This window comes from Ahaetulla prasina, chromosome 3 (assembly GCF_028640845.1).
Source record: "Ahaetulla prasina isolate Xishuangbanna chromosome 3, ASM2864084v1, whole genome shotgun sequence".
NCBI lineage: Eukaryota > Metazoa > Chordata > Lepidosauria > Squamata > Colubridae > Ahaetulla > Ahaetulla prasina.
Genome location: NC_080541.1, coordinates 162,962,968 through 163,251,325, shown reverse-complemented (window position 1 = coordinate 163,251,325; position 288,358 = coordinate 162,962,968). Strand labels below are relative to the sequence as shown.

The 288,358-nt window shown below is 38.3% G+C and overlaps 5 protein-coding genes and 1 long non-coding RNA gene across 8 annotated transcripts; 3 read left to right on the top strand and 3 right to left on the bottom strand.

The window, feature by feature from the left end:
* Positions 1 to 136,358: 136,358 nt before the first annotated feature.
* On the bottom strand, positions 136,359 to 142,705 carry LOC131195042 (uncharacterized). The gene is made up of 3 exons (XM_058176667.1): positions 142,682 to 142,705; positions 141,934 to 142,531; positions 136,359 to 136,869 (listed from the first exon to the last, which is right to left on the bottom strand). Exons 1-3 carry the CDS (start codon positions 142,703 to 142,705, stop codon positions 136,817 to 136,819), a joined length of 675 nt encoding a protein of 224 aa, XP_058032650.1. The 3' UTR covers positions 136,359 to 136,816.
* FOXD3 (forkhead box D3) lies at positions 142,241 to 144,859 on the top strand. Its single transcript, XM_058178576.1, has 2 exons — positions 142,241 to 142,360; positions 142,651 to 144,859. The coding sequence occupies exon 2, from the start codon at positions 142,768 to 142,770 to the stop codon at positions 144,082 to 144,084; it is 1,317 nt and encodes a 438-aa protein (XP_058034559.1). The 5' UTR covers positions 142,241 to 142,360; positions 142,651 to 142,767; the 3' UTR covers positions 144,085 to 144,859.
* A 15,805-nt stretch (positions 144,860 to 160,664) lies between these two features.
* ALG6 (ALG6 alpha-1,3-glucosyltransferase) lies at positions 160,665 to 195,280 on the top strand. The gene is made up of 15 exons (XM_058178579.1): positions 160,665 to 160,737; positions 167,498 to 167,599; positions 171,464 to 171,548; positions 174,541 to 174,630; positions 176,322 to 176,410; positions 179,512 to 179,594; positions 182,583 to 182,647; positions 182,958 to 183,152; positions 183,621 to 183,756; positions 186,557 to 186,642; positions 187,077 to 187,161; positions 191,231 to 191,301; positions 191,771 to 191,839; positions 191,972 to 192,170; positions 192,721 to 195,280. Exons 1-15 carry the CDS (start codon positions 160,680 to 160,682, stop codon positions 192,916 to 192,918), a joined length of 1,611 nt encoding a protein of 536 aa, XP_058034562.1. The 5' UTR covers positions 160,665 to 160,679; the 3' UTR covers positions 192,919 to 195,280.
* Positions 195,281 to 196,342: 1,062 nt separating this feature from the next.
* On the bottom strand, positions 196,343 to 236,684 carry ITGB3BP (integrin subunit beta 3 binding protein). 2 transcript variants are annotated; one of them, XM_058178577.1, is made up of 10 exons: positions 236,586 to 236,684; positions 228,261 to 228,303; positions 223,416 to 223,551; positions 221,819 to 221,857; positions 218,313 to 218,388; positions 216,554 to 216,632; positions 215,274 to 215,367; positions 211,920 to 211,979; positions 201,420 to 201,473; positions 196,343 to 198,148 (listed from the first exon to the last, which is right to left on the bottom strand). In XM_058178577.1, exons 1-9 carry the CDS (start codon positions 236,594 to 236,596, stop codon positions 201,421 to 201,423), a joined length of 591 nt encoding a protein of 196 aa, XP_058034560.1. In that variant the 5' UTR covers positions 236,597 to 236,684; the 3' UTR covers positions 196,343 to 198,148; position 201,420. The 2 variants fall into 2 exon arrangements, with proteins under 2 accessions (XP_058034560.1, XP_058034561.1); XM_058178578.1 differs by lacking the exon at positions 221,819 to 221,857.
* A 12,077-nt stretch (positions 236,685 to 248,761) lies between these two features.
* LOC131196134 (uncharacterized) lies at positions 248,762 to 256,968 on the bottom strand. The gene is made up of 3 exons (XR_009154637.1): positions 256,759 to 256,968; positions 253,124 to 253,270; positions 248,762 to 251,466 (listed from the first exon to the last, which is right to left on the bottom strand). It is a non-coding gene; the product is annotated as an uncharacterized LOC131196134 (long non-coding RNA).
* On the top strand, positions 256,649 to 287,206 carry PGM1 (phosphoglucomutase 1). 2 transcript variants are annotated; one of them, XM_058178572.1, is made up of 11 exons: positions 256,649 to 256,968; positions 274,333 to 274,495; positions 276,767 to 276,913; positions 277,061 to 277,186; positions 278,583 to 278,773; positions 279,092 to 279,246; positions 280,441 to 280,556; positions 281,994 to 282,129; positions 284,306 to 284,489; positions 285,504 to 285,638; positions 286,556 to 287,206. In XM_058178572.1, the coding sequence occupies exons 1-11, from the start codon at positions 256,723 to 256,725 to the stop codon at positions 286,643 to 286,645; spliced, it is 1,689 nt and encodes a 562-aa protein (XP_058034555.1). In that variant the 5' UTR covers positions 256,649 to 256,722; the 3' UTR covers positions 286,646 to 287,206. The 2 variants fall into 2 exon arrangements, with proteins under 2 accessions (XP_058034555.1, XP_058034556.1); XM_058178573.1 differs by lacking the exon at positions 256,649 to 256,968 and adding an exon at positions 268,075 to 268,347.
* Positions 287,207 to 288,358: the final 1,152 nt, after the last annotated feature.

Sequence of the window (288,358 nt, the reverse complement as noted above, 5' to 3'; positions counted from 1 at the left end):
CATATTAATGTGTTCATACTGTGTGAATGCACACACACAGTGTACATGTATATATGTGTATGTATGTATATGTGTATGTATATATGTATATGTAGGTCTTTGGTTATTCGGGTTTTCTCCCACGTAAAATTGGAAGTGACTTGGTGACGTTTCGACGAAGTCTCATTCGTCATCTTTAGGCTGGTGTTTACAGCTTCGTGCTCAGGGGCTAGGATGTTGAGCTTGTCAATCAACAGGGCCGGTTTAGCTCTGCCTGGTAAGGCCTGTTATTAAGAACACAAAGCCTGCAATTACTGCAGGTTCGAGCCCGGCCCAAGGTTGACTCAGCCTTCCATCCTTTATAAGGTAGGTAAAATGAGGACCCAGATTGTTGGGGGGGCAATAAGTTGACTTTGTAAATATATACAAATAGAATGAGACTATTGCCCTATACATTGTAAGCCGCCCTGAGTCTTCGGAGAAGGGCAGGGTATAAATGTAAACAAAAAACAAAAAAAACAAAACAAAAAAAAGGTCGGCACTCGGCGGTTTGAATCCCTAGTGCTGCCGTGTAACGGGGTGAGCTCCCGTTACTTGTCCCAGCTTCTGCCAACCTAGCAGTTTCGAAAACACGTAAAAATGCAAGTCGAAAAAATAGGGACCACCTTTTGTGGGAAGGCAACAGCGTTCCGTGCGCCTTTGGCTTTGAGTCATGCCGGCCACATGATCACGGAGACGTCTTTGGACAGCGCTGGCTCTTCGGCTTTGAAACGGAGATGAGCACTGCCCCCTAGAGTCGGCAACAACTAGCACGTACATGCGAGGGGAACCTTTACCTTTTTTATATGTATATGTATGTAATATGTGTATATGTGTATATACACACACACACACACCGTATGTATATATGTGCGTGTGTATACACACATTTGTATTGTGTGCCAGTGTGTTCACAGAAAAAAGTGACAATAAAGGTTATCTTATCCTACTTTGTTTTATCTTATGCTCTATTTTGGATTTTTTAGGGTCTCTTTCAGTCAAGGCGAGCTAGGAACCAGGTGGGCAGACTCGGATGCAGGAAAGCGGCCAGCAAACTCGCTCGCAGAAGGGGCGCGACTGCCGACCTGCCACTTGGCTCGAGGAAAGGCAGCGGCAGCTCGGCGGAGCTCCTTAAATCTGGACCACACACCTGCACCTCATTTGCTCCGCCGAAGCCCCGCCTTTGGGGCTCGCCTTTCCTCGTCGGGACGCTGACAAGTTATTAATTGCGGCCATTAGCCGCAGCCGCCTGCCCGCGATCTCTGCTGCTCCCTGGAGGCGAGGCGTTCCGCGCGCCCGGAGCCCGAGCGAGCCGAGCGGGGAAGCGGAGGGGCGAAAGGAGCCGCGGGCGGCCCCGAGGAGGAAACGGCGACGGCGGCGGCTGAATAATAGATTGGAAAACATTTTTCTTTGTCCTTTTCGCAGGCCGGCAAATCCACCCTCAGCGGCCTTGCAACTCACGCGCTTAGCCATCTCGGAGCCTGCTAAATAGCTTGGAGAGGGCTTCGGCTTGCGCCGCGCAGGGCGCCGAGCTTGGTTGGAGGACGGACCGGGTTGCCTTTTGTCGGGGGCGAAGCAACATGGCAGCTTGGTAGAGAAGAAACGTAGCTGGTTTGGAAGCAAACTAAGGCATTCGAACTAGGTCTCTTCCCAAAATCCCCAAAGCTTTAACCAAAGACTTACTATTGACCTCACCCCATTCCTAAGAGGTCTCTAAGGGGCGTGCATAAGAGTACCAGCGTGCCTACCGTTCCTATACCAATGTCCCCTTTGATTGTATCCAATTCGTATAGTTATTTTATACTTATGCTTATATATCGTATAGTTATTTCATGTTTATGCTTATGTATACTGTTGTGACAAATAAAAATAAATAAAATAAATTAAAATTTAAAAAAAATAGTTCCCTAGTCTCTTTGGCTACCCAGCTTTTGTCATGTGGGGTAGTTTGTGAGGGAAAGATTTGAAGGTCTTTTGCTGCAACGGGGGAGACAGCCCACGAGTCCTCTGAAGTTGAGTACAGGGAGTCCTCCACTTAAGACCACAATTGGCCCCAAAATTTTGACAGCTGTTAATTGAGTTTTGCCCCATTTTACAACTTTCTGGACATAGTTGTTAAATTAGGATGTTCCTTGACCTTGGGACACTGCAAATGTCATCAATACATGACAATTTTTCAAATTTTGATCATGTGACCACAGAGACGCTGCAATGGTTGTAAATGTGAAAAATGGTCATAAGTCACTTTTTTCAGTGCCGTTGTAACATGGAACAGTCACTAAATGAATGGTTGTAAGTCCAAACCTATCTGGAAACATCAGGAAGCCAACTACCAAGTGCCTTTGCAGTTAAAAATCACACCTGCATTTTAGAAATTCTTTACCCTAATCTGAGAAGGTATTTATTTACATGGGAAGGGAATTCAACCAGGACAAGCTTGTTTTGCAGGCAAAACTACAGCAAAGAGATAGATAGATACAGCCATACACTTCTCTTATAGGTCCGCTAGAATTTTTGCATCTCTCTTTTGACTTATTTATTAAATTTATATGTTGCCTATTTTACCACTAAGTGACTCTTAGTTTACAAAATCATAAATAAGAATAAAACAAAGGATTAAAACTTTGGGCATTAAAAGTTAAAACATTAAAATTAAAGGGGATTTAAAAATCATTTTAAATGTCCTTTTTAAAGCCATTTGATGCCCTCTGCAGATCTGGCCATCTCATTGCCATGTTCATGAAATTGCTGTTTCCAAATAGAGATTTTTATAATATTCTTCTGATGGTAACTTCCATTGTTAGAACTTATCTAGTCTTCATTTAGCTACTAATTGATAAAATAGATTGCATCTCCTTTCATATCCTGAATGATTTGCTTAGGAGTCTTTTTTAAAAAAACTTCGCAGTTCCTTTTGGAAATCCAAATAATAATTCCTAAATTGAATCATTTCATCTAAATGTTCTAAAGTAGTCCAAACATGTAACAAGGCAGTTCTTGATTTAAGGCAAAAGCCATATTGATTCTTTTATACATGTCATGTTATTTTATCTGATCAAATTAAGTGTGATTCTGGATTTGATAGCAAAGTATTGTATAGTTTCTTGTACTATGTAACTAAAGTAATGAAGAAACTCTGGGGAACTGTTCCTTTCATATATTTGTGTAAGTCTAGCTAAAAACTCTAAATTTTGGAGTCCCATCCCCAAGCGGGAAATAGGGAAGAGAAATGATCCATGGTTCTCTGCCTCTGAAAATTATTTCCGGTGTTTGTTTCAAGTGGCAGCATGCTATACACATTTTCCAAGAAGGCATTATATTGTTTTAATGTATCCTACCATGAAGTGGATAAAACTGAATGACCACCTAATTGACAAGTATGTAAGGGTGGCTCAGGGGCTAGGACATTGAGCTTGTCGATCGAAAGTTTGGCAGCTCAGCGGTTCGAATCCCTAGTACTGCCGTGTAACGGGGTGAGCTCCCATTACTTGTCCCAGCTTCTGCCAACCTAGCAGTTTCGAAAGCACGTAAAAATGCAAGTAGAAAAAATAGGGACCACCTTGGTGGGAAGGTAACAGCATTCCGTGCGCCTTTGGCTTTGAGTCATGCTGGCCACCGACCATGGAAACGTCTTCGGACAGCGCTGGCTCTTCAGCTTTGAAACGGAGATGAGCATCAACCCCTAGAGTTGGCAACGACTAGCACATATCTGTGAGGGGAACCTTTACCTTTACCTTTTACCATGAAGTGGATAAAACTGAATGACCACGTAATTGACAAGTATTTTCTGTCAAAAACATAAAAATAGCACAGTATGGCTACAGCATAATATGGGACAGAGGGGTGTGGGCAATTAAGCCATCATTAATTTCCACTTTCGAAAATCCCAAACTTTACCTAGACATAGAAAGCACACATAGTATCCTCTTGTTACTTAAGCATGTTTCCCCTTAATTATTTTTAACTTGTCTATGTTTAAAACACAAGGAAGAATAGTAAGCAGCATTTGTTAATTATGGTATAAGATATAAAAATAAAACATAGTAGCTAGAAATTGATATACTGGTTTGTTATTGAAAACAGATTAAAACTTGCAACTAATTTACTCTTCTTTACACTATTGAATAGAAGAAGTCAGCCAGAAAATACAGCATTTGCAAATAACACATTTCCTTGCTTTCTAGCCCAATTTTGGACTAAGGCAAATAGTAGTACAGAACATACTAATTTTTAAATTTTCAATCCAGCCTTTCCACAATTAAAAATAATTGCAAGGTAGAATTCCATCTACTCAATAAAATCCTGATAATATTGGAAGTCCCGAATTTTGGCCCTATTGGTAAGTTAAGTGGATAGTACCAGTCATGATTAACATATCAGAGCAAAAAGAATATTCTGAAATATAGCAAAGAAATTGAATCTTGCACTGACATGAAAGAAAATGTCAATTTATGAAGTATAAAGTTATCTTTATAAAGCTCAAAACAATAAGTGCTTCATATGCGAAGCTACCAATAATTCTGCAGAGCTAACCTTGGCATTGGTCTCCTGATGTCTTTGATAGAAAGACAGGGTGTCACTGTCTTCAGAAGACATTGGGCCACTGGATAAGTGTACTGAACAAGCTGTGTACACACACACAAGGTATGCTTGTTTCTGCCAGCATGAATGGAGACCCTATTGAAGTGAGGAGTGTTATTTTAACACCTAGTTTTGTTTTGTGTCTATGGCAAGTTCACATGAAACTGTCTTTCTGCAAAGAAGCAAATCCATCTGTGTTTTCTCATCTGCAGGTGTTGTATTAATTAAACACGTTAACTAATATGTTGGTATTTGGTAAAGGGATGTGAATTATAGCCAAGACAAATCATGAATGGTAATGAGAAGCCACATGAGCAGCTGATGTAGCATCAGCCTGCCCTTAATTACTTTTGATGATTAGCAATATAACAAAAATTATGAAATCATGAAAAGTCAGTTCTTTGTGCATGCAAAGTACACAAAACCGTTTCTGGCTTCGTTATCACTTTTTTGAAAGATTGAGGCTATAAGTATTTTTTCTGATGCATGTTTATATTTTTTAGCAATATATTAACAGAGAATAGCTTTTTTCTCCAACAATTATTTTCTAAATGTAAGTTCTGAGTATCCCATATCACAAATGATATAACAGAATTATGGATCAATTCATAAAAGTACCCTACAACAGCAGTTATCTTTTGATGTGGGGTATAGAAATTTACTAGCTATGCTTGTAAACTTTTAGGGGTCTGGTCATGCAAGTATTGCAAAAGTGTGCATCAGATTTATTTGAAGTGCATATCTCATATAGACTGAGACTGAATTTCTGACTTCATGAGCTGAAATAGCACCATTACAAAATGATCCAAGCCAAAGTAGAAAGCTTCAGGAATGATGCAGTGCTTTAGTTCTGTGTTTCTCAACCTGGGTCCCTGAAGAAGGGTAGACTTCTGTTTGTAGAAACTTTTAAGTTATTTCCCTTTCTGTATTCAGGAAGAGAAAAAAAAAGAATTGAAGATGCGTCTTATTTCGCAATCACGAGGAATAGTTCATAATGGATATTCGAGCCTGTCCTTTGATAAAGTATTTTGCCTGCAATTAATTGGGATGCATGGAGATGACCTTCAGCAGTTTCCTATTGCAATACACTGTTTTACTCTAATCTCTATAGAAAATTTGTGGAAGATTTTAGGGATTTATGATTTACCATCTTTAAATCATAGAACTTGCCACAGATGAATATTTTTCTATTTTTAAGAACTATCCCAAAATTAAAATATTGTTTATATAACAGTCTTCCAAGGAAATTTAGTATAATACTGATTCAAGTAAGAAATAAGGAAAAGTTGTTGTTTTGTAAAAGACAGGTTCCTTGCCAAAGGACACTTCTATGCTGACTACAGTTTACCATTTGATTGTCTATATGCAACAAAGGGATTAATTAATCATGTTCACTACCCAAATTTGTAATGGCTTCCTTTGCACAAAATGTTCTTATCTATTTGTCTGAAACTTGGCATGATTCATGGCATTTCCACAAGGGGTCTTTGGATCGTTTTGGAATCAACTCGACATCTTTGTGTTCTCATACTGTTGCCTGTGTTCAGCAACTGAGTTTGATGTATTTCTGGCTCACCTGTAGTGTATCCAAAATCAATAAACTAAAGTTTTCTGTTGATTTCACTGAAACTCTACTGAGATTGTTTGTTTGGCAGGAATCCTGCTTCATCTCTCCTTCTAATTTCTCAGCTTCACAGATGTAGCGTTTTGTTTACAGGTTCTTCATAGGTTGGTTGCTTCAGTGGTCCTCCCCCAACAACTGCTTAAAGTTTCATTTGCATACAACCAGACAGATGTATGCCACCCATCTGAGTTCCCTTTAAAATGCGACTAAGATAAACCTGGGTCATTTTGGTTCTTTGCAGGTCCTTTCAATGTTCTCGAGTCCCTAGTAGTTCAAATGAAGGTGAAAGATGTGAAATTTGCCAGAATTATTCTCAAAATTGTCCAACTGATTGTCTCAAATTATAATTGTTAATAGTAATGGCTTGGGAGGGGTTGGTTTGTTTTCTCAAAAGTGTTCCTATAATGTGTGAATTTTTCATAGGAACTTTTCCTGAAAAAAACAAACAAAAATATCATAGCCAGGGGCTGAAATAATGTCCTCTCCAAAAATGTTCAGACTACCTTTGCATCAGTTGCTGGAAATTTGGTAGGACTTATTTCCATAGGAAAGGTATCAGAATTGCAAAGGAAATCTATTTCTAAAATAGTATACTTTTCTTAAAACTCAAACAAAAAAATATTCAAAAATACCTAATTTCAAAAACTCTACATCTATTCATTGGTAAATGTTTATCTCTTGGTAAGTGTTTGTGCCACATTCAATAATAATAATAATAATAATAATAATAATAATAATAATAATAATAATAATAATAATTATTATTATTATTATTATTATTATTATTATTATTATTATTATTATTATTATTATTATTATTTATTTATTTATTTATTTATTTATTTATTTATTATTTATATTTGTATACCGCCCTTCTCCTGAAGGACTCAGGCGGTTAACAGCCAAATAAAATAACAGTCAAGACACATACAATACAACTAAAAACAATAATTAAAATTTAAAACCCATAAAATCATCTAAAAATTAAAATACTAGTAATAATAATAATAATAATAATAATAATAATAATAATAATAATAATAATAATAATAATAATAATAATAATATTTTAATTTGTATATAATAATAATAATAATAATAAAATAACAGTCAAGACACATACAATACAACTAAAAACAATAATTAAAAACTTATTTAAATTTGTATACCGCCCTTCTCCCGAAGGACTCAGGCGGTTAACAGCCAAATAAAATAACAGTCAAGACACATACAATACAACTAAAAACAATAATTAAAATTTAAAACCCATAAAATCATCTAAAAATTAAAATACTAGTAATAATAATAATAATAATAATAATAATAATAATAATAATAATAATAATAATAATAATAATAATAATAATATTTTAATTTGTATACCGCCCTTCTCCCGAAGGACTCAGGGCGGTTAACAGCCAAATAAAATAACAGTCAAGACACATACAATACAACTAAAAACAATAATTAAAAAACTTATTTAAATTTGGCCCAAATTTTAAAATACATTCAAACCCTATAAAACTAATTAAAATTTAAAACCCATAAAATGATCTAAAGAATTAAAATTCAAGCCAGGGTTCAAGGTTAGATCTTTTTTGTTAAAAGGTGAAAAAATGTTTGATTTTTCTTATAGTGGTCAAATGAGAGGATGAATCTTTTTGCGAAACAATCCAAATTAAAAAGAGCAGCTTCTAATTTAGTCCAAAGCAGGCTATTTTCTAAAGCACTGAACTGGACCTCAGATTGTACACTAGCTACAAGATTAAGACTGCACAGGGAGAGGAATTCTATCACATTGAATGAACATTAACTTGGACAAGGCTAGTATAATCTTGTCTACTCATAAAAAATTATTGCTCAGTGTAATGTGAAACAGATGACAATCAACTTATCTAGCATCCATCTATAAATCAGTAAAGTGCCCAGTGGCTGTGTAGCTATTTTAATAGAAATGAATATATGTAGCTCATGTTGAACTGTAGAGTCCTAGATGTTCTGAATGCCTGATTGCTTTGCCCATTAAGGCATGAACTATGAAAAGGATAACATTACTATACATTTCAAACATCTTAGAAATCACCAACAGATTATTTCAACCATATGGTATCATATTATACAAACCTAATAAAGCCTCACAGTGTATCTTACGCAAACCAAAGGACCCAACAGCCCAGAGGTGGGTTTCAGCAGGTTCTAACCAGTTCTGGAGAACCGGTAGTGGAAATTTTGAGTAGTTCAAAAAACCAGTAGTAAAAATTCTGACTGCCCCCTCCCCCCATCTATTCTCTGCCTTCCAAGTCCCAGCTGATCGGGACAAAATGGGGATTTTGCAGTATCCTTCCCATGCCACACCCACCAAGCCATGCCCACCAAGCAATGCCACTCCCACCAAGCCACACCCACAGAACCAGTAGTAAAAAATTTTGAAACCTTCCATTGCAGCAGCCCCAGAAAAAAAAGAGTCATCTACAACAGGGGTGTCAAATACGTGGCTCACAGGCCAAATGCATCTTGTGCTGGCCCCGCCGGGTTTAATGAAGGGGAAAAAAGTCCTGATATGTCATGTGACAGCGCTGTGACAATGCGAGTTTGACAGCCCTGATCTACAACAAACAGTATAAAGACTGTTAACAGCCACTATGTAGGACAGACAGGCAGAAAATTATCTGAATGCATCCATGAAGACCAACTAGGAGTCAAAAAACACAATGAAAACTCCTTAATGTCACAACTGGGAAACTGTGAGCATCCTAAACCAAGCTAAATCCAAAAATGCTAGGGAATTCCTTGAAGCTTAGCATTCAGACATCAATAGACAGAGAAATAAACCATATTTACACACCATTCAAAAGACAATAAAAAGAGCTAAGGAGGAAACAAAAATACCAGAACATCTCCTCTCCCACAGCCAGCACTCAGATAAACAGGGATTAGCACCAGACAAACAAGCAATAAATAATACCCTAATCAAGAAACTTCCAAAAAAACAACAAGGCCACCAAAAGTGGCAGGGTAAGCTACTATATATTAAAGAAGCAACCCTTACTCTCAAGTCACCTAGTTGGATAATAAAACATCTGCAAACAAACGCCCAAGCTCAGAGAGCACCAAGGACTTGGTAGATACTAGCTTTTCAAAGGCTTTTTGAAAGCCTTTCAAAGGCTTTCAAAAAGCCTTTGAAAGGCTAGTGCTTTCCTACTTGAAAACCATCACGGATCCGCTGTTAGACCCCTTGCAATTTGCATACCGAGCAAATAGATCAACAGATGATGCTGTTAATATGGCTCTGCACTACATCTTACAACATCTTGAATCTCCAAAGACCTATGCAAGGGTCCTCTTTGTACACTTTAGTTCAGCATTCAATACCATCATTCCAGACACTCTTCTAACTAAGCTAAACCAGCTACAAGTATCTGAACAGACTTGTAAGTGGATCACAAGCTTCCTAACAAACAGGAAGCAGGAAGCAGCAGGTAAAGCTAAGTGGGATCACTTTAGATACCTGTACAATTAGCACAGGGGGCCCCCAAGGCTGTGTGCTCTCCCCACTCTGTATACCAATGACTGCATCTCCAATGATCCATCTGTTAAACTACTGAAGTTCGCAGATGACACAACAGTGATTAGTGTCATTCGAGACAATGACGAATCCGCATATAGACGTGAGGTCGAATGACTAGCCTTGTGGTGCGAACATAACAATCTGGAACTGAACACACTCAAAACTGTAGAAGTGGTGGTAGACTTTAGGAGAAACTCTTCCATACTTCCACCTCTCATAATACTTGATAACACAGTATCAACAGTAGAAACCTTCAAATTTCTAGGTTCTATCATATCACGAGTTCTAAGATGGACAGTTAACATCAAAAACATCATCAAAAAAGGACAACAAAGACTGTTCTTTCTGCGCCAACTCAGAAAGCTCAAACTGCCCAAGGAGCTACTGATCCCATTCTACAGAGGAATTATTGAGTCTGTCATTTGCACCTCTATAACTGTCTGGTTTGGTTCTGCAATTCAACAAGAAAGACACAGACTTCAGAGGATAATTAGAACTGCAGAAAAAATAATTGCTACCAACCTGCCTTCCACTGAAGACCTGTATACTGCACGAATCAAGAAGAGGGCTGTGAAAATATTTACAGATCCCTCACATCCTGGACATAAACTGTTTCAACTCCTACCATCAAAACGACGCTATAGAGCATTGCACACCAGAACAACTAGACACAAGAACAGTTTTTTCCCAAAGGCCATCACTCTGCTAAACAAATAATTCCCTCAACAATATCAGACTATTTACTAAATCTACACTACTATTAATTTCTCATTGTTTTCATCATCAATCTCTTTCCACTTATGACTGTATGACTGTAACTTTTTGTTGCTATCACTAAGGGTTAAATTGCAACCTATGACCATCATTTGTGTTGTAAATGTTGTACCTTTAATGAAGGTATTTTTTTCTTTCTTTTTCTTTCTTTTTCTTTTTCTTTTATGTACATTTAGAGCATATGCACCAAAACAAATTCCTTGTGTGTCCAATCACACTTGGCCAATAAATTCTATTCTATTCTATTCTGTTCTATTCTATTCTATTTTATTTCTGGGTGCAACTTGCTTCAGGCAAGATCTTAAAAGTTGCACAAGTGCTTCCTAAGAAAAGGAAATACATAAGTACTTTCTCAGATGACATTCAAACTAGCAGTTCCATGCACTGCAGTTATAGCAGTTCCATGAACTGCAGACTTTTCATTAATTCCCAGAGGTGTATATATTATCCTGACCAAATAAACTGCTGTAGGATGTAACACTGATTGCCTGTAAGAAAATAAAACTGTCTGCTCAACACCAGGAAGCGTGTTTGTTTTTAAAATCCCAGTGTCACAAACAGCTATAGCTGCCAAGACTCAGTGGCTACTTTAGCTATAGTGAGGGAGGCATCATTTTCTGTGTATGTGTTCAATGCAACATGTCACAGAAAATAATAAATGGAATTGTGATTGTAAGACTAAATTTCTGTCAAGGGGCTGATGAGTCACTATGACCCTCAAGCTTTGTTCTCACCGTTTATTGCCATCATCACAAATCTGTGATGGAATTACAGTTTTTTAATTAGTAGAGCCCCATTTATTTTTCCGTAGATTGTTACACAAGAAGATAGGGAATGAAGAATCTAAAATGTAAGAAATGTAAGACTGGAACTATTGCATTTTGGGGCATTATGTCTAAGGTATTTAAAATATTTGAATTCTGGTAGCAATTGAAGTATGGCTTCAATCCTAAACAAACTTTTTTTTTGGTTAACTTTTATGTGTGAATTAAAAACCAAAGTTTCTGAGGAACTGTTATGTTTTACAGTATTCTTTCTGTAATCATTTTTATAGAAGTTTAAGAACTGGGAGTGCATTTGGAAAGTGAGGAACTTGAACCTATTCATCTTATGCTTCTTTCAACAGAGACAATATAACAACTTTATACTTAAAGTTCAACCTCTACTAAACATTACTTAGATAAAATCCCTTAGATGCATATAAAAGTGCAAACCAGAAGGATATATACACAAATCCAAAGTATGCTGTGACAGAGATCACAGAATCAAAACAGCTTTCAGAATATGTTAAATGTCCAATAATAATAAAACATAAAAATCAGTAGAATATATTTATTCACAATCAATTCTGCTGTTGGTCAAAAGGAATGAATTTCAGGCAACCATATGCAAAATAGTATTAAATAAGAAAAATGATTGAGAAAGTTTTAACTTGGTGACATATACTTGTAAAACAAGCCATTCTAACCAGTTCAAGGAACAGCATCTGTGAATAAAGAATGCATACATTTTGAGTCCAAAGCAACCTTGTTTTTTTATTTATCTAGAAAGATCATTAATTCAGTTAATTAAGCCAACATAAGGAAATTTATTCTATCCAGTCAATTTTTACTTTGAATCTTCAGCTCACGAGTGTACATGTTCACATCTGTCAGCGCTTCACTGAACAATATTTGAAAAAATGTGAAAATGGAGCTGGAATTTGTTTGCAAATCCTCCCACCCCCCAAAAAAATTCTGCAAATTAGTTCTGAGCAAGAAACATTTTTATATAGTGTATATCTGATAATTCATGGAAAAGCTTGTGCGATGGCCGACAACACATGTGGTTTTCCTCTATTTTTGAATAAACATGACTGTTCAGAATTTGAAAATGATACACATAAATACATTCATGCTCAAAATGAAGGACTTGCATAAGACAGTGTATAGCATCCTTAAAAAATAGTAATGTAAAGGAAACACACACCTAAATATTCTTCATGAAAGCCAATTACAAAATTGTTGAATGTAAGATTTAAAAAACTGAGGAAAATCGGCTAGCTGGAAATGAAAACAGCAATGCATAAATATTAAAAATATTTGAATATTTGAAACATTTGAAAAATGTTTGAATATTTCCAGATCTGTTCAAAGATTTATAGAAAAATTTAAAATTGTGATGTTGTAACTGAGGATCTTATACCACATCCCTCCTAAAATTGAATGAAGAAAAATATCCACATGGTCCAATGAGGATTTTAGCATGTTCAGTAGATTTAAGCAGAGTAGTTTTTGCTATGAGTAAAGGAATGTATTTGTTTAGGAAAATAACCTTTAGATCAATAGAATAAATTAATATAATTTTACACACACACATATATATACACACACATACTGTACATACTGTATGACTGAATTGCTACATTGCATACTCAGAAACAGAAAATTAGTTAAACGCTGTATAAAATTTATTGATTGGAAAATCAAAATGCATGATATGTGATTTCAGAAATTCTTGTTAGAATTTCTGACAGTATGTGAAAGAAAACAAAGAGCAAACTTTATTGAATCAACACTCTGGTAAATCGTTCTTCCACACTGATCTTTTTAAAGTGCACCCTCCATAACTCAGTAAGCTACACATGCCTGATTAAAGTAGAATATTTTAGGAAGTTTTAGTACACTAAATATTTCCATTAGACATTTCAGATGAATATTCTATACATTATCTTGGAGAAGGAGATATTTGTATTGATTGATTACGTGCTATCAGATTGGTGTTAACTCTTAGCAACCATATAGACCACATGCATATACATTTTTCTCCATAATTGTTGGATATGAAATAACAGAATGATGAATGTATTCTAATGAATGTTTAAATTGTAAGAAACTGATGTGTGTAGTAGAGACAAGATTATATTCCTGGTATTTATGAATGATTAATTTGACTTTGGATTGGCCCTTACAGAATTGAAAGGATATTAAAAATAGATATTAACATGTAGTAATATCTGCAAATAGGTGAAGCATAAAAGAGGAATGGCAGCAGCACTATTAAAAAAAACTACAGGGTATATAGCCCAGGAAGGTGTCTGGAACATAGGTGTTGAAAGATTATAGAGATTCTCAATCATCCAGGTCATGGCTGTCTCAAAGGTCCTTTTCCAAAAAGCAAGTGAACTTTCTTGGGAGGGTTTTCCCCTTGAATATGTTTTACTTTTCATCAAGAAACTTCTTCAGTTCACAACTGAAATGTATTTAAGGAAAAAACCAAGAAGGTTGAGTTGCCTTTTGGAAAAGTACCTTTGGGATAGGTGTTGAAAGTTCCAATCTTGCACTCTATAAACTCAGTCTTGCTCCTACATTAGACCAGGCGTCTCCAACCTTGGCAACTTTAAGACTGTGGACTTCAACTCCCAAAGCTGGGAGCAAAGCTGGCTGAAGAACTCAGAGAGTTAAAGTCCACAAGTCTTAAAGTTGCCAAGGTTGGAGACCCCTACACTAAACCACATGACCAAAAGTATCATGCCTGAATAGGCTTCCAAAGAAGTTGGTTCATTACATTTTAGAGGCTTCTAATTTACACACATTCATACTCTCACAGATGGGAAGTCAACACTGCATCATTATTTTCTCAGTTTAACATAATGGCCTCTTAAAAAGACTATTTGGTAGAAACCATTAGAAAATCGAACACTGTGATATGCAAAGAGGAATGAAAAGAAAAAAATAACTGATATGGCAACTAGAATTAGGCAATTAGAACTAACTTGAAGTAGCAACTAGAAATTGCCTACTTATTATTTATTTGAAGGTAAAGTAGGACATGAGGTCATCTTAACACTAGGTGAGTAACCAGTCCAAACTGGACAGACACCAAATGGCACAAGGAGTTCTTAGGAGAAGAAAAGAGAAAAAGTCTGGAATACGAGACTAACTACAGAAGAGGAGGGAGACAATGGAGGAAGGTGGGTAAGAACTGATTTAAGAAAGGAAAGTCCTGTTTTGTTCAATGAAAAAGAAAAACCTCAAGTACAGATAAAATGAACAAAAGAGAAAAATGGAAGCCAGAAAGGAAAAAGGCAGTATTGCAAAGATAACAACACTGTTTGCTGAAAAAAGCTATAAAATGCTTTTACAAAATCATAGGCAAGTGGTTAAGAAAAAAGTACAAAGCGTGGAACCAGTAAAATTCTGTTTCTGACAACAGGTGCTAGGAAATAGGTGATAGTTACACAGCAGCCTCCTAGTCTCTCTTCTGAAATCAGGAATTAGGATTAACCTTTAGTGTAGTTCGTTGGAGTGCTAATTCAACCATTAAAATGCAGCCCAAGAAATTCCTCATTCTCTTAGACTTAGACTATGGAGAAGCTATATGGACCATGGAAAGATTTAAGAATTTCAAAGGAGTCCATATATTAAGCCCAAGAAGTTGGAAAAAATATTGGGAATGCTGTTTAAGAAAACTGTGTAGCAAAAGAGTAAGGAAACCACAGATAAAATAGCGAGAGATATTTACAATTCAGCATGTGTACTTTATGTCCTGCACAGCTCTCTCTGTCTGCCATTAAGGGAGGCTTTGAAATTGCCCACAGAGTTTCATAAAGTGAGACTGAACTCTCATGGGAAATGTAATGTGTAGCCAACCTGTTCTTCGTTCCTGATTGATTTTAGGACTACAGCATTAAATATTGTGACATCTGTGTGGGTTGTGCTTTCAAATTTCTTCCCAGGTTTTTATACCAGTTTACAATTGGACCCACACAGCCTTGGGACAGTGAACTTACTCATAAACACATAGTAAACAAAGTTTGAGAAGGAAACAGAAATAAGTAGGAAAAAGCAAAGCCAATCACAAAAATGAAAGGCAAGAGAAAACTAAGTTCTTCATTTAATGGCCACCCCCCCAATTTGATACCAATGAGATCTCCTTTAATTTCAGAGAAATCTTCCTCCTGAGTGCTTTGGAAAGGTTAAAACGCAATTCTCTGAAACTAAGTTATTAGACAGAGGAGCATTAACCTTTGAGCCCTACAGACTTTTACTCTTTTTTATCTCCTTTTCATTTTTGTTTGTATGTCTGTTCATTTTTTCCCCCCTGTGATCACCATCCTGTTGCTAGGTAACAGCTGTTTTGTGCACAGGCATGTGAGTCTATCTGTCTCTTAGCTTTGTCAGCCTGGCCCAGGGTATCCACCTCCCTAGCGCTTGCTGACGGCAATACAACTCCTCACAAAAAAGCATTTATCATGCCCCGGCACAGTAATGGCCACTCCAGAGAGGGGAAATTGAGCTGACCTGAAGGCCAAAGCTGTTAGGGAGACTGGTGGGAAGGGTAAGAGGGTCACAGCACCCTTTCCCCACCCACTTAGTGGGCAGTAAGCAGTGCCCCGGTTTTCACTAACACATCCCAAGGCTTTGCACCTGAAATAAATGTTTATTTGACATTATCAATAAAAGAAAAAAAATACGATTTCAAAGACCACCAAACTCCAAGGGATGTAAATTTCCAAACCGCAGAAGTGTTGAAATGCGCTTATGATTTTTCTATCTTGCCATGTCATAAGGGGGGAAAATTATCATTTCTGCTGCTTCCATCATCCTTTATCTTTTTTTACTATAAATAGGTATAAACCAAAATTACAGGTTTTTTGGTTAAAGCCATCTACCTGTCAAATATTTTGGAAGAAAATTATTACAACTACTATTACTACCCTTTTTAAAAAAAAAAAAATCCAAGCATCTGCTTTTAGGGAAAAAAATGTTTTGATTTCTGCCTCCAAATCGCTCCTTTCACTCAATTAGGAAGACTAAAACAAGCTCTACTCTTCAATTTACCATCACACTTGAGATGAGCAGAGGTTATGCAAAATGTTTTTAAAAGCAAAATACTATTAATAGAATGTTTAATTTTGCTTATTTTAACAAGGGCCAAAGTCATATTTACTTGCCAGCTAATATAAAAAACTAATGTTAACTTTAAGAAAAACTACAAACGTTGGGTGACATTGCCAGATGTATGCATTAATTAGATTAATTTGAGAATAAATTTTCACACCATATGATATAAGCAAGCTTATTTCACTTGCAGAATATGGCATTCACAAGTGGTGTGAACTACCATGATATTCATAAATAATATGAATCCCACAGAGCAGTGGTATCTGTTTAGAAAAGCTCTATAATCAATATATCCCTTGTGAGATCTGTCACAAAAGCTTTGAGTCTATGCATGCTATCATTCAGCTACCATTCAATGCAAACAAGAGGAACAGATCTAAAGAGCCTCACATGACCTCTTATATCACCTTATATCACTTCTATGTGCAGGAATCAGTTCTTCCAAACAAGAAGCACCTTGCTTCAGGTGTGATCATCAACCATCAATGGAATTTTTCTACCAGCCTTTCTCAATCTTGAAAACATTTTCAGGGTAGCTTTACCAAAAAAAAAATAATGATTTTGTCTACAGCTGAGTCATGAAACATTAACTTTCTCACATCTGTGAGTGCTAATATTACATGGTACATGAACTTAAAATGTGTTTATTTTTTTAACTAGGAGCTTTCACTAGTTCTCACCCGCAGAACCTAAGGCTTTCATAGAAGACATCAGGGAAGGCTGGTCTACAATATTTAAATTTGGAGTATAAAATATTTGTAAGAGGAAAGGCCCTTCTTGTGAAAATGCTAGCCAGACAATTATAGGGAGACCTCCAAAAAAGCCAAGAGTTATGGCAGCAAATATTAATACTTGTTAGCAGATAGATCATTGTCATTTGCAAAAGCTAAAGTATATGCTTTTAATGCTTTTTTAATATTACTGTTGTATTAAAAATGTAATCCCTTTGTGTGGGTGTAAACTCATTAACAGCATGTGATTTTCATGGACCCATAATTGCTAGAATCCACTTTCAAAGATTAGTAGATAGTGACAGTTTATTCATTAAGAGAATACTAGATAGTGAGCTACAGTTTGTATATAGTTATTTGTAGTAAGAATATTAGCGTATTCAGTTATAAGGCAGTACAGTATACTAAAAGGACAGTAAAAGCCAGTGTCTTATTCTTCAAGCTTTCAAATTACAACATTTTACCACAAAAGAGGCTAAGAGTCCATCTCAGTTTTAGTATATCCTCTGGAAAGTCATCAAATAAGATTATAAACTTTAAAATTGATCAAGATTAATTTTACTGACAGTGTATTATAACATATTTCTCTTTGGAGATGCATTTGTTGAGCAGCAGATGTAAAGAAAAGAAGAAAAATCTGCAAGAAGGCAATTAGATTTTTACCATTGATAAAATAGTAACGTGTCTGGTTTATTAAAGCATTGCCAAATAGCTGCAGCGTAAAATTTGTCTGAAAAGTCCCTAAATTGCAAAGAAGTAAACATAAAAATAATGTCTACCAAGTTATCAATAAATTTAGCATTCTAGTAATAATTTAATAAGGTAGGTAAAATGAGGACCCAGATTATTGGGGCAATAAGTTGATTTTGTATATAAATATACAAATAGGATGAAGACTATTGCTAACATAGTGTAAGCCGCCCTGAGTCTTCGGAGAAGGGCGGGATATAAATGCAAATAAAAAAAAAAAATTCTGTGAAATTTTCATTTACTAATTTCCTGAATCCTAAAGCAAGAAAAGATCTATTGCATGCATACTGCCTGCATACAACCTTATACTCTAATATTTATAATATACTCTAGTATTTCCCTTCTTTCTACGGATTAAAAATTATTTTAAATCTAAATCATCCTTCTGCCTGAAAACAGCTACTGTCCAGGCTAATGTATTCTGCACAGAAAAATGTATTCAGCACAATTTAATGGTAGATTAATTTAAAACTGTATAACGTAGAGTCACTTAGAGGGGCAACTAAAAGTGACTTTTTCAGTTTTGCATTAACCAAATGTAGAACGTCTATTTTAATTAAATTGCTATAATAATATTCCAATAACGCTTTAATCCAGCATCACATGTTGTGAATTTTATTGGGTTCTAGTCAACTAGAAAGTTTTTAATTCTTACATTTATACCCTTTCTGAAGCAACCTACAATAAATCGGGATGCATGCTACATGGTTTGACTTACACTGGTTAGTTAATGTCTACAGAATTATTGGAAACTAAAGTACTATCATACACATATTTCATTTTAGTTTGCAAACAAGTATCTGGTCTCAAACATGGCTGGCTTGAGCTTCATATTTTGCTCTTGTTCCATTTCGTTGACAGGGAATATCCTTGAAGATGCTCAATTCAACCTCTCTTACAAGTGGGGAACTACTGTTTAGTCTGCAGCAGAACACATTTGCTGGAAAAGGATACCATATGTGTATTGTGTCACAGGACAGTTGCCTAGGATGAGAAATTGCAAGCCAATAATTCACTGTAACATGCTAGTGAATTAACTAGTTTTGTCTCTTTTAGCCTTGGATTCTTCACTTATGAGGATTACTTTTGCTGTTGGGTCTAATGACTAAAGAAATATCATCTAGTAAGTAAATAGTAAGAGAATGGTACAGAGAAATTGTATGTATAGATATAATCCCCATTAGAGGCATTAAAGACTGGGGGGGGGGAACCCTACTAATCAAAAGGGAGTCACCACCACTCAGCCATGTGTAGCATCCGACTCTCAGACTCTAGCGCCCAAATTAAAAAGTTTTATTTTATTCATAACTTCGTTTCCCTGATAAGACTCTAAAAATAAAATTTAAAAACTGAACCATACACTTTGCAGAATTGAATGCAAGAGCAACAGCAATGAATCTCCTGATTGAAAGGACAGAGTGTAGAATAAAGGCAGGTAGGATAAACTTACTGATATAGGATGACCAGATTTTTAAGGGTTAAACGGGTTAAACAGGGATGCATTACAGACTTACAGCCTTTGAGTCACAAAGGCATTGAAAAAAGTGATTTATGACCATTTTTCACACTTACAACCATTGCAGCATTCCTATGGTCACATGGTCAAAATTCGGGTGCTTGCAAATTGGTATGTATTAATGATGGTTCCAGTTGCCGGAGTCATGTGATCACCATATTTCACCTTCTCAGCTGGCTTCTGACAAGTCAATAACAACAACAACAACAACAACAACAGAGTTGGAAGGGACCTTGGAGGCCTTCTAGTCCAACCCCCTGCCCAGGGGGGTTCTATTGCTCTAGATCCGTGATGGCGAACCTATGGCAGGTGTGCCAGAGATGGCACACAGCGCCCTCTCCTTAGTTCTAAGTTGCTACTTTCCTTGATTAGTTTCCACCCATTTCTTCTTGTTCTACCCTCAGGTGCTTTGGAGAACAGCCCAACTCCCTCTTCTTTGTGGCAACCCCTGAGATATTGGAACACTGCTATCATGTCTCCCCTAGTCCTTCTTTTCATTAAACTAGGCATACCCAGTTCTTGCAACCATTCTTCAATGGGGGAAACCAGATTTGTTTAATGATGGCATGATTCCCTTAACAACTGCAGTGATTCGCTTAACAGCTGTGGAGGAATAGTCATACAATGGGGCACAAGTTATCTGCCTTGCTTTACAATAGAATGGAAATTTTGGATCCATTGTGGTTGTAAGTTGAGGGCAGTTTGTATTTAATTTGTAAATTAGGCAAAAACTACCCCTGCCCAAAAAAGACTATATAAAGACAAAAACAAAAAAACTAACACAACTTGACTTGATCAGATTTTATACATTGTTATCTCCCAAAACAATACCACTAAAGATTGGGAAATATTGCTCTAGATCTGTGATGGCAAACCTATGACACATGTGCCAGAGATGGCACGCAGCGCCCTCTCTGATGGCATGCAAGCTGTTGCCCCAGTTCAGCTCTGCCGCACATGCACGCGCACCTCCCACTAACCACCTGATCTTTGAATCTCTGCTGTGCATGGGGGGGCACATGCTGGGGGCACACTCACATGTGTGTGGGGTGGGGGTGGGGGGCGTGTGGGGGGGCCGCACATGCATGCATGGGGGTGGAATGTGGGTGGGGAGGTGGGGCATGGTGTGGGAGGCGGGGCATGGGCAGGGGGCATGCACGCATGCACGGGAGCAGGGCACATGCACAGGGGTTGCGTGCGCATTGTATTTCGGGGGTTCAGGCGCGCACGCGCACTTTGGGCACTCAGTCCAGAAAACGTTAGCCATCACTGCTCTAGTTATTATCCAGGAAGTACTTATTTCTAAAATTATTTTGAAAGCTTACTTTTGTTTTTTTAAGAGCATCTGGTAAACTACAGAATAGCAGCTGTGATTGCAGCCGAATCTCAAGATAACCAATGAATTTAGGGTTGCCAAATCCACTTGGCTCCTCTTCTCTGTGCAGATATTATTCATACTTAGAAAATCTCTTCTACAGATACATTCATGCCAGGAAGACACATGGCAAATTGAACTAGAAAGCAAATGATTGTGAAAGTAAGGTCCTTATTTCCAACATGGATAAAAGTTTGTGCTGTCAGACACTTGCTGCGTTCCTCCCACACCCCCAATTTCATTCTTCTACCACAATGTTTCTTTGCATGTGTTAGTTCTTCAAATAACCGCTTTGCCCTGATGTAACCATTTTGCAGTTACAAACCGCAGATGATGCATTTGAATGAATGAATGAATATTTTAATTTGTATACCGCCCTTCTCCCGAAGGACTCAGGGCGGTGAACAGGCAGGTAAAATACAAATATACACAATAGTTAAAACGACCCTTAAAAAACTGATTTAAATTAGCCCAAGTATTAAAATAACTTACACCCCTATAAAATTACAAAAATTTAAAAACCCATCGAATTCAATTAAAATCTAAAGATAAAAATCAAACTAGTCCAGCCATACGAAATAAATAGGTTTTAAGTTCGTGGCGAAAGGTCCTAAGGTCAGGTAGTAGTCGAAGTCCGAGGGGAAGTTCGTTCCACAGGGTCGGAGCCCCCACAGAGAAGGCCCTTCCCCTGGGGGCCGCCAGTCGACACTGTTTGGCTGACGGCACCCTGAGGAGTCCCTCTCTGTGGGAACGCACCGGACGATGGGAGATAGAGGCCGGCAGTAGACGGTCCCGTAGATAGCCCGGTCCTAAGCCATGGAGCGCTTTAAAGGTGGTAACCAATACCTTGAAGTGCACCCGGAAAACAACAGGTAGCCAGTGCAGTCTGCGCAGGATGGGTGTTACGTGGGAGCTCCGAACCGCTCCCTCAATAACCCGCGCAGCCGCATTCTGAACTAGCTGAAGTCTCCGGGTGCTCTTTTCCAAAGAAGAGTCATGTCTAACAAAGTCAGCAGTTCATTAAAATGGGCTGCTAATTGCCAGGGCCAGTTCTTAGGAAAAGTAAAAGTTGAAAGTTGAATAGGACCCCACTGCAATATCAACCAAAAACCTAGAGAATCTTAATCATGTTGAGAAATAGATGAAATCACAACATATATTCAACGAAGTGTTTCTGACAGTTTTACATGGACAGTTGTATAGACTTGGATATTAAAGGACTCAGTGACAATATGTGGCTTTCCAGCAACACTTTGCACTGCATTGCGGACAATGGTGAACTGTGCAATCCACTCCAGCTAAAGAATTTTCAGGCTTTGCTCCTTTCAGTTTTCAGAAAATATGGTTCTTTTTTTTCCCTCCTTGCTCTTAGTTTACCACTGAAGTTAGAATTTGTGCTGTCAGCAAAAAATCCAATCACTTTTTTTTTTCCGTGTAAATTGTATTTTTCCAAGAGTCCTTCCATATTTCTCCAAACAGAATGGCAGAGGTTTCAACTGACAGAGAGATAAACTTTAAAAAGGTTACCTTTGCTGGCTCACAGTCTCAGTTTAACATCTTTTCTGTTAGAAGTGTCAATTGACATAGAGTCACTTTTCAGCACATCCATGGCCAAAGGTTCAAAATATACTTCCAGAGTATTGGTTTTTTTGTACAAGCCCAGTCAAACTTTTCAGCGTGCCATTTTTCTAATTTAAACAGAACTGCAGTCCATTGACCAGAAGCTGTGTTTGTGTATCGCAGCACATAACATAATGTGGCTCTAGCTGCTACCTCTTTTAATTGTGAATTAGATCCAGTCTTTTATCTCCCATTCTATCAGGTGGTGCCCAAAACAAAACAAAATCCAGGATCTGATTAACTAATACCATTTCTTATAACCAGTGGTAAAATCCGGCCAGATATATCCGGTTCGTACGAACCAATAGCGCCGGTGGCGGGAGGCTCTGCCCACCCACTGGATGTCAGTACATCTCATTTTTTACCCTCTGTGCATGCACTAAAGAGATACATGTGTGCAACATACATGCGTGCTCCCGCACGGTCCTGTTCCGAACCGGTAGCAAAGATAAGTGGATTTCACCACTGCTTATAACTATTATGGCTACCTATCACATCCCTGCTTACTCTTCTCCAAGTCCTTGCACAGATATAATGAGCAGCAAAGGCGGAAGCTATTTATCCCCTGGTAGTCCATACAAACTTACTGTTGGTCTGGCAGGTTCTGCCGCTTGCAGAAGAGACTTCTGCTGCTCACTCTGTTATTGTTAGTCAGTTAGACAAGACAGGCTCCCAAAAATCAGGACATTTTTGTGATTTTTGGAAGAGGTGTCTGGCATCAAGAATGCCATCAAAAAACTGGGATTGTCCCAACAAAATCAAGACCTCTAGCCATCCAGTCCTAACAAGAAAGTTCAATAATGGGGCTAAGTCTCCAGAGAGATAGTGGGCTCTTTCAATGGTCATATTCATTAAAGGCGGAATAGTCATCTCTTATGGAAAGTTTCATTTAAATTTTGGCTGGCTTGGAAATTCTGAGAGTTGAAAGTCTACGTATCTTAAAGTGGCTGAGGTTGAGAAACATTGCTCTAAGGCACCCGACTAGGTCTCTTTGTATAGTAGGAATGCTAAAAGGAGCTCCTGGGTCAGATGTGGTATGGTGGAGTTGCCTGTCTGTCCCACAATATCCCTTCATTCCCACGATATCATAATTTTTTCTTTATCCACACCCACCTGCTGCTCATTTTGAAATAAGATTCTCGAGATTCTCCTGATCTGTAATGGTATATGGGAAAGACCTTGAGAGGATGGGCCAAGAAATCCTGCCTAGGGAACGATCAGAAGAGAGAAAACATAGCCACAGCTGGATAGTGGACAGGGCAAGAATTTCAGAAGAGACCCTCCCTAGTTTCTCAGACGTGGCAGAATTGTACTTACAGACTTGCATGATTATGTTAATGTAGCTCATCTGGTTATGTTTCTTGTCTGGTCTACCTATAAGGCTGATATGTTCCTTCTGCTGCTGCTTCTACACTTCTTCTGCCTTCCTTTGCTTCCTTGTGTCAAAAGCATTGGGTATGTTCAAAATGATTTCACACATAGGTACAACATGGACAGAACTTATGGCAAAATGTTGCTTCCATCATTTTGACACCAGTATTGGATCCTACAGACCTCTCTGCCCCTTGATACATTCCCATGTCTACTTGATCCTTTCCAGGTTGTATATTCTCCTCCATCATCCCCATCATACTTTCCCATATTTCTTACTCATTCCCTCACTTTTTAAAGGTTTCAGATTTTTTTGCAATAAGAAGAGAACAAAGACTCCACGGCATGAAAAACAACTTTTTTATTTGAAGCATTTTTATCCTCTCCTTTAGCAAAAAAAAAGGCTTAATAGTTAGTTCTCCCCTTTACACATTCAGTAAAAAAAAGACTTGATGCACAAAGAAAAATGATGGGAAATATATATATATAAATGAATTTGTTTTGTTGGCAGTAATCCAATCTGGTGTATCATTTTCCACCGTACCTGCCCCGGTATGTTGTTTTGTGTTTTTAATTGCAGTAAAGAAACAGCTTGTAGCCCACAGTTGGCAATATCCGTATTGTGCAGCTCATTGAAGGGGAGACAATATTTCCAACAAACTTGTGACAGAAGCTCAGGAAACACTGTCAATATTTTTTTCCATAGCGTTAGTTAATGCTAGGAAAATACAGCTGTCAATTCTCTCATAACAGCTGAGATTTGGTAGTTTGTAATGAAATACAAGCTGTGTTAAACGGGAGGCATTTTAAAACCGTTGCTTCAAATACATGTTGCTAAAACAGTCAAGTCATAAGCTTCATATGCTTAATAGGCTGTTTACAGACTTGCATACCAGAAGTCCAAATTAATGGGAATATATACTGAAACAAAAGAATGCCTGATATTCTTTTGATGTGAACTATATGTGGGCTTTCCTTTTAGAGCAGTTAAGGGTTTTTTCCCCCCTTGCTGAAGATGAATGATAAACTTTAGAATGTTTTTCTTCACATTTGCCACGAATGAGTATTCTGAGTTGTGATTCAATTATTTATCTTTACATCTCATAAAGTTTTCAAAGTGCTAAGCAATGCCACCTTATCACCAGCATTCTCTTCCTGACTTCTATATTGGGTAATTCAATTACAGGACAAGCCTTGGGAATTAAAAGTATTTTAAGTTCTCTTTAGAGTCCCTTTGGAAATGCATTTGTTAGTATGTAGGGTATAAAATTATTTTTTGCTAGCAGAAGCCTTTTTTTGGTATGCCCTCAGTTTCAGCTGGACTCAACTTGACCTTGCAAGGGCTTCCATAAACAAGGATATCCATCACAACATTCCTATTTTCTCAGTACAGCTCATTCAAACAGAAGCCAGGTTACATTATAAAATAATTTATTTTCTTTAAACAAACATCAAAATGTAAGAGGAGAGTGCAATATCCAAAAGTGCTAATAAACCTGCATCAGGTTGTTGAACTAATGCGGTCACCATATATAAGAAGGGGGGTGGAGTTTCAACCCTATTCTCCAAAATACCTGAAGGCAGAACAAAAAGTAATGGATGGAAACTAAGCAAGGAGAGAACCAAAGAGAATTAAGGAGAAATTTCCTGGCAATTAGAACAATTAATCAGTTGAACGACTTGCCTCCAGAAGTTGTGGCTCCTCCACCCCTGGAAGTTTTTAAGAAGAGATTGGATAACCATTTGTCTGAATTGGTATAGAGTCTTCTGCTTGAGTAGGAGATTGGACTAGAAGACATCCAAGGTCTCTTTCAAATCTGTTGTTTCGTTATATTTCTCCAATAATACAGTATGCCTCAAACTGAAGAAGAAATCAGTCTAAAATATATGAGTAAAGTGATATTGAAAGGAGTTGGGCAAAGAAAATTGTGAGTTTGTCTATTTGTTCATAATACTTGCATCTTGTTCTTGTTATGAAAAAATTGCAATAACAGGTGACTAATGATTGTAGAACAGAGCCTACTGAGACAGAGAGATTTTCGAAACCAAGCAGTGAAAAAGTTAAGGCTTAAACTCTATTTCCATTTTCCTGAAAGTCTTACAATCAATATGTCATTTTAAATTTTATTCTTCAAGATGAATTCAGTTCCTGGGGACTTCATGAACTTGGATTTGTTTTGGCATAATACCAAAGTAGTTTTCCTTTGGCTTCTTCTGAGACCTTTTTGGTCTCAGGAATTGATGGCATTGCATGGTGGTCTCCCATCCACCAGATCTCAGTCCGTAGAGATAAAGATGATGATCTCCATGGAGAGAAGAAAGATCTATTACCAAGACAATGAATTTCCATGTACCATATAATTTCCCATAGCGTGTGTTTATATTCCACAAAGACCACAGACAACAATACCCAGCCATCATACATGCAGATTTGTAGAGTTCTGATCATCTATATTTTGCACTAGAGCAAGGATGGGCCATCTGCCTTCCATGGAATGTACCCAGCCCTTCCAGATCAAATTTACTGATTAAATACTGAAATTAAGCAGCATCTATTGGAGGAGGGTATTGTTTATGATTTTGCAGCAAAAATACATGGTGGTAAGAAGCATTATATGTTAACCTTGCAGTTATATGTTCAACCTTAATGTCAATGGAGATTCTCAAGTCATGGTTGTCCCAAAGGTGCTTTTTCAAGAGGCAACTAGACTTTCTGCTTTTTCTTTGAAGACAATTTGCTTCTCATCTAAGAAGCTTCTTCAGCTTTCAACCTTAGTCCATTTTATTTTTTAAAACATTCTGCAAAAGCAATACTGAAGGACAGAGAATGGTTTTGTTTATCTATTTATGTATTTGGCTATCAGATGCCAGATTTAATAAAAAATTCTTATTTATGTATTAAAGCATAATATTCCTGAATTTTGGATGATGGAAGATTGGGAAATATTAGTAGATGTCCATATGGAATATTAATTTAAGAAAAAAATATTTTGTCATCTTTTTATTACAATTCTATCCAGTGCAATAAAACCGAAACTCAAGTATATTCGTAATTGGAAAACGCCTATTTTTTTTTCTCTTTAAAGATTGATTAAATTGATTATTTTTTTGTTAAACATACTGTACTTCAGGCTCATTTTGCTTTGTAATTAAGAAAAAAGCCAGAAACATCATTTGGACATTAAACATTTAATAGATATATTTTTCTAGCCTTATGCATTAGCACAAGACAGCCTATTAATGAAATAAGTCTTCCTTCAGGGTCAATTTAGATGGGCTGCAATCTTCTACAAATATATTGCAAATGAGGATAATTTAATGGTCTTAAAACTAACTGCCAAAAAGACTGGCTTAACTCCCCTGACAACACCACTGAAAAAGGAGGTGGGGTTGGACATGACTAGCTCACTCTTCATAATTAGCAAATATTTAATTTTGATCCTGCTGAATTACATAATTGCAAATATTAGCTTCTTGCTTAGGTCGGTCTCAGCCTTTCTGACCTGAGAGGTTAATTCTGACTGAGAGAAAGCTGAGATTTGCATTAGAAAGTCAATAAAACTATCACTAGGTTTTAACTTCCAAAGCCAGGGATTACAATGACTTCAAATGCTGAAACAGGGAAAAGCTGTCTGTAATCATACAAACCATGAGCATAATGATCTACAGTTCTGCAGCTACTGGTAAAGAGTAAAAATGTGTCTTAGCATGTCTTAAAAACCAAAAATAGTATTGCATAACTTTTCTTTTTATTAGAGTCAGTACATCTAATGCGGTGAACATGAAAATTTGTGATCCACTGTGTAGAAATTACGATAACCATAGACAGCTTTTAGCTCCCTGCTTATCATACAGAATGGGATTTAACACACCATTTCCCCCAAAATAAGACCCAGCCAGAAAATAACTCCTAGCATGATTTTTCAGGATGCTCGTAATATAAGCCCTACCCCCAAAATAAGCCTCAGTTAAGATTGTCAGCCAGATGGGTGTATTTACTACTGTATTTTTCCCAAAATAAAACCTAACCAGAAAACAAGCCCTAATGCGTCTTCTGGAGCAAAAATTAATATAAGACCCGGTCTTATTTTCAGGGGAACACGGTACGGTGGTGTTGAATTATTATCCTTAGGCATAGGTAGCCTTTTCTGCGAATCCAGCCATTTAGGACTTAGTCAGCGAACTCAACAAACCATGACTCGGCATAAGAATTGCACCCACCCAACCACTCAACTGATGCAAAAATCGTTGGATTTAGTTTATTTGGCTTGTTTCTAAGAAACATATTCTTACTAAGGATCTTTCCCATTTCTTACAATATGTGGATGTCTTAATTATTTTAATATTAATGTTTTAATATTTGCATCTCTGTTTTTACGATGCTGTAACCACCCAGGGTGCCTTGATGGCAAGATGGGTGGTATATCAATTTAAACAAATAAATGAATCTCTTTGTTTGCTGAATGTGGCTAAGACATAAATTACCAGCATTGCATTAGTCTATTAATGCTGGCCAGAAGATTTGGCTGCCTGTGTTTCAATAGTGATTTTGAAACCAGATGCATTACATTGTTACTTCTTTTATTTTAGACATTTTCTGCTCTGCTGCTGGATCCCTTTAGCAAAAAGAAAAAATGTCTGTGTTCATACATGAATGCGAATTTTGGGATAAGATTCCAGCTTATGTAACAAGACCACGATTTTCAATTTTTAAAAAAAAGATAAAGTTATATGGCATGTTAACATTGGGATGGATCTGAAAAAGTGAGTTCTAACGAGGGGTCCCTACGAAGCTCTGTTGTGGCATTATTTTTCTTGTAGCCACGATTCATCAAGAGCATCTTTAAAGGAGGCTGATACACTGCCCACATTGTTTCCCTCAATTGAACTACTTAAAAGTGTAAACCTCTGAACCTCACTCGGGGCACTTTGCGCTTCCCTCTGTTTTATGGCACAACCTTAGATACAATAATGCAAAAAGGTCAAGACATCATGTAGGCTTTGGCATTAGACAGCAGAACACTAATTAGTTTTAGAGACAATGGTGTTTTGTGTGCCCATTCTAATATTTTGGTGGTTAAGTTGTGCTTGAAGATGAAGATTTCCCAAAGGAGAAAAAGGGTCTTCTAGTCCCCTGTTGTCCTTTCTCTGTGAGACTTTAAAATGCCCATGAGAGGCTGTGATGTTTTTGCTTTTTTAATGGGAAGGATTGCCCAGTAGCCGTGTCCATCACCAATATAAAAAAAATAAGATACAAAAGTGATCTGGTTGGTCATCAAGTTGATATGCTTGATTAGAAACAGGGAAAGTAGATTGCTATATATGCTTACCGCCCACTTAGATGTGGGGTCTTTTTTTTAATTACAAAAAATTAATTAATTTTTGTAATTATTTGTTGTTTTGTTTATGTTTATTAAAGTTACCCAATTCCCACTGATTTTGTATACTGTCCATTCTAAAATTAAATGGTTCCAATGGCCTTTTAGATGCTTTGAACATCCACTTCTATGACTTTCAGACATTCTGCATCTAAAGTAAAAAAAAAACCATCCTTGTTCAAATGCAAATTATCAGGAGTTTTAGGGTAATCCTGCAATTTACATGGGTACAGAGTAGTTTATTTTTTAAAAAATACAAAGAGGTGAATTCCTAGAGATGTTCCAGTGGTAGCTCAGCAGTGCAGAATATTAATAGATTAAAAGAAAAAGTGACAAATCGGTGGAAGAATTTTTTAAAAAATGGATCATCAGAAGAGGCACAATAATATAAAGGTAGTAAAGAGAACTATTTTGTTTTCTGGCATTAAGAAAATTGGGGTTGTTTACAACTTTTCCCAACTGTGAGCACAGCTTCTTGTAGTAGTCAGCTACCTCATAATAGGATTCAACTGCGACATGAATGAAACTGTGCTAGCAACAATGCTTATGTAGTAACCTACAAGAGATCCATACCAGAGGTGGGTTTCAGCAGGTTCTGACCAATTCTGGAGAACCGGTAGAGGATATTTTGAGTAGTTCGGAGAACCGGTAGTAAAAATTCTGCCTGGCCCTGTCCCCATCTATTCTCTGCCTCCCAAGTGCGAGCTGATTGGGATGAAATGAGGATTTTGCAGTAACCTTCCCTTGGAGGGGGTGGGAATGGAAATTTTGCAGTATCCTTCCCCTGCCACACCCACCAAACCATGCCCACCAAGCCATGCCACCCACTAAGCCACACCCACAGAACCGGTAATAAAAAAAATTGAAACCCACCACTGATCCAAACCATATGGACTGGGCAAGATTATATTTCTTTGCAGGGATCGGTGCTGAGGACACAGTCTGCAAAAGGCCAGATCTTAGTCAGGGAGTTTGGGGAGGAAAAGCAGAGCAGCAGTGGGAGGAAAATTTAGATCCATTTTTATAGTCTCACAATTGCTAATTTCATAGCATATTCATAGTACCCTTTTGTATCCAGGCAATGGATAAAAAACACGCAGCTGTACTTTTAAAAACTTACCACGCGATAATGGCAACTTTGTGAAGCAACTGTCTGCGAGCATCCGCTGAAATAAAGAATCATTGTCAACTTTCTAAAATTAAGCCAGAGTTGAATAATCTTCTCTGCGGAAAGAATTATACTCAAAAGGCTTCAGGACTGAAAGGCTGTGGTCCCAACTGGTCCAAAGAAGAGGACACATTGATGTATGAATGTATCTATCCCTCCATTCATTCATTCTAGTTGTAGGCCACCAAAATAAAGACTTACAGAAATTTACAGCAATCCAATAAAAACACGCAACTAATTAAAATGTCCATGAGAAGCATCACTGAAATCAAAATCAAGAGTTCCCCTAACATCCAACACATGCTACTTCGACTTTAAATGCTTTCATCTGGCCCTCGTGGTCTGACAATAATGCCATTCCTACTATGAGCTTTCTCATTTATGTCGAACAGCTGCCATTTTGAAGACCTCCGTCTCTATTAAAATCTTTTAAAGGAGAATATTTGTCGCTCAGGGTTAAAATGAGGGGTCCTTGGCGCTCTCTGAGCTTGGTTGTTTTCTCACAGACATTTCATTACCCAAGCTAGGTAACATCATGCTAGCACTGATAATGTTACCTAGTTTGGTAATGAAGTATCTGCAAGAAAACAAGCAAGCTCAGAGAGCACCAAGGACCCCTCATTTTAACCCTGAGCTACAAATATTCTCCTTTTCATTGTTAGTTGTCTTTATTTCTATTTTATTTATACTAATTTTATTTTATTTTTCTTAGTTTAAATTGTATTGCTTTTATTCAGATGCTTTATCATTTGTATTTTTAATTGCTGCTAGGTAACCTAGACTATTGTATAAGAGAAAGCCATGATATAAATTGAATAAATAATAAATACCGTTGCTTGCCTGTATAGAAAGAATATCTTACAGCACGGTTGGGCAAGAAGTGAAATATTGTAATTTGCACTTACTAAATTGTAGCAGAGAGGAGGCAAGCTTGTTTAAGCGTAATGTCCAATGAAGACAGGAAATAGTTTGGAAATGCAGTGAAATTAGGCTCCTTAGAGTGTGAGATGAAATTGAAGAGTTAATTCATGTGAATAGTAAAGAATGGAGAAAATTCAAAAACTAAAATAGAAAGCAAATGTTTATAGTAGATGGGAATATTCTATTTCAGATAAATTTCTGAGTTAGAAATAATTTACATCCTAAAAAATCACACTACCATAAGATATAGGCATCAAATAATATAAAATAAATGCTATCCATAAGAATTTATAGGAAAATTGTAAAGCTTTCAAGAAAGAAAAACCCACCAATATCGAGCAAACCATACCTATAAATCATAAACACTGAATTCACAAGACCAGTAGAAATCAAATATAGACCTGAACCAAGAATATTTTTAATTCAAAACTGATTGTATTGACTCCTTTAGGGACTCCACATTTTGCCAAAAAGAATCTACATGAAATTACTGAATTAAAGAACTAAACCAGCAATTCCTATTCTAGTTATTTAAAAAAGAAGGAAGTTTCACATCTCTGGCTGATCACAAAAGAATCCAAGGAAAATGATACGGCCAATATAGTTATGGTATCACAATTACCACACTGGAAAGACAGACAGACTGTCTGTATTCTTGAATAAACCTCCCCCCCCATACTACTTCTTTTAAAATCCAATTTAGACCTATTATCAGAGGCATCAGAAGTATCTGTCAGCTCTAAAATAACCAATATTTTCATCAAAATGGTAAAAACAGTGTTGTCTTGTGACACAAGCTCTGCCCTTGTGGGTGTCATGTCACAAAAGAGTGGAGGTTGTGGTTGGACAGCACATTGCTTTTGCAATAGCCATTCATACTGACAAAGCTTTAATGCTTCTAGTTCATCAATGAAGGCAAATGTACATGTTTGGGATAGGAGTAATTGTGCAAGATCCAATCTGGGTGGGTCACCAAGATCAGAGGTTTCGTCTTCCAAGCACAAGTCCGAAAGCTCAGAAGACAAAACCTCTAGTCCTGGTGACCAGATTGGGACGTCCCTGTTACTAATTCAATTATATCAATATTGTGTGTGTGGTTATGTGTGTCTGAAAATACATTATAAAAGAAAACAGGTTTCATATGGCAGCACAAACTTCTTGAGGAAAGATCCTTTCTGTTGCATAAAGCCTTCCCCTGTTCCCCAACAATGCCCATTAGTTAGGTCTAGGTACTATTTTTGAGCTGCAAAAAAACATACAACCACTAGAGGACAGGAAAAACACATTTTAAACTCTAGCTATTTCCTGCCACCTAGCAGCCATCCCAATGTTTGCAGCTCAGATGTGATAGCCCTGGTTTGAGCATAATAAAAAAATTTTTTTAAATGCAATGCATCTTATTTCCCTGTTACTTTCGTAATAGTCAGGTAGAAATCTAGATTTCTCAGGTCAACACTCCAGATGGCGTTAAGAATTCAGCAGTAGCCACCTCTGAGTAATATTCTTGCTGGGACTGTCATCCAGCATTACTGCAAATGTCAAGTAACAGAATGAAGAGGGTCTTGGATGGCATCTCATGCTTTAATGGAACTTGGAAAATTGCTTTCCCCCCTTCTTTCTCTAGTTTACATTTCTTTTTTATTTTTATCCATTGTATGTTTTAGGGAGCAATATAATAGATCACTTGGAAAGAAGGTGGCTTGTAATGCATCACAATGCAGTAAGCGTCTCGTTGGCTACACTCAATATTTTTAATTACTTGCCTTTATTATCGGTGAGGCAAAATGTAGAGTCAAGTTTCAAATAATACCTTTTATTGGTTAAAAGCTGGAATATTGACAGTCAGGCTTTAGGGATAAAGAAAACTCCTCTGCAGGTCAGAATGGGATTGATTCCGGGGGGGGGGGGGGGGGCTATATTCAGGAAGCTTCATTGTCAATATTTTATATTGAGTCCAATAAAGGTAGTCTTTCAAACTTGGCTCTGAAATTCGTCTATAAAGAAAATATTTGAGCTTCCAATGGCTTCATGCTTATGATTTGTATCGGACGCCTAATTTGTTACATGACATCACATATTTGATATTTACCTTCTTAATAAAAGTAAATTATGTGTATCAGGTTTAACCATTGTATCTATTTAAATGAATAAAACTGGTCTGATTCATGGATCCATCTTGTGAAGTACAGTAACCAAAATGCCAGACTGGTTCTTTTGCCAAATTATAACTTTATAGTTAAATGTTTCTAGATCAGCCTTAGAATAACACCTCTTTCACTTTGAAAATAAATGGACATGATAAAAAGTGCAGATCATTTAGTAATGAAACATTATTCAGTACTTTATAGTGTGTAATGTCAGGTAGGATTTAAGTCCCTCCCTCCCTCTCTCTCTTTCTTTCTCTTTCTCTCTCTCTCTCTCTTTCTCTTTCTCCTGATGACTGTTTTTCACATATACTCAAAATCTGATTTAATGGAAAACATGAAAGACATATGGAGAAGTGGAATCCTTTTTGGTTATTCCATTGAAAGAAATGACTTCCACTTATGGAAACGTATAATTGATTCCACCTTTTGGATATAGCTGGATAAATTGGACAAAAGAAACTAGAAAAAAATCCTTAGTGATAGGCAAAAGTAATTCAGATTTGAATTTTTCCCATTTATATGAATATCCATCCAAGAAGGTAAATTACATCCAGATATTTTTCAGAACCCTAGCCATGGTCAAATTCATCTACTTTTAAAAATATCCTCAAAATATATGGAAGTATGATCAGTTTCTAATTCCCTGTTTCCCTTTATATTTGGCTGGCAGTGATCAAGACATTCTGAAAAATACTTTTGCTCTGATTATTTTCCATTTGCCATGAATTCATGGAAGAAGTTGTAGATTCTGTTCTGTTCTATTCTGCACTCTGCTTTAGGTATAAGGTGCAAATTCCTGCAAGATTTTATCATTAAAAGAAAGATTAAACACAGATAATAACTATTCAGAGAGTAAAAAGACAAAAATAGAATGGAGACAGAGGATGTGAATAAACTGATAAAGTTCTGCCCCAGTGTTGTATTTGTTCGGAGAATGGTGATGAATGTCCTTATGATTTGCAATTCTCATTTTCATATGACTTGACAAAGCCTCAAAAATATAACAGGCCTATTTAACAGAGAGACAATTTGCACATATATTTTCAAAAGCAATGCAAAAGCATTTCGTGACTCACTCCTCAGTAGGCACAAAATTTAGAATAACTCTGTTTATCTGCGCAAACTTTCCTTAGCCTGTTGCAACTCCAAAGGTCTTTACAGTTACAGATGGGTGTTTGGTAGAATATCCCAAGTAAAGTAGACAAAGACTTATTTTTTCTTCCTGCCTACAAAGGACTTCAAATCTTTATTATTCAGCACAGCTGCCTAGAATAGGCCACACTGGTGCTTTTGTGTAGTGATAAAAACTGAGTGGGAGTGAATACCATTACCCCTTAAAACATAATTATCATATTCTTTTGATTTTTCTGCACACTGTAATCTAGTTGTGGCCATATTTGGAACATATCCGGCTTGGTCTAGAAGGAATAATTGATATCATTTAAATCAAAATTAGCCTCGCAATAGTGGGATGTAAAGCAATGAAGAAAACACTAAAATGTTGGTATGGGGGATTGTGACAAAGGGCTTTTTAAATGTGTAGAAGCATTTTTATGGCCTGAGTCATGTCTGAAGGTCTCCATTTTCCAGAATTCTTCTACTTCTGGGTAGATATGTTATGTATCTGTCTTTGACAATTGAACCCAACTGACATAATGGCTGTGAGTGGGTGCCCCTCTGCATCCAGAAGTTTATCTGGTTTTGGATGGGATTGCACTACCCCCAGATAGACCTGGTGTGTAACCTAAGGATTCCTCTTGGATTCACGGCTCCTGCTTGAAAAGCAGGTGACAGACGTGGCTAGAATGCCATTTGCTTAATTTCATGTTCTGTGCCAGTTATGCCCTTTCCTGGATAGTCATGCTCTCTGTTTGGTCATTTGTGCCCTGGTTCACATTTTGTCTGGCCTCTTGCAATGTGCTCCATATGGGGCCACTCTTCCAAGTGTCTGGAAGTTTCAGCTGGTGCAGAGTGCAGCTGCATGAGTCACATTTGGGTTCCCAAAGAAGAGCTCATGTAACACCTTTGCCCGCAAACTGCACCGGGTACCATTTTGTTTATGGGTCCAATTCAAGGTGTTGGCTGTGGTCTATAAAGCCCTACATGGCATGGGGCTAGGCTACCTACAGAACCATCTTTGGCCCATCACTTCAGCCCAACCCCCCTGGTCAGGTATATTGCAGACCCCTTCAGTTAAAGAATTCCAAGGGGTGGGATCTAGAAAGAGAGCTTTCTAGAGTTGCTGTTACCCCTGCAGAATACTGCAGAATAATCTTCCCCCGGAGGTGAGGCAGCTCCCACCCCTATTCAGAAAAGGAGTTATAACATGGCTCTGCAGCCTCACGTGGTAAATCCAGAGGGACACGCAGCCATGGGATTGGTTAGTGCCCTGAGAGTCCTCCCTTCACCTTTTTCACTATTTTTAGTAGGGTTTAATCATCCTTGCCTCCTTTTAATTTCTAAAATTTTAATTCTTATATACTCTCTTCCTTTTTACCACCCTGTAATCCCTTAATTTGGGGTAGAGTCAGGGTGACTGGATTCCAGTTACCCTTCCTAATGCTACATGGAATTAATTCTTATATACTGTGTTTATATTTTAACATTTTATTGTATACTGCCGAGAATCCCTCTCGGAGAAAGATGGGCAGTTCAAACATGTGAAAAATAAATAAATAAACTCTCACATTTCTTAGCTTTTGCCTGTGATTGGGTGCATATTTCTAGCCATTGTTTTCTATTACCAGAGAAATATAATTTAAGTACAGTGGTTGTTTTTATTTTGATCATAATTTAAAATCATAACTATAATTAGGAGCATATCATGTGCCAATATATTAGTTTATTTTTAATTGAAGGAGTATACGTGCATAAATTTTTGATGTTCGAGTCCATTAGCCTTCTGTCAGCTGATTATCTGTTAGAGAAATAAAGTTAAATCATTGACTGTTTTATTGTGAAAAAACTCTCTTAATTTCACACGCTCTTTCTTTTAAAAAATATAGCATCACTGCAAAAATTATGAAAACAAACGAGTTGTAGTTAATAGAACTATAACATTAGTTACTGAACAAGAAATAATATCAAATGTCATTGAACAAAGCTCAAATTGGCAATAGGAAAGTGCAATATAAAAATGCAAATTGACAGTAACCAGTTCAACCTTCTGTGCCAAGGGAATATTCGTGAGAAGTTTGTAACCTACGCATCGGAAAGAAGATGCTTCCTTACTCCCATCCAAAATAATGTATATTACTTTATCTTAGCAATTTTCCCTAGCCTGAAACTCTTCAGAGAACACCAATTTCCCCAGAATCATCAAAACATTTGGAGGGCACCTGTTTGGAAAAGAATGTCTTAAAACATTGATCATAATAATAATAAATAAAATAAAATAAAATAAAAATAAAATAAAACAATAATACAAGGGCAACCAATAGATTTAAACTTAATGTAAACCGCTTTAATCTAGATTGCAGAAAATATGACTTCTGCAACAGAATCATCAGTGCTTGGAACACTTTACCTGACTCTGTGGTCTCTTCCCATAACCCTAAAAGCTTTAACCAAAAACTTTCTACTATTGACCTCACCCCATTCCTAAGAAGGACCATAAGGGGCGTGCATAAGCGCACAAACGTGCCTACCATTCCTGTCCTATTGTTTTTCTTTTCTTCTTCCTATATATGTTTATATGTGTATATACTATATAATCTTTTTGTATGATGTTGTAACAAAATAAATAAATAAATAAATAAATCTTGACTGCTGAATGTTTAGCAACATGATACAAGTAGTCCTCAACCTAGGATCATAATTGAGTCCAAAGTTTCCACTGCTAAAGATATGAGTGTATAAATTGGATTGGTCTGAAAAACACCTTCAGTTTTTTATCCCTGGCCCTCAGTCAACTTATCCTAGCCAGTTTGTGTCCACCTAATTATCAATGCCAGCTTTATTCATGCTTTGAGAAAGGCCCATCCAGCAGCATCAGGGAAGAATTTATCTAGAAATTCTTCTCTTGTCTACATGTGGTGCAGCGTTGCTTGCATATCCCAAAGAGGAAAAGCTTGTAACATGGCACTTGCATGCTGCTTTCAATGTTAGCCCCATCATGCCACTCAAAGGAAAATGTGGCTTAGCCTCGGACATTTATCTTTCACTATCTCTCTCTCATTAATATTTATAAACATGTGTTTTCAACAGCTTATTGCTTAAAGAGGTTAATAATAAATTACCTATCTAATAGAAGATAATATTTGTGTTGAACTGTGGGATCCTTGGTGCTTTTTGAGCTTGGTTGTTTTCTTTCAGATGTTTCATTATCCAGCTCCGTAACATCATCAGTACTAGAAAGGAGTGGGACTTGTTTATACAAAGGGGCTTGTTTTGTTAGTGTTGATGGGAGAGTGGTTGGTGGTTCCTTGATTAAAAGTATTTTTTTAAACTTACCATGATAAACATCTGTCTGGTCATCCACGGATATCTACTCTTAATTTAAACCACTGTGAGCTGAAATAACCACTTCATAGTGTGTTATATTATATTCCTAGGTAGAAGTTACCTCAGTGCAAGACATCCTGAGGTTTTCTTCTTGTTGTTGTTCAGTCACTAAGTTGTCTCCGACTCTTTGCGACTCCATGGACCATACCATGCCAGGCCCCCAGTGTCCTCCACTGTCTGCCAGAGTTTGCCCAAATTCACATTTATTACGATGATAACACTATCTAACCATCTCATCCTCTGCCATCCCCTTTTCCTTTTGCCTTCAATCTTTCCCTACATCAGGGTCTTTTTCAATGAGTCGTCTCTTCTCATTTGGTGGCCAAAGTATTTGAGCTTCAGCTTCAGTATCTAGGTGTTGAGGTAATATTCAAAAATAACCAGAAGACGGCAGCTTAAATAATGTTTTCTAATGAATACCCATTCTTTTCTTTACTTCATGACTAACAACAAAGAACAAGCGACAAGAATTTCATCCATAAAAACCATTCTAATAATCAATGAAGACAATCATGGGTTTTTGTTGGTATAGGTAGTCCTTGACTTACAACAATTCATTTAGTGACTGTTCGAAGTTACAACAGATCTGAAAAAAGTTACTTATGGCCGTTTTTCCCATTTATGACCATTGCAGCATCCCCAAAGTCACATTTTCCAAATTCAGATGCTTGGCAACTGACTCATATTTATGACAGTTGCAGCGTCCCAGGGTCATGTGATCTTCTTTGCGACCTTCTGATAAGCAAAGTCAATGGGGATGCCAGAATCATTTAACAATTGTGTTATTAACTTAACAGCTTCAGTGATTCACAACAACTGTGGCAAGAGAAGTCATAAAATGGACAAACCTCTCTTAACAAATGTCTCACTTTACAATTAAAACATTGGGCTCAATTGTGGTCATAAGTCAAAGTCTACCTCTATGATGTAAGATGACTCTTATAAGCCAAAGGAAAAGGTTGGCAGTTGTGCCCAACATAAGCAACAGCATGTATCAGTTGTATACAGGTGGTCCTCCAGTTACGATCACAATTGAGACCAGAATTTATGTTGCTAAGTGAGAATTTTGTTAAGTGAGTTTTGCCCCATTTTACAACTTCTCTTTCTACAGTTGCTGAGTGAATCACTGGAGTTATTAAATTAACATGGTTGTTAAGTGAATCTGGCTTCCCCATTGACTTTGCTTGTCAGAAGATCACAAAATATGATCACATGACCCCAGGACACTGCAACCATCATAAATGTGAACCAGTTGTCAAGCACCTGAATGTAAATCACATGACCGTGAGGATGCTGCAACAGTTATAAGTGTGAAAAATAGTATGTCACTGTTTTTAGTGCCATTGTAACTTTGAACGGTCACTAACTTAGAACTTAGACATGGAATAACTTTGTTGTCACTTTGAATGTACACTACTCGGCATACATTAAAATGAAATTTTGTTGCATACAGCTCTCAAAGGGATGAAATGTTGTAAATCGAGGACTACCTGTATTAAAATTTATTGCCTTGCATCACAGTTAATAAGGTGGCATGAACAAAAGAGCAGGGAAAAGCAATGATTTATCAGAATCTCAGGACAAACTGAGGAAAATTGATGATAAAACAGATTTTCTAGATTGCAGAAGAAACGTGCATTCAACAAAACGTTTCAGTAAATGAAGCTAGTGTAACAAAAACACCCTCAAGCTAGAAAGTCTCTAATGAAAATTAAATTAAATAATTAATGGAAGCAAAAGGATTATCAGTGGGAAAGAGGGCAGGAGCAAAGACAATGATCGCAGAAGAAGAAGACCATCAATAGGTCAGAATCTGCACAACATAACATAAAAGTTCTGAAAGAAATATTGTCATAGACTTTTCCTCTGAAAATGTCTAAATCAGCATTTAATGGTTTACATCTTAAATATGAAACATTTCAATTATGAATTATTTATTTATTTTGTCAAGCATGTATAAGAAAACAGATATAAATATGAACATGATTGTGAATACATGAAATGGATATGAATAGGGATGGTAGGCACATTGGTGCGCTTATGCATGCCCCTTACAGACCTCTTAGGAATGGGGTGAGATCAACAGTAGACAGTCTAAGGTTAAAGTTTTGGGGGTTTGGGGAAGAATCCACAGAGTCGGGTATGCATTCCAGGCATTGACCATTCTGTTGCTGAAATATCTCTGGACTCACTCAACTGTATTAATGTCCGATATACAGTGCAGATTCCAGACAGATGAGCTGTATTCAAGAATTGGTCTAGCAAATATTTTGTATGCTCTAGTTAGTAATGCAATATTATCAGAGAAGAAGCTACGCAAGATTAGTGAACAACTCTTGATGCCTTTTTGGCAATGTTGTTATTAATTAGCATGATTTGTTTGGGATAGTTGGGTGTGATTGTGGATCTGTTTCAGATTTTGCCTTATTCCCTGAGAAGCCCTAGAAAGTTTCCAACAACCTTGCCTAATTTCTTAGGCAGGTATTCCAACAATATCAGCAATAGAATTTCCCAGATAGAGCAGAACAGCAGAAAAGGCCGTGCAACAATGTAAACATGTTTTATTCATTTTTCTCTTTTTAAGAAAATGGAGAAATGTCGGATAGGGAATTAAATTTGCTGGGCCACCATATCGAAAGAGTGAGACCTCAAAAAATAAGATTACACCATTGTGAAAGTATCAGCTCCGCCCCCAAAATGAGGGTAAGCAGACTCGTGTACCTAAAAACACTGCTTTTTTTGTGTGAAGAGACAAGTAGCATTTGGTCATGCCACTTGGGCAAATGAGATTTGTAATCCTGGTCATCTGAACATCTGGAAGAAACTTCTTGCAGTGGGGAAAAAAAAGCAGTAGGAAAAATGGTAAGAAACAGCCTATATTTCTAGTGACTACAATGCTAAGCATGAAGTGGTTAAGATTACTTTTATATTGTTTTCCATTTTACTGAGGAAAATTGATGATAAAACAGATTTTCTAGATTGCAGAAGAAACGTGCATTCAACAAAACGTTTCAGTAAATGAAGCTAGTGTAACAAAAACACCCTCAAGCTAGAAAGTCTCTAATGAAAATTAAATTAAATAATTAATGGAAGCAAAAGGATTATCAGTGGGAAAGAGGGCAGGAACAAAGACAATGATCGCAGAAGAAGAAAACCATCAATAGGTCAGAATCTGCACAACATAACATAAAAGTTCTGAAATAAATATTGTCATAGACTTTTCCTCTGAAAATGTCTAAATCAGCATTTAATGGTTTACATCTTAAATATGAAACATTTTCAATTATGAATTATTTATTTATTTTGTCAAGCATGTATAAGAAAACAGATATAAGTATGAACATGATTATGAATACATGAAATGGATATGAATAGGGACAGTAGGCACATTGGTGCGCTTATGCATGCCCCTTACAGACCTCTTAGGAATGGGGTGAGGTCAACAGTAGACAGTCTAAGGTTAAAGTTTTGGGGGTTTGGGGAAGAACCCACAGAGTCAGGTAGTGAATTCCAGGCATTAACCACTCTGTTGCTGAAGTCGTATTTTCTACAACCGAGTTTGGAGCAATTTACCTTAATTTTGTATCTATTGTGTGCTCGTGTATTGTTGTGATTGAAGCTGAAGTAGTCATTGACAGGTAGGACATTGTAGCAGACAATTTTGTGTACTATGCTTAGGTCAGACTGAAGGCGGCGTAGTTCTAAATTGTCTAAGCCCAAAATTTCAAGCCTGGTGGCATAAGGTATTCTGTTGCGAGCAGAGGAGTGGAGGACTCTTTTTGTGAAATATCTCTGGACTCACTCAACTGTATTAATGTCCGATATACAGTGCAGATTCCAGACAGATGAGCTGTATTCAAGAATTGGTCTAGCAAGTTTTCCTTATTCTCTTTTGTACGATATTCTGTTTATTCTTGACCCTTCTTTATTACGTATTTAAAATTTGTAAACTTAGCTACTTCGTGTTACCTGCTTGCCATATGGCTGTTGTATGTGTTAAAAAATTTGAGTAAAATTCTTATTTTAGATAAGAAAAATGAAAATTTACCATACCTGATATGTATTTGTATAAACCTTTTTTTTGACTAATAAAAACTTTTTGAATAAAAAAAAAAAAAAAAAAAAGAATTGGTCTAGCAAATATTTTGTATGCTCTAGTTAGTAATGCAATATTATCAGAGAAGAAGCTACACAAGATTAGTGAACAACTCTTGATGCCTTTTTGGCAATGTTGTTATTAATTAGCATGATTTGTTTGGGATAGTTGGGTGTGATTGTGGATCTGTTTCAGATTTTGCCTTATTCCTTGAGAAGCCCTAGAAAGTTTCCAACAACCTTGCCTAATTTCTTAGGCAGGTATTCCAACAATATCAGCAATAGAATTTCCCAGATAGAGCAGAACAGCAGAAAAGGCCGTGCAACAATGTAAACATGTTTTATTCATTTTTCTCTTTTTAAGAAAATGGAGAAATGTCGGATAGGGAATTAAATTTGCTGGGCCACCATATCGAAAGAGTGAGACCTCAAAAAATAAGATTACACCATTGTGAAAGTATCAGCTCCGCCCCCAAAATGAGGGTAAGCAGACTCGTGTACCTAAAAACACTGCTTTTTTTGTGTGAAGAGACAAGTAGCATTTGGTCATGCCACTTGGGCAAATGAGATTTGTAATCCTGGTCAGTTGAACATCTGGAAGAAACTTCTTGCAGTGGGGAAAAAAAAAGCAGTAGGAAAAATGGTAAGAAACAGCCTATATTTCTAGTGACTACAATGCTAAGCATGAAGTGGTTAAGATTACTTTTATATTGTTTTCCATTTTACTGAGGAAAATTGCTTTTCCCAGAATAATTCCATTTTACTGGGGAAAATAGCTTAGTCCAAAATAATACCATTTGATCCATGATCATTCTTACCCATTCTTGGCTGGTTCTTACCCATTCTCAGCTAGTGGCTCATATGCAATCTGATCAAGATCTATTCAGAATCTTAATGTTCCTAAAGTTCAGTGAAGTTTATCCCCAGGTAAATGAATATAGGATTTCCGCTTATATCTAAAAAATATTATTATATTTTGTTTTCTGATAATTTTATCAAGATCTGTCCCTGTCTAAATTTGGTCCTTACTTTCTTGGGGAGGACTGCATGTCTCAGGCACAAAAATAGCAATATTTGAAAGAATGAACAAATGTTGGTTGAAATCATGCCTTGCATATAAAAGATTTCAGGCTAAACATGCAGTTCAGGAGTTAGGAAACACCCATCTAGTTGAAGCTTGTCCTATTGTAGATGCAGTCCTCATTTAGTGACTGTCTCAAACAGCAACTGCTTGGAGTTACGACCACAATGAAAAAATAACTTTGCAACTAATCCTTGTTTTTGTGGTCTTTGCAGGGCTGTAAATAAAGCAATGAAAAGCTGAAGTAAGCTCATAAACACAGTTGCAGTTTCACTTAGCAACCACTTCACTTAAAGACTGAACTGCCATCCCAACTGTGGTCTACCTGTATTTTGGGTAGAAAGCCACACAATTGTTAGCATGGCCTTAGACTGATTTCTACAAGATTTCTATGAGTCAAGATAATTCAGAGAGGATACCACTAAAACCACTAGCCACCTGTGAAGTGTTGGTGTGCATGTCTGTGTGATACAGACAGGCATATTTCTGGAAGCTGGAGGTGAAAAAAGATAAAACTGATAGCTGCCTGAGCTCTTGGATAGAGAAGGGACTGTTATTTTTGAGTGTCAAAGCTGTGAGAGAAGTTTTGGCTGGAGAGAAAAAAGAGAAGAGTAGATAAAAACAGAAATCACAAAATCTATGAAAGGGTTTTATCTCAAAATTCAGAAGACATTCTCAACAGAAAGAGAATGAAGTCCTGAACTAAGGTAAAGACTAAAAAGACTCTTGTTAGACACTTCGTTTGTGTTGAGGGCAAGACTGGAGCACAAAAGCTGTAATCAGAAATCCAACAGTGTGAAAGACTCAGAAGCTGCCTTTAGTATGAAGTTGCCCCACAGGGGCAATTTTGTAGTTTCCTCAACTGGCTGTTAAGCAGAGCCCATTAAGAGTGGTGGTAGCTGCCAGGACCCTAGAAATAAGAAAAGTTAGAATCAGAAGAAGGAGACCAGCAAAAGAGGTTCCTCAATTCACTCAGAAGACAGTTTCTATTGAGAGACAGAAGATGGGTGAAGTCTGAGAGGGAAGAAGGTGTTCTCAACAACAGATGAATAATCTTTTGTCTTTATGTTGAGCCATCAACTTTAGACTTAGACACTCCAAAATAGAAGCTGAAAGAAGCAGAACAAATGTTCCTGGGGAAAGAGGGAGAGGGAAGAAAAGAGTTAATAAAAGTAGTAAAAATCTAAGAACGGCAATCAATAAAGAAGTAAAAAAATATGGTAACAAAGGCAAATAATTGGGAAGGGGTAATATCAGAAAGGATGTTATGAAGAACTTAACATTCAAGTGGATATTAAGATAGATATTAAGATATTAAGATATTAATATTAGATATTAAGTATTATATTAGATATAATATAATATAAATATTATATTATATTTTATATAATATAATATAATCTAAATATTAGATATTAATATTAGATATTAAGTACAGAGAAAAAGTCAAGGATTGAAAAAAAAAGTATTTTTAATTATAGGTATTAGGTTAAAATAAGTAATAAATAAAGTAAATAATCAAAAGAGAAGCTTTTTAAATGCTGCAAATAAAAATTGAGCCTTTTATTATGTGAATTTCCAGTATATTTGCTATATTATTTTACAGTAAAGTATTTTTGGTAATAATGGTTGATCCTTCATATCTTAAGCAAGAAGTTCTTCTACCCATGGCAATTTTATTATAACAATCTTATAAAGTAGATTAGACGAGTAACAGGCTAGGAATAGTAACAGTGACTTTGATGACCGAGACTTTGACTCTGAAAACCTCCAGTAAACTACCTACCACTGTGCCCTGTCTTGTGTGTGCAGAGGAGTTCATATTAAATATTATTGTGAACTATACCCAGGTCATACAGTTGGTGCTGCACAATAGAACCATGTTATTCCCTAGCAGAAAGAGATAAATTGAATACATAGGGTGTTTCCAACCTTTTAGGGTGTTTCCCTCATACCAAAGCCAGATACTCCTATTAGTCTTTTTCTGAACATTCAGACAGTCTTCAAAGTCCTGGATAGATTTTTTTTCTTAATTTACAGAAAGCCTATGGAACCCATTTAGAAAGAGGTAGCAAGGAACTTCTGCTGGATTTCTGTGCAAAGGATACTATGTTTCCAAAGTATCTTGGATCCAATCCATCTCCTTATTTATTGTGTGCACTTCCATAATAGCTCTAATCAATAAAGCATACTGTATTTAAGCAATGCATATACTGTATTTGAGACCAGTGCTATCGGTCGTCAGTATCTCAAAATATAGGGCAAACTTGGCCTGCTTGTGAATGAAAAGCAAAAACAAGAAGGAATGGAAATTACTGTCAGATTTTTTTTAAAAAAAAAAAAGAAGCAATTTGTAGCTGAAAGGTCAGAGGCAGTGAAATTAATCCTGTGTGAAAACTGGCTTCCCCGTTCCTAAGAGATCTCTATGATACCTCAGGACTGTAGGATTGCTCAAACCATCATTGGTAATAAGGTTAATGTTGGCCGGTCCTATTTAACTTATCAAGAATTATATGAGAGGAATGGTCAGAGAGCAAAAGGCAGTTAAGTGGAATATGCTAGAGCTGATTCTCCCTTGCAGCAAGGAATATTAATTGTAATCAAGGCATCTCTAGCTGAACGGAGAGCAGATGAAATCAAGGAATATTAGAAAGCAGTTGCCTCCATATTAAAGGGCCAAGTCACTTCAAACTACTACCATAGAGAAGCTATTTGGCTACTTCCTTCCACATCACAACAACTGTTTCTTCTTAATTCCAAAGTTGCTTGGATCATTTTTAGTCAAGCTATCATAAACCTCCAAAGGACCAAGAGTTGAACTGTCACAAAGAATACTTCACAAATCATGAATTGTTCCATAGGGAGTAATATAATTTAGGAAATAAATGGCAACAGGGAATGGTGCCTTTCTATGTTGCACTTTATAATATGTCCAAAGCAACAAAAACAGTAGAGTTTACATACCATAAGCGGATCTAGATTAAATTAAATCAACTCAACTGCAGTTCCTGCTAACTTTCTAAACTTTTATGAACATAAAAGAAGCCAATTGATTAGTTATTTCTATGAAATATAGTAACATCGACATTACATTCATATAAATCATTTCATTCAACACTTTATGAGCCAGCAGTGTGCAGCAGCTGCCAAAAAAGCCAACACAATTCTGGGCTGCATAAACAGAGGGATAGAATCAAGATCACGTGAAGTGTTAATACCACTTTATAATGCCTTGGTAAGGCCACACCTGGAATATTGCATTCAGTTTTGGTCGCCACGATGTAAAAAGGATGTTGAGACTCTAGAAAGAGTGCAGAGAAGAGCAACAAAGATGATTAGGGGACTGGAGGCTAAAACATATGAAGAACGGTTGCAGGAACTCGGTATGCCTAGTTTAATGAAAAGAAGGACTAGGAGAGACATGATAGCTGTGTTCCAATATCTCAGGGGTTGCCACAAAGAAGAGGGAGTCAAACTATTCTCCAAAGCACCTGAGGGTAGAACAAGAAGCAATGGGTGGAAACTGATCAAGGAGAGAAGCAACCTAGAACTAAGGAGAAATTTCCTGACAGAACAATTAATCAGTGGAACAACTTGCCTGCAGAAGTTGTAAATGCTCCAACACTGGAAATTTTTAAGAAAATGTTAATAGCCATTTGTCTGAAATGGTGTAGGGTTTCCTGCCTGGGCAGGGGGTTGGACTAGAAGACCTCCAAGGTCCCTTCCAACTCTGATATTATTATTATTATTATTATTATTATTATTATTATTATTATTATTATTATTATTATTATTATTATTATTATTATTATTATTATTATTATTATTATATTGGGAGACCCTAATAGTAATATAGCTACTGTTACTTTGAAACTAAAAACCACTCTGTTATGCTTGTAACTAAAAAAAACATGCTAATATATAAAAAACACATGCTACTGTATTGTTATGTTGATGCCTCCAGAATTTAGTTATAAAGATATTACATAGAATAATTCAAATTTTAACCTGCTAATATTCTCTGTAAATCCCCAAGTTCCTTTTGGGATGAAATCATTTTTTTTTAAAAAAAATCCAACATAAAAAAGATTTGAAGGAGTGAAAAAAATATTTCCTGGGAATTTCCTTTCGTCGCGAGCTTAAAACATACTTATTCATCTGCGCGGGACTGGATTAGATTTTAAATTTATTGGTTTTAAATGGGTTTTTATTATTTATATTGTTTTTAATAATTTGGCTGTTAGATTCGGGCAATAACGAGGCAGGAGACCAGGATAGTGACAACAGCTCTTTACTATATGGTGAACCCAGCGGCTTGGGCTGGGAAAACCCTCTCTTTATATACAGTTTAGCCAGGGGCTTTATCCAATCAGCAACGTGCTTTTTCCCGCTCAGTTTTCCCTCCAAAACTCTTAAAGATACATTACACTCCTTCCCTCCCAGAGAACACTTTACCAATATTTACATAGAATTAACATCTTATTTTTCTACGTAATCACGCAAGTAGACTGGGCGTCTCCTGACTCTTTCGGACCTGCGCAATTCATTTTCTGGGAGTGAGTCGAGCTGACCGGAGGGACTGTTTGTTCCTCTCAGCTCCTCCTCTAGGCCATCCGGCCCTGGATTATTTGCAGAGTCGTCCCTGCTGTCTTCAGGAGGAACCGGTTGGCGTCGCTGGACCTCCTGGAACTCAGATAAGTCCCGCGTTTGCCCCGGGTTTGAGTCAGCTGTGGATTCTGACATTGGATAATCAGGGCCTGTTTCATCTGATTCTGATTTACCGGTTATGCGTTTCCTTATTTGGTCTATGTGGCGCTTCCATACCCGGCCATCCGCTATCTCTACTAGATATGATTTTGGTCCTGTTATCTCTAGGATTTTTCCTGCTAACCAGGTCGGGCCCTCGCTGTAGTTGTGTGCCCACACTAGGTCGCCTACTGCCATCCCTCTTTTTTTTCCGTGTGCCCCTTTGTAACCGTCTGGTGTGTAGTTTGGGTTTAAACGGTCTAGTGGGCACCTAAGCTTCCGACCTATTAATAGCTCTGCCGGGCTGCGGCCAGTTGTTACACAGGGGGTTCTGTGTTGGACTGCTAGGAATGTATCGATTTTTGTTTGCCAATCGCCTGGCCTGATTCTGGACAATGCTTCCTTTGCGCTCCGAACGAAACGTTCTGCAAGGCCGTTCGTCGCAGGGTGGAAAGGCGCCGAGAGGACATGCCGGATGCCCTCCTCTGCCAAGTACCCCTCAAACTGGGTTGCCGTGAATTGCGGGCCGTTATCGGAGACTAAAGTGTCGGGCAACCCGTGGGTTACAAATAGGTGCCGTAGGACTGAAATCACGGCCTCGGCTGTCATGGATCTCATGAGAATGATTTCCAGCCATTTGGAGTAGGCATCGACTACTACCAGAAAGGTTTGGCCGTGGAAGGGGCCGGCAAAATCGATATGGATCCTAGACCAAGGGCCCTGGGGTCTCTCCCATTCCCAAATCGGGGCCGTTGGGGGTAGCGGTCTGGACTCCTGGCAGGCCTGGCATTTCCCTACCCTTTCAGCAATTTCCGTGTCCATTAAGGGCCACCACACATAGCTTCTCGCTAGACCCTTCATTCTCACGATCCCTGGGTGGCCTTCGTGAAGGATCTCCAATACCTTTTCCCTCAATTTTTCCGGGATCACCGCTCGAATTTTTTCACAAATTCTTTAAAACGCTCGCCCGGCGCAGCGGGCCAACCTCTTTGTACCCAACCAATTACAGTCCTTATTGTAATGTCCTTGTACGAAGCCCGAGCCACCTCTTTGGATGTGACTGGGCCAGAGTCCAAAGAGTCAATTAGCAGAATTGGTATCCCCGGAGTGGGGTCTTCGATGGTCTCTGGTAACAGGCATCTGCTCAGGGCGTCCGCATGCCCTAATTCCTTCCCTGGCCGGTGTAGCAGTTTGTAGGAATACGCTGCTAGGAAGATAGTCCATCTGGTCAGTCTGGGCGAAAGTGCCACGGGCATTGGGCGGTCGCCTGCCAACAGGCCTAGCAAAGGTCTATGGTCCGTGATGATTTCGAAATCACGACCAAATACATATTCATGGAATTTCTTTACTCCGGAGACTATAGCCAAGGCTTCCTTATCTAGCTGGCTATAATTCCTTTCAGCTGATGACATTGTTCGGGAGTAATATGCAATAGGGGCTTCTGTGCCATTTGGCAACCTGTGGCTGAGCACAGCCCCCACCCCATAGGGAGATGCATCGCAGCTTAACACTAATGGCAGCATGCCATTGTATTGGATAAGGAGGCTATCACTCGATAGGAGATTCTTTACCCCTTCGAATGCCCTAGCTTCCGCCTTTCCCCAAGACCATGCAGCCGTCTTTGCTAGTAATTTATGAAGCGGCTCGGCTACTGTTGCCTTATTTCTTAAAAATACAGCGTAGAAATTGACCAGACCTAAGAATGCCTGCAACTCCGTTTTGTTCTTTGGAACCGGGGCCTTCCTGATGGCCCGTATCTTGCTTCCAGTGGGGTGAATCCCTTCCCTGTCTATCTGGTAGCCTAGGAATTCCACAGATTCAACCCCGATCTGGCATTTGTTCAGTTTAACTGTGAGACCGGCAGACCGGAAAATGTCCAAAACTTTTCGCAGCCTTACCCCTAATTCCTCTAGATTCTCAGCGGATACCAGTACATCGTCAAAGTATGGTACCACCCCTGGTAGTCCCTGCAGTAGCCGCTCCATTAGGTTCTGAAATAACCCTGGAGCCACACTAACCCCAAACTGTAACCGGGTACACTTAAAAGCCCCTCTGTGAGTCACAATTGTCTGCGCTTCGGCTGTGCTGCTATCTACAGGCAGCTGTTGATAGGCTTGGGCCAAGTCTAGTTTGGCAAAAACCTGCCCTTGCCCCATTGAGTGCAGTAAGTGCTGTACCACCGGGACGGGGTAAGCACTCTTTTGCAACGCTTTGTTAAGCGTTGCCTTATAGTCAGCGCAAATCCGGACCGACCCGTCCGGTTTGACTGGGGTGACTATAGGGGTCTCCCACTTAGCATGGTCAACTGGCACTAGAATTCCCTGATTTACTAGCTTGTCCAGTTCCCGGTCAATTCTGGGCTTTAGGGCAAACGGGACCCTCCTAGCCTTTAAACGAATCGGGGCAACTTGTGGGTCTAAGTTAAAAGAAATAGGGGTCCCCGTGTACTTGCCCAGGCAGTCTCTGAAAACGTCCCCAAATTCCTTCATGAGTGCGTCTTTGAGGTTGACTTCGTTTCTGAAGATTCCAGTCACTCCCATGCCCAATGCTCGGAACCAGTCCAGTCCCAACAAGCTTGGCAGGGTCCCATCGACTATGGTGATGGGCAGAGTTTTCTTGTATTGTCCATACTCGACGTGGACGGACGTTACCCCTCGAACAGGGATGCGATTCCCTTGGTAGTCTTGTACCTTTAAGTTCTGTGGTTTCAGCTTGCGCTTTGCGATGGCGGGTAAGGCTTTCACGAGAGTGTCCCAGGACATGATCGTGATCGCTGAGCCGGTGTCCACCTCCAATCGGCACGGCACCCCCTCAATCTTTGTTTTCGTAAAGATTTTTTTTTCTAGGCGTGTTGCTGCGTGACCCACTCTCACGACAGTCTGATTCAACTTCGCGCCTTTTTTGAATTGACCAATCACGGGCCGCTTCGCCGTTCCCGCGCTCTGATTGGTCGGTTTGAATTTTTGGCGGGAAGGTTGGGGTGCTCGACAGACCTGTGCTATGTGCCCCTTCCTTTCGCACCGTCGACAAGTCGCATCCTTAAATTTGCATTGTTGTCGTTGGTGTTGCCCTCCACAACTCGCGCAGTCACCCCGGTCTTCTTTCTCCGGCCTCCCGGTGTGGAAGACTCCTTCCTCCTCCTCACCGTCCGACTCGGCCTGGACCTCTTCATTGTGGACCGGGGTTGATTTCGCACCAGCCGTTGGTGCGACCTGCTTTTGTAGGGTTTCCGCCGCTTGGGTAGACATCTCATAAGCCCTGGCTTCATCCAAAGCGTTTGCCAGCGTTAAGTTGCTTTTGGACAGCAGCCGCCGTCGCAAACGGATGTCCCTGACCCCACGAATGAGTTGCTCCAGCAATGCCTCTTCCAAGTCTCGGTACTCGCAATGGTTCGTGGCTTTCCTCAGGGCTGCCATGTATACGCTGATGGACTCGCCCTCTTGCTGCCTCCGCTCCCTGAATTCGTACCGTTGCACATACTTGGACGGCGTTGGTGCATAATGGGCTTTCAATACGTTCTGTAGAGTCTGCCACGGCACCGATTGTACCGGCGTTGGCTCCGCCAACGATTCTGCGGTGTCGAAAACCTCTGGACCGCAGTGGCTCAGGAAATACGCTCGCTTCCTGTTGTCTGAGACTCCTTGAAGTTCGTTTGCCTCGAGGAAACACTCGAAACGAGCCATGTATGACCCCCATTTTTCCTTAGCTGGGTCGAATGGCGCTGGCAGTGTGTAGCCGGACATCGCTGCTTTCCGCCCCTTGTTTGCTGGGTTCGCGTCTTCCTGGTGAATTCAGCTTTTTTTTCCTGGCGCTCCTAGCCTCGAGATCCCACCTTCGTCGCCAGTGTTAGATTCGGGCAATAACGAGGCAGGAGACCAGGATAGTGACAACAGCTCTTTACTATATGGTGAACCCAGCGGCTCGGGCTGGGAAAACCCTCTCTTTATATACAGTTTAGCCAGGGGCTTTATCCAATCAGCAACGTGCTTTTTCCCGCTCAGTTTTCCCTCCAAAACTCTTAAAGATACATTACATTGGCTATAGAATAAGTTTTTTAACTGTTTTTTAGTTTGTATTTATATGTATTTTTAATTGCCTGTGAACCGCCCTGAGTCCCTAGGGAGATAGGGCGGTATATAAATATGAAAAATAAATAAATAAATAAATAAATGATGGTTCAGAGAAGACATGATTAAGATTTACCATGAATCAAAATATCGCTCTGTACATAATCTTGCTCAAGTATTATAATCTGTATATAAAACAGATTATAATATAATATAATCTATAAAAGTATTTCTCTGTATCCCACTATGGGGAGTACCAAAATATATGGAAGTATAAGAAAAGGATTTGGATGGGGAGAAAGTGAAATAACCCTCTTTATTGTCAAGGACAATATTCGCTCCATTTTGGTATCTTGGTTAGAACTTTGAGTTGCAGTGAAACTTTGGATTCTTGGAATCAGTAGTTCAGTCACTGTTTTATTTTTACCCAAGTCAAGTGTATTTATTAGAATACATTGTTTTATTCTACAGATAGTCCTCAACTTATAACTATTTCTTTAGTGACCGTTCAAAGTTACAATGGCACTGAAAAAAGTGATACATGACTGTCACATGATCCAAATTCAGATGCTTGGCAAATATGGTTCATATCTGTGATGGTTGCAGTGTCCTGGAGCTATAGGATCACCTTTTGTGACCTTCAGACAAGCAGAGTCAATGGGAAAGCCAGATCCACTTAATAGCCACTTAATAATTTAAGAACTGTATGATTCACTTAACAACTGTGGCAAGAAAGGTCATAAAATGGGCTACAACTCACTTAACTGTCTCGCTTAACACCGAAATTTGGGGCTCCGCTGTGGTCATAAGTCGAGGATTTACCTGTATTGTTTGCTATTACATTCCATGTTGACGCCTATTGGCCTACAACTGATCTGATAAGTAGATTTAATTAATTAATGTGTCTCAATGGAAGGAATGATCGGCATTCTTTATACCGTCTGAAATATCATATTTTTATAAATGTGCAACAAAAATATGTGCAAAAAAAAAAAAAAGGAAAAACAACTCCAAAAGTTTTTCAGTCATTGCATTGCAGAGTCTTTGATGATGCCAGTACAGGGGGAACAAACAATGGAGCAATAAAGTAGCGCTAGAAGTCGGCATTGCAACCCCAACCACCAGGTGGTTGGGAACTGTATGACATATGGATCGCTTAGAAGAGCTTCAGATGGCAAGTGGAGTGATTGAGTGGATGCCAGCAGGGAAGAGGCCACATGAAAGACCAAATCCAAGAAATTGGGTCTATGTAGACAGAGCTCTAGGTGACAATGTTAGAGCCATGTGATAAATGAATTAGTTCTCAAACTATCAATGATGATGGATAGGGCCAGTGGGAATAGTAGCCAGGAGTGTAGAAATGCTTTTGGAAGAGAAATCCAGAAATTCTTTGGCCTTAATTTGTTCTCGCTCTTTTCTTCAGAGGGAAAAATACCCTAAACTATGAGTCAGATCATACATCTCCAGAAGGCGGGGGTGGGGTGGGGTGGAGCATAGTTGCTTGGAAAGAAATGTTAATTTTTCCATTTTAAGATTACCAGATATTAACCAGATCCTTCATTCCTGTTTTCAAATAAGGAATTCAAGTTCCAGTCCCAAATACCAAATACCAAATACAATTCTATTGTCAACTGTAGGTATTAAACAAATACCTCCGGAGGTGCTCAGTCTTCCACTACTGGTAATCCTTGACTGATGACCACAAACTGACCCCAAAATTTCCATCGCTAAGCAAGACAGTTGTTAAGTGAGTTGTGCCCCGTTTTATGACCTTTTTTGACACTTTGTCATTTTGCTAGCAAATCACGTGAATCGCGTACCTGTTACATGAATCGCGTAGTTGTTAGGTGAATCTGGCTTTCCCCCATTAACTTTGCTTGTCAGAAGCTAGCTGGGAAAAAGTGATCACACAATAATAATTTCAAACGGTCACTAAATGACTGGTTGTAAATTGAGGATTACCTGTATTCAAGCTATGAAAATAACCTTATCCAACCTTTTGGCTTGCCTGAGCTGCATTGAGTGAAGAGGAACTGTCTTGGCCGACTTTCCTTTATTTTTTTCTATATGTTTTATTATCTTGTGGGGCCACATTAGTAGCTGTCCAGGGTTGCATGCAGCCTGTGAGATGTGGGTCGAACCCACCTTTTCTAAGGTATTGAAGAACCATCTGAGATCTTACTAGAACTTTCCCCATATTTGAACATATCTTGTTTCATGCATTACATATTCATGCACCTGTGACATGGATGAGTGAAAATCATTCCCCCATTCCAAATGCCATTTACTTACAATGCAACAGTATGTTTGCATGCACTCAGTACTTAATAATAGTAAAGATTTGCCCTTTCAGTCGTGTCAGACTCTAGCGGGCAGTGCTCATCTCTGTTTCCTAGCTGAGGAAGCCAGCATTGTCCAAAGACTCTTTCTGTGGTCACGTGGCCAGCATGACTATACATCGAGGCGCACGGAATCCTGTCACCTTCCCACCAAAGTGGTACCTATTTATCTATTTGCATTTGCATGCTTCAAACTGCTAGGTTGCCAAGAGCTAGGGCAAATAACAGGAGCTCACCCCATCTCATGGCACTTGGGTCTTGAACCTGGGCTGTCAGACACATTCAGCATCTTTAACCACTGAGTCATCACACCTCTTGATAATCCTATGTTAAAGGATCAGGAGACTGGATCTTAAGTAAAATATTGTAATTAGTCTAAATTCAGGACTCGTAAGGAGAAATTCTGCAAAGCAAACAAAAGACACAATTCTTCAAAATCTCTCTTATTCATTTCCTCTTAGATCAGTGATTATAAGCTACAATACCAATGAATTAGGATAGGGTCACCACTACGGCTGATACAGATGAGTAGTCCGCCAAGCTAAAGCAAATCTTCCATATCTTCTTTATTTATCTGCTGGATTCCTCTAAATAGCCCAAACATAATTTCATTAACTCTGACTCCGTGTTCACCCTACTGCATAATATAACATTTCCATATTTAAACTCACCTTTGGTGTAGCTCAGCAAGTTTACACTTGAGATATCATTGGCGGAGCAAAACAATTCCCCATCGTGCTATATGCAAAAGATGGGACAGATGCTAACTAAACACTAATATTGGGTTTTACATCTTGCAAATGCTCACAGATTTATAAACAAATTAGCAAATAGATGAGGAGGTGAAGGGTTGAACTGGGACCCACTTCAACAGATTCAAGGAGCAGGTGATGTGTCCCGAAGCGCCATCGGTGTAAAAAAAAAAAAGGCAATTTGGCAGGAATCTCAAAAAAGCATCCAAGATTAACTTTAGGCACCCAGTAGGTTATCATTCACATTTGCTGCGCATGCAACAGACCGAATTGGGGTGGGTATGCGCATGGAGCTCTCACCCATTAAATGGTTAATAGGTAAAGTTACCCATCCAAGGAACAGAAAATGAAGGTCCTCACTTTGATGGACAACCGCTCAGAGATCCCCAATGTCCCAAAATATTAGGTTTCTCTTCTAATAATGTTGGAAATATTGCCTACTGTCACGATTAATCTGAGCAGCAGCACAGCCTGATTACAGGCGACGCAGTCACAGTGCAGCGCCTGTGATGCTTTCCACACCCCGTCAAATCTGCTACACATGTAGGATGTGAAGGGGGAAGCACTGTGATTCCAGGTTCCTGGGTGGCTAATAGATTGTGACATGAGAGAAGGAAACCTTTATTTTAAATCAAAAAACAAAAGCCAAATAGCCACTCTTCAGGCAATGCTGAACTTCTTCAGGCTTCCTTCTTCCCTTTAGCCTCCTGGCCCACGGTTGTCTCTTTTTCTGCCTCTCCCTTTCTCGAATGGAAAGTATTCAAATGCAAACAACTTTTGGCTGGCATCAAAGGAAAAAAGAGGTATTTGCAGATGTGGAGGAAGGCACAGAAAACATTTTTCAAATCAAAGGCTTGAATTATTGCACGGGCTTTGAGAAGTTTTGCAGGCAATGTAGACACGCCATTGTGTGCGGCTCTGAACAAGCTTCCCTTTCTTCCAGAAAGTGGGGGAAAAAACCAACAACCTCAGCTTTCTCGCAGTCCAATCTCCATATAATCAGGCAGCTATCTATATTTTGAAATTCTTTGCATTGTCTGGAGTATGGGTGTCCTGTTTGGGCCCAACAATAGCAACATTGATTTTAGAATTTCAGAATTTTGGTGCACAGAACAAACTGCGGAACAAAAACCGCCTGCTCACAGTAGCACAACAACAGTGCTCTTACACAAACTTGCCTCTTTTTTTTTTTACATAGCCAGAGATCAATACGCCTCATTCATCTGGCATTATTAAAGCCATTTATTTGCCATTCCCTTTTCTCGCTCTCTTGTTCCCTTTTGTTAATAACAAGCAACTTTCTGACAAAATTATGTCATCTTCCGCTCATTCAGGGGCAGCGCGAGATAATTAGCTTTGTTGTCCCCATCCAACAATTGAGCTTTGTATATGAACTTACATTTATTAAGTGAAAGTATTTTGAAATGGATTGTACATTGACGCTGGGTTGCCATGGGCAATGATCATCCTCGGAAAGCCGTGACCCCTCTGTTATGCAGCTAGTAACTAATTGAAATTATACAAATTACTCCGATTCTCTGTCTGCCAGTTTAGAGGCTGGTTCTGGTCAAGGGTCAAATGAGCTCCTATTCATGAAGCTATGTTTGAAGTGGCTGCTACCATAGCAGAGGGATGGAGCAAGGAGGCTCAGACTCCTCTGGATATGACCACATACTGGGGGAAAAGAGTGTTGTGGTGTTAGTAAGACAATAAGTCCCAGAAGGCTACCTTTATTTCACACATCAAACGCTCTGCCTTGTCACTCAGCTTGGTTTTCTCAACAGCAGTCCTGTACACATTTTATGAGCTCAGGATAATGTTGCATTTATCCACTAAGAAGGCCTTTCGTTATAGACTTGGCTTGTTTGCTAATCCCTGCACATTAAAAGAGGAGACAGGGAAAATATTATAGAAATCCCTCTTCATGTAGCCTATTGATTATGGGATTGCTGATTCCTATAGAAATACTAGTTTTGAAAAAATAGGCACATAGGGATAAAATGCCTAGTGAATTTCCATTTGGGCCCCTGTAATGAAATCCTAAGAGGAACCCATAGGTGATAACATGCAGAAGAAATGACAATTCTTCAGACGAACACATAGTTGAATATCTCTTTTCAGGCATTGTGGGAAAAGTAGAGGAAAAAAGGGGGGGAAAGAACAGAGTGAAATATTGACACATCTGTTTGTTGGTTCCTCTTGTAATGGCCAAAAGCCTGTCTGATTTTCAGCAGATAATCTTGGGACACTCAAAGGCAATGTTTCAACCTGTGAAAATTTCTTCTGGAGCTTGCTAAAGGGTTATCATTTCCTATCTTCTATAAGCTTTTGCCCTACTGGTTGCCACTCATCCTGAATGTAGGTTTACCTAGAACCCACTGATAGCTATTGACAGTTCTCACAAACATACCTTGCATCTATCCTACTTTTGTGCTTTACTGCCCAAACAAATGAACAATTTCAATGCTCCTGCAGAAGTCCTGAAATGATACAGAAGAATTGTACTGCCTGGGGGCTGCCCATTTTTTTCTTTCTGTAGACAATGCATCAATTGTGGTCCTTTCATTAATGTCCAAGGTCTGGCATATTGCCTATGTACAGCATCATGTTTTCTGCTTTCCTAAACAAATTGAAACCTAACCTATCAAATGTTTGTGTTCAACGTCCGATAGGACTAACACACCTACACTATTCTACTTAAACTTCCTAAATTCTCTCTCTCCCACCCCGCTTCCAAATTTTAAGAAATGGAATGGACCTGTTAGACCTCCCCAGTAGTGACATCACTGAACCACTGATGCCTGTTGTGGAGCCTTTAAACTTTTTTCTTTTTCTTTTTCAAAAATAGCCTGCAGCATCCTGACATTGGTGGCCAGGAATTCAGAAAAGGGTCAGACTTTTGGAGTTGCCCTTCATTTGTGCAAAGATGAAATCCCTGAAATTGCCTACTGCAGATCATTAATATTTGAAATGCAAATATCCTTTTTTTAAAAAAAATTACTGCACTCTGAGCTTATGCTATCAACATCCCCGTTGCTTTTCCTCCTGAAGTTACTCTTGAAAACTCAAACCATAACCCCTCGGCCTTCAACCTGCCATTCTACTACTTTATTGTGTTAAGTTCCAGATAAGCAAAAGGTCAGCAATATATACGGTGCATCTTCCTTTAACAAAAGAGGGGGAAAAAATCCTTACAGCTTGTCAGTTCAAGAGTAACGATGCTAAATGTTAATCTAAATGAATCTGGAGAAGGCGGCAATAAAAGTTAATAATTTACAGAGAATCTGTCCTTTAAGAAATCTTGACTGAATGCAGGGAATTCTGCTCACAGGCATATTAAACATGTCCCAAATGCAGGAGTTTACAAGATGCAGCATTTAAAAAGCACCAGAGATGTTTCTTTTTCTTTTGTTTAAGCACCTACTAAATCTATCAGTGGTCAAGAGAAGCAGCATACCACATGAACAAGAGTCCAGCCCTCTGATAATGAAGATTTAACATTTTCTGAGTTTCATATTACTGTCTGAAAGATTTGCCCACCTCATTTTATTGGAGTTACCGTTCCAATAGATGAAGAGAGCTTTAGGGCAGATTAACGCCTTTTCATTGATTATATGTCTATAAAGTAGACTCTCTTATAGTCACCAATATTCATGCTTTGAAACACCCAGAAGAGGGAGCGGGAAAGAGATTTAATGGATCAAGGATGTGAACTTATACATAGTAATAGAGAAGGGCTCAGACAAGGCCAGCATTACCTTTCACCACGCTATTGGCAGTGGTGGGCTGCAGCCGATTTAACAATCGGTTCTGTGAGGGTGTGCTTTGCGCTTGCAGGCCTGACATGCTTGTGTGCAGCGTTCAGAATACAGCAATTTGAAACTAAGCCACTTACCTTCTAAGGCAGCCCCGGTAAGTAGAATAGTAGAATCTCTATAACTGTCTGGTTCGGTTCTGCAACCCAACAAGAAAAACACAGACTTCAGAGGATAATTAGAACTGCAGAAAAAATAATTGCTACCAACTTGCCTTCCATTGAGGACCTGTATACTGCACGAATCAAGAAGAGGGCCGTGAAAATATTTGCAGATCCCTCGCATCCTGGACATAAACTGTTTCAACTCCTACCCTCAAAACGACGCTATAGAGCACTGCACACCAGAACAACTAGACACAAGAACAGTTTTTTCCCGAAGGCCATCACTCTGCTAAACAAATAATTCCCTCAACACTGTCAGACTATTTACTGAATCTGCACTACTATTAATCGTTTCATAGTTCCCATCACCAATCTCTTTCCACTTATGACTGTATGACTATAACTTGTTGCTGGCAATCCTTATGATTTATATTGATATATTGATCATCAATTGTGTTGTAAATGTTGTACCTTGATGAACGTATCTTTTCTTTTATGTACACTGAGAGCATATGCACCAAGACAAATTCCTTGTGTGTCCAATCACACTTGGCCAATAAAATTCTATTCTATTCTATTCTAGCGGAGGCTGTTTTTGTTCATTTGGCTCAGCATTGGCTTCTTAAACTCTTGCTTTTTCCTACTCATAACTATTCTTAGAGTTGAACAGGAGCAGGAATACCTTCATTTAGAAGGACCACATTGGAGAAGGGATTTAAATAAATATTCCATGGAGTGGGAATCATTCCTTCATTCTGATGGAAAATAATGCTTTGTTTTTGTTTGAGAAATCCAGAGGCTGAGAGTTTCACATTAATACTTTTAACCTGCCTAATAAGATCTCTAGGCATGTTGCAAAAGTATCTTAAACCATCAGCTGCCTCCTTTAAAAATAAAAATAAATGAAACTATGAAATACAAGAAATACAAAAGCCATTATTCCTGCATAAAACTGGCATTTAAAATAAAACTAGGTACAGAACTATAAAAAGTCAGGAGGAATCTGGCATTTTTCATGCCAGAATGTTTTTTTGACTATTTTTTTTGAACACATTCAGCCCTTCATTTTCACAGATACCAGCAGTTTTGTTGGGGCTTGCAAGGTTCCTATTGAAAAAGGATTCTGCAGAAAGATCAATGTCATCCCTACTTTAAATGCAATTTACAGATTAACAGAGTTGGAATGGCCTTGTAGGTCATCTAGTCAACCCCCCCTGTCCAAGCAGGAGACCTTACACCATTTCTGACAGATGGCAGTCCAGTCTCTTCTTGAAAGCTTCCAGTGATGAAGTCCCACAATTTTTGAAGGCAAGCTGTTCCATTGGTTGATTGCTCTCACTGTCAGAAAATTTCTCCTTATTTCCAGGTTGAATCTCTCCTTGTTCAGTTTCCATCCAGTATTTCTTGTCTGGCCTTCAGGTACTTTGGAAAATATCTTGACCCCCTCCTCTCTGTGGCAGCCTCTCAAATATTGGAACACTGCTCTCACGTCTCCCACGGTCCTTCTCTTCACTAGACTAGCCATGCCCAGTTCCTGCAACTGTTCATCATATATTTTAGCCTCCAGTCCCTTAATCATCTTGTTGCTCTTCTCTGTACTCTTTCTAGAGTCTTAACATCTTTTTTAGAGTGTGGTGACTAAAACTGGATGCAGTATCTTGGTGTGGTTTTACTAAGGCTTTTTAGAGTGGTATTAGTATCTCACTTGATCTTGATTGTATCCCTCTATTAATGCAATTTAGGATTGCATTGGCTTTTTTGGATGCCAATGTACACTGTTGGCTCATATTTAATTGGTTGTCCACTAAGATTCCAAGATCCCTAGGCATTGGGCTATTACTAGGCATTGGGCTATTACTGATGCTCTTTCCATTAAATTGATGAAACTATTTGGAGTTTGAACTGCACCCTCTACACCCAGAGCCAAGCGAAGTTCTCACATTTCTCCTTTTGGAGACCAGTGAGAAAATGGAATAATAGGGAGCATGCTAAAGGTCTCATTGGCCCCTTTTCTGAAATCTGGAAGCCACTGTAACAGGTAGTCCTTGACCTGTGGCCACAATTGAGCCTAATTTTCTGTTGCTAAACAAGAGAGTTGTTAAGTGACTTTTTCCCCATTGTACAACCTTTCTTGTCACAGTTATTAAGTGAATCACTGCAGTTGTTAAGTGAGTAATTTGCTTAAGTGAATCTGGCTTCCCCACTCACTTGGCTTGTCAGAAAGTCACAAAAGGTGATCACATGACCCCGAGACACTGCAACCATCATAAGTAAATGCCAGTTGCCAAACATCTGAATTTTGATCACATGAAAACTGCCGCAGTCATAAATGTGAAAAACTGTCATAAGTCATTTCTCAGTGCCATTGTAACTTGACAAAGTCACTAAACAAAGTCAAGGACTGTAAGGCAAGGATTACCTGCACTATACATATTTGTCCCCTTTTGCAAGTATTTGAAGAAATAATTGCAAAACATAAATGTCCTTTGTTTTCTGGAACCCCATCAACTAGTAAATATTGCTAACAAAGGGGTTATTTTTAGACATATTATCAGATGGAAAATGTCAAATATGTTCAGTAAAATTAAGGGAGCCAAAAGGCTTCGGATATTAACGCATTCAGACATTCAGACAGTACAGCTGGATGCAGTTTAATGGAGTATCACTGAAGGTTTTTAAGAAGAGATTGGACAATTATGTGTCTGAAATGTTATAGGGTCTCCTGCTTGAGCAGTGGGTTGGACTAGAAGACCTCCAAGGTCACTTTCAACTCTGTTACCCCAATATTCTGTTAATGGGAGCATATTAACTATCAAACAGTGAAGTTGAAAAACAGGACCAGAGGTAAAGCAACAACAAGGGGGGAGGGGAAACATTTTTTTAAAATCATTTTGGCCTGAATGGTAATAACTGCTTCTATTACAAAAGAATTGTTCCATTGGCTTTATCACAGTAGTGTAGAAACAAACCATATTTTATGCACTATTGCTGTATGTCGTAACCATAATGGATCATAAACTCAGGGGGGGAAAAAGAAGCAGTGGTCCATCCCGTCAATGATATTGTTTCTCCCAAGTGTCCTAAATCCAGGACCTAGGTGTCTCATCTGCAATTTAAAGAGTTCTAAATAGGTCTTCACATAATAAAACAGTGATCTATTTGAAAGACCGTATTGTGTACTGTGTCAACTAATCCCTCCCTCCTAAGAAGCTCTTCATCTCTCCTGGGGATGCTCTTTTTTTTTCATTTTCAGTTGCTAGTTAGCTTCCTTTCTAAATCCCTCTTTTCTTCAAGCCCCTTGTCTTTACAATTATTACAGCCCCAGGCATTGGAAGGGGGGCGGGAGAGAGATTGGAATCCCTCTGGATGACTGAGCGTACAAGCATCCTGAATTTTAAAATAAATCTAAATAAATTGTCCCTAGAACATCAGGAGGTACACTGTCTTCTTCTCAAAGCATAATATTACATGACTATTTCTTGTTTATTTTATTAATCACATTTATAGGGGCCCCCATTTCACAAAAAACAACTCCAGGTTAACCCTCTCCCTCCCCCCCCCCCGCACCTCCCCGGTATCTAATTTCTCTTATTCTTCTCATTTAAAAGCGTCCTTCAAACAGCTTGCATATGGTACATTGTATCTGCTAAGATTGAAAGACAACTCAAAATTTCTAGGGTGCATTCGAAGATAGGTTAGTGGGTTTCAATTTAGTTTGCTACTGATTTACTCGTGTGCATGTGATGCATGCGCAGAAGTATCCGGGCAGGTGAACAGAGCCTCTCGCCACCGCCACTACCAGTTAGCCCAATCTGGGACAAACCGGTAGCAACCCAGCACTGGTTCTGCTACAATTGCATACAAGCCCAAGTAGAACAGCTAGTATAGAAAGGATGTAGAACATGAAGCCTAATTTATTTATTAAATGTATATGTTGCCCATCTGACTATAAACAACTCTGGGTGGCTTACAGTGCTATAAATAACAGGACAAAACTATTAAAAGGTTAAAAAAATATTAAAACATTGGGCACTGAAGTTAAAACATTAAAATTGACAAAGAAGTGGACATTTAGGCAAGAAAAACAAAATGCACAGGTACAGTATATGTGGTACCTTGCTCAATAATAGCAAGGTATTATTGCTATTATTAAAGATAATAATACTATCTGTATTATTAGTATAGATAGTACTGTGATTACTATCACAGATCCCTGTGAGAGGGATCTTAGAGTCCTAGTGGACAACCATTTAAATATGAGCCAGCAGTGTGCAGCAGCTGCCAAAAAACACAATTCTAGGCTGAATAAACAGAGGGATAGAATCAAGATCAGGTGAAGTCTTAATACCACTTTATAATGCCTTGGTAAGGCCACACTTGGAATACTGCAAGTGTTCAGTTTTGGTCGCCACGATATAAAAAAGATGTGGAGACTCTAGAAAGAGTGCAGAGAAGAGCAACAAAAATGATTAGGGGATTGGAGGCTAAAACATATGAAGAACGGTTTCAGGAACTGGGTATGTCTAGTTTAATGAAAAGAAAGACTAGGGGAGACATGATAGCAGTATTCCAATATCTCAGGGGTTGCCACAAAGAAAAGGGAGTCAAGCTATTCTCCAAAGCACCTGAGGGTAGGACAAGAAGCAATGGGTGGAAACTGATCAAGGAGAGAAGCAACTTAGAAGTAAGGAGAAATTTCCTGACAATTAGAACAATTAATCAGTGGAACAGCTTGCCTCCAGAAGTTGTGAATGCTCCAACACTGGAAGTTTTTAAGAAAATGTTGGATAACCACTTGTCTGAAGTGGTGTAGGGTTTCCTGCCTAAGCAGAGGGTTGGACTAAAAGACCTCCAAGGTCCCTTCCAACGCTGTTATTCTATTCTATTCTATTCTATTCTATTCTATTCTATCCTATTCTATTCTATCCTATTCTATTCTATTCTATTCAGACCCAAAGTATAGACAGGATGGAAGTGGGATCTTCTTCTAATCTACTAGCCATTTCCAGAATGGATGTGAGTGGATGAATGACTGAAGTATGGATGATATGCAAAACTATATACAAATAGGCAACATCTTGTGAAACGACTTATGCACAAGGTTAGCCAAAGACTTCCAGTTTAAAGTGACATCATTGACATTTGCACAAGAGATAGAAAGCTGCCAGAACAATATTGAAAGCTGCTGGACAATATCACCATCAGATGAGATGCTCTGTTGTCTTTGTGGCACCATTTGGCCACAATAGGAAAAAAAACATCTTTTAACAAGCAAAACTAAAATTTACATTGATAATTGGTATTCTGCCCCAATGGTATTTGTTTCAATCATTACATATATCATGTGTTAAGCATGTAGGCTGTCTTGAGTTACATATATGCAAATATAAAAGATGTTATTAAAAATCTAATAATAAATTGTTTTTGATGATATAGGAGATAAATTATTATTTATTAATTAATTATTTTTTTATTTAAGATCATTGGCCACCTGCTCACTGTAGGTATAGAAAAAACCTAAAACCAGCTAAAAACACACAACGAGACAGAAACCCAAACTAAAATGATGCAATAAACAACAAAATGAACAATGTTTATGGAGAGTGACAGTCATCCAGGTCATGGTCGTCCCAAAGGTGTTTTTTCAAGAGGCAACTGGACTTTCTGTTTTTTCTTTGAAGATGTTTCACTTCTAATCCAAGAAGCTTTTTCAGAGATGAAGAATCTCCTTGAATAAGAAGCAAAATGTCTTCAAAAAACCCCAGAAAGTCCAATTGCCTCTTGAAAAAGCACCTTTGGGACAAAATGAACAATGAATAAAATGGGTTTAAATAAATAGTGAATTTCAACACCAAAGGCAGATTTTCAAAGCTTTAAAGATTATCAAGAGAGAAGGCAGCATCCTTATCTCATGGGGTTGCTTTCCCAGAGGTTAAGAGCCACCACAGAGAAGACTCGCTCCATGAGTCTCCAAGAGAACAGAATGGAGAGACGTGAACTACACCTATTCTGCTGGAATATGATTTTCCCCCAAATCATTAGATACTGAATATGATAATAAAGATACAAATGGTAGGAGTGGAGATAGAGTGAAAAATGTTCTTTTAACTTTTGGACTGCTCATCTGGAAGGACTACTGATTGCTCACCATGTTCTCATCATATTGAGGTCAACAGGAGCACATTGTTTTTTGACATGGAAGATAGTGTTCAAAAAAAAAACCCCATAGAATTGGAAGAAACCTCTAAACAAAAAAGAAATTAAAGGTAGGTATAATCCTGTGGGGAAAAAAGAAATAATAAAATCAACTGTTCTTTGGGCCTTTTTATGTCAGTCTACACAAAACATTTCCCTTCAAGAAGTGCTTGTCAGGTTAAAAAAAAAACTTGCTTCCCCAAATGATTTAATAAACAGGAACCCTATTTTTCTTCTGAGTTCCTGTTTATTAAATCATTTGACTCAAATTCAATGAGAAATGAAAATAGATACAACATGAAAAAGCTGGCATTAACAAAGTGCCTCCAGTCACACCTCCCAACGAATAATAATGGTATGTTTATGCTGCATTACTCTTGTCTAATCTTCACATTTACTATAATTATTAACTACTAGTCCTAAAATCTATAGAGTTATCATTATTGTTATTATTATGAAACTAAATCCCATTTTCATGTCATAAAGATAAACCAAATCTCATTTCAATTAGTTGCAGCAGGAGAGAATGAACTTTAAAGAGACATTTAATTTCTGGGGGGGAAAATTAGGAAGTTCTTCATGGAAATGTTATGGCATTTTGAAACAGATTAATAGTTCAGAATGAACACATCCACCCTGCAGCGATATGACGGCTGTGCTGTGATCAGAAGACAGGTTAAATGAGCAAAGCTAGTTGATAGCACTGGCTTGGATCTAATCAGAGAGTCTTTGCTTTTTATGACTTTTATCTATACAGTTTTCTTATTCCTGCTACAATTTAGAACTGTTTCAGTGGGTGATTTGATTTGTGTCGGTGAACTCTTTGTTTCATTATGTAACTGGTTTATAAGGATGCTTTAGCATAACCATTCTAGAGAATTTTGCTTGCATCTGTTCAAGATGCAATCAGAAGAATTAAAGGAGAAAAAAAGCTAATACCACCAGTCATGAGAAAAGAATCATCTACCAGAAACCATCATTAATACCTCTGGATAAAGATTGCCTCTGTGATACAGGAAGTCCGTTTTGATAGTCCAAGATCAGACGTGGCCACACAAATCCAGCAAGAGCCACCCCATTACAATTTCAGTGAGAATGAGTCCAAATGAGTCCACATTTGGACTCATGGAGAATCTGCTTAAGGAGAGACATTATTCACTGGAGATATTCATCTCTACATGGAAAAAGAAGTCAGCAAAATGAAACTAATATACTAACTGAACTGGATTGGAAGTCTTAAGTATCCTGAGTTCAATGATAAACATGCATATTGGAGTCAGTTTGGTCTAGTAGTTAAGGCATTAGTTGAATGAGATGGGATGGGATGGGATAGGAAAGGATAGGATAGGATAGGATAGGATAGGATAGGATAGGATAGGATAGGATAGGATAGGATAGGATAGGATAGGATAGGATAGGATAGGATAGAAATAGAGTAGAGTAGAGTAGAGTAGAATAGAATAGAATAGAATAGAACAGAACAGAACAGAACAGAACAACAGAACAGAACAGAACAGAACAGAACAGAACAGAACAGAACAGAACAGAACAGAACAGAATTCTATAAAAGCAAGAGACTATGAGTTCAGATGCCACCTTAGCCCTGAAAGCCAACTGGGTGACTTTGGGCCAGTTATCGCTCTCTTTCTCAGCCCAACCCACCTCCCTAGCTTTTTGTTGTGGGGAAAATAGAAGGAGAAAGGTATGTTGGATACGTTTGCCACCTTGACTTATTTGTAAAAATAATAAAGGTCAGATACAAATTAATTAATTAAATAATTTTCTTAAAACTTGTTCAGGTGAAAACTGCAAAAAAAAGTTGCCTACTTCACTGCCCAATAGTTTCTGCATGTTCCCAGCATCACAGTACCCAACACTGATTTATTTGGGTGTCAGTGACTGGTCTCAATGGAGCTCTTACAAAATAAGCAGGCAAAAGTTTATATAATCTAATCAAAATTTCAACAATCTTTTTTTTCAGTATAAAAATGCCTGACAGGCTAGTTTTCCTCTGAGTGAATGGTTTGTGTGCATATGTATGTATGGAGATGGATGATCTATTAATTTTAAAAATAGGAGTTTTGCTTGTCCTTGGATTTTGGTGTTTTTTTTGGTTTTGTTTTGTTTTTTTGTTGTTGTTTTTTGAAGTGGCTCTTGCCACTTGCCTCTGGTCAATGCTTGTTGACATGTCCATATGTGCATACACAAGCGGGTTAAATACACACATTTGTGAAAGGAAAAATAACATCCACAATTAGTTTCAGTAGCAACCCTAACTGATAAGGCAGGATAGTGTCTTAAGACTTCATACCTGGTAAACAATCTCTGTGGGGGTGGGAATGTCTTTCTATGAATCAGTAGTTTTTGGGTTTCCAGATGTCATTCAACCCTAAGATACTTCTTCCTCAAATCCTTAATTTCTGACCGCACACATCTACTTCTCAGTACTGAAGGATATGGTATGAAAGAAATGTTCCATATGTATTAATCATACATTTAGACTCATACAATTATAATTCACTAACTTTAAGATTTAAGATTTAACCCTGACTGCTTTTTAGAAGGCCAGATCCTGAAGATGAAACTGAAATACTTTGGCCACCTAATGAGAAGGAAGGACTCACTGGAGAAGAGCCTAATGCTGGGAAAGATTGAGGGCAAAAGAAGAAGAGGACATCAGAGAATGAGGTGGCTGGATGGAGTCACTGAAGCAGTAGGCGTGAGCTTCAATGGACAACAGAGGATGGTAGAGGACAGGTAGGCCTGGAGGAATGTTGTCCATGGGGTCGCGATAGGTCGTACATGACTTTGTAACTAACAACAACAAACTTTAAGATGTTTATAGTTCTAGCCACAAAATGCATTAAAGGACTACCTGGTAGCTCAGTAACGGTGTTCTACGATTTATTCAGCTTTGTATTTTTGGAGATAGAAATGCCTATTTGCCCCAATAGCTACAGACCTTTTTTTTTCACTCATCAGTAATAGAATGATTAACCAAATTTATTATAGATAATATAATTTTAATCCATGCAGAGCTTTTTGTGTCACAAACAAAAAATAGTATGATTTTCAAAGCTATACTGGAATCTCATTTAGAATTTGCCACCTAAATGACCATCTTCAGGGAAGGCGGGAGATAATCTCTGCCTGGGGCTTTCAGAAGAAAGCTTTCAGAAACAACTGCATTACAATGGCTCGAAAAGAACATTATTTCTTCCGGAAAGCTATTGTTTCATTCTGATAAGAGAAAGCTACTTTGCAAAGAGGCAAGAACAATGATTTGTCTCATGATGCAGAGTTGGGCCAGTGAAATTATTTAGAAGAGAAGAGAAGAGAATATTTGTAGCTCAAGGTTGAACTGTGGGGTCCTTGGTGTTCTCTGAGCTTGGTTGTTTTCTTGGAGATGTTTCATTATCGAACTGATCCTGATAATGCTGATAATTCATCACTGATGATACTACTTAGTTAGGTAATGAAATGTCTAAAAGAAAACAACCAAGTCAGAGAACATCAAGGACTTCATACCTGCACTAATATTAGGGTTACCAGATTTGGGTTGTAGAAATCTGGACAGCCACTAGAGGACAATCAAAACAGGGAAAAGAGTCTACTTCTTTCCTGGATTCTATTAGTCATCCAGATTTTTGCAACCCATTTCTGGTGGTCTTATGAATAACTAATTGTTTCTGGAAATGATTTCCATGTTTGCCTTCAGTAGCAGCCTCATTTTATTGATTTAATCAAAAGGAGGCGGAGGGGGAGATTATTTTTGATATTTGTGTTGGATTTCCCCTAATCTATTTTACTGCTGGGCTGAAAAAGAGTTTTATGATCCTTACAAATCCAGCAGTACTAGCCACAGCAAAATGTGATTTAGTGTAGTTGTTCAAATAAAATAGAAGGGGAAAGTGATATAGGCCTTGGGAACTACACAGAACTGCCATTTAAACCTCCACGAAATTTCAAGGGGAAGAAGGAAATCTCCAGAGAATACATAAAGGAATATCTCTCCTGAGAGTCATTGAGAAACAAGGGCAATTCTTTAAGGTGACCAATTGCCAAAAAAAGAGGAAATGTTTCACTTAAAAAAGAAGGAAAGAAAATTTGAATTTGCATAAAATTTGCACAGGCTGATTTATGAAGAAAGACATATTGGAAAAATTGAAACCTGACCACCTGCTGTCCAAAGCTAACAGCTGCTGGGACATTTTTAAGGTGTAGATCTTCATTCTTACAGGTCTTCATCATTAAGTTGTTCTTAGATTGGGCATCCCATTTTTAAAAAATGATACTTTCAAATACAGATTTGTCCTCTATAAAGTAGAACTCACAGGCACTATTATTCGTGAGTGATTTCTGGAGTAAATAAATACGCAAATACTGCAAATTTATATTTCCGGTAAAGGTTAATGTGTACTTTCCAAAGTTGTAATTAAGGTAAGTGAAGGGTAAGCAACCTTTCTGGATTGGAAGAGCAACAAAGATGATTAGGGGATTGGAAGCTAAAACATATAAAGAACGGTTGCTGGAATTGGGTATGTCTAGTCTAATGAAAAGAAGGACTAGGGGTGACATGATAGCAGTCTTCTAATATTTTAGGGTGTTGGAAGAAATATCCATCTGGGTTCAGTTCCAAGTGGGGACAAAGACACTGGAAACATGGAGACTGCTTGGAAAGATGGTTTAATGGTGGTCAGGATCACATGGCTTGAGTTCCTGAACAGAAAAGGGCTGAGATCCTGTGTGCTCCCTGGCTTTATGCTTTCTCTGAGCGTTGAATTTCCTGGGGCACAGGAAGAGTACCCTGATTGGCTGTCAGCCTCCCAGGGGGTGGGGGTCTTAGCTAGCCTTGTAGGTTGTCTCTCAAGCTTGCCTGAGCCTCAGTTCAGTTGCTAGTTGTGAGTTTCAGTTGCTAGATGGGTTCTATTATGATGCAGATGATGGCCCATTGACAAAGGTGGGGGGTGGCAGGAAGTTGCAGGGAGCTGCTTTGCCTTTAAAACATGTTTCTCCATTTCTCATCCAGGGAAATATATTCTGCCTTTTTAAATATTTTCTAAAATATTTCATTCTTCTAGGAGGGGGGTGGGTGCTAAATTCCTACAAGGGGTTGCCACAAAGAAGAGGGAATCAAGCTATTCTCCAAAACACCTGAAGGCAGGACAAGAAGCAATGGATGGAAACTAATCAAGGAAAGAAGCAACTTAGAACTAAGGAGAAATTTCCTGACAGAACAATTAATCAGTGGAACAACTTGTCTCCAGAAGTTGTGAATGCTCCAAAAATAGAAGTTTTTAAGAAGAGATTGGACAACCATTTGTCCGAAATGGTATACAATTTCATGCCAGAGCAGAGGGTTGGACTTGAAGACTTCCAAGGTTCCTTCCAACTCTGTTATTCTGATATTCTGGTAGATACATTTGAAATGTTGGAAATATGTTTTGGAGATTTTTCACAAAAGTACACCGCCCTGAGTCCTTCGGGAGAAGGGCGGTATAAAAATCGAATAAATAAATAATAATAACAATAACAATAACAATAACAATAACAATAACAATTATTATTATTATTATTATTATTATTATTATTATTATTATTATTATTATTATTATTATTATTATTATTATTATTTTAAAAAAAGAGTCACCAGGAAGGGTTTCCACCTGAATAAAATATCTGCCATGGTACTTTCCACTATGATAGGGTGCAATACATTCACCCTATATTCTTATTGAAAAGAATAATGAATGCATCAGCTAAAGAAGCTGTGGATACCAAAGGATGTGTCCACAGGCATTTGAATGTGTACGAGCTCCATGTTGTCTATTCCACCACCAACACCATCACCCAAGTTCAAGTTTTGCCCATAATGCCCTCTTTTAAGTACGCCTCTAAGTTGCACCACATCATCTTTTTAACTAATACCTTAGGGGTTTATCATGTCAAAGTCAAAGAGAAATGTCTCCAGTAGCCTCTTGAAAAAGCACCTTTGGGACACAGTTGGTAAACGCAGAGGATAAAGCTTTGGCGCCTACTAATTAACAAAGTGTACCATGTATTTTCTGCAAAGCTCTGCATGAAGAAAGAGAAACCTATCCTTCCCATAATCGGATAACTGAAGTACAGAGAGAAAACTATCAGGTGAATTCTGAAACCTCTAAGAATTATTTGGGGTATCCCAAATCACATATTTCCTAGTAAAAGAACGTTGCCTTTAGTTGCAACAAGAAAGCAGAAATCCAATTTGGCATGGAGATGTAGCATTTTGAAACATTCTGATAAATGTTTGCCTGGAACACAGACCTTATAGTAATTTATACCAAAGTTCAATATTTAATACACAAAGTTCAATTGTGTTGTAAATGTTGTACCTTGATGAACGTATCTTTTCTTTTATGTACACTGAGAGCATATGCACCAAGACAAATTCCTTGTGTGTCCAATCACACTTGGCCAATAAAAAATTCTATTCTATTCTATTCTATTCTATTCTATTTACTCTGGAGTAAGTGTCATGGACTTCAGGGAGACTTAAATAGCCATAGATAAAAACTGTACCAAGATTTGGAGTATATTTGTTGGCGATTGACAATCCAAAACCCGTTCCACTCTATTTATTCAATGGAACAGCTATTTGACAAAACAAATTATAGTTTTATAGTATAAAACCAGAATATTTGTTTCTCTAGGTTAAATTATGTCCTAAATAAGCTTGATTTATGAGGAACAAGATCAAAAGTTGATTGATTATAAAAATATGCTTGTGAAATGCAATAACTGAAGTTGTTTAATTATTATTTTATTTCTGTAATATTTTTTGTTAATCAATTGGTCTGTAATTATCCCATAATAATTCTTATTAATTGAAAATTAAATCTGGTCAGGAATCACTTAATTTAAGTTGACTGCAACAAAAGAGAAAGCATGTCAATGCTCGCATAAACAAATCACTTTGATACCTATTTAGTTTGTAATAAGCAGAAATGGCAGTGGATATGACTTCTTTGCAATGGAATCACACAGGAACTTCATTACTACATTGTTCATAGTACACAAAGTGAAAGGTTGCTAATGGTATCACTCATTCCATTCATATTGGAATTTGTAAAATATACTATGGGTAGCTAAAGATACGGCGATATTTTCACCACTTGTACCTAACCATAGTACAAACATTCCTTAGCCGTGTATTTTCTGCTATGTCTTTGTGACTAACTTTATTCATCAGGATAATGTGGACCAATTTATATACCTTGGCAGGACCCTCTCCTGCGCAGTAACAATTGACATCGAGGTCAACTGCAGAATTGCCAAGGCAAGCTCTTCTTTTGGCAGATTACTGACCAACGTTTGGGACCGCTGTGGAATAAGCCTTGCTGCAAAGCTCAAAGTCTACCAAGCACTAGTGCTAACTACCCTGATGTATGCCAGTGAGACTTGGACTGTATACAAGAGGCACGCTAGGCAACTGAACCACTTCCATGTGACCTGCCTCCGCAGACTTCTGAGGATCCGGTGGCAGGACAAGGTGCCAGACACAGAAGTCCTCTCCAGAGCAGGACTCCCATCAGTTCACACTACTGGTGAAATCCAATTTTTTTTACTATCGGTTCTGTGGGCGTGGCTTGGTGGGCATGGCAGGGGAAGGATACTGCAAAATCTCCATTCCCACCCCTGTCCAGGAGAAGGAAACTACAAAATCCCCATTCCCACTCCACTCTGGGCCCACCCAGAGGTGGTATTTGCCAGTTCTCCGAACTACTCAAAATTTCTGCTACTGCTTCTCCAGAACCTGTCAAAACATGCTGGATTTCACCCCCGGTTCACACTCTGTTGATGAAAGCCCAGACACGCTGAGCAGGCCATGTTGCATGAATGCCAGACCACCGCATCCCTAAACAGCTCCTCTATGATGAACTTTCTCAAGAAAAGCAATCCTACAGGGGGCAAAGGAAGTGATACAAAGACACGTTGAAAGCCTCTTTCAAGTCCCTGGCTAGTGACACCACCTCCTGGAAAACCCTGGCACAAGATCAATTCACATGGTGCACGTTGATCCACCATGGTTGCCAGACATTTGAAGACAGAAGAACAACTATAGCACAAGAGAAGCAAGCACTCCACAAAGCCAGAGCTGCAAATGCTGCAACAGTGGTGCCCACACATGTCTACCTAACATGTGGCAGAACATTCCATGCCCATATAGGCCTTACTAGCCACCTGTGGACACCTGTGGACACACCGTGGGCAGCCCACAACCCATTAGATGTCAAGGTCCTCTTCGAATAAGATGGATGAACATCATCATTCAGCAGCAGCCCATGAGTGAGCCAGGTTTACATAATCCTTAGTTATTAATGTTTTTTCTCTTATTATAACACAATTCAAGGACACATTTGAATTATGTAAAAATCTTTGGTTTTGTCTGATGGGAAGTTTGATCATCCAAATGTGAAGCAGTGATCAATGGAAGATAGAAGAAATATGGTTTGATACCATCCACACCAGCAAGAAAGGCTATAATGGTTCTGCAGTTGATTAAAATGCATTATATGGAATCTTGCATTTATTGTTTCTAAGACCACATGTAACTAAAGTATGGACCACAAGATCCATACCACAGAATAGAATAAAATAGAATAGAATAGAATAGAATAGAATAGAATAGAATAGAATAGAATAGAATAGAATAGAATAGAATTATTTATTGGCCAAGTGTGATTGGATACACAAGGAATTTGTCTTGGTGCATATGCTCTCAGTGTACATAAAAGAAAAGATACGTTCATCAAGAATCCTAAGGTACAACACTTAACGATAGTCATAGGGTACAAATAAGTGGACCACATCCAGTATGGATGGCCTGTAGCAGGATCAAGATAGAAAAAGTGGAACCTTTGAAACCCACTTGGACTCTCAGCTTCCTTCAATATTATTATCTTCAAGGGTTTGAAGTAAAGGGCACTAGCAGTGGTTTCAAACCCTTTAAGATGACCTTGTGCAGCTCTTCTCCTTCTTAACAGTTCCTCTTGGAAAAGAATCCATACCCTGGGATCCTCCTTTCCACCACTCTTGCCCTTCCTATTTAATTTTTACATAGAGTTTACTTTTATTTAAGCACAAGTTGCAATCAGTACAATTGTAATGGTTAATGCCCCAGCTAGGATCAAACCAGAGGCACAGGCCAAGAACCAGTGGTGGAATTCAATTTTTTTTTACTACCAGTTCTGTAGATGTGACTTGGTGGGCACGACTTGATGGGTATGGCAGGGGAAGGATACTGCAAAATCTCCATTCCCACCCCACTCCAGGGGAAGGATACTGCAAAAGCAAAATCTCTATTCCCATCCCACTCTGTGGCCGGCCAGAGGTGGTATTTGCCGGTTCTCCGAACTACTCAAAATTTCTGCTCCTGGTTCTCCAGAACCTGTCAGAACCTGCTGAATAGCACCCCTGCCAAAAACCCAAATGTAGATGGAGCAAAGACAGCCAATAGGATTACTTTCCTCTATTATTTTTAAATGTGCTGTGAACAGACATTCCAGGTCCCGTATCTTCATTTCCCAGAGTGTCTGCGCCTAAAAAGTGGCATAGAGAATGAAGTTGGTAAACACGACTCTTAGATGTGGTTCTCAGCAGCTTGTTCGTTCTTCCAAGAAGAAAGGAATTGGAGGGCGTAAGGGAAGAAAGGAGATTACTGTGGTTCTTTCAGATACTGCAAAGAAAGAAAAGGAAGCATTCATTTTGCTTTTTGTCCCCTCCCTTACCACGCACTATGTGAAAAGGAAATGATTTATTTTATGCTGCACTTTGCTCCCCAGAAGGGACCAGAAGAACAATTAAAACAAGCTTCAGCAATTTTAGAAAACAAGTCAACAAGAAAATCACCAGGTTTAAAGAATAATAAAAATGCAAACACTGAAAACAAAGTTTCCAGAAGAACAGGTCTGTCCTACTTGTTGATCAACTATACTTCTTCTGTTATGGGGACATTTCTTCCAGGTAGAATAGCATTAATAAAGCTATTCTATTCCGTACCAAGCTAACCATAGGTCAATATCAGGGGTGAAATTCAGCAGGTTCTGACAGGTTCTGGAGAACCAGTAGCAGAAATTTTGAGCAGTTTGGAGAACTGGCAAATACCACCTCTGGCTGGCCCCAGAGTGGGGTGGGAATGGAGATTTTGCAATATCCTTCCCTTCCCTTCCCACACCCACCAAGCCACGTCCACAGAACCAGTAGTAAAAAAATTTGAATTCCACCACTGGCTCAATATGATACCTGCTCTCCAGACCTGTGGTTCATTGGCTCTTTGTGTGCCCATGTAGACACCTGGACAAGACTGTTTGGGCTTTGGTTTGCTGGTAAGGAGCTGAGGAGAAGGGTTACCTTAGTTTCTCATAAGAAAGTTCTCACAGAAAAAAGGGAGCTTGTAGGTGGACTGATATCGGCATGTGGTGCCAGCTTTGCATTAGAGTTGGAACGAAAACATCATCAGAGATGACTTTTGGGGAAAAGAAACACAGCAATGGAAGAGCTGGCTGGCAGTTAAAGGTCAACAACAGCTAAAATTTAGAATTTAAAATTTAGCCAAAACAGCTAAAACAGACTTGAAATCCTGGGTTTAGAAAACTTAGAACTCCGCCGCCTCCTACAGGACCTGTGTTTAACTCATAGAATCATCTATTGCAATGTCCTTCCTGTTGAAGATTACTTCAGCTTCAATCACAACAATACAAGAGCAAACAATAGATTTAAACTTAATGTTAACCTCTTCAGTCTTGATTGCAGAAAATATGACTTCAGTAACAGAGTTGTTAATGCTTGGAATACACTACATGATTCTGTGGTCTCTTCCCAAAATCCCCAAAACTTCAACCAAAATCTGTCTATGATTAACCTCACCCCATTCCTAAGCGGTCTATAAGGGGCGTCCATAAGAGCACAAACCGTTCCTGTCCTAATGTTTCCTTTCATTATATCCAATTTATATAGTTATTACATGTTTATACTCATATATATTCTTATATGTTATATAGTTGCTTCATGGTTATGTTTATGTATGCTGTTATGACAAATAAAATAAAAAAAATTGACTAGCAGCTGTTGAAGATGGAATATTGGACTGCTGGTTTCTACTCAGAGCTGAGGTCTTCACAGAGAGAGGAACAACATCAAAACGGCAGGTATGATTGGACAAACGGAGCCCTGCTTCATTTTAAAGTGTACAAATAAGTGGACCACATCCAGTATGGATGGCCTGTAGCAGGATCAAGATAGAAAAAGTGGAACCTTTGAAACCCACTTGGACTCTCAGCTTCCTTCAATATTATTATCTTCAAGGGTTTGAAGTAAAGGGCACTAGCAGTGGTTTCAAACCCTTTAAGATGACCTTGTGCAGCTCTTCTCCTTCTTAACAGTTCCTCTTGGAAAAGAATCCATACCCTGGGATCCTCCTTTCCACCACTCTTGCCCTTCCTATTTAATTTTTACATAGAGTTTACTTTTATTTAAGCACAAGTTGCAATCAGTACAATTGTAATGGTTAATGCCCCAGCTAGGATCAAACCAGAGGCACAGGCCAAGAACCAGTGGTGGAATTCAATTTTTTTTTACTACCAGTTCTGTAGATGTGACTTGGTGGGCACGACTTGATGGGTATGGCAGGGGAAGGATACTGCAAAATCTCCATTCCCACCCCACTCCAGGGGAAGGATACTGCAAAAGCAAAATCTCTATTCCCATCCCACTCTGTGGCCAGCCAGAGGTGGTATTTGCCGGTTCTCTGAACTACTCAAAATTTCTGCTCCCGGTTCTCCAGAACCTGTCAGAACCTGCTGAATAGCACCCCTGCCAAAAACCCAAATGTAGATGGAGCAAAGACAGCCAATAGGATTACTTTCCTCTATTATTTTTAAATGTGCTGTGAACAGACATTCCAGGTCCCGTATCTTCATTTCCCAGAGTGTCTGCGCCTAAAAAGTGGCATAGAGAATGAAGTTGGTAAACACGACTCTTAGATGTGGTTCTCAGCAGCTTGTTCGTTCTTCCAAGAAGAAAGGAATTGGAGGGCGTAAGGGAAGAAAGGAGATTACTGTGGTTCTTTCAGATACTGCAAAGAAAGAAAAGGAAGCATTCATTTTGCTTTTTGTCCCCTCCCTTACCACGCACTATGTGAAAAGGAAATGATTTGTTTTATGCTGCACTTTGCTCCCCAGAAGGGACCAGAAGAACAATTAAAACAAGCTTCAGCAATTTTAGAAAACAAGTCAACAAGAAAATCACCAGGTTTAAAGAATAATAAAAATGCAAACACTGAAAACAAAGTTTCCAGAAGAACAGGTCTGTCCTACTTGTTGATCAACTATACTTCTTCTGTTATGGGGACATTTCTTCCAGGTAGAATAGCATTAATAAAGCTATTCTATTCCGTACCAAGCTAACCATAGGTCAATATCAGGGGTGAAATTCAGCAGGTTCTGACAGGTTCTGGAGAACCAGTAGCAGAAATTTTGAGCAGTTTGGAGAACTGGCAAATACCACCTCTGGCTGGACCCAGAGTGGGGTGGGAATGGAGATTTTGCAATATCCTTCCCTTCCCTTCCCACACCCACCAAGCCACGTCCACAGAACCAGTAGTAAAAAAATTTGAATTCCACCACTGGCTCAATATGATACCTGCTCTCCAGACCTGTGGTTCATTGGCTCTTTGTGTGCCCATGTAGACACCTGGACAAGACTGTTTGGGCTTTGGTTTGCTGGTAAGGAGCTGAGGAGAAGGGTTACCTTAGTTTCTCATAAGAAAGTTCTCACAGAAAAAAGGGAGCTTGTAGGTGGACTGATATCGGCATGTGGTGCCAGCTTTGCATTAGAGTTGGAACGAAAACATCATCAGAGATGACTTTTGGGGAAAAGAAACACAGCAATGGAAGAGCTGGCTGGCAGTTAAAGGTCAACAACAGCTAAAATTTAGAATTTAAAATTTAGCCAAAACAGCTAAAACAGACTTGAAATCCTGGGTTTAGAAAACTTAGAACTCCGCCTCCTCCTACAGGACTTGTGTTTAACTCATAGAATCATCTATTGCAATGTCCTTCCTGTTGAAGATTACTTCAGCTTCAATCACAACAATACAAGAGCAAACAATAGATTTAAACTTAATGTTAACCGCTTCAGTCTTGATTGCAGAAAATATGACTTCAGTAACAGAGTTGTTAATGCTTGGAATACACTACATGACTCTGAGGTCTCTTCCCAAAACCCCCAAAACTTCAACCAAAATCTGTCTACGATTAACCTCACCCCATTCCTAAGAGGTCTATAAGGGGCGTGCATAAGAGCACAAACGTGCCTACCGTTCCTGTCCTAATGTTTCCTTTCATTATATCCAATTTATATAGTTATTACATGTTTATACTCATATATATGCTTATATGTTATATAGTTGCTTCATGGTTATGCTTATGTATGCTGTTATGACAAATAAAAATAAAAAAATTGACTAGCAGCTGTTGAAGATGGAATATTGGACTGCTGGTTTCTACTCAGAGCTGAGGTCTTCACAGAGAGAGGAACAACATCAAAATGGCAGGTATGATTGGACAAACGGAGCCCTGCTTCATTTTAAAGTGTACAAATAAAAAGGGATGAAGTGTGATCCTGCTGGTCTTGCCCACTATTTGGATGCTTGGACCTTACCCCCCTCACACTCCTGATCTGGAACAATGTTTGTTGGTAAATCTGAAATGGATTAAAGAGTTGACACAACTGATGTTTTGACATTAAGCACAATTATAGGGGTCAGAACGAAAGGATGAACAGATTGAGCCGATAACATTAAAAGAAACCATGAACATGTCCTTTAATTCAGGGGTCTCCAACCTTGGCAACTTTAAGCCTGGTGGACTTCAACTCCCAGAATTCCCCAGCCAGCAAAGCTTGGCTAGGGAAAGTTGCCAAGGTTGGAGACCCCTGCTTTAATTATTGCCTATTTGATCCAGCCAAACATGTTTACTATCTCTACAACCATACTAGGTTCTTTCTGACAGGTGATATCTTTGGGAAGGGCTAAATTCCGAATTGGATCATTTTTTACCTAAACTCTGGACTGACCAATTTATAGACAATGTACAGCCAATAAAGGCCCTCCCTTTATTGGAGTATTTAATCAAAGGGCATTCAGGCTGTATTGGCCCACTAAGGCAGGGGTCTCCAACCTTGGCAACTTTAAGTCTAGCAGACTTCAACTCCCAGAAGTCTGGCTGGGGAATTCTGGGAGTTGAAGTCATCCAGGCTTAAAGTTGCCAAGGTTGGAGACCCTGCACTAAGATGCTTGAATATGATTTAAGACCTACATGTTTTTTTTAAAGTCTTCAAACAGATTATCTCACAGTATTCCTTCTAAAACTTCCCTGGTATTGCCATTCCTGTTTTAGATAGAAGGAAGAAGTTGGGGCAGAAGAATAGTAATTTCAATTAATGTGCTATGAACAAAGAACCATTTTATATGTGACATATATATGCAAAATTTATCAAGTACATTGTAAGAATGTAAAGTCTGTAACAATATCTTCAAAATCCTAATTATTTTAATAATAGTAACAACAGAGATTTGGTTTGCAAGGAGAGAGAGAGGGAGGGAGAGAAGAAGAGAGGGAGGGAGAGGGAGAGAGGGAGGGGGAGGGGGAGAGAGACAGAAAGCAGGCAGGGAAGACCGTACATTGCTGTGCCATCATTTCCTTCCTATCAAAATTGTGAATTGTGTGTGATGTCAAATGAAATTCCCCATGCCTCCTGAGATACAAAAGGCAAACTTTAATTCTTTTCCCGTTGTACGTGTCCCCTGCACACAGCTTGAGTAAATCATGCTCTGGCTGGGCTGTGTCCCAGTATTACCACAACCGGTGTAAGTGCTCGCCCGTCACCATTTTTACATCATGATTCATGCGCCCTGCCCGCACTTCTGGACTGCTTGCAATTGCTCTTGACAAATGGCTCATTGGTGTACTCTCTGCTTTACCTTTTCAAAGTGTTGCTATAGTTCAGAGATAAGTCAACTAATGTACACTCGGCTGCCACGCACAAAGTAAATCCCCAAGGTACACACAAAAATCGATCCATTGCCACTTCTTCGGCACAGTTCCTAGACCCACTTAAGAACTCAGCTTTTGGGTAGCTCAGGCAGAAAACCTGAATAGTGCTCAGTAAGTAAAAGTAAAATAGAATTAAGCTGCCAAATAATTGGTGGTTGCTGTTTCTATCTGATCCTCTCAAAACTGAATAATAGCAGGACTGGCTTTTCATCTGCTTCCCATGTCAACTTTTTTTTTAATTTGAATTTATATCCCGCCCTTCTCCGAAGACTCAGGGTGGCTTACATTATGTAAGGCAATAGTCTCATTCTATTTGTATATTTATATACAAAGTCAACTTATTGCCCCCCCAACAATCTGGGTCCTCATTTTACCTACCTTATAAAGGATGGAAGGCTGAGTCAACCTTGGACCTGGTGGGACTCGAGCCTGCAGTAATTGTAATTGCAGGCAGCTGTGTGTTAATAACAGGCTGCATTAGCCTGGTGAGCCACTTCCCAGCCGCACTTATGTTCTTACATGTATTTATTCATTCATTGATTTATAGTAATTAGATTTATTTTGGCCACCAACTCCAGAAGGCTTTGCCTTACAAAATGAAATAAAAATTAAAGGTAAGTTTTAAAAGTATGATCTTATACCAATTCTAATGTTATATTACAATTGTTGTAATGTTGTGATGAGGCTAAAATATATGCACAGTGGTTGCAGGATCTAGGTAGATCAAGTCTAATGAAGAGAAGGGCAAGGAGTGACATGACAGCAGTCTTCCAATATTTGAGGAGCTGTCACAGAGAAGAAGGGGGTCAACCTATTCTCCAAAGCACCTGAAGGACAAGAAGGAAAGGATGGGAATTCATCAAGGAGAGATCCAACCTAGAATTAAGGAGAAATTTCCTCACAGTGAGAACAATTTCTCAGGGGAATGGCTTGCCTCCAGAAACTGTAGGTGCTCCATCACTGGAAGTTTTAAAGAAGAGATTGGACAGCCATTTGTCAGGAATGGTAAAGGACCTCCTGCTTGAGCAAAGGGTTGGACTAGAAGACCCCCAAGGTCCCTTCCAACTCTGTTATTTGAGGTCTCAATGAAAATCACACAAATATTTTCAATGCCTACGTCAACATTGGGCAAGCTGATGCTCTTATGATATTCTAGACTTCAAATCTCATTTGAAAGCATTGCTGTAAGCATAGCTAATAACAATGGATTTTTAGAGTTTTAGTCCAAACACCTGGAAGATACTAGGTTGCCTAGCCCCAGATCTAGATAACGTTGCAGTTAACCCTTGCTCTTGGCCTGCTCCCATAATAACATTCAGAGCAGGATGCAACAAATAGAACAAACACAATTTACTTCCCCCACCTCACCTACTCCCTTCCAGTATAAATAAACAAATAACTCCATTCCATGGTGTGTTTGCTATAAGGACTTTATCAATTATTTTTAAAATGACACAAATGTTTACAGTGCTTTTCTCTAACTGGTAGGCCCAAAGCTTACTGAGATTTTTCAGAGAAATTTTATTACATTTGTTTTTAATTTAAAAAAAAAAACCCAAAAGCTATGCAGGTAGTCCTCGACTTTACAACAGTTCATTTGGTGACTGTTCAAAGTTACAACAGCGCTAAAAAAGTGACTTATGACCGTTTTTCACAGTTATGACCTTTCCAGCATACCCATGATCATGTGATCAAAATTCAATTGCTTGGCTGGTTGCTCTGTCCCAAGATCATGTGATCACCTTTTGTGACCTTCTGACAAGCAAAGTCAATGGGAAGTCAGATTCACTTAACAACCAGGTGACTAACTTATCAATTGCAGTGATTCACTTAACAACCGAGGCAAAAAAGTCATAAAATTCACTTAACAAATGTCTCATTTAAGAACAAAAATTTTGGGCTCAGTTGTGGTTGTAAATCAAGGACTACCTGTAATCCCCCAAGAATGATAAATTTATATCATAGTGGTGGTTTACATTTGCATTTTGCCATTTTGCATCTATAAAACACAATTTACACAGATTGGTTAAAGTAACTTTAGCTCCTCCCCAAAAGAAAATATTCCATCAAATCCAAAGAATTGTATGGATGACATCTTGGTATACAGTTTGACCCCTATTTTCTCTTTAAAACAGTCACTGTAATTTCCAGAATTCTTCTAATAGTGGGAAATTGTTCAAAGATCTCACCTTTACACATAGCTTTTGTCTAACAATTTGCACATAGCTTTTGTCTAACAGACCTAAATTCATTATTGTCATTATTTATTGGATGCCTAAAGCATTTGATCACTGGCCCAAATATTCTTAATTCAGTCAGACTGAAACAGTCTCATTCTGGTTTTTCCTATCAGTTTTCTTCCTTAATGGCTAAAGACAGAAGCATAGAAATAAATGTCTCTCTACTTTTAGGCTGTTGGGTCCTGACTACATTTAGTTAGAAGTACATTCTATTAATTTTAATAGGTTTGTCTTCCAAATCAGTATATTTAAGATGGCAGCAACATTTCCATCTGACACGTCACTATTGCTAAGTGCTTAGCAATAAAATCAAAGTTGGGAGAGACTAAGTCATGGTTGGAAAAGCTTAAAACAAATGGATTGATTGACATTCCAGGTGACAGTCCTGATCACCTCATGTTTAACAGAATAACAGAGTTGGAAGCAACTTTGGAGGTCTATCTGTAAAGCCCAGTTTCTTCAAACTGCTTAGTTCTTGGTAAGATTAAGCAGGGTTAATTATGAGCAATCCTCACTATTTTATGACTTTTATGACTTGTGGACTTCAATTCCCAGAGTTCCTGAACCAACATGGCTGGCTCAGGAATTCTGGAAGTGGAAGTCCACAAGTCATAAAAGGGCCATAGTTCCCAACCCCTGCTCAACAATGTTGCAAATAACTTCAGCTTTCTTACAAAGCAGCTCTCAATGTACAACCATTGATTTGCCAACTGCTTGAAGTTACAACAGTACTGGAAAAAAATGACTTATGACTGGTCCTTGCACTTATGACCATTGCAGCATTCCATGGCCATGTGATCAAAACTCAGACACTTTGCAACCAGCATGTATTTACAATGGTTGCAGTGTCCTGGCATCAACTGATCACCATTTGATATCTTCCCAGGCAACTTCCAACAAGGAAGGCAATGGGGGAAACAAGATTCACTTAACAGACTGATTGATTCACTTAATAACCACAGTGATTCAGTTAACAGCCATGGCAAAAAATGGGTCATAAAATTGGATGTGACTGACTTAATAGCAGTTTTGCTTAGTTATAGAAATTCCGATCCCAACTGTAGTCGTGTGTCAAGGACTACCCTTATGGGGAGCATTCATGCCCATTCTTGATTATGTGTTTTCTGAGCTGGTGTGTGTGTGTGTGTGTGTTAGGGACAATAATGCAACAAGATAAGCACATGAGACTGGCAGCATACCTTAAATATTGTGAAAGTATAGCATCAGTACCAAATCCAATAAATAATAAATAAATAATGCCAGTAAATAGGTTTCTGGGGCAGCCATAATTGAACATATGTGGAATCATTCTGATTGCCTTGCCTTACCAAAGGGTGGTTAAAATGATCAAGGGATGGAACTGTTAATTATAGGAAGAAAAAGTCAAATTAAGAAGAGACAAGATGTATTTTTTTTTGTTTACATTTATATCCCGCCCTTCTCCGAAGACTCAGGGCGGCTTACAGTGTATAAGGCAATAGTCTCATTCTATTTTTATATTTTTACAAAGTCAACTTATTGCCCCCCCAACAATCTGGGTCCTCATTTTACCTACCTTATAAAGGATGGAAGGCTGAGTCAACCTTGGGCCGGGCTTGAACCTGCAGTAATTGCAGGCTATTGTGTTCTAATAACAGGCTCTAACAGCCTGAGCTATTCCAGCCCCTTAATTAATGGAGGATGAGACCATCATTGGCTTAGTCTTAACCATGGAAAATCAGTAGGTGACTGTAATGCTCTCTCTTTCTCTGCCCAACTTACTTTGCAGGATTGTTGTGGAAATGAAGTGAAGGAATCAACCCATATAAATTAACTTGATCGCTTAGTTAAAAGACTAATTATAAATCAAATCCATTAATAGATAATGATTGCCACATACTACCAACTACATTAGAGGCCTTTAATTCCAGCTATTGCTAGGGTAGAAGAACAGCAAGACTGTCCACACTAACACAGTTTCACTAACATTCTGCCTATTAGTAAACAATGATTTGGCTTTGTGGGACCTTCTGACAAGCAAAGTCAATGGAGGAGTCTGGTTTCAGTTAACAACTGTATTACTAACTTAACAACTGAAATGATTCACTTAACTATGGCAAGAAAGGTCATAAAATGGTGCAAAATTTACTTAACTGTCTCACTTAACAATGGAAATTTTAGGCTAGATGGTTGTCAAAAATCAAGAATTACCTGTAGTCTCTTTTTGATATTATGCTGAATATGTGAAAGCAAAACTAATCACAACTCAGTTGCTAAATTATTCCTTCAGTTAATTCTAATAGTGTGGGTGTGGGTGTACTTTCAAGTCATCAGCAAGGATTTGGATTTTCATTCTTAAGGTGGAATTTGATGTTACACAAGCAGGAACTCACTTACAGGGGGATAATTTTCTTTCCTTTCTTCACATATGTCTCCTAATTTGCTCAAGATAGTCCCACAAGAGGGAATGAGAAAGAGGCTACACTGTGGCAGAAGTTGTCCTATCCATGGATGTAATTGTAAATCCTCTGGATTGCTCTGCTATAGCAGTTCAGCATTGTCATTCTCATCTTGCAGATGACAACTGAAATGTGAGAAAGTTCACTTGCTGACTTGTGACTTTCAAAATACATTTTCATACACTATACCAGGGGTGAAATCCAGCAGGTTCTGACAAGTTCTGGAGAACCAGTAGCGGAAATTTTGAGTAGTTCAGAGAACCGGCAAACACCACCTCTAGCTGGTCCCAGAGTGGGAAGGGAATGGAGATTTTGCATTATCCTTCCCCCAAGAGCGGGGAGGGAATGGGGATTTTGCAATATCCTGCCCCTGGAGTGGGGTGGGAATGGAGATTTTGCAGTTTCCTTTCCCTGCCATGCCCACCAAGCCACAGAACCTACAGAACCGGTAATAAAAAAAATTGTATTTCACCACTGCACTTACTGAATTTACCATTCTCTCACTTTGTATTTTTGCGAGAGATCCTGTTGCAAAGGCTTTGGGAGCAGTTGCTAAGAATCCTTGCCTGTTAGCAACCAAAATCCTCAGTTAACGTTTCTGTCTAAGGTTGGAGACACTGAACAGCTCACAAACAAAAAGAGGTCTGCATCTCCAGCCTGTTGCAGGATCTTACTGATGTCAACTATTTATTATTTATTAAATGCATGTGTATAGCCTACCTTTCCAGCTAATCAATATTGAGGGTGGCTTACAATTCTCCTGGCTACCAATCCTTGACCAATAAGGAGAGCATGGCCTTTGTTGATTCTTATGGGCTAAAGCAAGATTGTGGCTCCAGGGATAAAGAGCATTGCTTGCATTAGACCAGCGGTATCAAACTCACGTCATCACGGCAGTGTCACGTGATATATAGGGACTTTCACCCCTTCGCTAAACCAGTCATGGGCATGGCCAGCGCAGGACATATCTGGCCCACGAGCCAGAAGTTTGACAGCCATGCTTTAGACCAGGGGGTCTCCAACCTTGGCAACTTTAAGCCTGACGGACTTCAACTCAAAGCTGGCTGAGGAATTCTGGGAGTTGAAGTCCGCCAGGCTTAAAGTTGCCAAGGTTGGAGACCCCTGCATTAGACTGTCCAAACAAGGAAACAGAGAAGATATTTTATGTTCACTTATAAAACAGTCTCTTTTCTTTAACTCTGCAGACAAATTCCGGGTTTCCTCGCTAAAGCTGCTTCTTTCTTTTCCCCCCTCAATTCGAATTCTTCTTGCTCCTCCTCCATTCTGCTTGCATGAAGGGCCAAATAAGATCTAAATTAGGGAAAAGTGATACAGAGACCACCTGTTCCAAATAAAAGCTTTTTTTTTTTTTAAAGAAAATGGTATAAAGTTGAAAAGTGCATCCTGAGGATCTGGATGTTTCGTGCGCAGCAATGTGAGTTATTTTCCAGTCTTTCAAAAGAAGCCTCTTTCCTTCATTTTCCCCCTGATTTTTACAGTTCGATAAATATTTTCCCAAGCTCCACTTGTCAAACAAAAGAGTTTAGCCTCAGCGTTCGTCCTCTGACAAATCTCCTTATGGTGTGGCCCCTGTGAGCCATTGATAAACAAATTAAAATTCTGTCCCAGCGCAGAGCTCAGCTGGCCCATTTCATCTTGTAGTATAGGTTTGTAAAGGTCTGGGTGTCTGTCATCCTCCCCTAACCTTGTCTTTGTCAAAGGGATACAAAAGCCTGCATGCTCGGGGGCCTTACGATACTGATTAGTGTGAGTGACAAAGTGGAGAGCAACTCCACTCAGCCTTTCATAATAAATCCATCAAAGAGTAATAGAATTCCATCAATCCTGCATCGTCCCCAAGGGTCACTATGCCAGGATAGAAAGCGTGTTCCGTTGGGATTGTACAACTGTTATTATTCAATTACACTCTTTTCTTCCTAGTTAAAGACCATGATATCATTATCACTTAATGAATACATATAATTGGATCTGGACTCTGTGTTTGGCTGATGAATACCGTTCACTATTCATTCAGTCTCAGCTCATCTTCTGACCATTTATTATAGACTTTTGGCTGAAAACCATGATGACAAAGGGAATTTGAAATTAGCTGAGGTTTCGTTCGGTGCTCAGTTAGACACAAAGGCAAAACACAATCCAGATGCCTAAATGAAGCTGAGACCACATGGAGAAGTTTTGTCTAACTTAATAGCCCCTTGTTTATATAAAATAGAAAGACACATACACTTAATCACGGGAAAGCTGTCGGCTTACTTTTTCCCTTTCTTTCTTATTTCCTCCAAGGAATCCCTTAACTTTATGAAACAGACAGCCAAAGAATGTTTTTGCATACCATCCAATCCTGCTGGAAGACAGCTATTACGTAAAACCTAATTAGGACTTGGACAAAAATTATTACTTTTGTCAACACTCCCCCAACAGAAACAGCAATTCCCATCCAGCTACTGTCATTTAGCCCTCAAAAATGCCTTGCTGTTCCTAACACCATTTGTACAGGGAAAGCACATTTAAACCGGAGATAAAAGAACTTTCAGGCCCATGTATTTATTACAGCTTATCAGGAGGCCATCATTAAGTTTCATCAAACAGTGTGCCCCCAAAGGAAACTCGTCCTCCTCTTCATATTGTTGGGAGTAAATGTAGCATACCTCCTTTGGATCACTGGTGAACAGGGCACCTCATTAATCCTAGTTAGTCAATGCTGCTGGGCATGCGGAGCAGCCAAATCCAGATGGTACCCACAGAGACTCTCTAGGCAGTTGGGAATCACAGAGTATCACCTCAAGCCTTCCATACATCACTTCAAATTAAATTTACATTAAGTGCTACTCCATCAAAGATGAGAGAACCTGACATCTTTGCAAAATACAGATAATAATCTATTACATCCTATTATATACATGTCTTCTCCTTTTACTTAAGCTCGCACATATCCAAGTGTGAGTTTGTGTTAAAAATTAAAGACGTTCTTACTAGAACAAAAGACTTTATGAACTGTTGACTTTGGGAAGGTTTATTACAAGATTCTATCAAGATAAATAGTAGACTCGTTTTCTTTCTTTTTCTTTCTCTTATTTTTCCTTGCCATAACATTTCTGGTTAATTATTTGTTTCTAGAATCACTTTTCTAACCTCTAAGCTGTCCACTTCAGACTCTTTGTTCTCTTTTCTAAGAACGCAGACTCTGCAGTTAATCAAATGTTATGAATGAAACAGTGGGACTCATATTGTCTCTTTTTGCAATTAAGAAAATATTTACTGGCATCCCCCAAACTGGCAAGCGTAGGAACATGCTATAAAATCATCACAGTGAAAATGCGAAGGATTTAATTACCTCATTACCACATATGTTAATCTCTTTTTATTTTCATAGTGCTTGGTTGCAGTTACTTTTACTTTGATGAGTCTTTCATTTCACAACCCTAATTTTATAATTATTTTTATTTGCACTACTTACATTTCTTTTATTTAAACTGTATTGTTTTACATATTCATATTTTGGATCGGAAGTACTTGAAGCTCAATGGAGCAAAAAAATGGGAATTCAGCTGAGCTCATTTTTTGTTCAGATATTAGGCAGTATCAGAGGTGGGTTTCAACAGGTTCTGACCAGTTCTGGAGAACCGGTAGCAGAAATTTTGAGTAGTTTGGAGAACCGGTGGTAAAAATTCTGACTGGCCCCGTCCCCATCTATTCTCTGCCTCCAAGTCCCAGCTGATTGGGAGGAAATGGGGATTTTGCAGTAACCTTCACCTGGGTTGGAGAGGGAATGGAGATTTTACAGTATCCTTCCCCTAGAATGGGTGGGAATGGAGATTTTACAGTATCCTTCCTCTGCCGCCACACCCACCAAGCCACACTCACAGAACCAGTAGTAAAAAAATTTGAAACCCACCACTGGGCAGTATATATATTTCAAGGAACACAAACTTCTGTCCACTCACAACAAATAGCCAAATCAGCCGTTTCAAATTTTAAATTAGATCAAGATTATCTAGTAGTTAAAAATCAGTGGTTTAAAAGAATTGACCAATCAGGTAGATGCCCACAATATTGTAGCTTAAATGTAACTCACTCATTTGTGGCTTGAGAATGTGGTTACTTCATTAAACAATGGTTTAGCTGATCCTGGGTTAGTATATTATACAAATAGAGCCCTCTTGTTTGGGCCAGGTAGAAATATGACAGTAACCCCTGATTAAGTACTGTACCTGAATATGCTATACAAAAACAAGGATTTGTAAAATAAGAAAGAATATGTTAAGAATCAGAGCTTGTTATAGTATAGAGTAGGCAGATACCGTATCTGCTTGGACTTTATCTTGGCCAGACTTTATCTTAATAAATAATCTGTTGATAACTGATGAGGGGCAAAGAAGTCACTCATTGGTCAGCAAATTTTGGGGCATAGGTTTGTTTTTATGGATTTTACATAATTTTGAGTAAATTACCAGGACTTTTTATGGAGCGGAAGCAGCAGTGGGATTTACTTACCTTCCCTACCGGTTCACAAATGTGAACGCATGCCTTCTGCATATGCACAGTGCTTGCGCATTAAGTCTGGGTGGGTGGGCAGAGCCTCCCGCAGTCGCCGCTAACGGTTCACCCAATCCAGAGAGAACTGGCTGAATCCCACTTCTGAGCAAAAGTATAAAAATGCTGTAAGGTGGATGGGAAACAAGAAAAGAGAAGCATTGAATTTTAGAAAACCAGAGCCAAATACATCTTGTCTGTGGATTCCAGACTGCCCAAAACTGGAATTGGGATTGATTTAAACTCAGATACAAAGAATGCGCTCTGCCTATATTTAGAAAAGCCAAATACTATTAATTCTGCTGTAGCTTTCTTATAATAATAAAATAATAATAACATTACAGTACCTGGAGACAGAAGACAGAAGAGAAGAGAAAAAACTGGAAAAAAATCACAAAACATAAAGACCCACAAAATAGTAGTAGAAGAACTGTGGCAAAAGAAAGCAAAGATAGTACCAATAGTCGTAGGAGTCTTGGATGCAATCTGGAACCATCTGGGAGTACCACATGAACATCATTGACATTGACAAAATCATCATCAGTCAATTGCAAAAGGCAGCTTTACCTGGAATAACTTACCTCTGGCACATGAACAACCTCTACCCATCCCAGGTCCTTGGGAAGGACTCTACTATTACTCTACTACTAATCTACTATTAAGTAGATTAAAAAGTAGATAAATTTATGGCTGACTGTGCAACCAATCATAACTTAAAATTAATCTGTTAGCGTTTCAAAACTACATTGAATATTGCGCAGCCCATATTGGGATTCACACATCATACCCACCCCCAGAACCATGGGGGCAGCTTCCAGAGATCTCCAAACATTTTCCCAAAGTTAAAAATTTAATGTCTCCCTTAAGATATTCCCACCAAGGTACCCTGCACATATGCTGAATTTTTGTGGTTATGGTAGCCATCTCCAAACATATTTAGAGGACATGAGGTGGGGAAGCATGCTTTAGGATAACCTAAATACCCGACCCTTCTTTAAAGTAATCTTATGGAGCCCATGGCAAGATATCCATGACCTGAGTTCTTAGCTTATGATACAAGAAAAAGGATTCTTAATCACATTTCAACAAATCTTGAACCTTGTAAATCTTTGCTTGATTGGAATTGTCCCCAGGTTTGAATATTTTCCATTGTTGAATGAAAAAATTATAAGCTATCAGCTGTCCATGTATTTTCATATTAAGTATTTTAATCATGTTACAGTAGCCTAATGAGTATATTGAAAGAAGTTTTAAAAAGGAGATAAAGTAAAGGCCTATAAAATAGAAAAAGAACATAGACATCTAGATCAACTTGCTTGTTACAGCAGAGATACCGCCTTTCTTCCTCTTAGTATTTGAACAAGTTTTAGTCCTACCAAATTTTGAATATCATGATGGTGCAACTCTTGAATAAAGCAAGCAAAAAAATCAGTGTCCATGTTTAGTACCTGAACCAGCACTGTTGTTTAAAAAGAACTAGGCGGAACAGAGGTCAAGACTCACACTCAGAAGAATGACCAAGACCAACAGATGTAGCTTAACACAAGCTGAAGGAAATGATGCTATGGCTCAGAAGACTTTTGCAACATTCCATCTTGTACACCAGTTGAACCACTTGTTCTGTCCCCCTCCCCACCTCACAGAAAAGACGCAGAGACGGATGTCCCGCAGTCCTTTATATTTACAGCAGACCTGACTTTCTGTAGTGGATGACAGACTTGGCAGTGCAAAGGCCTGCCAAGTTCCGAGTTCCTTATCTCTTACGGAGACAGAAACCCACGTGTCCAAATCCATTGCCAAGAGCTCACAGAAAAATCCTTTGCACAGTTCAGGCCTTTTAACTCCCAAACGACCGATCTGCAGTTCACACTTGGTAGCTTTTTGTCCATCACAAGGGCCAGATGGCAACTCCACCCGCTTTTATTCCCTGTGGGGTGTGTTGTGCCTCGTCCTCCCTCCTCTCCTCAGCCGGACCCCTCCCGTCTCGTTCCAGGTCTGCTATCAGACTCTGAGTCTGATAATGAAGATGAACGGCCTGTCATGCCTCCAGCCCCCGGCCCTGGCCCCATGCCCGGACAGGATGTCAGGAATGAACAAACAAACATCACTCATACGGCATGTGTTCCTTTGGCTCAGCCTTCAGAGGAATTCAGCCACGGATTTGAATTACTCGGGCCTACTCCTTCTGACCCCTCCCTTTCTCAAACAGCAGAAAACAATTCAAAGTGGGAGGATCCTCGCTTCCAGAGATCTGAGAGGCGACGCCAGCAGAAGGAAGGGAGGGGCAGGCCTGGATAAATGCTGAGTCATGGAGCCACACCCCACAGCCTATATAAAGGACCTGCTTTTGGCATTCCTTGAGTCAAGCAAAGTCTCATCTAGTTTGCTGAAGTCACAACTTGGATTCCTGCCTGCCCTGAGAAATCTGAAAGGAATTTGGCAAAGCTGCAGAGGCTTCGTGGCCACACTTGATACGGACTTCCTAAACCCGGTCATCGGAGGGGAGGGGAACACTACAGGGTGTGGCTCAGTGACTCAGCAATCTCTGGGCCTGCCACACCTCTTCCTTTGCTGCGCACGCTTATCTTTTTGTCACTGCCTTGGGTCAATCCAAGATTGCTCTTCAGCAGCTGGAACCTGAGGCGTTGCCAGGGAGGAGGAGGGTCCTGGAGAGGGAGGCCTTGTCAGCTCCTCCCCGTCACTCTCAGAGTCATCCTTCTCCATGAGGACAGGCTCGGGAGCCAGAGTCACAACACCACTCCTGATTGGTATGTCCCTGTTCTCAAGTCATTCATGGTAAGTTACCTTTTGTCTGGGTTACTCCAATGTGCTCTACTTAAGTTTTGGAAACCTCCCAAAAGCTTTTTGACTGTATTTTAATGGTTTGCTTTAATTATGTTGATTGTTTGACTTTTGTTATTCATTGTGTGTCTCTACCGTGCATGCGTGGGGGTCGGGGTGCATGCAGGGTGCGTGTGCACATGTGGGAGGTGGGGACCATGCAGGGGACATGCACGCATGCGGAGGTGGGGCATGCGTGAGGGCGCATGCACAGGGACATGCGTGCATTGCATGGGGGGGTCAGGCACATTCGTGCGCGCATGTGCATGCTTTGGGCACTCAGTCCAGAAAAGGTTAGCCATCACTGTATTAACTCATAATACCGGATAAGATTCTGTATACAATATATATTCCTAATGAAATAATATTAACAAGGACCATATCAGATGTTAGTATTCTTGGGCATCTGTTGATAAGTGAATAATGGGACTCAGAAGCTTTGGTTAGACAGCCAAGAGCTAGCCCAGTAGAATTCCAGGAAGAACAACAGCCACCACAGACAAGACAAAAGTCGTCTGTGTTTGAAAATTGCACCACTGTGGCCTGCTATTATAAATTGAAACCAACAAAATGGGACAACTTAAAGTGAATGTTTGAACATTGGAAAAGGCTTTATCCAGACTCAAATATCATTGAAAAAAATTATTAACAGATAAAAGAAAATTCATTAACAGGAAAAAAAATTCAAGGAAGCAAAAATGTTACAGATTAAAAAAAAAAACTTGAAAATGAAAGACCCCAAAACAATAGTAGAATAGTAGAAGAAATTCAGATAACAGCAATTGCAAGCATAAGGAAACAACTGATAAGAACTACCCAAAGTGCAACTTAGAAGAAGTAAAAACAACAGAAGCAACATAGGCCAGCATTGAAACAATTTATGAACTGATTGCGCAACAAGAAGCATTAAAAGAGAAGATTATGGCACATGTAGAATTACCGATAGATAGATAGATAGATAGATAAAGTTGGCCAACATTGAAAATAGTGTCAAAAAAAATGTGGCACCTATAAATGAAGATATGAATAAGGTGCTTATCATGTACCAGTAATGAAGAATTGGTGGGAATATAGAATTAAAAAAGTAGTTGAAAATGAGCAGATTAATGCCGGAGAAGACGTCTAGAGAGTGCCTGGAGATCCAGCCGTTCCGAGGCTGACTGGACACTGGTTAGGTCCTATAGTAGGACTTACCTAGTGGCACTGAGGGAAGCGAAGCGTTCTTACATTTCCTCCCTCATTGCGTCGGCAGATAACCGCCCGGCGGCCCTGTTTCGGGTGACCCGCTCCCTCCTTCATCAGGAGGTGTGGGATGACCCCTTACAGGGCTGTGCCGAGGAGTTTTAGTGGTTATCTATACGATAAAATCGTTCAGCTTCGGGACGGATTGGATCAACATTGGGTAGATCCAGGTGAGAGGCTGGAGACACGTCTTGTTGAGACTATTTGGGATGGATTTGACCCTGTGACTCCCAAGGACATGGACAGGTTGTTGGGGCAGTTGAATGCCACCACATGTTTACTGGACCCGTGCCCCTCCTGGTTGGTGCTGGCCACACAGGAGGTGACACGAGGCTGGCTCCAGGGGATTATCAATGCTTCTTTGATGGAGGGGGTTTTCCCCGCCGCCTTGAAAGAGGCGGTGGTGAGGCCCTCCTCAAGAAGCCCTCCCTGGACCCGGCTGTTTTAGGAAATTATCGTCCTGTCTCCAACCTTCGCTTTGTGGCGAAGGTTGTTGAGAGTGTGGTGGCACATCAATTAACCCAATACCTGGATGAATCTGTCTATCTAGACCCGTTCCAGTCTGGCTTCCGACCCGGGTACAGTACGGAGACGGCTTTGGTTGCGTTGGTTGATGATCTCTGGAGGGCCAGGGACAGGGGTTGTTCATCTGTCCTGGTCCTATTAGATCTCTCAGCGGCTTTTGATATCATCGACCATGGTATCCTGCTGCACCGGTTAGGGAGTTTATGAGTGGGAGGCACCGTTTATCGGTGGTTCTCCTCCTATGTCTCTGACCGGTCGCAGACGGTGTTGGCAGGAGGGCAGAGATCAACCGCGAGGCCCCTCACATGTGGGGTGCCGCAGGGGTCGATTCTCTCACCTCTCCTGTTCAACATTTATATGAAGCCGCTGGGTGAGATCATCAATGGCTTTGGGGTGAGGTACCAACTGTACGCTGATGATACGCAGCTGTACTTTTCCACCCCAGACCATCCCAACGAAGCCATCAAAGTGCTGTCCCGGTGTCTGGAAGCTGTACGAGTCTGGATGGGGAGAAACAGGCTCAAACTCAATCCCTCCAAGACGGAGTGGCTGTGGATGCCGGCACCCCGGTACAGTCAGCTGCAGCCGCGGCTGATTGTTGGGGGGCGAATCATTGGCCCCAGTGGAAAGGGTGCACAACTTGGGCGTCCTCCTGGATGGGCGGTTGTCTTTCGAAGATTTACCAGGTTCGCCTGGTTCACCAGCTGCACCCCTTCCTTGACCGGGATGCCTTATGCACGGTCACTCATGCTCTGGTTACCTCTTGCTTGGACTACTGCAATGCTCTCTACATGGGGCTCCCCTTGAAGAGTACCCGGAGGCTCCAGTTGGTTCAGAATGCAGCTGCGCGGGTGATAGTGGGAGCCACACATTGTTCCCAAGTAACACCACTCCTGCGCAGTCTGCACTGGCTACCTGTGGTCTTTCAGGTGCACTTCAAGGTTTTGGTGACTACCTTTAAAGCGCTCCATGGCTTAGGGCCAGGGTACTTACGGGACCACCTGCTGTTACCGAATGCCTCCCACCGACCTGTACCCTCACACAGAGAGGGACTCCTTAGGGTGCCGTCCGCCAAACAATGTTGGCTGGCGGCCCCCAGGGGGAGGGCCTTCTCTGTGGGGGCTCCTACCCTTTGGAACAAACTTCCCCCTGGACTTTGGCAACTGCCGGACCTTCGGACTTTCCGCCGCGAGCTGAAGACCTATTTGTTTGTTTGCGCAGGACTGGTATAGGATTTTAATTAGTTTTAATGTTTTAATATTTTATAATTTATGGGATTTTATTCTAAATGTTTTAATTTTGGCCATTTGTGTAATAAGTTTTTTAATTATGGTTTTATGTGTATATTGCTGTTTTTACTCTGGCTGTAAACCGCCCTGAGTCCTTCAGGAGAAGGGCGGTATAAAAATTTAATAAATAAATTTTTTTAAAAAAATTAAAACACTATGGGCTTTCTGAATGCAGACTGATAAGGTCTTGGCTCATAACACACCAGATATAACTGTTGTTGAAAAGAAAAAAAGTGTGGATAATTAATGTGGCAATATTACAGAATAGTGGAATAGAAGACAAAGAATTGAAGAAGGTCACAAAGTATCAAGATCTGAAAGTTGAAGTTGAAAGTTTATAACATAAACCAACCGTGGTGGTCCCAGTGATTATCAGCACACGGGGTAGCATACCAGAAAATCTTAGATAGTACTTAGAAAATTTGCGCATTGACATTTCCATCTGTCCATTGCAAAAGCCCTCACTGCTTGGAACAACCAATACATTATGACACCCTAGGTTCTTGGGAAGAAGTCTATGCAAATGAAAACCAATACCAGCTAAAGAACTAACAGATGCGATTTCATGTTGTTGTATATATAATAATAATAAATATCAGATTAGTGTTTATTTTCCCATCCATGAATGATAGACCTCTCTCCTACGTTCTTTTCTTTTTCCATTTAATTTTTTAAAATAAAGTCTTTTTTTAGAATCTAACATAAACAGAAGTTACATTAGGATTATCTTATATTGTGATAATTTTTATTCTTCACCTACTTTATGCAAAGGGACATAAAAAGCAATCGAAATATTATAAAGAAATGCACACATACATACACAGAGAAAGAGAGACAGAAAGAGAGAGAGAGAGAGAGAGAGACTTATTTGGAAACCAAAATCAGGATGTGCATGCTACACTAATTATAAGGACCACGATTAGTTTAAATGCAGTGCAACTAATTACTTCAGTAGGATCAGAGTACCAAGAATAAGGGAAAGCTAAATAATTTAATAGGTATACCAGATTACAGTACCCCATACTGTCCTTTCCATAAAAGGACATCTTATAGGTTGCAACTATAATTGAAGTTCCTTGGAAGTTTTACTGCTTTCATTAAAGAATTAAGATTTAACTTTGTCTGAATCATAGGAAAACCAAGTGTAGTAATTAAATCTAAGCATGGGCACACAATTTGAGCTTCTGGGTAAACTGCTGAGATTCTGTGTGGACATGACAGGAAAGAAATATTATACTGTGATAATCAATCAATCAATCAGCAAGCAAGCCACCAAGCCTGCTCTAGTTGCTGCTAATTTTGATAAGTAAATTAGAAAGGAATCAACAGTTTCAAGGAGAGGCTATGGGAGCCCATGTCAAACACATTCTAATGCAAAAAGAGCTAATAAATAACACTTTTAGAGAATTTCCCTGCCGGCTCCAGGAAGAAAACCAGCAGAGTAGTTTGCAATAATTTCAGAGAACTAGAAATTGGCAGGTACAAATGTATTAGTTGTATAAATGTATAGCTGTATAAATAGCTGTACAGATAGATGATGTAGAAGTAGATGTAGATTTATATTGTAGATGTAGAGTTGATGGAAAGTGCACCAATCCAACAATCTGCTTAGTGCAGATGGCATTCAGGAGGATCTACAGAGAAATACATGTGAAAAAAATATTATCTTTCATTTCACCGAAAGGCAAAGCTCTGAATAATAAGTTTATGTTTAAAGCTCTCTTCTCTTTCAAAAGTTTAAAGAGAATTGCATGGCATCCTAACTTTTATGCATAGCATTATATTCACACAGGCTCTAGATTAGGGCAAATAGTTAATTGCTGCAAATACTGTTTTAAAACCAAAGACCAAAATCTGAAAGCAACAAAATCAAGATCCTTGATAGAGGATATTTTTTTGCCTAATGCCTTCTGTGTCTTTAGGCTTGTGTGATTTGACATTGAGCACACAATGTAATCAATGAAGTTGGTGGCACTTTTGGCCAGGTTAAGTTGTTCCCTACTGCATAATTATCATCCTTATGATAATCACGGTGATAATTTTCCAATTATAGACTAATAAACCCTTTTTAATTTGTTAGGATTCATTGAGGTCAGTTTTATAGGTTCCTCATGAAACCACTAGCAGAATGGCAATTTATTGTCAAATGTTTTAATTATTCCAGTTAGTGAACAATGTGCATCACCAAGTAATTTTTTTAGAATTTTAGAATTTAGAATTTAGAAGTTTTACATTAAAGGCCCTTTTTAGGTAAGAAAGGAGGCACCTGGGAAAACTAAACTTGCAATCCAGTGTTAGGGACTTTTATAGATCTATCTCCATTGATTTTAAACAGGGGTGAAATCTACTTACCTTCGCAACCGGTTCGGAAGTGCACTCACCACACGCACTTGGACCCTCTGCACATGCACAAACCCTTCTGTGCATGCGCAGAGGGTAAAAAACAGGTTACTTCCTGGTTAAAACCAGAAAGTAACGACAACCGGGTGGGTAGGTGGGTGGGTAGAGCCTCGCACCACCATGCTACCAGTTCTCCGAACCACTGGCCACCATCACTTTGGCTGAACCAGGCCAAACCAGGAGCATTTCACCCCTGATTTTAATCCTATATAGTTGCACAAAGCAGAGAGTAAAATCATAAAATCATAGAGCAAGAAGGGATCTTAGAGGTCTTTAGCCCCTTACTGTTATTTTATTGACTTCTCTCTTCTCCACTGCTGAGTTAAAGGGTCAAAAATTACAGTAGTGTAAAATGTACTGGCCCTTTAATCAATTCTACTGACAATTCTGAGACACTGCCAAATTGTTGTGTTCTTCTGGAAATTCTCAGTTATGGAAGACTGCTTAGAGGTTGAACTGTAACTCCCATCATTTCTCACCATGGTCTGGAGGAAACTTTTGAAAGAGTGTTCCCTGCCCATCTGTACTTCAAAAGAGCTAATAGTGTCTGGGGCCAATGCAGGCCAATCTACTGGAGGAATTGAAAATAGCAGCAGTGCATGCTACTTAGTGGAGCATTTGTGTTTTGTGACACACAACACTCTTGATTATCTTTCAGACACAAAACTCAAATGTGATATATTTGGGGGAAAAAATATTTAGCAGGGCGTGGAGTGGGCTGAGAAATACCAACAATAACAATGGAAATGAAATGTGTTCATTGGTTTCTTCCACTAAAAATAATACATACTGTTTATATTTCTCATTCTTTTGTTTCTGATTAAGTCGTTATTCAAGAGATCACATCTTGGATCAGAGAAAAGAATATTCCTATTTCTGGAGGTTATCACCCTCACACATGCTATTTTTCATTCCTCTCTACATACTTCTTCTTCCATGCTTCTTATATTAACATCTGATCATTAAACAGGATAGAAAGTAGTACAAATCACATTATTAAATTTGCTTGAATATTAAACTTTTCACCAATGTTTATCTGGGTTGGGGAAATTATTATTTTTTCCATGTGACCAATGGCATGTAATTAAAAACAACAAATAATACTCACATTCCCTAAGAGTATAATTATGCTCATATGAGGAAGCTGTAATTGAAAGACAGAAGATGTTTCATTCTATATTAAAGAAGAATTTCCTTCAATGGGTTTCCTGCAGCTCATTAGCTATTCCCTGGACGGTTCTCATAAGTAATTAGATGTTAACAGGATTTGCAACAGATCACAGCAATCTCAGTGGGTGCCAATAGGATTCACTCCCTCTGGCCTTATGAGCACAGCAACATGGATAATACCCGCGCTGGGAGTTAATAGGGACCATTACTGAGCCCTTTTAAATGAGTTACATTAATGCACTTAAGCTAAACGCTTCTGTGTGTGATTAAATATTAACATCTGCGAAATATGAAATCGTGATATGCAATCAAGGTTTGTTGTTTTAATTTTTCCCAACATAGGGGTTTCTGGCTTTCCTCAGCTGCATAGGAAAATGTTCAGTAAATGGGGTGTATTAAATTGTCAGGACTTAAATGGAACATCTTGGCCGATTGTTTTTAGTCAGGGCAAAAGAGAAAAAGGAAAAAGAAATGGAGCGGAGGGCGGGGGGGGGCAGGAGGAATGGTTGCATTTTTAGAATTCCTTTACTGATATCTAGGATCAATGCTTTAATAAAAGATGTTGACCGCTGGGATAAAGTAGATTTTTTTTATTAATATAAAGCAATGGTAGAATCACTCAGCCAGTCAATTAATAAAGTTTCTATAAATATTGGGAATGACTTGAAAATTTCATGCTACAAACTGGACGTAGGTCTCAATTCAATAGGACACATAAGCATATATTTGTGAGATTCTATGAAACGTGCATCTATGCTGAATATAATCTTAAGTGAGCCTCTAACTCAGCGGTCCCCAACCTTTCTCCCACCATGGACTATTTTTGTAGAAGACAATTCTTCTACCGACCCAGGGGAGGGGTTGTGCGCAAACTAGATTCTGTGCATGTGCACATGAAGCTTCACTCACTCATCCATTGTTTGTGCGGCCCGTAAGAGAAGCAAAATGTTGAATTCTTTGTTTCAAATCAGAGGTGGGTTTCAGCTGGTTCTGACCAGTTCTGGAGAACCAGTAGTGGAAATTTTGAGTAGTTCGGAGGACCGGTAGTAAAAATTCTGACTGGCCCCCGTCTTTTCTCTGCCTCCCAAGTCCCAGCTGATTGGGAAGAAATGGAGATTTTGCAATAACCTTCCCCTGCCACACACACCAAGTCACGCCGACCAAGCCATGCCACTCCCCACTAAACCACGCCCACAGAACTGGTAGTAAAAAAAATTGAAACCCACCACTGTTTCAGATGATTCCTTGCACTGTAATCAGTGGTGGGATTCAACCAGTTCACACCATTTCGGGGAGAACCGGTTGTTAACTTTCTGAGCAGTTTGGCAAACTGGTTGTTGGAAGATATCATTAGGGCAGAGAACCGGTTGTTAAATTATTTGAATCCCACCACTGACTGTAATTCTGTCTTCACCTGGCTGGAAATGATGCTCCACCCTACCTGAAGGCTATCAAATCAGAGCAAGCAAATTAGTAGGAAGGGTTTTTTTTAGAACGTAAAATCTGTTATTGATCAAACCATCTCAACCGGGGGGGGATGTAAAATGTGTTACTACCGTTTCTGTGGTCATAGCTTGTGGGGGGGTAATGTGACTGGGTAGGCATGGCCAACTTTTTTAAAAAGAAAACTTTTAAAAGTGTTTTTTCTACAACCTCTTCAGCTGAATTAAAAATGCTTTTAAAAGCCTGTGATAATCAGGCAAATCAGCTGGGATCGCCAGAGGGAAAAAAGCTTTTAAAGGGTTCTGACGATCCCAGATGATTGTTAGAACCCTTTAAAAGCATTTTTTTACAGCCTCTTCGGCCAAAGAGGTTGTAGAAAAAAATGCTTTTAAAGGGTTCTGACAATCCCAGCTAAGCCACACGGTCCTCAGAGGCTTTTTTTTTTACTTTTAAAAGCATTTTTTCGGCCGAAGAAAAATTGCTTTTGAAAGTTAAAAAAAGCAACCTCTGATGATCGTGCGGCTCAGCTGGGGGTGGGGGCAGGGATTTTTGCTACCGGTTCTCCAAACCACCTGTTTGGACTTGGCGATCCGGTCCGAACCGGGAGCATTTCACCCCTGATCTCAACCTTATAAAAGGAAGGGAATAAAATTAGCGGTTCTAAAGTCTACCTGTTAAGATTATATATTGCTAAGATCAAAAGATAACCACAGTAAAATTGGTTAGTCAGCCTTAAGAGTTTTAAATTTATCTTGCCTCTTAGATGCAGGATAAGTAAAACTCAAAAGATTTCAAAATTTCCTTAATGTTTCTTTGAAGCTAATTTTACAACAAAGGAAAAAGGAAATTTTACAGCAAAAAAAAGAGAGCGAGCAATGTGATGAGCAACAATAACAAAATACATAATTGAAAGAGAAAAGCAAAAGTAAAATATCAAAATCAAGGGACAGCAATGGTAAATTAAAAGATATTAGACTTTTTGAAATGTTATCAAAGAGACAATGGGAAAGCAGCAAAAGCCTGATGAATGTTAATCAGAAAAGAGATCCAATAATTGTGGTGTCACCACTAAAAAGACTTGTCTATTGTTGCAGTCTGAAAATCTCGCATAGTACTAAGCAAAGATGTGATCTGGTCTGGGGCTAATGTATACTTTGACCTCAGATATTGTAGTTAGACAGCTATCATTGTGACTTGACATGATTTGATAACCCAAACAGAACTGGCATATTTAAGAAACCATGATTAAACAACTCATGGATTGGTATACCAGGTGAATCCAGTCATAGAATTCATGTTTCCTGATGATTTCAAGTTAACAAGGATTAAATATATAAACCACATATGGAATAAGATGGTTGACATGGAAACAAGCAACTTCTGAGTTTAATAAATAGGATAGTTTTCTGCATCCCATCAAAACTAGTACTCAAAAGGATCTAAGAGCCAATCAGCAGCGTGCATTTTCCCGCCCAAATTTCCCTCCTAAAATTCAAATACATTACAATAATCATCTGGCAAAAGAGAAGAAAGAGGAAGAGGAGCTCAGTGTGGAGGGATACAACCAACTCATGTGAGAGAACTTGAGTTCTCTCACTACGGTGTTTGGTTCACCTCTTCTCTCTGCAGCTTCCTTAACATTCCCTCTGCTCAATTCCTTCAATTGATCCTAGATACAAGACATATAAGGCAGCAGGGGGCAGAAGATCCTAATTCTCCAGGATTGATTTTCACAAAGGTAATTCTGGTTCATTCTGTCTACATATAGGTCCCTATCTGTTTGTTGTTGTTGTTGTTGTTGTTGTTGTTAACTTTATTGTTTTAATTCTTATTGCTGAATATTTTAACGTTTGGAATGTCTTTATTGTTTTGTATTGTGCTTTCATGATGCCGTAAGCTCCCCCGAGTCATATTGGATGGATGGCATATAAATTTAATCAATAAATAAATGGGCACAACTAAGCCAATCATCATCATCATCTAAGCAAATATAATTACAATTAAATAAACTTTTCCCCGTTTCTTTTAAGCCTAAGAATTTCTGAGAGGTGAAATAAAGGTGAAAAAGAATTAAGCTGCTGTCCAGGACTCAGATATCTGAAAATTAATGTAATAGAACTCAGTAAAGATTAAATCTAACGAATGGATTCCAATATAAGTCCTTCTATATTCCTTTCTGCTTTGTGTATACTTTATATACATATCACAGACTTCCCCAAAATAATTTTTGGCTTTTCAGAGAATCACCATTTTTACTGTGTAAATTTTATTAGTAAAACACATTCAGTTCTGTCATTTATGATAAATAATGTTTATCGATGTTCGCTTCCATCAGTGAAATAAAGTGTCTAATAGTACATCAGGATTAGCCCATTTTCTTTGCACATTTTATGTGATGTGCTTTTTAAGTTACATGCCTGATTAAAAATTTAAACATTATCACCGTCAGTGTTAAAATATCCTGCCAGCGAAGCTGTAATTATGCTTATTCTATCTGCTCCAAGCAGAAACTGACATTTCTGGGGCAGTATTTGGCTGAAGGAATTATCTAAAAACTACTTTTTATCCTTACATTGACAAAAAAGCAAAATAGGCAAACCCTACCTAAAAAGCAAAAAGGAATGCAGATATTTTTCACTGATCTACTTTAAAAATATTATTTTGTGTAAGTCTTTTTTTTCCAAAAATTTTCTTAAACATCTTTATTAAATTTCAATAAAAATGAAATAGAAAATAACAAAAAGGAGAAGGGAAGAATTCAAAATGGGGTATTTATATTGTGTGGCTTTCTGTGGGGGGCGGACTTCAAACTTTTCTCAATACAGATACAATTATATAATCAGGTAATCTTATTTGAAGTTAAACATAACTTCAAAGTGACAAAATTAGTGGACCAGAGGAATGCTGTCGATATAATTTACTTGGACTTCAGTAAAGCATTTGATAAAGTAGACCATAACCTACTACTAGATAAAGTAGAAAAATGTGGGTTAGACAGCACCACCACTAGATGGATTTGTAACTGGCTGACCAACCGCATTCAACATGTAGTCCTCAACGGAACTACATCCACATGGAGGGAAGTATGCAGTGGAGTACCCCAAGGGTCTGTTTTAGGCCCAGTACTCTTCAACATCTTCATCAATGACTTGGACGAGGGGATAGATGGGGAACTCATCAAATTTGCAGATGACACCAAGCTGGCAGGAATAGCCAACACTCCAGAAGATAGGCTCAAGATACAGAAACATCTTGACAGACTAGAACATTGGGTGCTATCTAACGAAATGAAATTCAACAGTGAAAAAAGTAAGGTTCTACATTTAGGCCAAAAAAACAAAATGCACAGGTATCGTATATGTGGTACTTTGCTCAATAGTAGTAACTGTGAGAGGGATCTTGGAGTCCTAGTGGACAACCATTTAGATATGAGCCAGCAGTGTGCAGCAGCTGCCAAAAAAGCCAACACAGTTCTGGGCTGCATAAACAGAGGGATAGAATCAAGATCACGTGAAGTGTTAATACCACTTTATAATGCCTTGGTAAGGCCACACTTGGAATATTGCATTCAGTTTTGGTCGCCACGATGTAAAAAAGATGTTGAGACTCTAGAAAGAGTGCAGAGAAGAGCAAAAAGATGATTAGGGGACTGGAGGCTAAAACATATGAAGTACGGTTGCAGGAACTCGGTATGCCTAGTTTAACGAAAAGAAGGACTAGGGGAGACATGATAGCAGTGTTCCAATATCTCAGGGGTTGCCACAAAGAAGAGGAAGTCAAACTATTTTCCAAAGCACCTGAGGGTAGAACAAGAAGCAATGGGTGGAAACTAATCAAGGAGAGAAGCAACTTAGAACTAAGGAGAAATTTCCTGACAGTTGGAACAATTAATCAGTGGAACAACTTGCCTGCAGAAGTTGTGAATGCTCCAACACTGGAAATTTTTAAGAAAATGTTGGATAACCATTTGTCTGAAATGGTGTAGGGCTTCCTGCCTGGGCAGGGGGTTAGACTAGAAGACCTCCAAGGTCCCTTTCAACTCTGTTGTTGTTGTTGTTGTTGTTGTTGTTGTTGTTGTTATTATTATTATAACATAACCAATGTTTAACTCTAAGTTTAATAAAGTATGCAGTATTTCCAATAATCCAATCATTAATTCAAAAATATTTATCCATCATTACCATAATAAGATTTAAAAATCACCTGTAATTTAATAATAAACCTAAACAAAATCTTAGAATAACCATAACATTCCATTTCATTGCGTCCATCAATTCATTTTTCCAAACTCACTTTTTCATTACTAGTTTTTACATTTGTTTTATCTCTGTCCATTGTATTACTTCCCAAATATATTCCTTAAGAAATCCCATATTTCTTCCATTCTATTCATCCATCATAACAAAAAATTCCTAATCTCAAATTACACATCCATATTTACATTCTTATATAAATCTTATTAAAAATACATTTCACTGTACAGTTCATTGTACTGATACATTTTTAAAAATATTTTGTATAATCTTGAAAAATTAAAAAGTGTAAGAATTTTCTTTCTGAATCAAACCAGGAACCCTTTCAAGCCCTCTTTTTCCCAAAAGTGTTTGCTTTTCCCAAACACTAATCAAATGCTGTGTTTGGAAAGGTATTGCAAGCCATAGGTCCAAAAGACAATGGTTACCCATCAGTTCAACATCTGGACTACAGAGGGATATTGTAACCTTCTTTAACCCAGAGTCATCCAGATGTATTGCACTGCAAATCATCCCTTGCAAGCAGCAATGCCTATTTGGAAGTCAGGCATTGGGACTTTCTGTACCAAAACAAATAGAGAGACACATTTCAGCTATGCTGTTTTGATAGCTGGGGATTTGATGCTAATTTCCTAGAGAATCTAATTATCAACTAAGCTAGTTATCATCCATAAATGTCTTAATGAAGGGTTAAAGCGCAATAATGTAGAAAAATTATATAGAAAAATTATGAACTGAAAAACATAGCTGTATGATAGATGTTTCAAATTTACCCGTTTGAAGTTCTATTGTTTAAACCTAAGTTATCTTCTTTAACATTGTATTATTCTATCGAAACTTAAAGGACCATCAGTTCTCACACGCATTATTCTATTTATTCTACTAATGAAATGGTGGCCTTCATCCAGGAGTTATAAAGGTAAGTATTAAAGATGTAGCCCTATTATTTCAAAATAAATATATGATATGCATGGAGTTACCCTAAAACTAGCAGCATCTAGGCTGCCAGCTAGTGTGTGACAGAAAAATTATATGCTGTATTAAAAGAGTTTCCACAGATTGGCAGTTGTTTATTGGACATAATTGAGGAAAGAGGTATTGATCTTCAAAGCCTTCAAGTGCTTAAGATCCGAATGTCTGCAAAATAGTTTCTATCTCTTTATGAACCTAAAAAATCTTCAAGAACTTCAAGATAAATTCTTCTGAAGAGCATCCTATTATCAAATGCATGTCTATCTAGCACTAGGAGAAAGCTAGTGTTATCACAATTGTAAAGACGCATTTCTCTCACTAGATTTTAATTGTTTGTTAATTTAATATTAGTAGTTTTTCATTTTTAATTTCTTTTCTATTGTTTTTAAATTTTGCTCACTACCTTGAATACGATCTGATGGCAGGAAACTGCCCACTGACTATAAAAGTTAGGACTGGAATTCCATAATATAGATAGTCCTCATTTAGTTATTGCCTCGTTTAGCAACCGTTCGATGATGTCGAAAACATAATGTAGAAGTCAGTCCTTGCATTTACAACCTTTGCAGGCTTGTAAAGTCCAGGAAAGTTGAAATAGGTTTGTTAGAAGTGTGATATCTTGCTTAATGATCAAGTTGCCAGTCCCAATTGTGGTCACTAAATGAGGACTACCTTATAGTGACCAGACATCCTGCTTTTGGCGGGACAGTCCCGCTTTTTAATAATTTGTCCCGCGTCCCGCAGCAATTCCAAAAAGTCCTGATATATTTTTTTTGTTTCACTCCCATTCTGAAAATGGGAGGCGGCAACGCAAGAGGAGGAGGCAGAGAAGGGGAAGTGGCAGAGAAGGGGGCGCAAGAGGGAGGAGAGATGCCGCTTGACTTCACCCAAGAGGAAGAGAAGAGCGGAGAGGAGAGCCGAGGAGATCCGAGCCTGCCTGGAAGAGCAGAGAAGCAGCAGCCGCTCCTCCTCCTTCAGGCAGATGGCAAGACTCAGCACGCATGCACAGCCCCCACTCCCCCCCGCCCCCTCAGTGGTGTCCCACTTTGCCATCGCTGAAATCTGGTCACTTTAGACTACCTGCAACTGAAAAACTAATCACATCAAAGATAGGCTACTGTTTTCATGGACCAATGAAAAAGATGGTGGTAAAAAAACAAGATTATTGATAAAAGCATGGTGTGTTCTTCAGCAAAGAATGAATGAAAACGATGATATAGAGCAAATATACATATTTCTAATGAAAACTCTCTGTGCACACGTGTGTGTCTCAATTATTCCACTGATTAATTCTCATAAAATCTATAAGTTTATCAAGTCATGGATACCCACGGACTGTGAGAAATCACTTTCCTTTCACAGCTAAATCAAGACTCATTTTTCACGGCTTCTAAAATAAATATTCTATAGAACATTATATAACAATTCAGTCCTCTGTTACATATCCTCTCATATCATTCACAGCGGTTTTTAGGTTAGAGAATACACTTACGAGGGAAAGGCTGTATAGTTCAGTAAACACATTTCAATAAAGTAATTTAGCTCATTAAAGTCAGGCCATTACAGTAAATCAAAATCTTCATCAGGATTGAAGAGTGTATACAGTTATTTGTTTGAATAGTTAAGCTAGACAAGTCAATTCTCCTGAAGGTCAAAGACACCATTGCTTCCACATTTTGTTACTGGGGGGAGGGGAGGAAACAGCCTGCATCATTCGATAATATCATATTATCTCAACCTGATCAAACAACTTCTTCCTCCTTTGCTTTCCCTGTCTCTGGTTGATCATGTTAGGAAGCTATTTCAGATGACAAATATTGTGGAGATTTTAAAAATATTTTTGCAGAAAGCGATCTCAAATGGAGTAGGATTTTTTTACTGGTTTGCAGAAATATGTTTTTATTTTGTTTTTCCGATGAATGCCCCAAAACCGTATTTTGGAAGGTTTCATTTCTTTAATTCCATGCTAAAGGATATGAACTGTTCCTTGTTTTCACAGGTTCCGTTTAGAGAAATGTCGGGAGAAAAGAGGAATATTTTCTTTCCCTGTTAAGCAGTTCTTTCTCGCTTTTCTCATGTCAGGTACATTCCGATGGCGTTTCTTTAAAAAATAATTTTGTTGCCATTATAGCTAAGGTATAAGACAAAGGCAGGAAATGGCATTTGCAGAAAAAAATCCCCCCTCTCCAAGAGATGCATGGGCTGATGATAAGATAATCAAAGGTGTTAGGTGGAGAAAAAGAGAGGTAGAGGGGAAAAGAGAAGTTATCTTGGGCCCAATTGCTGGCTTTAGCCCTTTAGTCCACTGACAACATATGTCCCTGACTGGAAAATCATTTCTGGGGAAATGCAGGAGAAGGGTGGGGAGGAAGAGGTGGGGGAGATGAACTGGGTCATGGAGCATTTTCAGAAGGAAGATTGTGAGGCCATGGAAGATAACTACTAGATCTAGATGGTCAAATCATTTAAATAAATAATAAAATAAATGCCTGAAGGTCTGATGAGCTTCATTTAGCTCATCCTTCCCTATCTTCCTTATTTATCTTCAGATACTTTTGCAAACTATTCTAATGTGGTTCTCTGGCTCTGCTATTCAGGAAGAGGCACCTCAACTGCAAGCAGGCATCTTCACACGAGTCAAGCCAACCCAAAAGTGTCAAACATTTCAGTATTAAACGTCCTCAAAACGTTTCTATTTAGGCAAATCCATTAATCATTCTCCAATCAATAGAGAATAGCTACTGGCACTGCCTGCCAGGCCCTGAATTTATTTCTCCTCTGTAGGCATGTTGCTTTGCTCATGCATTAATCCACTGCAATATCCCTAAATAAAAAGCAGCATAACAAGAGCATTTCAAAAAGACCCTGCTAAATCCTCTAGTGTCTCATCAGATCCTATCAATCTTCTGCTGGATCAGGCCAAAGGCTCATGTGGTCCAGCTTTCTGGGTCTCATACTGGGCATTCAGATGCATTCAGGAAGCTCACAGACATAGAAGAACAATAGTGATGTTGCTTTCTAGCAGCCCATAAACCAACAGAATGCATGTATCATGTATCATATCTTTTTTCTGAATCTGCTTTCACTCCCAAATTAAAAAGCAGCAGTTACTCTAGTTGTTCCTTTAGTCTTCTTAATCATTTGGATTCAGCTTTTTTGCACCAGGGTTTTCTTTGATACTTTAATTCGATCAAGAACATGTGAAGCGTCTACAATATAAGATATTAATATAAACCATGGTCCTTCAGTCTTTATTTCTCATTTATAACAGGACTTTGTTTCACTCACTGGCTATTGGAGAAGAGGAAGAGACAGATTGTAAATGGCTCAAAAATGATGGACATTAGAAATGATGGCTCATGTTCAGTCTGGGTTTGAAACAACCAGAAGCTTATCCCCAAATTGGACATTGCTTGTCTGTGTTTGTTGGGTTAGTTTAAACAAACTTGCTCCTTGTCGAGGTTATTTTAGCAGAGCAAATTTGGCTGTGGGGGTGGGGGTTGCAAAATGACACACTTCCTGAAATACTGAATTCACAAAGAGGAGCGAAATAAGCCATTTACATTCAGAATGATCTAGGCGGGTGCCCCAAAGCTGTGTACCTGGCAATAGGCATTAACACTCCCGAAGATGTGCTAATCCATGGTTCCTTTCACACATCGCTGAGGCTTAGCCAGGAACTGAACAACTTCATCAATTGCCTAACAGAACCCCACCAAGGTTTACTCATGCTAATGGCGTTATAGGCACTTCCTTCTTTGCCAAACTTCAGCGACTGCTGATCACACAAATCTGGGTATGATTCAGAAACAATGGGAACTGAACCAAACCCACTGTGAATGCCATCACTCCAATTCTTTCTTGTCCAATTCTTTCTTGTTGTCATGGTTCAAATCTGGAGAAGTTGTCAGTTCAGGGTTCAATAATATGCAAGTTTCTCAATTAATTTCAGTGAGGGTTGTATGAAGCAGATCTTGCTGGAATAAGAGAAAATTGTTTCCGGCACACACTAAAATGTTGCTATTATAACTGCTTCCCTGATGCAAAGATTGGGATGAAAAGTTTATCATTAGCCCTCCCCTCCCAGATTTTGAGATGAAGTGACCTATAAATCCAATTATCCATCCTCCGTTCACATCGGAATAATTTTTATAGCTCAGAATAGGCTTATATCAAGGCAGGATTTCTTAGCCGTTGTTTATTGAATAAATCATAATTAGCTAGGTCTGCACAACATGCTAAGTCAAAGACCATGCTTTACAAATCACAATTGCTGGATTTAAACAACATTTTAAGCCAGAGTGTTGATTAATTTTGTTATATATTACGTGTGAGCCAATCAATATGCATTATGCGTTTGTCTTTTGTGGGGAGGGAGAACATGTTTCCTAGTCTAAAATATCGTTCTTGAAGTTTGGACAAAATTATCTAATATTATTGGAAATTACAGCATAGAAGTGATTTCGATATCTCTTTGAAACGTTGAGCCTTCAGTCAAGATCTATTAATTGGCTCAATACTATGAACTTGGGAAACTTCAATATTTTGGAGTCTTGGCTAGAAAATGAGCATTATCTGGACCAGCCTCAGAGGGTGGCTGTTTACAGTTTCAGCCTGGTACAATTTTAAACTATATTTGACAATTAAAGTACCACATGAAGCATCAACATGGATAACTGTTGTAGGCATTTTGGATCAGATGAAAACAAGATGTTAGTTCCTTGTGTAGAGTGTGATACAGTTGCTGGTTAGTGCAGGGCTATTGAGCAAACTTTCCACAGCAGGCAATGCACTGGAGACCAGTAAGTTCCCAAGGCATAGAGGGCGATAAGTTTGGGCATGCACATAGAGACAGATGGCAGATTTTCAATAAACCTTCTGGACATAGCTGTCCCAGGATTGACAGCCTGCAAAGAAATGGCTCTAGTGCAGATGAACTTAGCCAATGAGGAAATTCTGGCAAATTTCTGAAGCAGATGTGCCAGAGTTTTCAAAAGGCCAAATTGCCCACTAGGAAATAGCAGGGGAAGAGGCAAGGATATGACCAAATCTTGCAGGATTCCAAACATGCTTTGCCAGAGGAAAGATATGTAATAGCAGGTGTCAAAGTTGCCAGAAGGACACGTAGAAAGCATGGAGTCTGACGCAATGTCCTAAATATAGCACAGGTCCTCAAATTTAGTCATCAGATATATATCCAATCTGACATCACTAGACACGGGCTGAAAGTTCTATTTTAGGGCAGGATACAGAGGGGTGGGGCCTGTCTCCAGTGGTAAGAGTCCAGGCATCTCCGTTACAATAGGAAAAGATGTAGCCAAAATAGGCAGCAATCTCAGGCCTTTATGGCAGTATCATCTTGTAAGGGCCACCCTTGAAGAGACCCTGTGCAAAGAGCCCTTTGGTAACTCTTCCAGGCTGTGCATTCTGGCAAATGTAACTTTGGGGCAGTAGTGACAGCCAGAGAAGCAGTGTTGATGCCAGCTTAAGTTAGCTAGAGATCATTGTTTTATTGTGGTTGTATTTTATGTCTGTCCATCTACATGCATTCAATGTCGATCTTGTCTTTCTTCTAAAAGCACAAGGCGATATGAAATGATCTCTTCTAATCTTATGCTCAGAGCAATCCTGTAGCTGTGTTCACACAATTTAGTAAACTCACAGCCTCACTTATTACACTACAAGATTAGTACGCCTGATAGTACCTGGCAGGAAACTGGTTAACCAAACACACCCATTCCAAGCCCTTTTTAACTCCTCCAGACCTATAAAGATGCTCCATTTTCACAAGGTCTCAGGAACCCTAGGATATTATCTTTGCTATGAATGACAAAAGATCTAATTAACTTCCCAATCAGGTTTTTTTTTGTCTCAAATATATCCAGAACTCTTTGAGTAAATTTGACTTCTTTGACTTGTCGACTAGATCATCAAACTTGTTTTTTCTGTTTGCACAACATACCCTTCTTCCCAAACCCATCTATGACATAGTCAAGCTTATCCTGTCAATAGGTTCCTTTGGACCAATCACTATTTCTCAGTCCAACATGCTGGACCTGTTCTATGGTTGAGTGGGGACTTGATATTGCATCTCCTTGGTCCCATCTCAGCAGCTTAACCATATTGACTCCCACTGAAATTCTTATCAGGGCATAGACAAAATTAAAATAGGCTATCCGCAGCTATTCAATGTTTCTTGGAGAGGTAGGTGAATGGAGGACCCGTTGCAAGTATCACCAGCAGGTCCACGTCAAGTCTTGAGAGTAAGCTTCTTGAATTATTATTTATTATTACATTATCTCAGCTGTCCACTACCTGATTCCTTCCCAATGTGATGGGCTCCGTATCCCATAATTCCCAACCATCAAGCTCATGCTTCCTAGAGATTAAAGCAACTATGGTCCATTATATTTGAAGAATGCTAAGTAGAGGGAAAACCAGGCTAGAAGGATATTTATTTTTTTGAATCTAAAGATTTTACAGCAGTAACCTTCTTGGTGAAGATTGGCAAAGCATCACTCCACCTGATTATAGACCATGTAATCTATAATGGTGGTCTATATGTGGTCTATAATAATATGATCGATTCTTTAAATGCAGCTCTGGTTGGGAGAAGACCCTGCATCTCAACATTGACCATGTGTATTTCCCCCTGTGGTGAGCACAGAGTGAATCGTTATCTAAATGAATGTTTAACAAAGCAATAAACCTGTTTGAGAAATAAATTGATTGTATTGTAAGGTTATGCTTTGAGTCTGTCTATACTAGAAGAAAGGATCCTAGTCATTAGGTTTATATACAGTGTGAAACACCAGGCTGCATAACAATTTATGCAATTAGTGGCCTTAATTCTCATGAAGAACTGCCTGCTAGTGTACAGTATATTACTATAGATTTTGTTCATTTACAATAGTTCCCAGTCAGCAAAAATAATTTCGGCTCTATAGCAGCATAATGAAATAATTATATGCAAGGGAGGACTTCTGATCTTTTTAATTATTCTATTCCTCTTTTTTAAAAGAGCTATTTGAAAATGCACTCTCATAATTGATTGCTATAAATCAGTCAAAAGCATTCTAAGGATCATAAATATTCTAACTTTTAAAAGACAAAGAAATGCTAAATATTCAATGAAATCCTTCAACATTCAGAAAATTTAATCTAGGGTAAAAGGATAGAGTGCTCTTTTGAAAATAAAAAGTAAATTTGTTGTCCCGTGAAAAATGAAATATCCTGAATGTCAGTAACAGAAATGGAATTAACAAGAGATCCTTTTATTGTTTTTTAAGGTCATTAGGCTGTGAATTCTATAATTATGGAAATTGTCAGTCCAGTTCTGTAGAATGTTTGCTCCCATCCATAAGGTATTGAAATGTTCAATCAGTCTTTCTCTCGTGGGAAAGTTAGGTCATAACTGTAAGTGTACCAGCAAAATTGAATTAAGCAAAGAGATTTCATTAGTATTTATAGCCAGAAGGCATCTGTAAAAGTACAGGGCAAAGAAGTTATGTAGAAGTCAAAGGAGAAAAATGGGTTTCTGGTGACAAAGGCAAATCTGAAAGAGATATAAATGTATAGTGAATAAAGGCTATTGAACGCTGTTCGGAAGAAGGAGTTGCAAAGATGTCAAATATTGATTTTCTCGAGTATGCAGTTGGACTACATATGTAATTGTTTGGATTTGCTGTCTTCATGATACAACAATATTTGTTGTCAAAGGTTAAAAAGCAAGATACAAAATGACTCCAAAAAGTCAGGAACGTGCCAGAGAATTATAATAATTTTACCACGAAGATTCCAGAAAGGGAAATGTATTCTTTTCTCTTGTAATTACGTTATTTCCAGAAAACCCGAAAATGTGAAATTTGATGTTGTAAAAAGTGAACTCGCATTTTAAAGATCAGGGCAGCAGCTGTGGTGTGACCTTGATATTGAGGGAAATAGACTATATTGATTCAAATGTCAATACAAACCCAACAGATTCTACCCTCGCCCTATTGTGGCAGGATATGTACACAAACTATGTTGTGGTTTGGACTTTGGTTTGCATATCAGAATAACACTTGAACTCTACAAAACCATACAAAATGATTCATAGGTTTTCAATTGGATATTATTACCTATTATCTTTCTACTATTGATCCATTGTTACATTCATAACAATGAATGTAAATTAAGAAATTTCATTATGCTTCATATAAACAATACAAATTCTATATTAAAAAATCCATATCTTTGAAATAAAAAGCAGGCAATGTAATGTCTTTATGTGGCTCTGTGAGCACATCTCTCTTTATAGATATATTAAGATCATATAGACATATTAGTCCATGGACACAAACAACAGTCTAAAATTCATTTCAAAATTTCTACTAGTTGGATTAAGAATGATTGGATTCATACATCACATTAAGCCAATGCGTCATTTGCTTGGTTTGGAGTTAGCATATTGTATGAATTAAATCACTGTCATTTGTAAGCCATGTATATAGTATAATATATACACCTTGCCATGAATCTTATTTTTAGCTTAATGCTCTGTGTGAATCCACATACCAGCTGGGACCACATATCATTTATTCAGTTATTCTTTCAGTTATTCATTCATTCAGTATATATATATATATATGGTCTCCCACATGACATATGATTTTGGATAGTGACCAACAAATTGAAATAATTCCCCCAAAACCACCATCATATCTAAGGCAGCATATGTATTTCCATCAATAACTCCAAAATGAGCCCACTTATATTTCATATATGAATATCTGGGGGAAGCTGGGAGGAAATCCATGTTCTAAATGTGTCAGGAAAGCTAACTTAACTCATTGGAACTTTCTAAGGAAATGTATAGGGAATTAGATATGCTTTTCTGGAGGACAGGCACAGTGACAAAGAAGGTATGTTTCCTGGGTCCCCACTGGATGGCATTGCTTAGTCAAGGGGACTTTGCCAGGTCCTTCTCATCACCAACCTGTACTGAACTTGAAGTGGGAAAAACAATCATGAAACAATAAGCAAAACATATTCAACAAACCACAAGAAAAAACACAAAGTTTTACATAGGTGAATAGAATAGAATAGAATAGAATAGAATAGAATAGAATAGAATAGAATAGAATAGAATAGAATAGAATAGAATAGAATAGAATAGCAGAGTTGGAAGGGACCTTGGAGGTCTTCTAGTCCAGCCCTCTGCTCAGGCAGGAAACCCTGTACCATTTCAGACAAATAGTTGTTCAATTTCTTCTTACAAACTTCCAGTGTTGGAGAATTCACAAGGTCTGGAGGCAAGTTGTTCCACTGGTTAATTGTTCTAACTGTCAGGAAATTTCTTCTTAGTTCTATGTTGCTTCTCTCCTTGATTAGTTTCCATCCATTGCTTCTTGTCCTGCCCTCAGGTGCTTTGGAGAATAGCTTGACTCCCTCTTCTTTGTGGCAACCCCTGAGATATCTGAACACTGCTATCATGTCACCTATAGTCCTTTTCATTAAACTAGACATACCCAATCCCAGCAACCGTTCTTTGTTGCTCTTCTCTGCACTCTTTCTAGAGCAAGGGTGTCAAACTCAATTTCATTGAGGGCCGCATCAGGGCTGTGGTTGACCTTGGAGGGAGACGGGAGGCGTGAGCAGCTGGGTAGGCATGGCCAGCCTGATGCCACTCCCCAAAGTGCTGGCATGTTTCCTCTTTGCATATGGGTAGATCGGGCCGAAGCCACACTGGTCTGATGTGTCCTCTTCACATTGGGTAGACCGGGCCAAAGCCACGTGGGCCGGCCCCTTACCTTTTCTTTTTTTTTTTTTATAAATTTTTAACGTTACAAACAAAAAAAGAAAATACATTTTCCACCCTTGTGCTATACATAAAAAAAAAAGGAAGATTTGGGTCTTCGGATATATCCTCATGATTGCCAAAATCCACGTTCTCGAGGTACAGGTACCGAAGCGTCCAATGTTCCAAGCGCATAGTCCACAAATGGTTTCCAAGTCTTCCAGAAAATATCTTCTTTATACACACCACTTCTAATTTTAATATCACATGTCATTTTATCATTTAAAGCTAATTTCCACATTTCAGAATTCCACTCTTCTATTCTAAAAATCACATCTAGTTTCCAATATCTAGCTATTATAATTCTACCTATTATAATCATAATTCTAATCAATTCTTTTTCATATTTTGTTAATTCTATTTCCTTAATTACCAACAATAATATAGTTTCCACTCTCAATGTTATTACTTTCCCCATCATTTCAAATATCATTTTCTCCAATTGTTGCCAAAACTTTTTAACCTTATCACATTTATACCACATATGTTCATAAGTCCCCAATTCCATCTCACATCTCCAACATTTTTTACTAATTTTTTTATCCATTTGTGACAGTCTTACTGGAGTCAAATACCATTTCCAAACAACTTTATAATTATGCTCTTTAATCCTTATAAATAAGGTTCCCATAATTCTACTATTCCAATTCACATTCCAATCTGACTCTGGTATTTCAATATTAAGATCTTTTTCCCAATTTGTCCTCATCACTCTTTGTAATTTTTCATCAGAGTTTATAATCTTATAAACCCTGCTAACAAGTCCCTTTAGCCCAATTTCATCTTTCATAATCTGAGATACTAAATATTCAAATTCAGTTTCACATCTATTTATCGAATAGTTTTCCCTTAATTTTTTTGTCCATTTTTCTATCTGTATTTTTTCAAACCTGCTTAACCCTAATTTTTCAATAATTTCTTTATTCCTCCTTTCATTTTCTAAAACTTTTAACCAATCTCTAATAGTTTCTATATTTTCATCTTTAATCACTGGCCCCTTACATTTTCCAGGAGAGCCCCATGGGCTGTATCTGACCACATCACAGGCTGGATCCGGCCCGCAGGCTTTGTATTTGACACCCCTATTCTAGAGTCTCAACATTTGTAGCTTGGGGTTGAACTGTGGGATCCTTGGTGCTCTCTGAGCTTGATTGTTTTCTTGCAGACATTTCATTCATTCATTCATTCATTCATTCATTCATTCATTCATTCATAAAATTTATTTGCCACCCATCTCAAATCCAATAACTCTGGGCAGCTTACAACATAGAAACATTGAAAAATGTTAAAATCATACTTTGTAAAAAAACAACAACACAGCAGATAAAAAACATTAACACATAAAATCATGGGCATAAGATAGCAAAGAGGGGAGCTGGACACATGGGGAGGGAGGTGGAGTTGAATTTAATTAATCAGCTCCCTCCTTGGGTGCCCAAGCCATCTGGCAGAACCAAGGCTCTTAAAAACATCAGGAGGGTGAGACAATCTCACTTTAGGGGGTAAGATGTTCCAGAGGAGAGGAAACATGGCAGAGAAGGCTCTTCTCCTGGAACCCACCAGCTGAAATTCCTTGGCTGACGAGATCCTCAGTATGCTGCTGCTGTAGGTGGGGCAGGCCAGTTGCCACCCATACCTAAGAGGTCTGTAAGGGGCATGTATAAGTGCACCTGCGTGCCTACCGACCCTCTCCTAATATTCCTTTTTACTTACTCTTTTCATGTATCCAAATTATGTTTATACTTTTACCTGTTATCTTATATATGATTGACAAAATAAATAAATAAAAAATAAATAAAGTAGCATGGACCCATGCCATGCAGATGTTTGCACTGATGATGTTACCTAATTTGGTAACGAAATGCCTGCAAGAAAACAACCAGGCTCAGAGAGCACCAAGGACCCCAACATTTTACACGATGTGTAAAGCCAGTCAACTATTATTTGTCTGTTAAATCTAGATCTTTAAAACCTTCAGCACAATTTTCTGTACTCTTTTATCATTTTACAGAGTTAATGCCTCTGCCATCAACCTACTATACTGCATGGGAAAGAAGAATAGGATGACTATCAGGGTGATGGGAGAGTCAAAGATAAGGTGGTAGGAAGAGAAAGGAAAAAAAGTGATCAGATTCATATCTTGGATACAGCCCATACAGATAGTCCTCGACTTAGTGACTGCTCAAAGTTACAATGGCACTGAAAAAGCCACTTATGACCACTTTTCACTCTTACGACTGTTGCAGCATCCCCATGGTCACATGATTTACATTCAGATGCTTGACAACTGATACACATGTATGAGAGCTGCAGTGTCCCGGGGTCACATGATCCCGTTTTGTGACCTTCTGAACAAGCAATGTCAATGGGGAAACCAGATTCACTTAACAATGTGTTATTAATTTAACAGCTGCAGTGATTTACTTAACAACTGAGGCAAGAAAAGTCATAAAATGGGGCGAAACTCACTCATCAAATTTTTCACTTAATAATAACATAAATTTTGGGCTAGAGTTGTGGTTGTATGTTCAAGGACTATCTGTACAACCTTTGTGAAACTGAAATAGTTGAGGAAACTTATGGTTTAATAAACCATAAGTAAACATGTTGCACATATGTATCTAATCACTTAAGGCCCCAAACATTAACACACATTTCTTTTTGGCATATTTTGTCTCCTAAGGGTTAATTTTGTGTTATCCTCAGTTGCCCACTTGTTATACAGAATGAAATGGAGTTGTTTTTGGTTATTTTACAAGGGTGCTATTCCTTTGGAAATCCTTAAAAGTTGACAAAGACCTGCCTTCTCAAACATCCTGGTGTTTTCACCAGTGAAAGACAAGATGGCTTTAAAACCCACAAACACCTCAATGGTGCTTTGCCAGAGCCATTTAAGTGGAAAGTTGTCCAATTTAGCAAGCCATCAGCCTGCTATGCATTACAATCCCACCCATTCCCTCAGCCTGCTAATCTTTCCTGCTTGTTCTGCCAGAACTAAAGAGGCTGGAAGTTTTTGGAGCCCTGCTGGCAAAATACAATGTTGCCTAAGCAAGCATTAAGAGATTATGGTAATGCCAGCCATGCTTTCCCTAAATATATGGTTTCATTAATCATACCATATTGAGATAAACCTGTCAGTGGGCAGAGGAAACCAGAAATCAAATACTGTGAAAGTTCTGACAGAGTGTTAAATAGAAACCCTTTAAAATGGAATTTAATTTACTGTGATATTATAGATATTTATGCATCAATAGGCAAGTGCAAATTGAGTTCAGGGGTCAGCTGTGGTGCTTGAAAAATAAAAGCTCAGGAATGAAACAAAAGGTGACAGTTACCTGGGAGAGAAATTAGAGTTTACTAACCCAAATATCAGTGTCCAATGATTAGTATTGTGTGGAAGGGATAAAAGCAGCTTGTAAATTTGGGCAACAGACTAGATACCTGTTAAGGAAACCAGATCAAAGGCTTCCCCCTTCTAGTGTAAATCACAATTGACATGTAAACTTATGGTAAATGATGGAAGCAGAGAATGGCACAAATTATCTAGGAAGCCACTTGTTCCTTTTTGGAAGGTGATACTTCAGGCATAGTCAAAGTAAAATCTGAGAGTTTTGACTCAGTCATCATAAACTCAGTTCCTGATACTGTGGCAGCTGGGATCTAAAATCACATTTTTCTGTCTTGGAGATCTCTTTAGTGGCTATTGCCATCTATTTAGTCTTTCTGTTAAATCCCTCAGGCTGCTTGTGAGGATAAAATAGGAAGGAATTCATAACTACGATCTCGAAACTTGTTATAGGAAAAAATGGGACTTGTCAAAACAAAGTTAATTTTATGTGGAATTCATTTGAGTGAGCAGTTGGTCTCACATATTACAAAAAGATATAATGTGGAGGATTTTTTTTTTTTACATAAACTTAATATGCTTTGTAAACCAGCTATTGTGTTTATAGACCAGTGGCCTAAATTGTTGCATGAACTCAAAAGGAGACCATGATTTACAAAAGTATATGAAGCCAATGAACAACTGTGCACCCAAATATTGGGTAAAATTGTTTAGCTCTGTCTTCTTTGCAATAAACTTAATTATGCACATTTAGACTAGGTTTTTGTTTTTCCCTGTTCAGGTTTTGAAGGAAACTTGAAAGACTACTTACTTGAAAGCTCTGGATATCAAGCAGCCATATTTTAACTGTGAAAAATAATTATAAGACACAAAAGAAATGAAAGTAATTATTGAGTCCCTTTTTATTAGTGTACTGCCCAGCTATACAAAGAAAGCTACTGTTTAAAGAGTGATCAAAGTGACAAAAAGGAGAAGAAAGGATTACTGGAAGCAACCCAGTGGAGTCTTATGAAAATACGCTGTTTCTGGATCACATTGATTACCTGATTGCTTTTGTAAGCAGCCATTCTCAATTACAGATAAACTGGTATAAATAATATTATATAGAGTTAGCAGATCTACATTTAATGTAACTACTTAAATCTAGATAAACTGAAACACTTTTTCCCTCTTCGTGTACCCATTTTATTCTGAAGAAAAGTTTCTTATAAATGGAATAGAAAGCTTAGACTGTGTTCTTATAATAGTAATTGCCCTGTTACAATGTATTATATAATTCACATTATGAGGTTTATTATGGGCAACCCTTGGGATTGATCTGAGAATACCAAGGATGCTGTAAAATAATCACGATAGTCTTGTTTTAAAAGTGGTGGAAAAGTGATCTCAAACAGGAGGTAGTAAAAATTATCTAATAGTGCCCTTTGAATAACTAATAAAAACATATTGGCTGAGGGTTCTGGGTTACATTTAAAAAGCCTCTGAACATTTTTGGCTCTAGGTCAGTTCTTTCTTCCTTCCTTTTCTTCTTTAATGGTGTCAACATGAGCAGATAAGATTGGGGTTGTTGTTGCTTTTGAAAATTAATTAATTAATTAAATGTGTGTCTCACCTTCTTTTTCAAGACCCAGGCGGCTTACAATTAAAAAGACGTATTCTAAGCCAGAAAAATAAAAGCAATTTCATTAAACCCAGAGATTTATGGAAGCATATTCCCTTGCAGAACGGCCTGCTCTCAGTCCCAGAGTTTCGCTTTTTCCTTACCTACGTGCAGAATCTCTGTTCTGCCAGGATTTAATTTCAGCTTATTTAGCCCATTATAAAAATTATGAAATCCATCAGCTGCTCAGATTGGAACATTTGAATCAGTCATCCCTCCCACCACACAGAGTTTTGTACCAATGACCTATATCTAAAACTGAACAGAGAGTGACCTGCCTCTGATAGCAAATGTAAAAAATATCTCCTACGTTTTCACATCACTGGTTCCAGCCAAATAATGTGCCATATCCAGTACATAGCCTGGCTAATGGATAGATCCAGATAACAATTAGAAAAGTCCATTATTATAAGGGTGGACATGAACTCCTGAATCACTCCTTACAGGAAACCTCATCATAGACCTTAATGAAGTTCACTAGAACAAGAACTGTAAAGGTAAGGTGTAAAGTAGATTATTCCCATAAAAAAGTTTGTGCAGACTAGCTCAGGAAGAGAGACTGCTGTAGAAGGGGTAGACAGTACACTACTAGGATTCATACATTGTCCTAGTTATCAAAACCCACCTACAAACACTCAAAATGTCAGCTTCTGAATTGAAGTTTCTAATTCAGCCAACAATGTCAAAAGAAGCATCACTTGTTAAACATCTGGGCATCCAGAAACTGCTAAAGATATAACAGAAGGATAGTAATGAAGGTAAAAAGCCTTAAAACAGTTAGTTGTCTTGTTCTGACATAATTATCCCTTTGTTTTAGCTATAATAAATATAACTTCTCCATTCAAAAATGTCTTTGGACAAATTTCCATGTCTAGGCTAAAAGTTGATCAAGTACCAATTCAGGCTTTTCAAGATTGAGCCAGAATGTATATATTGTGCAATTTAGTCTCTTCCCAAATGACATCACACTTGGCACAGGATTAAGACATCTTTGTGACCAAAACCAAGAAAGGGACATGAGGGAATGAGTTGAGCTGACATTCAGAATTTCATCAAAGTCTAAATTGGCAAGTTTCATATATGATATATTGGCTATGTTTCCACAACAGTCTTATCTGTGATTGACTGAGCCATGGATTGTTTAGTTAAGCCAATGTTCTGAGTGTGATATTAAAAAAAAAATACTGAACCATAAACTAGCCATAAGGACTAGGTCTGCATAACATGCTGGGTTAAAATGTGGGTGATTGATTTGCAGTCCTTATGTCATGCGTACCTTTCTGCAAAAAAATATTCTCTTCTTTTTGGATTTTCTATATATTTGCTAGTGAATATTACCAGAACTTTATGTGATATCATTCATAATATCTGGTGAATGAATAACACAACCATTTAGTGCTTGTTTCATTTATTTTATAAACAAAGTCAACCAATTTGTCATCTGCCAGTGTAAAAAAAAAAGTATTTCCCCTCTAGTTTTACCATTTCAAATAAAATAATAAACAGGTTTTGTGTGTAATTTGTTGAACTATTAAGACTGATTTTGCCCAAGGCCACACTATATAAATTTCAGAAATTTTGGCTCCCTTCACCAGGATGAAGTTATGATCACACAAAATTTAGAAGCATAGCATGTCCTATTCAGAAGAAATTCCCGAAAATGTTTGCTAAAAAAAAAATACCTATTTTTTTTTGGGGGGGGGGCATACAAAAACATTTTTAAAATTCACAAAGCCAATCCACAATGAAAAGTGCAGTCTTCAAATGAAAAATGTTTGGGACAATACAGAATCTGTGTAAGATCAAAAATATGTGGAGATTGTCCAAGAGCTACAAAAAATAACATCCAGTAATGTTTAGGCTTCTCTCTCCTTGGCTGAAATCTGTGTTCATGACTTCCTATCAGAAAAGCATTGGATAAAACTAGGATTCATGGGTGAGCAGCAAGCTGCTGCTTTGTAACCTGTTGGCCAAAAACCATCTGGATGAGCATTTCAAACTTCTGAAGGACTGTTCTGTGGGTAGATGAATCAGAAGTGGAAAGCTTAAGGCAATAAATGTGTAATTATGTCTGACAGAAACCAAACCTTGTATTCCACCATAAGAATTTCATATTAGCTGTCAGACATGGTAGTGTTCTAGTTTAGGAAAGTTTTGCATCCTCGGGAAACTGGATTACTTATTTATTAATGTATTAAATTTATATGCCATACATCTTACCTTACAGAGTGATTCTGGGTGGCTTACAATTAAAATCACTTTGTTTTTATCAGAGCAGTCTGTAGAAAAACTCTGCTGACTGAAACTGAAGCACAAGAAGATTGTCTAGCAAGACTATGATTCCAAACATACAAGCAAGACTGCATGAGAATAAATGTTTCAATGTTTCAATGTAATTCAGTGAATGAAAGAGTGTGTTTGTGGAAATCCTAAGAGTTGTCGCTCTACCACATCAGAAGGTGGGAAGGGATTCACTAGATGTTCATTTGTCCTCGATCAGTCTAGACGGGAGTACATTCCAGTTTACTTCTGAATATTGTCAATGTGGTTCATTTACATTGGTTTTCTAGAGTAAAAGTTAATATTCCAAACTACCGTTGTGGTGATGGCACCTCTAGATGCTATTTTGCCTATCTGGGTAGTTTCTAGAATGATTGTTCTAGAACAATCGTTGCTTAAGTTAAGAGGCCTGGATATTACTCACATAGAAGTCCCAAAAGTGTTTTTTCAAGAGGCATCTGGACTTTCTGGTTTCTCCTTGAAGACATTTCGCTTCTCATCCAAGAAGCTTCTTCAGTCTCCGAGCTGAAGAACAACCATGGCCTGGATGACTTAGAATCTCCATAGACACTTGCACAGAAGGTACAATTGCCACCTGAATGAGCACAAAGATAGTGCAGAACATGAAGTAACACTCTGACTTAAACAGGTTTTAGGTATTCTCACAAAACAAGCCAGCAACCAAAATAATCAAAACTGAAGCCTCAGTAAACCAATCAGCAAAGAGCTGCTTTGCATTCATTTAGAATATCCAGGCCTGAAGGAATTTTCAGCATGTTTGAAGCAGGAACTGTTTCTTCTTACCACGCCAGGACTGCAAATTTGGATCGCTTCCATACGGATGCCAGTTCTGGGATGTGAAGTGATGTAGCAGCTGGTCTGTTTTGAAATACCCTCCCTTAATGGTCATCTGCAAACTTTGAAAATAAGTGATGTTCCACCTTCCCAAAGTAATATTTGCAGCAATATCGCAGTTTGAAACTCCTGGAATTATATCTCTAACAAAGAAACATTACTACATTTTGCTACGTCAAATAATGGGAAGTTATCATTTTGAAGTTCTTGGTGCTTGGTGGTTTTCTTGCAGACATTTTATTACCAAACTAGGTAATATCATCAGTGCTAGATGTGTTCTAGCACTGATAATGTTATCTAGTTTGATAATGAAACATCTGCAAGAAAACCACCAAGCACAGAGAGCACCAAGGGCCCCACACTTCTACCCTGAGCTACAAATAGTCTCTTCTATAAACATCACTTTATCCGGATATCCCAAAACTGGCATTTTTTGGGATGTTGGATGTCAAATTTCATAATCCCAGCAGCGTAGTTTAATGTCTGGGAATTATGGAAGAGGTTGAATCCAAAACATCTGAAGGACGCCAGACTGGTGCAGTTGATTTCAGAATCAATGACTTTTTAAGCCCTGTCCTTTATAAAAAATTGAAGAGAATTTTCTATCTTTGATTAACCTCCCCACTTTTATATCTTTATAAAAAAAAAAGTCAAGATTAGAAATCATTCATCCAATTATAATAGGCTAATGTATCAAAGGTTCTACAGGTAGTCCTCAACTTACAACTGTTCATTTAGTGACCATTCAAAGTTACAATGGCACTGAAAAAATGACTTATGACCATTTTTCGCACTTATGACCATTGCAGCATCCCTAAGGTCATGTGATTAAAATTCAGATGCTCCGCAACTGATTCATATTTATGGTGGTTGCAGTTTCTCATGACCTTGTGATCCCCTTTTGCAAACTTCTTACGAGCAAAGTCAATGGGAAAGGCTAGGTTCACTTAACAACCATGTTGCTAACTTAACAACTGCAGTGATTCACTTATCAACTGTGACAAGGAAGGCCTTAAAATCAGACAAAATTCACTTAACAAATGTTTCACTTAGCAACAGAAATGTTGGGCTCAATTGTGGCTGTAAGTCGAGGACTACCTGTACACTCGACCGTCAGTAGTCTTCCTCCCTTTTTCCTGATGGCCATCGCAATATAAATTTACCTGGACATCTTCATCACCAGTAATTTAACAAACAGATCTTGTATCTCATCTTGTGTGTTGAAATCCATGTTCAGTTAGGAAAGCAAACTAGGATTATAATCTTATTATCAGTTTTGGCAAATTGGATACTCCTGGATTTGTGACCAATTTTCAAGTAAACATGGTGTGTTTTTGGATGTGTGGTAAGACTCTGTACTGAGTGGCTATGAATCACTGGATTGTTCTATTTTAACTTCTGATTTTCTTAGAATTTCTGTGTGTGTGTGTGTGCGCAATCCTGACCATATTTTCTTCCAAATGTGTTTTCCTTTCATCTTTGGGGACATTTCTAAAAAAACATGCATACAACCCAGTGGCTTTGATAAGAAGGCTTGTGAGGCAAGGCTGGGAGGTGACGTTACGTTCATGGACATTTTTTACTCAGCATGAATTAATATTGACTTGTATTGTATCCCTTTTATGTTTATGTGTGTATTCAGGATCTGTCTATTTATGGGCTTTGCATTTCAACACATGTTCTGTCTTTTCTGGGTCATAAAAGGAAACCAAGGATGTTCTCAATGTGGCAGTGCTACAGGCTCAAAAAAGTATTTGGAAAAATACACACAAAGCTTTCATTGACTCCCAGGGAAACAAGGGAATATGTGAAAGGGCAGAGATGCCTGCATTGGAACTTTGGCCTGCTGCTCTCAAAAGACTGTAGGAAAAAAATAAGTGAGAATGGGAGAATGTGGCGGGGAGTGGGGAGGAGAGAGAGAAGGGAGAAAAGGGGGGAAGAAGGGAGACAGGAGAAGGGAGACAGGAGAAGAGAGAAGGGAAGAGAAGAGGAGAGGAGAGCAGAGCAGAGCAGAGCAGAGCAGAGGAGGGGAGAGGAGAGGAGAGGAGAGGAGAGGAGAGGAGAGAAGAATTTAAAAGCCAGCCAGCTAAACCTAATCTTGGAATTCCACAAGAATATCTGGGCATGAACAATATGTAGTTTATTTCACATAGCACATTACCACAATACAAATTCATATACTCCCTGAAACATTTTCGAGATTTGTTGAGGGAGGAGTTTGAAGGGTTTTTTTAAAAATTGTTAGTAAGAAAAGCGTTAATTGCCCCCTCTTTCTGCAATCTTTCTGACCTAGTATATCCAACCCATCACCAAAAATGAAAACAAACAAAGCAAACAAAAAGGAATGAAATTTAGTTTTGAGAAAGATATGGAAGTAGATTCCGTATGTTACATTCCACATGTAAAGCTTAAGTTCCCATGACACTGAGGTTAAGTTCCTATCTTATGCCATGCGTAAGTACACGTTCAATTTGTACTCTGTCAGCCATCACGAGACCTTGGGAGTGGTGGGAACCGACGTCAAGGAATTATCACTAGGAAATATCAGCCATAAATTCACCTGGTACCAGTCTTAAGGTAAGCCATTACTCTTTCATCCTAAGTCCCTTCTCTACAAAGGAGATGATAATATTATTCCTAATTGTCAAGATTGTGACAAGGATTACTTTGCTTGCTTCCTATGAAGGGATTTGAAATTAAGTATGCTCTGTATAGGCATGTGCCTCACATTAAAGCAAATAATTACCAGTGCCTACTAGTGAATACATGCACACACACATACACATCAACAAACATATGTGCATACTGTATACTTATATTCTGAGAATTGGTGAGAATTCTCTAGATCAGGCCCATCCCTGTTTCAATTTATCAATGTTGAGTCTCCAGCGAAGTTAAAATTGAAAGATTTTTTTTTTTTTGAAAAATACATTTGCCTTCGTCCTAGAACAAAGCAAGGAACAGAGACACTTTATCCTTCTTTTTCTTTCTTTTATTACTGTACACTGAAACATTCCAAAAATGTAACTTTGCTGCACCGAATTGTAGAAGAAAACTATACATGGATACAGTTTATGCAGAACCATCTCCAACCAGTGGGATTGCCGAAAGCACATCTCCCTCACCTGTTCGATAACTGATGGAGGCGTAAGTGATGTTGCCCATGACTAATGTGTCTATACTTGGATTTTCGGTCATTGCTGTGTCCCAAAGTCAAAAACAAGCTATACTGTTAGCAGCTGGATGGGTCATTTCCAGAACTGGAAATGATCTTTACAGTATCTGCTTGCTTCTTGTTGTCAGCAAGCTTTGGGGGTGTCTCTGGTATGACCTGGTAACTGCTCCATACCTAATAAGGACCAACAATGTGTTGAATTTACATCTAGCCTGTTCGCCAGGAGTTCAAATAACTTACCTGGATTTCTCTTCATTTTACCACCTCAATAGCCCCTGTGTGATAAGCTGGCATGAGAGAGACTAAATGCCTATCATCATAGAAATTCCCATCATTCAGCACGTTTCCAGGGTTAATGGCAGATTTCACTACATTATGGAGTGACTCCTGCCCACTTTGAGCAAGAATATGTGATGTCATCCAAGGGTTTCGGTCAGAGGACAGGAAATTTTATAGTAATGTATTAATTTATATTATTATAAATTAATTATATATTCATTAATTATATATTAATTACACTATGTATAATTATAATATATAATTCATACTATATTATATATATATAATTATAATATATCATTATAATATATAATTAATTATATATTATATTATTAAACCCAGTGGTGGGATTCAAGTAATTTAACAACTGGTTCTCTGCCCTAATGATTTCTTCCAACAACCAGTTTGCCAAACTGCTCAGAAAGTTAACAACCGGATCTCCCGAAGTGGTGCAAACTGGCTGAATCCCACCACTGATTAAACCCCCTACTTTAGTGTTATTTTCTTTCATATTGAGCATTGAGTTATTAAAACAAGTACCTTAGGATTCAGTATTGGGTTTACTTTAGAATTTGACATCGAACATTAGTCAATAAATTACTTTAGCATTCAGCCTTGAATTTCAGTGTTTAGCATCGGCCAATATTAAACAAATTATTTTAGGATTTAGCATGGAGCATCAACAAATTTTTAAGAAGAGATTGGATAACCATTTGTCTGAAGGGGTGTAGGGTTTCATGCCTAAGCAGGGGGTTGGACTAGAAGACCTCCAAGGCCCCTCCCAACTATGTTGTTCTAAATTAAAACAAACCACCATTTTTTTTCCCCTAATGAAAAAAGTTGCCAACATGAAAGGTCAGCAGTTTGACGGTTCGAATCCCTAGTATAGGTCTCCTGCGTGAGCAGGGGGTTGGACTAGATGACCTCCAAGGTCCCTTCCAACTCTGTTACTGTTACCTGTTACATACATGGCTTCCAGCTGAAAGAGGGAAGAAGGCACACAATTCACACAACCTCGTTTATTACCGAATGTACCCATTTCATACCTGCGCTCTACGTGAAAGCGTAATTTACCCACGTGGTTGGACTTAAAAACAAAACAAAACTATGCTAACATTTTAAAATAACTTTAAACGCTGTGGTTGTGCCACTGCTGAGGTTGTGATTGTGGGTGGGTGGGTGAGAAATCCAAGCTGTTCTCTTGTAATTCTCAGTTTCTAAAACATCCTTGGTTTTTCTCTGGAAGAAATGGGGAGACAGTTATCAGGAAATTCACATTTGGTAAATTATATATTAAGAACCAAACCTCCTCCTCCTCCCTTAGATGCTGGAACCATGGCTTATACAGTCTAGCCACAGCTGAGGGTTCGAGGAAGCCAGATGCTTGGTTAAACTAAGCTAGGGTTTAGTAGTCTCCAGAAAAGGGTAGAACTTCACAAAAGTCATCTTTTAAGGCTTTCTTGCAAAGATTAAGAATCCAGGAAGGGTTAGCCTTTCCCCCACCCAATCAAGCTGAGAGTTTTGATCTCAATCAGGCTTCAACTGCAGTAAAAAAATTAAATTAAAAAAAATTAGAAATTAGGAAACTTACAAGGTTTGAGTACGTAGTGACAGAGATATTGGTCACTGTGTTACAAAAAAAGAAAGATTGGGACTTTGGAAGAAATGCAGAGAAGAGCAACTAGGATGGTTGGAGATTAAAGGCCTGGAGATTAAAACATATGAAGAACATGGTGGTGTAGGGTTTCCTGCCCAAGCAGGGGGTTGGATTAGAAGACCTCCAAGGTCCCTTCCAACTCTGTTATTCTATTCTATTCCAACATCATTCTTCCCAGATTCCCATTGCCTCTTTCTGTCTTTTTGAAAGACCCTTCATCCATTCCATCTGGGTTTTTTTTTTAATGAGTTACTCTGTGAATTCTACTAATTCACAGAATTCTACTAAAGTAGAATTAGTAGAATTCTATTAGTAGAATTCTACTAATTCTACTAATTCACAGTAGAATTAGTACAGTAGAATTAGTAGCATTAGCAGCCTCTGTGGCTCAGGCTGTTAATGCAGACTGTTATTAACAGCAGCAGCCTGCAATTACTGCAGGTTCTAGTCCCACCAGGCCCAAGGTTGACTCAGCCTTCCATCCTTTATAAGGTAGGTAAAATGAGGACCCAGATTGTTGGGGGCAATAAGTTGACTTTGTATATAAATATACAAATAGAATGAAGGCTATTGCTAACATAGTGTAAGCCGCCCCGAGTCTTCGGAGAAGGGCAGGATATAAATGTAAATAAATAAATAAATAAAAAATAAATAAATAAATAATAATTAATGTTTCGGTTGTTTAAATTATGCTGCAGATTTTTAGCCATATGCAGGACTCACTTTGTATTTTCCACTGCATTTTGAACACTCTCTCCCCCCACATCTTCTGTTGTGTTGGACTGTGCTTCTTAGTAATACTTTTAGTTTTGCCACTTCTGGGACCTGCCTTGACTTGCAGTGAACCATGGCACATAAAGAACAGGTAGAGCTTCCACTGCACCATTGAGGTTGCCATTTTTTAAAAAACTTTTTTTAACCAGACCTTGAAGATGCCCCTGAATGACGCTCAGAGGAGTTTTGGGAGGAGTTCTAGGAGACTGTACTCAAGCATCAGCCTTTACCCCTGCTATCCTGTAAAATAAGGACTACTCTACAGTTGTGGGCAGGAAGCTGGACATCAACCATGGAGAATAATGAGTGGAGGGGAACAGGTTTGTACCAAAATTCAAAGCTTCCTATTAATGAATTTTACTTATTATGGGTCAAGGCACATCTGGCTTGGCCATTTCACCTGGCCTCTGAAGTTTCCTTCAAGTCAGGTTCAGTTGTGGATGACTTCATACATTACCTTTTTTTTTTTTTAGCAACATCATCAGTGTGTTTTGCTATTGCCTTCTTCCAGGGGATTTTCTTCTTAGTCTATCCTTAGTCTGAGATTTCCTAGTGGCTTCCCATCCAAAGATTTTAGGGAATCTTTTCACACAACTTGGTGCTTTCCGTGTGTTACATTATTGTAACATTTATTTTACAATATTGTAAATACATTTATTGTAAAGCCCATTTACAATAAATACATTTATTGTAAAGCCCATCTCACTTTAGACTTGTAAAGTTCTTTGTGGAAATCACAAAGTTGGGGAAGAGAGCTTTCCATCACATGGTCGTTCTCTGCGTTTCCCTAATTTTCCCAACCAACTCTATCATACAGAATTTCCAGAAATGTTAATATTTTAAACTGATCTGGGTCTCTCCCCCGCACCAAAAGAAAAACCTCCTCCCAAAAGAAAATTCAAAACAAACAAAAAAACAAACCAAAAACTCCTTGATAAAAATAGTTAAAAGTATGCACATTATTTGGATCAAAATGAGATTCTGGGAAGGAAGCGAGTCCTGATTTGGGTTAGTTGGCCCAATATATATAGTTAGTGGCATTTCCCATCCCTCGAGGGATCCCTCCTCACCACAGGAAGAAATATCAGAGGTCGCAGGTCTCAAGTGCTCTTGGCCTCGAAGAGCTGCGAAGTCTGGAGATGGGGGGCGAGACGAACAGCATAAGCGATTGTCCCAGGACTTCCTGGCTCAGCATCCCGAAACCATTTGCTTTCCAGTCAGACTCTGAAAGAGCGCTGCCCCTCCCCCCCATACACAAACAGCAGGTGGAGTCGCAAGAGAAGTGTCAGGAGATGGGGCAGCAGCCAGTCTTCCTGCCCTGCCCCCACCCACCCACCCCAGATTCAGGGCTGCTTCAAAGGCCCCAACGTTTCCTTTCCCACCTCTTTGGAAGAAGAAAGAATCCCCCCACCCCCTCCCCGGCAGCATTTTAATCTTTTCACTGGTAAAGAAAGGCTGGGTTCCCCCCCCCACCTCCTTCCTTGGCACACCCCCTCCTTTTTGGTTCTTGTTTTTAGTGGTCTTCCCTACAAGGAGACCCCTGCAATGTCTTAGGAGCTTCACATAAGTTGCGTAAAAGGGGGGGGTGTAATTCCAATGCTGTTGGCATTCTCCAATGCCAGAAATATCTCTTTTGTCCTCTCTACTGAAATCTAAAGCAACGCCGCCGCCGCCGCCGCCACCCCCCCCTCCATCCAAGTGAATCTAAACTTGAATAAATACTGTAAGAATGGCTCTTTAGCTGGAGAAGGCCAACTGGCTGCCCTTTCTGCCTTTAGCTCTGTCAGAAGCCCATTCCCGCCCCTTCACCTGGCCTCCTGCAGATCCTTTAGACTGGACCTCCCACCTTCCAGCCCCTGGAAAATGACTGTGGCTGAGAGTTGGATCCAACCTAACTAAAGGGCGCCATTTGGGGAAGGCTGTTCTTGGGTGGAGGAAACCCACTTCTTTGGTTAAGTTACCTTGTTCTTTCTCCTTCTTTTTCTTTTGGGGACGTGGAGGGAGGGGCTGGAGATATCAGAAAGAATAGTGTGTGCTCTGCATGTGTTGCAATTGAAAAGATGCGGTATGGAGCTTCAAAGGTGGGAAAGGAATCAAGAGGGAAAGAGGAGGGGCCGAGGGAGAGCTGAGCTCTTCCTAAAATGATTGGTTTGATTATTTTTTAAAAAAAATATCACCCTCATTCTTGTTTATAAGGAACTCCAGGCGGTGAACATACATCATACTCTTCCTATTTTCCCACAACAACTCTGTGAGGTGGGTTGGGCTTAGAGCGACTGACTGTCCCAATGTCACCCAGCTGGTTTTTCATGCCTAAGGTGGAACTAGAACTCACAGTCTCCTGGTTTCTAGACCAGCCTTTCAAACACTAGAACAAACTGGTTCTCTGATTTGATCCTGAATCAAAGCCTTAAGGGTATCCTGGGATATAATTGCTTCAGCCACGGGCTGGCCAGGAAATGGGACTAGACTCCATTAGATCCTGTGTTGGTAAAGAGCAGCCAACAGAAAACTGGAGTAGAAAAAGAGAGGGAGGGAGGTAAGGTTTTTATCCTTGGAACTATATTGGTCACATAGCACCACCATGCTTTCCTGAAAGAGGGGAGATGATCAAGCCAGGCCATTGTGATTTAGGGCAGTGTTTCTTAATTAGTCTCCTTAAGTAAGGAGAAACTTCCTAACAAAGAGGACAATTAACCAGTGGAACAGCTTGCAGTTAAAAAGTTGTGGGTGCTTCATCGCTCTTTTTCAGAAGAGACTGGACAGTCACTTTTGTCTCAAATGGTATAGGATCTCCTGCTTGAGCATGGGATCTGGACTAGGAGACCTCCAAGGTCCCCTCCAGCTCTATTCTAATTCTGATTCTCAACCTCCAACTCAGGCCTCCAACCTCCCCTCCAGCTCTATTCTGATTTAAGCTCTATATCTGATTTAAACTTTAAGATTGTGGAGTTTAAGTTCCAGAATTCTGGGAGTTGAAGTCCAGAGGTTTTAAAGTTGCCAAGGTTGAGAAATACTAATCTAGGGCAGTGGTGAAATTCAAATTTTATTACTACCGGTTCTGTGGAGGTGGCTTAGTGGGTGTGGTGTGGCTTAGTGGGCGTGGCTTAGTGGGCATGGCAGGGGAAGGGTACTGCAAAAATTCCATTCCCACCCCACTCCAGGGGAAGGATATTGCAAAATCTCCATTCCCACTCTACTCTGGGGCCAGCCAGAGGTGGTATTTGCCAGTTCTCCCAACTACTCAAAATTTCCGCTACCGGTTCTCCAGAACCTGTTAGAACCTGCTGGATTTTACCCCTGATCTAGGGTAATGAAAGGAAAGGTGGGGTACAACTTTCACCATTTCAAACAAACAGCACGTGGCTAGAAGAAGAAGACGTCAGCTCTGGCGAAAACCCATTCAAACCAATGGACGGAATGCGCGTCCACGGAAGGCCAACCAACATCCCGAAATCGTTGCATGTCCCGCCCCAGTCGCTTCGAAAGGCGAATCTTCTTTCTCTCTCTCTCCCTCCTGCGAAGGAGCCGCGAACTCTTCCTTCCAGCCGAATCCGGGGGATGCGGTACCTTTGGCGGAGATGTCGGAGAAGGTAGCCGTCCGGATGCCTAGTGAGAGCAATGAAAAATAATAAGCCCCTTATGAGATGCTGGTGGGAGGGGAAGTCACTTTTATTTAGATCTTTGGTGTTTTAGTGGTTCGATTTTACTGTGTGATACGATAGTGAGGGATAATAGCCATCCTAAAAATATAACAAGGATTAACACAGACACACACACGGAACAATACATTGCTTTCGACCCCAACGACTTCTTTGAATAAGCTTCTAAAACCAGCCTCTACCACGCCAGATCCCGATCCAAATCGCCCTTCCCAGTCTGCAGGAAAGGCTGAAATCATTCCCCCACCCCATCCCCGCCCGCGTTGCTACAGGGAGGCCACTTTGCAGAGCCCTTCTTAAATGAGTATTGTAATGAGGCGTCGGGCTTATTGGCGGAGAAAGAAAATCCTGTTTGGCCAAATCTTTCCGATTCTTTTTCCTCGGCTTCTAGAGGCGGTCGGGCTCTTGCCTAGTGGAGGGAAGCACCCGGCAAGCAGACGAAGATCAAGGATCTCCACAAAGGAGAAAACGACAAATTATCCCACAACAGTGCCGTGTCACAAAGAGCAGCCGTACCACCCAAGGGTTGAAATTAAACGTGGGCATCATTTCAATCCCCTTTTATGTAGATTCCCAGCGGCTCTAAGAGAATCTGCCTGTTCTAAAGAATCTGGGGGAGTCTTCCCGTGGAATTATATGGGGCGTCTTCTCCACTGCCATGGTTTACAAATTAAATACAATCGCCCATCCTTCCAGAAAATGTGACATTGGGAAGATAAGAAACAACTCTATATTCCCTTTAATGGAGGGGTGGGGATGGAGCAGATGAGAATCCGCTAATATAACTGAGGCGCTGTGTAAGGCGATGGGAAGTCAGCTATAATTCTTATTTCCTTTTGTTTGGTTCGCTCTTGTATTCATAATCGAAATCCACTCGATCCCTGCTCTAAATGTTGAAGCTGGAGGGATCTGGGAGGGGCTAGGGCGGGGTCTCCCCTCTCTCCTTTTAGTAACCCCCATTGTTAGCTTCCATTGTTTGGATTCGATATGGATGCTTTTTTGTGGTAATTGGGATACTTGAATTGGGTTTTGGGGGGAGGAAAGAATCCCAGAACTTTGCAATCTGTCGAAGTGGCCAAAGCAGAATTCTGTGCTCTGGGTAACCTTTCCTTGCTTTTATGAATGGGATGCTGACAGCTATGGCTGCCTCCCAACGGGGTGCTTTTAATTAGCTGTTGGACTACGACCCCGCCATCCACTGTTGGTGTTGTGCATCTGGGGACCATTAGAGATCTCCCACCTCTCTTATCCAGAAGCCCCGGTTGCTGAAGTCGTGAACTCGCCGGGTCACCCCTTCTTCCCGGCGACTGGATGAAGGCATCGGTGTTCAATCTAAATAACCAATCCATCACCCTCAATTTAAGCAAGAGGAACGGGTGGGCGGTTCTAAAAATAACTCGGGGGCTGCCCCTGATCTTAAACTTCCTCTTAACCAAGACAAACGGGTTCTCCAAGGTTCAGGAGCGGAAGAGGTTCTCCCCCCACCCCCTCAGCCGTGGAAGTTTTCACCCTTTGAGAGATATTCGTTATCTTCGGGCAACTGATTTCACGGAGTTTCTGTGGTGGGGTAAGGAGAAGTGTGTGTGTGCTATGTATCTTGCTCGGAACGTATAACGGAGAGGAGAAAGACGGCTAGAGAAGGACTAGGTATTCCTGAAAACTCTACCAGCAAAGGAAGTAAGAGAACGGTGCTTGTCCAAGTCCTAGCTGGGAAGTATTGGGGGGGGGGGGAGAGAGGAAAATCTGCCTGACATTGTCTAGTTAGTCAACAGGACTTCACGGTTTTTTTCCCTTTTGGGTCCGTCCCTCTGGGGTACGCCCAAAAAATTGAGGAGACCCATTCTCGAATCCGCGTTGAATTTAAGATAATGAGCAACTTTCTAGTCCAATCCCTTCCACCTAAGAGGAAGCCGGAGCGAGTTCCGTGAGATTCAGTCTCAGGTAAGCAGAACCTTACTCAGTATGTTGGACTACAGCAGGGGTCTCCAACCTTGGTAACTTTAAGCCTGGCGGACTTCAACTCCCAGAATTCCCCAGCCTGGGAAATTCTGGGAGTTGAAGTCCGCCAGGCTTAAAGTTGCCAAGGTTGGAGACTCCTGGACTGCAGCATCCCTCATCCTTATAGTCCCTGGACGAGTTGGTGATGACTTGGATTTGAAGTCCAGGACGACGAGCGAGCCCGGGTTTGGGAAACCTGATCTGTGGGTTTGCAGGCTGAAAGAGGCAACAATCCTAACTGAGTCCAAGTCTCCTTAAATCGAGGACTTTTCCTCCTGAGAGGAAAAAAAAGAGTCCAGAAAGGGGCTTTTCGGGCAATAAAGAGCCTCTGCCTGCGCTGCTCGGCCTGCTCCAAGACTGCTCTCGATCTGGGATCAAAGGCTCATTTCCCCGGGGCCTGAGGTTTTGCTTCCTATCCGGCAAGCAGGAGCTCCCCTTATTACCTGAGGCTTTATTGAGGAGGAAGAGGGGGAGTTCTCCTTAGAGGCCTCCCCCAGCCAGATAGAAGTCCCCACTTTTTTTATTTTTATTTTTTTCATTGGCCGGTGTCAAATATTTTTTTATTTTATTTATTTATTTGTCAATCATATATAAGATAACATTCATTACCAAACTAGGCAACATCATCAGTGCAAATATCTGCATGGCATGGGTCCATGCTACTTTATTTTTTATTTTTTTTTATTTTTTTAAATTATTTTTTATTTATTTTGTCAATCATATATAGGATAACAGGTAAAAGTATAAACATAATTTGGATACATGAAAAGAGTAAGTAAAAAGGAATATGAGGACAGGGACGGTAGGCACGCAGGTGCACTTATGCACGCCCCTTACAAGACCTCTTAGGAATGGGGTGAGGTCAACAGTAGCAGTTAAAATTTTGGGGGTTTGGGGAAGAAACTACAGAGTCAGGTAATGCAATCCAGGCACTGACCACTCTGTTACTGAAGTCATATTTTCTGCAATACCCCAGAATAATTCTAGGGCAATTCTAGCCCCCCCAAGCAGCTGTAGTGGTTCTCCAAAGTGCCCCCCTCCCCAGTTTCCTATCTGGAGGAGGAAGAGGATGGGTCCCCCCAATCCAAGACCGCGGGAGAGAAAACCGGGGCCCCATTTTTCAAAGGGGAACTCTCAGTCGGGGCCAAAATCCAGCCCCCCCTCCTCCCGAAGGGGGCGCCCCTCCCGCGGATCTGGTCTCCTCCGGTTTCTCCTCACCCACCCACCCCTCCCTCCCCTGGGCTGAGGCCAGCAGGCGCTCCAGGTTGTTTGTTTGGCGAGCGCTCTTGAGCCCGGCCCTCACGACTTGGGGAGGTGACCGGGGAGTGGTGGTGGTGAGGGAGAGGCGTCTTGTAAAACGGGACGGATAAAAACGAGCCGGAACATCTTGTTTGACAGAGTGATCCGGCATGATGAAGCGGCCTCTCTAAAGAAGGGGCGGAAAGGAGGGGCGGAGAGGCGAAAGCGGGGAAAGGCCGGGCCAAGCGCTTTTTTCTCTCTCCTCTTTTCCCAGCCTTTGGCCCCGGAGGGGATGGGGAAATCTCCGGAGGGAAAAGCCAGCGCAGGATCACCGTCCAAGGATCACGCTCTTTTCGACGGGGAAGTCATTTGATTTGGTTCCCTGGTCGACCGGGGCCTACGGAGTGTCTTCTGCCGCCTCGCCTCTGCCTTTAGCTGTCCCTTACGGCGGATGGAAAGGACCATTTTCAAGAGAAAGCCTCGTTTTGATTAAAGCTGACACGCCGCTGATAACTCCGTGCTAATGGGCAATAATTAACATAATAGCCATAATTAAAAGCACGCTAACAATGCAATAAATTTATCACACCATTTTATTCGGGTTTTGGCCCCCTAACTGCTCTCTCCTCGTTAATTAAACGTGTTGCCTTTCACAAAAGGGATGTTTGTACATTTTCCAGGAACAAAGATATCCGTTTGGAAACACGAGGCTGCTGCTTCTCCCCATCCCCCCACCCCACCTCGTTCTCCTCCGTGTTTGGGTTATTCAAACGTCTCCCGGGGTTTCGTTTCGCGGCGGCTGCACGATTTTTACACGCGGTTTCTTCTTATTCCTTTAGAGCACCAATAACTTTGTATTACAGTATCCGTATCCTCATCCCCATCGCACAGAAACGGGGCCCGCATTGGATAAATTTCGATGGGATCGCGGCTTTGTGTGTGTGTGTGTGTGTGTGTGGGAGAGAGAGAGAGAGAGAGAGAGAGAGAGAGAGAGAGATGTTATCTAAAAGGCCAAGCTAGATGGGCCTTCAGAAGGAAGGTTGTGGCCGTGAAACTCGTGTGTGTGGGGGGGTGTCAATTAGATTAGGTTACCCACCCCACCTTCCTCTTCCTCCTTCTCTCCTTGCCTTCTACCTTCCTTTCCCTTGCCGGATAGCAAGCCTGACTAGAACGCGGCTTTTTCTCCAATTCTTTTTCCGAGCTGCTAAGGAGAAAATGGTCCCCCTCTCAGTCCAGCAGCTGGGCTGTTTCACAGCATTCACATCGAAACCTATAGAAACCAGCACTCTTCTGTTTCTCTACTGGCACGCCAGTTCATCCACACGCTTCCTCCTCCCCTCCCCTTTATTAACTTACACCCTCTTCGATTAAAAAATGCTCCATTTTTTTTAATGGTAAGGATTTAGGTCAACGGTTTCTACAATTATTCCGTGAAAGTCACGGGGCACAGGAGAGGAGCAAATATATAGTTGGTTCCGGGAGAAGAAGCCTAGCCCAACGCAGCTGGTCGTCCTCCCCTCTCCTCCTTTTCAGTCCTACCACCTCTCCGGATTCATTTTTAACTCACTTTGCGGGCTAGACACTCACTTGCTCATCCTAGGTTCCAAGTGAACCGTAATTAATTTCTCCTCTCCTATCATAAGTTGTTCGTTCCGCGTCTCCCCCTCTCCCCCCACCCCGCCACCATCAAGCCCAGCAACGTCTCTATCTGACTCCCTATCGATCTGGACAGTAGTTTCCGCCATTGCTAAATCGCGCCTGTGCATTATTGTACATATCTACACGTAGCTTCTCTCTCGCATGAATTGGCTCTCGCCTCCGTTTCAATTTTAAAAAAATGTTTTTCAGCCTTCTGTTTCAGGAGAGAGTAATTATGAGCATTTCTTCGGAGAAAGTTTAGCTATTATTCTAAAATTATTTTCTTCAGCGCACACATAGAGACGCTCCACAGTCACCAAACTGGACGCTGTAGGGAAGTTTCCCCACGAAGTTGGAAAACTTAGGGGTATAAAGAGCAAACTTCACTGAAGGATTCCGTTTTACCCATTCGCTGGTGGGTGGTCCTGGCCTTTGGCTTAAGCTCATCCTTCCTTTGGGCAACCGCGACTTCCTTTCCATCTCCCACCCCCCAACTCACGAGTGAGAGAGAGAGAGAAAGAGGGAGTGGGGGAGAGAGAGAAAGAGAGAGAGACTGACTGTCTCTTTCTTTCCCAAATTAGCTTTTGGATGTGAGCAGCGGCCTTTGTGCTTTGGACACCTTTCCAGATGCGAACTGGATTCCTCTTCCTCACCTCCTTTCGGGGAGTATTTTAGGGGAAACTACAACATACGCACTGATCCAATAAATAAAACACTATACATACATATACATACATACACACACACACACACACATATGCAGCACAGGAAAAGGTGAGCAGGAGACAAATCAAAGATGGGCTCCCAAAGCCAGTTGGCCCTTCCTCCAGGAGGCCCGCAAGCGAATGAATACTAGCTCTGCGAATGGCGCCTGGATTCAAACTCAGGTGTCCCGCTCGATTTGCCAAAAGGAGCCCCAAACTTTGCCTCCATGATTTCTCCTGCCTCCTTTTTCTCTCCCCGGCTACCCCCCCCACACACACACACAAACCCTCCGGCAGTCTCCCTCCCTCTTTCTCCCAGCATCAGATGGTAACACTGATGGAACAAGAGATTAGCACAATAGAGTCCTAATCGAAGGGATACGTTTCTTCCACGCTAAGCACCGTAATTAATGGTATGAATCAATTAATTTGACTTCAGTTGTGTCAAAGCAAAAAGCTCAACAAATGAAGGCGACGCTTTCTAGAGTGAGGTTCTCTCTCTTTCCCTCCCTCCCTCTCTCTCTCATCACCTTGTTACAATCTCCGGTGAGATTTCACAGAAAACCACCTAAGAAACAGATGTTTTTGTAATGCCTGACTATATTTGAGAAAGCGTTTTTTTTCCCCCAACGGAACGGCGGGATCGGATTCCTTTTATTCATTGCTGTAACACGCGCACACGGAGATCTGCGAAAGTTTTTATTGGTCCAAGGGTCGGAATTCACCCCGGGACCATTGAAAGGTAAAGGCTCCCTCACGAAGAGACCGGGGGGGGGAGAAAACTTCCTACGGTCACCCTCAGGGACTGAAAGGGGGACGCGTGTTTGTGGGGTGGGATAAACCTGGTTTACGAATGCTTTCCGCGAACGGGCACATCTCCTAACCTAACCCGTCCGAATTAGCCAAGCCTGGTTTCTTCCCTCATCTAACCGAGACTGGGAAACGGTCGCTGTCTCGTGCTAAGGAGTCCCAGCTGGGATGAATCGCTCTTCAAAGCAGCGATCGTAGAACCGCAGCAGAAGATCTTCTGTGTAAAGGTGAGAGCTTCCGAATAAGGAGCTACGGAAAAGCCCTTTTCCTCTCCCGCGCGGCAGCGCTTTGCAAAACAAGAGAAGGACAAAATATACAACGCACCGCATTCGCTCGAAGTCCTGTCCGCTTTGTTTTTGGGATGTCCCGTGGCAGATCACCCAATAGGACGATCCGCCCCTCCATGCCATACCGATTGGCGGGACGACGGCGGTAGAGGTGGGGTGGGGGAGAAATGTAACTTACAGGTGCCGCTTTTTCCAGAGGTAAAATTTGCAAGTCCCTCTCGTTTGAACAGTGATCTGGAAGTATGGTCCTCCATGCAGAGAGCCAGGTTTCCCCCCCCCCTCTTACTTTCTCTTTGCTCAGAGCATAAATCACTGGAAAGGTCCCCACCCCACCCCACCCGGTACCTTCCGTATACTATTCTTGCCATTTCTGTCTTCATTAGCACGTTTCGACACTCGGTCTTAAGCCAACTCCCCTTTTCTCCTTCGGAAGAGGGACCCACCTTTTTGGTTTCGCGTGTTTCGCTCCCGTTTAAATATAAAGATGTCTCGCTTTTTATCCGAAAAGCTGTAAAATGTTGTGATGGAAACAAAAGCCGCAACACAAAGGGCAGTCCAGGCAGGTGGGTTTGGGCATTTCTTTTGGAGATTCAGAAAAGATACAGGTTCTTTTTTTCCCTCCCTCCTTGCGACTGTTGTTTTTGTTTTTGTTGTTGTTGTTCCTATCAACATTTCTCCGAAGTCACAACAATCATTACAATAATATATAGGACGAAAAACAAAAAGCAAAGCGAGTCATTTCCTACCTAACCCTAAGCAATTGTTCTCTCTGGAAACGGAGGCTTTTGTTTAAAGAGGAGGAAATAGACATTTGCAACAAACTTTGAGAACTGGCTATCTCCTGGAGTTTGTTTTCTTGGGACAAGGCTTACCTTGGAGGTGAATACCAAAATATTTCCATTCCCACACATTCCCCCTTCCCCATTTCCTACTTTTTAATATGCTAATGAGCTATTATTACGTCGTTAACACCTCTGCAAGATACCACCAATAACAATAAAGCTACAGCATACACACACTCTCTTCTTTTAGTTATTTTTCTTTCTCTTCCCATCTTTTTTTTTTAGGGAGGCGTGGTTATTTTATGTCTTTTGGTCTTATTTCGATCCCCAATTGACCGACAAGATGAATAGATACCCATCTTTTCCTTCTTCGTTTCCCAGCGGATACTGGTATTTATTTGATAAAGGGAGAAGAAAGGGGGGGGGATTTCTCTGAAGTTGTGGGAGGGGATAGAGATGTTCAAACAGACAAACAAACAAAACGGATTTAAAAAACCAAAACATTCCACGGCACCGTAATAATTGTATTTACAGTTGGCTCTATCATTTAATTCCTAATCCAGCCTGACTGATCCAGTTGAAGACTTACTTTGCTTTCCATTCTCTCTCTTTTAAAAAATATTATTTTCCCAGGTGCGGGGTGTGTATGTGTGTGGAAATGCCCAATTCTGAATAGATTTCATGGGGCCTTTTTTCTCGTGTGTGTGTGTGTGCCTGAGTTCATCGAATTCCAACGTGGTAGTTTTGTTTTGATTTGTTTTGATGCTCCATCCATTCCTATTAGAATAAACTTGGCGACCTGGGCAGATGTTTGTTTTTAAAGGGCCATGCTGGAGAGACCTGCCATGTGGCCTGTTTAGGCAAGTTTTCCCTAAAGGGAGCCGAGCTGATCACTTGGCGGTGATCAAGGGGGAAGGAAGCCACCGTTGTCTCTTTGTTGACAATCCCCTGAAACAACTTGAGCCGGGGTTTGGCCTGCCAGGGGGGCGCTGACGTCAAGCCCCGCCTCCTAGTATATCTTTAACTGGAAAGTAATCTATCAGGCAAGCCTTTTTTAAAAAGGCACTTTCTAAGTGGCAAGCGAGTTCCTCTATAACGCCCGTGGATTCCCCGCCCTCTCCTGCTCGTTGGGCTGCCAAACCGAACCTTTTCTCCCTCCGCCCATCCTCCCTTTCGGGATACAAGGAAAAAAAAAGAGTGGGGGGGGGAAACCTAAACAGAGAAGACGGAGGGGGGGGTGTTTGTGGGATTTGAAAACAGCGAGGTGGGGGCAGAGAGAGGAGTAAAGAAGGCAAAGAGAAAGAGGGAGGTTTGGAGCGAAGGCAGAGGCGAGATGAAGATCCCGCAGTCGAAGAGAGCTAACCTGCAGCATTAGCCTCGGTCGGTGGTGACGGGCACAACCATTCCGATGAGCCGGGAGAAGGTCGCCGGTCGCCAATCGCTTCGGTTGGGGAAAAGCACCGTCCAGCACCACAGCAGTCCGGGGGTATCTGGAAGCCCGGAGTCCTTCCGGGAAGGAGGAACCCTAAAGGGCTCCAGACCAGGAACAAAAAACGGTACAGGAGCTCGAATCGCTCGCACGGGTTTGCCGCCGCCGCCGCCGCCCCTTCGGCCTCTGCCTGCTCCCTGCCGCCCCGTCGTCGCCGCTGCTGCTTGACTGGTGGATCGGGAGAGGCTGCTGAAAGGAAAAGCCCCGAGTGGCCGCCCCGCTTGCCGGCGTCGCACTCGAGCTGCGTGCAAGGCTTGGCCCGCAGATCGCAAGGGCGCCTATCAGCACAGTCGCCGCCAAGGTGGGCAAAGGGTTTGCGGTCTGCTCTCGGATGCCGACAGCTGGGTGAGAAGGAGGAGGAGGAGGAGGAGGCCCCCGTGGCCGGCAGGTAGCGGAGGAGGAGGAGCAGGAGGAGCAGGAAGAAGAGGAAGGCTGGGGAGGGGGGGCGCTCCCTCTCTGGCTGCTGATACCGCTACCTGTTGGAGAATCACCCTGTTCAAAGAGGGGCCGGATTTGGGTCCAAGTGTCCTCAGGAGGCCCCTTTTTTTCTTCCTTCCTTCTTTCCTTCCTCCCTGTCCCTTCCCGAGGCAGAGACACTTTTCGTCCCTTCTTCTCTCTCAACTCTCCCGGTTCTTCCGATCACCATCGCCGCCGCAATTAATTGACACCCCACCCTCCAGCCCTCCGCTTTCCCTTTCCTGAGCTGGGATGACTCTGTCGGGCAACCTGAGCGCCAACGACATGTCCGGCCAGACGGTGCTGACGGCGGAAGATGTGGACATCGACGTGGTGGGCGAGGGGGACGACTGCCTGGAGGAGCGGGACGGCGGCGGCGGCAGCGACCTGGAGGCCGGCGGGAGCCCCGGCGGCGGGTTGGCTAGGTTGCCCGCCTCGCTGGCTTTGGACGAGGCGGCCGAGCTGCTGTTGGCCAAAGAAGCGGCAGAGATGAGCTCGGGCAGCAGCAGCAGCAGCATCGGCGGCGGCGGGAGTCCCGTCGAGGAAAAGGGAAGCGAGGAGGGCTCGGCGCCGGGCGCGCCGTCCGGGGCGGCGGCGGCGGCGGCGAGCGCTGCGGCTGCTGCCTCCAGCGGCGGCAAGCCCAAAAGCAGCCTGGTGAAGCCGCCCTATTCCTACATCGCGCTGATCACCATGGCCATCCTGCAGAGCCCGCAGAAGAAACTGACGCTGAGCGGCATCTGCGAGTTCATCAGCAACCGCTTCCCTTACTACCGGGAGAAGTTCCCGGCCTGGCAGAACTCCATCCGCCACAACCTCTCGCTCAACGACTGCTTCGTCAAGATCCCCCGCGAGCCGGGCAACCCGGGCAAGGGCAACTACTGGACGCTGGACCCGCAGTCCGAGGACATGTTCGACAACGGCTCCTTCCTGCGGCGCCGCAAGCGCTTCAAGCGGCACCAGCAGGAGCAGTTGCGCGAGCAGACGGCGCTCATGATGCACAGCTTCGGCGCCTACAGCCTGGCCGCCGCCGCCGCCGCGGCCGCCGCCTCTTCGTCGGGCCCCTACGGCCGAGCCTACGGCCTGCCCCACGGCGCCTACCCGCACCCGGCCGCCTTGCAGTACCCTTACATCCCGCCCGTCGGACCCATGCTGCCGCCCGCCGTGCCCCTTCTGCCGTCGGGCGAGTTGAGCCGGAAAGCCTTCAACGCCCAGCTCAGCCCCAGCCTCCAGCTGCATCTCAGCGGGCTCGGGGCGATGGCCGGTTCGGGCCCTGCGGCCGGCGGGGTCAAAGCCGAGCCCAGCGGCCGGCCTTCCTTCAGCATCGAGAATATCATCGGGGCGAGCGCCGGGCCGGCCGCCAGCTCTGCCTCGGCCGTCAGCGCCCAGACGTTCCTCCGGCCGCCGGTCACCGCGCAGTCGGGCTTGCTGGCCCACCAGCCGCTCTCGCTGGCCAGGACCACGGCGGCCATCGCGCCCATCCTCAGCGTGCCTACAAACATTCTCTCCGGACAGTTCCTGCAACCCGCCGCTTCGGCCGGTGCGGTCCAGGCCAAGTGGCCGGCGCAGTAGCTCGGCGGGCGAGCGCGGGACCCGCTCTCCCTTCTTTCTTTTCTTCCTTCCTTCTTTCTTTCCTTCCTTCTCTTCCTCTCTCCTCCCTTCGCCTTTTTCTGAGCTCCTGCGAAGAATCGAGGGTAGTGGTGGTGGTTCCTGGCCGCCTCCCGCTTCGCCAACAGACTCCTTTCTCGCCACGACCCTCTGAGGACTCGATCGGCTCCAGAGGCCGCATCTTCTCTGCCTTAGTCCGTGGCCTTCGCGGTGTAAACCCGGAGGCTTCGGAGCCCCAAACAAGGCTGGCAAAACGCATAGGAAAGAAGGGTTCGGACGCTGCAGGTAAAGCTGACACGCAACCCGCGGCGACCTGTTTCTTCGATATTTGTAGTTGGGAGGCGAGAGGCAATGACGGACTTTCCTTTGCAGTTTTTAATTTTATTTTTTTAATGGTCCATATTTGGCAAAAAAAAAAAAAAAGAAGCAAAAGCAAATAAAAAATTCAGAGAAAAAAGGGAAAACGGGAAGTCGAGAACGCTCAAGCTTAGGAGTCCCGAACTTTCACTTTTGTTGAAGGTTCTCATTTTTCCTCCGGTAATTTTCTTCGAAATACATCCAGATTTGCAGCAAACTATAAGGGAAGGCGTTTTAAATATGAAAGAACTGAGCAGGAAAAAAAAAGGGGAGAAATACCCCTCTTATTCTATTATAGAAGTCTGTTTATATATGAATGAATATATGTATTCTAAATGTTATTCCTTCGTGTTGTACACAGCTTTGTAAATAAATTTTTAAAATGGCACTTTTGGTGTTTGCTTTCCAGTTAGTAATATCATATGAAAGAGAGTTATAAAAAACGGTTTTGCTCCATTGGGAAAATTCTATAGTCATTCAGCTAGATGGCAACAAAAAAATCAATAGAACCTATATATGGGATACAATTATTTTGTTAAAAATACAAGACTGAAAAATGTAATGCCTTAAAGAGCAAGAAAATCCTTCCCAAAGATCATCCTTGACCTTTTCCATCAATCTATATCTAAATCTAGATATATCTAGTGACACTTCTCTAAAAATGTTATAAAATTGCTACAGATTGGATCATACTTATAGGTGAATTATTTGGATATTATATAAATATTAAGATAGAGATGGTAAAGAAACTTCCATAATAAAGAAATAGGATTGGGATAATTTGTCAGCTGATCTGGTAATAAAAACAATTCTGAGGAAGCAAGGAAGCAAGGAATTATACTGAATTAATACAGAACCAGGAAGGCAAATCTCATTTGTTTTAATTACATTTAATAAGTTAAAAACTTTAATTCTCCACCTAGGTTTTTATATTAACTGCATTTCCCCCCATGTTCAAAGAAATGCAGAAGGTGTTAGGATTCTGTTTGTCTTTAAATTAAATATGTTGTTCTTCTGTTGAAATAGCATCTAACTTTAGTCTGTGGAATCAAGTTCAAGAAAGCTTGTAATTCATTTCTTTTGAACTGCAATCAAAGTCACAAGACTCAGAATCTGATACCAATGTTCAGTTACTAACTGATATGCCACTGTTGACAGCCTGCCACTCCGCAAAATTAGGAGAGAATCCTAACCGCATATTCCTAATTGAATCTTGGTGGACAAATGCTTTGATGTACCAAACGACTTTAACCTAATTAAGGGTTCTGGGCCTAATAGAGGGAACTTCCTCGTACATGTTATGTATCAGTCTCGCAGGCAAAAGTCCGTGGCATCTTTTAAATCGGGATCGGCCTGAGAAATCAGGGCTCAGCGTTCGAACCGTTCGAACCCATGGATATGATCACTAATTTGGAAGTGGTCTGTGTTTCCGTTCTGTAAAATAAAAGGAAGCTAAGATCAAAGAACGGATCATTTCCTTCCTTCCTTTTTTATTTTTTTTCCTGAAAGCTGCAGGAATAATAATAATATTTTAAAAACCCTTTTTATTCTGCCCAAAATACGAAGCATGTGCCCTAAGGAAGAAAGGAAGGGAGGAAGACGCCTTTCCGCCGCTCGGCTGCAGAATCTGTCCTCTCCCGTTAAGCAAACGGCGGGCTGGAGCGCGCCTGCTGGACAAGGGCCGGAGGACGTGCCTTGCCCGGGGCCCGATTTGTTTTCTAGAGAAACCATAAATATTATTCCACCCTAAGTAAACATTTATACCCACGGATATGCGGACGAAAATAAAGTAAGCTGCCCGCTGACCGGGGGGGCGGGAGGAAAACAGCTTGAACTTTATAAATAAGGACCTGCTAATCATTTGACACTCCAAGGCAGGCCAGGTGGCCTCCCGACCGAGCGGGGGATTCGGTGTCAGCCGCTGGTCCAGCCAGGTCCCTACGCGGATCTCTCCCACCCCCCAACCGCCGGCCCTTCGAGTTACCGAATCTCCGAGGCCGGGCGGGGTTGCGGGGGTATAGGGGTGGGGGGAGGTCTGCATCTCCGTCGCCATTAAAGTCCCGCGGCGCTTCGCAGTTGTTCCTCGCTAATCGTTTTTTTTTTTTTTTGATAGGGCCCACGGTCCGGAGGTTGGGACCAGAGCCAGGCCGAGGGCCTATATTTAGCTGATCCCCCTGGGAAAAGAGAGCAGGGGCCTTTCCTGACTCGCCCAGCGGGCTCTCCGGCCTCGGCCGTGACATTGGATTGCGAGGCCTCGCTCCAGGCCGGAGCCTTTTGTTAGCCGGAGTAGCGCGCCCTCCGCGTGCCTCGCATAGCTCCAATACCGCGGAGCCGGCCCTGGGCAGCGCGCGCCTCTCTTTATCTCTTTCTCGAGGCGGGGAGGGTGGCTCGTTTCTCAGGCCTCAGGTTCATGTGGGGGAAGGCTTCCCCGTTCGCCTTTCCTCTGGCGGTGGGGGAAGACAACCGGAGGAATTCGGGGCTTGGTCCTTCGGCCTTTCGGGGATCCGAAGTGAAGGACCACTTTCAGGTGTGTAGGTGCTCAGATTCGGGGTGGAATAGCAGGTTGTCCCCCTGAAGCTTCAGGGCAACCCCAAGCCTGGCGGATGTGTAGACCTGAGGGCAGCGATGGGTAGGCTGACAGGTGAGAGAGGCGAGAGAGGGAGTTGCTCCATGAAGGTAAAAGCACCGTTTTTAAAGCCATCTATATCAGCCCTTCTGCAAACACCCAGACTGCGTTTGCCTGACATGAACTTGGTGGCTAACCTTCTTCTGCATTTGCAAGATGTGGTTGCCCATGAATTAGTCACCTGGCTTCAATTTGCCTAATGCACTAAGCAGTTTTTTTTAAAAAAGGAATAATCATCAAACTTAGCCACTTTTTTTTTTTTTTTGGCTGGATGAAGTTTGGCATGTGGTGTGAACACAGCCATAGATGATTTTGGTGCATCAGGAGCAACTTAAGAAGGGGACAGGAGTGCATCTCCAAATCCAGAAGCCGCTAAACTTTTATCAGATATAAATTACTGCCGTGTTTTGTTCAGCTGCATAAAATGAGTTTCCTTCCTTGGACATTAACTTTAGCTGACTGCTCCATTTATAGAAGCAGACGTAGGTTCTGAGTTCAAGGGATGAAAGATTGGATGGGAGAAGATAAGAGAGAAAAAGAAGAAGGGCCCTTACTGATAAAACCCAGAAAGGCCAAGGGCAAATGAAAGAGGCAGTAAGATGAAAGAAACCAGCAGTTGAAGGGGCTGCACTGCTGGTGTGATGGCATGACCTGCTACACTAGGAGTCTTCCAAGGTGGGCTGAGTTGGGTTTGTTTGTTTGCTTCTTCTTTTTTTTTTTTTAAATCCTTGTTCCTCACTTGCCCCATTCAGCCTGGAAGCCCATTGAAGGAAAAGCTGAAAGAGGGCATCTTATCCCTTCATTTTGTCTTCTTCGATATCAGAGGCATTAAGGATATTCTCCCAATATGGGGGTGGGGTCTTCCACATTGGAGGGACTTCAACTCACAGCTAGTATGCTGCCTGCAGTGGTGGCTTAAACCATGAGGAGGCAGGGGGAGTTCCGAGAGAAAAAGAGAAACCAGATCTAGAGAAACCAGATTTTCATTATTGTGAGTCAAAGGTGATCATTGTTTATTGCCTTACAAGGAATAAAGATTTGGAAGACATAGAAAATAGATTCTAATTGAGCAGGTATTTTAAAACTTAGACAGCAGAGTGGAAGAGGAGGAATTTGAGAGAGGGAATACTACATAGTTCCTTGAGCTCAGATATAATGGCAACCAACAAAAAGAAAGCAGTCCAACACCTAAAGGCTGGTGTGATTATGGTTCCTTTGATCAACTGGTGGTTAGATAATCCCATTGTTCACAGTCTGAAACCTAAGATCCATAGGTAGCCCTTGAAAGCCTTGGGTGCAATCCCTGAAGATATCCAAAAGTTGATATTAATTTGTGACTTCTAAAATGATAAAAAAGGGGGAAAGATTAAAAGCATGACTAGAAATTCTTTTTAAATATCAAAGGTGATTAATTTTAATTACATTTATATGTAAATTATTTCAAAACATGTTGTGGTCCCATCCATTATTTTTTTGTACATGATCCCTGGAATGCCACTTAAAGCTCAAGAGAAGCCTTTGGGTTTGCTTTTTAAAAGCCATGTTGGTAAATTTCTGTGACCTGATTTCAGCTTACAAGGGGGTTCTGTGAGTATCATCTGATAATTAAGTCAGAATCCTACTCTGCTTTGATCTGAATGTATAGGCACCCTTTGCAAGTATGGCAACAAACTGCAATGGATGGAAAGGAGGATTTGATAATGTGAAAATATACAGATTGTTTCCAAGACCACTTTATGGACAAAAGGATTACAGTGTACATCAATACTTTCCTTGCTAACCTCTAATAAAGCAAGTATTCAGGCTGGTTGAAAGTTATTGTCCCCATGTCCAAATATACAGTGAACTTGTGCCACAGACATTTACATACATAAGAGTTTGCATGATCTTTATGATAAAGAGGACAATGGAAATGACAAAGTAGTTCTGGGAGCTTTTTCTCAAATTATTTCTTGAACTATCAGAAGCTTATTCCAGTCCAAATTACACAGATGCATCATAAGCAAAAATGATGCATGTGTTATTTATTCCAATTTAAAAGACATGGGGGATCTTCCTTCCTTTTTATGTATATTAAAGGGAAAACACAAAAACCATAGAAGTTGGCAAATATTTGCACATAATGCTATAGCACTTCTAAACTATAATTGATGATTGCAAAGAATCTAGGAATAATTTCATTGGGTGTCCATAGGTGTCACTATCTTTCAGCCTGGCTGATCAAAAAAGACTGTTATGAAACAAACATTTCTGAATTTCTTCAAGGAATGGCATGGTGGAAGAACAATTAATCATAACGCTATTCAATCCTGGTTCTTGCTGGTAAACTGGAAATAATAGTTACAAAGGACTTCAATGGTAGACTTTATGACAAGTTATGACAATCATCCCTCATTGCAAATATTTTTATTCTATTGTTGATAATGCTATTTAAAGCACCAGTCCATTAATACAGGGAAGAAAGTGTATTTCGTTAAAGGTTAAGTTTGAATTAAATTCTGGTACAAACCTTTTAAGCTGCTTAATCATAGCATGCAGAAGTTTTCAGATTTTTCTTTTCTTTCTTTCTTTCCTTCCTTCCTTCCTTCCTTCCTTCCTTTCTTCCTTTCTTCCTTTTTTGCAGTCTAATCTTTGAAAAGGTGCATAAAGAGGAATTCAAAATGGTGGAGAAAGTTCCAGTGAAGATGTTCAGGCAACGCTTTTTAGTTTAGAACATATATGACTAGAAAACCAAACAAACATTCATAAAATTATTCATAGCAGAAGCAAACTAACTGTTATAAGCTCAGGATAGGGAAATCATGTGCTTCTTTACATGATACATAATATATGGGATTTACTCTCAAATGTCAGGGTGATGACCCTTAGCTCTGATGGAGTTTAAAGGACACTCAGGAAATTCATGAAGGGTGAATCTATCAATTCCCTCCACATAATGAATTCATTGATATTATTGAAAGAAAATGCAATCCCAGATTATTTATAAGAATTAAAAGACATACAACTAGACAAGAAGCAGGTACATGAATTTTTTTTCAAAAGCCAGGAAATACTGAAGATCAAGGAATAAAAATAACAGAACTACATAAAGAAATTTTTTCATAGTGACATATAGGATTAGCTATTGAGCCTGAACCTTCATTCGAATCCATTTAGGTGAATGGGAAGAATATATGTTGTAAAATTTTGTGGCATATCCATTTAGAGCGATAGCTACTCTACTTCTCATACTAGCTATATGAAAATTCCAGGGCACTTCATTCCAAAAGAATTGGATAGGAAACAAATTTAATTAAATGGAATATACCCTGGTCCCAAAAGACAGGTGTAAACTTGCATTAAATCAAATCAAATCAATTCCTCTATTTCCTCTTCTGTGTCATGAATGCAAAATCTACATGCATTGGATTATACAATCAGTTGAAAGTCTATCTCTTCCACTTTGCATTGTGTGGTTATTTTGAGAAATTAGAAAAGTATATGGCTTACAGAGAATAAATGGAGGAGCAGGAAGAGATGGAAGAGATTTCTCTGTGGGATGGAAGGCTATATTTCCCATTATTGGACAGAAAGAAATTGCTTATATATTTTATTCCAGCTTGGTTGAAGTCTCTGTTGTGCTGTTCTTTGGCTCAATAGAGATGACCCAGTGATACCTTTTTCCCTTACACTGTAATTCTAAGCATGTTTTTTCATAAGTCAAAATCTAGTTTGACTCCTGGCAACTTACATGTATATGACCAGGTAGTTCTACTGACATAGTAAATGTCAGTATAGAAAGGTCTGTTTTACCTTCTTCCAAGATGTTTTTCATCTTCCCAGTTTAAGCTACATCCCTGGGATTTCTGGATAGTTTTCCAATCCAGTTAAGGGTTGTTGTTTTTTCAGATCAGCTAAGGATGGATAGCTGCTGTTTCATTCCATCAATATCAAATGGAATTGAGAAAAAACATGCTCATGCACACAGACAGAATTCACTGTACTGAACTGAGACTTCATTCACGACAGATCTGCATTGAAGGACTGCGCCATCATAGTTCCCATCTTGCAAAAGGGAAAATTATAATAACCTTGTCCCCAATTTCTAAAACAAGATGATGTCTAGCTGACATTGGAATTAACCCAAGGAACGTTTGGCCTCCAAATACATTGAGATTTCCCACTGAGCTGCTTCTACTAGTAGTATAATTTACGATCAACCTTTAGGAGCATAGGAATTTTAGTTATTTCTTTAATTACGATTGGGAATAACCTCATTAAGCTTAACAGACCATCCTTCTAAATAAATGTAAGGTCTTCCTGTTAATTTTTTATCCATTTTCATTCCCTTGGCAATTATTTTTAGTTATTTACAAAACAAGTGATACTATTCTGCCTTGATAATGGCACGATGGCATACAGGGTCTTTTCAGAGGGAGAAGCAATGAAACAATAACCCCAGATCCCCCACCCAGAAGGGATTCATAAGTAGAATTCATTGTTTGAAATGCTCAGATGGATCATTTTTTTTACTTCAAGACATTAACATCAATCAATAATATAATGCCAAGAGCTATTTCCATATTTCCAGTTTCCCAATTTTTGAACTCCTGTCTCCAAAGGATAAAGAGCAAGGGAGCAAAATACAGGTAGTCCCCAACTTACGACAGTTCACTTAGTGACCATTCAAAGTTACAACAGCACTGAAAAAAGTGACTTACTGTATGACCATTTTTCAAACTGATGACCACTGCAGCATCCCCATGGTCACTTGATTTACATTCAAATGCTTGACAACTGACTCACATTTATAACAGTTGCAGTGTTCCTGGGTCATGTGACCACCTTTTACAACCTGAGAAGCAAAGTCAATGGGGAAGCCAGATTCACTTAATGACCGTGTTATAAATTTAGCAAGTGCAAGTGATTCATTTAACAAATGTGACAAGAAAAGTCATAAAATGGGGCAAAACTCACTTAACAAATTTCTCACTTAGCAGCATAAATTCTGGGCTCTATTGTGGTTGTAAGTTGAGGACTACCTGTACATTATTATAGGATACAGGAAGAAGAAAATGAGCTAAGGGAAAATTGCTCAAATGACTATTTTGACCTCAAGGCTTCCTGAAATCTTAAAATGAACCTAATGGGATGTTCGGCCTGCAGTGGCTCTCCCCACCCAATGAATTAACTGATTGATCTACGCTACGCTAAAGTATTTGTGCCTAATTAGAAATCAGTCCTGTTTTGTTTAATAGGTCCTTGTCCTCCATAGGTACACAGAGGACTGCAGCAGGAAGTTGACCATTATTAAGATGTCTGAATGTTAACCGTGTAATCGTTCAGCTTGCCTCTGTAACTTGTCCTATGACAGCCAGGATAAGCTTCAAGTTTCTGAGATCACTCATTATGGCTTTGTTTGCTTGCTTGCCTGATTACTGGAGCACTGTGATCCATCCATTGACGACCTGATGCAAGGGCTTACATTTAATATTAAAAGAATTCTGAGCCCAATCGTGTCGAGTGCCTTCCAAACAGCAGGTTACAATATCCCAACCTTTCCTCACTTCAGTAACACCATGGCTGTTATTCTGTTGTGGCATTGCTAAACACTCGGGCCAGGATTTCTTGTCAATCTCTTGCAAATCACCAAGACAACCACCTGTTCTGCAAGATTAAATAACTTGGGCCCTTTCCTCACTTGTGATTTATTGCATCTTGTAGGATCATCCAGCCATAACTGAGCTGTGATAACAGTAAAGAGGACAAGCATTGGTGTTTGTTTGTTTTTTACACTTGTATTTAACACTGCAGAACCATGCATTGGCAACCTCTCTTATCTGCCCTGGCCTTAGGATGTTGCCTTGTCTTCTTAATCCATGAATAAGGGAATTTTAAGTTATCCTTGCTGCTGAAATGGTTATTCCCCCCTCCTTTATTCTGATATCACTCAAGGGCAACCTTAATAGTTTTGAATCTATTAGGCTTTGTCAATCTTTTTTTTATTTATTTATTTATATCCCACCCTTCTCCGAAGATTCAGGGCGGCTTACATTGTGTAAAGCAATAGTCTCATCCTATTTGTATATTTATATACAAAGTCAACTTATTGCCCCCCCAAACAATCTGGGTCCTCATTTTACCTACCTTATAAAAGATGGAAGGCTGAGTCAACCTTGGGCCTGGTGGGACTAGAACCTGCAGTAATTGCAGGCAGCTGTGTTTAATAACAGGCTTCTTACAGCCTGAGCCACACCGCGGCCCTTGAATCTTCCCTTGAAGTCAAGGGACTGCAATGATTGGAAAGAGGCAGGTAGGGATAGTAGAAGGGGTAACGAAATTCATCTGATATGGTTCTTGCTCACTCAAGAACGGACGGGATAACACTACGATGGGGCAAGATCCTAAATGTTCCTATGGTTTTTGTTTTTCAGGTCTAATAGGCTGTTGAACCCTATTTTACTACTGTTGAACCCTCCTGACTAGCATGCTATTGGGCTTCATTTCAGTCTTATCTGCCTGTTGTCAGTTGGTGGTAACTGGCTTCTCTCTGACTATAGAGGGAATCATAGAATCATAGGTCTTCAAATCCAACATTCAGCAATGGAGCACACACAACTCTGGGAGGCAAGCTGTTCCATTGACTAGTTATTCTCACTATCAGGAAATTTCTCCTTGGATCTTCCTCTGACAAAATTCTACCCATTGCTTCTTCTTCTGCCTTCAGATGCTTTGAAAAATCAATTGACCCCCTCTTCCCTGTGACAGCCCTTCAAGTTTTGGAAGATAGCTTTCATGTCACACTTAAGCCTTCCTTTCGTTAGGCTAAACATACCTCGTCCTCTTAGCCTTTCATTGTACAATTTAGCCTCCAGATCCAGTTGCTGTCCTCTGCACTCTTTCGAGGGCTTCATCTGTTTTTGTATTATGGTGACCTGAACTGGATGCAGTAGTCTAAGTGTGGCCTCACTAATGTAGTATAGAGTGGTATTACCAGTTCTCATGATCTTGATGCTATCCCTCTGTTGATACAGCTTAGGATTCTTGTTTCCTTTTTTGGCAGCTGCAGCACACTGCTGCTTACATTTAAGCAAGGGTATACTAGGTCTATTAAAAATCTTTCCCGAATTGGTTGCCTAACAATTACAATTGTGGTGAACTGGGAAGGAAATTAAGGAGGACACTTTGGAGCATTGCTCAAGGAAGATGAGGCAATAAATGGAGAAAAGAATTGGAAAGGCAGTCACTGCATGCTAATTTTCCACACACTAGGTGGCTTTCTGGACCTGTCCTCCTCCTCCCACCCACCTCAGTCCATTCATGCACCCTGGATGCATAGTTCAATGAGGGAAGGATGGAAGATGTAAATTTACAAAAATGAAATTCAATTATAATGCATCTAATCTAGGAAGCCAGCAAAAAAGTGTTATAATAACTTTTGTAAATCACAAAAGGGAGGGGCGGGGTTGTAGCAAATATCACTTTTAAATTCCTCTTGGATTTAGAGCACTCCTGAGTAGTGAGAGCAGGGAACAAAATAAATATATTAACAAGCAGACTCTGGGGGTTCAGACATTAGCAGAGTCTGGTCGATTGAAAGAAGTATATCCTAATTCTAAAATATTGACTTCTTGGGAAGTACAAATTGTCTTGATACAGATGGGACTTGTTGTGAGAAGTCCTATATTGGACTGTATAGTTGATTCTCTGAAAAAAAATACAATGGCTTATTTTCTAAAGATGTGATGACATTCAAGCAGTATTTATAAAATAAATCAAATTAATGGAGTTTATCCATGATTGTGAGGCCATACTTACTCCTGAAAATAACAATTAATTTTTCCAACACAAATTCATTTTGGCCAAGGTGACCAATCTTATAATCTTTTTTTTTAATGTGCCCAAGCTAGGTTTAAGCATGCCCTCAAGTGATGAATTGCTTGCCTGAAACAGGTATTTATTTATTTATTTTATTTATTTATTAAATTTTTGGTATTGGTCAAACACCACTATAAACAAGTAACCTTCTCTATTACTGTCATTTAGTGTTGAAGGCAACCTGTATCTTATTGACCTGCTTTTGTTTTATTTTAATTTCTCATTTTAAAAAAATAGAGGCTGTATTAACAGTGAATGTATTTTCAAGGTATTTACCAGTGTTACATAGACTATTAAGTACATTTTATGACTGAAAAGTCTTTTCTTCTGTGTGATATGATGCCCAGGTTAAGTTCATATCTATCTACACCAGGGGTGTCAAACTCAATTTCCCTGAGGACTACATCAGGGTTGTGCTTGACCTTGGGGGCTGGGGTAGGCGTGGCCAGCTCAACGTCACTCATGTTGGGGATGCCTGTGGTGGCCCGAGCACTCTGCCAATGAGAACGGCTTTCTGCAACACTTTGCCAGCAAAAACAGAACTCGAGGGGGTGCATATCGCCCTCCTGAGCTCCGTTTTTACCATGGGCTGGTCCTTTGCTGTTTCCAGGGCAGCCCCATGGGCCAGATATAAACACCCCGCAGGCCAGAACCTAACCCTAACCCTGATCTACACTATACTACACACCAGAAACTTACTAACATACTCTCTATATAAATAATATCAATGCTCTGTATCTTTTTAGTACATACTACTATTTTAATGCTTGTAAAAACAGATAATCAAAAAAAGTTTCAAATGTCTAAGTGTTGTTCTCTTGAACAAAAACAATATGTACAGTTCAGATTTTGATAATTATATGCATCCATGTCTTAATTAGGAGGAGTTGGCATCGAATGATGACTCCTGTGTGGAAAAACAGATTTTGCAATAAATTCTAAAGGGAGAGAGAAATCACATTTGAGGGGATTTTATTTTCTGCATTTCAGCCCTGATTCATACCACACAGTAGAACTAACAGCTCTTAAATGACTGAAAGTTAAGCAGAACAGTTTTATTGCTATTCAATTCTAGAATATTTTCCAACTCTCTTCTAAGTTGTCTGAGTATTTTCTGGAACGATGATTAATAAATACAAGTAATAAATAAGCATATTTAAGCATGCAGAAAACATTTGACTTTCTAATATCTGCAAACTTATTTGAGATGGCATGTGTTCCAAATTAGAGCACAGTTTTAAAGCATGTCTTAATTCAGACCAATTAAACATTTTCTCATTTGAAAAGTTTAATAAATGATAAGGGTTTCACACAACCATGTTAAAGAGTGAATTAGAAGAAGATTGCTGGATGGATAAAATTAGATGAAAGTATAAAAATGGAAAATCAGAGAGAAGATAAGAGATGGCTAGAATTCATGAAATAGTTTATGTCAGAAACCTGAGAATACAATCCATATTTTTGCAATTTTTAAACTTTTCTTGAGGGAAGTGACTATATTTACTGATTTACCACATACACGGATAAGAATAAAATAACATAAAGCCAAATAAATTGGGCCTTATCAGTAAGCAATTTTAAAATTACAATAATCTATCCCTTTAGAAAAATCACACGTGTAAGTGGATAAATACAGAGAACATAAGAAAACTAAGTGAATGAACATTTCCATAAACAGCAACTTTGACATTTTCCTCTTGTATTAATCATATTGTATTAATGGAGTGTGTATGCAGGCATCATACACTTATCTGCAAGAGGAACCTAAAGGCCCCAGGAATGGACATTAACAACTGGGAAAACTTGACCTCCAATCGTTCAGCTTCGAGGCTAAAGACGCAGCCTGGCCTTCTCCAGTTCGAAGAGGCACTTGTTCGGCAGGCTGAGGCAAAGAGGCAGTCCCGGAACCAGTGAAATCTGGGGGCTGGGCAAGGGATAGAATGTATCTGCCCTCAGTGTGGAAGGGATTGCCACTCTCGCATTGGCCTTTTTAGCCACACTAGATGCTGTTTCCAGAGCACGTTACCATAGGCTTTTGAGACAGAAGGATGCCAATAGAATGCAGGCATCAACTGTTTTGCTAAGTAGATACCCATAATTCAGTGTCTGGAGATTTTCAGAATATGGGCTTTCTAAGATTCTGAGAAGATTGGAGACTGAACAATTACATGAGCTTTCCCTTTTTCTTACTGCATGCTTTGTCAATGATTTTTCTTTCATTACGTTTTCCTACTAAAGTCAAAATAAATGAATTACTTCTTGGGCTTATATTCTGACTAACTAATGAGTTGTATTCAGCATGAATATTGTTTCATCTGATCATTTCAAGTACTGAATCATATACTGAACTATTTTCCAAGGAATTGCCACATTATCGCTCTCAAACAGCTGTTTTAATGTAATTTAGATATTCCTATTTATGCCTTAAAAGCAAACAACAACAATCATTGATACTGATCTCATATACATAAATATAATGGCCAAACTGTTGTAGTGAGCAGGAACTATGATTTTGATTACTTGAAATGTCATATATGAAGTGAAACCAAAATGTCTCCTATTAATATTCATCCCCTTTTTCTCCTCTTTTTATACTATTTAACCTAGTTGGTTACTGGGGAAGAAAACCTGACTGCAACTGGTTAATGCCAGATTGTTCTGTTGGAAGTGCATTAAAATACATATTATCAATTTAGAGGGGAACAGTTGGAACTTCTTAATGTTTTTATAGATTCTATCAAAGCTGATCAGCATTAACCTTAAGAAAAAGAATGAAGGTTTAAAAAATTCACTCTTTTAGATCCTTCTGAAGTAAAGTTGTCAAGCAATGATTTTTCATTTTAATCTTGAGATTCAGCAAACAGGATTAGGAACACAGTGCTAGAGGAATAGAGCCAATACAAATAGAAATCAACACTTGAGTGCTGAATCTCATAAAACAACAGAATTACAAAGGGCCTAACCAAAGGTAATTTACTACTACTGTAATATTGTGTAAATAAAATCACTAGGCAAAAGGAGATGAGCCATAGCAGAACATGCTATACTCTGCCCCAGACCGACCTGGTATGTAATAGGGACAGCCTGGGCTCATGACTCCTGCTGAAAGAGCAGGTGGCAATAGTGGCCTTTATTCAACTTTGAAGGCCTTTGTTCAACTTGTTGTGCAACTTCAAAATGTTGTGCAGTAGTTACACCTCTACCTGAATTGGGAGACCCTTATATCAAACCACTCATGCCCTGGTCATTTCCCATACGGTCTACTGCAATGTGCTCTACATGGGTCTATCCCTGAATATTTGGAAGCTTCAGCTGGTGGTTGTGCAAGTAATCTTTTTGGTCCCAAGGATGGTGCATGTAACACTTTTGCTGGGTGTGAACTGGATTGAATGTCATTTTGCTTCCAACTCCAATTCATGGTGTTGGTTATTACTTTTAAATCCCTACAGAGAATGGGACCAGGTTACCAGAGGAACCCTTTTCATATCAGCCTGTCCCACCCAGTCAGGCAGGCAAAGTATGCTACACACACTGTCAGTTGAAGAATTTTGCATGATGGGGTCCAGGAAGAGATCCTTCTCTGTTGTTGTTTCCACCCACTGGAATATCTTCCCTCTAAGAGATGAGGCAGCCCTCCCTGCCCGCTTCTGACCTTTCAAAAAAGATCTCACATAGGGTTTGCTGAGTGGCATGCAACTCTAAGTGTGCTTAGTACCTTGAAGCCCCCCCCCTATTTTTAAAATTTAGCTTATTTTGTTATTTACCTGACTTTTATTGATGTATTGTATTTTTATATGGTTTTAATGCTTCAGTTGTACACTGCTCAGAATCACTGAGTAACTCAGTGATTCTGAGTGATTCACTCAGTGTCATTGAGTCACTCAGTGACACTGAGTGACTCAGTGGTACATGATAAACTTCTCCTAAAACTAAAATCCTACAGCATTTCAGGACCCCCCCAAAATTGGATTACAGCTTTCCTGTCAAACAGACAACAGGTGATCAAAATTGGCAGTGCTCTATCAAATCCTGATCCTGTCAATAGCTGTGTTCCCCAAGACAGTGTTCTTGGACCAACCCTCTTCATATTATACATTAATGATCTCTGTGACCATATTATAAGTAATTGTGTTCTCTTTGCTGACAATGTCAATCTATTTAACACCACCAACAATACAGCTACCCTTCAAAAAGACCTTGACTTTGTGTCAGAATGGTCAAAAACTTGGCAACTCCAAATCTCAACCAGCAAATGCTCTGTCTTACACATTGGAAAAAAGAATCTGAACACTAAATACAAGCTCGATGGACATTACCTTACAGATGACACCCACCCTGTTAAAGACCTTGGAGTGTTCATATCAAATGATCTAAATGCCAAAGCCCACTGCAACTACATTGCAAAAAAGGCTTTAAGAGTTGTAAACCTAATCTTGCGTAGCTTCTTCTCCAAAAACACTACACTACTAACCAGAGCATATAAAACATTTGCTAGACCAATTCTTGAATACAGCTCGCCTGTCTGGAACCCATACCTCATTTTAGACATTAATACAATTGAACGTGTCCAGAAATATTTTACAAGAAGATTACAACAAAATACCTTATGCCACCAGACTTGAAATCCTGGGTTTAGAAAACTTAGAACTCCCCCGCCTTTGACATGACTTGAGTTTAACTCATAGCATCATCTATTACAATGTCCTTCCTGTTGAAGACTACTCCAGCTTCAATTGCAACAATACACGAGCACACAATAGATTTAAACTTAATGTTAACCGCTCCAATCTTGATTGCAGAAAATATGACTTCAGTAACAGAGTTGTTAATACTTGGAATACACTACCAGACTCTGTGGTCTCTTCCCAAAATCGCCAAAGCTTTAACCAAAAACTGTCTACTATTGACCTCACCCCATTCCTAAGAGGTCTGTAAGGGGCGTACATAAGAGCACAAACGCGCCTACCATTCCTGTCCTATTGTTTCCTTTCATTATATCCAATTAATATAGTTATTACATACTTATGCTTATATATATGCTTATATATCGTATAGTTATTTCATGCTTATGCTTATATATACTGTTGTGACAAATAAATAAATAAATAAACATGGGCACTATGTAAATGTGATGAATGAATTGAATGAATGAATAAAATGTTATCCACCTTGCTGTTTTTATTTGCTTACTTTACTTCACTTTTTCCAGTTTTTAAAAGACTCTGGCCAAATAACTTATATATTTTATCAGACTATGATCTATTTCTGCTTGTGTTCTGTAATTATAGAACAGAATATAGCTTGAAGATACATGATAGATTTCTTGCAGGAATGAGGTTGTGTGTGCCTCTCTTGTGTGTGCCAAACCACTTCTAATGCACTTTCTAATTTTTCCCCTGGGTATTATTGACACTGAACTACTATAACATGGCTTATTCAAGAAATCATGATTAATAAATCCATAGCTTAGTACAGTGTAACGTGCGATTCTAGTCTAAATAAAACAGCGAACCAAACGGCTTAATGCCGTAACTGTAACGACACGTAGATTTATCTTAGTGTCCTGTGAGACTAGCCTCATCTAAAATCACCAGCCACGTTCACTGATTTTGAGGAGTCTGCTGAAAAAAGTCAACCTAAACGGAACAAGCAGAGAATACTCAACGTCACTCACTCAGGAAACCTATTGCGCATGCGGCTGGCCGGTAAGGCGGGACCAATGAGCGGGTCGGACGCGCGCACGCCCATTGAACCCCTTCTCGCGCCTGTCAGTTTCGGTGAGTCGGAGAGTGCCCAATGGCGGGTGGGGAGGTCGTTGGCGGTTGCAGATATGGCGCGAGGCAAAGGCGGGATTTATAATTTATAAGCGCTCCTGAGGGGAGCAGAGCACGCGCTTGGTAGCTGGATGGGGTTTAGCGTTAAGAAGAGGGCTTGCGTCCCTTCGAAGGGAGGGGGGAGCCAGGAACTGCATTCTTTCCCCTTGTGGGTGCTCAGCTTCCTGCCTTCCAGAACCTTTGATAAAGATAAAAAAAAACCCTCCAACAACCTCGCCCACAGGCGGGATTTACATCAACGTGCTGATTTGGAGGGCGCCGTGTTGGGGAAGGCTGTGCTGCAGGCAGGGAAAGGAATACAGAGGCAGGGCGACTTTGGATACGGAGCCGAATCTTCTTCCACTGAGAAAGGGAGGAGCTTTCGTGGACTGTAGGAGGACAGAGATCGTGACCAGCTTCCTCTTCAAAGAGCTTTTTTTTTTTTTAAACCTATAGGGACTATGCTTCCCACCCACATCGATGTGGGGTGTGACATAGGAAATCTTTCCGTACTAAAAGCAATGGGCGTCGAGGAAGTTTTAAATTGTATGCGCAGGTTGCATATGGTTAAATATTCACAGAAGCCCTAATTTTATTTATGTATTTATTTATTTTGTTACACAGTATATATAAGAATAAGCATGAAATAACTATACAATATATAAGCATATATATAAGTATGAGCAGTGGTGGAATTCAGCCAGTTCGCACCACTTCGGGAGAACCGGTTGTTAACTTTCTGAGCAGTTTGGTGAACTGGTTGTTGGAAGAAATCATTAGGGCAGAGAACCGGTTGTTAAATTATTTGAATCCCACCACTGAGTATGAGTATGTACTAACTATATTACTTGGATATAACAAAAGGAAACAATAGGACAGGAACAGTAGGCATTGGTTTCCTTTCATAAATACCAACGATGCTTCCTAAATAATTCTGCATTCTGCGAAATGTTTCTACAGTCTTATATAAACATACATTTTTGAATAAGCATATTCCCCATCACATTATTCCCTTTCTTGTATGTAATCTTTTGCCATCTGCAGAGAAACAGCAAGCAATTTAAAATGTGAAATAAAAGGAAATAGTGTACAGTAAAGCTAAAACTAATTTGCATTGATGCCGCTCGAGATATTTACCTACGTGAACCAGTCTTGCTTCTACCATGTCTACATACTGCCTTCCTGAAATTTCTCACATTTTCATTTTTGTGGATCCAATCCCAACTTTTCTTTCCTTTCAGCCAACTCCGTCAAATATTTTTGAAGTTCAAGTTTTATTTTCTTCTCTCTATAATTAAGTCATTTCAATATACTGTTTTCATGCCGGCAATTAACTTCTTTATTTGACTCTCGTTAATTTGGCACCTACTTTTTCTTGATTTTTATCTATTCTTGTTTTAACACTCAGCTCCCACACATACTTCTTAAATACTACATTTCCACTGACTTAATCATCTTTGTTTTTCCTAACATATCAAATTTATACTGCCCAATAAGAAAGTGAGTACAAGCACAGTTATTTTTTCTGCTTCCTTTGATAAATGTTTCTTCCTGGTAGAAACATGTATCAATGTATCACCTACTATTTTATACCAACATTTCTCCAACTATTTCCGCATGCTACCAAGTATGCAGTTTCATCTACCAGTACTTGTTATAGCTTTTCACCATCTACAATCTGCAATCATTCACTCCACATTTCCTGCCAAACACAACTACTCTGATGTTTGATTCTTTAATTTTCAGAGCCATAATCCTTGTTATATTGCACATTCTGTCTGACAATGTACTTATTAGATTACTACATCACTGCAATCTAATCAAACTTTTGGTGTCTTTCAAATAAGATAAAACTTGCAAAGCAAAACCACTGAAAGCAAGAACAAGCTCCCTCTCATTAATAATTCCACAAGCATTTCTTATTCATTTAAATACTGATACAGATTAACAGAATTTGAAAGGGTGGCTTGTAGGTTATCTAGACAAACCCCCCGCCCAGCAGACCCTACACCATTTTTGACAGTCCAGTCTCTTCTTGAAAGCTTCCAGTGATGAAGCTCCCACAACTTCTGAAGACAAGCTGTTCCATTGGTTGATTGCTCTCACTGTCAGAAAACTTCTCCTTATTTCCAGGTTGAATCTCTCCTTGTTCAGTTTCCATCCATTATTCCTTGTCTGGCCTTCAAGTGCTTTGGAAAATAGCTTTGACTCCCACTTCTCTGTGGCAGCCTCTCAAATATTGGAACACTGCTATCATGTCTCCCCTGGTTCTTCTTTTACTAGACTAGCCATGCCCAGTTCCTATTTTACCTATAAATATATTAAACAATTCAGGGACATTACATATCCTTGTCTTACTCCTTTAATGTTGAACCTTTTGCTAATAATTCCATTATTTTCATGCATTCTTCATTGCCATACTGTTTTCTGCATTTATACAAACTGAATTCTAAAATAATTACATAATTTACAAGCGATTGAGTACTTTGTGGTTCTCTGCATTGCATGAATTTAATCATTGATATGGCGAGTGGGATTGATGGGACTATCAATGTGCATGATTCTCGACTGGAGAAGATTGCTTTAATAAAAATTAGTGACTGGATTCATGCAAGCTGCTATACCACAGTTTTCAGGTGACAATTACTGGGTTTAATATGGAATGATAAACTGTAATATGGTTTAGGTCTATCATATTTTAAATTTTAAATTTCTCTCTGGTTTTAATTGGTTTTTTTTAGATTTTTTAACTGTTTTAATTCCGGCCACACTGTATAATAAGTTTTTTAATTTTATTTTAACTGTACACTGTTTCTTTTTACTTTGGCTGTACACCGCCCTGAGTCCTTCGGGAGAAGGGCGGTTTATAAATCTAATAAAATAATAATAATAATAATTATTATTATTATTATTATTATTATTATTATTATTATTATTATTATTATTATTATTATTATTATTATTATTATTATTATTTTGAAATAGATACTTTGGTTTAATTGTGTACTCACAATTGGTTTATTCAACCCAATTTTCTGGTTTCATATTATACACTAAATCACAAATTAATTATATTGGTAGATTTTCTAAAATGCATTGCTCTGGGTAGTCTCTGTTTAATATGGCCCTTTCTCTGTGACTCGGTTAAAATGATATTTATCTGCCTTTGAGCCAGATAACTAAAATCAGCACAAAATTTGCTATCCCTACTCCCCATTTCAGTCTTACAGAGGCCAGTTATGGTGAACTGTGGTAGCTCCCATATGCCATAGACTGGCTCTCAAGTGTCTTTGCAATTAAATCTCAGAGATCCAGTTGGCAGCCTGTGCTGCAGGCAGGGAAAGGAATACAGAGGCAGGGCGACTTTGGTTACGGAGCCGAATCTTCTTCCACTGAGAAAGGGAGGAGCTTTCGTGGACTGTAGGAGGACAGAGATCGTGACCAGCTTCCTCTTCAAAGAGCTTTTTTTTTTTTTAAACCTATAGGGACTATGCTTCCCACCCACATCGATGTGGGGTGTGACATAGGAAATCTTTCCGTACTAAAAGCAATGGGCGTCGAGGAAGTTTTAAATTGTATGCGCAGGTTGCATATGGTTAAATATTCACAGAAGCCCTAATTTTATTTATGTATTTATTTATTTTGTTACACAGTATATATAAGAATAAGCATGAAATAACTATACAATATATAAGCATATATATAAGTATGAGCAGTGGTGGAATTCAGCCAGTTCGCACCACTTCGGGAGAACCGGTTGTTAACTTTCTGAGCAGTTTGGTGAACTGGTTGTTGGAAGAAATCATTAGGGCAGAGAACCGGTTGTTAAATTATTTGAATCCCACCACTGAGTATGAGTATGTACTAACTATATTACTTGGATATAACAAAAGGAAACAATAGGACAGGAACAGTAGGCATTGGTTTCCTTTCATAAATACCAACGATGCTTCCTAAATAATTCTGCATTCTGCGAAATGTTTCTACAGTCTTATATAAACATACATTTTTGAATAAGCATATTCCCCATCACATTATTCCCTTTCTTGTATGTAATCTTTTGCCATCTGCAGAGAAACAGCAAGCAATTTAAAATGTGAAATAAAAGGAAATAGTGTACAGTAAAGCTAAAACTAATTTGCATTGATGCCGCTCGAGATATTTACCTACGTGAACCAGTCTTGCTTCTACCATGTCTACATACTGCCTTCCTGAAATTTCTCACATTTTCATTTTTGTGGATCCAATCCCAACTTTTCTTTCCTTTCAGCCAACTCCGTCAAATATTTTTGAAGTTCAAGTTTTATTTTCTTCTCTCTATAATTAAGTCATTTCAATATACTGTTTTCATGCCGGCAATTAACTTCTTTATTTGACTCTCGTTAATTTGGCACCTACTTTTTCTTGATTTTTATCTATTCTTGTTTTAACACTCAGCTCCCACACATACTTCTTAAATACTACATTTCCACTGACTTAATCATCTTTGTTTTTCCTAACATATCAAATTTATACTGCCCAATAAGAAAGTGAGTACAAGCACAGTTATTTTTTCTGCTTCCTTTGATAAATGTTTCTTCCTGGTAGAAACATGTATCAATGTATCACCTACTATTTTATACCAACATTTCTCCAACTATTTCCGCATGCTACCAAGTATGCAGTTTCATCTACCAGTACTTGTTATAGCTTTTCACCATCTACAATCTGCAATCATTCACTCCACATTTCCTGCCAAACACAACTACTCTGATGTTTGATTCTTTAATTTTCAGAGCCATAATCCTTGTTATATTGCACATTCTGTCTGACAATGTACTTATTAGATTACTACATCACTGCAATCTAATCAAACTTTTGGTGTCTTTCAAATAAGATAAAACTTGCAAAGCAAAACCACTGAAAGCAAGAACAAGCTCCCTCTCATTAATAATTCCACAAGCATTTCTTATTCATTTAAATACTGATACAGATTAACAGAATTTGAAAGGGTGGCTTGTAGGTTATCTAGACAAACCCCCCGCCCAGCAGACCCTACACCATTTTTGACAGTCCAGTCTCTTCTTGAAAGCTTCCAGTGATGAAGCTCCCACAACTTCTGAAGACAAGCTGTTCCATTGGTTGATTGCTCTCACTGTCAGAAAACTTCTCCTTATTTCCAGGTTGAATCTCTCCTTGTTCAGTTTCCATCCATTATTCCTTGTCTGGCCTTCAAGTGCTTTGGAAAATAGCTTTGACTCCCACTTCTCTGTGGCAGCCTCTCAAATATTGGAACACTGCTATCATGTCTCCCCTGGTTCTTCTTTTACTAGACTAGCCATGCCCAGTTCCTATTTTACCTATAAATATATTAAACAATTCAGGGACATTACATATCCTTGTCTTACTCCTTCTTTAATGTTGAACCTTTTGCTAATAATTCCATTATTTTCATGCATTCTTCATTGCCATACTGTTTTCTGCATTTATACAAACTGAATTCTAAAATAATTACATAATTTACAAGCGATTGAGTACTTTGTGGTTCTCTGCATTGCATGAATTTAATCATTGATATGGCGAGTGGGATTGATGGGACTATCAATGTGCATGATTCTCGACTGGAGAAGATTGCTTTAATAAAAATTAGTGACTGGATTCATGCAAGCTGCTATACCACAGTTTTCAGGTGACAATTACTGGGTTTAATATGGAATGATAAACTGTAATATGGTTTAGGTCTATCATATTTTAAATTTTAAATTTCTCTCTGGTTTTAATTGGGTTTTTTTAGATTTTTTAACTGTTTTAATTCCGGCCACACTGTATAATAAGTTTTTTAATTTTATTTTAACTGTACACTGTTTCTTTTTACTTTGGCTGTACACCGCCCTGAGTCCTTCGGGAGAAGGGCGGTTTATAAATCTAATAAAATAATAATAATAATAATTATTATTATTATTATTATTATTATTATATTATTATTATTATTATTATTATTATTATTATTATTATTTTGAAATAGATACTTTGGTTTAATTGTGTACTCACAATTGGTTTATTCAACCCAATTTTCTGGTTTCATATTATACACTAAATCACAAATTAATTATATTGGTAGATTTTCTAAAATGCATTGCTCTGGGTAGTCTCTGTTTAATATGGCCCTTTCTCTGTGACTCGGTTAAAATGATATTTATCTGCCTTTGAGCCAGATAACTAAAATCAGCACAAAATTTGCTATCCCTACTCCCCATTTCAGTCTTACAGAGGCCAGTTATGGTGAACTGTGGTAGCTCCCATATGCCATAGACTGGCTCTCAAGTGTCTTTGCAATTAAATCTCAGAGATCCAGTTGGCAGCCTGGTAAATCAGGAACGGCTCTCCTTTCTTACTAGGCAGTTTTGCATCAAGAAAGAAAAGGATAGCGGAAAGGGAAAGAAAAGAAGGGGGGGAAAGGAAAGAATCATCTTACTGCATTATGGAGTGGCATATAAATCTAAATGTTATTGCTATGATTCTTTCAATAGCATTTCTGGCTGTTGCAGAATAGCCCTCTGATACTGTGCTGAATTCGCTTTGTTTTCACTGGTTTTATTTTCCCCATAATAATATTATAAAAAGCCCACATTGGGTTGTTGCCTTTTGGAACAGTTGTGTATATCATAGAGAAATGGTTTTATTATGCTAATAGATTAGGACTAAATTAATGTAAAATAGTGTGTAATATAATTGTTCTTTCTAGGTCTGGACCGAAGACCAGCTATGGAAAAATGGAGCTTAATCACAATTACTGTGTTACTTGGACTTATTGTTCGATGGACTGTATCACTTGGTCCTTATTCAGGTAATACACATTCAAATTTTGAGCTAGTGTATGGAGATAATTTTCTTTAAAAGTTCAGATTATGATAGTGGGAAATCTTAATATGGGACTGTTGTACAAAATGTATGAAATATGAGTAACTATTTTGTATTTTTATAGAACTGCAAATATCAGCATAATTATATAAATAAAAATATCTATCTTATCTTTGCTTATTCTTCAATATTATTCAGTTATATCCTGAGCATCCCATCTTTAATATCTGTTTGAAATAAACAAATGCTGTATTATTTGAACATCTTATAAAACTTAGATCATTCTTAACTGATCTAAGAATGATCCTCATATGAACAGACTAATCTAGTATTTCATTATTGTGTTAGTAGCTACATAGGGTTAAATACTTAACTGAACTGTTTTATGCAAAAATACAACAATAATAAAATATTTGATTAAATTACAGCAGATTTAGTTTTGTGCTGATCTTATCTCACCTACACTTTAAATTATCAGGCATAACAATTGAGAGGTCAAATACTTTATGGCCTGCCTTCCCACCCCCATTCTAATTGTTTTATCTTTAATATGATTGAAATCATGTATAGAAGAAAGTAAGCTCATATTTGTTGACCTTGTCCCAAAGGTGCTTTTTTAAGAAGACATTTTGTTTCTCATCCAAGAAGCTGAAGAAGCTTCTTGGATGAGAAGCAAAAGTCTTCAAAGAAAAACCAGAAAGTCCAGTTGCCTCTTGAAAAAGCACCTTTGGGACAATCATGGCCTGGATGACTGAGAATCTCCATAGACTTGCTGACCTTATTTATTCAATAAATCTATTTCTGCCATTTTATTTTATTTTTATTTGAATTTATATCCTGCCCTTCTCCGAAGACTCAGGGCGGCTTACACAGTGTTAAGCAATAGTCTTCATCCATTTGTATATTATATACAAAATCAAGTTTTATTGCCCCCAACAATCTGGGTCCTCATTTTACCTACCTTATAAAGGATGGAAGGCTGAGTCAACCTTGGGCCTGGTGGGACTTGAACCTGCGGTAATTGCAAGCAGCTGTGTTAACAACAGACAGACTTAGTCTGCTGAGCCACCAGAGGCCATATGCTAACAGCAAAGATTGGAGGAAGGGTGGGGAGGTTTCATTTCTATATATTTCTATAGAAATATATATATCATAGTTTTAAATCGACCATTAGGATGCTATGCTTATAGGGTAGAATTTCCTCCTCAGTACTTCTAGTGGGAATGGGCTTAGTAAAGGCAGCTCTTCTCTCCTATTCCACTGATTCTAATCACATATTTTTAAAACCTGAATATATTTCTGTTCTTCGGACACTATCCATTTTATGGTAATCATCTTTTAAACAGGAAATGTTATTATGAAGGCTTGCAACAGTAGACATTTCTGAAATAAAAAGTGAAAGTTGTGGTATTAAAATACTTCAGTAAAAAATATTTCTTATGCTCAATGTACCAGGAAAATAAATAAAAGACTTGTTGAAGTTATCTCTTCCTTGTCCTTATTTAGTTATCACAATTGGAACTGGCAATTTGTTTAGTGAAATGGTCACTAAGTGATTATGCTTATGAACTTACTTCAGCTTTCCTTTGCTTTATAGACCTATGAGGACTGTGAGGATTAGTCATGATTGTAATGATGAATAGTTGCTGTATGAGACAGATGTGAGGGTGATCTGACATGTGTCACCCTATTGAACACCAGGCCGGGTTGATTTAGCTGATCTAACTGGCTAGTCAGATGCCTCTTTCCTTCCTCATCACTCCATGTGCTTTTTCCTGAAAGCTGCACACTTGGTGGAAGAGGACAACCATCCCAGATAGAAAGAGTGTACCAATCTTCAGTCAAGGGTATACAATAGGCTGCATGAGGCAGTAGCTAAATGAGAACTATCTGTAATAAGATAGAATAATCTATTATTCTTAAAGTAACTTATTAATAAAATCTAGCTTGAACAAATGCATAGTACAAATAATCTTCAACCTGCAACCATTCATTCAGACACAGGTCTGCACAAGTTAATAGCACTGTTTATTGTTTCTGTACATTAGGCAGCTGGTTAGAATATGCTGGTATTTAATTAATTGGGTGGAGGTTTTATAATTTGTATTTTACACTTAGGGACTTTATTAAGAAGACATAGGCTCCAATCATTACAATAAAGTAATAGTGGTATGATATTTTGAAGATCTGCATCTGTTTAATAATAATTTTAAATCTTATGATTGGCAGCTTTTTCTCTCAATCCCCACCCAAAAAGAGTTACATTTGTCTGCACTAAAAGCAATTCTTCAAGGCAAGGCAATGGTCCTCTGCCTATGCTCAGGTAATAATAACAATAACAACAACAACAACAACAACAACAACAATAACAATAACAATAATAATAATAATAATAATAATAATAATAATAATAATAATAATAATAATATTTTAATTTGTATACCGCCCTTCTCCCGAAGGACTCAGGACGGTTAACAGCCAAATAAAAACGACAGTCAATAAATACAATACAAATAAAACAATAACTAAAAAACTTATTCAAAATTTGGCCCAAATTTAAAATACATTTAAAACCCTAAAAAACCAATTAAAAATTAAAAACCCATAATAACATCTAAAAATCCTGCGCGGAAAAATAGATACGTCTTCAGCTCGCGGCGAAAGGTCCGAAGGTCAGGAAGTTGTCGGAGTCCAGGGGGAAGTTTGTTCCATAGGGTTGGCGCCCCCACAGAGAAGGCCCTTCCCCTGGGGGCCACCAGCTGACATTGCTTGGCTGACGGCACCCTAAGGAATCCCTCTCTGTGAGAGCGCATGGGTCGGTGGGAGGCAAACGGTGGCAGTAGGCGGTCCCGTAAGTAACCCGGTCCTAAGCCATGGAGCACTTTAAAGGTGGTAACCAACACCTTGAAGTGCACCCGGAAGACCACAGGCAGCCAGTGCAGCTTGCGCAGGATTGGTGTTATATGAGAGCCACGAGCAGCTCCCTCTATCACCCGCGCAGCTGCATTCTGGATCAATTGGAGCCTCCGGGTGCCCTTCAAGGGGAGCCCCATGTAGAGAGCATTGATATTTAGTTGCTCCAGAAGTTCATTTCTTATGAAATTTGTTCCCATGTTACAAAGGACAAATATTACCCTTCTCTTGCATGTATGAACTATTAAAAAGTAAATGATATAAAAGAATGATAAAAGACTTTCCTAGATTTAAAAGAAACTTTTCAATTTATGTAACGTTATAGTGTGTTAGCTGAAATATAAATGTGCTTTCATTAGTTAATCAGGAGACAAGAAATGAATAATTGTATATATTAGATATTTACTTGGATGCTACAACAATTACACTGTTTCATATATCTTATATCTTGTTTAAAAAGAAGCTTATTCAATACTGGCTGAGAGAATAGCAAGTAGAATTGAGCAAAATGGAACCTAATTTGTTACATGTAAAACTGGTACAACTTCAAGTTGAATTTGACTCAAGCATAAAATGTTACAATAGCAAAGAAAGTACTTTTTTGTATAAAGCTTAAAGAAAAAGAAAGTGACTTATTTTCTTCATTGTACATTAGTAAAGGAATGGAGGTACAGTATGCTCTAGGGATCATATTTTTGAGGAAACCAGATATTAGGTGTTACATCCAAAAATTACTATTACTATTAGAGAAGGCCTTTGGTTATAGGGCTGAATTTGAAATATTTTTTCTTTAACATGGACACATATTTAGAATAGAAAACATTCATTTCTCAAGCATTTAATAAAAACACTAATAGAAGCATAACAATGGATAGCATTTAGTTTAACAAATAAATACATAAACATATCTCTAATCTTTCTTCCTTTTGTGTTTTAGGTGCAGGAAAAGCACCTATGTATGGAGACTATGAAGCTCAAAGACATTGGCAAGAAATTACTTATAATCTGCCAGTCAAATACTGGTATGTCTTTATTTCAATTTATATAAGGAGTGCCCATAGGCTGTGGGGGGGATTTTAGCTGGTCCATATAGCTTTGTACAAAATTATATAGAAATAAGATCACTTTTCTTCAACATGATATCCCAAATAGTATTATAGGAATGAAATTATTTTCAGATCCAATATACTATATTATGTCTGTTCAGATTTATCTCAAAAGATGTCATTATGATCATATTAAGTATCTATATCTACAATGGTTAGGCAGATTAATTAAAATATTAAATGGTTTTGCAAGTGTTATAGAAACATAGTTTAGAAATTCCATTTCTAAAATATGAAGTTGAAGCAGAAAGCATTGGTTTCTCATCTTTGGCTTTATATCTGATGTCTCTATATTATCCTCTGCCTTTCAGTAGAAGTACATGCCTCTTCTGTGCTATTGCTTCTCTTTAAGAAACCTAGTTTGATTGGAATCCAAAAAGAAGAAAAAAATGATAGTTATATTACATTCTTGTTTACCCATTGGATGAGCAAAGCATTGGACAGAAAGATGAAGCATTGAAGCTATAGTTAGGAAAAACTAGTAATCTAGTATTTGCCTTTCTCTCAACATATCATGGGTAAGGGAAGATTATGATTCAGGACAGATAATGATTGGGAGGGTATGCTAATGGGAGAGTCTGTCTAAAGGAGAAAGCCCATTGTCAAGTTTTTCTCATCTTCCAGATGTAATAAAGCATTCAGAAAGATAAAAAGAAACAGTGATATAGAAGTTCTGTCCTTCCCCCACTTTTCCTTTTTGCTTATTAAGCTACACCTGTTTTGCAAATGAGTTGAAAGGTGCTGAGTTTTGGACATTGCAGGAAGCAGGCACAGCCAGTAGCCCCTCTTTTTTCGAGCTTCTATTTCAAAGTTGAAGGTGTGATTGCTTGAGAGTCAGGTTAACTCTTAACAATTCAGCTTTTCTAAAGCAAATACACCTTTTTCAGGCTCACACAAAATTCTAAAGAAAGCTGGACTGTTTTAATGAATAGCAAAAAGATGCTGCACTCACATGACATTTTAAAAATGTCCACAGCCCTGATGTTTATTAAATTTATTATTTTAATATTTTAAAGACTAATATTTATTAAATGTATTATTTTAATTTCTGAAGACTCAGACTCAACATTTCCCTTCCACAGTTAATTGGGTTTGATGAAGTGATGGGAGAGAGAAAAGATTGTTCAGTTCCAAAAGATTAATAAGTATTAAGAATTTACAAGTAAGGGAATAAAAGCCAGTGAAAGTGCACTTATCTGCCATCAAAACATATAATTACATTTATTGAATCCTTTCCACTAGTTTACTCTTGGGTAATTAGAATTTTCCTTCATATATTTCTGAATAACGGGCTATAGCAATATCGAAAGTATATTTGGAAGCAATTTTATATTAGCTTTGTTTTGCAACAGCATCAAATACTTTGTGATTCATTATACTATGTGCAACTTGGCATTTCTAAAAGTTGGTTCCCCCAAAGTCTTTGCCTTTGAAGAAGCTACAGTGACAACACTATGCATATATACTCAAGTGATATTGCATGTACTTCACGTTTGCCTCCTTTGTTCAGAAGCAAAGTATATTAAAAAGGTGGGCAATAAACTAGAAATGTGATTTGTATGTAGTTTTCCTATATGTGGTTTTCCTGAGCCAGAGGCATGAATTTAAATCTTTCTGCCTTCCCTATCTTGCTTTGGAGTCCATGCATATATTTATCAAAGACAATCTTGACAGCATCTTTTCTTCCTTATTGCTAGTTAGAAATATGGAATTTCTTAGCCTTCTCTTCATCAGTATGCACGAAGCTTTTCTAATGGAGTTTAAGACTGAATTAGAAGGCAATGCTGGATGAATAAATGAGATATTAACAAGTAAAATGCAGAATATTAATACTGTAATGAAGAAGTTAAAACTAACCTGGTGTGAGAAAATTTAAATAGTGGGATAAAAGGGTAGAGATGCAGCTTTAAGAAATATGATTTATCATGAATTGTTCATAAGATACTTCAGGCTGCTTATAAGGTATTCAAGAAATATCATTTATTGCAATAAATGTCAGAAACTGGCTGCATTTGACTGGATAGACTGGAAAAACTAAGGACTTGCCCCTAGCAATTATAAAATACTAGTCACTCTATTTCACACAGATTTAAAGGTTCTGATATCTTATTTTTGTAATTTTTATTTTCATTGCATAAAATCTTCTGAAGTATTTCAACTTGAAGATGTGTCTAAATTCTGATTATTCTTCGCTCAAATGTACAGTACAGAAGACTCATACCAAATGAACATTTGCCTTTGCACTTTTGTATTGTTCTTTAGAGGATTTAGAGGACCAGTTGAATTTGTAACTATTGATAAGTCTTGAGTAGATTTGTGATGCTTGTCACTTATTGTGTTCAAATTCTGTAGAGTCAACAATTTTGTTATGTTGGGTTAAGGTGCAATTAGTTTTCAAAAGCTCATCCTTCTATAAGACAACAGTACCATCTGAACACGTTTTACATAGAGCAGTTTTTTCTTCTAACGGCAGCAGTTTGTGTACTGACAAAAGCAGTCAATCATTCCTTTTTAATCTCAGCTGTTTGTGTGTTTCTTCCAGTGAAAGTATTAGAATTAGATCTTGGTTTTTCCTAAATATAGGAAAACCTATATTGAAGACTAGAAAATCTCGTGAAATCTTATACCTATATTGAAGATTTTAAAACCACTGTGACATCTTATACAATTACATATTCAGTAATTAATATAAAAAGCATATTTTATTTCCATCATCATTCTGCAGACTATTATTTAAGAAATACTTATTCAGAAAACTGTCCAAAGATGATTTTGGGGGAGAAAAAAGCTTGCTTCCTCAGAAGCTGTCACAAAATAGCTTCAAAATTATATAAGAAAATAAAAGAGATATTGTCCCTAAACTATGCTAAACATGCATATTTATTTTGAATTTTACTTTATCTTTCAGGTACTTTAACACCAGTGACAATAATTTACAATATTGGGGCCTTGACTATCCACCTCTTACTGCTTATCACAGTCTTCTGTGTGCTTATGTGTAAGTTAATTATTATATAGTCAATTGTTTAAAATAATTATTTAAAAAAGAAAAAAAGTACACTAATTCAGAAGCTGTTTATATCCATAAGTATTCTATGGTATATTCGGAGATTAACATCCCTAATAAGAATTTTTTTAATGTGATGGAGAATAAGGAAAATGATTGGATAAGGATGTTATATACAATGTTTGAATTCCCAGATCACTGGATTGGGGTCACATCAAGAAATTATTTCCATATTTGTAGTTGCAGGGACTTGATGTCTATTTTGTTCCTTAAATTCTATCTCCTCTAAATTGGGAAAAGCCCTTCAATATAAATCTTCCAAATTTCCCTAAAAGCAACATTCCAGTTAATCTGAAGAATTCTAGAGACCATGCTTTGGGTGCAGGAGGCAATTGTGGATTACAAGTCGCCCACCTCTGTACAGTCTATTTTATAAAATATTAGTTAAGGCATTCATATTATTTCTTATTTTGCTAACAAACTGCACATGTACCAAAATTGTTACAGATGAGACGCTGAGGAGATTGTACATTGCAAATAGATTTTATGTATAACCCAGGATTTATGTATTCAGCTTAAGTATCTAATTTTGTTTGTCCAGTTATATAAATACATGTATCTTATGTTTACAAAGACTGTATTTGATTTTATATTATTGTACATGGCCAAGGCATTTTTCATTAAGATGCTGAAATACTTTACAACTGTGATCATGTAATCAACTATCACAAGCTACCCAAAGTTGTTGAGAGTTGGGTGGCGCACAAGTTTGATAAATGATTATTATCAGTATCAGTATCATGGTAATAAGGATTGGCTTTAAATGGGACTTCCCTGTTTTAATCTGTAGCAAGATAAAGAATAACGTTTGTTCACAGTGATCAATATGTACCTATGTTTCTAGTTTGCAGAGGCCAACTGAGAAGCAGCTTTGAAGAGATATTACTTTAAAATTTAAAAAGGACAGAAATCTTGTGCTGAAGGACACAAGAGACTTTAGACTTTATTTCTTATATCCTGTCTCAGAAATGGACGATCTCTCTAGATGTTTAAAACTGCAGTTCTATTGTAGATGGCTATCCTGCCTTGTGGTGACAGGGATTGAAATTAAAAATATCAAGAGGACAGTAGGTTGCCTATTCTATTCTTTGCAAAATAGTAACAAACAAATTAATGGCTACAATTTCCTTTTTTACTTTTATAAAAGAAATACAACTAGCTGATAAAAGCTCGGCATAGATCTAGAAAACTGTATGCTATTTTATTACCTTGAACTGGCTTTATAATACTATTGTTTCAGTATGGGTTTTACTTTTTTATGTGATTAACATAGCTATTTTTGTCTTTAAAAAAACCACTGGAATAGATACGTTGAAATTATCAACAGTGTTTTATTATTGCTTTTAGTTTTCAGAAACTAGTCTAAAACCAAAGAATTCTTGTAAATTCATTTAAAGTAAAGAATATTATTCAGAATGGTCTCTGCTATCTTGTTTATACTGTTAAAAATCTGAGGAATATGTTTACAGCATTAAAAAAAACTACTATGAGGGTTTTTTTTTACATTTGATGATTATGTACCATTAAATGAATAATTATTATAAATTTAAATTAATTTGTCATATCTTATGAATATGGACCTAAGAGAATTGTCTGATTTTTCTTATTTGTAACTTTTTTAGGGCAAAGTTAATAAATCCCAGTTGGATTATTCTACACACATCTCATGGGTATGAGAGTCAGTCACACAAGTTATTTATGCGTGCATCAGGTAGGATTTTTTTTTCAATGTAACTATATAAGGCATTTTATCTGATCCTATATTGTGTATTTGGAGATGCTCCATATAAGAGGAGTTTGCAGAGATTGATACAAGTAATTATAATCTTTAATATCACTCTGTTAATATTAATACAGCTTTATACTAACAAAATACTATAATATTCCTAGAGGAATATTTCTAGATTCAGTTTTAAAACCAGTTATGCTGAGTGAGCAAAGATATTAGACTTTTCAATATTCTCCATATTATGGAACTTCTCGTAGTAACTATATGTTTGACTTTATTCAGTTTTGACTAATTTTAATTGCTCATTATTCAATATTTAAATGTCATTTAAATATTGAATAATTAGCAATAAATTTGGTTTTAAATTGTTTTCAGTTATTTAAATCATTTTAATATGTGGTTAGCAGTAAATATTTTTAAATATTTTTGAGATACACAAACATGTTTATATATAATAGCAGTTACATTGTTTTATTTTACATTATATAATCAAATCTGCTTTGTCTAATATGCTAGAAAAATTTGAATATACTGTAAAAAGATCAATAAATAATGGTAGCAGAGTGACAGCTTGTCCTCTACTCCATATTATATAAAACTAAATTTTTGATAACACTGAAGTTCATGTCAGTAATTATCTATAGATGTGTACAAGATGATTACAATACTAAATGAAGTAGAAGGTTTGACTAATTCTAATTCCATATATATAGTATGTATAAAATAAGTGTTTCTTCTTCCTTCAAGTGTTTTCAGTTTTTATGGAAATACTAGGGTAAACATTGATAGTCTAGACCAGGAGTGTTCAACCTTGGCAGACCTCCCAGAATTCCCCAGCTAGTCAGGCTGGAGTTGAAGCCTTAAAGTTGCTAAGGTTGGATATCCCTGGACTAGACGTTACCGTCCACACTTCTTGAAATGGTATTGTCAGTGATTTGGTGACTTAGAGGATTGATTAACAGCAAAGAAAGAACAGACAGTTGTATTGTTTGTCCAGTGCTCTTCTTGCAGTAGCTGGAGGTGTTCATAATTTGACTAATTTGGACCCAGCCCACATTTTTAAGGTACTACTGAAATGGATGCTAATATTCACATACAATATTAAATGCTTCTTACTATATAACTATATCTTTCTCATTATGTAATAGCTTTTTCCAGCCATTTAAAAACTGCTAATATTCTATACAGAATCATAACATTTAGTAGTGATTACTTTTACAATTAAATCAAAATGATTATTGTTTCATAGACACATTAACTGATATTAATCTGGTGGTTAATAATGAAAGAAAAACAAACCCAGCAATGTCATATGACTTTTTATATTAAGCATCATAAACAATTAATTAGTTTTTGTTATTCATCCTCCAGGATTGAATAGAGTTGTGCAAAAAATAATAATCTTATGTTAGTTTCTCCTTATTGCTGATAAACTTGGGCAGAATTAGACACTCCTCTGCCTCACCTCTTATGCTGGCCACAAACCTTTCCATCTGGTCTTTAGTAATTGACTGCATTTTAAAAATCACTAGAACCAAATTACCCTTGAAATAGTCTTTAATAATGCTCAAGTCAACACGCCTGATAAATCATTGATGTATAAACCAAACAAATGGATAGACATTTTTTAAACAATAGCCATTAAATGAATGTTATCAAGGTTACAGAATTCAATAATGTTAAATGTTAACCATTATTTTTATCCATTTTTGAAAATTCTCCCTCTAGGCAGTGTATATACTGAAAAAAACCTAATGTTTTGAACAACCACACCATTCATAGTTCAATATTGTAATTTTTTTAAAAAAAAACTAAGTAACTTTATGTTTACAATAATTTTATAATTATTGTATAACAAATGAAATGTACATACTCAAATGGCTGATATAGCGGCAATAGTCAAACAAATAATCGAATTATGAAAATCATTATGAAAATGAACCTCTGCCCCACATGCCATTTGTACTTTTCTCTCTCTTTTTGTTTTTTCAGTTTGAAACTAGTCAACAATTGCATTGGGTTAATATCAGCTTCCTCTGATGTTTTGTTTTGGTATATTTTGCTATGAATATTTGTTATTATATTTCCTATTTTTATAGCCTACCCCAATCAGAGAAAACTGGATAGATTCCAACAGAATAAATATAGAACAATAAATGAATTCTAAACACCTCCTTCGAAATAGATGCTTCTGGCAATAAAATAGAGTCCAGACTTTGATAGTCTCCAGATGCTTTGATAGCCTCCAACTTCCCAACTCTTGCAGGCAGCCCAACAGAATACAAGATTTTAAAAGACCAAGAACAACACGCTCCCCTCTTTGAGATACCAATAAAACGTGCTCAATTAATTGAATGTATTTTCAAAAGAATCTCAGTAACAGTACAGGATCCAAATTTGCTCACTGAATTGGCTTCTGTCTAACTGGTATCTAGCCCATATGAGCAATGTTATCTGCCCAAAAAACCACAAAACCATGCACTGAGCCTGTAGGTATCTTAACCTACCCATATTTTCCTAAAAACCTCTGATAGCTTTGATTGAGGCTGCTGGGAGAAAAAGTGCAGAGAAATCATGCTGTTTCTCTTGCTGTTGATATGCAGCTTAAAAATGAACTTTTATCAGTACCTGGTCTGATGCATTTCTGGTTTTTCTGTGACTGCTGCTTGTAGATGTCCCTTTGGACTTTTCATTAAACCAAGCAGCCACCCAGGATCATTATTTGGGGAGGAACCCTTACAGCAATAATCCCATCAAGCACTAAGTATGTATGAAATATGGACAGAAAATGTGGATGTGGATAAGCCTTACTCATTTTGGCCATGGTAGTTTAAACTTGATTAGATCATTTCAATGGAATGTTTATTAGGGCTTTTTTCAGTAAAAAAGAGGCAAAGTGGCAACCTTCTAGCTGTGGATGGTGCCCATTTGATCAGGTTGCATTCTTGAGCCATAACATGCAGGGAAAAAGTATGAAGGGAAATTCCGTAAATGATTCATAATGATAACAACTAAGGAAAAGCAGAATTAGAGTTATGAGAAATATTGGTTTGACTGTTGTATATAATTTTTCTGTCTTGCAGTTCTTGTTGCTGATATGCTAGTTTATATTCCTGCAGTAATCTTATATTGCTGTTATTTAAAAGAGACATCGGTAAAAAAGAAGGTTAGTATATTTTTCTTTGTAACAAATAATGTTGTTTCTATGTAAAAAAGTAAAGAATGTAGTAAATAATCAGATAAACAATATTAGTCCAATTATGATTAAAAACATTAATTTAACAATGTTCATTAGTGTTTCACAAGAAACAAATACATGTCTATTTATGTAAAATGAACAAGATTTATACCGTATTTTTCAGAGTATAAAACGCACCTTAATTTTTCGGGAGGAAAACAAGAAAAAAAGAATTCTGCCTCTATCTTTCAGCATCAAGATCAGCCATGTCCAGACTTCCACTTGATTTTGATAGCGAGCGGCACAGATCTTTTTATCTGTTTAAAACAAACCATATAAGTCTTCATGTGTTTAACTGGAATGAGTGGGGTGGGGGATGATTTTCATGGGGGCAAAAGAGGAACTTGGCACCGAAGGCTCTGCTCCTGAGATGCCCCCATTTTCCTACCGATAGCTCTGTGGGGAGCCTGAGGAATACACCTCTTCAGGATGGTCAGGGTGGGGGGAATCTGCCCAGCAGCTTCGGCAAACAAGGCGGGCCCCATGGTTCGCGGCTGGTCATCCCTCTGGCTGTCCAGCAGGCAGCTCAGGCCAGACAATGGTCGCGATGACTTCACTCCCCAGCAATGTGAGGAGCCACTGCTGACGCCACCGCCTAAGCCCTCTCTACTCCCAGGAGCCAAGCCGAGCCGAGCGGGAGCCATGAAACATCCCTCCTTTCCAGCCACCGCTGCCCATTGGCCCGATTCCCCAATGCAATTTTCAGAGCCGCGTTTCAGGCGGCGGCCAGTTCCCCTGCAATGTGCAGCGGGGAACTGGGAAGCATTTTGGATTCGGGGAGGGTATCTCAGTGCTGCTGCCTGAAAATGCTCCTTCCCATTGCACATTGCAGAGCCGCGCACCCTCATCCTCCTTCTCAGCAGACTCACCTCTTTCCTCATGGCCAGATTTGCCGCCTAAACCCTGAAGCACTTTTTTTACCTCTGCACACCCCACTTTTGGAATCAGGAATGAGATCATGGGGCTGCTGCCTGAAAATGCTTTCCTTTGGAATCAAGAAATCCTGACCAGGATTTTGCCTTGTGCAGAGGCAAAAAAAGTGCTTCGCATTTTAGGCGGCAAATCTGGCCATGAGGAAAGAGGTGAATCTGCTGAGAAGGAGGGTAAGGGTGCGCGGCTCTGCAGTGTACAATGGGAAGGAGCATTTTCAGGCAGCAGCGCCGAGATCCCCTCCCCAAATCCAAAATGATTCCTGGTTCCCCGCTGCACATTGCAGGGGAACTGGCCACTGCCTGAAACGCGGCTCTGAAAATTGCATTGGGGAATCGGGCCAATGGGCAGCGGTGGCTGGAAAGAAGGGACGTTTCATGGCTCCCACTTGGCTCGGCTTGGCTCCTGGGCATAAAGAGGGCTTAAGCAGTGGTTGCAGTAGTGGCTCCTCGCGTTGCAGGGGAGTGAAGTCATCGCGACCATTGTCTGGCCTGAGCTGCCTGCTGGGCGGCCAGAGAGGTGACCAGCTGCGAACCATAGGGCCCGCCTTGTTCACCAAAGCCGCCGGGCAGATCCTCCCCCAAAGTGTTCCGAAGAGGTTTGTTCCACTTCAGGACAGGCTATGCCCCGTCCCAGATCCCTGCCGCCTGGAACTGCCCGAAAATGTCCAAAGGGTGGGGGCTGGCGGATGGGTGGGGCTATATTCATAGTACAAGACACACAAATGTCCAAAGGGTGGGGCCGTGGTAGCTCAGGCTGGTAAGAAGCCTGTTATTAGAACACAGCAGCCTGCAATTACTGCAGGTTCAAGCCCGGCCCAAGGTTGACTCAGCCTTCCATCCTTTATAAGGTAGGTAAAATGAGGACCCAGATTGTTGGGCGGGCAATAAGTTGACTTTGTAAATATACAAATAGAATGAGACTATTACCTTATACACTGTAAGCCGCCCTGAGTCTTCGGAGAAGGGCGGGATATAAATGTAAATTAAAAAAAACAAACCCAGATATTCACCCTCTTTTTGGGAGTAAATACAGTAATTAAAAACATACAGCATAATTATAAAATATGATTAACACAGAGCCAGTTTGGTCTAGTGGTTAAAGTACCAGGCTAGAAAGTGGGAGATGGTGAGTTGTAGTCCCACCATAGCGATTAAAGCAGGTTAGATGACTTTGGGCCAGTCACTTTCTTTCAGCCCAACCTACCTCACAGGGTGGTGGTTGTGCGAAAAATAGGGGGAGGATATATTATTCCTGGCACTAGAAGTTTTATATGGGATAGATAATCTCAAAGATATCCTGTTTTAACTAGCTAACAGGATCGGGGTCAAATCCAGAAATGGCAGTGATAAGTTTACAGAGAACCTTATCTACTTCTTTGGGAATCACTGGCTCAAAAATCTCCCAGGTACCACTACAAGAAACTACCTTTGTCATTTTATGAGATCCGTGTCCACGTGGCATCCAATTCAGAGCAGCTGTGAATGATTTCATCCATAAAATCATCAGAGAGGCATGTCATTCTTGTCTAGTGGGTGTTTCTATCAGATAACTGGTAATTCCTTGGGCCAAGCAAATCTCAGATCTTATTGTAGTAAAATGTCTGTGTGTCATGATCATTTTATATTTCTGAGTCACAAGGGTACCCTCAGCAATGGAAACTCACTGACTGACTTTGGAACCATCACATTCTCTTGTTCCAACCTACCTTACAGAATAGTGGTGGGGGGAAATGGAAGACAGGAGTGCTGTGAGTTTGTGAACAAAGGTTAATAATAAACAAACATTAAACATGTGAAGTAATTGAGTTATACTTTTGAAAAATAATAAAAAATAGTATCCATCGCAGTAGATTTAACTCTACTTTGTTTGCATCTTTTTAGATGGAAGAAGTTCAATAGGTTGACAGTTCCAGTATAATCTTTCTAGAGAAAATAAATATTCACATTTTACCTGTATTATTTATTTTGTTGTTGTTGTTCTCAGATTTCTAGTGCTCTCTGCACATTGCTTTATCCAGGTCTCATTCTGATTGACTATGGACATTTTCAGTATCTTTTTTTTTATTCTGTGAAGACAATGTTTTGCAATGCGTGGATATTGTGGAATGGGTCTGCTGCTATGTGGTAAGAAAAGGCGAGCGGGGGAGGGTAGTCAAAGCAACATGTGGCACAGCTAGAGTGAAAGCTACATTTTTCTGCTCCATTTTATTATTTTAAGACATAAAGATTCTTTTCATGCCATCTCAGAATGATGTTGCAGCATCAGGTAGGTATTGGTGGCAGCAGACAACCAATAGAATCCTGTTCCAGTTGCATATTCTTCATTAGCAAGCTCTTTACAGATTGTTGTCCTTAACAGAACCAACATATATAATTCTGTGAGTCTTGGTCTTGCTTTGTGGGGAGTCCTGTTTCTCTCTTATGACTTTGACCTCTTGGGCTCCGTAGCATTTTGTTTTGCTATAAACTACAAACAAATGGAGCTCTACCATGCTTTGCCCTTCTTCTGCTACCTGCTGGGAAAGTGCTTCAAGAAAGGCCTGATGGGCAAAGGGTGAGTATCTTTACAAGCTGCCATCCAGAAAATGGTCCTGGAATGCACTTAGGCTGTTTTGCCTTGGGAATTTGTCCATGTCATTCATTTCTTGATTAGCTTTTGCAGTAGGGATTCATGTCATTATCATCCCCCTTCCCCCAGAGAAGCATGTTTCTCCTAAGTCATTAAATAACATACTAAATAGTTTTAAGAGTGTCTATAGTGTATCAAAATACACACAACTATCTTTTCTCTTCAACACCTGTCATTAGTTAAGCACAGGTCACAAATGTACACCCATATTTAGAAGATAAGAGTTTAGAATGTTTTTCTTGTTCTTGGGGGAGGCAGGGAGAGCATATTTAACAGTTTCTTAACTTTTCTAACAGGTTTCCTACTTGGAAAAGTAAACTTTAACTTTGAAAGTACTATACATAAAAATTCTTTTTCTTTGAGGCTTGATTTTTCCCCCCCTTTTTCTTACAGATTATGGTTGTTGATGAAACTGTCTTTTATTGTCACTTTTTCTTTTGCGATCTGCTGGCTCCCATTTTGTACAGACATTGGACAAATTTTGCAAGTGCTCAGAAGACTCTTTCCAGTAGATCGAGGTTTGTTTGAGGTATGCCTCATGTTCCCCCTCCCAAGCTTCTTGTAAATGTTTTATATTTTTAGCTCCCTTGAGAAACCTTCACTTTGACCCTTAGGGATTTCATATGGAAGATACACCAGAAGGCTAGTAATATGATCTGGCTTCTCTGACTGTCATTTCTTGCCAGTTATTTAATCCAGCATTTAACCCCTAGCTCAGCTGGCATCTTCTAGGATATTATACAAATAGAATTAATCCCATCGTCAGATCTATAGTTCAGGCATACATTTTTCAAATATATTCCACAATAATAAACAATGTCCTTGCACAATCTAGAGATTTAAAAAAATAATTCATTATAAAAAAAATGAATTCAGTGTTTCTTTTTAAAAAAAAAAATCTTCCAAAATAGAGGTTGGGTTGATGCTCAAATTTGCATGATTTAAATTTGTCCTGTTGGAAAATTTAAAATTTGCTTGGCTGAAGTAAAGCCTTAAGATGTTTATGATAAACTGGATGGTTTTATTACTAGTATTACTTTTATTAATTTGTTTGCACCAGACAGAGAAATAGTGATACACTTTGCAGCAGACTCACATCTGAAAATCATTAAGTACAGCAGTGGTGATGGCAATCATAAGAAACACTTAGGATCTTATTCCCTAGTCATATACTGACTGAAATGTTACACGGTGAAATAGAAATAGAAATGTGACATGAAGAATAGAAATTCATAAGCCAAAAGACTGTCAGGCAGGTTGTTTTTCTGACTGTTAATCTCACTTTATGCTTTAAAAACAAAAGAAACATATTGTAGATTTTAATGAAATGGGTCTGTATGATTTAAAAACTTCACACAGTTTATTTAGTGTTTAGATTTTTAAAGCTGGCACAGGAGTGGCTGATTGGGATATTAATCTGGGTAAACTAAGAAACCGTCTACTAAGCAATGCACAGTAAGTTTATCCTGGGGTGCCTATGACAGGTTCTTAACTTTTCTAACAGGTTTCCTACTTGGAAAAGTAAACTTTAACTTTGAAAGTACTATACATAAAAATTCTTTTTCTTTGAGGCTTGATTTTTCCCCCCCTTTTTCTTACAGATTATGGTTGTTGATGAAACTGTCTTTTATTGTCACTTTTTCTTTTGCGATCTGCTGGCTCCCATTTTGTACAGACATTGGACAAATTTTGCAAGTGCTCAGAAGACTCTTTCCAGTAGATCGAGGTTTGTTTGAGGTATGCCTCATGTTCCCCCTCCCAAGCTTCTTGTAAATGTTTTATATTTTTAGCTCCCTTGAGAAACCTTCACTTTGACCCTTAGGGATTTCATATGGAAGATACACCAGAAGGCTAGTAATATGATCTGGCTTCTCTGACTGTCATTTCTTGCCAGTTATTTAATCCAGCATTTAACCCCTAGCTCAGCTGGCATCTTCTAGGATATTATACAAATAGAATTAATCCCATCGTCAGATCTATAGTTCAGGCATACATTTTTCAAATATATTCCACAATAATAAACAATGTCCTTGCACAATCTAGAGATTTTAAAAAATAATTCATTATAAAAAAAATGAATTCAGTGTTTCTTTTTTAAAAAAAAAATCTTCCAAAATAGAGGTTGGGTTGATGCTCAAATTTGCATGATTTAAATTTGTCCTGTTGGAAAATTTAAAATTTGCTTGGCTGAAGTAAAGCCTTAAGATGTTTATGATAAACTGGATGGTTTTATTACTAGTATTACTTTTATTAATTTGTTTGCACCAGACAGAGAAATAGTGATACACTTTGCAGCAGACTCACATCTGAAAATCATTAAGTACAGCAGTGGTGATGGCAATCGTAAGAAACACTTAGGATCTTATTCCCTAGTCATATACTGACTGAAATGTTACACGGTGAAATAGAAATAGAAATGTGACATGAAGAATAGAAATTCATAAGCCAAAAGACTGTCAGGCAGGTTGTTTTTCTGACTGTTAATCTCACTTTATGCTTTAAAAACAAAAGAAACATATTGTAGATTTTAATGAAATGGGTCTGTATGATTTAAAAACTTCACACAGTTTATTTAGTGTTTAGATTTTTAAAGCTGGCACAGGAGTGGCTGATTGGGATATTAATCTGGGTAAACTAAGAAACCGTCTACTAAGCAATGCACAGTAAGTTTATCCTGGGGTGCCTATGACAGGTTCTTTGAATTGATTCCCATTTACAGACATGTCTTCGGTGCTGATAATTGTAAAACTTCACTGGCTATTAAGCTGGCACCTTATATGTTGGTGCTGCTGCCAAGCACTTGTCACCTTCAGCAAGTTTGCAGTGTGTGTTCTGTATTCTTGTAAGAGAACAAGGAGATTGTTCAGTTGTTTGTAGTAGCTTTCTTGCTGTTATGTCTACACAGCTGTGCTTCAAGCAGCTGTTTAGGGATGAGTTTCATGAGTATGCTAGCTGTGTGGTTACAAATTTAATTTGGAAAGTGATCCTAGCACAACTGCTAATGTCTTTAGACTTCGTGATTTATTAGGGGTTAACTCTGTCATTGCTGGCAGCTAGCAGGCGGTGCTAAATATGTACTAGTAAGAGAATGTGGCAGAATGTAGTTAGCTTCACATTTGAAAAAATGTTTCATGTTGCTTTTTAAAATATGGATAATATATATTCATAAGTAGTTGTGTAGCATTGACGTCTGTGGTCTCAAAAATCTATGATTTTATGAGAAGGCTACACAGATACGTTTAATTTCATGTAGATTATTTCTACCATTCCATGTATATAAAATTATGCTTTATCTTCAAAATAATGCAAAACATTAAATATATTTTCAGGATAAAGTAGCCAATATTTGGTGCGCTGTAAGCATTCTTTTCAAAATAAAGACAATCCTGACAAGAGAAACACAACTTAAATTAAGGTATGTAAATATCAAACTCCCCAAGCAGTTTCCTATTATGGCTTTAGCAAAAGATGCATTTCAAAAAACATAAATAATTTAGAATAATTTAGATTTAGAATTATTTATGTTATATAGAACTATATAGAATTATATAGTTAAACGGCTTTAATAAAAAATATTATTTCAACATTTTGTGGAGCTGTTCTCTGCTTGCTGGTTTATTCATTTGTGGAGCTGTTCTCTGCTTGCTGGTTTATTCATTTGTGACTGATTCTGATTTAGTTGAATCAATAACATCATCATAATGAAAGGAATCTTATTTGTCTTCAATAACTATAAAAACTGAGCAATACCAAAGTGTTCCTAAACAATTCTCATCTGATTCTTGATTCAGAATTAATCTGGTTATTGAAATTAATGGTTTTAATATGATATTATTACTTTATTTTTAGTTTTGCTTTAACATTCCTGACTGTACTTCCCAGTTGCATAAAACTGACTCTGCAACCTTCGCTCAGAGGATTTAAATATAGCTTGGTAAGTATATAATAACACATATTTAAACATAAAAGTTCATAGTTTTGTAATATGTAATAATCTCTTTTCTTTATCTGTTATAGTTGATAGAGATGTAGAAAGGGGAAAAGAACAATTCCAATCAGTGATTCCCTATAAAACAATCAGTTGGGCTAAATGCTGCTGACTTCTTCATCCTTAACGCCCCCTTTCCTGCTTCATTGGATCATGGATCATCTAGCATGGAGACTAGGGAGTTGGAAAGAATTTAAGAAATTACATTCTGCATGCTTCCTCTCATTTATTTATTCTTCCGTGTGTGTGTGTGTGTGAAGGTGTTGGCCTAGAAACCATGAGTTCTAGTCCTGCCTTAGACGTGAAAGCCAACTGGGTTACCTTGGGTCACTCACTCTCTCAGCCCAACACTACTCACAGTGTGTGTGGTGGAGAAAATAGGAGAATAAGGAGTATTATCTATGTTTGATATGTATGCTCGCTGCCGTGGGTTACTTAAAAAGTAATAAAGGTGAGATAGAACTCTAATAAACAAAATAAAATAAATAAAACATTTCTTTCTAAAGGTGGCCATCAGTGGCAACTTAAAACTCCATGTTTTGTTCCTTTTTTTTCTTTTGCAAAGAAATCCTTTAATTTTCTATTACTGAAAGAAAGTAACATAGTAAAATTGATAAAAACAATTTTGGAATGAAATATTTATTCAGCAAAGATACAAATTACACTGTAGTATTGGGAATCATCATAAAGTGGAAGAGAGCTTGATTTGTGGAGTCCTTGATGCTCTCTAAACTTGGTTGTTTACTTGCAAACATTTCATTACCCACCTAGGTAACATCATGATTATGGCATATAATTATGGCACTGATGATGTTACTTAGTTGGCTAATGAAATATCCTGAATCAAACCAAGATCAGAGAGCATCAAGAACTCCACAGTTCAACCCTGTGAACCACATATATTCTCTTCTGTTGGAGCTAGCTATTTTCCTATTCCTATTTTCCTATGGTCTCTAATCTGTCATCAACTACATGCACAAAAAGTTAGGAGATATTTTACTCCATAGACATTATTAGAATAGTCTATTTATAATGTCCATGGAGTTATTTGGCAATAAAATAATCCATGTTAACCTCATTCACAATATCTCATTGAACAGTAAACATGGTTTAAATGATGGGAAATGGGACAACTTGCCATAGCCAACTTGCCACAACCAACTCTCTGCAGCCCACTCTTCATGGACAACTCATTTCATGGACATCTCGCCATGGCCAGCTCACTGTGGGACAAATCACCGTGGACAATTTAACAATTCTATTTAATTATTTAAAAATAAATAAAAATATTATTTCAACATTTTGTGGAGCTGTTCTCTGCTTGCTGGTTTATTCATTTGTGGAGCTGTTCTCTGCTTGCTGCTTTATTCATTTGTGGAGCTGTTCTCTGCTTGCTGCTTTATTCATTTGTGGAGCTGTTCTCTGCTTGCTGGTTTATTCATTTGTGGAGCTGTTCTCTGCTTGCTGGTTTATTCATTTGTGGAGCTGTTCTCTGCTTGCTGCTTTATTCATTTGTGGAGCTGTTCTCTGCTTGCTGCTTTATTCATTTGTGGAGCTGTTCTCTGCTTGCTGGTTTATTCATTTGTGGAGCTGTTCTCTGCTTGCTGGTTTATTCATTTGTGACTGATTCTGATTTAGTTGAATCAATAACATCATCATAATGAAAAGAATCTTATTTGTCTTCAATAACTATAAAAACTGAGCAATACCAAAGTGTTCCTAAACAATTCTCATCTGATTCTTGATTCAGAATTAATCTGGTTATTGAAATTAATGGTTTTAATATGATATTATTACTTTATTTTTAGTTTTGCTTTAACATTCCTGACTGTACTTCCCAGTTGCATAAAACTGACTCTGCAACCTTCGCTCAGAGGATTTAAATATAGCTTGGTAAGTATATAATAACACATATTTAAACATAAAAGTTCATAGTTTTGTAATATGTAATAATCTCTTTTCTTTATCTGTTATAGTTGATAGAGATGTAGAAAGGGGAAAAGAACAATTCCAATCAGTGATTCCCTATAAAACAATCAGTTGGGCTAAATGCTGCTGACTTCTTCATCCTTAACGCCCCCTTTCCTGCTTCATTGGATCATGGATCATCTAGCATGGAGACTAGGGAGTTGGAAAGAATTTAAGAAATTACATTCTGCATGCTTCCTCTCATTTATTTATTCTTCCGTGTGTGTGTGTGTGTGTGTGTGTGTGTGTGTGTGTGTGTGAAGGTGTTGGCCTAGAAACCATGAGTTCTAGTCCTGCCTTAGATGTGAAAGCCAACTGGGTTACCTTGGGTCACTCACTCTCTCAGCCCAACACTACTCACAGTGTGTGTGGTGGAGAAAATAGGAGAATAAGGAGTATTATCTATGTTTGATATGTATGCTCGCTGCCGTGGGTTACTTAAAAAGTAATAAAGGTGAGGTAGAACTCTAATAAACAAAATAAAATAAATAAAACATTTCTTTCTAAAGGTGGCCATCAGTGGCAACTTAAAACTCCATGTTTTGTTCCTTTTTTTTCTTTTGCAAAGAAATCCTTTAATTTTCTATTACTGAAAGAAAGTAACATAGTAAAATTGATAAAAACAATTTTGGAATGAAATATTTATTCAGCAAAGATACAAATTACACTGTAGTATTGGGAATCATCATAAAGTGGAAGAGAGCTTGATTTGTGGAGTCCTTGATGCTCTCTAAACTTGGTTGTTTACTTGCAAACATTTCATTACCCACCTAGGTAACATCATGATTATGGCATATAATTATGGCACTGATGATGTTACTTAGTTGGCTAATGAAATATCCTGAATCAAACCAAGATCAGAGAGCATCAAGAACTCCACAGTTCAACCCTGTGAACCACATATATTCTCTTCTGTTGGAGCTAGCTATTTTCCTATTCCTATTTTCCTATGGTCTCTAATCTGTCATCAACTACATGCACAAAAAGTTAGGAGATATTTTACTCCATAGACATTATTAGAATAGTCTATTTATAATGTCCATGGAGTTATTTGGCAATAAAATAATCCATGTTAACCTCATTCACAATATCTCATTGAACAGTAAACATGGTTTAAATGATGGGAAATGGGACAACTTGCCATAGCCAACTTGCCACAACCAACTCTCTGCAGCCCACTCTTCATGGACAACTCATTTCATGGACATCTCGCCATGGCCAGCTCACTGTGGGACAAATCACCGTGGACAATTTAACAATTCTATTTAATTATTTAAAATAAATAAAAAATATTTTAATTTTTGCCATTCACATCTGTCCTTCCTTGTGCATCCTTTCTTCAATGATTCTGTTCCACCATTTCTTTGGTATTAGTGTAACTCTTGTCCAGCAGTGAGTTGTCCTGTAGCGAGATGGCCATGGCCAATTGTCCTGCAGCAAGTTGGCCATGGCGATTTAGCCCTGGTGAGTTGGCCGTGGCAAGTTGCCCATGGCGAATTGTCATAGATTCTAAACGATAAACTCTTGCACTGTTATTGGTCTTTGACATTGGACTGTTACCTGCAATATTTGTCAGAACACTGAAAAACTTAAAGGGATAATAAAAACTGATCATAAAACTTTTTAGCCAAATTTAGTATTTCAAATCAGAGAGGAAAAGTAGAGCTCTACCATACCAGAAGCCTATTTTAAATCCTTCTCAATTTGTCTAGATCGCTTAAGTTTTAGATCAATGATTTGTGAGTTATGTTGATTTGTTTAGATGCCCTGGTGAGTCACTTACCTGGTTGATGGTTCATGCTCTCATCAACAACTAATCAGCTAATAAAGCTATCCAGGTAGACATGCTACTAATTTAAAGCTCTTTATCATATTGTGAGCCTTGGCAAAGTAGCCATATTTTATGATATAAATAAAAGCTTTTGGTAATAAAAGTGTGGAGCTGATTGGCCATGACTAATAGCACAAAAATGCTCTACATAGACCTGTCAATAAAAGTAAAAGCAGATCTTGTCTAGCATTTAAGTCTTAATTTTCTTTTTCAAAGGTTTGCTGTTCATTGTCTTTCTTCCTCTTCTCATTCCAAGTGCATGAAAAATCTGTTCTTCTTGTTTCAGTGTAAGTAGTATTTTATATTAAAATACTTTAATTATTATATAAAAACACTGGAAATATGGGTGAGGAAAACTGTAGTGCTAACAAAAAGTTTATAGAATAAGATTCAAGCTCCTACAGAAGGACCAGTACATTTGTATAACATGTGAGTTGTGTGTCCATGAATTTCTGCTCTTCATTTTAATAGAATCCGGAAGGTGAAATCATGGACTTTTCTTAGGTCCCAGAATACTGAGTATGCATTGAAGCTATAGCTGATCAGCAGTGACCATGCAGGCAGATTCTTTTATTGCAGAGGTATCAAGGACATGAAGTATTGCTTACTCCTATAGAAAGATCCATTATTTAGAGCACTAATCCATTTATTTTGTTGTCCTAATATTCTTTTATGATTAAAAGGGAAGCAGCAGCTGAAAAGTTACTATGGTTCTTAAACAATGCTTTTGAGCTTATATTTCTGTTTTCCCTTTAGACCAGTCTGCTTAGTTATACATGAAATTCCTTTTATATCTACATGGTTTCTTCTAGTTTCAACTTTCAGGTGAGTTTGAGTGTTATTTCTAAACAATTCTTTGTACTTTGAGAAGACATTTTAAGATTTATTTTACATTGTAATTTTTTTGGCTTGTATAACCTTGCTAGAATTCGTAGTAATTCATGTTTCCCTTTACAGCATGCTTCCTCTTCTATTAAAGGATGGCCTTCTTTTGTCTTACACTGTCACAATGTTGGCTTTCCTCCTGGTGTGTACAACTTCTTTTTCAATATTTGAAAAAACATCTGAAGAAGATCTGCAGTTAAAAAAACTTTCCAGTTACCTAAGGAAATACTTTACTTGGTTTAAGACATTTTCAAAAGTTATGAAGAGTTCAGTAAGTAACTTACAAAAATATATTATGTGCACTAATTTTACTGAGCATATTCAGGCTTTGCGTGTTTTTCTTACCAAAGCACAAACCACTATATTAAGCTGCCAAACTTCCTCAGTTAAACTATTGAATTATATTATTCAGTAATGCTTTTATCAAACAATTGCTAGAACACTTTCCAGCATTATTTATGAGCAGCATCTAGCATCTTATAATCCTTCAAGTTGACTAATTTAACTCCTTGATCCCTGTGTGTTACCACGTTAGTAATGCAGTGAGCACTTTATATACATCAGCAATAGTAGGATTATTTTTCTACTTGAAAAATGTGTATATTTAATGGTATTTTAATAGGATCAACCCTGGCAACTGGTAAATATGATGTTATGCTGCAGAGGCATTGAATTCATTGAAATATTTATTTATTTATTAAATTTATAAGCCACTCAATTTCCTATGTAAGGGTGATGAAAACAACACCCAATGAAACCACTTATTGGGAAAAACTGTAGTAACCATGATGCCTTTTCTCTTCTCGTACCCCAACATTCAGTTTTTCATCTCAATAACTCTGATGAGCATCCTGACTTTAATGAGTGCCATGATGGAACCTCCAAAGCATCTACCAGATTTATTTCCAGTAGCTGTCTCTGTTGTATCCTGCTTACACTTTCTCTTTTTCTTACTGTATTTTAACATCATTGCAATGTGGGAATCAAAAGATAGTCGAAACCAGAAAAAAATAAATTAATTTCAAGTGCCGACTTGGAAAATTAATAGCTGTTACTTGGGACATGCCATTTATGTTTCCATAGACGTTTGCCTTAAAGCGTTCTATAATGGAATGCAATTCTTTTTGTCATTTCATGTATTTTCTAAGAAAAGCCAGATGAAAATATTTACATGTTAATATGTGCTGTTCACAAGAGACTTGTGCTTACTGCTCTTTTCTGTGCAGTAAAAAAAGAATCCTTGACACTTGACAGTAAGTTCAAAATGAATCCAGAAAATAAGAAGCATCTCAACAATCTGTGCAAGTTTATTTTAAACAGATATAATACCCTAATAATTTAATAATGTTATGATTGAATTGGTTTAATGTACTTCCCAAAATAAAACATGTTGACGTTACTGATTGTATGTTACAGCAATTACTCATGTCTATTGCTACTAAGTGCTATCTCTTACAGTGTATTTGATTACACATAATAAATTGCCTTATACTAAATTTCAATATCCTCTCTATTATAAGCTTAAAATCATCATGGTCAAGTGTCAAGTGATTCAGTATCCGTTCATCCTTTCCTGACAGTCTTATTTCAGTATTAACCTCAATAATATCTGAAGGCCATAACAAGAATTACAGTGTATAGCAGTGGTTAATACTTTCCATGTATATCAACATGTAAACCTTATAGTATTGGGAGATTTTCCCACATAAACATATGAGTCATTGTGTAATTAGGGTTCAGATAATTGATTTAGGAATAGGGAAACCTGAGTTCTAGTCTTTTCATAGGCATGGAAGCTGGTTGTGTAATTTTGGGCCAGCCAAGCTTTCTCTTCTGACTGGAAAGTTGAAAAACAATCTACCAATGTGCTGAACTAAAAGGCCTTCATCCTTCAGTAGACTGAGAGAAAGAAAACCTCAGTGCAGCACTAAAACTAGAATGCTTAATAGATCACTCAGAAAAGCTCAAATCATGTTGCAAAATCAGGTTATTTTGCATATTGTCTTGTAAGACACTTGCTTCTTCATAATGTGGTGGGCCGCGGTGTGGCTCAGGCTGTAAGATAGCCTGTTATTAAAACACAGCTGCCTGCAATTACTGCAGGCTCGAGTCCCACCAGGCCCAAGGTTGACTCAGCCTTCCATCCTTTATAAGGTAGGTAAAATGAGGACCCAGATTGTTGGGGGGGGGGCAATAAGTTGACTTTGTATATAAATATACAAATAGAATGAGACTATTGCCTTACACAATGTAAGCCGCCCTGAGTCTTCGGAGAAGGGCGGGATATAAATGTAAATAAAAAAAAATGTGGCAATTGAAGGCAATTTTATAATACAAGGTCCTAACAAAAAATATTGTTTGTTTGATTAGTCAGATTTCCATTCTGACCAATGGAAGATTTAAAAGTTTTGCTTTTCTGTTATATATGAATATCCTCAATAGAGATGCATGTAAACTTCTAAGTTCTGAAGTAATGGGCAGGGTTCTCTTTGACATCTACCATATGTAGTCAAAATCCCTAGCATTAATGGTAAGTAAAAGTGATCAGATAACTGATTTGGGGCTGGGTTGAATTACAGTAATGATAAATGCATATTTGCATTGGTTCTTTTCCTTCCTGAAGGATTAGTTTCATTCAAAAGTGGTAGGAAAGAGATTGTTGTGTATATGGGCAAGTATTTTCATGTAATACTGATTTTTACTGATATGTCATAACCATCCTCAGGCTGCACTGGCATTTCAAGCATTATTCCAAATACCGGATATAGATTTAAACTTTTATATTAGATAAAGTTTTTTAAAATACAGACACAATAGGTCTACTTTCCATAGATTTTTCTCTAGATTCAGCTACCTACTAGAAATACACGAATGGAAAAATGATATTCCATTTTAACCTTACTAAAGCATACCAATTAAATAGTACCATTGAATTTGATATCCTTCTGTTGCGCACAAATTAGATATAATTTGGGGGATCTGTCATAACTTTGAACAGTTGCAAAGTGACCAATCATAAGTCAAGGGCTACCTGTACTGGTGTCATGGTTTTATTCCCACGCAGTAATTGGAGGTTAAGAGCAAGTGCTCATTAGCATAAAAAAAGCTTAGTATTATAGGCATTGCTTCCTTTCTCCTTCTGATGGCTTTCAGTACAGGGAGAGTTATGATACTCCTTTCATAGAAATATAAAAAATATATAGTATCTGTGTTTATTTACACAGCTATTATTGAAAAGGGGAAAGAACATAAAACTGGTAATTATGAGGTTTTAGTAGTTGACATTCTATAGAGAAGTAAATTCTACTAAAATCAGCGAAACAAATGTAATTAAGAAATTTAGAACTAGCTATGTTGTGTACTATTGAGTTATAACTTGGTGTAAAACATTAAGTTCTTTGGAATCATGTTGATATGCATGATTAGCAATTACCTTTTATGAATACTCCCCTTTTCCTGTTTTTAAAACTATGATCAATCCTGTCCTTCAGTGTGTGTGTTTTTATACAACATACATACATTTTAGGGGGAAAAACTACTTTTTAACACTGAAATGTCAAAATGAAAAAAACTGATAAATGGAAAATTATCAAATAAAAGTTTTACTGTATTAAAATCAAACTTTATTATAATTTATGTCTAGCTTTTCCACAGGAAGACAAATTTCCATTTCCTCCATAACCATTGTGAGAGGGATTGAGCCAAGTATGACTGGACCAAGGTCATTCAGTGACCTTGAACTGGGCCTCTCCAGCACCAGAACCACTACACTACTCTAATTCATACATTTTAAAACCAGATAGTGACTTTTCCCAACCATGCCAATATGGTACAGAATAGTTCTATACAAACAGAATAGAACTACTATTTTTTAAAATGCTTTTTCTATAGTGCCTTCTCATGAGCAGCTTTTCAAAAGGCATAAACAGTTAAACATGAAGAAAAACAAGAAAAGGGGCTATAAGATACAATGGTTTAGGTACAAAGAGCAAATGCAAATTTAAAACTCCAGTCATCTCCAAGCCTGTTCTCTTTGTGATTGATAGTCAGCTTCTGATTGTGTTGGTGTCAAACTTGTATGTAGTCTTGCTCTTCCTACTGAATATATAGGCTACTTAACCCTTATGGAGGCCCATTCAATAGTAAAGCATTCATTCATTCTCCTGAATTTTAGCTTCCAGTATTAGACTGCTACAGGCCCTGTTCCTGCATATTTATACAATTTAACCCTGAGTAAGTATAGATGGGCCTTTTCTAAAGCTTGTTGTAATATTCTTTTGATTTCATTAACCTCCTTATCTATGGAGACTTTGCCCCAATGGCTCTAGGGAGACACATACATGTGTTCCAAATATAGTATCCTGAGATGTTTTTTCCTTCCTAATTATTTCTAAATTTTAAGAGTCATACAGATAAATGTTACGTTCTTTTTTTTAAAAAAAGCTTAATTCACATTCTAGGTTCTCAAATATCTTTATTGAATTATACAAGTACACAAGACATTGATTTACATGCGTTGCTCTTTTGTTTTATAATAATTTCTTGGTAACAAGTTTTCTGAAGCAATCTGTTTTCTTTCCATTCTCTTTTTTGTAAGAGAAAGAAATAATAAATAATAAAGATTGTGCTAGTTAAAGAAATTAGAAAAATGATTTCAAGTTCCCAGTCTTCGCTATTCCTAAACTAAGTTATTAGTAATTTAGAAAAGTACGTTTTTCATAAAGCAAACAAAACATTTCATTACTTCCGTTTAAAATTGTCTGTCTTAAAAATGTGCCTCTAATATGCAAACTGAAATGTGAAATCATTTATGGGTCCCAATGCATATAAAGGTAGTCCTCACCAACAGTAATTGAGACAGGAATAAAAAATAATCAGTGGAACAGCTTGCCTTCAGAAGTTGTGGGTGCTCCATCAGTGGAGGTTTTTAAAAAGAGAGTGGACAACCATTTATCTGAAATGGTATAGGGTCTACTGCTTGAGCAGGGGTTGAAGACATCCAAGGTTCCTTCCAGCGCTGCTATTTTGATATTCAGTCATAAGATGTGTGGTGTCATGACTACACTTACAGTATTAATTTCAGCTGTCCCAGTGTTGCTGTCATTTAGATGAATCCCAGGTGGTCATGTCCCAGTCATGTGACCATTTGTAACTATCTGATGGCTTCCCTACTGTCCTTGTTAGACACCTGTAGCAAAGGTCACAGCTGGTGATCACATGACTTTGGGATGCTGCAACATTATTATGAGCCAGTTACAAAGTGCCTGAATCATCACATAAGTGCCTGAATCATGATCACAAAATCCTGCTGGTATGGTTGTAAATTTGAGAACTGGTCAAAAAGCTATCAAGAGGATGCTGCTGTGGTCACAAGATCCATGGGTAAGTACCCCTTGTTCAGTGCTGTAATTTCAAATGATCTCTGAACAAGTGGACATTAAACAAGGATTACCTTATATTAGAACTAGCTTAATTTTTATGTTTGCAAATACTATTTCACGAAAATACTTAACCTTTTAAGGATTGACCTTTAATGTATTTAGTTGTTTAAGTTCCAATAACACAAAACATATACTGGTGTTGGATGGTTTCACTAACAATAAAAAAACTGAACTTCACTGGGAAACCAACATCGCTAAAATAGTAATTACATACACAATGCTTGGATCCCATAAGTCTTTATTAACAAATGAAGGATTATATACAAAGATAAATGGCATATTTGCTTGAATTTGTGTGTGCTGATAAGATAAACAATGTGCTGTAAATTGGCAAGGCATCTTCATTGTTTGTGGTAGAATTGGCAGGCCATCAGAGGCAGCATGGAGCATATAATTACTGTGAAATTTGCAGTTTGTTTGAAGGCCTGGGAAATAGCATCGATCTCTAAAAGTAGGCCTTCTTTCAAAATGTAATGAAAAGCTCATTAAAGAATTTTTACTAACATAGGGCAGGTTTTCTTAGTTGTTTTTTAACTATATAGAAGAATACAATTTATACCATTACATATTTGCATAAAAGGCTATGGCAAGTGTATTATTTACATTGAGATTAACTGGTTGTACAGATTGTAAAGTTTAAATTAGATGCAAGAAACTGTATCTAGTTGTGCACCTGCCTGGTACACTGAGCAATCCTTAGCTGGTATTTGCTGGAGAGATAGATTTACAGGAAGGTTTTTTTTTAACCTTTTAAGTAGGATCAGGCAGTTGGAGAATCTTGCAGCCAAGCTTGGTATATTCTTAAGACCTGTGGGTTTTTTAAAACACACATACACACACAAACGATTAAAATAACAGGATATAGCACCAATGTTATATTGTTTACCATTGCTAATTACAATTAAAAGATGAAACATACTAGTACACACAAACCATTGGGAAGTAAAATATCCCGTTTTCCTTGATGTGCAAGGAAACATTTGTTACAATACAAATGCTCACTACTATGTTAGTTTATTATTTAAAATGCGAGCACAGCCAAATGTCTTAATATTTCAAGAAAATAAAGAGGATTATGTTTAACACAACACTGTTATTTCATGCTGATTATTGGGTCTATGTGGCACAAATAAATAAATGCTCTTAAGTGCTTTGATAATAGGCAACTTATAGCTACCAAGAACCAATAATGACACTTAAGTGTTGGAAAGCTTGGATTCTGAAACATGTATTATGGATTACTATAAAAATACAAATGAGTTTATGTCTCTTCAGCAAACTCCCCTTTTTACAATAAATGGAGGTTATTTTTCTATTTTCTAATTATGTACTCTGCTAATAAAAACTCAAGGATTATGAGATACAGTGAGAACATGCATTCCTACTACTACTACTGCAGCTGCTGCTGTTGGAGGGCCACAGTCAACTGTCAGCCTGACAATAACTCATAATCTACTGGAATTCTCCTTTATTGTTACTAGGTAGGAAGTGGTACATTTACGAACCATTTGAATTTTCTGACAGTAAGGAGAAATAATCACATTAACAAACTCTGTTAATCAGTCTTCCTCTGTGGAGTGCATTCCTGGTTGCAGAAGTGTCCCCGATGGAAAGGAAGAGGATGGCTACATAAGCCATTCAGCAAAGGCTCCACTCGACTCCACCAGGACCCTGCTCGCTTTATTTAAGGTTATTATTAGTGAACTCATGTACTGTCGTCATGCTTGGTGTACACAGAAAGCTGAATATTAACAAGAGTGAGTTCATTTACTTAAATAGTAACATTGGACACTCTTATTTTGCACTACCTGAGCAAGATGAGAAGATACAAGTTGTAGGCAGCCAGCACTCATAGAGTGCTCAACTAGATCTCAGCAACTGTTGTGTCTACCGTAACAGCATCCTGAGCAAGGCTATTCTCTGGAACAGTGATACTCCATGATTTCGTAGCAGAGTTAACCTGTGCTTCCTGAGACAAGGTTGCCTCTATAGATGTCTACTGTGACTGAAGGCTGGCTGCTTTTTCACTGGTAGATCCCTAGCAGCCACTTGCCTTCTGCCTACCTCTCAAAGCCAATGGGAATGGTGCCTTGTAGACATTAACTGATCTGGATTGCACTCATAACAGGATATTGACATACCTGAGAAAAACATCTCTCTGATTGGTGTTAAGAATATGTAAAATGCTCTGACATCTAATAGTAATTTCAATAAAATACATTTGTGGTGAGTGAATTTAAAAAAAAAACACCTGGCTTTTTCATTGTTTCCAATGTTCTGACCATTTTAAGTGCTGTGTTCTGGGTTGTTTTTCTATTCATGTGCAAGTTTCTTTTTCCAAACTTTTCCCCATTTACCTTCTACTACTGATTTACACTAAATAGAATAAGAGGAGGAGAGTATTGAAAGAAAAGTACATGGCCAAATGGAATAAAACCGCTGCAGGGGTGTTGGGAAATCACTTCGGTCTTTTTTTTAAATTTTTCTGCATCAAAAGTGCACATGGATGAACAAGTTACATTATTCATAAGCATACATTCCTGCTTGTGCAGAAAAGTAATGCAAAAAGTGTGTTCTGTGTTCATACATGCATTATTGTGCTTTGCAGAGTTACTGATGCTGTTTTGGTTTGTTTGTTGAGCTTTGGTGTGCATCCCCGTTCTGTGTATCTTACTAAAGCTAGGCATCAGGATATTCTTAAAATCGCCAAACCTCTCTTAGCTTATTGAGTGTTTAGGATGCACTTTGTGCATGCTCTTGTGCTGTCCTGCTGAGCTTTCAGACTGTGTTTCAAAATGCCAAGGAGGAAGAAACTCTATTGCTTTCTTACTGGCAGCAAAAAACAAAAACAAAAAAAACCACCCTGCTTTTGCTTTGTGCTGCACTAAGTCTTGTTGCTCAACTTCTGCTGATTCAGCTCCAAGTATATATGCGTCTTTCATCCCTTGAGCAGTTCAGAGTGCATTTTTCTTTCTAGTTGAACAACCTAAGACAGTACTATTAGTTGTTTTTCTTACTGCTGTACTCTTCAATAAAGTTATATTTATTAATATAGGAGTTATAAGCATCAGAGTTGCAGTGCAAACTGCAGTCCACTTGCTCTGGTGCTACAACGGTAGCGAACAAGGGAGCAATATTTATTTCATAGAATGAGAGGGTGAGCAGGCCACTATGCAACTCAGAATCACTTTTCAGTGATGCTGAAGCACAGGGGTGCCATCTTAAATTCCAATATAAATCAGCCTGGATTGATACAATGCTGATTCTGTATTATATGTACATTTTGCTTGATAATAAGAAAACCATGGTCTTGAAAATACTATATACTTTAATGAATACAACCTTATCCTGACTTAGAAGGGAACAAATAATATTCAACTTGATGAAGATTACTTCTTGAAAAATTGTTCTAACTAGCACTGCTCTACCACAACGTGATTTTACAAAATTATAAAAGCAAACTGAAATAGGTTCTGAAGTATGACCATCTGATCAAAGCTGAATGAAATGCATTTCTAAAAACAAATATCGAACTGTACATCTTGAGTACCCATGTAAAAGTAAAACTCTTGAATATGGCACAAAAGTGATTGGAATCCTTATCAACTTCACTTTGATGACCATCCAATTTTTTAAAAAATTAAAACTAACATCCTAACAAATATTTATATATACACATTAAAATCATATTACATTAAATCACATTACATTAAATCACATTAAACCTCAGAAAACACATACACATTAAAATACATACAAAATGGGATTCACTCTGCAAGGATGGAATTACAACGATTGGATTAAAGAATGCTTTTTTTAATTACATCATATCTGAAACAGCATAATATCTCTTTTGCAAAATATTTTGCCATTTGAGAATCACCAATTTGCAGAGAAAATAATTATGATCACATTTGAGTTGTTTTTCCATTGACTAATCAGATGAACACTTTTGAAACAGTTTTTAATGAATTGTATTACACTAAAAATTTAATGCTATCAGAGGTCTATAATTCCCACCAAAGTTCCCATTACATTATTTTCTATATTGCACATTTAAAGGATTAATGTCTCCTCACCTTAGCCAATGAGAGATTTCAGAAATGCAAAGCTATTGGCAGGTTGGAGATTCTCTGCAAAACAAGAACAACTTATATTTAACATGATGTTTTAACACACTCAAGTTGCAGTTCTTCCCACTTATTAATGGGCCATTACAGAGTACAACTACTATTACATTCAAATAAATGTGAAGGCTGAAGATTTTTCAACTGAGTAGTAGTGGCCAGAATGGGTATTTATTTACTTTTTAAGGGTTACTGTGTCTTACAGCTATGAAGCTGGATTAACTAAAAAAAAAACCACCAAATCCAAAATCCAATACACTCCCCAAGTTATTCCCATTCCATTTCCATTGCATTAGTCATTTTGTCCTGCTTTTATTATAGTCACAATTACAGAGAAAGGGGCCTCTTTTGTTAAAACTTTTTTCACTTTCCCTCCTCCTTTTTTGTCTCCAAGAAAAAGTAGGAAGATAATTTCCAGAGGTAACATGGAATGTTCAGCTTCAAGCGACATTTGTAACTATTGGGTAAAGTCAATAAGAATCTCAATAAGAATCACAAGACACCATGAGCTCTCTAAAAGTTTATTCTGGATTTTTGCTTTGATTTTTGCAAGTGCATGCAAAGTTAGAGCATTTTAAGCCACGTGCAACTCCAAAGTGGATAGGGAAAGCGGAGATAGCGGGAAAAAATGGTCACTTGACTGCTGATATAAAACCTCTTTTTTCTTAAATGCGCCAGAATAATTTTTCTTCATAACCCTCAAGCACAGTTAAAATCTTTAGACTATTCATTATGGTTCTTTTTATAGTATTTTTATTTAATAAAACCTATTAAGACTACCATACAAATCTCTTTACTTATGCTTTTATCTTTTAACTGATCAATTTTTATATTGCTGACATCTCCTCTTCACCATTTGCTCATTTAAAAATTCATAGTACATGAACTATGTCTCTGGAGAAAATGTCTATAAAATTTGTTACAGCTGGCAAATGTGTATGAGTCAGTGATAGCACATGACTAAATGCTTCACAGAAAATAAAACTTGTTTCTGTAGTAAGCAGAACTGTTTAAATGTTATTTATTTTTATGTTTCAAAGAAAATATATTGTGAAGTGCTGCATTGATTTAATACGCAACATTGTCTGTGTACACGCTGTACAAGGAAAATTTATGAAACCTTTGCACAACTCCTTTAATTGAATTTTCCAAATCTTCACCACACACAAATAATCAATATCTTCTGCAGAGAAAACCAGTCAGAATTATTACCGTCTTTCTTTTCAATTTTGTTGTCATCAGCACATAGAGAGCACCTGGATATTTGTAATGTCTGGATAGCAAGTTATTTACACCTCTTTAAAAGTAATTGCTATTAATCGCCTCAGTTGTGCCTTCCCACACCCTGTTTTATTTTAAATAACCATTACATGTCTGAAAGAAAAGAAACAGGTATTCTTTCTGAGCATTTGTAGTCATGTAAGAACACAGTACTGATAACATTTTATAATTTAAGGTTTCACTTCACTTGATATTCATATTCCTATATTATTGTAAGGCTCGCTGAAAAAAAACTATAAGAAATAAGAGCATACAACAATTGGATCCAAGTTCATGAGGCAATCCTGAAAGGAATGCAATTTGGTAAGCTAGTGTATGTCTGAATGCATTTGTATAGTTGATTTTGAATATAATTGAAGATATTCATGTATATATTTTTTATAAATGAGTATCACAGTCAATTTGATAAGTAACATTTAATCTAGAAAATATAGAACATTAAACCACACTTGAAACATTGTTTGCTTTCAAAATATCTAACATTACTGTAAACTATGACGTTACATACCCCTAATGTTGTATTTTAAAATTGACATCTTAACTACTGCTAGGCCAAAGATTAAGATGACCAAATTTTATACAGTGAAAAAAGCATTATAGCCTACAATATTCAGAGGCCAAAAGAATAATGGAGGACTAACCATTTTTCTTCCCACTAAGTAGCATTTCTCTGCTAGACAGATTAAAATCTCACCTAAAGCAAAAAATGCCACACAAAATCGATACAGCCCAAACTTAGTTTCTTACAAAATAATTTCAAGAGTGGTTCAGTCTTCAAAGGGAAGTGAGACCACAATGTTGTTTTCAGTTTTCTGAGGCTAAGTCCTACTGAACTCTGAGGAGTTTACCTCTGAGTAGACATGCATGGGGTTGCAATGCAAAGTTTCAATCTTATATCATGCTATTGGAATTTATTTCTGAGAAATAAATCACAGTATCAGCCATATTGAACATACTGGGGATTACTTTTGAATATACATGTATAGGTTTGACTCTAGGAATGTATTAAAATTATTAAAAAAATTAAGAAAGATATTGTAACAAAGATAACAAATCCTATCTTATAACCAGCTTCAATTTTCAAATGCAAAAAAGATTTAGATAGAAAGAAATGCAGAAAGGTAACTAAATAAATAATAATAAATAAATAAATAAATAACAACAAATAATAACATTTTTAAAACCTCCTTATATTGACTAAATTTATAAAATGCATTACTAAGTTACCATGATCCAGTTTTCCATGATCCAGATGTGTGGGACTACAATGCCCATTATCTCCAGCCAATGGTACTTTGAATCCCCTTCAGAGCAATTTCAGAGCATAGCCTTTTTAATGGAGAAACTAATAGTATATAAGGCAACTGCTATGACCAGCAAGTCTGTGGTCTACACTTTTCAGATGATGTAGGATTTGGCCAACCTTGCTTAGATTGGAAAGTCAAGCCGAGTTAGGCCGGATGAGTATTTGGGTGGGGAAAACATGACCAATCAATGTAGGTACCTCTGAACAAAGTCTCTTAGTACTGTATTTTTCAGAGTATAAGATGCTCCGGAGTATAAGACGCACCTTATTTTGTGGGGAGGAAAATAAGAAAAAACAAAAGTCTGCTTGAGAGGCTCTCCGTTTGAGAGGCTGCGTTTGCAGCCTCCAAAAGCTCCAAAAGCTCCATTTGCAAAGGAGCTTCTCTTTGTAATGGCAGCCTCTCAAATGGACCTTTTGGAGGCTGCTTGAGAGGCTCTCTGTAAACTCCGTTTGAGGATGTGCGGAAGCTGAAGGGTGGGGGCCAGTGGGAGGGTGGGTGTGGCTACATTTGATGTATAAGACACACCCAAATTTTCACCCTCTTTTAAGGAGGGAAAAAGTGTGTCTTATATCCCGAAAAATACGGTATATGACATTTTTTTTCTTCTGACATAAAAATGTCATAATGTCTAGAGCAGTGCTTTTCGCTATTAGCAACTTTAAGATTGGCTGGGGAATTCTGGGAGTTGAAGTCCACCTACCTTAAAGTTGCCAAGGTTGAGAAATAACAGTCCAGAGTACTCGGTATAAAGTACTTTGTAGTTTATCTTGCTCTAAATATCAGGCCTAGACATTATTTGCCTTCTACCTGTCCAAGGCCTTCAATTCTACCTTTTTGGGATCAACCAGTTGCTACTGAAGCACTATACAATTGTGGCAAATGGCAAACTGACTGGGGCGGACAAGCAAAGTCTGCTAGCTTAACACTGCTTGATCTCCTCATGGCAGAAAGCAGGATTAGATGGATTATCCAAATCAGGCTAAATGCAATATAATAATATTGCAAAACTCAAAAGGCAGGTTTTTTTTAAAAAAAAAAGACAAAAAAAAAAAGACTGCAAAACTCCAGTGCTTTGTCTTGGACATGGCAAACCCATTTATAACAGATCCATTTGTTTTCTAATCAATTGGAATTTGCCCAGTGGATAAGCACCACTTTTTCTATCTGGCACAAGACACAAGCCTCTCCCCAAGTGATCAAGTACTGTCCGGGACTCAGCAGGATAAAGGTTAATTGTGCTTGGATTTGCTCTTCCATATGCTGAAACAAAAATTCCCTTTGGAAATATGCGGCACCCATCCTACACACAAACATGGCATGCTTTAGACAGCAGCAACACAACTCGATTTCATCTCCTGGCAGCTGCTCTCAAGTTTGCTTACATTGTCTTCAAAAAACATTTTGTTTACTGTAAATGCTAGTCATGGGCAAACAATGGTGCTATTTTTTATGCTGCTAACATAAAATGATATACTAAGATCTACATAATGCTGTCCATTGATGAAGGAATGCTCTGAATTAAGTTGTTTTAAGTAGAGGTTGTTTATGTAAAGTAAATAAATTTCATGCCTCACCATGTGATGATAATGTGACATTCCATCAGTACCAAGCTAAAGAACAGTCATAAGTTTTATGTCCTGAGTGTAACTAATTAGAAATAATTATAGAATACCACATCCAAAAGTAAAAATAAAACACTATGTTCCTTCTTCAGTTGCCTTCCCTTCTTGCAGTTATTTTTGATACACCTATTCTTATCAGGATAGCAAAACAGATACCATTGCAGCAGTTAAAATCAATGTTGTTAAAATCTAAAAAGATGTTTTGTGTTCCACAACCAATTTCATGCGCCATGCTAAATTTTATGTGCTTTGGTGGGGAGGAGCGGGAAAGGGAGGTGAAGGAGTGTTAAATATGCCTCTAGCATTCAAAATGGAAGAAATAATCTCAATTCAACATTAATAGCTGTTCTTGAACATAGAACACTCAATGCTTTGTTCTGTTTTTGTGTTAATTGACTATTATATTGAAAGGAGTTTCTGAGTATTGATAAATAACCCTGGCATTTACTATCACGAGATGTTATGCAGGATACCAGCCTAGCTGGCTTCACAAAAGGTATGGACCAATTCATGGAAGTCATGCAGATCAATGGCTATGGGCCCAGATGAAATGTGTCATGACGACCATGGAAGGTTAGTGGAAGATTTCTTTGTACAGTTGGTTGGCCACTGTGAGAACAGATTGCTAGGCTAGATGGGTGAGGAGTCCAATCCAGTAGGGACCTGTTTTAAGTTTTTAGTTCTTTTCATTAACTAATGGCCAGTTTTTAAAATAACCTCCAATTTCAAGATCAGAAGATTTCCATCATGTTAACATTCTTGATCTCAATCATCAACTTTGATCTGCGTTTATCTTCACTGGAATTGGGATTCTATCCAGTTCAACAGATTTTTCTGACAACATAAAAAAGTTTAGTTTGCCATAGATGATATAATGGATTTACTTTCCTCATAGCTATGCTATATATGAATAAATGTTTGATTTTTTCCCCCAGTGAACAAGAGAGGGAAAAGTAAACCTAGCACTATCCTCAAAGCTTGTATGGTTTCTCTTTCCATCACTCCTGAATTTATTTCATGCTATCTGTACACAAGAATCTGATCTACTAATGGTCAAGGCAAATTGGCAATAGTTAAGAGTCAACGGAATTCACGGGGAGCTGGACTTAGGTCTCTTGTGACAGAATAGCTAAACTCATGACATGATTGACCCTGCCCACTGGCTCAGCCTGATCATCTTCTACAGATGAGCAATCTTTGGGGCACCGAAGGCTCCAGCAGCTTCCAGGTCACACCTTAGAAACTGCCTTTGCACATCACAGAAAATGAGCATTCAAAAGCCAGCAATGAGAAGAATTTTTAGTCTTGTCTGCTATGAATAAATTGGAGCCCTCATGGTTTTTCATTGCTCCCAGCAAAACAACTAGTAACAGAGAGGAAGCAAAAAGCGGGGGTGGGGCACAAAAAAAGAGAAGCAAAAGTAGGGAAAGAGAAGCCAAGCCATTGCTGGCTCCCACAAATAGATTTACAGGTTTATGCAACTAACTGATTAGTGCAGTATTTCTCACCCTCTGCAGCATGAAGAAGAGTTCCCAGAATTCCCCAGCCAGCCATTGATTAGTGGCTTCCTAGATCACAAAGAGTTATGAGATCTTCAGCAGGCAACACATATCAACCAGAGATTGTGTTTAATCTTTGGGCCACGCTCATTCCTGCTTTATGTAGCTGGACTCTCTAATAAACCACACTCCATTCTAAAATAAGGCACAAACTGCTACTGTGGTGGTCTTATCTTTAAAGTATTTTTTAAACAGCAACACCATTTATTAAGTATAGTGTTTGGATTAAAAATTGAAAAATCTATGCTAAAAATTTCTATATACAGACAAAAAGCATGTATAAAAAAATGTAGTAAGATAGGGAAAAAAATGAGGCAAGAATGTTATCCGTTCAGTACATGTTAACAATAAAGAATGAGAAAACCCTACTCAACACATCTGACACCCAGAAAGCTAAGTCTTCATTGCTGAAATGTCCTTTATTCGTTTTCTTTTAAAAACTAAATCATAACCACAAGGGAAAACTAATCTATTTGATCAAGATGTGTGGCTGCCTGTCTGGCACCAAGAACACACTGCTGAGCTACGGAGATTTCAGATATCAATAGAAATGCGAAATGACTTCAGGCTCAGGAAAAAGGAAGTATTACCTTGAGTTTTAAGACACAAGATTGGGAACTAGCTGTCTTCCCCGGTTCACTCTCTGCCTGTGAGGACAGACAAGCTACTTATCTTCCTAGCCTTTAACTAAACTTTGTGAAAGAAAACACACATGCTGTTTTTCCTATCCTTGCATCAGTTGGGCAGTTTTGCTCCTAATTCGTATCTATTGCTCACATGTATTTAAGTAGTGAATTCAGGGCCAAGAATAAAATTAGGCTCATAGCTTATGTAAGTGCATTTCCAAATATTTTGGAAACAATGCTATATGGACAGCTATACTGGGTATGATGAAAAAACTCTTTCTAAATGATTGACTAACTACAGATTGGGATCAAGTCTTCTTTTAAACATTATCAGTGTAGTAAAAAAGCAGACATGCACATATGCCACTGCAAACATGATCCCATTAGATATGAGCAAGTGGAAAGGGACCTTTGCCATGTCTTTTTAAGGCAGGGTTCAGAGGGCCCTGTATGAAGCGGATCATGCGGTCCCCTTGCAGTTGAGATTCAGTATGGAACTGAGATGGCATTGGTCACAATCCTGCATGACCACTAGAAGAATCAGGATGGCAGTATTTCGTCCTTGCTTCTCTTGATCTCCCCTCAGCCTTCAATACTATCTTCCATGATATCCTTTTGGACCAGCTCCAGAGGTTAGGATTGGGGGGCACAATATATTGTGGATCTCCTCCATATTTGAGGATCAATCAGTGTTGATAGGGGAGAATAAGTCTACCTTACAACTTCTTATGTGAAGGAGAGAGGGAGGAGAGGGAAGGGAGGGAGGGAGGGAGGGAGGGGGAGCGAGAGAGATCACGAGAGTGGGGGGAGGGAGAAAGATTAATTGTTCAGAAAATCTTAAGAGCAAAAGCAGTTTGTTAGATAATGGAACAAATAACCGTAAGAAGTGGAAGGCTCTCTGGTGCTGGAAATGCTCAGCACATAGTCATCTGACAGGGTGCTTTAATTCTGATTCCTGCACTAACAAGGAATTGGATTTGGTCTAAACAGTCTTTTAAATTCTATGAATCTGTGTAACACATGATATATTTCTGCTTTCATGGTAGATTTTTCCTCCATCTGTCTAACTTAGACAACTTTAAGAATCTCTATGAAAAACTGGTGATCAGAAATATTCCTTAAGACCATGGAAAAAGATCCTTTATCTCACTAGCTCATAATCTCCTGATTTTAAGCCAGTGAAGTGCATAATATGAAACAGAGCTATAAGGTGCTTATTTTTAAATAAGATATGCTTAAACCTTCAGGTGGGTCAACTAAGCAGTGATGTCAGTTAAGCATCTCATCTTTTTAAATGCCTTGGTGAGATTGGACTTTATAAAATAGAGTTCATTTGTCTCTGCAATGTGGCAAGGCTGTATTCATAAATGTTGAGTGCTCTCAAGTCCCCCAGTAATAGACATTAGAGAAATATTATCATTATTAAGGCCTTGGGTGGCACCAAGGCTATACTGTACACAGAGACATTTGAAGTTAAGAAATGGCGATGTGGAGAAGACAAATACAGAAGTCTGTGTGTGTGTGTGTGTGTGTGTGTGTGTGTGTGTGTGTGTGTGTGTGTGTGTGTGTGTGTAAATCCAGATATTAACAGACTCTAGTCCCCTTAAATATGCTGCTTTCATGGTGTCAAGAACACTAAAAACATTGTATGTTCTGGCTCCAATTTGTTGTAAGCTTCCCAAAGAACACTGCAAAAAAAGAGGTAGTTTTTATTAAGATCAGTGAATTAAAGATGCCCGAGGGGAAAAATGGCAGCATGTGTTTCCTTAAAGGGAGCTAAGTGAGGCTTAATCTGTATTAAAGGCCAAGGATTCCAGCACAATAGAGAGAATGGAATTTGTGCAAAGTGCTCCTCAGCACAAGTGGCCGTATCACTGCTTCTGCAGGAAAACTGCACCATTGTCTTAGCATAAAGGGTAGCAACTGGAGGTGCTCTAGGATCCCATGCAGTCTCTCGAGCAGGGGTGTCCAACCTTGGCAATTTTAAGACTTGTGGACTTCAACTCCCAGAATTTCCCAGCCAGCATACAACTATCAGCAATTGTGATAGTTGAAATCTATGGGTCTTAAAAGTTGGCAAGGCTGGACACCACTGTTCTCCAGTCTTCATGAGCATGATCACTGAATCACGTTTCCTTGCGTTTTGTCAGTCTACTCTTTCAAAATGCAAAACATGAATATGTTTGTGTGAGTCTCAAAATAATGATTCCATTTTTTTTTTTTTAAAAAAAGCAAGACACTCCCCAAATTTTCATATTTGGTTCTAATCCGTGGATTCAACATTGCAAAGAAAAAAAATTGGTAGGAAAATAATTTCATAAGAAACATTTCTAAGTAAGCTGCATGTTTGCGTAAGGGCCTCTGGAAAGCCCAAAACTTTCCCAACTTTCTCCTCCCTCTCTAGAGCTCTCTCCCACACTTCCATTGTTTTATAAGGGCCCAGTCTTCTATAAAAGTATTTTGGACAATGCAAGGGCTCCATGGGGAAGAATACAACTGTATTTCACTGGATATTATTCAGGATCTCTGAACCGCCTTAGTATACTTTTAAAAAAACTTGCTGCAAAATTCATTTCAGAAAATAATGGCATTTGGCAATCAAAGAAATAAATAAAAAGTCAAGAGCCACTGTAACTGTCAAATTATTGCAGATCTAATGCAGACTCAGTAAATAAATATCAATTCTATCAATGCTCATCCTGTAGGACTAAATTTTCCAATGATATAAGAGAATTATTGGATTTCATGGAAAATGGATTTCATTTTCATGAGTTATTCAAAGACCACGATAACAGCTGCAAAAACCAATGTCAGACAGTAAATTCTGTCATTTTCTTATGTGAAGGCAAACCCAGAACACAAATCAAAATTGTTCCTGATTTCTTGATCCTCTAAAGCAGTTGTGTCCAATCCATGGCCCATGAGCCTCATGCAGCCTTGGACAGCCTGTAATGGGCCCAACAAAATCATAAAAACATTTTTTTAAAATAAATAAAGGAAGGAAGTTTGTTATTTATATATATTAACTGTATTTTATGTGCAGCCCAAGACCATTCCTCTTCGCTCTATGTGGTATAGGCTAGCCAAAAGATAGGACAACCATGTTCTAAAGTGTTCCCACTCAAGGCTTCCAATGAATTTGCAGATATTATTTATATATATGTGTGTGTGTGTGTGTGTGTGTGTGTGTGTGTGTGTGTGTATGTGTGTGTATGTGTATATGTATATGTATAATTAAACAAATAAAAAAATAAATATTCCATAAATTGGTTCAGTCTGTGAAACCCTACAGTAGTTGCTTCCCCACCAGCCAATCATCCATTACAAAGATAAATCCAACTTCCTTCATGTGACCTCTTCAACCGTGTTGGACTTCAACTCCATGCCACTTATTGGTGACCACTGATGGATTGCCAATTGGAGAAGCTTGTTAATAAAGTGGAAAAAATGGGAATGAGGTTTTTGCAGTTCATCAGCAGGATGTTTCTTTCTCCTGGGGTGCCTAGGCACTGCTTGGAGAAAACTGGGTTTGCTACTTCTACTGTTGTGGTTCTCAATCATTAAAAAAGGACATCAACATCAAAGGCAATGCATATTTTCCTTCACCTCGCCAGAGGGAAAGATATGTAAATAAACATATTCAACATCTCATTTGGAGTTTTAAAAAATGAAACATCTGTCCAAAATATGTAGCCTCTTGGCATTTGATAAATTACAAAATAAATAATATCAAATGCAGCTCCTTAGACCATATCACTTTGGTTAGACCAGAAGTGTCCTCCCTTGGCAACATTAAGACCTGTAAACATGGCTGGCTAGGGAATTCACAGCTCTTAAAATTGCCAGGGTTGGACACTTCGAGTTAAACCCTTAAATGTGACAATGTGTCTTTATATATCTGCTTAAGTACTTGGGGAAGAGAAGAAAAGTTACATTATAACTATATAAGGAGTGGGTGGGATGGTGCCTTATGAAACGGCATGTCTAGAAATGGAATTCCCTAGTAAGTTAGCCATCAAAGCAAATGCTATACAATAATAAGGAATAAAAACCTCACCTTGAGTAGAAAGTCTAACAGCACCCGGTTTTTGCAGGTTTCTCTTTCTGACTTGCTCAACTGAAGAAGAAACAATATTTAGATACCACGAGAACTCTACTTGTGTGATTCTAATGTTTAAAATGGTGGTTAAGTAACACCCAATGAAATCATTACATTAAAAAATGCTGCATTGGATGCAGATTTCTACATCCATTTTACTCATAGAACGAGTGTTTTCTACGAAAGCATCAGGAATGGTAACAGTGGTTTCAGGTAGACAGGAAATCAAGCCATTTTATTTACATGACCATATAGGCATAAAAATCAAATTTTAAATACTAATCAAGGTCTCACAGATTTTATGTTTAATAGACCTTAATAATCCAGTCTGTATCGATAAGTTATTTTCACTATTGCAATTTTTATTCAAATTATATTTTATGACAGTTTGTAGGCTTTTTTTCTGTTTTCTCATCTAATTTAAGGAAATGAGAAGGGAAATCACCCTTAGACCTTATAACAGTTCTATATTACCACCACCACCCCAAAAAAGCAAATAGAATCTTGCTAAATTTTAATATAAGTGGCAATAATATATCTTAATTTAACATATGGAAATATCCCCCCACACAATTTATCTTACCTATAGTATATATTACTACACACATTGGTAAGGATATTAGGATACACTAAAGAGTTTGTAAACAAAATTCCAATATTACAAGAACCGGTAAAGGACAAGTATTAGAAGAAAATATGCAGGTAAGGCCATAATATTGATATTGTCTAAATTAAAACCCAGAAAGTCTTATACATGAATGGATTAGTAAATTAAGAAATACATGCCAAACTTGGTCATTTCATTTGTGAAGAATTAAACATTAGGTTACTTTTTAACTTCCTCAACAGAACACTTTAATTTACGGGTATAGTCCTATTTGCATGAGATAAGTTTCACTAAATTTAATATTGTGTTTAACTAGATAAATACAGGATTGAGCTGTGTTGCCTTAAATAACACACACACACACACACACAAATATATATATATATATATATATATATATATATTTGTTTTCTGAGGTTTTCGCGGGTGTTTGTATGTAGGTCTTTGGTTATTCGGGTTTTCTCCCGCGTAAAATTGGAAGTGTCTTGGCGACGTTTCGACGAAGTCTCATTCGTCATCTTCAGGCTTCAGCTTCGTGCTTCTGGGAGCAATGTGTTATTGCAGCTGTTTCTTCCTTTTTAACTGCTAGTCGGGGTTTGTACTGATTGGGTGGGAGCTTGGCTGTGCTCTGATTGGATGGGGGTTGTGCTCTGATTGGATGGTGTGTCCTAGGGAGCCATTGGGTTTCTTGTAGACTAAGACATCTAGGAAGGGAAGTTGGTTGTTAACTTCTGTTTCCATGGTGAACTGTATTTTGGGGTGTAGGCTATTGAGGTGTGTGAGGAAGTTGTCAAGTTTTTCTTTCCCGTGTGGCCAGATTATGAAGGTGTCGTCTACGTATCTGAGCCAGAGTTTGGGTTTGTGATCAGATTTTTCTAGTGCTTGGGTTTCAAAGTGTTCCATGTAGAGGTTGGCAATGACAGGTGAGAGGGTGATCCCATGGGTGCGCCTTCTATTTGTTTGTATTTTGTCCGTTATAGATGAAGTATGGGTGGGATAGGCAGTGGTTGGTGAGATCTAGGATGTGCTTGGGGGGGTTATATTTGTTTTGGATAGCTGTCAAGGCTTCTTTGATTGGCACTTGGGTGAAGAGGGATATGACATCAAAGCTCACGAGTAGGTCGCTGGGCTGTAAGTTTTGTTTCTTTATGATCTCTATGAACTGGAATGAGTTTTTACGTGTGAGGCGATGGATTCTGCATAGGGCTGTAGTTGTTTGGCGAGAAATTTGGCTAGGTTTTGTAGAGGTGAGCCTATGGAGCTGACTATGGGTCTGAGTGGGGTTCCTTCTTTGTGTATCTTGGGAGGCCGTAGAGCTTAGGGCATCTGGATGATTTCTCTCTGGGAATGATTCTTTGTTGGATTTCTTCGCTGATGGGGAGGCTTTTATTTTGGATCTAGTGGTTTTTCTAGGTAGGTGGTGGGGTCTGTTTTAGGGGCTTGTATGCAGGGTCTTGGAGTAGGTTGGTTAATTTGGTTTGGTAGTCAGATGTGTTCATAACCACCGTGGCGTTCCCCTTGTCTGCTGGTAGGATTATTATGCTGGTGTCTTTTTTCAGGTTAAGTAGTGCTGTCTGTTCCTCTTTGGGTAAGTTGCTTTTGGGTGGCTTGCTGCTGCAGAGGATGTTGGTGATTTCGAGTCTGATTTTGTTAGCGTCATCGGGGTTGATTTTGGTCAGGCTGGTTTCAACTCCGCATATAATGGTCTCAGTGGGGATGTATTTGGGAGTGACTGCAAAGTTGAATCCTTTGGAAAGGACATCGGTTTCAGCTTTGGTGAGGATCCTATCTGAGATGTTATGCACTGTTTGTTTCATGTGTGGAACCAAAGACCTATATATATATATATATATATATATATATATATATATATATATATATATATTCTGAGATTTTCGCAGGTGTTTGTATGTAGGTGTTTGGTTATTGGGTTTCTCCGCGTAAAATTGGAAGTGTCTTGGCGACGTTTGAAGAAGTCTCATTCGTCATCTTCAGGCTTCAACCCGTGCTTCTGGGAGCAATGTGTGATTCCAGCTGTTTCTTCCTTTTTAACTGGTGGTGGGGGTTTGAACTGATGGGGTGGGAGCTTGGCTGTGCTCTGAGTGGATGGGGGAGGTTGTGCTCTGATTGGATGGGTGTGTGTCCTGTTTGGGTGGGGGCTTGGTTGTGCTCAGATTAGTCTGAGTTGCAGGGGATCAGTTCCAGCTCAAATCCTGTAACTCAGACTAATCTGAGCACAACCAAGCCCCCACCCAAACAGAACACACCCAGCCAATCAGAGCACACACACACAAAAAAAAAACCCCATCCAATCAGAGCACAGCCAAGCTCCCACCCAATCAGTTCAAACCCCCACTAGCAGTTAAAAAGGAAGAAACAGCTGCAATCACACATTGCTCCCAGAAGCACGAAGCTGAAGCCTGAAGATGACGAATGAGACTTCGTCGAAACGTCGCCAAGACACTTCCAATTTTACGCAGGAGAAAACCCGAATAACCAAAGACCTACATATATATATATATATTCACTTATCTTTGTAATTGTTTTGTTCCATGCAGTGTCTTTAGAGCCTTCAAAAGTTATAAAAAATAAACCAATGAAGGGAAAATAGTACATAATACAATTATAGCTCCAAGCCCTCCTACAAAATGTAAAGTTTAAATTCTGTCAAAAAAACCCCTAGAATGAGATAAAATCCTTCTTACTCAGTTTCCTGGATTTTCTCACTTCAATTTTTAAGTTACCAGGCTTGTTTGAAGTGCCCAGAATATTTTCCAGCTCTCCGGTGCCCTCTAAAGCCTGAAAAACAGATATATATATATATTTAAAAAGTTAATATCAGTGCTAAGGTTTTTAACTTAAAAACAACATTTCTTAAATCTTCCACTCTTTTCAATTCATAAAACATATCATGTTACTAGCATGTGATATTAGAAATATGCCCAATAGGATTGGCCCATTGAAGTTGAAAGTTAATTTTCTGGCTACATTTGGTAGAGAACTGAGAAACCAGGAATTTCAATTTGGATATGATTTGAAGTTTTTGCCTGTTGGGGTAACCTTTGTATTATTTTACCATCTCTCCTAGAGCAAATCAGATAAAATGTATTGTTTCCCATAACTCTGTCTTAATATCATATACCAAACATAGCCCAATGAAAATGCAGGGATGGTTAACAGTGATTTTAATTCAGTTATCCCCCAATCCAAATTCATATTCAGCCACTATATCAAGATTCAAACATTTTTAAGGCTAAAGGAAACACCAGACTTTTCAAAAGCTTGCACTACAAAAGAGTAGGATTACTTAGATATTTTAAAGAAGTTATACTATTATTACTTATAATTAATTCAATTATTCCACTGTTAAAAATTCACTGACAGTGATACCCATATTTTTCAATTATTAATAACATTGAACAAATTTAAAAGTAGGAACAAAGCCATCCCCAAATATTCTTACACACATGCACCTCTCACACAGTGAAAGTAGCAAGTGAATGCAGAAAGGGGCAACTTGTTAGCAAAGAATTTGTGAGAATGTAAAGAGCTATTCCAGACTCCCTGGAAAGATGTAATGGGCAGAAAGATTCACCTTGTGGAACAGGAGAAAGATCCATAATCAAGACCATAGTCAGAAAATAAATCTAAATCCAGAGCAAAACCGTAGCCTGAGCAAGCATCTCAGATAAAACTTTCCCTAGTTTTCACAAACACACAGGGAAACACACTCAGATTTGCAAAATTATGTTAATATAAACTTATAATAAATGTAGCATTAGCGTATATGACTTTGGTTCCTTAGTCAGGTCTACCTTGAAGAGAAGGCACAAGCACACATATATATCTATGGAATATTTAGCATTTCTATTGAACTTAACTCACAATAAGAAAAGGAAGAACCTAAAGACTAAGCTGTAATGATTTTTTTAAAAATCAAGACAATTGAATTAATCTGATAAAGCAGAAAAGCATAATGATGGACCTTCAGATTGGTTAGGTTTTTTCGGATTTTCAGGAATCTTTCCAGGGAATGTTCAACTTCAGACTGCAATACCAAGAGTCTATGTAAAAAGACAAATACAACATCAGCGGCACAATACTTGCAACAAGAATAAGGAAAATAGAAATAAGGAAAAACTAGACCTTCTGTCTAAGGTTGTGTTTTTAGCAAAAAACCTCTCCCTACCCCAATTAAGGTTAAAACAACAGCCATATAAAGTTGCAACTATTTACATTATGGCATGCATCTGAAAAATATTTCTAGTTCATCAGGTTCCTTCCTGGTTGCATTAAGATTGCAAACATGCTTCAGTGTACTAATTTAGTCTCTACTTACCCAGATATCCCAGTTAGTACTGTACATAAGAATTCCAACCAAGTCACATTCCAAATTCATGGTTATTTAAGATCAAGGAGAAAGTAAACAGTGGATATAAGAACAGAGAAAAAAGAACAATGGAAACCCCAGCACTATTCTGAAGGCCATTAGAAGGTCGATATTTGACAGGACTACACTGTAGAAATATATTAAATAAAAGCTCAAGTAGCAATTGCTTGCTCCGAACAGCTGAAACAACCAAACTGATATTATAGGATAAAGATGAGGATTCCACAGATGTTGCTAAACTACAACTCTTAACCTCTCTCATCATCAACCATATTGGATGGCGTTGCTGCCAAATCCAGTTCAACAACATTGAAAGGAATAACAGTTACTTGCAGGATTAGGCAATCTATTTTACAGGTAATCCTGTATAATACCTGTATTAAACAGGTAATCCTGTATAATTGTTGAAATTATTCAAAGACCATTTGAATGGTATTTATGCCTGGTCCACGAAGTTGCAGCAGCGTTGTGGTCACATGATCAAAATTCAGACATGGTCATTCACTCACACTAACAAGACTAATGGTCTTGGGGTGGGGGGCTTCCAGGGCCCCCACCTCTATCTGAGTGCTGCTTCAGCGTTAGTCGTAGTGACAGCTGCACTGGGGCTGAAGTAGAGGCATTCCAAAGAATCTTGAGAAGGACACATGCAATTTGGAGAACAGTATATGCAATTTGTAAAAAAGGAAGAAGGCTGCAGTGGTCAGTGGGTGCCTTGCATAGGGCCAGGCCAGAGATGCAGCAGCAGCAGCGGGAGGGAGAAAACAGCAAACCTCACCTAGGTGCAATAGGGCTGGTGCAGCACAAAGAACAATAGATACTAGGTGGTGGGGGCAGCTGTGGCTTTGTGCTGTGGTGCTGGGTTGCTGGCTGCAGCATGGAGCTTGAGGCAACACTCTGCAACCGTTCTGGCAGTGCTAGAGCAGAAGTAGAGGCCCAAGACAGCCAGAAGAATCTACTGAAGGTCCTGGACTTTTACTTCAGTCCCAGAGCTGCCACTGCTGCTGAAGGATGTCACAATGCAGGGCAACCAAAATAACAGTGGGGGAGCTAGCCAGATGGGGGACTTCAAGAGGAGAAAGACAACAATCAACTAAAAAAATAAAAATAAAAACAATAAAACATACAATACGAAGAAAAAGTATGGCAAGCACAATAAAGTGAGGGTTTTAATCTTCTTTCTAATCCCTTGGATGAATGTGTCATTCAAAACATTAAAACATGGAAATGCACAGGAAATATTAGTAAAAAAAAGTATTTGTATATATGGCATCTAGATATGCTAATACTTTGAACACTCCCAAACCACCTGCAGTTGGAACTTCATGATAATTACTCCAATAGAAAACCTTACTTGTCATTGTTTTTCATTTGATGTTGCTCCTTTCTATTGGATTGGGTTGGCAAGACTTTGTCAGACTCTCTGATTTCTAGAAAGTTAAAGAAGTAGGAATAAATTATTTATCTTCTCAATAAAGAACACTTCCCATTTTGCTGATGAACAGAAACTCCTCTCATTATTAAAGTAATATGTATATATGTTATGTATGTATGTGTCTGTCTGCCTGCGTGCATGTGTGTGTGTGTGTGTGTGTGTGTGTGTGTGTGTACACACTGTTTAAACCCTGGAAACCAAAAAGTATCTCAGGATTAGGATGCTTCTAGTGGAGTTAATTTTTTATATTAGCCACCCCTGATTCCACTCACAAAGACTCCTTCATTGTCCCAGGTAGAAGGACTGGAATGAGGAAGGAAAACAAGACACTCAATTTGAAAAAGTATTCAACAGAGAATATAGAAAAGAATGAGGGTTATCTCATACTTTTGAAACCATCGAAAGGAAACAGTACACAGACTTTGATTTTAATTCAATGTCACTGTACCATATAATATGTACAATATTGCCCCAAAGTTGGGAAAACCCTATGAAAGTTAATCCTTAGCAAAAAATAACATTTTTTAGCAGTCACTCTCAATGCAATAGCTGGATAAGATAGGCAAACATTCGGCCAAAGAGGTTGTAAAAAAATGCTTTTAAAAGCCTCTGATGATCTGGCAACTCAGCTGGTATTGCCTGAGGAGCCTTTTAAAGGGTTCCGACGATCCCAGCTGAGTTGCCTGATCTCCAGAACCCTTTAAAAGCATGTAGAAAAAATGCTTTTAAAAGGTTCTGACAATCCTAGCTGAGCCATGTGATCATCAGACACTTTTTTTTTTACTTTTAAAAGCATTTTTTTGGCCGAAGAAAAAATGCTTTTAAAAGTAAAAAAAATATATAACCTCTGATGATTGCGCAGCTCAGCTGGGCATGGGGGGGGTGTGGCAGGGATTTTTGCTACTGGTTCTCCGAACCACCCACCACCATTGTTACCGGATCGGGCAATCCGGTCCGAACCGGGAGCATTTTACTCCTGCATGAAAGGGTTCTGTGTGCTCATGTTCAGTTTTGACTAGTGCACTAGTCTATTCTTTGAATTGATTCTCTGGCAATAGTCACTCATGCCCTCATTCTTAGGTTACTATAATGCACTGTGCACATGGTTGTTTTTTAGGATTACGGCATTATCTTTTTATTTACAGAAGCTGCCTGGAGAGACTGTCATCAGAGGATTGGCATAAAAATCCAAGTAACTAAATAACAGCTGTTGATCTTCTGGCCGAATATTATCCTTACAGTCTGTTTCGATGGGAAATTGAATGCGAAGTATATGCCCATATCCTAACATAGGACATGCAGGTCAAGCCAAAAGCAAGTAACAAACATTCACTCACGCATAAATGAAGCTTAATGACCGTTCATTCAGAAGAATAGAGTTAAGTTATGAACAGTTATGTTCAGAAAACTAAAATGTCCTGATCTGCAGTGTTCAAATTAACAGGAAGGGACAATACAGACAACATGACTGGGCTCATGTGATCTCTCCATCGTAGAGCCTGCTTGGCTCAATTATTTTTCCTCTCCTGCCCTCTAACCAAGCACATTAAGGAATAAGGCAAAGAGATAATCACTGTGTGGTCTATGTCGCCTCCCTCTGGGAGACAGGATGGACTGGACTTAAAAGAAGAGGCAACAGAATTAGTGCTGAGCATAGGGCACAAGTAGTAGGAAGTGGCAATCCGCTGAGCACAGCTTACTCCCAAGTCTTGTGACACCAAATGATTCCAGCTAAGAAGAGTTAAAGGCTATCTGAAAGTGAAAGAGGTCAGGGATGATTAAAGTACCATGTGAATATCACTAGGAGTGTTTTCCTGCACTGCAAGGGTCTACTGATTGTATGCATGTCAAGTCATGACTTAAAATTTATAATGTATAACATTCTCTTATTTTACTCCTTCAGGAATATCTCTTAAGTGCAGAACTGAAGTACAGAAAGGCTGCAGGATCACTTCACACAACCTCTGCAGATGACAACAAATGATGTCCCATTCCCAAATTTAAATTGTGTTCTAAGCATGATCAGAAGGACCTTATGTTTGATTCATGAACAGCAGCGGCTTTTATACTGGACCTAATCTGAATGTCCTGAACAATCTCGAAAAATGCTGTGAACATTTACAAAATGTGTCCTCCTGGTTCCTGAATAACTATTATTAGTATGAGAAACCTGGTCCTTTCCCATATTTGATACAGAAATGAAGCTTTCTCTCATTAAAGTATATTAATTGCCTTTCTGTTTGGTCACTGAATTTGGCACTCACGGATTTCTGCATTTATGTATAGCCATTAAAGGGATTTGTAAGGATTAAAATCAATTTTTAAAACATTAATGCTTAGAAATCTAATTAAATTAGTAAAATAGCCTGTTGTTTATTATGTGATGCTAATATAGACAGAATACTAGCTATGGGATCATATATTAATTAATTTTATTTTGTTTTAATTTATTCAATTTAGGCACCATCCAGCTCTAAACTGACTTTGGGAGATGCGTAATAAAGCAAAATAGAATAGAAAACACAAGATAACGGTTATAAAAACAAGTAAGAAAATGATAAAAATTAAGAACCAATGACTAACCCACTGACCCTCTCAAACAAATCCTGACCACTCTAACACAAGGCCTGGGAGAACAGCCAATTATTTAAGGCCTTCTGGAATGCCAAGATGGGAGCTAAGGGATATTAGGGGGAATCTAATTTTAAGAGTTTGTGTGGGATCAGATACAGAAAATATAGGTAGTCCTTGGTTAATGGCTGCCTTTCTTTAACAACCATTCAAATTTATTATGGCACTGAAAAAGTAGCTTTATAACTGGTCCTCAAACTTACATAGTGTACCCATGGTCATGTGACCACAATATGGATGTTTCACAAATGGCACACATTTACAAATTTGCGTCATAGCGAGCTTCAACTTGCCATTTGCGAGCTTCACAGCCAGCTTCCAATAAGCAGTCAATGGAGAAGCTGTTAGTAAGTTGCAAACTGTGGATATGTGACATTGTGCTTAACAACTGCAGTCGATTCATTTAATGACCACAGCAGAACTGATATACTAAGTCTGGCACAATCATGTGAAGTTTCACTTAAGAGCCATGTCATTTAACAATGGAGTTGTTGGTCCCAATTACAGTTGTTACATGAGGACTACTTGTAGCGTAACATACATTATAAAGACATGAGGGCTTTTTATTTAAAATTTTGTCTTAAACCAGGCTTAAGGCCAAGTAATATATCAAAACAGAGATGATACAGAGACACTGAAGAGAATATCATTTAGGATTTTAAAAATACCCATTTCAATTTCCAACTATGCATTATGACAGCTTTATCATAATAGACCCATAACTTGTGTTCACACTATTTGTAAGAAATTAAATTTAGAAATTAAAAGTAGAATTTTTTAAAAAAACAGCTTACCATCCGATTCTTTGGCAGTATTTCTGCAGCTTGATAGAACTAAAAAAAGGAAAGCTATTGAGGATTTGCTGTATAATTATCCATCTAAATGTCAGCTGCGAACATGTGATTCCTTCTTTTATGTGCAAAAGGACTGTTCCCTTATGCCCATACTTAATTACAGCATGGAAATATAGTACACACTCACCTTTGCCTTTGACACTTAATGTTCAGGGATTTTACTTCAGGCATTTCTCCTTTTCCCCCCCATCAGAGTACAGACATATGAAAAATTCAGTCAATCTATATGCCATATACATGTGTGCCACACAAGCTAAAAATCATAGAGTTGGTAAAAGCAAATACTTTGTATACTGTCAATAAAAGATTCATTCAGGAAATCCAGTTTGGAGTTTTGAAGCTGTAGATTACACTATAGATTATGAATATAGATAATCTATTACTAATATTCAACTAAGAAGACAGGAATTACTGAGTGAATATGATAAATTCTTCAATTTCTATAATTGCTTTTTTACAAAGTAGCTCAAACTTGCAATATGATGTACAAAGAGTACATATTTTCCTTATTTTAATTGGTCCATATTAAGCCATAAATTTCCAAACGATATTTTCTTTCTGAAAACAAAGGCTTCTTCAAAGTTAGCTTAACTCCTGGTCCACGTAGGATTTTTTTAATTTTTGGCCATAATTTTTGCCACTGCATTTTTCTGAGACTTTTTTCCAACTTTCTAGCCTTTTTTTCCATTTTTATTATTTTGAACAACCTAATATTTGCAACTTGACTTGAGTAAAATAGTGAGCAGATTTCAACATTGTGAGAGATACCTTCTCTTTTTACTGTACATTAAGATCTCTCAACAATAGCTATTGCAGAAGATATAAATTTTCAGTACCACAGCTGAATAGATGTGACAAGACTTTTTCTAAGTTAAGGCTATCAAGGAAATCTAGTTGATCAATTATTTTCCTCCCTTAGGAGTTTCTCATCTGAATTTTCCCCTCTGAGTTTTAAATGTAAAAGAATGCAACCAATTATTCATGGCTAAATTTACAGAGCTCTGTGTTTATTTGAGAACATTCTGCCTCAGAAATGTCTCTAGAAAATGTCTGTTTCTCTCTTTAGAACTTCCACAACTTCTGTTTAATCAAGAATTCTAAATTGATACATTGTATGTTACACTCCATCAATTAATAAAGGCATGAAATTGTTTTGCAGTTAATTAACTGCAATGTATATTTTAAAACAACGCCTTGAGTTTTTTTGCACATTTAAATGAGTAATGCAGAGGATAAAATAAAACTCCTACAGATTTCTGATTCATTGTACAGTAAATAAGTCATACAAAATCTGGCAAGTTTTTTATTCTCCCCATCGAAAATGGTTTAAGCATGCTTGTAAAAGTTTTAAAAATCTTGACCCTCATAATCCAATTTCACGGTGGGGGTGGGGGTGGGGGTGGTGAAATAAAAAAGAAATTATAGCTATTTATGTAACTATTTATGTAACTATAGACATAAGTTACTAAATCAAGAATCTGACTTGATCAATAACCAGAAAAGTTCCATAGTAAATAGAATAAAATGTTCAACTAACCGTATGATAGGTCATTTCTCTGTTCTTTGGCATGATTACTCCTGGGACTTGAAAATGAACTCATTAGACATGTTCCTGTTATTGGTGAAAAAAGAAGGCTATTTTTCTTTCCTTTTACTGATGATGTTGCTGGCATCTGGACCAATAAACAACAACAAAAACAATTTTGTATGTGCAGGATAATGCAGTAAAAAAGCACCGTCACATTCTCCCTTTCAATGCTGATACATTTATTTACTATTGAAAATAGTCATAATTTACCTATAATGCAATACACCTCCTTGCGATCCAGAGTTACATATGTTTTAATATTTTCAGCATAATTCTGTGTTGCATCAAAGTCAACTGATGTAATTTTGCAAGAGGATGATCTAAGTTACGGGTGTCACAACAGAAAAATATAGTTGCTCTTAAGTGAATATCTAGAAGGAGCGGCACAAATATCTCTGGCTGCACTTTCCGATTCCCAAGAATGCTGAATTAATATCTGAAAAACCCACAAAATCTAGACTTTATTGTAGTAGCATGTGCCTTTTGAATGACTCACAAAAGAACCAAAGCTTATCCTATAGCAAAGGCGGCATGTCACTTTTCTCCAGCGTAATGGTTGTCTTCCCTAAGCCTTATCAGTTGTTCAGTATGTGAATACATATTATATGTATGTATAATATGTATAATATGTATGTGAATACATATTCAGTGAATACATATTGTAAAGGATGGGGGTGGGGGGAGAGACTCCACAAGAAAGACCTATCCCAAATATTAAAAGCAGCATTTTTGAATTACACACAGAAACCTACTAGAAGATAATGCAGGGTCCACAGATTAACGCAATGTTATTTGTACCAAAATGTTGAAACATGGGGCACTGATCTTGAAACTCTATTCTACTCTGTCGCTTCCGTTTCTGGCTTTATCCTAATAGGGTGCCATATTCTGGCTGAACACTCATAGTCAGTACTCTCTTACTTTATCCCTCCCCACCTCCCATTTAAATGACTTTACTTCTAAAGATTAGCTTCTCTTCTAGCATTTCTGTGATTACCTTGAAAATGACCACCAGTGAAAGAAGCAACTGAGAAATAGTATTCAACAGTGCAAAAAAAAAAAAAAAAAGGGGGGGGGGACAACCAAACAAGGTAGAGAAATGACAAAAAATTTTGTCTCCTACCACACCATGATTCTTACAGAGTTGTAAGTACCCCTTTACTTAAGAACAAGCTTGCTACCATGAGAAAAGAAACTACTTTTCTGAAGGAGGTTGAGGAAAGAAAATACTTGCCTAATTCTAGTTGCCCGCAGTTACAAAATACTGAAGAGAATATAAAGGAAAGGCCACACAAAAATCACTCTTCAGAGACCATCCCAAATACTCTAGGGGACTCTTTGTTTATGTACACGTTCCACACTTGTGGCCATCTTTATTTTCTCAAATGGCATTCAATCTAAACTTGATAAGTTGATTCATAACAAATGGTGCTAGTAGTTGTCATGCCACAACATCTAATGGTGCAAGGTGTTCTACTAAAAAAAATCAATCAGTCTGAAGGCATAGCTTCAAAAGAAGCAGGCTCTGCTCTCTATCTTTGTTTACTAGGAATCTTACACATTGGAAAGTTTGCTCAAATTATTGAACAAGCGCCTAAAACTGTGACTCCAAGCATATAGGCTGGATACATATCACTTATTGCCTGGTTTTCTAAGGTTTGAAAGTATCTAAACCATTTAATGTACCTTTTTTAAAAAGGATGTGACAAACTCTTCAACAAAAATACATTTTCTCTTCTAGAATTTTTAGAAACATTCTAGTTCAGCCCCTGATCCACCTACACTCTTCTCACCTGCTTAAGGCTACAGTCTTCTGTCAAGATCAGAGGATAATCACTACTAAAACCAGTGCTTTAAATGCACAGAGAATGCAACCATTCTTTTCTCCTCCCTCCCCACCAATGTTCTATTTTATGCTCAGTTAATAAATCTTTAGAACAGACCCCAAATTAAAGAACCACAAAAACAACTCCCCACTTACATAGATTATCCCTCAGCCAGACCTAACTGATAGCGATAGCATTTAGACTTATATACTGCTTCATAGTGCTTTACAGTCCTCTCTCTACAGCGGTTTACAGTGTCAGCATATTGCCCCCAACAATCTGGGTCCTCATTTTACCAACCTCGGAAGGATGGAAGGCTGAGTCAACCTTGAGCCTGGTGAGATTCGAACTGCCAAATTGCAGGCAGTTGGCAGAAGTAGCCTGCAGTGCTGCATTCTAACCACTGTGCCCCCAAGACTTAAATAATACCTTTTTCTTCAAGCCTTTGTGGACCCCGTGTCGACATTGTGAGCCCCCAAAGGTCTGCTGACTACATGTTAAGAACCACTGACTTAGAGGACAGGATAATTTCCCAATTTACCTGTTCAATACAGTTCCAAGAAGGTGAAATTACTTCTGTAGGCTTAAGCTTACAGCAGGACCCAAGAATTAAGCAGCATAGTCCTAAAAGGCAAGATGTTCTTTTGCCTGATATTGACTCTGATTTAGACTGTGCTGTGCAAACTAACCTGTTAGATAATCCTCCTATCATCCCACCTATATAGAGGAAAGCTGCTAACTTACCTTTCACATTTTACTCCAGATGTTATTTCAATTTTTTTTAAAAGGCTGGCAATAACCTTAGCCTCCCCTAATCAATCTACTACATGCTCATTATCACCTCAGAATTGCTTGGTGCTACTAATCATGAAATGAAATCGTGAAAAAGGTGTCACCAATCACTCAGATGCTGCTTATAGATGATTCAGGAGAAAGGGAACATTCAACCTCAACAGATGCATTTCAAAGATGGAAGCCAGAATCTGAATATGATGAACTATTGCCTTTTCCTCCTTCACCATCACATTATAACTAAACATAACAGACTTACTATTTAATATAAAATTCCATATTCCTTTCCACATCTCCATATTGCTAAACATTGAAATGTATGTGTGTATAAAATAAACACTGATAATGTTTATTGCTCATTTATAATTGGAAATCTCTTTGCCGCCATAATAGAATGTATAACTGGAGAAGGGGGGTGGTGGCAAAAGCACCACGATTTACCAGGGAGAAGACAGTACACTCAGGGAAAAGCCCAAAATAAGAGACTGGACAGCTCTGACCTGGATGGGAGAGGGAGAAAGAAATTCAAGGAAGCAACATCCTATAATCTCTCAGGGGTACTTCTATTAGGTTAGAAGGTTATAGCTTTAATCTGGCAAGATACTGTCTATTAGGTGTAAGCAAATAAAGGGTTGGAGTCAATTGGATTTTGCTGTCTAATCCTTGGTCTTGGGCCTGATAGCTGCAGGTTTTTATTATGATTAACTTAATATTTATTAAATGCCATATAAAGAGCAAGACATTTCTAACTTCAGTTTTACTACTCAAAATTTAGGGGAAAATGGAGTAGAATGAAATAAGAAATTAAGAATATTCAGGATTTAATTCTTAGGATTACAAATTAAAGTTTCTATCACCTACATATATTCTCAAAACAGCCAAAAGAAGCTACCTCTGGATGAGATATATTATAGCAGTCTTGTAATTTGAACACTTTCTTGCAACATTTAGCAATACAGTTTTCACTCTGAGCAAAAAAGTAGTTCTCCCAATTTTCATGATTAATTTTACCTCTGATTTTTGAAAAAGTAATGAAATTATAAACCTGCAGCAAGAGATCTGACTGAGCAAACATGCCAAATAATTATTCTTAAAATAAACATTTCCCCCATTTTAAATTTCCATTTCAGAAGAAAAAGCAGCTTTAGGGTGGAATAAAATAATTTCAAGCTGGATCGCTTGTTTCCAAAAACACCCTTCTGACCTAGAAAACAGATGCAAAATTACAGTCACAGCTGTATTTACAGCACATAATGAATAATAGAAAATGAAATTGCAAATTACATTGCTAATGATTGTTATTTGTTTGGCTTGAATTTTGTTTCAATCCAAACAAAGAGAAAATATACATATTTTAGCAAGGTCAAATTTTCAGTTTAGCTAAGCTGTAGCAAATCTTCTGTAAAATAAAAAAAATGGCACATGCAAAGAAAAATGGAAAATCATTTTATTTACATTTTGATATATTTTCCTATTATTTGTTCTCTTCCACAAGCTACCTGGTTTAGCTTCACAGAAACACCCATAATTGGTATTGGAAGAAAATAAACTGGCATATGTCATGGCACAATGAGTTTAGAAACACACAGTGCCACATTTTACCAACAAGGGAGAACAAGAGAGAAACACAAAAACAATATAATTTCATTTTTATTGTGATAACTGAATGGGCAATTTATTACAATGTTACAGTATATTATTTTATGTTAAATTACTTCTCTCCGCTAATTACATACTCATCATAAAAATGTCTTTGTTTTGCTTCCAATTTTGCAGTTCATAATATGCAGATTATAGTATTATCATAATTGCATATTGTTATATGTACATTCAGATAGCAGTGCATTTGCTCCACCAATTATAAAACAAATTTCTAATAAACAATGTCATAAAAACATTTGGTGCTGGAGAGAGATTTGAATATAACAAAACAAAGAACAGCACTATATTTTCTTAGTTATAGTCAATTGTTTCATGCAAAGCCAGAATATTGTATAAAATAGCATTGCCTTCAAAGATCTCTAGCAATCACTTCTATACATTCAGATATATCGTATCATTATTAATTTGTTTATGACAATTTTTCTGAAATGTTGCTCATTTACACACACACACATTTTCTACAAAATAATTTACAAAATAATTTAAATACAGGACAGAAAAATAAAACTCTTACTTTTTCTGGAATAAGATTTTCCAGCTTCAAAGCTCTTTTAGCACTACAAAAGAAGGAAAGGAAAGGGAAATTTTAATCTAAGAAAATCCTTTACTGGTAGCTAGTAATAATCCCCATTAACTAATCCCAACCACATGCAAACAACATTTTCTTACAGTAAGAGCTAACCTCATACAGGTATACATTGAACAAGTTGGTAAATACTGCTTTGAAAACTGATCACATTTGTGCTGTTTTCTCACATGTGACATGCAGCTAGAATAAATACTTTGATTAGAATATCAATATCAGATTACCCAAACTATTTATTAACTATAAAGTACTAACAATGAACATTGTTATACAGAATTACATAGTAACTTACCTTGTTATTTTCCAAGGTGAAAAAAGCAATTCTTATATTTCAGCTCTTAACATGATTCAGTGCTGCTAGACTATGACTGAATTAAGGAACAGATGCTCTATGACTTTACAGGTCCCTAAACCATAAGAAAATATTTTCTCGTATTCTTCACTGTACTGATTCAGGAATGTGCCAGCTTCCTCTGTAAAATCTGTTTTCCTGAACTAGATGCCCAGCTGTTAATGGCAATATTAGAAATGAAAAGCTGAATATTTATAATATTTTAGATTGTACAGCTGTCTTCTAAAGAGCAGTTGTCAGAATTTTATTGAATGCAGACTAAATACTTAAAGAAAGAAAGGTCAACATAAATTAAGACTATTGTTCCCAGAGACAATTCCAATGTACCTTCTTAAATTTTAACAATATTTAAAGGACCATTTTTCCCTGTGAAAAAACTAAGAACCTTTAAAAATCATTTAATAAAGGCATCAGAAAATAATTTTAAATTAAACAATGTTTGCAGAGGGTTTTCATTTTAGAAAAGAACATTACAGGTATCACATTGGAAACAGGCCATTTTCCTGTTTCCAAACAACCACAGTGCTAGAATGAGTAAACCTCACCAAAAATTACCTGCATAAATGGCACCTGTGTGCAATGCCAAAGCCCAAGCTAATCTCCCACAAAATATTTTTACTTTATTTATTTTTTGAGATGAAACATATGAGAAAAGTTTAAAGATATCTTTGAAGTATGACTTTATATTGCTAGCTTGAACTGAAAATGAAAAACATTTTTGTCTTTAAAACAAACAAGCAGTGCTATATGGCAGTAATGGCTAACCTTTTTTTTCCTTGAGTGCCAAAAGCATGCGCGCGCACTATTGTGCATGCGCACATGTCCACACCCATAATGCAATGCCTCTCCCGCCCCCTGCACATGCACGCGCGATCCCTGCATATGCACACAACCCTCACACATGCGACCCCCGCTCCCTCCCCCCATGCATGTGTGTGCGACCCCCCCCTTTTGCCTCACATCCCAAAACAGTGCTGTGGGGGAGAAAGCCTTGCTTCCCAAAATGGCTGGTGGGGGGGAAGCCTCGCCTCCCAAAACAGCCCTGGGAGGGGAATCTTTGGAGATATGGGAAGGCACAGGCAGCAGAAAGTGAGGAGAAAGGTAGATTCCCCCCCCCGCATGCTGCGCATCTCCCGCTTGCAGGGCAGACCCGAAAATCAACTGACCAGCAGGAAGTGTGTGCATATGCAGTGGAGATGAGCTGGGCAACAGCTCACATGCCCGCAGAGAGGGCTTCGCATGCCACCTGTGGCACATGTGCCATACATACGCCATCACAGCTATATGGTATTTACATTTTTGATGTTAAAAGCCACTTGCATTCTTGCCAAGATACAATCAAAGCTGAAAGAATTTGACAAAATTCTTAACAGAATGTTCTTTTTAAAACATAGTGCCTGTATTGCTTAACGAATGCAGACTCCATTACATCTTCTGTATCTCAGTGGCAGCAAGGAAACACTGTGTACATTAATACATTCACTCTGCAAAGATGCTGTAGGGGACATGTATTTGCATTCGACACTAAGGCATGTTATGATGGAAGTTTTTATGGTGGACTTCAAAGAAAGCTGGAAGCAAAAGTACAGTGGAATCTGCACCCAAGATAGCTTTATGATTAGGATAAATGGCAAACTACATGAAAATCCCATTAAACTATAGCAAACTGGGAAAAAAATCTAGGAAAAACGGTAGACCGGCCAAGCAGTATGCTATTTAAAATCTGTCAGAGACTTTGGGTGGCAGCAGAGTTACAGCATACCCAAATTTTCTTTCCGCTGCCTGTGGAGATGCTGAAAACTTGGAAATAATTGAACTCGTTAGCCATTCACAGTCCAAGAAATTACCACTTTACCGGGAGAAGAAAAATCGAGTTGCCACATTTCTGTTACACAATTATTTTAGGTACATATTTCCCCTATGCAATAGCAGTAAAACTCAACAATTGCAAAGACCTTTACAAATTTAAGGAATGACATTTCTTAAATGGGAAAGTGAAGGGGCATCAATTCAAGGCTATATTGTGAAAAAGAAAGCATAATCTGAGAAGCATTTATTACGTTTCTTTTGTATTGCTCTTCTATATCATACAGTTATAGGAGGAAAAAATACTCTTTATTTAAGGACTGGTTTATCATTTAGATCAAATAGCCAAATGGGACAGTGAATCAATGAAATGTTTAACAGTGTACATGATGTGCTTCGGCTAATGCTGCCTATTAGTTGGAGGTAGCTTATTCCCATCTTCTCAAAAGTTAAGTCTTATGAATGCAATGAGACATGCTTCCATGTAAAAATATATAAGCAAGGCCAATGCTCAAGCCAATCTTCACCAAAATATTTTTACTTTATTCTCTTGAGATGAAACATAATGAGAAAAGTTTAAGGACATCTTTGAAGCATGACTTTATATTGATAGTTTTGATTTTAGGATTATTATGAAAAGGGATTACTGAAAAAAACATTTTTGTGTATAAAAAGAATAAAATACCATAAGTTATATGGTATTTAGGTTTTCATGGTAAGAGCCACTCATATTCTTGCCAAGAGACAATCAATAGAATAGAATAGTATAGAATTCTTTGTTGGCCAAGTGTGATTGGACACACAAGGAATTTGTCTTGGTGCATACACTCTCAATGTACTTAAAAGAAAAGATACATTCATCAAGAACCAAAGCTGAACAGTTGAGCCTTTGGTATTCTCTGAGCTTGTTTGCTTGCAGATAGTTTATTACCTGACTAGGTACAGTGTACAGAGTACACACTCATTATTGATACTGAGTGTGGTGTTTGCTCCCTGTTTATAAACTTGCTTTGCCATTGTTGGTGGGGGAATGGTTTTCTCATTCATACTTTCTTTGATTAGAGTATATATTTTTCCTTGGCTTCCTTAATTCTTCATAGGTTTTCAGGATCAGGGTACTAAGGAGAAAACCCAGAGCAAACACCACGCTCACTAGTATCAGTGATGGTGCCTAGTCAGGTAATGAAACATCTATGATCAAACAACTAAGCTCAGAGAGCACCAAGGACTCCACTATTCAACCTTAAGCTACGTATATTTTCTTCTATTGGTAAATCTAAAACAATTTCACAAAATTCTTAGCAGCATGTTCCCTTTTTAAATACAGGGCCCTGTAAATATAGAGACTGTAAAAATACATAAGCCTGTTTAAATTAAATTTATTTTCCCAAGAAATCCAGTGATGTGAAAGTCACAACACTCTTGCTCAGATGATTTCAACAGAACCTATCATAAATGATTGACAAGCCTTGGAACCACTTTCTGTCTTTTGAGCATAGCCTCAGTTGTGACATGGAATTCTTACGTTCTTATGCGATAAGGTGCACATATTACCCATTCATTAAAGCTGGTGTGACAACATAATATTGGAAATTTGGCATATTTTGAATGTTTTGAAGCTTCCCATCATCTCTCAGCAGCAAGACTGGCGATAGTAACTTCTAACTTAAGGCACCAAGTCACCTATTCCAGCAATAATTGCTTTTTTTTGGTTTTTGCTCTGAAAGAAATCCTATAACCTTCTTAGCAGTCTGAAACATAGTTATGAATCATAGTATATTCATTTTTTTGGCCATCTTGAGAATCAGCAATCCAAAACTGCAACATACAGCTGTTCTGCTCATTTTAACCTCAAGGAATCTACCAGTGTTACATCAATAAGTCTACATGAAAAACATGTACAATCTCCATTAAATGAAAAGCAGCTAGAATTCATATTTTTATGACAATCATATAGTTTAAAAGCGCTACAAAATTGAAAGCCTGATGAAATCAATCTGCACTACCCAAGAAAGTGTTTCTGAGAAGTCAACTGCCTTTTTTTTGAACTAGCAAGATACTAAACCAAATAAGGGTCCCTAAATCCAAAAGAACATTAACATATTTCAATGCTCTTTCAAAAGCTGGTCTCAAGGCAAATACTCTGCAAAAAAAAAAACCTCTTACAAGTTGAGATTGTACCCTTGTGGGGAAGGATCCATTGAATCCATAGCTCATGGCCAGTCGTTTTTCTATAAGAACACAAGGGCTTGCTTCATAATTCCCTAGCTGGCAAAGTATCCAGACAATTTTGAATTATTTTTGGTACAGTTGCTTTTATCATACCTGTAAATTTTATTTCTTTGAATGTAGTAGATTTTTTTACACTGTCTATAAATTAAATATGCCCTGATTGCCTCAGTGACCTAGTTATAATTTTATGTTCTTGGTTTTATTCAAAATAGAAAGTAATTATGTGAATAACTCTGAGAATTCTGGTCAACCATAATAAATTATTACTATCACCATTTCTATGGCTACATTAAACTTCTGAAATACTTCAGACATCTATTATACTGTGCACCTCATAATCCCTCAGCAATGGAAATACAAGATCTAGAATTTGATCCAAGTCATTCTGGGGAAATCTGAAATATTAATGAGTCACATGCAGAACATAGAATATAGAATAGTAGAGTTGGAAGAGATCTTGGAGGTTTTCTAGTCCAGACCCCTGCCCAAGCAGAATACCCTATACCATTTCAGATAAATGGTTGTCCAATTTTTTTTTTTTGAGCCTCCAGTACTGGAGCACCCACAACTTCTGAAGGCAAGTCATTCCATTGCTCTCACGTTAGAAAATGTCTTTTTAGTTCTAGGTTGCTTCTCTCCTTGATTAGTTTCCAACCATTGTTGCTTGCCTTGCCTTTTGGTACACGATTTTGCAGATTTTGAGCCACATTTTCTGCATCTCTGATTTTAAAGAACTATAAAAATGTACAGCAAATCCTGAAATAGACCTGGCACAGTTTAAAAGTAGAAACTCCTCACAGTATCAGGGCCAAATAAAAAGAAATATTATTTACCTACGTATTGGGGCAATTTGCCTTATTACTTCAGAGTTTAGTCCTCAGCTCTCCTCCAATCACCAAAAATTGACTACTTGGAGAATTAATAGAAGTCTGTCAAATATATGTCAGCTCACATATGTACATATGCCTGGACATTTTTAAAGCTCTTGCTAATGAATATATATGCTGATTATGGATAGGTTCACATAATATTTAAAGCCAAAATCAACCAAATTCTTAAGCAGATTATGGTCTAGCATTTTGTATAAACTCAAAGTTTGATGTTGTTCACTTTTTACTTTAATTGCATCTTACTAAAATAGCACTACCTGTATTTGCCTGCCAAACTAAACCATAAACTATAGTTTAGCATAGCATGTGGTATGAATCCAACCCCAATAGTTAGTTAGTGGCCAGTGAAAATTATGAATAACTTATATTCACTCAATGGATCATCATTATTGTATATTTCCCAGCAGCAGCAAATGTCAAGAGGAATGCTTAGTTCAAAAATAAAACTTTACATTTTAGTTGGAAGTATATATTTAATCATAGGTTGCTGAGGATCCTAATAGCATTGTGCTACGCTACCATGATTTATGTGATGTGTGAACCCAAAGAACATGAGTAACCTCGCCTATCCTTTTATTATGCAAAATATATAAACTTTTCTGAAACAACATAAAGTCTCAAAAGTAAATGTTTAGGACAAACTTTTAAATGGGAATTCTCATCAATTCTAAAATACTATAAAATGAAGAGAGATGGAAAAGAATGCTTCATTTCATAGTAGAAAACAAAATGAGTTATGTGTGTTATATTTTTTACCTTTTCACATAAACAAAAAAAAAAGGGAAATCCTCAACCTAAACATTAAAAATCTCAAGAGGACTTTTTCCTAATTTATCAAGTTAAAGCATGTTTAGCTCTGTAACAAGCAGGTGGAAATAACTTCTCACCTGAATATTCTACCCCATATGTTCATGGAAGTTTTTCACAATCATATCATTGTGTTTTTCATATCATTCCCAAACAGAAGTCAGTGTCACATAGGCTAGAAATGATTGGGCTGCTAATGTAATACATTTGGAGGACACCAGACTGGTGAAAGCTATTCACGTTAGAAATATTTATTACCATGGGGCAGAGGAAACTCAAAAGCTGTACACACTCCAAAGCACAACTCCCATAATTATTTCTATATATTTCTGCATTAATAACACTCTGAGCGGCAGCTTAGTGTAAAGGTTAAGGCATCAGGCTAAAAACCAGGAGACCATGAGTCCTAGTTCTACCTTAGGCACAAAGCCAAATGAACTGGCCTTGGATAGTCACCCTTTAGACCTAAGCAACAGGTAATGGCAAACAACTTCCGAAAAACCTTTTTCAGAAAGATTTTCAGTTCAGAAACTGCTGCCATGAGTGAAAACTAATTTGCCAAACACATGCAAAAATTAGCATCATACCTAGAATAGAATAACAGAGTTGGAAGGAACCTTAGAGATCTATAGAGCACTGCACACAGAACAACTAGTGACAAGAACAGTTTTTTCCCCGAACACCATCACTTTGCTAAACAAATAATTCCCTCAATACTGTCAAATTATTATTATTATTATTATTATTATTATTATTATTATTATTATTATTATTATTATTATTATTATTAATTGAATTTCTAGACCGCCCTTCTCCCGAAGGACTCAGGGCGGTGTACAGCCAGGCTAAAAACATACACAATATACAATATTAAAAACTAAATTAAGACAGTTATTACACAATTGGCCGAAAAATTAAAATAATTAAAATCTAAAAAACCCCAATTTAAAATATAAATAGAATTTAAAATTTAAAAAACTAAACAGTTTAAAAACTGTTTAGTTTAGTTTAGTAAATTATTTACTAAATCTGCACTACTATTAATCTTCTCATCGTTCCCATCACCCATCTCCTTCCACTTATGACTGTATGACTGTAACTGTAGCTTGTATCCTTACGATTTATACAGATATTGTTTCCTGATTGCTTATTTGTAGCCTATGACTATCATTAAGTGTTGTATCATTAAGTGTTAAATTTGTACCCTATGACTATCATTAAGTGTTGTAAGTGTTGTACCTTGATGAAGGTATCTTTTCTTTTATGTACACTGAGAGCATATGCACCAAGACAAATTCCTTGTGTGTCCAATCACACTTAGCCAATAAAAAATACTATTCTATTCTATTCTATTCAAGTTCAACCCCCCTGCTCAAGCAGGAAACCCTATAACCATTTCAGACAATGGTTGTCCAATCTCTTCTTACAAACCTCCAGTTTTGGAGCTACCCACAACTTCTTGTTCCACTGATTAATTGTTCTGCAGGAAATTCCTCCTTAGTTCTAGATTGTTTCTCTCCTTGATTAGTTGTCACCCATTGCTTCTTGTCCTGTCTTCAGGTGCTTTGGAGAATAGATTGACCCACTCTTTTTTGTGGCAACTTCTGAGATATCGGAACACTGCTATCGTGTCACCCGTAGTCCTTCATTTCATTAAACTAGACATACCCAATCCCAGCAACCCTTCTTTATATGTTTTAGCCTCCAGTCCCCTAATCATCTTTGTTGCTCTTCTCTGTACTCTTTCGAGAGTCTCAACACCTACGACAACACCACCTAAATACACTCCTCTGTCAGTGTGGAACACAGTTAACGGAATAGGTCTCTGTCCGTCCCCCGGCTAAACAGACACTCTTAACTGACACTCCATGGCAGGGGGTCTCCAACCGTGGCAACTTTCAGACTTGTGGACTTCAACTCCCAGAATTCCTCAGCCAGCAAAGCTGGCGGAGGAATTCTGGGAGTTGAAGTCCACAAGTCTGAAAGTTGCCACGGTTGGAAACCCCTGCTCCATGGCACCATCAGAACTCGTTGGTCTTCGGCTGCGTTCGCAAGACCTGCTGAATTTAAATGCGACCAGCAAACCCAACCTCGGCCCTGCGCTGCCAGCCAATCCGCCAGCAATGGTGCCCCTCCGCTGCCCCCTCACCCCAATTTCCCTCTTACCGCGGCATCATGACCACTTCCAAGCCTTTCCGCGGCAGCGAAGCTGAGACTCCCGCCCCAAGTCCAAACGGTGCACCGCTCAAAAGCGGCCGGGCGGGAACTTCAACCCCCTAGCCTGAAAACGGCGTTTATTCTGCTCGCTGTTGTCGTTCTCTTTTCCTCTTGCCCTTTTCGCGTACCATCAGATTTTCACCAAAATCCCCCCTAATTATTTGCAGGCGAGCAGTGGCAAGAAACAGAAAAGAGGCAGCCTTAAAACTCTGTATTTTATTTTAGGAAAGATCAAGCAAAGTCAGAATGAAAATAACCAGAGTTGGGTTGATATTTTTCCTTCAGTGGTTAAGGTGAGTTCTGCTAAGCGATAAGTTTTCCTGAAAAGAATTGCAGTGTCTTAGGCTCTTTGGTATTTCACAGATGAAATTAAGGCTGTTGTTTGTCATTACTCTTCTTATACGCATGTGGGTGAACCAACAAAGATTTAAATAACATCATCAATAACTGAAAGGAAAATTATATTTTTTCCAGGTGTGGGAAAATATTGTAGTAAATAAAAAGTGAACTTTATCTCAGATATCCTAAGGATAGTCATGCTTGTGTTCTGGAAAGAAAAAGCTATGCATGCCTTGAAATATTTTGACTTAACTCTGCCAGTTCCAAGTGTAAATTTTATAAAAAGTGGTTTGGAACCTATGTCTTACATAGATTAAGTTTTTTTTATTTTACAGGTGAGTCAGTCTCTGTGATATCGTAGGAATTAGCTGTTTCCCCAGTGGGATCTGATATAGGTGTTGAATAATGGCACTCTGGCCAATTGCCAAAGAATCTACAAAAATAGTTGCTTGTAATAATAGTCATATTATTGCTGCCCTGAATCAATGCACAGCAGGATAAAGCCCTCTGCATTCAATGTTATAGAATGTCATCAGCCATACTGATTCATTGCAGATTGAGAGATAAATTTTGCTGACCCTAACCATCCTTCCTGTCCATCTCGCTATCCAGAACGATTCACTATACCACATTGGCTTTCAAATATATGTAAATTTAATTAAATGTTAAATGAATCATTGCATCTGAGCCTCCCCAGCTTTACCGATTTCTGGCTATCTATTGAGCACATCAATATTTCTATACAATAATATAACATTGCTGTTTCCCAATTTGTAAAATTAGTTCTCCACTAATATTGAGAGTTCTCATTCAAACAACACCTCCAACTATCCTTTTCCTTCAATGATCCTGTGATTCACTCATCTCTCTTATAGACTATGGAATAAACATTGGTTTCCCTCCCCCACCCAGCTACCAATTATCATTACTTTTGAGTAATATTTTGTCAGATGCAATTGATTTATTTTATTGAGGTTTATTTAAAACATTTATATAGCTGCCCATCTTTTTGCCAATTCTGGACAGCTCTCAATCAATATACTTATAAGCATAGATCTTCATTAGACTGCAGGTTTGTGTTATAATCTGAAGCATAATAGAATCATGTTTATATTGTTTGCCATTTTCATTCCGTTGTGGCCATATTATAGGTAATATCTGAGAGAAGACATATTAGTTGAGTAACAACTACTACCTAATCCTTCAACACCTCAATTGTGCAGAGTGAACAAGGGTAGGAAGTAACGGAGTTTCCTTTAGTACAAATCAGATTTATTATCCTAGTATATCAAGGTGACATCAATAACGTATTGGGAGGACTACATTGCAGAATATTCAGTATGAATTATTAGATGTGCATGGTTGTGTTCTAGTCTTGCTGATAGAAAAATGACTCAGAAAAGCATTATGAAGGGAAAATAGTTTTAAGTGTAAATATGAGATAATAATTCTGGAGAAATAATAGGAATTAGACTTTGAAAATTCCACATCTGGCTTCACACCATATTAGCCTCGCCAAAATTATCTCTAGGAATATATTTTTTTTAATTGAACTTTCAATGCAGCTTTTATTTGAATAACCATAGTGAAAAAGCTTTCTTCTACTTAAATAATCTGCATACTGCATAACTGCCCAAATGAGAAATGGCTAAATAATGACAGAGTTCATGAGCAGTGACAAATGTTCATACTTGATGGAATGGATGACTATAAAATTAACATCCTTTTGTTCACTCATTGGCTAGAACTCCTTTGTATGTGCTAACACTGGTCCTTAATTATTATAGTGACAGAAGTTTGCAGTAACTGGACTGTGTCCCTGGGGTCCTCCTTATGCCACTGTAGTATGAAACTGTCAAGCAAGGCGAATAGTTGTTATAAATAGGATACTTTATCCATGATAAGCAATTATTATCTTTCTTTTCCAAGTGTAAAAGGCCTAGATAATTCAAAAAGTTGCACGTGATTTAGGCCTCTCAAGTAAGGCTCCAATGAGTCCTGAAGGGGTCCCAACCTATTGTTGTCTTCTTACTGAACTTGATGTATTCAATTTATTATACCAGAATATATTTTTCAGAAGTCAGCCCTGGATAAAATGATTTTACAGGCTGTTCTACCAACAATACAGTATGCTACAGTTTAATGCACTTTGTGAAGGTCTTCTAAAAGCTTAAATCATTACTGGTAAAAAAAGAAAATGTCAATTAACATTTACTAATTATTCACGAGAAAAAGACTTGGTTAATTATAGTTTGAAAAGAAATGCTGTACAGGATGTCACTTGTAGTAGATGATGTAGAGCTGTTTTCCATAGACCTACTGAATTTACATTCACTTGACTCTTTTCTGGAAAACAGAAACCACAACTAACTCTGCACCAAAGATAATCAAATTCTGGCAATAATTGGCTGAACTTTTACAATAATTTTAACAAAACATATTTTTATTAATGCGTGCTTGCAATTCAATAATGTACATCAGGGGTCCCCAAACCCCAGACCACGTTCCATTACTGGGATGTGGCCTTTTACAACTGGGCCGCATGACTGGCTGGCCAGTGCACACGTGCAGCTTATCTTGTGCAAGCAGCAGCTGGTGTGCATACTCGCAGCTTGACTGCCACAAGTGGCAGGCTGGTGTGTATGCAGCTTGATTTGCACGAGCACAAGCCTGCACACAAGTGTGCATGGCGGGCTGCCACTTGCACAGTCCTGTTCTTTTCTCCACTTTTTTTTTTTTAAATTTAATCCACTCACCCGCCGGCTGGGTTGCCAAGCTGTAAAGGTTGGGGTTCACTGAACTACATAGAGGAACAAATGTGCCACAATAATTCCCATTCAGGTGTTACAATTATTTTATATTTCATCTTTCATCTGAGGAATTCTAGAGAATTTCCCACTTAAACAATATTGTAGGATAAGTGAGTTAATCCATAAGTGAGATAATCCAGAGTCAGTGAGTTCATAGATGTTTGGGAATTTGAATCTAGTCAAAAAAGAACTGCACTCTTAAACATTCTTTCTAAAAGGCAAATTCCATTCAGTTTACTGGAGTTTGTATTATTAATTAAATACATGAAATTAGATTGTAAAGAATTGTAAAGTATTTTGTTTTGGTCTTAGCATGTCAAGCTTACCATGGTAGCTTGTTAGTTATGGTTTCCAATTTAGGTTATGCAGATCCAAAAACTGAAGCTTATTCAACCCATGGTCAGAAGTCATGACTTAGCATAATGTGTAAGTCTCTACAGTGGGAGAATAAAACCTGTTTGTCAGTAGTAGTTACTACTTTGTACAGCATTCTGTTTCGATTTTGCCAATGGAACATTCTGGTAGAGAAGAAAGGTCGAATCTTCTAATCTCCAGGAATCTCTGCTACCAGGCCAGCAGTTGGCACAATTGAAAATTTTTTAATTTTTGCATTCTGGTTGTTTAGACTTCAGAAAGGCAGTGCAGTGTGTGAGCCCTACCTCTCATACACTCAGATTAGGGAAATGATATCAGCGAGGTACAGATAGTCCGCAACATATTCATTTAGCAACCATTCAAAATTATGATGGTGCTGAAAAAATGTGATTCATGACTAGTCCTCAGCCTTAAGACCATTGCAGTATCCTGGTAATCATGTAATAAAATGTTGGTTGTTGGCAACTGGCATGTATATACAACAGTTGTAGCGTCCCAGGGTCACATGATCACCATTTGCAATCTTCCCAACTGTGTTGTGCCTCGTCCTCCCTCCTCTCCTCTGCCGGGCCTGCCTTGTCCTCCCTCCTCTCCTCAGGCGGGCCCCTCCCATCTCCTGCCGGGCCTGCTCTCAGATTCAGAGTCTGATAATGAAGAGGAACGGCCTGGCATGCCTCCAGCCCCCAGCCCTGGCCCCATGCCTGGAGGGGATGTCAGGAATGAACAAACAAACCTCACTCACACGCAGCCATCAGAGGCAGTCAGCCACGGATTGGAATTGCCCGGGCCTGCTCCTTCTGACCCCTCCCTTTCTCAAACAGCAGAAGACAATCTAAAGTGGGAGGATCCGCGCTTCCGGAGATCTGAGAGGCGACATCAGCAGAAGGAAGGGAGGGGCAGGCCTGGATAAGTGCTGAGTCATGGAGCCACACCCCATAGCCTAAATAAAAGACCAGCTTGAGTCAAGCAATTTGAGTCAAGCAAAGTCTCATCTGGTTTGCTGAAGTCACACCTTGGATTCCTGCCTGCCCTGAGAAATCTGAAAGGAATTTGGCAAAGCTGCAGAGGCTTCGTGGCCACGCTTGATATAGACTTCCCAGACCCGGTCGTCGGAGGGGGAATGGGACACGACAAACTGGCTTCTGACAAACAAAGTCAATGGGCCAAGCCAGATTCATGTAACAATTGCAATGATTTGCTTAATGACCATGGCAAAAAAGTCATATAATCAGGCACAATTCACGTGTTTAGTGGTGAAAGTTCTGGTACATTGTTTAGAGATGGAACAACACTTTGTTTAGTGATGGAAGTTCTAATCCCAATTGTTGTCGTAAGTCAAGGGCTACCTGTACAACTGGAAAACAGGTTGCAGCAGGAATTGTAATCCTGTGTATTACTCCAAAGCAATGTGTGAAGTCTGCAGGAGACAGGGAGTTTGGTACCTTCAGGTTTCTGTCTTGGAAGACTTACCAATTCACTGTAGAACATTATCTTGTACTAATTTCATGGATTTTCATTTTTGCATGTTATCATGATGCTATGATTTATTTTAATGAAATGCATTTTGGAATTGCACCTAAAATCTGGGTTTTGGCAGAATGATTGATCTACGAGTTTGATATTATTATTGTGAACTATTCCAGAACCCCTGTGGTTTAATAGCAGTATACTAATGTTACACATTTTTATGGAAATATAAATATAAATGGAAGTTTGTGAAGCTTTCTTTTTACAGAAACAGAAGTACAGTGGCTAATTTTTTAATGTTTTTCCCATAACCAGAGGGGATGGACAGATGGTGATGTGTAGTGAAGCTTCCAAATAAAAGAAATGGGCTCTAAATATGATTGCATTATTCACAGGATGTCTGGTGACTTAGTTAGAAGAGTACTACATTGCCATTCTGTAAGCAAATGCCATTCTCTAAAAATTCTGAAATAAAAAAAAAATCAGCGTTATGAAGATGCAATGTTTTATAAAGATTGCAGAGAAGCTTATTTAGCGGTCTCTAAAAGTAGTTTGGAAACTGAATCAAAATAACAGCTGTGTTTTTTAATTGAAATATTTAAAAAGTGTTTAACGGGTGTCAAACTGGTGGCCAGATGTATCACACACAGGCCACGCCCACCTTAGCTCCACAAATGGGGAAAATGTCATGAAATGTAACATGACGGCAACGTGACATGGTAAGTTTGACACCTGTGTGTTAAAATATCAGTGATGCACAGCATGTGAGTGTTTAATTCACCATTTCATATTATATCTGGGGAACATAGATTCATAGTTGAAACCATTGTAGCATATTTTAGATCATCAGCCTGCTGACTGCCTGTCTTATCTGCCCTCCATTGTTATTATACGGTGTTGTTGGAACTTAAGTGTGAGGTATCAGGAGCACATCTGGAAGGATTAATTATGATAAACAAATGAGCTCCAAGGAGGAAGAGAACCGTTTTTCAGATGATGTTTACTTTCTGCTTCCCCATCTAACCAAGTGCTAGATATGCTCCATGGAGAGGACCATAGAATTTGGCTCAAAATAGATGCATTAAGCCCACTCTATGATTAATATATCTGTGGATAATTTCATTTAAAAACTGGGGGGGGGAACCATTGCCCCAAATTGCATTTGCATTTGCTGCAAATCACAAATCGTTGCAGATCACTAATCAAATTGGTATATGCCCGTGATGGCGAACCTATCTGTGGGCACGTGAGCGTTGCCCTAGCTCAGCTCCAGTGCGCATGTGCACACCAGCCAGCTAATTTTCGGGCCTTCTGGGCCTACCGGAAGTTGGGAAACAGGCTGTTTCCAGCCTCCAGAGGGCCTCCATGGGATTGGGGAAGGCTGTTTTCACCTTCCCCAGGCTCCTAGAAACTCTCTGGAGCCTGGGGAGGTTGAAAAATGGGCCTACTGGGCCCACCATGCCATTTTGTGCCAAAAGTGTGGGGAACATGGGGGTGTGTGCGTGCATGTGCAGAGGTGGGGGGGGCATTGAATTATGGGCATGGGCACGCATGTGCATGACCCCCCACCGCGCTTCCCCCGCTTTTGGCACGCGACTGCAAAAAAGTCACCTCTCACCGACCCGTGCGCTCTCACAGAGAGGGACTCCTCAGGATGCCGTCAGCTAGGCAGTGCCGTCTGGCGACACCCAGGGGAAGGGCCTTCTCTGTGGGGGCTCCCACCCTCTGGAACGAACTCCCCCCAGGACTTCGGCAACTTCCGGACCTCCGAACCTTCCGTCGCGAGCTCAAAACACATCTATTTATCTGCGCAGGACTGGATTAGATTTTAAATTTATATGGGTTTTAATGGGTTTTATTATTTATTATTTATACTGCTTTTTAATAATTCGGCTGTGTAAAATAAGTTTTTTAACTGCTATTTTAGTCTGTATTTATATGTATTTTTACTTGCCTGTGAACCGCCCTGAGTCCCTAGGGAGATAGGGCGGTATATAAATATGATAAAATAAATAAATAAATAAATAAAATATGCTATTCCTACAGTTTTCTGGGGTCATAAGTTTCATGGGTTGTCTGCCCCTCATTTACAAGAACATGCTGAGTTTGCAAGAAATTGATAGAGCAAACAAGAAATACATACTTTTTAATTTTTTAATATATTTATCCATACAACAAAAAACAGTTTTTGTCAAAAATTCTTTTGTAGTCTTCTTACCTGGTGGGTATTTGTGGCTTTTTTACAGTTAGTAGTGGTCAAATATCAGCATTAGCTTTTGCTAATCTACATATTAAAGATGAATGTGTGAACTTTTCCCTGATGTTTTTTTCATCTTTATCCACATGACCTTTCAGTACATGACAAATATTTGCCAATGCCCATTTGAAGATCTATTCAGTACAGACAGTATTTTTATATAATTAGAGCTATCTGACGAACATCTGTTAATTATATCAAACTACTGATAAAAGAGTCAAATTGCTAGAATGAGACAGAATGCATGATGGTTGATAAATAAGATAAATTCTGCTTTATAATTTGTAATATTTATGACATGTATAACTGGTATGCTTCATTCCCCCCTCCCCCCTTTCAATCGTGTCCGATTCTCTGAGACTACCTGGACAAATCTCTGCAGTTTTCTTGGCAAGGTTTTTCAAAAGTGGTTTGCCATAGTTTCTTTCTTAGGATTGACTAGTCCAAGGTCACTCAACTGTCTAGATGCCTAAGGCAGGACTACAACTCAGTCCCCCGCTTTCTAGACTGATGCTTACCCACCACACCAAACTTTCACTATTCTTCAAAATGAGGTACATAAATGAATTGCAGCTACTTGCTAAAATAGAAGGTTATGAACTAGGTGAAAATATCTCAAGGCACTTACCGGCATCCAACTGTTCTTTGCAAGTACATTTAAAGAGTAATGTAAAACACCTTGTTTTAAAAGTCTTTGGAGGCAAGTTAGCATTTCACAGCAAGTATAGTTCCCAGGAAGTACAAATAATATGCATGTAACAGAATTTTACAGTATCTCTCTAGAGAGTTGGGATTTCTCCAGGGTTTTTTTTTAATGAAGATTGTGTCAAAGAAGGAAGCTAAGCAACCTCTTCAGGTAACTAAAATAGCCATATAGCAAAAAATACCATGTAATGGTTAATTGCAAAATATGAACAGTGGAAAGTATATATAAATGTTGCCAGACCTTTAGAGGATCTCCCACTCCATCCCCTACCCCCGTACCTGAAGTCTTCTCACAAACTATGCTGCAAACTTAGCAGAATTCAGATTGCAGTTAATCATTTAGCAATGGAGGCTGCTGTTCAAAAGAAAAAAACGGTAAAAGTGCCATTAGGTAATACAGTGCCAAAAGGAAATGTATGGATTGTGATCAATATTTCTAGATATGATCTAAAAATGTAAATAGATGCTGTAAATTGTTTCAGATGCAGTTTTTTCTTCCATACAAATCTATTTTATAATAGATTTCAGCAGCGATGAACAGGTGTGTCACATATGTTATACCTGCATATAAGGTGTGGGCTGAAGCCAGTAAAGCAGAACTATAGCTGTAATTTTAGAAACCAAATTGTGACCCTCAGGGCAATGTGGCAACTGGAAAAAGATAACATAATTTTTACACCAAAACCTGTTAATTCAAGAATGATTGCAAAAATATAAATTTTTATTTCGTTTCTGGTATTGCGCTAATAGAATAGAATAGAATTTTTTATTGGCCAAGTGTGATTGGACACACAAGGAATTTGTCTTGGTGCATATGCTCTCAGTGTACATAAAAGAAAAGATACGTTCATCAAGGTACAACATTTACAACACAAATGATGGTCAATATATCAATATAAATCATAAGGATTACCAGCAACAAGTTATAGTCATACAGTCATAAGTGGAAAGAGATTGGTGATGGGAACTATGAAACGATTAATAGTAGTGAATGAAATAGTAGTAATGAAACAGAGAGGCGCACTACCCACTATAGTTGTCAACAACTAGCAGAATAAAATCTACAAATTTGGATTGCTTTGAAAAAAAAACCAAATGTATCAGTTTCAACAAATGTGAATATTTTGCTTTATTGTACAGTCCTTCAGCAAGCCAGGCAAAATCCATCTCAAAGGCCTGTTACAATAATAAATATTAGATACTACTACACTATATTTTACAGTGGATAGAACCAATTTGGCACCATTATTTCATTGATAACTTTAGTTTCATTAATGCCAGAAATTATAATTTGTCGTTATTGCCACAAACTTAAAAAAAACTTGCTAGTATCTGTCATTCTAGTTCTTTTCTTTGTATATAATGAGTTGACTCATGTATCACTTATGTTCAAAAATTGAAGAAACAGTTGAACATAAAATATAGTGTATCAACCATCTGTTTATCATTTCATTGATTTAAGAGAGAGATTGAGTAGATTTTATTTCAAATATTGGTTGTGATGCAGCCAGCAGGAAACATTTAACTGTTTCATTGACTGTAGGGCAAGAAGCTTAATTAAATAATTCGCTGTCTCTCTGAAATTAGGTGGAGTCAGAACTACTGAAGTATCATCAGTGGTTTAATTTAATTTGTGTTCTTCCCTCAATTGCAAAGGAAATAATATAAAAGTTCCATAAATAAGTGTTTCTTTTTTTGCTTAAATAGTACAAATTAAATAATACAATTACAACTCAGAAAATCAAAATCAAACTCAAAATCAAACTCAAAATCAAACTCAAAGTCCCAAAATCTTCAACCAAAAACTGTCTACTATTGACCTCACCCCATTCCTAAGAGGACTATAAGGGGCGTGCATAAGAGCACAAAAGTGCCTACCGTTCCTGTCCTATACCAGAACAACTAGACACAAGAACAGTTTTTTCCCGAAGGCCATCACTCTGCTAAACAAATAATTCCCTCAACACTGTCAGACTATTTACTGAATCTGCACTACTATTAATCGTTTCATAGTTCCCATCACCAATCTCTTTCCACTTATGACTGTATGACTATAACTTGTTGCTGGCAATCCTTATGATTTATATTGATATATTGATCATCAATTGTGTTGTAAATGTTGTACCTTGATGAACGTATCTTTTCTTTTATGTACACTGAGAGCATATGCACCAAGACAAATTCCTTGTGTGTCCAATCACACTTGGCCAATAAAAAATTCTATTCTATTCTATTCTATTGTTCCCTTTATTATATCAAATTAATATAGCTAATACATATTCTTTACTTATATATATATATATATATTTTCTTCATGATATGTTTTTTTTACTTATGACAATGTTTGTGTATACTGTTGTGACAAAATGAAAAAAAAAAAGCAAATAAGATTATGGAAACGTACTAGCAGTGCTCTGCTATTATATCTAAATTCAAGCAATAAATATAGGGCAAATGATATGAGCTTAGGAAGTTTCATTCTCCTCATCGTTTATACTTGACATTTAACAAGTTAGTTCATCTTATTCATAACAACTTCTTTCGACTTCAGAGAATATTCTATTCAGACTTTAGTTTGATAATTGAGAAAAAAACATATCCTTGGGAACTTTCCTTCATAATGAGAAGACATAATGTAGTCTTTGCTTAACGCCTGACTCATGCAGCAACCATTCAAAGTTAGAAACATGAAAGAAAGAAAAAACATACTTTACATTTATGGCCATTGTAGCATCCCATGGTTAAGTGGGAAGTAAAATCGTAATTTGCAGTCATGTAATTCTTTGCTTAGCAACCATTCTGCTTCAGTTAACAACCGAAAGGGAAGTAAGGTCATAAGATCATCAGACATGTGATTTTCCATTTAGTAACTGTAGCACTTAGCAGCCAAACTTCCAGTCCCAATTATGGTCACTAAACTAGAGCTCCCTTTGGTATCATAATGATGCTGATTTCAAAATATGGATTCTAATGTTTATTAATTCAAACCAGATGGATCCTGTAATGTTTGAGTAAAATGTTGCTTGGCAGATATAGAAGTTTATTACCACTTATCAGTGAAGTCAGTGCAAATCACATATATTGGTTTGTTAGTATGGATACTACAAGCAACAAAACTTCAAAGTTTTATTGAAGCAAATGGAAGAGACGTAAGGGTTTCGTTGTCCTTCCTGGTTTCCTCACCTGATACAGATTCTGCAGATGTGAAAGTTTGGTAGAACAACATAAGCCTTTCCATAAAGCAAAGCATTCTTGAATAAAATTGCACTGAGAAATTCAAAATTGAATTATTTATTAGGGCCTTAAATGCTTAAGTAGCCTGAAAGATTATATATCACAGCCATCTATAGGAAAGGTAATTGGAAAGAAATATCTTCAAGCCTGCTCAGATCAGAAGGCATTAATTGGTAAATATACACTGTTGCTTGAAAATATTGACTGTTATCTAACTGATAAGTTTTACAGGTAATTTCTTTTAAATAAGTCATCCATTCAATACCCATTCCGGTGGGAGAAAAGCAACCAAGTCACTTTGCTAAGTCAATATTTGTAGAATGTTAATATTGATCTTTTCCCATTTGTTTTCCCTTTCCTGATTCAACCTTTACTAGTTTTCTTTCAACAGAAAATAATAGCTAGAGAAATAAAAAACATTAGTTGGAAACTGTTAAAATGCATTAAAAATGTGCACCTTGAGACCACTGTGTAAGGGAGAAAGAATGGTTATGACCACGTATTGTAGCTGCTGCTAGAAGACTGAACTGATTGTTCTCTGGAGTTACATTTTTGTTTCAAATAACAACTCTCTATTTGTTATTGAACTCTGAAGTCCTTTATATCTTGAACATTGCTAGGCAGTGACATTTGTTCTATATTAAAATTTTAAAGCATCCTCTCTGAGGATATTTTTTCTCTGTGTTTAGGTATTTGAACCCCTACACAATTTAGCCTGTAATTCTAGTATGTTCAAAGATGATATATTGTGTGTGAAAATATAGAGTTTTGAACCACTGATAATAGGTTCTATTTCAACAGCCTAATAAAGAAATAATGAGAACTAGCTTTCCAATCTCTTGCTGGTAAACTATCAGGCTGATAACTATAACAAATTTGTTTGGTTTGTTCAACTTAGGCTGTATTTCTATGTAATCAATAGACTCTCAGATGATATGTAAGGAGATAGAATTCATTTATTTATATAGCTTGAATGCTGCTCATTTCTATAGGCTAGACAACCAGTATAAACATACAAAGTTCTCCAAGGAACTCCTTACATATTGGATCATAAAAAATAAAAAACAAGCACCAACAAATACAAATACCACATACCAGCAAAATCACCTCTCAGTCTAAGAATATCTTACTTCTCTACGATACAGAACAGTTAGGAGTTTGATAATAAATCATATGTGACCTATGTATATTCTCAACCCAACCCAAAAACTATGTACTGACCTTTACATAAGAATGTGTAAAATAAGTTTCTCAATTTAGAGAAAACTTCAAGACTGAAGACTGAAATTTCTGTCGGGGAAGGATTCAAAACTGATAAGATACTTAAAGGGCTTTACCTACTCAATTTGGATGTTATTTTTATTTTTGTCTTAACCTGGAAACCACACAAGAAACAAGAGGGCTATACTTACAAGGGGCCCCAACAAACACCCTCATACCTAGGAAATGAATAACATCCACATTTGTGTTTTATTTTGCTTGTGCCTACTGTCAAATGTCTTTAATAAAGGCTTATGTTAGGGAGTAACAAAATAAATAAAAGTTGTCCTTCTATTGTTCTATCTTCTCAGTCACCCGTGCTATTGGAGCTTCAGTAAATCTCACATCAGTTATGAAAGGTATTCCAGGTGGTCATTTTATTGCACAATAAATATGTAGTTATTCTCTCACTCTTTTGCAAAAGATATAAATTTGTTTCCTTTAAGGAAGTCTTTCCTTTCCAATTTCTGGATGTATTATTTTGTTGATGGAAAAAACATGTTATCCTCCAACTAGCATACCTTGTACATTTCGAAGAAGTACTTTTTGGAATCTGGGTTTATGTTGAAGGCACTAGATGAGTTAGCTCCTGAGATTATCAGCAATGAGTGATATATTTCCCATTCTTCTTTCAGCATCATTTTGAAAGGTTTTTCCCATGTCATATCTACAATAATGCCTCAATGGCACACCATATCCCTTCAGACTGCAAAGGAAAAAAATCTACAAGTAGCAGGAAACCTATTCCATTGCAATTCCTTTCTGCTTGTGTCCGTTATTATACTGTTTAAAAATGCATGGATGTAGCCAACAACAGTTTAAATTGAATCAGATCTTTAAAATTGTTTTTAATTTTATTGATAAAATTGTTTTTATGTTGGCTGTAAACCGCCCTGAGTCCTTTGGGAGAAGGACGGTATAGAAATCAAATAAATCTAAATCTAATCTAATCTAAATCAACTTGGAAGCAGCTTTATCTTTTGTTATTTTTTTTAATAAATATTTCCAAGTCATTAATTTTAGGGAGGACTCCTTTGAATGGAAGGATTCCTTGTCAGGTCTTTAGAAAAAAATAGGATTCTGTTAAGAACTTTGTTTTAAAAAAACTGCATACATTTTTATATGTTGTAATATATTTCATTAAAACATTCAAATGACCACATGCAAAACTGTAGATGCCTTGATCCAACAAAAAAAAATCATGTCAATCTATTGTCTTTTGGAATTACCTGAGTTTGTACCATAAAGTATATACACTTAAATGGAAGCTAAGAGAGCTCCATATGCTGTCAAAATGGCTTTATTATAGTTCAATTATAAAGCTGTAAAATTATGTTTGCCTTCTGATTCTTTAATGAAACCATATATAGGTAATCTGCAGATATAATTAATTTTAAGACTTTTATTTCATCTTTAATATAAGATAAGGAATTAGGAAAAGCATCCAGAGAACAGACTCTCTGGCACATGGATGTCATATAGATGAATTCATTAATGTTGATAAGAAACTCTACAATGCGGAAAAGAAACTGAAATTAATGAACTGTTTCAGTAGGATTATAACAAATTAAATAGACTACAAAAGAGCAATAGTATATCAAGATTCTAAAGAATAAAGTTCAATCTGTTTATAATGCCCTAATAATTTATTTCCAACACTACATAATGTTCAACATTATCTTAAAATAGAGAAACAATTCTTAATAATATGTCATGAGAATATTTACATTTTGTGTTTATATACTGGTCTCAAAGTATTTCGGTAGTTGACTTTCTAGCCAGAGCCTTAAGTGAATGATATTGGAAGTGTGGTACTTTTTACAAATTCCCTGAATTTATTGTTACAGATAAGATATATCATAAAAGGCTATTCTTTTCCCAGTGTTGAGAATGAATTATTATATTCTCCAAAATGTCACAGATAATATTGGGGACATAGTTGTAACAGCCCTATTTTCATTATGAGCATCATAAACCCATCCTTTATTGCACCCTGTGGAAGACTCTAGTTACACTTTATATTCTGTACTCTTTTACTCAGCTATATCTTGGCTTCCATTGACTAAAAATCTAAAGGATGCTTTTTTTAAAAAAAAAAGAAAGAAAAATGATCATACAAATGTGGAATAATTGCCTCACCAGCACTTAACGAATGAGCAGCCGGTATTGGTTTTGAAGTGTTGATTTACAGCATATGTGTTAAACTCACAGCGTCACATTGCTGTCATGTGATGTTTCACGACTTTTTTCCTTTTGTGGAGCTGGATTGGGCGTGGCCTGCACATGACTCATCCAGCCTGTGGGCCGCCAGTTTGACACTTCTGATTCATAGTAGTTGCTGGAGACCAGATATGTAGTTTCCCCTCAGTGATTTTTGGAAGCCCTTGGAAGAGAATAGAATCCTAAATTACAGGGTAATGATTAATTGAAAACTTCTGAATTGAAGGGATTATGCATAGTAAATACTATTCTTTGATCATTCATAATTGTGTTCTCCTTTATATTTTAAGTTAAGTAATGACTATGATGGTTTTGGCATGTTTTTTTCCATTTTTCTTCTGTTCTCACTTTCCACTGATCCCAATATATTGCAATGTTCTGCTTCCATCCAAAGGCCCAGCTGAATTCAATAGAATCTCACAGAATAGAACTGCAGTCTTTGAGTAAGTTTGTGATGAAATAAGGTTTATTTTAAAAAATGAACATTACCTCAAATGTTTGAAATCAATATGCTGTCGGTTTCAGTAATGAAAATATTTTCATTGTCAACCATAAATATAGTCTTCAGAATCCTGGCATCACCATTGAATATATATTTTTACAAGTTCCATGATTAAATTTTCAAATTTGAGCACAGAAAAATGTTGAGAAAGGGTGGTTATATAAATTATATGTAGCATGTTGGTTGGTTCCAGATTAAAAAGACTGGAAAACAGTGGTTCTGTCCAGTGAATGGAGATTTTTTAAAAAATTCAATGTTTGGTCACCTTAATACTGAATACACTGACAATACACTGCTACTTCATTTATTTATTGTGTTTATTCAGTCTGACGAATGATAGCCTTATCTATTGCCTTCCTTCTACAAACAAGCTTAAAATTTCAGTAAGATATCAGATTTATATAACCTTCAAGAGCAAGAAGTATTGAAATGCTATATTTATCTCAAGGCTCATCTCATAGACCAACTTCAGATGTAACAGAACACTAGACAAGTAAATGTCAGTTCTGAAATTAAAACCATGCTAGTAATTTCAGAATCTGTCTTTCAAGTCAAGCTGAAGGCATTCTTAGTGATGCTTAGCGTAGCTGTATTTTAATTTATGGAAAAAATGAAATTATAATTAGAAAACAATTTTTAAACACAAAACTAAGTGTGCTTTAGACTGAAACCACTGTTGAAATACATGGTTATGTCCCACTGTAAAAAAATCCCATGCAGCATTTTATTCCATTAAACAGCCCATAACCAGGGTATAACATGGTCAAGGAATAAGAAGCTTGGTTATGAGTTCTCTTTTCCAACCTCACCAAAGATGATAGTTAGGATTGTGAGTGACAGTGAAAAAAGAACAGATGTGTACTCATTGCTATAAACCAGGGGTGAAATGCTCCCAGTTTGTACCAGCTCGGCCAATCCGGTAGCGATGGCGGCTGCTGGTTCGGAGGATCGGTAGCAAAAATCCCTGGCCCCGCCCCCCCTGCCTCTGCTGAGCCGCACCATCAGCAGAGGTTGTTTTTTTTTTTACTTTTAAAAGCAGTTTTTCTTCAGCCGAAAACATGCCTTTAAAAGTAAAAAAAAAACAACCTCTGATGATCGCGGGGCTGAGCAGAGATCATCAAAACCCTTTAGAAGTTTTTTTTTAAAAAGCCTCTTCAGCCGAAGGGGGGAAAAAAAGAAAAAAAAGAGGTTTTAAAAGCCTCCTCTGGCGATCCCAGAGGAGTTTCCTGATCCTCACAGGCTTTTAAACTCACTTTTTAACAGCCCCCACTTACAAGAGCCCTCACCCATGCCCAGCCAATTCCCCCTCTTCACCTACCTATAATTACTGCTCCTTTCGGGCTGGCACCGCCATGCTTTTCTTCAGCTACTGATTACAATTTGCTTTGACTTCCTGCTTTGCTGAATGAGGAACTCTGGAAGTTGAAGTCCACAAACTGAGTTACTAAGGTTGGAGATCCCTGATCTAAAAAAATAAATAAAAATAATAAAATATTTATTTATTATATAAAATGTATTTCTGAGATTTGGTGTGTTTCTGTAGTGTTTCACTCTAACTACACAAACTACACAAAATCTCACAAAGCTGTATGTGGCATTGTGTGTGTGTGTGTGTGTGAGTCAGTTGTGTTGTGTGTGTGTAAAGTGTGAAAGTGTGAGGTTCCTGCTTGTTGCAGGGGCCACTTTGGGTGAAGTTCAGCTGCTTTTACATTGTGTGTGAGTCAGTTGTATTGTAGTGTGTGTGTGTAAAGTGTGTGACAGTTGCTTTTTGGTACCTCTTACTGTTTTTTATATCTTATTATTTTTATTATTTATTGTTATTGGCCATGCCTACCCAGTTATCTGACCACCAGCCATGCCCACCAATTAAGCCACACCCACAGAACCGGTAGGGAAAATTTTTAGATTTCACGCGCTATAAACTTACAGCAAAAAAAAGAAAGTTGTTTCCAGTTTTCATCTATGTAAATCCATACGCAAGGGACAAAAATTCTGCTCTTAAGAGTTAAAGTTCCATCTTCCTATTTACCAAAAATCAAATCAACCACATCTATAAAATCGGGAAGACTTTGTGTATGGTATGATTGGAATGTATCATGATTTTGTAATGTATTGAGATTTTCAAGAATAAACCATCAAAATGTTTATTGCTAGTGTTGTATTGCAAACCCTTGGTGTAGTATGCAGATAAAAAAAATAAAAAGTGTATATGAAAAAATATCCATCAACAGAAACCTGACTCCTAATCTATAACCCTGACCTGTATTGGCTTAACATCATTTTGGCTTTTACACTTAAAGAACAAAGACCATGACAAGCAAAAACTTGGATTTTTCTCTTTAAAGTTTCCTACCTGACTTAATTATTAATGTTACCTTTTTATTTTTAGGTTTACATGTTAAACCCAAAGGACATATATCAGGAATTGAGAATTTATTTCACTCCCAGTATGCAGCCTCTTATTCATCCTCATGTTACTACTTAGTCTTTAGTTATGCTAAATCCTTGTTCCTGCGATGTTTACACCCAGCCAGTTTCCATTCATGCATGTTCTCCAAATCTTTTAAGTATCATATCTTTGTTAAATGTCAATAGCGGATTAGAAGTAGTAATTGTAACTATTCGGAATTCAATCCAATGTATTTGTTTTTGCACAATATGCCAGGGTAAGATGTAGTTAGCTAGTTTATGGCTCAAAGAAACCAGCTGGGCAACCCTAGGCCAATCATTGTCTATCAGCCCAACTCACTTCACAAAATAGGAGGAGGAAGGTATATTGGATACATTCACCACTTGAGTTTTTGTAATAATGATAAAGGTCATCTGTTGGCCATGCCTGCCAGCATGGGAGAGAATATCCTTGAGACAGTAGGAAGAAGAGAAGCTGCAGAAATTAGGCTATTTCTAAAACTCTATACAGGATCTTCTGCTTTGCTTAGGAAAATAACTTGCAAGATTGATTTTAGTCTTGCAAGATATTCCAGATGAAAAGCCCCCCTATCCACCCCCAGAAGTACTAGGATTATCTTTATTGTAAGGTTAATAGAATCTTGCAAGCCTGATAGTACATTTCTCCCTCACCATTACAAGGAAACTAGGAAAATCACTTCTGAGATGTTTGCCTCACCTTCATTCTTTCTATGGGTATTGCTTTTAAGTGGCAGGTTGCTGTGTAACAAAGCTGCCTTTGTCCACGATCTTACCTTGGACAAAGGCATCGACCTGGCACATCTTACAGGAATCTGGTTTGGTTCCCCTCTCAGAACATGTGCCCACTGGGTTTCAGGTGTTGCTGCAGCTGAGAGCCCAGGGGAGAGAGGAGAGGTCTGTCTGAATCTGGGCTCAAAGAAACAATTGGGATTGTTGTTGCTGCTGCTGTATCACCCTCCCTTCTGCCCACTGGTTACCCTGTCTGAACTGCTGGATTCCCTGGCAATAAAGTCCTATCACTGCTAGTTCTTGGAGATTTCAATTTGCCATCAGTAATGTTGAATCTGGGGCAGCTCAGGAGTTGGTGGCTTCCATGACCTGTTCCAAGTCATCGAAAGCCTGACACATACCAGAGGCTGCAAGTTAGATCTGGGTTTTGTCTCGGGGTGGTTGAGATGTGATCTGATCGTGGAGGATATTAACATTGATCCATTGGCATGGAAAAATCAATCTTGGTTATCTTTTGGCTCAGTGGTATCACTTTCCCTGCAGGAAGACATGGCCTGTTTGACTGGCCTGCACTAGGTGCATGATGGATCCTGGGGATTGCCAGAAAAAGTTTGGGGTCTCCCTTGTAGATATAGTGGGCGGTTTGGTTAGGGATATAGTTATCTTTAGACATCTTGGGCATCCTTGGACAATGTCAGAATAAGGCATGAAATTCTAATCCAATGACAGTTCAGATAAGGACCACCTAAGTACAGGTAGTCCTTGACTTAACAATAGTTCATTTAGTGGCTGTTCGAAGTTACAACAGCACTGAAAAAAGTGACTTGTCACCATTTTTCACACTTATGAGTACTGAAGCAAACCCATGGTCACGTGATTTACATTTGGATGTTTGGCAACTGACTCATATTTATGACAGGTGCAGCAGTGATGGGTTGCTACCGGTTCGCCCTGGATCGGGTGGGTGAGGCTCCACCCACCTGCCCACCTACCTGCCCGGACGCTTCTGCATTGCAAACCGGTTGCGAGGGGTTTTGAAACCCGCCCCTGAGCTGCAGTGTCCCAGGGTCATGTGATCATCTTTTGCGACCTAACAAGCAAAGTCAATGGGGAAACCAGATTCACTTAACAAGTGTTACTAATTTAACACCTGTAGTGATTCAGTTAAAAATGTCATAAAATGGAGCATAACTCATTTAACAAATTTATCAATTTTGGGCTCAGTTGTGGTCATTAAGTTGAGGATTAAATTGTACAGTATGTATCTCAGCCATGGGCTGAGAATGAAACCAAGACATATCCTGGGACCATACTGCAAGATTTCCAGGGCACATTTGTACACTAGTTAGGTACAAGTAGAGAACCCCCACCCCCAGTCAGTCTTAAATTGTCTTTAGCTGAACTCCTCTAATTTTCCTCTTATTTCTGCACCATCCAGCAGTCACAAGGTGTGTAGAAATTTGTAACCCATTGGGCTGGAAGAGGAAGGCAATCACTGGGCAGGCTGGCACTAAAGAGAGGAGGAGGAGGAGGAGGAGGATCTGCTTAGGCAGCGGCTGGATATTTTTCTGCAAAGCCAGACTGGGGCTTTATGAGCGTTTTAACCCAGTCGTGGGCAAAGGATCTGCGACTTTAAATTTAAGTGGGAGGAGATGTGGCTGCTTGGGGTAAAGCCAGCCCAGCGGCTGCTACGAAAGGTAGAGTCAGCCTTGCAGCCAAGCCAGCTCCTCTCCAAACCGCCCGCCAACCCCGGCCAATATGGTGAAGATCGTGACCGTCAAAACCACCGCCTACCTCGACCAAAAGCCGGGCACCAGCGGCCTCCGTAAGCGGGTCAAGGTTTTCCAAGGCAATGCCCACTACGCCGAGAACTTCATCCAGAGCATTATCTCCACCATCGAGCCGGGGGAAAGGCAGGCGGCCACGCTGGTGGTGGGGGGCGACGGGCGGTTTTACATGAAGGAGGCCATCCAGCTGATCCTCCGCATCGCCGCCGCCAACGGGGTAAGTCGGGCAGCCGTCTCGGTCTATCTTGTCGCCCTTCCTCGTCGCCGGGGCGCCCGCGAGTTTGCACCCCGGCGAGTGGGAACGTGGCGTTGTTGCGTGCTTGCCTGCACCCCTTCGGGCAGGCGACAGGAGCGTGACTCTTTCCGGTTGCCTCCGCCCAACTCCGTCCCGGTGAGCTTGGTACGGGACTGGGAGGGAAATGCCTTCCGGAGAAGTAGCCGGCGGCGCCTGAGGCGCTCTTAAAGGAGGCCCTGTTTTTTGGGGGGGGCGCCCGTAAGCCTCCGCCGCTTGCAATCCCCCTCATGCCTTTGAATGGCGTCTGCGAGCTTTGAGATTGACATGGGGGTTGGGGGGCGGATGGCAGTGCAAAAGTGCGCCCGTTTGGGGACAGATTCTACAGCCGAGAAACCTGCTTTGGTTCCTCCTTAAACAACGCACCAAAAGCTCGGATCCGCTTTTTTGTTGTTATTTTTTGGTTATCTGTCCGTCAGCAATTAAGTTGAAGGAAGTGCATTTAGTTTGCAATGGGCCTTCCTAGTTGGTGCTGCCTGGCTTTTGCAAATGTGTATTCGGAGCTGCAAATAACCCTTCGTGAGGGGAAATGACCTCTAGCAGAGAATGGAGGCAAGGCTGAAACTGAAACGTTAGGGCGATTTGGGATTGTGGCACTGGCGAAATAATTATTTTTACACACACGGGTTCCTTGCCGGTTTTGAGGCGGGGTGGGAACTGTGATGGCACTCAGGGCTGGCTAAGCTGTAAAAGGCTCCGCAATCTCTGACATTTAAGTTAACCTTTCAGACATTGGAGATACGGTTTCGGCCCTGAGGTACCAGCAACTCTTTAGCAGAGTCTGTCCAAAGGTTATCCTTGTTTTAAAATAAATAGGGTTTTCCTAACATGGGGAAATAGGCTTCATCGGAGTGCAGGAACGCTTTGGGTCACAGACTTGGTCTTTTGGATCTTTGCATGCAGGTGCAAAATTCATTGTAATAGTTTTGCAAGCACTGGAGGGTTCAAAAGCCTGTCCTTTAGATTTTGTCTGTGGTAGTTAAAAGAGCAAATCTGATGCTTTAAACAAGTGTGGATTAAATTCCTCTGAGTAAACATTTGTGTGAAGAGTTGACCTATATATTTTAAATATTTATTTATTTATAACCTGCCTTTATTATTTGTATAAATAATTATTTCCAGTCAGGAACTGCATTAAACAGTATTGGTTCAAAAAAAATACACCTGTTGGTATGATTTTTTTTCCAGATGGACTATTCAAAAGCATTGCTACTCCCTTAAACTGAACAGACTTTCTGTTCTCAACCTTTATATTATGTTTATTTTTTTATATTATAACTTGGTTGTAAGCTGCCTAGAGTTTTCTCTCGGTGAGATGGGCAGCATACAAATTTAAAATCTGATGCTTACTAAACCTCTTTGTTTTCAAATCCTGTCTCACTTAGGAACACACCCGTTTTTGGGGAGGTTTATTATAGTGAACTACAACATGTGTGCAAGGTACCAGCTTGAAAACAACAGAAAGATGAATAGAATAGAATAGAAATAGAATTGAATTTTTATTGGCCAAGTGTGATTGGACACACAAGGAATTTGTCTTGGTGTACATAAAAGATATGTTCATCAAGAATCATAAGGTACAACACTTAATGAGAGACATAGGGTACAAATAAGCAATCAGGAAACAATATCAATATAAATTGTAAGGATACAAACCACAAAGTTATAGTCATAAGTAGAAGGAGATGGGTGATGAGAACGATGAGAAGATTAATAGTAGTGCAGATTTAGTAAATAGTTTGACAGTGTTGAGGGAATTATTTGTTTAGCAGAGTGATGGCATTCGGGGAAAAACTTCTTGTGTCTAGTTGTTCTGGTGTCCAGTGCTTAAATTGATGGAGTTCTGGTGTAAATCAATCTTCTTACAGTCCTTTCCTCAATCATCTGTTAAGAGTTTCTCAGTTCTTTTTTTCAGATCTAGAAAGGAAACTCTTAGGATCTTATGCAATGGTAGCCAACTTTTTATATCTTTTACATTACAAATAAGAGGAGAAAGGTACGTTGGATATGTTTACTGCCTTGAGTTATTTGTTAAAATGAGAAAAGTGGGATATGAATAAATAAAATTTATAGCCAACATATCTTCCTCCTCCTCTGTTTTCCCCACAACAACCACCCTGTGAAGTAAGTTGAGCTAAGGAGCATAGTTCTTAGTAGATGGGACCTGGAGTATGCTTCTTCTGGTAGACCTGAAGTAATTGGGAAAAGGTAGTATCTCAAATAACCTGGCCCTATCATTTTCTGTTTTACTTGAGATAAGTTTGATTGGCTTGAGTTGGATTGATTGATTGATTGATTTATAAAAGTTATAGCCTGCCCATTTTATATCAAGGTAATTCTGGGCAGTTTACAATCTTAAAATATCGTCAGCATATTGAAGATGTCTAATCTCAATCTAATGGATGATGATTCCATTGACATCATATATATGAGGGAGTGGGCCAAGTCCTGGGCATCCCACATTGGGTGACCCAAGGACTCAGCTTCTCTTTTCCATTGATAGAGAATGGAACCACCCACTCAACAAGGAGAAAGCAACTGCAGAATAGTGCTTCCAATTCCCAATTATGCCTGTCTGTCAGCAGGTCAGTCTGTTGAAAATAAGATCCCATCTTCTCAGCATGAGCCCCTTTTGTTCATATATTGCTGGCGCACAATATGATGGTGCTTTAATTGGCAAGCATCAGAAGAGCTTGCAGATCCCCATGATGCCTAGTGAAAGTTCATTTTAAGTTCATTTTAAACTAATACAATTTCCCTAGTTGACTGCACTGATTGGAATATTTTTGAAGATACCTCTGCAGACCTGGATGAACTCACAGATACTGTAACATCATATGTCAGCTTCTGTGAAGACCTATGTGTACCGACAAGGAACTTGCGAATATACAGTAACAACAAACCTTGGTTCACACCTAAACTTAAGCAGCTACGTCATTCCAAAGAGGAAGCCTACAGAAAAGGTGATAAAATGCTGTACAATCAGGCCAGAAATGTATTAACAAGGGATATCAGAGCAGCAAAAAGAAGCTACTCTGAAAAGCTAAAGAATCAGTTTTCAGCAAATGAACCAGCAAACGTGGAAAACTCTTAAAAATATCACCGGCTATGGAAAACCTCCTTCCCAGGCTGAAGGTAATCAACATCTGGCAGATGACCTGAATGAGTTTTACTGCAGGTTTGAAAGGAAACTGCAGCCACCTATCTCCACTACCCCCATCTCAGACACACCAACAACAGCCAAGTCTCCTACAACTGACCCCATCCCATTGGGTTCACAACCCCTAGTGATCACAGAAAAGGAAGTGCAGGACCTATTTCACAGACAAAAGCCAGGAAAAAGCTCCAGGCCCAGACAAGATAACTCCTTCTTGCTTAAAAGTCTGTGCTGATCAATTGGCCCCCATCTTCACCCATATCTTCAATAAATCACTAGAGATGTGTTATGTTCCTTCTTGCTTCAAACGCTCTACCATCATCCCAGTGCCAAAGAAGCCCACCATCGAGGAACTGAATGACTACAGACCAGTTGCTTTAACATCTGTAGTCACGAAAACTTGTGAAAGGCTAGTGCTTTCCTACTTGAAAACCATCACGGATCCACTGTTAGACCCCTTGCAATTTGCATACTAAGCAAGTAGATCAACAGATGATGCTGTTAATATGGCTCTGCACTACATCCTACAACATCTTGAATCTCCAAAGACCTATTCAAGGGTCCTCTTTGTAGACTTTAGTTCAGCATTCAATACCATCATTCCAGACATTCTTCTAACTAAGCTAAACCAGCTACAAATACCTGAACAGACTTGTAAGTGGATCACAAGCTTCCTAACAAACAGGAAGCAGCAGGTGAAACTAAGCAAGATCACATCAGATACCTGTACAATTAGCACAGGAGCCTCCCAAGGCTGTGTGCTCTCCCCACTTCTCTCTGTATACCAATGACTGCATCTCCAATGATTCATCTGTTAAACTACTGAAGTTCGCAGATGACACAACAGTGATTGGTCTCATTCGAGACAATGATGAATCCGCATATAGACGAGAGGTCGAATGACTAGCCTTGTGGTGCAACCGAAACAATCTGGAACTGAACACACTCAAAACGGTAGAAATGGTGGTAGACTTTAGGAGAAACCCTTCCATACTTCTACCTCTCACAATACTAGACAACACAGTATCAACAGTAGAAACCTTCAAATTTCTAGGTTCTATCATATCACAAGATCTAAAATGGTCAGCTGACATCAAAAAAGGACAACAAAGAATGTTCTTTCTGCGCCAACTCAGAAAGCTCAAACTGCCCAAGGAGCTGCTGATCCAGTTCTACAGAGGAATTATTGAGTCTGTCATTTGCACCTCTATAACTGGTTTGGTTCTGCAACCCAACAAGAAAGACACAGACTTCAGAGGATAATTAGAACTGCGGAAAAAATAATTGCTACCAACCTGCCTTCCATAGAGGACCTGTATACTGCACGAATCAAGAAGAGGGCCGTGAAAATATTTACAGATCCCTCACATCCTGGACATAAATTGTTTCAACTCCTACCCTCAAAACGACGCTATAAAGCACTGCACAGCAGAACAAATAGACACAAGCACAGTTTTTTCCTGAAGGCCATCACACTGCTAAACAAATAATTCCCTCAACACTGTCTAATCTTCTCATAGTTCCCATCACCAATCTCTTTCCACTTATGACTGTGACTGTAACTTTGTTGCTGGTAATCCTTATGATTTATATTGATATTGATTGTTCCTGATTGCTTATTTGTACCCTATGATTATCATTAAGTGTTGTATCATTAAGTGTTAATTTTGTACCCTATGACCATCATTTGTGTTGTAAATGTACTTCGATGAAGGTAGCTTTTCTTTTATGTACACTGAGAGCATATGCACCAAGACAAATTCCTTGTGTGTCCAATCACACTTGGCCAATAAAATTCTATTCTGTTCTATTCTATTCTAGTTTAAAAATGAAATACATCTCTACTGTTTTATAGTTAATCTTTTCAAGGTTACAGAAGAAAATGTTCCCTTTCCTTTAAGATAAACTGTAAGCATTTTCCCCTAAAAAAGAGACCTTACAGAATAATAGCTGTTGAATAAGACTATTTCACTGAAAGTTAGCGAGATTCTTTAGAAGAGATGAATTGTACAATATTATCTTAGTTTTCAGAACATAGCTAAGAGTACAGACACTTCTTGCCTCCAGAAAGCATGCCAATGGACAATCCTCGCAATTACTATAGTTAAATAGAAAGGCTGGTTTGTTCTGAGTCTGGAAACATACTCAGAAGATTGTAATAAAAGGTGGACATTTCAGAGTGAATAGCGGTCCAAGAGTAGCAGACACTCTGCATGCCAAAAAGGAATTACTGAATACGAATCTAGGTCATGTTCAAGTCCCCAGCTGCTTCTTTTGTTGTAGGTTTTTTTTGTGTGGAGGGGGCCTGTTGGCTAGGAACATAGAAGGACTGACTCTTCAGTATCTGTAGGTAGGATTTTCTGTACTTTTCTGAAAATGCCACAGTAAAAAAAAAGTTTTCTCTTTTCTATATTCCAAATTTCTTTTTTATGGGACAGAGAGACCTGCTTCACATACCATGTTGAAAGCTAAGATCAGATTTCTCTGTCACATTTAAAATAATAAATTTATTTGTTCATTATTTTGTCTGCAATTGGTCTGCAGAATTCACCAAATTCTTATTGGAGATGAGCCTTCCAAGATCTCTGGATGAAGCCAACATATCTGACTGTTAATTTAAAATTTGAAAATAGTTAATTGAGGCACAGCATGCCTTGATTCTGCTAAGACTAGATTTGAGGGTTTTTTTTATCCCTAGTAGATAGACATAATATGTTTCTGCAGCAAAAAGTCTGGATACAAGTAGTTCTCAACTTATGGCCACAATTGTGAGCAGAATGTCAATTAGCAAAATAGTTGATAAGTAAGTTGCACCTGATTTACAATGTTTTTGCAAAGGTCATTAAGCAAATCACTGTAGTTAAGTGAATTGTGCTTCATCATTAAGCACATCTGGCTTCCCTCAGATTTTACTGTTGAAAGCTGGCTGTGGAGGTGGGAAAGGATGATCACATGACTCTAGGATACTGCAACCATTGTAAACACATATTGGTTGCTCAGGTTTTGATCACATTACCACAGGTGTAACTATCATAAGAGCCGTGGTGGTGCAGTGTTAGAATGCGGTACTGCAGGCTACTCCTGCTGACTGCCGGCTGATTGCAATTTGGCAGTTCAAACCTCACCAGGCTCAAGGTTGATTCAGCCTTCCGAGTCCGGTCCTTCATCTTTCCCAGGTTGGTAATATGAGGACCCAGATTGTTGGGGGCAATATGCTGACTCTGTAAACTACTTAGAGACGGCTGTAAAGCACCGTGAAACAGTATATAACTCTTAAGTGTTGTTGCTATAAGTGCAAGGACCAGTTGTAAATCACATTTTTCAGCACAGTTTTAACTTTGAAAGATTGCTAAACAAATAGTTTTAATCCAAGGTCTACTTGGATTCCTTCTACATAAAAAATAAATCTGGCTTCTATCTTTTCATAGCAAAAATCTGCTAATGCTGTGGAATTCTCTGAGAAATTACTTTTCATCTCTGTATTCCCTGGAACTAACCATCCACAAGAGCTTCATACCACTGTGTGTGGCATTTTTGGTATGAAAAAAAGAGAAAAGACTAAGAATCTTAGCAACCATGTATTTGTATAAATAAATAAAACCAAAAAGCCCCTAAATCAACAAGCAACAAATTCGGAGGAATCTTCTGGAACAAAAATCCATCTTGAAAAACTAAGTAATAAAGTAGGTTGGATTTACTCTGATCTGCACATCCCTGCCTGAGAATGAATCCCACCGAAATCAGTGGGAAATTTGAGATTCAATAGGCTCAGTTAGTGCCTTCTTTCTCTGTCTCCATAAGCAAGTTTATGTACATACGTTACTTTTGTTGAAAGTGCCAGCAAAGCTAAATGGCCACAGGAAGATAATGTGAGTGCTTTTAAAGGAATGCTTTTAAAGGAGGGATACTTCAATTATGTTGATGCACTGTAATGGGAAAAGGAACAGCAAGAAAATGCACTACCAAGACAATAGTCGTGTAAAAGAAACCTGGGTCTGGGATAGAATTGTAACCTGAGGAAACTTCTCAGGGAAGACCCTTCCTTGTTTGTACAGAGATAAAGAGAGAGAAAAGGAAAACACATTCAGACTTGCAAAATTCATGTCAGTCCTTCAAGGAAGATCAAACTGGAAAATCAAAATCATGCAGGCTAATATTACTTTTATTATAAAAATACAGTAATGGAATTTACTCTAAGATATTTTACAGGCTAAATAACTAGATCGGCAGGATTTCTGAACTGGGAAGCTATAAAATCCAGTCAACTACCTCCTTAAATACTAGGATTGAACTGGGACTTTGAGATAACAGGCCCTAATTCTTTTGTAAGTACTTCAGGGCTTTCTAATTTCTTAGCGTAGATTTTGACCAGTTGAGGCTACCATCTGAAACATCTTCTATCATTAGTTGCTTTGATCTTTACAGTCCATCAAGAATGTTCTTGCATTTGCTTAGCATCTTTCTTTGAGATGTTCTTGTAATTCATGTTTTAAATACTGATAATATCATTGCTGGAGTACAAAGGTTAAAACTAGCTATAGTAAGAGAGATCAGTGCATAACCTCCAGGAGAACACACAACCTGTTTAAAGCAAATGACAACATATAATTTGTGAGTAGAAAGTAGTTTTAACCTGTAAATGGAGTTGCTCTGCATTTTGATAGGAGGAACTATTATAATGTCTGCAACACGAGCTAATTGAAAAATAATTACTAATTAACAATTACTTCTATTTTGATCAGTCGGATAACACATTACTTTACACATTGTGCTAAGTTTTGTTTATTTAGTTGTACTTTGTGGATTAAGTCCCCTTTATTGGGCATCACCTTTATATTGAGCCATAAATCATAGTTTTCAAAATGCAATGGCTAGATAACTTACTAAGCTGAATTAGTACAAATCCTATCATGACCAGGGAACCTAGCTAATGGCTTACCATCAGAGATAGATGGTTATTAAATGAGGTACTATGAACTCTTGTTAGACGCATGCAATTTAGGATGCAAGCTTGAATATTCTTGATTTAGGATGGGATTAGTACAAATGTATATTACTCATCAGAGTTATATATATTTTGCTAAGCCAACTTCGTGATTTTTGGCAGTATCACAGATCAGTAGAGTAGAGTGGGCTAAATAAGTATTTGAAGAAAATATATAACTCTGTAAGTCCAATCATTCATTTCTGTAGTCTGGTTCATGAGTTAGTGAAGACAAACAAGGATACAACTGAGGTTTCTGCTCCAGATTTTTTTTCTTATTGAATTTTAAACATATTAGAGTTCCTTGGAAACCATTTTTTTAGCTGCCAAGCTTTATTTAGTTGGACAACATCAAGGATGTATACCAATTACAGATTTATATAAGATATCTTACTGAAAATAAATAAGAAGTATATGAATCCATAACAAGAATTTCCAATTCTCATTAACAATGAATTATTTAAAGTCATGGCTCAATGAACTGAATAAGAGAAATGTGTGTTACTAGACATTTATTTATTTATTTTATTTTATTTATCCTGCCTTTATTATTTTTATACATAACTTAAGGCAGCAAACATACTTAATACTCCTTCCTCCTCCTATTACCTTCTAAGATGAAATAAGCTGCCAATGGATTTACCTTCTCTCTTTTTATTGTTCTCTAGTATCCCGCTCAATCTCGCGTATTGCAGGTCATTTTTAAGATAAAAGTTTCTTTCTGACTGTTCTTATAAGGAACTCAGATTAGCATTTCTTTCATTTCAACTTCATTTCAACAAGAATGTGGTGAAATTGGACAAGGAGATGCTTTCCCAAGGTCATGTAGTGAATAACAGGATAGAATATTGCAAATTCTCCAATGACCCATATTGCCTTCAAATTGTTACAGAAAAAACTCATCACTGTAGTGAAAAAACAGTTTAAATCCCACTCAATGATCTTAAATGTGTATTATATAAATGTCATCAGTGCAGTCTGATATCTGGCTAATGTAACATAAATTAATAGTTACTAGAGACTGTAACTACAGGATATTAGTTAACTTTCAGTAATTAAGTTGCTGTAAATTATTCACCAATTTACAGTCCTTATTGGTCAAAACTCTCTGAATTTTGTGATTGCAGTGTATACCACAAGAGGGCAGCTTCTACCTGTGAATTTAACCTATACGTATACTTGAATTTTCAATGAATTTAAAAAAAACACACATTGTTTCTCTTCTGCATCCTCAATTATTTATTTTCCATGTTATATACTGTATATACCAGCCAGCTTCAAGAGAAAAGTTAACCAAGTGCATAATATCCAGAACAATGTACTTTGAATACTCTTAGTAATCAGATTATAAGTATCAAGAAGAGAAAAGATGATATAATCCATATATAAAAAGTATAAACCTGTACCAGTAGCAAAAAAAAAGGAGCTAGGTTTTATTTTGCAACATAAGGATTTATTTGCAACATAAAGGTTATCAGGTATATTAAGTTAGGAGTTTTTATACGTTTGTTCTCTTTTTCTTCAAAGGATCAAATAATCTTTTAACAATCCAGTCTGTTACACACTAGTTGTGGGCTTGGACAGCCGTGATGGCAGGAAATAACTTCATGGAAGGTTTTGCAAATGATCACATTTGCAACAGAATAGGGTGTGCAATGTTTGCCAAACTGAAGGCAGCAGTCAACATTTAGTAGACATGGGGCGGAGTAAAAAATACTCTACAAAAAAACTAACCAGAAGGTAATAATTTAATTTTTAGATCAGTTAAAATTATAAGTTATTTTTATTATGATGACAGTCTGTATTTAATAATTTCCCCCTTCTGTTACATTAAAATTAATGAATACAGCATCATTATTTAAAACAGATTTGGGAGCCAAATTTGAATCTCTGGAGAGAGACAAGCTGTCTAGGAAAGTAAATACCAAGAACTTAGATTTATCTTAATTCCTCATGAAAAATGCTCAGATAATTTTCAAGTATTTACAAAGAATAAAATAAATGTGTGCACTCAAATTAAGAAATTTTATAAAAAGTGTTTTTACTTAACATGAACTCAAAACAAACTGGTTGAAATCTAAATATCAAGCTGTGCTTTATGTGTGTGAAGGAAGAAATTAAGAAAAAAATGTTGACATTGCTAGATACTGTAATTCTTTTGATTGCCTCATTAATATTATGGGTGGTGGTGGTGATATTATATATCCTTTTGGCCCTGTAGAACCCTCTGGTTATTAGAATGACAGGTGGATAAAGAAACTGTAAGTAACTGAGAAGTCCTGACTTCCATTTTAAGAGTGACCTTTAAAGTCTCCACACTTGACTTACACTCCACTCCACTCAAGACCTACCTTTATGATATTCATGTCTCAATGAAGACTATGTGAAAATGGGAGCCACAACTGAAATCAGGCTGTCATTTATAAACCTTGTCTACCTAAATCAATTTAGCTTTACCTTAGTTGGACTTCACAATTGGAGACAATTCATCAATACTTCTGACTGAAGAGCAGAGCTCTAAGACTCTTGTATATTCTTCTCTGATCAAAAGAAGAGTACCAGGCAGAACTTACAGCTGTCAAAACCTGTTATGATGCTGTAGGAGACCCAAAATTGTGACACCACAGCAAATAAAAAGGCTTTCAACTTTTCCAGGACATCCGTTTTCCTGAGGGATCTCTGGGTGAAATTGTATGTATTTTCTCTGACAGTGATCTTTCAGAGCAAGTGCAAGAAAGCTCTTCAGTTACAGAAACCACATTTGGCTGAAGGTTCAAGGAGCTATTTTAGGATATAGAACGACTTCACTGAACCTCTATTTCATGTTATCGGTATCCAAGCTGATCTTAAATCTTCGTCGTTAATATAATTCCTTATTTTTAATGCATTTACATCAAAAAGGATCATGGAAGACAACCCACTACCAATATTGACTTTGCCAACAGCACCTTACAATGATCAGAAACCAGGAACTAGTGGTTTACGGAAGAAGACATTCATTTTTCAGACCAAGCTCAACTACCTGCACAATTTTATTCAGAGTATATTCTTTTCCATAGACCTAAGAGATCGACAAGGATCTACCGTGGTGGTTGGAGGAGATGGGAGATATTTTAATAAGATTGCAATAAAACTGATAGCTCAGATGGCTGCTGCCAACGGGGTTGGTATATCATAAATATTATATCACTAATGCTTAATATAGGATTGGCTCATTTAGGGGCATGTCTATTATTTTTTGTAAATGTGCCAATATATATTTTTACTAGGATGATTAGGAGGAGATGGACAGAAATGCTTAAATTAGTACTGCAAACGATCCTTATTCCATGGTTTGCTTTGAAAAGTAGATGGAAATAATTGCAGATAAAAATATTTTGTTTCTTTGTTATCTACTGTGAATGACTGATTACTATGTGAATTTAATAATAGGTTCAGTGTTTGTGCTTAAATTAGGAAGTATATGACTGCGTGTGCATTTTCCCTGCTATAGTTAAAATAGCCGAAATTCTTACTGTGGATCTGAGCTGCACAGATAACACGACAAAGCATGTGTTAAATTTCTCAGTGTACTGTATATAAATAATTTTGTCAGAAAAATATTAGTGTGCTTGAAAACCATAATATTGAGTACATTATCCTGTAAGCTTCAGGTGTGACAAAATTCCATTAGAGTTTTGCCTAAATGTAAGGTAAGAACTTTTATCTTTAGTGTCCCTGAGAAGTTTTTAAAAATAATGTTAGAAATTGCACTTGAGCCTCTTGAATGGCAATTTTCTGCCAAGTGACTATTATTAATTTGGAAGGAAAATCAGTCATACTTTGGAAATGAAATTATTTTATGTGAAGGTTTGCTTGGTTCTGCTTAAATTAGTTAAACAGCAAATTTGGGTGGAAGCCATCTATAGTTTGAATGGCTCATAAAAGACAATGGCCAAGTCCAAATATATAAAACAATTTGACTGTAATTAAGTCATTTAAAGCTTTTAAAGTTCTTATAGTATCAAGTTAAACCAGAAGTTTTCTGTAATTCATTTTCAGCATGCCAAACTACTGTAATGTTGTATCTAAAAGGTTTCTTTCAAGTGGGGAAATTTAAAAAATCCAAAGGTTACATCATCCTTCATAATCGGGTGCCCTTTATGTAGATTGCCATACTCTATCATGTAGAATGATGTCCTCTTTGTGCTTCACCAAAGCTTAATTCTGATATATTTTGAGCATTTTTAAAAAGATCTTTTTACCTTGGCTTTCCCTATGTAATATTAGTTTTTTTAAATGCAGATACTTTTTATATTCTACAGTATGATTAGTGTAAACTTTTAGGATTGTCTTCAGCATGAAGTGGCACTTCAGATAACAAAAACAAATTCCATCTATATTAGTCACAGATTTCCACAGAGGTCTTCCTAAACCCTCAGAGAAAGAGTTTTTACTTTCTGTCAACTCATTTCTTACCTTCCTGAATCAGAAAAAGGGTCTCATATTTTATAGTACTTTAAATCAGAGTGCCCCAAAACTCAGCATAAAATATAGAGCCCTCCTTTTCTCTGCCAAAAAGACAGAAGAGAGAAGAAAAAGGATTTGGTGATGAAAGCCATTAAAGCAGCAACCACTGGATAGCTTTTAAGCCAGTTCAAACATGTGGCTCGCAAATATATTATCACTTTAGAAATATTAGAGCACTGTCTCATTAAACAAACTATCTAATTCAGCATCCCATTTTTCAAAGTAGATTATTGAAACTTTACAGAGCATATATTGTTTAGGAAATGAAGATAGTAGCCATTTTTGGATGATGCTCTTGATAGCAGATATTCTTTTTTATATTGCAGTAATTGATTACCTAGCCATTATTATGAGTATTCAATAGCCATATTGTCCATAAATTGATGAACGTATCTTTTCTTTTATGTACACTGAGAGCATATGCACCAAGACAAATTCCTTGTGTGTCCAATCACACTTGGCCAATAAAAAATTCTATTCTAAAAAAAAAAATCTAGTAAAAGTGGATCTAGATATTTTTCAGTTTGTTGTTGTTAGTTGCGAAGTCGTGTCCGACCCATCGCGACCCCATGGACAACGTTTCTCCAGGCCTTCCTATCCTCTACCATCCTCTGGAGTCCATTTAAGCTCAGGCCTACTGCTTCAGTGATTCCATCCAGCCACCTCATTCTCTGTCGTCCCCTTCTTCTTTTGCCCTCAATCTTTCCCAGCATTAGGCTCTTCTCCAGTGAGTCCTTCCTTCTCATTGGGTGGCCAAAGTATTTGAGTTTCATCTTCAGGATATGGCCTTCTAAAGAACAGTCAGGGTTGATCTCCTCTAGGACTGACTGGTTTGTTCGCCTTGCAGTCCAAGGGACTCTCAGGAGTCTTCTCCAGCACCAGAGTTCAAAGGCCTCAATTCTTTGGTGCTCAGCCTTTCTTATGGTCCAACTTTTATAGCCATACATTGCAACTGGGAAAACCATAGCCTTGACTATACACACTTTTGTTGGCAGGGTGATGTCTCTGCTTTTTAGTACGCTGTCTAGATTTGCCATAGCTTTCCTCCCCAGGAGCAAGCATCTTTTAATTTCTTGGCTGCAGTCCCCATCTGCTGTGATCTTGGAGCCCAGGAAAATAAAATCTGTTACTACCTCCATTTCTTCCCCTTCTATCTGCCAGGAATTGAGAGGGCCGGATGCCATGATCTTAGTTTTCTTAATGTTGAGTTTCAAGCTAACTTTTGCACTCTCCTCCTTCACCCTCATCAAGAGGCTTTTTAGTTCCTCTTCACTTTCTGCCATTAGAGTAGTATCATCTGCATATCTCAGATTGTTGATATTTCTCCTGGCAATCTTAATTCTAACTTTTGATTCACCCAGCTCCTTCTTTCTCATGATGTCCACTGCATATAAGTTAAATAGCCAGGGCGATAGTATACAGCCTTGCCAGACTCCTTTCCTAATTTTGAACCAGTCAGTGGTTCCATGTCCAGTTCTCAGTGTTGCTTCTTTTTCAGTTAGTTTCTAGTATTATGGCCATTCAAGACATATTTAAAGGTTTCAAAACAAATAGCAGAAAAAATATATTTCATGTCTGAGTTTTCAGCATCATAGAGGAGTGATTGTTAACATCTGGAGTGAATTTGGACAGATGAGAGTGCTTTATAAGTGAGTTCTTCCATCCTTACAATATGGAAACCCAGATTGTGAATGTCCTCCTTCCTGTTAGATATGACTGTCATAGTAATGAAACAGATTTCTAATGGCAGTATAATTGGTTCTTCTGATCACAAGGCTGCTAATTCAGGGAGAGGTAAATTACTATAACTTTTTGTGGCCGTCTAGGCTACCGATCCAATGCAAAAATCATGGAAAGAATAACAATGAGGCTGAATGCTAAATAATGAATGGACACACCTATATTTCAGATGTTTTGAAATGACAGCCTAAAGCTGTTCAACAGGGAAGACTTTTAGTCTTGCACCTTATTCAGTAAATGACCAGTTGGAAGTTCTGCTTTAGGAGGATCCACATACAGCCAACTGCTCTGCATCATTTCATTCTTCCTACTACATAAAGCTCATGTGGAGTTGGCAGTCTAGGAATACTGTAAATAAATATAAAATGGTTTAGGATGATATTTGAAGATGAAGAGCCCAAGGCACCATACATGGAGATCCCTGATAATCAGTTAAGTAATTATATGCCTTTATTAATTTCTGACTTTAATTAAAATAAAATTTAAGGTGACAGAATTCCCTTAGTTTGCATGCCGACACAGGGGAATCTATAATTAAAGTTACAATTATAGCGAGGTCCAGGGGCTGCTGAAGCCATATTTAGAATGTTGATCTATAGTTCCGGTTCCTTCCTGTGTAATAGATCTTCTGAAGAAGAAAGCATTTAAGGCAGCTAACTCAATTGGGAATCTAATCTCTACTGTTTAGGATTCCAATAAACAGTGCTTCTGCTGAAAGGGAAAATGAGATACGTACCATGTTAAGTAATTTGCCAAAAATTCAGACAGTACCACATAATTTTAGATGGGAAAAAAATCAATCTCATTTAATCAGTAGATCTGTTTTGAACTGAATCTCAAATATTATTTGCCTTTATAGAAGATATAGCAAATAAACATTTCAGCTTTGCCTGAACATTATTTCTTATCCTGCAAAAATTTCTCAGGTGAACATAAAATGTTTTCATCTGGGTAGTGTGGATTTTTTAAATTTGCAATTCAAATAAAAAATCCATGAGGATCACAGAGCATTGTAAATATTGTACATTTGTAAACGTATTACATTTAAAATCGTACGCATGTCTTCAGTGGGTAGCTGGAGAAAATGAAGATTGAAATGTGCATGTCTGAAGTGTAAATTGTAAGTGACACCAATTTCCACCTTCACCATCCAACTTGATCCTAAATGAGAAAGTCATAACATATAGAGTCATGGCAGGCTATCAGTATACCCTATCTCTTACAGAAGCCTCCTGAATACAGCTAGTTGAGTCGAAGTTCACATGCCTCACACGCCACAGGGCCGGGAAAGTGTCATGATTCTCTTTTTACTCTAATTGGAAAGCACCAGAAACACTAAAATAACTATGTGCGTGCATTGGATGGGTGGAAGAAGAAACCTGCAAATATAAAAACATCTAAATGTTAAATCTCACCAGAGATTTAAAAAAAATGCTTCAAAGGGTGAATTTTAATTTTTTTTAATTAATTTCGTTGCAGTGATTAGAATGTATCTATTCCATTTGGGAGGAATCTCTGATCACTTGGAATGCTGTAGATTGAGTCTCAGACCCATGTGCCATTTTTAGCAAGTGAATAGAATTCGAGAATGGGATTAAAAGCATGCCAGCAGCATACATGTTCCAAATGGGGACCCATCCCAAGTGCCTGTTCCTACTGGTTAGCTTGAAACATAGCTGCCATATTTCTGAGGTCCCATACCCACATTCGTGTGTTTACAGACACGTGAAAGTAAATTAGCATCTTAGTTTATTTTATAAATGAGATGTTGCTGCTTGCTGTAGGCGCTCACAGACAAACCAGACAGGAAACATGATCAGATAAGCTAATTCTACTTTATTGTAAAGCTACATTAATAGATCTTAAAACTCTGAAAGTACAAATCTCCCAGTGACAGTTTTAATAGGCTGATCTATTAGGGCAGGTCTTCCCTAGATTTCTTTTTCTGACTATTAACCAAGGGGGGCCTCCCCCTTCTTTTGAGGGATCATTTCCTAGGCAGCAACTCTTTGCCTCATCCATCCCTCAAGGTCATTTGCACGTACCGTTATATAACAAAACTAAAGAGTAACATATTTAGCTTTGGGGAAGAGGTTGGAGAATAATTTCAGTCAGTTTAATATTCTATATTGTAAGCTTGTTTATCAGATGCAGTATAGCTTAGGAGTATGCATATTTGGTGTGAAGAAGACAAAAAGAAATATGGTTTAATAGCTTAAAGTACCTATAAGTGAAGCATTTATTGAAAACCTTGACCGGAGAATATTTTGATCATCAAATTTATTTGAATAACATTCTCTTGGTTTAGATTACTAGAACATGAAGGTGCTGTTAAATATCCAGAGATTTTTTTGAGCATATAGTTTTAGAAATTGATTAAAAAATAAGCTAAAGAATAATACAGATTTGGAAACTGATGAGAGATTATGCCGGTGCTGTGAGTCCCTGGGTTAAGAGTTCCTTCTTTTAAGGACAACCCATAGTTAAGAATGGAGCCTATTGTAGCAGAATTTGAGTTAAATACACAGTGGTTCAAGTTCATTACATAATACCAAGTTTACAATATTATCTAACAATACTGTTCCACTTAAGGACAGATTTTGGGAACAGAATTTGTTCTTAAACTGGGAACTACCTTTATAGTAACCAATAGAGTTGTTTAAAATGAAGCAAATTTGTTGTGCATAATTTGGTAAATGGAACAAATACTTAAGATAAAGAATCATGTAAATGCTTTTGTCTGCCCAATTTTTTAATAGGGTGTCAAATGTGAAAGAAACACTGGCTGTTGTAAAAGCTGAAGAAAACATTGGTAAATATTGCAATCTAAAAAAAAGCAACTTTTTGTGTCTTCTAACACCCTTTTGTGAGTTTTGCTTTTCTTCTGTTCTTGTTTTAGATTGGCCGGTTAGTAATTGGACAGAATGGAATTCTTTCTACCCCAGCAGTGTCCTGTATTATTAGGAAAATAAAAGCCATTGGTGGTATAATTTTGACAGCAAGTCATAACCCTGGTGGACCAAATGGAGATTTTGGCATTAAATTCAATACTTCAAATGGAGGTAAGTAATTTTAATCTTCTCATCGCCATTCTTCCCAAGTTAACTTCTCTCCTACTCTTACGTTGAGTGTGTAGACATTACCCACCTACTCTATGTTGCACTGCTGACTATGGTATGTTTATGATTTGGGTCTGTTGAAGGAATCCAGTTGGGTTTCTAGAGGAAAAATATTTAACTGAAGGAAAGACAAGGAAAGAAAGGCCTAAAGATACAAGTGCCTAGGCTCGTATCTTTAGGTATACACGGAAATGTATACTTTCTATCACTTTCTGCTAAAAATTATCTGTAATCACTCTTACTATATATCATATATTAATAAAAGGTGTTATAAGCAGTGTTTGCATGTACAATTATACTCTTCCTTCCACAACCAGTGATTTCCTGTCTATGCCTGCATAGCAATAGGAAGTCCTTGGGAAAAAATAAAAAATTGTAGGAGAAAAATGTTGCATTTTCTCCCTTTCATTTTTCATTTTTCTCAATTTTTATAAACGTTACCACTTTTTCTGTCCCCCTCCATGTCGTTTGTGTTTCTGACCCTTTATAACTCTTGGCCACGTACATATGTAGTCTTTGGGTTACAGCCACTCATTCATCAACCATTCAAAGCTACGATTGCCCTGAACAAGGAGGAACCTATGACAGGTCCTCAGAGTTGTGGCTGTTGTGGCGCCCCTGCGGTGACATGATTGTAGTCTGGGCACTTGATAAATGCAGCTCACATTTACAATGATTGCAGTTTCATCCTGCAGCCATGTAATTACCATTTGCAACCTTGTCTGCCAGCTTCCAATCAAGCAAAATCAGTGGGGAAACCAGCAGGCAGTTGCAAGTTGCTCCTGTAAATTGCTCTTGGTCCAGTCACTTTTTCTCCTGAGAAGTTCTCGGGTGGCAGGGAAATTTTATACTCCATGGTGTCTGCTAGCCTGTCTGCACTTGCACTTACCATAGTACCAACTCACCTGCTTGTGCACCTGCCTGTATACTCTCCTGCCTGGCGATAGCATCTGCACTCGCACCTGGCCATAGCATCCACCCACACACTTGCCTATACTCCATAGTGCTTACCCACCTGCCTGTACTTCTTAGCTACCAACCTGCTTGCAAACTGCCTAAAAAGGAAAATCTTGTAGCAACCCTAGCTTGTGACTTCTAACAACCTTCACTTGCTTGTTGGAAACTGGCCGGGAGTCACAAATTATGGTCATATAAGGTCTTTGCTTAATGACTTATGGTCATTTAATTAACCATATTAGTGAGGATTTCTGGGTTTGCCATCCAATTATATCACACTGTACAACCATATGCCTTTGCATATGGTTCAGAGCCAATTCCTGTTGAGACCTGAGAGCTACTGTTCATTAACTTCAACAATTCTGTAATAGTGTCTGTTTCTAAGATCATAATCACTTCTTGCTTACCAAGGCACTTGCTATTTTCTTAGAAAGAAACGAAGTAGATCAGGGGTATCAAATTTGCATTGTCATGACATTGTCACGTGACATATCACTATTTTTCCCCCTTTACTAAACCGGGCGTGGCCCTGGCCAGGGCGTGATGCATCCGGACTGTGGGCTGCAAGTTTGATAGCCCTGAAGTAGATTATATATTTTTAAATAGACATCTGAAACATGCTAGTGTTGTAATAATGATACAGAAGAGAAAAATTCAGCATAATGTAGACAAACGAGGCCACTCTATAACCTGCCGTAGAAGTTGTTGCTCGCACCAAATTCCTCCTAAAAGGAATTAAACCTTTAATAAACTATTATTACTATTACACCCTCTCCTTGTTTAGCAGGCTAGTTCCCTTCCAATGACCACATTCTAAATTAATTAAACTGGTCATTAAGTGAACACTGCCAGAGAAAGAGGGAAAGGCTATGAAGATCACTGATTGCTCCCAAGTCATTCAGATAAATTTCTCTTGTACTGCTATTCTGGTATTAGTCTTACACTGTCATGCATCATTGTCAGGAACACAAATTTAATCATAAATGCCTGCATTGGTTGTAAAATGATTTTTATTACCATTTATTACAGTTGTATTTGCAAATGGTTGCTAATCAATGTAGTCACTAATTAAGGAGTGGGTGTATCACTGTTCCTATTACTCTGAATCATAATATTAAAGCTTATTTTTTTATTATAGTTGTTTTTGGAATATGATATATTAACTCTGTTAAGTTTACATACAACTCTAATAAAATGTCCTCCACTTAACATCTTTTCTAGAAGTCTATTTGTCTCTTAAAATCTATTTCTTATTAGGTCCTGCTCCTGAAGGAATTACTGATAAAATTTTCCAAATTAGCAAGACTATTGAAGAGTATGCTATATGCCCAGATCTAAATGTCGACCTCGGTACAATTGGAAAGCAGCAGTTTGACTTGGAAAACAAGTTTAAACCATTTACAGGCAAGTAAAATCTGTTTCTTCCCTCATTGAGAGTTCCCGCTTACATCAATAGCTTTTCTTTATATTTATTAAGGTGCTTGTTCAATAGCAGTGGAGGCTTTGATCTGATTAGTTTCTTCAATTTAATTTCTTGCTTTTGTTTTTCAGTTGAAATTGTGGACTCTGTAGAAGCTTATGCAAATATGTTGAGGAATATTTTTGATTTTAGCGCACTGAAAGAACTGTTGTCAGGTCCAAACCATCTAAAGATTCGGATAGATGCTATGCATGGAGGTATGTAAGATAATGTAAGTGCAGTAACTGTAAGCACTGGCTGCCAATCTAACCCATAGATCATCCTGCAGTTCTTTCCCTTTTCATATGCTTGGAAAAAAACTAATCTACATTTTCCTGTAGATTGAAATCGATTTTACATACGTACATAACACACACACACTCCCATTATGGATAAAGTTTACTTTTCTTAGAGCTAGGGCAAGGAAAAGTTAGTTCATTTCCTTTGTGGCATCATATGCCTTTCTTCTTGATGTATAAGGATTTTCATTTTGGTTTTGTAAATCTTCCTGATGGTACAGATCAGCGGTCACCAACTGGTCCACAGAAAAATTATTTGCATTTTTTATATTGCACTAAATTAGGGGTCCTCAAACTTTGGCCCCTGGGACAGATGCATGCAATGAATGTTTGTGTTGCTGCAGAGAGTCTCCCCCTCTGGGGTTTTTTTGTGTGGGTCAGAGGGTGACAGAAATGTTGACTTGGAGTCTGCTTTGGCCTCCTGGTGCAGGGCTTTGGGCGAAGGCTGGAAGGAAGTGCTGCTGGTGGCAAAGAGGCGGAGGGCCTTGTTCCATGGGACTGCATCATGGCCTGGCTGACCATCTCAGCCCACTGAGCCTCCAGGTGCCTGTACCTGCCCTTGCACTCCCACTGGTCTTCCCTCTGCTTGGAAAGCCTATGCTCGTAGTCCTCAGTGAGGTCTTTCTGCTGAGCCACCTTCTCGGTCAGATCCAATTTGAACTGAGCTGTTTTGCCAACTCTTTCTCTTGTTGGGTCCCTAAGGAGCCTGGGCGGGGTGGCGAGTGGTTGGGAGGGGAGGGGTGAGTAGAGGCTGGTGAGGTGCCCCTCAATGTGAGTGACTTTGAGTTGGCCATGCCCACCCACTCACATGACTACCTAGCCACGCCCACCCAGCCGATCATTAGGCAGATCATATTAGTGGTCCATGGGATTTAAAATAATGAATTTAGTGGTCCCTGAGGTCCGAAAGATTGGTGATCCCTGGTATAGATAGAAAGTAATAGCAGAGCTACACTTTGTTTTTACTGTAAACAATAACCCATTGAATATTTGTAAACATTCACTTTTTCATATTTTTTATTGATATGGGAAATCTATTTGAATGTCTTAGAGATAAAAACTTAATGGATATTAACTTTTGAAGCTTCAACATGTCTGGCTGGGTAATTCCAGGAGTAAGAAATCCACAAGTCTTAAAGTTGCCAAGGTAGGACACCTCTGCTCTAGAGAGAGGAACATTACAACCTAATATAGATTTATGCTTATAGGCCTTCAGATGTCAGGGGGAGATGGGAGAAAGAAGTTGTCGTTAATATTCCCCAAAATTCTTTAAAAATGATAATCTCATGTGTATTTTTATTTTTTGCTGAACCAGTTGTTGGCCCATATGTAAAGAAGATTCTCTGTGAAGAGCTTGGAGCAGCTGCTAATTCTGCTGTGAATTGCGTACCTCTTGAAGACTTTGGTGGCCACCATCCGGATCCAAATTTAACTTACGCTGCCGATCTGGTGCAGACCATGAAGACAGGAGAGTATGATTTTGGGGCGGCCTTTGATGGAGACGGGGTACGTATGTGCTTTTTGGATTTGTTTGTTCTTCCCTTTTGCAAACATGGACCATACCAGGAAGCAGAATTGGATATATAATTCATGTATATCTAAGTAGTGGGACTACCTTGATAGGAATAAATTGAATTCCAGTCGATAGCTTTACATGACAGATTGACCGTGTTGTTTGGGGAAACATGTTTGGTGTTGAATGTTGGAAAAGTATTCAAATTTAATAGGTGACAAGCTATGAGCGAAATCATAATTATCAGTTAGAATATGAAACCTTTCAACAAGGTAATTTCTGCCACCATTTTTTTTTAATGCCTTCATTAGGATCGCAACATGATACTTGGAAAACATGGGTTCTTCGTGAATCCTTCAGACTCGGTTGCTGTTATCGCTGCAAATATTTTTAGTATCCCTTATTTTCAACAAACAGGGGTTCGAGGATTTGCCCGAAGTATGCCTACAAGTGGAGCAATTGACAGGTAATTTTTATAAAACAAGTGGAATAGCCTTTCTTACTGAGCTTGATTACAAGCTGGGGTTGAGCAACAGGATCATTGATGGTCCTATTTTTTCCCATGTATTTTGTAGCCAGTTCAGTCTTGCATTTAAGGCATCAGGCTAAAAAGAAGACTAGGAGTTCTAGTCCCATCTTAGACATGAATGCCGGCTGGGTGACTTTTTGCCAGTCACTCTGTCTCAGCCTAACCCACCTCACAGAGTTGTTGTTGTGGGGAAAATAAGAGGAAGGAGTATTAGCTATCTTTAATAAAATTACTTGTTTAAAAAAGGCATTCTTAGAAAATTAAAGTTGAGGCAGGGGCACCCACAATGAATCAGAATCAAATGTGTGCAGAAAGTCCCTTTTGGCTGACCAGAAGATACATGCAATTTTCATTTAAGAGCTACACCATCGAGATTAGCTTTCTCCAGCTCAGTGCTGTTTAAGATGTGTTGGATTACAATTCCCATTTCTAAATAATGGCCAACCATTGTCCTGTTTTGGGGCAATGGGAGCTCCAACATATTCAGAAGAAATCAAGTTGGAATAATCTAATTCAATGCTCAGATTTAGGATGGTGAAATTTTCTCTTTAAGGTGACTTCTATTTTAAGATAGCTTTAATATTATAGTGCCACTAAATCACTAAATTTAACATACCTGAACTGAATTCATTAAAAATTTATTAATTTATGTTTTTTGGGTGGAGGAGTCCACCAAAAAGGAAAAATGTTAGTAATAAAATTAGGTACATTTGGAAGAAAATAAATAATAGTATTATTGCTAAATATATTGGAACAGATCTTGGCTTCAAGAACCTGGATGGGCAGCCAGTGAAGTTATGACCTTTTTCTTAACGACAGAACTGGACAAATAAACTACTTTTGAAATTCTTCTCCAATTTCTTATGTAACTTCTGTTCCTGAAATGCAGACAAATGGTTAGCATTCTTTGAAATATGGTTTCCCTCAGCATTGTGCTTTAAAAGTCAAAATGTGGATTACATTCCGCCTAATGCTGGCTACCTAATGACTGAGTACAATAAATATGAAAGGGATGACTTCTAAAATGGGATTTGTGATCTTGTTTATTAAATAAGATGCCCAACAGAAGTTCCTGTGTTTCTACAGTAAGTCATTCATCAATAATGGTACTATTATTCCTGTCTTTTGAAGGGTGGCCAATGCTACAAAGATTGCTTTATATGAAACTCCAACAGGTTGGAAGTTCTTTGGAAATCTGATGGATGCAAACAAACTCTCTCTGTGTGGAGAGGAGAGTTTTGGTACTGGTACGTAAACATTCCTACTATTAATTATTTTTGTTACAACATTAGTACCTCATATTTCTTCCCAAACAAGACCTCTAGACTGTTAAGACCAACAGAGAGCACATTCATGTAATAGTGGCTAGATTTACACATTGCAAGAAGTTCAACTTCAGTTCCTTTGGCTTATCAACCAGGTGACAGGTAAATCCAGTCAGTGCTTTTTATGAAGCCTATTATGTGCTTTTGCAGTCTATCTGGAACTAGACCTGACTTGTACAACAAACTATTATTACTGCAAGCCAGATTTTACTGTAAAGTTTGAAAAGCATGGCTTGGAGGTAAAATCCAACTCCCTTTTGTGATCCCTAGATTGGTGAACTCCAAAATGTTAAAAGACATTATAAACGTGCTAAGCACTGCCAAGCATTGCTTTTACCCTTGATGTCCCCCTACCCCTTCCCAATTGGATCCTTACTCTTACTGCTTTAGAGAATGTAGCCCTTGACATGTCACTCAAAGCCTGTGGTGGCCCTCCAGCCAACATAAGTTGTTCAGCCTTAGCTTAGCATGACATATGAATTTAGCCACTACCTGTGAAGTAAGACAAAGTGGTGGGCTGAGAATAATGGATCCAAATCTGTTTTACCCGGTCAACAGAATTTAGATTAAATATGTTTCTGTAGAGTAATAATTATAAGTGAACTAATTTGTTCCCATGAAATCTGAATTCTTTGTAATAGCAAATAAGGTATGAAATCTGCAAAATATTAGTTCCCACATTGTAATCATACATCTGATATTTGTTAGTAAAACGTTACATAGCGAGATTTTCTGTTTGTCTGAATTTTTTCTGTTGTAACATCTACTACTTTTATCTATGTGTCCGGATTTCGGGGGGGTGGGGGACATTCTGTTTCAAATATGGAGAAAGACAAGCTTAACATCTGTTTATTTCTAAGATGTACAGTATATTACCACCCATCTTATTGAACATAACTCTGGATGGCTCATAAACCATTATACAAACATAAAAGTCAGTATGGAAAATTTCTGGAATCAAAATATAATCTTTCTGGGTTCCAGCCTCATTTCACCCTGAATCTTGTGGGAAACAACAGATCTTGATGGCTTCTCAGAAGTCCACGAGGGGAAAGTCCTACCAATTCTTAGGGGAAGGAACAGCTATGGAAAAGGAACAACACCTAGGTCCAGTTATATGGCAACATTTGACAGAAGGGACCTGGATTTCATCCACTATGTCAGATCTAACAAAACAGGCACATACCCTTAGGAAGAGGTGTCCCACAGATAAGTTGGCCCTATGTCATTCAGTACTTTAAAGGTGGTCCATATCTAGTGGGAGGGGGCAAGGTTATCCAATCCCGCTCTGTTCCATCATTCTTCACATAGATGAAGGATTGATCCCATTTGTATGCTGTTTATCTGTCTGTGTTGCAGGATCGGATCATATTCGTGAAAAAGATGGGCTCTGGGCAGTGTTGGCATGGTTGTCGATTATAGCTACCCGAAAACAGAGTGTGGAATCAATCCTGAAAGATCACTGGCAACAATATGGGCGGAATTTTTTCACAAGGTAGAAGATCGATTTCATAGATTTGAGATGTGTTTAATTAGAATGCATAAAATCCCTTTAAGTTCAGCTTCCATGAAATAATATAATTAAAGGACACACATTCTTGGGAATCAAAAATTATGTTTTTAAACTCCATTATGTAAACTGAATGCAGAATTTGCTGTTTGAAAGTAAGATTCCTAATTAGAGATGTAGAATCTTTGTGAATGTTTCAGGTTCCCACTGTATACTGTATACTGTAGACCTGCTTTTCTTCTATCTGCTGTGGATTTCTGACTTTTATCTAAAACTATTGGATATTTAATTAAAAAAAAACAGCAAAAAATTCACATTGCAAAATTTTGTAATAACAACACAATTTTCTTAATTGCTCCATTATTGGGATGACTCAGGAATTCTGGAGTTGAAGTCTACAGGTCTTTAGGTCTTCTTCCACAGGTCCACAGGTCAACTATAACAGGACCCACCCCTGCTTTACAATTTCCACCTACTAAACCCTGTGATGATGTTACAAAATTATGCACTGTCTTTGTAGAAGGTTGGCAGTCTTAGGTAACTCCTAAGATACATGGAGAAGATACATGGCTTGTGGAAGAGAGAATTTACCATGTATTCTGCTCGTTCAGTGTGACTAGTTTAGGAAGCACGATGTGTTTGATTTTGGCCTATGTATTCAGCATTCCCCTCCCATAAATATCACCTTTGTTGCTGCTGTACTGTCTGGGCTATTTCAGGGACACATCTGCAGAGTGAGAGATTTTTTAAAACACAGCATATCTAATACTTCCATTGATTAGTTCCAAGGGTCTCTCCCACTTCAAAGTAATAGAGGTGAAGAGGTCTCTAAATGTGGATTTTATCTCTCCCCATGGATTCACTTTCTTAAATTTCTTTAGCTTCTTAATGTTGGTCATACCATGACTATATTTGTGACTATGAACATAGTGCATATCTCAGCAGGTTACAGTGCCTGGCTGATCTCATCTTACCTAGAGAACTAAATAGGGAGAGTCTTGCATGGTATATGAAGAAGAGACCACTAAAGAATTCCAGGGCTAGAGGCCAATATGAGAAACTGAAACCTGAATGAAGGCAACAGAAAAATGGGTCTTATTGTTCCTTCTTACTGAAAATTACATAGAAGTACCCATACTTCTCACTTGGAGTCAAGTTCAGTTTGGAAAAGGCTTTACCAACAATTATATGCCAAAAGTTGCCATTTTATATAGAGATTCTTTATTACAGTCTTTATTCTAGGATGTAAAACATACGGCAAAAATAAAACTAATATTTATGAATTAATTTAAATAAGCATATCAGTCAAATTGTTGCACATTGTACATATTGGCATGACAAAATTTATGCTTAAAGAAATTCAGTGTCTTTTGAGTCAGAAAGTAAGAGTTATAAATAAAACTTATAGGAATGGCCAGGGAATTTAGTTCAATAGGAATGTCGGCTGGCAGGCACCAGGAGACGTGCTTTTGCTGCAGTAACCCCTGCCCTTTGGAACATCCTTCCTTCAGAGACTATATGGCCTTTCAAGGCCTTAAAAGCTTGGCTAATGCCCAGGCCTGAAGTCCCAAATGTGTCAAGGACACTGTTTCTTAGCTGTACTAACAATTGTACTCATAATTGTATCAGCTGTTGTGTGCTGTATATTGACTTTTTTTACTGCTTTGAACTGCTTTAATTGTTTTAGAATTATTCACTGCCCAGAGTCACTACACTGAGATGGGAGGCTATACTAATTAGTTAATTAATTAATTAAAATGTACGCACATACAAACAGATAGACACGTGTATTATGTGTATGTATATGAGTGTCTGCATACGCTAAACATTTTCAGCTATCTTTTTTCAGAAAATAGTCACATGTGACTCTAAATTTAATAAATAAATTTGAATGAAATGATCTTATTCAAACTTGGAACACAATAACAGCTAAACACCAGTTTGCTGAGAGAAATAAAGCCAGTGGAATACAATTCTATCATTTATTTTAAATAATGCTAATTAATGCTTGATTTATGACATTGGTCTACAGCATCCTAGCTCTTCCATTTTCTGCCCAAAAAGAGGAATAAATGATTGCATACAAAATTCTAAAGCAAAGCAGGGGATTGGATGGCCGGTTGCGGTCTATGTTTTTATGATCATTCCTGACTATTCCTAGATATGATTATGAAGAGGTGGATGCTGATGGTGCTAACCGGATGATGAAAGATCTAGAGACTCTGTTCTTTGACCGGTCCTTTGTGGGCAAGAAGTTGTCAGCTGGTGACAAATCATTTGTTGTGGAAAAAGCTGATAATTTTGAATACAGTGATCCTGTAGATGGAAGCATTTCAAGGAATCAGGTTAGCAAAATGTTTAAACTGGAAGCTTTAATATCATGGGAAAATGTTCTTCTTTTAGCAATATATTTAACAATGTTACTTTTAGCCCTATGCATACTTCAGTAAAAATTAACCAAAATTCAAATTAAGTTATTTTTATTCGCAGTTGCTGTAAAAGTGAAAAGAAATTTTTCCTGGATTTCTTACCTGTTTAAAGAATTCAAATGGATGGTGATTATGATGATAGTGATGATGATTATTTACATCATAGTAGAAGCACTGACAATTATATTTTGATGTTTAGAAATTAATAAATGATTACTAGTAAATAACTTTCTATACATGGCATTACTGATAGCAGTAATTTAGCAAAACAAATCATAATACACAATCTGTTAGTATTCATTATTTATTAGTATCTAGTTGGCCCTGGCTGATATTGAAAAAAAATAACAAAGTTGGACTATCAATGTGAGAACAGAAATTCACCTGGAGATTGCAGTCTATAGACTAGGCTGGGGCTTGGAAAAAAAAAATGCTGACAGATCCATATTGTTGCCATCAACACATTGATATTGACAGCAGGAGGTGAACTCAATATAAGGGAGATGTTACCAAATTCCTAGCAAAAACAGGAACATTTTCTTTGTTGTGATTGTGGTTCTATTATTTATTTTAATTAAAGCTTGGCTAGCCTTGGTGGCTTATTCTGAAAGGATATGGCCAAGATAAATTATATCTATTCATTGCCAGGATCCTATGTTTTCTGAACTAGTTTGATCAAACGTGTAAAGATACTTAAAGAATGACATATAAAATAAATTAATTAACATAAATTAATGTTTAATTCCTACATGTTTTGAAGCACTTGCAGCTCTGCATAGCAAAATAAAAATTAGGAGCTCATCTTTTCTTTTCAGGCTATTTTTAAGATTGTCTTATAATAGCCAGAAGTCAATGAAAGTCAAATAGTCTTTTTATAGAATAGATTTCAAGAGCCCTGAAATTCTTTTTTCTTTTTTTCTTTCTTTTCAGGGTTTGAGGCTCATCTTTGCTGATGGTTCTCGTATCATTTTCAGACTTAGTGGCACAGGAAGTGCTGGAGCAACTGTGCGACTGTATATTGACAGCTATGAAAAAGACGCACCAAAAATATATGAGGATCCACAGGTAGGTTGAATTGCCAAGCTGTGTCATCCTTTTCAGTTTTTTTCCCCAGATAATCTTTTTCGTGTATGTAAAACCACTGAAAATGTCATTAGTATCAGAGTCAGGAGTCTATGTTACTTAAATTATTGGGTCATAGATTGATTGGCCATGCTGATGCTGTAATTCTAATTTGTAAACATTCCTGTTGCAACCAATGGATCAATACTGCGAAGAAAGTGGACCCTGCACTTGTGGGAAAGCAGGGAGAAACTAGTAAGAAAAACAAAGAAATTAGGACTCATTTTGTTTTGTGAGGTATAAAGAAATATTAAATTTCTGTCTCTGATTCCAAGACGTACTATATGCTGAATGCTTCCGGGATTCCTGTTTCATAGTATGAGAATTTGAAACTTGCTTACCGAATTAAAGCTATGCAGGAGTGTTGGCAGGGTGTCTGCAGGATTGGTCAGAAATGTCAAGGTAACAGCCATGATGTCTGATGCTCATTAAAAAAAAGGAAGCTTTGATTACAGTCATGGCTGCCATTTTGACCACGCCCAGCAGACATCCTAGTGTAACTGTGTCCATGCAGGTTTCTAGAATCCTATTTTGGTCTGAAGAATTCTGAAGAATAGCAAGTAGATGATTGTAGGAGACAACCAGGCTGAACCTGAGGGCAGAGTTAAACATATTATCAGTTTGGAGTCTCTATGCTCCCATCAGAGACTCAAGTCTAGCTCCCCCCACTCCACCCGGCAAAGTCCATTGACTCTTATCTGGCATTAATTCATTTGATCATTAGTAAGTCAGACTCTTATATATAGTTAACATATTTGTAGTGGTTTTGAATTCCACCCTGGCTCCTGACTTCTTGAAACTGACATTGGTTTCCAAAATCTTGACCAATGTTCCTCTTCATTTTTCTTTCTTTTTGGTAGGTCATGTTGGCTCCTCTCATCTCTATTGCACTGAGCCTTTCCCAGCTTCATGAGAGGACTGGCCGCACAGGACCTACCGTCATTACATAATGTAACACTTGAAGACATCTGGATAGAAACGGTTTGGGTAGCTGGCTGCTCCCCATCGGAATCTGCTAATCTTACCCCCAGTGATCAGTTATCTCCATTCTCTCCTTCTCCCCACCTTAGCACTGTATCCAAAAGCATTACAATCTGCTAAAAGGGTAGACATGATATTACAAGTTTACACTAAGTGTATGCTGATATACATTGTCTTTTTAGTGTTATCTATTACCGGTCTATGTTGCCTTTTGTTTTAAGTAATCGTGGAAAAGATTACAGTGTAAAAACAGCAGGACTAAATAACAATATAACTTTATCAGGTGTGATCCAAACTGCCTCAGCACACAATTCAGATGTGTATATGTATGTGGGTATGTATCCATATATTTGTGGGCAACATGCAGACTTTTTAAGTTTTGTCCCTCTAAAATTGCAATCACTGTGAATTGAACCCCCTGAAATGAATACCTATGATTTCCTGTACAAATATTCCATTTTCTGGACAAAATTAATCATTAATATATACAAAATTAATCATATTAAATGAAATAAAGCAGTGTAACTTGAGTGAGTTCAATTTTCAAAAATGAAATTATGGATTGCGCGCATACGATGCATTAACCAGGATCGCTATGAAAAATGACTCCCCTGGCCGCCAGTAGTGCAAAAAAGCTACCGTATTTCCCCAAAAATAAGACCCTGTCTTATATATTTTTTGAACCCTGAAATAAGCGCTTGGCCATGCGCTCAAAAGCCCGATTGGGCTTATTATCGGGGGATGTCTTATTTTGGGGGAAACAGGGTAGAGATGTTTACTTTTTTAGTCTGCATATTCATCTCATACATTGCTAATGCTTGTCACATTATTATTTATAACATACCTAAGATGGGCTTGGCTTTCATACACACACACAAAAGTACGGAAAGACACACATATCTTCACATGCAAGTCCCAGCCTGAAACCTCATAATCTTGGCCTTTGCTTTATTGGATGAGATTATACATAGAGATATAGTTATTCTTCAGCTCCCATTATTTTGTACTTTCTCCTGTCCTTTTATTGTTCAGATAGTTCCCATCGGATAGTGATGCAATTTCTCATTTCCTCCACACTTGCACATGAAGCAGCTTTGGCTCCTTCTCCCACCTTTCCTCTTTTCAGGAGGGAATTTTGCAGAGTAATTGTGTGGATGAAGTTGCCCAAAGGAGAAGAAACCTTTGTGAAATTATCCTTAGTAGGCAGAGAATGAAAACATCGGTAAACATGGAGCTGTATTACTTTATGGGATAACTGGCACCCTTGTGTCTATGGAAATTCTCAGTCATCCAGCTCATGGCTGGCCCAAAGGTGCTTTTTCAAAAGGCAGCTGGACTCTCAGTTGCTTTCTGAAAACTCATCTTCGGTATTCTTGTGGTCTTGGTATAGTTATAGCTGAACTGAGCTGAATCAATGCAATTTCTTGCCTCTAATACACGCATAGATGAACCTTGTCCAGCATCCAAATGAGACAGTTAAGTACGAGCTTATGTGGCGAGTAGTGGAGATGTTGAACTAGGAGTGGGAAAACCCAGGATCTAGTTATACTCAGTCACAGAAGGTCTCAAGGTAACTTTGGGCCGGTCACTGCCTCTCAACCAGGAGTGAAATGCTCCCAATTCGGAGCGATCCGGTAGTGACAATGGCAGGTGGTTCAGGGAACCATTAGCAAAAATGCCTG

What these genes read in the sequence shown, in the direction of transcription:
- LOC131195042 (XM_058176667.1), bottom strand. Translation starts at nt 142,705, where the DNA reads ATGGTGATCGGAAGAACCGGGAGA. An exon ending in TGATCGGAAGAACCGGGAGA is followed by an intron (nt 142,532 to 142,681) that starts GTTGAGAGAGAA and finishes TCCAACAGGTAG; the next exon opens with CGGTATCAGCAGCCAGAGAG. An exon ending in GACCGAGGCTAATGCTGCAG is followed by an intron (nt 136,870 to 141,933) that starts GTTAGCTCTCTT and finishes ATTGCCCATTAG; the next exon opens with CACGGAGTTATCAGCGGCGT.
- FOXD3 (XM_058178576.1), top strand. Translation starts at nt 142,768, where the DNA reads ATGACTCTGTCGGGCAACCTGAGCGCCAACGACATGTCCGGCCAGACG.
- ALG6 (XM_058178579.1), top strand. Translation starts at nt 160,680, where the DNA reads ATGAGCGGGTCGGACGCGCGCACGCCCATTGAACCCCTTCTCGCGCCT. An exon ending in TAGATCGAGGTTTGTTTGAG is followed by an intron (nt 183,757 to 186,556) that starts GTATGCCTCATG and finishes ATATATTTTCAG; the next exon opens with GATAAAGTAGCCAATATTTG. An exon ending in GAGGATTTAAATATAGCTTG is followed by an intron (nt 187,162 to 191,230) that starts GTAAGTATATAA and finishes TCTTTTTCAAAG; the next exon opens with GTTTGCTGTTCATTGTCTTT.
- ITGB3BP (XM_058178577.1), bottom strand. An exon ending in AAAATCTTATTCCAGAAAAA is followed by an intron (nt 223,552 to 228,260) that starts GTAAGAGTTTTA and finishes TTATTGGTCCAG; the next exon opens with ATGCCAGCAACATCATCAGT. An exon ending in GAGAAATGACCTATCATACG is followed by an intron (nt 221,858 to 223,415) that starts GTTAGTTGAACA and finishes TCCTTTTTTTAG; the next exon opens with TTCTATCAAGCTGCAGAAAT.
- PGM1 (XM_058178573.1), top strand. Translation starts at nt 268,090, where the DNA reads ATGGAAGACAACCCACTACCAATATTGACTTTGCCAACAGCACCTTAC. An exon ending in CGGCCTTTGATGGAGACGGG is followed by an intron (nt 278,774 to 279,091) that starts GTACGTATGTGC and finishes TGCCTTCATTAG; the next exon opens with GATCGCAACATGATACTTGG. An exon ending in AGAGGAGAGTTTTGGTACTG is followed by an intron (nt 280,557 to 281,993) that starts GTACGTAAACAT and finishes TCTGTGTTGCAG; the next exon opens with GATCGGATCATATTCGTGAA.